Source organism: Squalius cephalus (assembly GCF_949319135.1).
Source record: "Squalius cephalus genome assembly, chromosome: 2".
Lineage (NCBI taxonomy): Eukaryota > Metazoa > Chordata > Actinopteri > Cypriniformes > Leuciscidae > Squalius > Squalius cephalus.
This window is the reverse complement of record NC_137123.1, coordinates 53,605,225-53,816,130: the sequence shown is the minus strand read 5'-3', so window position 1 is coordinate 53,816,130 and position 210,906 is coordinate 53,605,225. Positions and strand designations below refer to the sequence as shown.

The following is a 210,906-nucleotide window of genomic DNA, read 5'->3' as shown; positions in this document are numbered from 1 at the left end:
TCTCTCTCTCTCTCACTTACTGTCTCATTCCTCCTGCTCTCTGAATCATTCCAGCATTGCAAAGAAGCTCAGGGCAAACAGAAAAAAATCGTTTTTGTAAGTCATTTTATTCACTTCTCCCTTAACACTCATACACTCACACCCACTCGCTAAGATAAACGCATCGCTTTTGATAAGGTCAGACTGTATGCTGAACGGTTCTTAAAATCAGAAATGTTGCATATATACTAGATCTCAAGAGTTAATCCCAGAGGTTAAAGAGATTTGGGTCAGGAAAAAGCCCTGGATTGTTAAATAAAGAACACAAATAGAATATGAAATGAACAATCCTGCAATAAAACACACTCTGGTTTCGCAAGCTCATCTTTCTGATGGAAAACATTAGCATGCCCTGTAGTACTTAATGTAACTTATATTGCACTCATTAATATGTTACCAGCTTTGAAAAGCCACATGTGGAGATCTTGGTTACAACGTGTAGCTAATGTTACTTTGCAGTGCTGTCAAGATAGATGAAATCTGTTCAAGGCACATTTCAATCCTCTGGATGTTCTGCGTAGTACAAAAAAACAATTGTTCAGTGGGTTGAGTTGGAAAGCATTGATCTTGAATCTGATCCCTGCTGCAGGACATGGGTAGAATTTCCATTTGAGAAAATGGAAAGACCAAGACGTTGAGATATGGGGGTACTTTATACTGTTAGGCACTTTGATAGGTTGAGATACTGGCTTACTTTTTACTTGGAAAAGGTTAAGATGTCTAATTCGGATACATGGACCACTCCACATCAACATATAGCTTTCATTCAAAAGTTTGGGGTCAGGAAGATTGTGTGTGTGTGTGTGTGTGTGTGTGTGTGTGTGTGTGTGTGTGTGTGTGTGTGTGTGTGTGTGTGTGCGTGTGTGTGTGTGTGTGTGTGTGTGTGTAAAAGGAAATTACTTTTATTCAGCAAGGACACATTGATTAAATTGATCAAAAGTTACAGTAAAGCCATTTATAATATTACAAAATATTTATATTTCAAATAAATGCTGTTCTATTAATGAAAGAAACTTAGAAAAAACCTCACGGTTTCCACAAAAATATTAAACCGCACAACTCTTATCAACATTGATAATTAAATGTGTTTTTCAACATATCAGCATATTAGAATTATTTCTAAAGAATCTGTCACATTCACCGTCTGTCATCGTCCTGTCTGCACTACACTTCCCAGAATTCCCAGTCATCATCACCTGCACCTGGTCTTCATCATCATCATCATCTGCATCACCTGTGTTTAGTTATTAGCCATTGTTCTTCATCACCGTCACCTGTCTTCACTCGTTGTCATCTGTGTATTTAAGTTCCTGTCTTTCAGTCTTCTGTGTCGGTCAATGTTCATGTTAGGTAGTCTTGTTCTGAGCACACGCTCCCTGTTTTTGTGTTATCTGTTATAATTGAGAATTAAAACCTTGGAATTCTTCATCTTCGTGTTCGTCTCCTACTTCATCCACCCAGAAGCCTGACAGATTGACCGACCATAAAAAAGGAAAAGATGGAGCTATGGAGGCAGGCCTTTGTGGGAACCCGCCAAGCTGTGTTCCGGGGTATCCGTGGAGGTCACAGGGGAGGATATGGGCGATATATCTGCACAATCAAACCTATCTCCAGGGATGACTTCTCTGATCTCCCTCCTCTCATTAGCCCAACCAAGCCTGCACTTCACGCCAGTCCAGCCGAGCCTGCACTTCACGCCAGTCCAGCCGAGCCTGCACTTCACGCCAGTCCAGCCGAGCCAGCACTTCACGCCAGTCCAGCCGAGCCTGCACTTCACGCCAGATCTGCCGAAGCCAAGGCAGTATGCGTCATGCCCGCCGCCCCTGAGACTGTGAGCGTTATGCCCGCTGCACCTGAGACTGACAGCGTCATGCCCGCAGAGATTTTGTTTTCTTTTATTCCGCCGAGCTTGAAGCTCCCTTTGCCGCTGGTTCCGTCCAGCTCAAAGCTCTCTTCACCGCTGGTCCCACCCAGCTCAGAGCCCTCTTCGCCGCTGGTCCTGCCCAGCTCAGAGCCCTCTTCGCCGCTGGTTCCGCCCAGCTCAGAGCCCTCTTCGCCGCTGGTTCCGCCCAGCTCAGAGCCCTCTTCGCCGCTGGTTCCGCCCAGCTCAGAGCCCTCTTTGCCGTTGGTCCTGCCCAGCTCAGAGCCCTCTTCGCCGCTGGTCCTGCCCAGCTCAGAGCCTTCTTCGCCGCTGGTCCTGCCCAGCTCAGAGCCTTCTTCGCCGCTGGTCCTGTCCAGCTCAGAGCCTTCTTCGCCGCTGGTCCTGTCCAGCTCAGAGCCCTCTTCGTCGCTGGATCTGCCCAGCACAAAGCCCTCATCGCTGGATCTGCCCAGCACAAAGCCCTCATCGCTGGATCTGCCCAGCACAAAGCCCTCATCGTTGGATCTGCCCAGCACAAAGCCCTCATCGTTGGATCTGCCCAGCACAAAGCCCTCGTCACTGGATCTGCCTAGCACCGAGCCCTCGTCGCTGGATCTGCCCAGTACCGAGCCCTCGTCGCTGGATCTGCCCAGTACCGAGCCCTCGTCGCTGGATCTGCCCAGCATCGAGCCCTCATCACTGCCCAGCACCGAGCCCTCTCTGGTACCCGGGACTTTTCCCAAGTATTTTTTGGGGGGGGGCCATAGGGCTCCGTCCTGGCCACTCGAGGGGCCATGGCCACCTGAGGGGTCCTCACCATTATGGCCACCTGAAGGGTCTTCTCCGCCGTGGCCACCTGAAGGGTCTTCTCCGCCATGGCCACCTGAAGGGTCTTCTCCGCCGTGGCCACCTGAAGGGTCTTCTCCGCCATGGCCACCTGAAGGGTCTTCTCCGCCATGGCCACCTGAAGGGTCTTCTCCGCCGTGGCCACCTGAAGGGTCTTCTCCGCCGTGGCCACCTGAAGGGTCTTCTCCGCCGTGGCCACCTGAAGGGTCTTCTCCGCCGTGGCCACCTGAAGGGTCTTCTCCGCCATGGCCACCCGAAGGGTCCTCACTGCCGTGGTTGCCTGAGGGGACATCACCGCCCTGGCCACCCGAAGGGTCCGCTCCGCCGTGGCCGCCCGAGGGGTCCTCACCGCCGTGGCCGCCCGAGGGGTCGTCTCCGTCCTGGCCACGCCCACAGCCTGCTCCACCGTGACCACACCCACAGTCTGCTCCGCCCTGGAGGCTTCCTGCCTTGTCTCCCTTGCCTTGTCTTCCCCGTCAGCCTCCAGGGCGCCCACCCTCCCACCCCTTTGGTCTTTCTACGGCGCGAGGACGCGCCTACCGGGAGGGGGGAGTAATGTCACATTCACCGTCTGTCATCGTCCTGTCTGCACTACACTTCCCAGAATTCCCAGTCATCATCACCTGCACCTGGTCTTCATCATCATCATCATCTGCATCACCTGTGTTTAGTTATTAGCCATTGTTCTTCATCACCGTCACCTGTCTTCACTCGTTGTCATCTGTGTATTTAAGTTCCTGTCTTTCAGTCTTCTGTGTCGGTCAATGTTCATGTTAGGTAGTCTTGTTCTGAGCACACGCTCCCTGTTTTTGTGTTATCTGTTATAATTGAGAATTAAAACCTTGGAATTCTTCATCTTCGTGTTCGTCTCCTACTTCATCCACCCAGAAGCCTGACAGAATCATGTGACACTGAAAACTGAAGTAATGATGAAAATTCAGCTTTGCCATCACAGGAATAAATATAAAAAAAACAGTTTATAATAGTATTTCACAATATTACTTTTTACCAAATAAATTAAGCCTTGTTGAGCAAACAATACTTATTTCAAAAATATTAAAACATCAGAGCCTAAGCTTTAAAACTGTAGTTTAGGAATATATAAAAAAAAAAACATTATTTACTCACCCTCAAATCATTCTTCTTTTTTGTAGAATACAAAATACAAATTTTGAAGAATCAGGTTTTCTATGAAAAGCGTGGAAAGGAAACCGTTAAGCTAAAAAAGGACAACACCATAAATGTCTTCTTGAAAATTTAGGCACTAATAATATAATGATAACTGAAAATCTCTTTAAATGAAATAGTTCCAATGGCATAAAATGGCATCGGCAATCCATACAACTTTTTGTAGTCCATTTCAGATCTTTGGTGAAGGGGAAGATGATCAATTAATAACATCATAAAATAAATGGGCTTTTTTGACCATTCTAGTGGAATAACATGACGTGAATAAATAATAACAGGACTTTTGGGAGAACTGCTCCTTTAAATTTCAGTCTATTCTTCACACGAAGTGATCATGTGGCTTTAAAAGTCTTATATTCGTCATATAGAGTAAATTCATGGTGCTTTTTGTCCTTTTTGGAGCTTTACAGCCCTTGGTCACCCTCTACTTTAATTGCAAGAAAAAGTGGACGTTCTGCTAAATATCCCTTTTTCTGCTCTATAGAAAAATTCATAAAGAGTTTGAGCAGCTTGAGGGCGAGTACATGAGCAGAACATTTAAATTTGTGCGAACTATCCATTGAAAGTTGGAAACAAGTCTGTTTTTCTCTCTGGCAGTTATAGAGGCATTTTTGAGTGGTATAAGCAGCAAAGCCGAGGGGGTCGGCATTCGAGGGCGAGTCTTTTCCTTGTGAAGTAGGCATGATTGAAGTGTGGAACATCTAATAGAGAGCAAGAGCACCGAAGAAAACAGCAAAAATCGCAGACACCCGAGAGAACAGAGACCAGAATATCACACACAAACAAACAAAAACACCACATTCATCGATAAATAACAGTGAGCGAATTGTTTGCACTTCTTCAGGGTATATGTTTGTAGACGTTCAGTGCCCTTTAGGCTGTTGGAGATGGAGATGGGGGTGGCGCAAAAATAGCAGTTGAAAAGAGAATATTATAATATGACGGAGAGGGGCTAAGAAGAAAAGAGTGAGAGAGTCAGCTAGAGAGTGGGATATAATGTTATCATTAGGCTCAAATGTGGTCTCATAGGGCCTTAGTTAACGACTCTGTGTCTGCACTCGGAGTGTGTGTGATCATTTGAGACAACACCTCTTCATTTCTATATTCCCCATACACTACCTCATTACTGTATCTCAGCCATCAGACCAACACTTAATTACCGCTCCCTCTACTGAGCCTGCGCTCTTTATGTGCGAAAGCATCCGCAGAGCAATAATACTCACTTCTCTTCTGGAGTTTCTCGGCGCAGAGTGATCATGTGTGTCTGCTAAAGCACCTTGACAGGAAAATGCATCATCTATAGTCCGAGTTCCCATCAGTCCCTGGCATGTGCTTTCTTGTGGTTTCTATCGAACATAGAAAGCTCACGGGAAGCCTGCACACTAAAAGAGAAAAGGGCCGGTGAGCGGGAGAGAAAGGGAAGTGAGGGACAAATCTGTTTCTCTGGTCTCTGTCCAGGTGACTGTGGCACTCTGAGACCGTGTGAGCGGGATGATCCGCGCTTGGGCTAAACTGTCCTTGGGAACGACGCCACGTTCCCCATCAGCCAGCCCCGACAGAGCTGGCAGAGCTCCGGATGGGCGGCACTTTGGAGAGTCGGCTTCGAGGAGAAAATGGCAAACGGAGAGAAGGGATGAAAAAACAAGAAAGAAAAGCATGAAATGAGATCAAGTCTTCGTGTTTGTCAGAGCAGTCGGGATGTAGGGGCTAATTAAGAGATGGATAACAGAGATTAGAAAGAGTGAGTGAACGAAAGACGCCATTGCGAATGGATTGAGGATGGATTAGGTACCAACACACTAGGATGTGTTTTGCTTTCACGCACACACAAAGCACAACCTCATTGTAAGTTTTTGCCTTCCACGTGCATTGTGTTATGTTGGCAAATATCCTAATATTGTCTCATTTCCAATTTAGCAGACACTTTTATTCCTGGATATTTACAATAAACTGACTAAATTAATAGTTAAGCAACTGTCTTTCTGAAGGGCAACTGCAATTTAGTAGGATGCCGACACATTCATCCCTCAAAGCCTTAGAGTTGAACCTCCCACCTTAAGGCTGGAAGCCTGGAGGTACCGGATAGTTATTTCAATTGCGTTGTAGCACAGTGTTTACAACATGGAAGCCCGGTTTCACCTCAGAATAAAAAATAGAAAAGGATAATTGTGAGATAAAATCAGGGCCGGAGTGGGGCCACTTTTCAGCCCGGGAGTTTCAGGCCCAAGACCGGCCCACTTTTTCCATGGTGGAATTCCAAATTAGCACTTTTTCCAAATTGGATAAATGAAGCAACAGTTCAGCTCGTACTATTGTGTAGTTTGTATTAATACCATGGTTCAACAAATAATGTAAAGGTTAAATAATAATTCACTTAGACTTTATAAGAAGCAATTGCGACTTTATTTCACACAATTCTGACTTTATATCTCGCAATTCTGACTTTATAACACGCAATTGCGACTTTATTTCAGGCAATTCTGACTTTATGACACGCAATTGCGACTTTATATCACGCAATTCTGACTCTATATATCGCAATTTTGACTTTATAACACGCAATTGCGACTTTATTTCAGGCAATTCTGACTTTATATCTCGCAATTCTGACTTTATAACACGCAATTGCGACTTTATTTCACGCAATTCGGACTTTATATCTCGCAATTCTGAAATAAGTCAGAATTGCGAGATGTAAACTCGCAATTGTGAGATAAAAAGTCGCAATTATCTTTTAAAATGTTTTATTCTGTGGCGGAAACAAGCTTCCATACCTCCTGGCCTCTTCCTCCCATCCTCCCTGACGCGTACCGTTACGGTAGGGCCGGCCCAGCTATCGGTAGGCGCCGGCGGTGCCGTGGTAGCCTACCTGAGAAAATGTTTTGGAAAAGACGGACTATGGACCCAACCAACTCTATAGGAGGGGAGGGGAGAACTCCCTCACATGGTACAACCCATGCAGAGGCTGCGCGCTGCGGTCTCAGAATGCGGAACGTGTAATGTAACTAACGTGACAAATGTGAAAAGAAAAAAATAATAATCCTCGACCGGCCCAAAAGTGAAGCGGCCCACCGGGAATTCTCCCGATTCTCCTGATTACCCACCCCGGGCCTGGATAAAATGTATTTCTTTTATTTTAAAGTCATAATTCTGATATATAAAGTCACAAATGCAATATACAGGCCCGGTTTCACAGACTGGGTTTAGATTAAGCCAGGATTAGACCATAGTTCAATTAGGACATTTAAGTGGCTTTTATCAATTTTCCTTAAAAAACATTACTGGTGTAATCTTGAGACAAAACAATGGCACTGACATATTTAAAGATATGTCAGTGCAAATTGCTTTCAGTTAAAACAGCTCAGACATGCATTTTAGTCTGGGACTAGACTTAAGAATCCCACTATGAGATAAGTCGCAATTAACTTTTAATGGTAATTATTAGGGCCAGTAAATTTCATCAAGTGATATAATGTTAATTTACCAATCTACTTGAATTAGCTATACTTCCAATATACCAAAATCAGCATTTTTCCTTAAAATGTACTGATAAACACCATGATAATCCATGTGGTCAAATAGAAAGTTGAAGCGGCCTGTCCATAAAGATGGCCAATACTCCTATACAGAGGTTGCACAGGGTTATACACACAAAGACAAAACACCATCAGGGTAACACACATGACACTAAATCAATTCAATAAACATTAACTAAATAACTATAAATGTATAGCACAAAACACCCTACTGTGCATAACTGAAAACAAAAAAAGCAAAATTGTATATAAAACAGTCATATGATGTGTCATTCAGGGACTTCTGGGAATGTCCTTTTACTGTTTGTCACTGTAAATTATACAGTAATTCATAGTTTTTACTTGCAAAAATGTTTTAATCCTCACCCTACTGTTCCAAAAGTACTCTCAAATCTCCAAGAAGCGGGAACTTCTCCATCAGCTCTGTATGTATATCCACATCTGTGCAACTGCTCACATAAATTTACAGCAGCTACAGACTGAGATCGGCTTGTTCCATTTCACAGGAGCGTGGAAAATGCCATGCTTGACAGACACTGCAGGGACAGAGACTACATGTGCTCCCCAAGGCGAGAATCACAATTACTACTGCACAGACTAAGGATTTGAAGGGAAGAAAGAGAGATATTTTGACGAATGTTGGTAACCAAACAGTTATCAATCAAGTGGTTATCACTGACTTCCATTGTATGGACAAAAAAATAATACATTAAACACTGAGATATTTCTCAAAATATCTTCTTTTATGTTTCATAAAAATTAATTGCGTATTAAAATTAATTTGGGCTACATAAATGTATAATGCCTCAAACCGTGAAGCCCTGTTAAGGAGAGGTGTGCAATTTTTTCTCTATGTGATCAGACAGTGCTTTTTACCTGGAAGATAATACAATGGGTGAAAATATTTAATGTACATTGAAGGAATGACCTAGACTTTTAATTGGGACAGCAAGCAGCCACCCAGGACACTTTACAGTTGCAACTAGGTATGGGCGATAAACCGGTAGACACGATTAACCAGTTAAAATTGGTCAACTGGTAGAGATTTTGGACAATTGTCTATATCACGGATACAATCATGTGATGTTGCTGCGCTGCGTGGCCACAAAAGTGTATCATCTGCATGTTTTTTTTAAGCATTGTGGTTTAAAAACTATTTATTTTAAACCGTTGAAGCCCAATAAGCTGCAAAAGAGCGCTTGTAGTGCGTGAGTACTGAACTTTTTGCAGCCTAATTGGGTTTCAATGGTTAAATACACATACTTATGTGTCAAAATGCCTGTGTTTGCACATATCCTCATTAACACAGTCATTTATGTCTTTAGTGCACATAAACAGTTGAGAAAGAAAACGCATGTGTAACAGTATATTGGATCTTTGCATTCGATCTAAAGTGACAGCAGCCTAATAACCTGCTGCCATTTGTGTCATTAATGTTAATCAAACAACAAAAAAGAGAAAATCTCTTAATGCTCTTGTCTTCACTAAATCACTTTTGTCTCATTTTAATGTTTTACATTTACACGTCAAGATAGTCACTATGTATTGTGTACTGTGTACACTGCGCAGTGTTTTTATACATTTGAATATTTTATACAATTTATGTAGGCTAGTATTGCTTATTTCTAGTGCTTAACGGTTTTCAGGTATTAAATTAAATAATTAAAGGATTAAAATGGATTTAAGGGAATAACTAAATAGGAGTGGTAAAAGAAGTTCTGGGTCTAATTGTAGCTATGAAGTAATCAATTTAAACTACTTGCAAATATTTTTAATAATAAAAAATATTTTTTTATTTTATATCTTATTCGGATTTTTAATGTCAAGAAAAGCAAACGTTTCTTGTCTCGTCATTCATTTATGAATTACATGAATCATGATCGCATACTTTCAATTCAATTTTCATAAGTTAAGTTTGCATCACTAGATAGTCTACTACTGTCAGTTGCTGAGCATTTCTATTGTAAAACAGTTGTCTAATACTTAGATCTTTCCACAAACTCTTGTTGCATTGTGACAGTGACTGTAAGACCCGCCTTCTTTGATTTGATTGGCCATCTCGATCATTTTGACATTGATGCGTGCTGTTAGACCGCTGAGGTCAACTTAAAAAAAATTTATCAGCCTAAAAATTTTACTTTTAAAGCTGTTTGTCATCCTAACAACAAAAAAGCTTTACTCATTCTACACTAAAATGATGTGATAAGACAAATTAGACACATAAAATGAGAAAATATAAATTCTATTATTTATTTTTTTTCATAGCTCTGGCCCCCAAACTCCGTCTATGTGGCCCAATAGCAACCAAACAGCAGCATACTAAAAACTACCCAGAACTGCATTGCAATGTCCTTTCAATTATGCTGACGAGGTGTGCACAGACAAGCAACACTAAATGTAAAAATCTAGTTTTTCTGGCACTCTCCTTCATGTAAATTAGGATCTGTGAGCGTGTTACTTATGCTGTGATCATGTTTAACTCTGCAACAGCATTTCTCCATTTATAGTAGATGTGACAGATAGTAGAAGGAACCAACATGCTATAGAGTGTCACAGGAATAAGCCCTAAAAGCCAGAAACAGGTTTAATTTTTCCACTTCTGGCTCCATTGTCCGAAATCAATGGATTTTTTGAATGCATTTTTTGTTAAATGCATGAAATAAAGTCTGTGGTAAACACAAGCTTAAGATATTTTGACATTTTATCCTACGACATAAAAATACAGTGATGCCTCACACTCTTGCTATTCTATAAACTATTCTATCTCAAACTTTCCAATTTGTAGATTTTAAATAAAGATTGAAAGAGCTTAGTTGTGTATTTGACATGTGATTGATTATCTTTTTACTTCTGCCGATTGTCTTTAGGTTTCAAAGTTCATAAAAGGAAAAATCCTATTGTTTTTTGTGGAGGGAAACATGGGTGATGTTGGCCTACAAAAATAAGTAATCCCAGCACTTTATTGTTTTTTTTTTGGGGGGGGGGGGGGTTGGGGGGGGGTAATCAGGAAATCATTGGGGGGTTGGATTGGTTGAAAAAGCCTTTTTTTGTTGTTGTTCAGCACAGTGAAAAAGTGGATGAATCTAGATTCTTGTCTACCAAATTCTCTTTTGTGAAGTACTTTTAGGCATTTGGTAATCGGGCAAAAATGATGCAGGACAAATGTAGTGTGGAATGTAGTGAAAGAAGGGAATGTAGTGAAATTATAAAACAAAACAAAACCCCCTGATAATGGTACTGAACAAGGGTGGTAATAAAAACAGGGGAAAAATAGAACCTGCTTTATGAAATCTACAAAGACATTTAAAGTGTGGCATTATAAGAAAGGTTGACTGCAAAGAGGTACGATGGTGAAGGGAGTAATAGTGGGAAAAACCACTAAAGGTAATTGACCATCTGCATCAATGTTTTCCTGTAGCTCAAACACTAAAGTCATGGATTTGATTTCCAGGGAAAGCAAGAACTGACAAATGTGAATGTGTACGTTTAAGTCACTTTGGATAAAAGCATCAGCCAAAAGCATAAATACCAATAACATCTCACCTAGGGACCAATTACAAAGAAAAGCAACAGCTACTACAGACAAAACAACAATAATGACAATGCTCATGACAGACCGTGTGGTGTGTGTGTCCCAACCAAGTGTAAAAATTATGGTATTTAGGTGATAGAGACAAGAGAAAACTGAGGGGAAAGGATCTGTAGCCAAAGGCGGAGAAGTTGGGAGCCACAGATTCCCACACAACCGCTTTTGGTGGCACACACACACACACACAGAGAGAGAGAGAAAAGCCTTGGTCTTATTTGAGGAGCTCAAAAGCAGATGGTTGGGTCACTATGTGTTTGTTTGTATGCCTCCACCTAACAACACCAACCTACACCATCCACCAACACCCCAGCCACCTCCATCTTCCTCCTCGGAGAATAAACACACACATAAAGGCAAACCGGTTCTCACACACACTTCTAGATACAAACGGTATGTTCCCCTGAGAGCAAAGCAAAAATCCTTCCACTCTGTCTCTCTAACACACACATTTTTAGACTGCCAAAAGCCTCGCTGAGATGTTGGCACAGATGCAGCGTCACAAAACACTTCCATAAATGAATTCTGTCAAGACACACACACAGACACATGCTCGCCAAGCAGCCCAGGCATTTGCTAATTTGTTGGCAGAGTGATGCTTCTTCAAGTAGACTCTCAGGAGAAGTTCTTGTTTGCTGACAGCACAGCAACAAAGCGTTGACAGATATGACTCCGGACTGCTGGTATGAAACACGATTTTAGTGCCTCATATGTGTTTTTTTTTTTACAAAGCCAACTGATCCATGATCGGCTGGCTGCGTATCATATCACAAACCTGTAGCTGGCTATTCTGATAAATCTTGTTTAGTTCGCACCTGTGATGCTTCAGCACTGAGACTCATAAAAGTTTGTGTGAAGAGGCTGAGTTTTCGGTGAAGAGGATATTTTAAGAAGGCTTTAATGGCAGGGACCACCAAACATGACGATTTTCCATTTGTTAAACATAAAGGCAGCTATATATTTTCATGTATAAAGATGCATTTAAACTGTGTGGGAAAAACTTCTTTAAAAATATATATCCTTAATTGAATCGTGATATGAAGACAAGAATGTAGATTTGCTCCTTACTGTGGCAAACTAGGGCTATTGATTTGACAGTAAAGGTATCAAATTCAGTAAATGTGTTAAATTACCGCCAGCATAAATAAGCACTATTAATTCATGTTTTAAGTTAACGTGATAACTTTGACAGCCTTAAAAATACATTTAGTAAAATTATCTCAGTACTGCACCCAAGAGGTACATAGACCCCAGTTTTAAAGGGGACCTATTATGCAAAATTCACTTTTACATGGTGTTTGAACCTAAATGTGTTTAATGTAAATTAAAAGAAAATTCTTGCCAACTAACTTGAAATAAATTAAGTTTAGGTTTTTCCATATGATATTTATATTTTATTTCACTGCTCCTACACTGTAAAAAAATCTTTTGTTGACTTAACTCATTATTTTTTGTTATCTTTTTGCATGGATTTTTTTGAGTTTTACTAACTTATTTATAAAAGTGTACCTGACAAATTTAGAAAGGTTTACCTGACAAGTTATAAAGTACAATGAGCTGATTTAATTTAGTTAAGTAAACTTCAAATTTATGTTCAGCCAACTAAAGTTAAGTTTTCTAAACTACACCCAATAAGTTCAGCAAACTAAAGTTAAGTTTTCTAAACTACATCCAACAAGTTCAGCCAACTAAAGTGGTGTTTTGAAACCTGCAGCAGTACCAAATAATTAATTACTACTAGAACATTAATTTGTAAAATACATTTGATTTAAAAAAATATATGTAAAATTAACGATCACTGATACAATTTACAACAAGTTAATTAGTTAAGTCACCTTTATTTATATATCACTTTTTACAATACAGATAGTATCAAAGCAGCTTCACAGTGATAACATGAAAATAAAACAAAGTTTGTTTCTAGAAGAAAATTGTGTCATCTTTCACCTTAAGTAAGGCAGATCAATAATATTGTTGAATATTAAATGTCCCCAACTAAGCAAGCCAAAAGCCAAGGCAACAGTGGCAAGGAACCAAAACTCCATCAGGTGACAGAATGGAGAAAAAAACCTTGGGAGAACCCAGGCTCAGTCGGGGGCCAGTTCTCCTCTGGGCAAAGAACGAACAGTGTATGATTATGATTCAGGCAGCATTACAGGTCAGAGGTCAGACTGGATCAGAACATTCAGAATATTATCCAGTTTCATCTGACTGGAAGTCGGAGTCACGCCGGTATGTATACGAGTTTGTTGAGGATCAGTGCTGATGGCTGTCGTGTCGATGAGGCCTTCACAGGGCTGATGAGGCTGGCACTTCAGGGATGTGTCGTGGATGAGCCCAGGCGCAGGTCCACCATCTGATCTGGATACGGCCCGGATACGGCCCGGATCCGGCTGACTTCAGTAAACCTTGGAATAAACAGAAAGACTTACATTAGCATAGATGCCATTCTTCTTATGATGTAACGAGTACATCAGGTGTTATATACAATACAATTTTTTTTTGCAATGAAATTGCAGAAAACCACCTCATGAAAAGGTGTTTTACACCTGTCTCAAAGCATGTCTTGTGGATTAATCTGTTAAATAACATTAAACAAGATCAACCCACAGCATTCAATATAGAAACATCCTTTGTTCCAAAAGAAACCGTTTAAACATTGTTAAACACATTGGGCCCTATCTTGCACCCAGCGCAATTGACTTTGTACACCGACGCATGTATCATTCCTATTTTGCACCCGACGCACAGCGGACTTTTCCCTCCACAGACGCACGTCGGTTAACTAAGAAATACACTTGCGCTCCCGGGGGCGGTTTAGCGCAAAGAGGAGGCGTGTTCCGGCGCAAACGTTCCCTCATGCTATTTTGCAAATTTAGAAAATTCTAAAGAACATGCAACATGCGTTGCGCATGTTATTCATATGCAATTTTAAGGGCGCATTCTTGGCCATAATTAATGTAGCGTGTGCACAACGCGCATAAACTTTGATTCTCTCATCTACACAGAGGAAGCAGTTTTCATTTTTGCAAATCATACATTATTAAGATAGATAGATAGATAATCATAAAAGCATACATCTAGCTTACACATTAACCCAAATTCATACGCCTGTTTAACCGAAGCTAAATTGTGTGGGTTTCTCCATCTCCAACGTCACTTCTCTGTCTTCTACGGCCCTGACGAGAACGTTGGTCTCCTCGGCTGTGATCCGTTCCTGGCATGCGTCTGGCAAATCCGCCATTATAATAGGAATCCGCTATAGAACAAGCGCGTTTGCTCTTAAAGGAAATGTGAGATGACGCTCTGATGGGTTTATTTCACATTACGCCCAAACCACACCTATGAATAATGAAGCTACTTCAGACCAACCCCTTTTAGATTTACGTCGGGTGCAAGAGTCATTTATCCCGCCGGTATAATAGCAACAACGCCCAAGACCTGCCCACAAAGTTACTTGCGTTTTGCGCTTGATACTTGCGTTTTAGATCGTTAAAATAGGGCCCATTAAGTACCTATGAATTGGCTTAAATGCCATTTTAATATCAACTAAGTTACCAATTATTTATGCTCTCAAGCTTCAACAAATTCATCAATTAAACTAAACACTCTAAAATGCCACTCCCACAACAGACCAACAAATGAAACATCTTGTTCACAACATTCCTTTAAAAAAGAAACTCTGAAAAGCATTAAAGGTGTTGTTCCAACCCCGTAAGACTTTCATCCATCTTCGTAACAAAAAATTAAGATATTTTTAATGAAATCTGAGAGCTGGATCACTCCTTCATAGACTGCTGGGTAATCGATATCTGCCAGCCCAGAAAAGTTTGTTAAAACATTGTTACAATAGTCCAAGTGACTACAGTGGCTCAACCTTAAGTTTATCAAGTGACGAGAATACTTTTTGTGCAACAAAAAAAAGAGAATTTTTTCAACTATTCATTTTCTTCTGTGTGGGCCTCTGAATGAGTTCACGAGAGCGCCACAACGCATGTGCGAGAACTGAGAAGATGACGCCCGCGATCATTTGATGGGAAAGTGTGAAAGGTAAGCCATTCATTTTGCGGCATTGGTAAGGCACTTTTACGTTTTCTTCTTGGTTTCTCACGATTCAGACATCCAGTAAATGCACACTTTAGAACCATTTTAAACACTACATTGAGACCCATCTGCGTCATCTTCTCAGTTCTTGTGCATGCATCGTGGCACTCTCGTGAACTCACGTCAGAGGCCCACATGGAAGAAAATGAATAGTTGAAAAAAGTCGGGGGTTTTTGTTTGTTTTTTTTGCACAAAAGTATTCTCGTCACTTGATAAACTTAAGGTTGAGCCACTGTAGTCACTTGGACTATTTTAACAATGTTTGTACTAACTTTTCTGGACCGGCAGAATGAAATTGCCTAGAAGCCTATGGAAGAGTGAGACAGCTTACAGATTTAATCAAAAATATCTTAATTTGTGTTTCAAAGATGAACGAAAGTCTTACCCCGGATTTTCACCAACTGCGGAACGGCTCCATGCTCTGTCATCCTTCAACACCCACCAGGTCCGGATTTGTTGCGGAATGGCTGCGGCCATAACTGACAGCTGAGGTCACAAGGACCCACGAGATCTCGCGAATTCACGTATATGATCGCGCGATATAAGTGCTGAATTGCTGCGGAGCTCTCCGGCATCCGGCAAAAATAGAAGCTCTGCGTATCTGCTCCAGAGGGCTGCGGATCGCCGGAGTTGGAACGCAGCCGTTCCGCATTCAGTGAAAATACACACATTGACTTAAATGGAAACCTATTGACTCCGCCGCCGTTCCGGAACGGATCCGCAGCCATTCCGCAGTTGGTGGAAATTAGGGGTTACGGGGTTGGAACAACATGAGGATGAGTAATTACAGAATTATTTTACAAGAAATGATTAATGCATGACAGAATTTTCATTTTTGGGTGAACTAACCCTTTAATATTTTTGCTTTCAAATGCCTAAAACTTCAGACTACAGGTTTATAAACGATTCACAACACATGATGAATTTAGGAAGATGGTTGAAATGTGTTCTCAAATTACAAGCGACTCAAACACGCATCACTGAAACATGCCATGTGTGTCAATCACAACAATTTCCCATATTAATAAAAACAGTCACATTTAAAAGTACAGATATAATAAGTTACTTATTTTACCCACATCAATTCAAATTGACAGTTAATTTTAAGAATTCCCAAAGATTGCAGTGAAAACTCACCTGTATCTGGTGCTCTGCAACTGCTATGTAGTAACTGAGGTAAAAAATCCAGTTGGTGAACAAGCTTTGTTTTAGTCAACTTGATGGAACCTGTGAGTCAACACGAGGAAATACAATGAGATAATCTTCTATGTGCAAAACACTCTGATTCGAAATACACTCAATAATCTTAAATTCGTGACAACATCGTGACTAATTCACACTATTATCAAGATTTCTTAAAACATGAACATGTTCTAGCGCGACGACATGGCGCAAGATCCAAACTCCGAATAGTAACTTAATGAAAACACTCAAACCACAGACACTTAATTGTACATCACCCATATCGATTCAATTTGACATTTACTTTTGTAATTCAAAGATTGTGGTCAAAACTTACCTATATCTGCTCTGCAACTGAGTTGAATTGAAGTGACTGAGGTAAAAAATTCCGGTTGATGAACAAGCTTTTAGTCAAAGTACTTGACTGAACCTGTGAGTGAGTCAACACGAGAAAGTACAATGAGCGAATCTTCTATGTGCAGAAATACAATCAATAATCTTAAATTCGTGACAACATCGTGAGTAATTCACCCTATTATAAAGATTTCTTACAACATTAACAAAAGCGCATCGAAATGGCGCGAGGCCGGCAAAATCCAAACACTGAATAGTAACTTTAGCCTAATAATGAAAACCGTGACATTTCAAACCACAGACGTATTACTTGCTATTTATATCACCCATATCGATTCAATTTGACAGTTACTTTTTTTTTATTAAAATAGTTTGGTGAAAACTTACCTATATCTGGCGCTCTGCAACTGAGATGAAACTGAGGTAAAAAAAAAGATCCGGTTTGGTCCGGTTGGTGAACGAGCAGCTTTTAACTTGACTGAAGCTTGAACACAAGGAAGTAAAAAAATCAGCGAATCTTCTATGTGCAAAAACACTCTGACTCGAAATGGATAATATAATTCTAAAACGAACTAAAACCTTGCATCCACTTTCACTTACTCTGTATCACTCCTTCTGAAGACACGTGAGGTCCAACAGGGAAAATCATCCGGTTTCCGCGGGCTTCTCGAAAATTCTCAGAGAGAAAAAAATGATTCACCGAATCATTTTGAGAGGTTCATTTTCATGAATCGCTCAAATCCGCCCATGATGGATTGAATCTGACCATGAATAAAAACTGAAACAGCTAGACAAATTTTTTGTGTAATTTAATTAATTTGTGCTCATAATTTTAAATAACAGTTATGTTTTTTAATGTAGGCTAACGTTAAAATAAAATTGAAGTTTAGGTTTTAATGCAGTCTACCAGACAGCAATATATATAGATAAATTAAGTTTAGTTTACAAAGTAAATGTACTTCTATTAAAGTCATTTATACTTCATTAGAGTATAATTGAAGTAAACCCAGCAGAAAATTTAGTGCAGTTGTTTCAACTTACATTTATAAGTTAAAATAACAATTATACTTGTTAATTCAACAGAAAATCTAGTGCAGTTGTTTAAACATACATTTTTGAGTTAAAATAACAATTTAAGTTGTTCATTCAACTTTCAGTCTAGTTGAGGACAAGAAAACTTAAAATTTCTTGTTGTCTGGACAATCTAGTTATCTCTACTCACAAAAATAAGTTGAAATAACTAAATTGCAAAAATATTTTTTACAGTGTAGACAGTAATACGTTTCGATTTTTTACCCTGTGAAAAATATATCAGTAATTTCACTCCTTAAGAGTTTCAAATTGTGCCTATATTTGACAAGACACTAAAAACTGTTATTGAAAGAGAGATCTCAAGCATCTCTAATCAGATACTTCTAAGAGCAAATGATCTGAGCTATGCTATCCTCATACATTTTATATTCTTGCAGTATGACAGTCAAATTTGTTCTATTTTTACATCTCTAAGGAACTTTAGGAGATACATCTGAAACAAACTTGCATGAAAAAAACGTTATGAAAGAGCAACCTCTAAGCAATAAAATTTCAGAGCTGTTACAAAGTGAAAAGCTGCCAACCTCAGAAATGACCAGCTCTGAGCAAAGGAAGAGAGAGAGAGAGAGAGAGAGAGAGAGAGAGAGAGAGAGAGAGAGAGAGATAGTGTGAGTGAGTGAGTGAGTGAGTGAGTGAGTGAGTGAGTGAGTGAGTGAGTGAGTGAGTGAGTGAGTGAGTGTGAGTGTGAGTGTGAGTGTGAGTGTGAGTGTGAGTGTGTGTGTGTGTGTGTGTGTGTGTGTGTGTGTACACACGCCAGCTGTGAGTCCTGGGATCAGAGTCTGTCCTCAGCAACAAACATGCTGGCGGACAAGAAATGACCGATCAGAAGCCGGCCCTGTTCCCACGCTCTCAAAATACTTTTGGTCCAAACAAAAATGTGAGAGATTAAATCACAGACAGAGAAAAGCTTAATCTGTACTGCAAAACTACTCCACTTTCACCATTTCCATCTAACTAACCTTCATGCAAACACGCACCCTATACCTCAGAAAATATAAATATGTAATCACTTTCACTTACAAATCATGCATACACTTTTGAGTGTGTGTTCTACTACCATGCACATAAATCTCTTAACGAAAGAACAACCTTCAAAAGTTCAGGATCAGTAATTTTATGTGTGTTTTTGAAAGAAGTCTCTCATTTGCATCAAGGCAAGGAAGCATTTCTGATTTTAAAAAAAATACAGTAAAAACAGTAATATTGTGGAATACGATTTATATTTTAACACATTTTAAAATGTATCTTTAGTCATTTCTCCAGGGTTTAATGCTCTTCGGATCATTCTAATATGCAGCTGATTTGCTGCTCAAGTAACATTTCATATTATTATCAATGTTGAAAACAGTTGTGCTGATTCATATTTTTTTTTTTTTAGAAAGCATGATACATTTGTTAAGGATAATTTGAAAAGGACATAATTTATTTGAAATAGAAAACTTTTGTAACATTATTATGTATTTAATGTCACATTTCTTGTCAATTTAATGCATCCTTGCTGAATATTACTATTTATTTAAAAAATATATATCTGTATCATTTATTATTTGATATAGTAATCTGGCTGGTTGTTCATATGAAATTGTGCAGTTAAGATTAAGGGAATATCATATGAACAACCAGTCGGATTGCTATTAAGTCAGTAAGTAAAAATCACATTTGCATTGAAGGAGAAACCCAAACCATTTGTAGAGGATCACAAAATGTTTCAATCATCTAGAAGTGCCCTAGCAACCGCATAGCAACACCTTCAAGGAAGCAACTTTTGCACTGCAATAAGCCCTTACGTTTTCTTCAGAAATCCGTAATCGCTTTATATCGCTAATTTATTTGAGTTATCAGTCCAAATGTTCTAAACATGACAGACCCAGTATGAGGGAAAAGCGACATAAAAGCCTGATAAACAAGTGAGTGAAAACAAACTGACAGAGGTGGACATCAAAAAGGCTGTCTGGAGAGAGGTCATGGGGGTTAGATAGGGAGACGGAAGAAGAATAAGGGAAAATGGGGCAGAAAAAGAATGACACAGCCAACTTCTTTGAAGGTGGAAGTCGAGATGACACGGGGCAGAAGAGACAGTGTAAAGTTTTAATGACAGAGAAACGAGTGGAAGAGAAGGAGAGGCAGGGTTAGAGAAAGAGAAAGAGAGAGATGAAAGATATAAGGGTCATTGAGACACAGCAATAAGGCTTACTGAACTGAATAAATTACAGTGAAAGAGTAGTTAATGAGAAAGGAAGAAGAGGAGAAAAAAAAGCAGGAGATTGCACAGGTAGGAGGACATGAACAGCTTGAGAGTGTTTGTAAGCCTGCAGTGCCCTCTATAGGACAAAAGACAAATGCATTACGAAAAGCAGTTGGGTGCATCTCTGTCAAAAAATGTTTTTGAAAATAAATAATGAAATGACAAAAGAGCAAAAGATCTAAGCCTTTTTTCTTTACAGGACGGCTGTTTTTAATGATGACTTAAAAGGAAAACAATCCCCGATAGATTTCACCACCCTGCGGTTTCATTTCACACAGATTCCAACGCGACGTGAACAGCGACTGATTTTGAAATAAAAGCTTTTGGGCTCCACACAAAAGGCTTTTTGGAATCAAGACCGAACAATGCAAAACTAATTACACAACGTGCAATAATGGAAAAGAGCGTTTATTTGAACGCATGTATTTGTGTGCAGCTTATATCAGCTCGTTTAGCAGATGAAAGGAGTGAAGAAAAAAAAGATGTCTCGGCTGGTATACAACTTAGTTAAGCTCTAGATCACTCCACTCGGTTTGTCTTTTAAATGTCGGACAAATTAAACACGGAGTTTATCAAAATCTCTAATCCAGCCTGAGGGCCTGTCGGCGCGCGTATGTGCATCGGTTCGGAATGGCGGCTGGCCTGAGGCAAGAAAATGCCAAAACATGAGTGGCTGAATTTGAAAATAAAAGGCTTGTCATTCAACAGCGAGAGAAAGAGAAATGAAGTGTGCGTATGTGCGTGTGCTTGTACCCCAGTCAATTACTGCATCCTTGAGAGAAGGACAAGGTTTTAACTAGTGACACGAGGAAGTCACACCAGAGTTGCATAAACACACACACACATAAACACATTCACAGCAGTCTTATTTAGAAGCTCAGCTGTTATTGCCAGTGGCAACAGAATCATATATTGATTTCCACCCAGAGGAATTGCGACGGCGATACGGGGAGAAAAAGAAATGCGAGAGAGAGAGAAACTTTTGATTGGCATGCAATGGATAAAGTGAACTACTTATAATGCAGTGCCAGTAGACAAGAGGAAGTCTACTGGACTTAACCAGCATAGACACTAAAATAAAATAAAAAAGAGAGAAGGAGCGAAAGGAGTGCTCTGTAAGGGTGTGCGTCTGAGGTGGAGGTAATCTGTGATCTTTCGTTTCCGCCCTCCCTGATCTACCATTGCTAAATCCGGATGACCAGATGGCCCCCACGCTCTCTTTCATCCAAACGCATGAGCGACAAGCAGAGAGAGCAGTGCTGAGGCTAGAAAGGAGGGAGGGAGTGATGAAAGACTTCTTTTACTTGAGGACAGAGAGAGAAACTGCTAAGTGAGCAGAGATACTTTTTAGCAAAAAAGCAAGAAAGAAAAAAATATCGAGCTGAGGGTGAACTGACTCTGTCTGCACAGCCTTCTCAGTTTCCAGTGATGATTTCACTCCGCCTTTACTCGGAAATGGTCGATACGAGTAAAACAAAAGAAAAATGGATAAGGAATGTTTGGTAACACTTTACAAAAACAGTACATGAATAATCATGTACTAATACCTGAATTAATAGTTAATTTAATAGATTAGTGAAGATATGAACTAATCATGAACCAGTGAAGAGCTATCCTTAGTCATAAGGATTCATATGAATAACAGCAGCCTTAACTACGTGTTAGTACATGTTTGATAATTAATGCGTTTATAGTGTTGCCAAATATTTCAGGTTTGGGAACTGCTTCTGACAAGATCAAAACAGGTTGTCTGTAGACACTGACAGTGGATTTTGTACCTCTAATTGAGATGAATGTAGAGCCATCGGTAACACTTTATATTGATGGTCCCTTCTGAACATTCTGTTGAGTAACTTTGCAACTACATTACTTTGATAAACTTTAAAAAAAGCTAATAAACTTTGCAACTCATTAGAGTATTAGTAGACTGTTTGCTTTATATGCTGACACTTTGTTTTGATGGTCCTCCAACAGACATTACTGACTATTAGTTACTTTGCAACTACATGTCAACTTATCCAAACCCTAACCCTATACCAGTCTACTAATACTCTACTAACACTCTAATGAGAGTTAGTAGACATGTAGGTGCAATGTTACTTATAGTCAAAAGAATGTGTTAAAGGGACCATCAAAATAAAGTGAAGCCGATCCGTCTAGTGTGGTTGTGGATCATGTGATTCAAAACAAGCTGCTTTTGCTGTTGTGGTGATGGTAATAGCCATTCTGCTGGTTGATCAAGGGAACACTAGCAGTCTAGCACACTAGTATGCAAAGCATTACATTTTTATGGTGACCCGTTGTGGTTTTTGCCGCAGGGAATCAATAGTTCTCAGTTTCTCTACTACTCTCATCTTGTCTCTCTCTATGTTGCTTTCTTCAACTGAATATTTAAATAAATAGTTAAAGCAGTCAGATCTTAAATTATCAGAATTTCCTTGATCTTCAGAGATAAAAGTGTTGAATGTACTGTGAAAACATATTTTACAGCAAGTTTCAGAGCTCAAAACATTCTCTCCAGTCCAAAAACACTATTGAGATTGTAAATGCACTACATTACTTTTGCACAGATGTTTGCCCTAATTTGTTGGTTGCACTAAAAAAAACGGCTAAACATTGCTGAGTCAGTCTTTAGTCATTTCAGTCTTTGTTGATCCTGGAACAACATTCCAATCAACCAATCAGATTTGAGGACAAGTTTACAGTTTATGTCAAGTTTAGGCTTACAGCATTAGGTGCTTCTGTAACGGTGGTCTGGCGGTGAAGGGACTGAGACCAAAACTGGCTTTTCTCACATTTATTGCTTTGGAAAATCAGAACACAAAACATGCCTTCAGGCACTGGCGTACATAAAACAGCATCCAATGTAAAGCATACCGCTTCTGATCGGGTACGGCAACTACACAAGGACAAAACATAGCAGAGCTGCAGTACACCGTTTCTCCAAAGGGGGGCTCCAAAACACCAAACTCAATACAGCTGCTTAATTACGGTGAAAATCACATACAAACACTAACCTACATTTCTAACTATTATTCACATATCATTCCCCTCTGCTTTTAGTGATAACTTATGTGTAGGGTTAGGTTTAGGTTTATTTTAACAAATTATGTTGACCCAGGAACATGTCTTTTTTGTTGTTGTATTTCATTTTATTATCTTATTTCTATTATTAGTGTATGTATGTTTTTTTTTGTTTTTTTTCTGTGAATGTAGTACAGATGTATTTCTGTTCTGTAAAGCACTTTGTAAACACTGTTTTTAAAAAGGTGCTATAAATAAAGCTTTACCTACTTACTAAATTTGCTGTCTGGAGAAGTCAACACTTGGAGTCAAAGTTGGAGTCATGTCTGCAGATTTTGGGCATCCAGAGTTAACAGATTTCACAGAAAATTGTGTATGGCACATGATTCCATCCAGTCAGATGATATCAGACAACTTAGAACACATTGTTTAATTTTGCCATGCGTCTCCTAGCAACGAGGCATATGTTTTTGCATGAGTTTTTCTCTGTGACCAATTACAAAGTGGGCAAATGTATATGATGCCTAGCGCAGGGCCGTCCCCAAGCCGAAGCCGTCCTGTACTTAGAATAAAAAACAATGGTAATACCATGATATTTAGCATGATACTTTGATTATTTGTTATATTCATATACCACAATGTTTACATAGTACTCAAAGAATATATTCGTATAATTCTTCTCATGATGGTATTTACCATAGTGTCCAAACATGGAATTACTGCGGTACCATGTTCATAAAGCATACGATGGTTATTTAGAACTTGCAGAAAAGGTTAAAGATAATATATTTGTGTATTAAAGAGAGAGAACATGTTTTTGAGCATCATGCATACGTCTTTCTATCATTCAGTTAAAAACCATGTTTCCTCAGAAAATTCTGAAAGTTTTCCTGTCATCCGTGTCTTTGGAAAAGGATTATGAAACAGAACAGGAATAGAGGAAGTGTGAAAGAGAGGAGAGAACGGAGGGGCTTCCAAAAAGGCCATGTCCCAGCTACCAACCCGCCTCAGGCATTACTCATTAGCCTAGCACCAAGCTAAGTCCAGTGACAGTGATGACCTGAGGGGGGATCAAATCAGAGAGCAGATTCACCACAACTCCGAATTTCACCATGATCTTCTACTGAATTCCAGCTGAGAGTCTTAAGTTAGCCATGAATAATGACAACCTTGGGCCGTCCTGAGTTTAAAATGAGTCAGCATGATCCAGGTCAACGAAGTGGAAACCTTTCAAAAACAAGACAAAATCTCAACCTCCAACATGCCACATAAATCGCATATCTCAAAGATGAAATACTAAACTCAGAAGACTAAATGAGGCAAAAGGAAGTCGATCTCAAGTAATCGAGATCAAATGATGACTGAATTAAGTTGAATAATATCCCCTTTTTGGCACCAATTAAATTCCTTTTAAATTCACTCTGCCTTCATGGCTTTTTAGAACAGCGTGAACATGTACTGCTCTCAATAAGCTCCATTCACTGACAAATGTGTTGAAGTGTTCTTATGCACGCAGAGAAGATTCTCACAAAAAACAGGTGCATACCGAGAAGGTCTATAATATCTGGAGCCAACCGTTAACATTCCCATTCATCTCACAATCTCAAGCACTTCACTAGCGACTATCCGGAGCTGTGACATGAAAGGCAGAAGAGAGGGAGGTCTATTTCATGATTTTAAAAGCATTTTAAAACATTTGCTATATGAAGAGAAAAATGCTTTTTTGTCCTTTGAACAGTGTAGTTCCAACACCTACCAGAAGGGGCAAACTGGACCATGCTATGCTAACCAGTTGGACTTTGACCCTTTGGTTCATATTGCACATAGCCACATACAATGCATTTGTTTCTATTCTCATTGATTATGATGAACCCACATTACATTTAAACGAGGCAGCAGCACAATGCATGCCAAAACTTAATATAGAAATATAAAAGGGAAATATATGCAGTTCAAATGTTTGGGTCAGTAAGATTATTTTTAAAGGAATTAATAATTTTATTCAGCAAGGACACATTAGATCAAAAGTGACATTTATAATGTTACAAAAGACTTCTATTTCAAATAAATGCATTTGCATTTCAGAATTTCTGAAGACAGGAGTAATGATGTTTTGCCATCACAGGAATATATTACATTTTAAAATATACTAAAATAGATAAGTTATTTAAAATTACAATAATATATCACAATATTGCTGTTTTTACTGTATTTTAATCAAATAAATGCAGCCTTGGTATATGCTTATGGAAGCATAAGGGACTTCTTCAAAAAAATATTTTGAAAAACTTATTGACTCCAAACTTATGTCTTTGTTTTGAAATTCTATGATCAGAATTTGTATTGAAATTCTATGAAAATGTTTATACTGAACTACTTTTCTTTTCTAGTGTCATTTTCTTTCCTAATTCATACATTTATTATTCTCATTCCATCATCTCACTACAATAAATGATGCTTTAGATGACTAATGTTATAATTTACCATGCCCCTCACTGTTCTTACAAATCTGGCTCCATCTTGCATTTATGCTTCATTAAACCTCATAAGCTACAGGCGCAGTTGAATCCAAAGACGAGTTAGACCCTACCTGTGCAAGCATGTCAGATTGGTTCGTAAATCTTATGTTTGCTAATAAAACCGAGGGATGTATAGATCGCTGCTGATCTGCGATATGTAATAATCATGGGCCTTATTCTCGAAACACGAGCAGAATGGATATCTGTAAAAAAAATGCATGTACTTCATCTGTCCTATTGAACTGAATGCAACGATTTGCAGCAAATGGATTTATGAGCGATTCGTGCAGAAATTCGTTCAGCTCGTGTTTCATGAATAAAGCCCCATGTGTGTGCCCAAGGGACCTATGGGAAGATCAGATCAACCTAAAACTGGGTTTTATCAACATTTAGCACCACCTGCTCCCATAGGTGTCGATATTTTGCGTCATCATCACCGAAAGCCACAGAATGTTAGGAAGAGCAACAGGGGCATTTGATATTATAATGGCGATCATATTTCACATCCTCTAAAATTACAGTCTTATAGATTACAAAACCACTACATCTACTACAGCAAAGCTTCTTCTTTAAAGGGATACTTCATTGATTAGCATTAAGCTTCGTATCAGTAGAAACACGTTAGTATTTTCGAATGACCATGCTTCCCTCCCTCATGTCCCCCTGAGATGAGAGATTTTATTGTGTGTCTGAAAAAAAAACTCAGATGACGCAAACATCGTAATTTTTCGTCATCGGAGGCTTTTTTGGTCAGAGGCTAGACTACAGCCAGTAGTAGGGGCTAGTTCCACATGTTTTCAACCCACCCATGGAGGTGGGATCTCACGATAAAATGGCGTCTTTTCAGTTTCGAGTCAACTAGTAGCCTAGTTGTATCATTTCTTCCGATACTGCCCTCTGTAACCGGTAGGCGTGGCTTGGGAGTGGCCTCGTAGGGCAGCGAAGCAAGGGCATTCTGGGAGTTGTTGTCTTTCATCCACATGAGCCATAAATACATTTTCTGGCTTTTCTCAGTCTAGAAGGCTCCAACTCCTAAAATAATTTCACATTTCTACTACATAAATGACCCAATTTAAATACACATTCATCTTTCCAGCAGTGAAATATCCCTTTAATGGCCTGCTGTACATAACAAAAGCAAAAATAAGAGTAACAAATCTACAAAGTTGCACATTAGAGTTGGTGAAAAATATGCCACAGGATACTCTATGTGCAAGATTAAGGTTGGATTTTGTCTCTAATTTGACACGTAAACTGAATGGCGGGACGATGCGGCTTTTAGCAGATACGTTAATATCCAAAATTATTCAAATAAGCAGAAATGTTGAATGAAATGTACTGGACACATGTGGCAATTTAATCAATACACATTATGAAACATTGGTTTACTAGGAATTTGTTCAAATAGATAAAGAAATAGAAATAAAGCAAAAAGATAAAAATAATTATATATTTATATTTATCTGTTCTTGTATGCTGCTTGGATGCATTTCCGTTTGTGTTTAAAAATGATAATGTCATTTTGTTCAGTTGAACAGGTTTAATAAAGGTTATTTAATAAGAGATTGCTGATTCTGATTGGATTATAAGAGCAGACTGATTGCTATAAAAGGAGGGAAGACGTGCTTCCAATTATTGCGTTCTTGTGTTAGCAATGGTGACCTCCAAAGAAAGACATGCAGACATCATCGCTTTGCATCAAAATGGCCTCACATGGAAGGAAATTGCTGCAAAGAATATTGCACCTGAAAGACCGGATCATCAAGAACTTCAAGGAGAGAGGTTCAACTGCAGTGAAGAAGGCTTCAGGACGTCCCAGAGTGTCCAGCGATAGGACAGTCTCCTCCTGAGAAGTCAGATAGTCTACACACACAGCGAGGCCAAGACTTTGGGAAAAGGAAGCCACTTCTCTCCAAGAAAAACATCAAGAACAGACTGAAATTCTGCAGGAAGTACCAGGATTGGACAGCAGGGTCATTCCGTGTCAAATCAACCAAATTTCACAAACCTCCCCGGCTCAAATGTTTGATTTTGTTCATATATTTTTTCTGGTGAAAGACAAACATAAAAAGTGATGAAAGCCAAAATATTAAATGTCATGGATGAATATTTATAGAGTTATCCACTATTTTGTAGAGGGGGGTCAAAATGACAATTTTCACCTGTTATTTGGAGCCAAATTACAGGGTAGGAAAAATTACTTTAAAGCTACACTGTGTAGGATTTACTCCCATCTAGCGGTGAAATTGTATATGACTACCAACTGAATATTACTTTCTAGCTCCTCCCATTCCGAAGGCATTTTAACTCCTACGGTGGCCGTATTATTTCAAATCTGCCGGCAAACGCGAGCAAATCTCCCTCTCGCATTCGTCACGGTGCCACTGCGTGTAAAAATGCGAAAGGTGACGCTTGTATGTCCCTCTTTGTCCAATGTATTTTCAAGATGGCTTCCGCCATTCGAGCGACTCGCTCGTATGTATTCTAAATGGCAGATTATACACTTACGAGAATACTTAATTAGTTGGTTGAAGTGATTACACATTAATGAGAACGTATAATTTTGAAATAACAACGTGTTTTTTTTGCTAAAAATCAACTTAAAATATTACACAGTGTAGCTTTAAAAAAAGATAGCAGCATTATTTTATTTTTACACAGATATGTATAGGTCAGTTAGTAAAATCTGTTCACTTTAGCAATGTTCCTAGCATTTTATGCCAATGGTGACAGTTAAAAAATGGAAAAGGGTGGTTTTCAAGTTTTTTTTTCTATAAACCAATTTTGCATACCTTTAACTCAAGAAGTATTAAATTAATCTTAATATCATTTAGATTTAGGTTCTTAAAGGGGGGGTGAAATGCTCATTTTCACTCAATCTCCTGTTAATCTTGAGTACCTATAGAGTAGTATTGCATCCTTCATATCTCCAAAAAGTCTTTAGTTTTATTATATTTATAAAAGAAAGATAGGCTGTACCGAGTCTTTCCGGAAAAAACCGAGCGTCTGGAGGCGGGCCGTGTGGGCGAAGCCAGAGCCATAGAGAGAATCCGTCGATCTGGGCTTTGTTTATAAAACATTCATCGTCGAAATGCAGGGAACAAACAGTCTACACAACTCGTTTTTGCCCCGGAAAAACAATCTGCATCCACTGTTCCTAACGCTGGGTTCTTTGGGAACACTATGCAGCGCTGCCGATGATTTCCTGTTGAAGCGCGTTGATGTGCGCGGTCTCGCTCTCCTCTGGTCAACGTGTGCGCGGGCGAGCTTTTCCGGGAGAAATGCTCATATAAGGAGTTCCACTCTGGTCTACGTCATTAGATCCACGGTCGAAAAAAAACCAGCCGAAACTTGTACCAACCCGGAAGTAAGATTTTCGGCACAGAAATTCTCCGTTATTCGTCCAAAATATTTTTTAAAAACTTTGGCCATGTTAAGCATGAGAATCCATCTCTTTAACACTGTAAACAACTCTGAATACATGAAACACCATTGTATCCCCCCTTTAAACTTTTCTTTTGGTGTCTTCATTTAGTTCCAGATGTATGGAGATTTCAATGTGGCTCCAAGAATAAATTGTTCAATTGTAAACATTGTCAATGGTCAAAAACCAAATGTGGGTCACTTTGCATACAACTGATATTTTTTTCTTTTAAAGAGGAATTGATTATATCTGAAGAAATATCTGAAGAACAAATAATATTGAAACCCTGGGTAAATGGGATCCTGTGTTATCTTATTTTATGTTTCACACTGTTCTTTACCCCGAGTAAACAGTTAATCCTGGATTTTCATAATCTGGCATGTCACAGTACACATTCCTAAAGCCTGGGTTACTGTTCTTATATGCAAATGTGGCATCAACAGTCATGACTGGATAAACACAAAAATCACACTTGGTTTTCAACCATTGAAAAGGGGTAAGATTCAACAATTTGGACATGGAGCTGCATCGAGATCCCAATATCTCTGGGATTGAACCAGGGCCTTATTGAAGATTCCAAAAGAAACATTTCTTAGGAACCAGATTCTAAAATCAACAAAAAATATATATATTTTGACTTTCTTCCTCATTTATGTATGTCTTTCACTAGAAAAAATATTAACAATTAAAAATTTGAGCTCTGGTTGAGTTGACATGGAAGTACCCAGCAGAAAACTGGTGCAAAGTTATTTTCTCGGATGAAGCCCATTTCTGACTGTCATCTGGAAAATCAGTTGTGTGGAGAAGAAAAGGTAAACGCTACCATGAGTCCTGTGTTGTGCCAGCAGTGAAGCATCCTGAGACCATCCATGTGTGGGGTTACTTTTCATCCATGGGAGTGTGTTCTCCCACAATTCTGCCCCAAAAACCTGCCATGAAAAAAGAATGGTATCAAAACGTCCAGCAAAAGCATCTTCTTCCATGGATCCAGGAGCAGTCTCGTGATGATCCGTGCATTTTCCAGCATGATGGAGCACCATGTCACAAGGGAAAGGTGATAATGAAGTGGCTCGGAGATCATTACATTGACGTTTTGGATCCGTGGCCAAGCAACTCCCTGGATCTTAATCCCAGAAAACATGTGGTCAGTCCTCAAAAGGCAAGTGGACAAGCAGAAGCCCACAAATTGTGATCAACTCCGAGCACTAATAAGGCAAGAATGGATTGGTCAACACTGTAAATATTGACTCTTAGGCATATATTCAAAGTTTTTGCCTATAAAAGCCTTTAAAACACATGAAATGCTTATTGTTTTCCAGTATACCACAGAAACATACAAAAAAGGAACAAACAAAATACTGAACCAGCAAACTTTACAAAACACAAAATGTATGTCACTACCAATACTTTTGGCCATGGCTGAACATATAGTGCTATAAGACAGACAGACAGACAGACAGACAGACACAGACACACACACACACACACACACACACACACACACACACACACACACACACACACACACACACACACACACACACACACACACACACACACACACACACACACGTGTTATGAATGCAGGCGCCCCCTTGAGGAGGGGATCCTTTATTTTTATATGCAATACCGCCTCAACCCCGGCAGATGGCAGTGCAACTCCGTGGATCAGGAGTCACCATCAGTCCTATGACCTTGCTTTGGCTTACAGCTGTTTTTGTAGCGTGTGTATGCTTAAGGAGGTCACTTATGTTTCTAAACGGACGCAGATCGCATCAACACACGCAATTAACGGCCTGCAAGAGGAATATTCAGTATTTGAAGCCAATCTGGTGAGTAACAAAATCGACAAAGCATAACAACCACTTTACCTTTAATGTATGCGCTGTCGTCCTTTATGTCTTCTCTGCATTTGTGTTTCAGTTTCATCGGTGCGGCGCATATTATAGAATCAGACTGTTCTCCGACTACTCCATGTAATGAATCGTAACCTAGGAGAAGTTCAAAACAAATCAGTGTTGCGTGTCCTCCACTAGCTCGCTAGTGTGATGATGGTCTCTGTTTAAGAAAGGTACTCTAATGCGTTCAACTCAGTCCACTTGTTGATAAACCACAAAGCGCAAAACCATAAGGGTATTCAAGAAACAATGCATCAATTTAAATTCGAGCCTACTACGAATAATCAAAGGATTATTACAATTAGTGATGCTTCGATATTTTTATTATTATTTAACTATGCGTAATCATTATCGTGGCAATTACACAATATCACATGAGCAAGATTGACGTGAATGGATATGATCACTCATAAGCACGAGGCTGCGGGTTACATCACGACTGTGAGAGTGATTGATGTTATATAACACAATGAATAGAATATTGAGTAGCCTAACTTACATTTTGTAACAATACGGCCAGTTCGATACAATGTCAAAGCAGGATACAGTTAAGCGTGTCCGAGCAACGCACAGTAGTGGCATTTCGTTCACAAATTAATCGTTTTTTTTTTTTTTTTTTAAACGAACCATTAATGATTTAATGACTCGCTCTTGATACAGATTTCGTCACCTACTGGCGTAACGATGTAACCCCGCTCAGAAACTTAAAGGGGATAGTTCACCCAACGTGATGAACGTTGTTCCAACCCTGCATGATTTACTTTTTTTCTCTGGAACATACAATATATTTTGCAGAATGGAGGGCTGGGACTAAAGGCCAGTTCACACCAAGAACAATAACTAACAATAAAGATATAGTTTAGAATAAACAGAATGCTAACGTCCTGATAGTGTGGACGGCCGCTAATGTAGTTATTGTTATGGTCATCTTTATAGTTATCATTCTTGGTGTCAATTTGCCTTTAACTGTTTGTCTGCCACTTTAAATTCTTAAGCACTTTAAAATTGGGTGAATTTTGAAAAAAAAAAAAAGTACTTCTGAAAGTGATTCCAACGTTATCATTCCTCTGTGTCATTCATTATAGCTGTGATAGGGACCTCCCTATTCTCATAGATTTAGAACTTTACTGTAGTATCGTTTTCATTATAGTTATAGTCCTTGATGTGACTGTGAATGGGCCTTAACTTTCTGATATCTGTACATTTTATTAATAAATAGTTTGGGTCTTCAAATTTGATTGGAAAGTGTTGTTTGTTCCAAGAGTGCTGATATTTAAATCCCTTGGAGTAGGTTTCTTTCACTAGTGAGCTGGAGTGTGAAATGGGAAACCTGAAGCAGTGTGTAACAAAACACTTTCCGCTTTGCTCCTCTGTTCCAGATTGGTGTTTGCTCTGCACATTTGCATGGTGCACACACAAAGCTTGATGCTTTTCTTCTTTGAGAGCTAGTTCCTTTCATAGAAACGAAATATACAAACAGTCCAATTTTTATCTGAAACATAAGTTCGGCCTACTTGATAATAATTGTTATACAACTGCTGTGAAAGCATTAATACAATACAAATCACTGTCATTCAAAACTCCTCTCCTATGGGATATGGGATAGTAAAGCACACTTCGAAATATTGCCTTTGAAGTAGTTCATCCAGGTACATTTTGCCTACTGTTTTATGAATACTATAAATTCGGACATACAACTCTTTTCACATACTGTTTTTTGACTACTATATATTGACAATATATATACTAAAACATAGTTGGATGCAGGCATGGTCTTTATATGATTGAATTGCTATCAAATCAGTGAAAATGCATTATGTGGCCAAGTGTAAACAGGGCTTGTATGTACTCTTGCACACAAAAGTCATTATATCTTATATCAATTTCCATGACGGTTTCATTTGTCACTCACAAGTAACAGCTTCCTTTATGGCACAGATAAGCAGGTTCTAGGAGTCGAACTTTAGGAGATCTGATTATCTTATGAATGAAGCTAGAACGAGATAAGAGCCAATATCTTAATTTGTTACAACACGCCTAACAGCCCATATGAAGGATCTCATTCATACAGTACCATGTTGACTCCTTATAGTAGAGTCATTTTGATCTGTCCCTGGCCTGCACCTCTAATAATGGTGTTGCTGTACTTCCCCTCATTCTGTTTGTGTTGATGATGCTATTTTGATCTGTGACTTTTAATCTTGACCTTAAAATTCAAGTTGAGTGACACTGAGGTATATTAGCACAATATTATCCTGAAAGAAATGATACTCCCTTACATTTCCTTCCTAAATGTTCTATGGCAGCACCATGGTAGATCTAATACTGTCACTTTTAATCAATCTAATGTGCCCTTTCTGAATAAAAATATGAATCTCTTTAAAAATGTTTTTCTTTTCAATCTTGCGGACCCCAAAACCATGGTACATGGTTTGTTAGAGATTTTAATATGATCCTTTTTAGTAATCCATAATGTAAGACATAGTTAGAAAAAAATATATGTTAGGATGGTTGAATAGAGGTTGTTTTGAAGCATATCATGATCATGTGCTGATTTTGTAATATCAAATGTGTGGCAAAAAGTAAGTGACTGTTGCTACTGTACTGTGAATGTACAAACCACTTATGTTGTAACCTTGCCTAGCTTCCTGAATGACAAGTCAGACCGTTGGAGACATTTGCGATTAAAGTCGCACGAAACGGAAGTTGCAATAGTCTTTTCTTTCCTATTGACGTATATTTGAGTGAAACATGTTCTCAAACAAGAAATGTAGGGTGGGACTTGATTTTGTACATTCTGAATTGTCTGGATTATTGAATTGTTATCTTTTTCTATTGCTTTGATCTCATGTGAGAGACAGGTTGTCCTGAAATCAGTAATCTGTCTTGTAAGTCATCAGAGAATAAGAGATGTCGTTGCAAGAGGGAGGGGAAGTTATTACAATGGAATGTGAATTAAAAATAAAAATGATGTGCACGAATAAATCATTTAAAATAACTACTGCAATATTCCATAAAAAAAAACAAGAACTGTCTTTTTCTCTGTTTTGATTTCATGGTGCCTTTAAATAAATTGCACCATATGTTATTGTGGCCGAGAGATCTCAACATGCTGCAACTGAAGAAAACACATGCACATAGAAAAAACACCAGCAAATTAAGAAAACATCATCTGTTTGACAACACGTGCTGTAAATACTCACAACGCAACCAAATACAAATACGCACTGCAAATATAACAAAGCGCAATGTGCTGCAACTGAAGAAAACACATGCAAATAAAAAAAAATACAGCAAATTAAGAAAACATCATCCATTTGACAGATGCAAATACTCACAATGCAGCCAAATTAAGAAACACACTGCAAAACACACAATGCAACCAAATACAGAAATGCTCTGCAAATACTCACAATGCAGTCAAATACAGAAACACACTGCAAATACTCACAATGCAACCAAATACAGAAATGCTCTGCAAATACTCACAACACAACTAAATACAGAAACATGCTGCAAATATCACAAAGCGCAACAAGCTGCAACTGAAGAAAACACATGCAAAAACACCTGCAAATTAAAAAAAAAATCCTCATCCATTTGACAACACATGTGCTGCAAATATTCACAACACAACCAAATACTGAAACATGCTGCAAATACTCACAACACAACTAAATACAGAAACGCACTGCAAATACTCACAAGTTAATTCAACCAAATACTGAAACTTTCTGCAAATAGTCACAACGCAACCAAATACAGAAATGTGCTCCAAATACTCACAACGCAACCAAATACAGAAACATGCTGCAAATAACACAGAAGTGTTTCAAGGGGACCCCAACAAGTGACAAATCTGGCTGGGACCGCTTATTGTTCAATGTCTACTCAGTGTTGTCGATGACCTGAAAGGTGAGTTTTTGTTTATTTTAAAATCCTATTCGTATGTGCATTGCAAGTTTTTGCAGCACATTTCTGTATTTGGTTGTGTTGTGAGTATTTGCAGCATGTTTCTGTATTTGGTTGTGTTGTGAGTATTTGCAGCATGTTTCTGTATTTGGTTGTGTTGTGAGTATTTGCAGCGAGTTTCTGTATTTGGTTGTGTTGTGAGTATTTGCAGTGAGTTTCTGTAGGCCTATTTGGTTGTGTTGTGAGTATTTGCAGTGAGTTTCTGTATTTGGTTGTGTTGTGAGTATTTGCAGTGAGTTTCTGTATTTGGTTGTGTTGTGAGTATTTGCAGTGAGTTTCTGTATTTTGTTGTGTTGTGAGTATTTGCAGTGAGTTTCTGTATTTGGTTGTGTTCTATTTGCAGTGAGTTTCTGTATTTGGTTGTGTTGTGAGTATTTGCAGCGAGTTTCTGTATTTGGTTGTGTTGTGAGTATTTGCAGTGAGTTTCTGTAGGCCTATTTGGTTGTGTTGTGAGTATTTGCAGTGAGTTTCTGTATTTGGTTGTGTTGTGAGTATTTGCAGTGAGTTTCTGTATTTGGTTGTGTTGTGAGTATTTGCAGTGAGTTTCTGTAGGCCTATTTGGTTGTGTTGTGAGTATTTGCAGTGAGTTTCTGTATTTTGTTGTGTTGTGAGTATTTGCAGTGAGTTTCTGTATTTGGTTGTGTTGTATTTGCAGTGAGTTTCTGTATTTGGTTGTGTTGTGAGTATTTGCAGTGAGTTTCTGTATTTTGTTGTGTTGTTGTGAGTATTTGCAGTGAGTTTCTGTATTTGGTTGTGTTGTGAGTATTTGCAGTGAGTTTCTGTATTTGGTTGTGTTGTGAGTATTTGCAGTGAGTTTCTGTATTTGGTTGTGTTGAGTATTTGCAGCATGTTTCTGTATTTAGTTAGCCTGACTATGTCAGACTTCGTACTTCCGCTCAATTTCAGTTCGCTTCTGTACTCAGTCTGAGATAGCGACCTATCTCCCCGTTTTCCTCCGGCCTCAAAACAGCCGGCCAATCAACGAACAGAGGGCGGGCTGAGAGCTGTGACGTAGACGCTGATTGTACCATGGATGCGTAGATTTACTTCACATAATCTGCAAAAGTCATTCACAGCCATGTTCACTTCACTCCGGTATTTCGCTCAATGGTTTTGTTTTCGCATCATACATGTGTTTACAGTGGAAGTTAGATGCGGCTGAGCCTGCGCATAACACTCGTCATAATAACCAAACGTTATGTGATTGGCTTACGGGTAACCAATGATTTTAAACTTCAGACAAGCTATTTCTGTAGGCCTATTTGGTTGTGTTGTGAGTATTTGCAGTGAGTTTCTGTATTTGGTTGTGTTGTGAGTATTTGCAGCGTGTTTCTGTATTTGGTTGTGTTGTGAGTATTTGCAACGTGTTTCTGTATTTGGTTGTGTTGTGAGTATTTGCAGTGAGTTTCTGTATTTGGTTGTGTTGTGAGTATTTGCAGCTTGTTTCTGTATTTGGTTGTGTTGTGAGTATTTGCAGTGAGTTTCTGTATTTGGTTGTATTTGCAGCGAGTTTCTGTATTTGGTTGTGTTGTGAGTATTTGCAGTGAGTTTCTGTATTTGGTTGTGTTGTGAGTATTTGCAGTGAGTTTCTGTATTTGGTTGTGTTGTGAGTATTTGCAGTGAGTTTCTGTATTTAGTTGTGTTGTGAGTATTTGCAGTGAGTTTCTGTATTTAGTTGTGTTGTGAGTATTTGCAGTGAGTTTCTGTATTTGGTTGTGTTGTGAGTATTTGCAGTGAGTTTCTGTATTTGGTTGTGTTGTGAGTATTTGCAGTGAGTTTCTGTATTTAGTTGTGTTGTGAGTATTTGCAGTGAGTTTCTGTATTTAGTTGTGTTGTGAGTATTTGCAGTGAGTTTCTGTATTTGGTTGTGTTGTGAGTATTTGCAGCACATGTGTTGTCAAACTCATGATGTTTTTTTAATTTGCTGGTGTTTTTTCTTTTTCATGCATTTTCTTCAGTTGCAGTGTGTTGAGCTCTTTCGGTCACCGTACAAGAGTGTAGCCTATTTTGTTAACGTTAGTATTATTCCTTGTGACGAAACGGATATAATGTAACATGCATAAAATCATGTGGTTTCATGGTTGCATTATGTTCCCTGGAACAGCCTTTTGTCCTTTGTACTCAGATTGCGTGTGTGTGTGACCATATGGTCTCCTGACGTCTCAAGTCTGTAATCTCATTCTGTCAGAAGCAGTTTAACACACACAGCCAGTGGTGCATTTCTGCTGAACATCGCTCACACAACATCACAACACACACACTCTGCTGTAGGACAAACTCAAAATCCAGTCCTGACATCATGGAGGTTGTTGGTAAGATAAACAAATTAATTTAACTCCTTTAATTCTAATGAAAAATGTAATTTAATTCTAATGAAAAATGTAATTTTAATGGTTGGTTGATTTCTATGCCACTTGGTTTAAACACTAATGATTTTGTAGAATATGTTTTTGTGTTTGAATAATATGTATTTAAATTTGTGTTTGAGGGACTTTTTATATGTGAGGTCATAAGTGGACAGTTTTGAGACAAAAAGTGAATATTGTTTGTTTTTAAACTCGGGTAACATTTAGTTGATTAGAAAATTAACATAGTCTATTTATGTGGTGTTCTGTGTGTAGCAAAAAATGCAATGGTACAGTGATGGTATCAGATAACAATACCATGGTACTTGTATATATGTCATGTGTATATATATCTCACTCAAAATCTCATCTGGTCACTTTTTCCTGATTAAGAAGTTTTTACTTATAAAGGAATGAATAATATGCTGATTTTGTGCGCAAGAAACATTTCTTATAATTATCAATGTTGAAAACAGTTGTGCTGCTTAATATTTTTGTGGAAATAAAACAAAATTGTTTTGGATTCTTTAATGAATACAAAGTTCAAAATAACAGCATTTATTTTTGGTAACAATTTAAAAGGGTCACTGTCACTTTTGATCAATTTATGCAGGTTTTTTTACATGTTGCATTATGGGGGCTGTCATGTTGATATAACATGATACAGTAGCTGATTTATGCAATGGCATCAGTAACAGATGACACAATTGCGCTGCTAGGTGTCAGCACAAAAGAATTACTGATTGATTTTAATGGGGAAAAACTATTAATCATTAGAATATTTTATAAGTAAGAGATGTATGTATTATTTTTGTTTCAATTTATTTAATTTTAAAACAATTATTTAAATTTATTTGAATAATTTTATTTAGTCACGCGTTGAAACTGTAGTCATTGAATTTGCCATTTTTATTGCTGAAGATTAATATATGACGATATGATATTGTGAAATTAACTCAACTCGCAACAGTGAGCATCATAAAGCCACAGTGATCTATAGAGCTCAGAGGTAATTGAGTTAAAGGCTAACCAGGCGTTAATCAAGGCATGTTTAGTTGATTAGGGCCAAGATGGATTACCAGGGACCTATAGACCAACATAAAGCTCTAGTGTAGCCAACCAGGACATTTCTTTGAATTGAAGTCTACACCTTGCATGAACTTGCATGTTGCTGAGACTTCGAGATCAATGGAGCCATTACATGCATGAACGCCTCTAAGCTCTGGGTGTGTGTGACGTGTCTTAACAACTGGTGCTACTTGCTGCTCTCAGTATAAATGGATTAGGCATGTGTTTGCTTGTCCTATTTGAAGGAGATCCAGGATGGAATGAATTAAAGTGGAAATAGATAGCAAAGCCTGGTTTAGTTCAGCACAACTGCTCAGTGCAAAGGTGTGTTCACACTGACAGCTATTTGCAGCTACAACGCGAACAGGTGTAGTTCTTTTTTTATTCCTTTAAAGGGAGCAGGTGATGAAATTCCAGGAAAGATCATTATGGGATGTCTGTTTTGTTTCTCTTAGCTTGTTCCATGGGCAGCAGCTCTAGTCTCTACAGTGCCCTGGCTAAGACTGTCAGCAGACCTCCTCTTCCTCACACTCGGGACTCCACATACTTTCCGGGGAACAATCTGGATCAAGACCTGGCGGACCCTTTGGAGCTATTGCGGGAATGTAGAGAGGTTTTGAGAAACCGGCCTGCCCAACTGCAGAGAACTCTCATCCAGACGGGGCATGGAGACTCCAGGCAGACCATCAGAGTTATGCAGTGGAATGTACTGGCACAAGGTATAAACCTAAACCTTATATTCATCATCATTAAGAGGGGACACTAAATGACATATTACTTGTGGTTAACACGATATTAACATTTTGGGGATATGTCAGAGCCTCTTATGGCCACCAAGACTGCATTTACTTGATCAAAAATAAATCATGAATCATATTTCGTGAACTATTACAATAAAAAAAAAAAGTTTTCTATTTGAATTTGAATTTAATTTATTCATGTGATGACAAAGCTGAATTTTCAGCAGTCTTCAGTGCCAAATGATACTTCAGAAATCATTCTCATATGCTGACTTGCTGCTAAGAAACATTTTTTATTAATATCAGTTGACAACTGTTGTACTGCTGAATAGTGTTGTGGATTTATGTTTTTGAAATAGATTTTTTTTTTTTTTTTTTTTTAATAATATACAAGTCTTTACTGTCATTTGATTAATTTAATGTATCCTTGCTGAATAAATATAATTTTATAAAAAAAAATCTTACTGACACAAAAGTTTCAGGATCAGGAATAAAATAGGCAAATAGTAATAATGAAATATAATTATTAAAAAACAATTATAATACTAACCACCAAGAACACATTAGCAACCACATAGCAACTCGCTAAAACCCCTTAGGAAATCTTAGCAATGCATAACAACACTCTTGTGTCATGGTGGTGAGTTTTATGGAGTTTATGGTGGTTATTATAGTTAACTAAAACCATAAAAGTATAATAAATATTGACTGAAATAAAATACTATATTAAAAAAAATAACTTTATTTCAGCTAGATGCCAAGGCAAGATTTCTTTTTGATTAGTTTAACTTGATGTACTAAAAATAGTTCAACTTTAATATTATTAATAATGATTGTTTCGCTAATCATTATTAAATATTAGGGTCTTTAGTGATGGATGGCGCTCTAACTGCTACATTAGTATAAAACTAAAGTTTATATCTCACAATTGTGACTTTATAACTTACAATTATGAGTTTATATCATGCAATTCTGGCTTTATAACTTGCAATCACGAGTTAATATCTCGCAATTCGGACTTTATAACTTGCAATTGTGAGTTTAAATCACAATGCTGAGAATAAATTGCGAGATAAAAAGTTGCAGTTACCTTTTTTCACTTTTTATTTAGTGGCAGAAACAAGCTTCCATAATATTATTTTGTTTTATGCCTGCGGTAATTATGACTGAATTATCACATTATCATTGTGTATTAGACATTGCCACTTTGAGGAATAAAGGTGAATTGCACTTATTGAGTCATCAAAGATTCAGTAATTTTTGCAAAGAAAAAAAAAAATACACTAGCGACCCTATTTACTTTTTACAAAAAAAATGTATTAGAAAACACGCAGTCTTTAATTATGTACTTTTTTTCTTGTTATATTGTTTATAATGAATTAATTGAGTAATACTAAAAAAGGTTGATGTCTAACTTTAAAAAATGAATGAGGGGAGGATAGTGAATGATGTTCTGTGTCGATAAAGACCCGAGGTATGCGTTTAAGGGTTAATAAAAAAACAGACATATTTAAAATGAATAAAAATGACAAAATTACTAAAACTTCAGCTTAAAATGAACATATAAAAATAAAAACCAATTCAAAATATTAATTAAAACTATAAAAGTATCTCAATGATGCTGAAATTACACTGCCGCAAGGTGGCATTTTCATAAAAATCTTTTACTTTAGAAAGTTGTAGCTAGGATGATTTACAGAGATTATTTTTTTAAAACAATCCAACTTCTCTCTGTCCCCTTGCAGCATTAGGTGAAGGCATGGACAGTTTTGTGCAGTGCCCCGTGGATGCTCTGAACTGGGCTGAAAGGAAGTATTTGATCCTGGAGGAGATCCTAACCTACAGACCTGACATCCTATGCCTACAGGAAGTTGATCACTACTTTGACATGTTTCAGCCCGTCCTGGCAAGTTTGGGCTACCAGGGCAGTTTCTGCCCCAAACCATGGTCTCCATGTCTGGATGTGGAGAACAACAACGGCCCTGATGGCTGTGCTCTGTTCTTCAATCACAAACGCTTCCAGTCACTAAACACAACACACCTGCGACTGTCCGCCATGATGTTGAAGACCAATCAGGTGGCCATCATCACCGCTCTACGCTGCCGAGACACAGGTCAGGCGTTCTGTGTGGCGGTGACCCATCTGAAGGCACGGAGCGGTTGGGAGGTCCTACGCAGCACACAGGGTTCGGATCTGCTGCGCAACCTGCGGAACGTTACACAGAGAATAGAGGCCGAAGAAAAAGCAGATGCAGACGTTCCTCTGATAGTATGTGGCGATTTTAACGCCGAGCCGTCAGAAGACGTCTATAGGAATTTCGCAACATCTAGTCTGGGACTGGACAGTGCGTATAAGCATTTGAGTACGGACGGGAAAACCGAGCCTCCTTACACGACGTGGAAGATCCGGCCCAGTGGCGAGTGCTGCCACACGCTGGATTACGTGTGGTATTCACACAGAGCGTTTGATGTTAATGCGGTTCTGGAATTTCCTACAGCCGAACAAATTGGACCCAATAGGCTTCCTTCCTATAATTACCCTTCAGATCACCTCTCCCTCGTCTGTGACTTCAGCTTCAAGGATCCGACGCTTGTCTCCCAGTAATAACGGACTTATTTCGCAAGTCGAGACATGTGCTGGCACAGTATTTCTACATATTTTGTTTGCTGTTCATGAATAATTAACACTTCAGCCAGTACATCCTTAAAGGGAAAGTTCATACAAAAACAAAAAGATTTCATTTCGTTCAACTTCGTTCAATGTATGATTTTCTTGTACTGTGGAACATTTAAAGGAGATTTGTTTTCATTTGCTAAGACAATACAGCACAATAAAATCTTCTTAAAGCAAAAAACTTCATCATAAAAGTAGTAATTTTGTCCATACAATACGATAGCTTTGTGTGAAATCTTCCAATGTTGCTTTTTAAAATCAAACATGCATTTAAAGTGCTGCCAGGTTAGACATTAGTGACTGCAAATGTTTGCAAATTATTGGTGAAATGCAATGTTTGAGAGCTATAATGGGGAAAGGGGTTCAAGAATTAACTTAAATATCATTAGCCGCGTTTCCATTACCCTTCAAATTGCGCAAATTGAAATTGCGAATTGAAAATACGCCCAATGGAAACACGTAAATTTCGCAAAAACTCCCATATATCGCAAAAAAGTTTTTCCGCTCGCATGAGGTGGTTTTTCAGGCAATTCGAAAAAGAAATATTTTGCAAGACTGCAATGGAAACAGTTTTTGCGCATTTACAGGTCACTAGCCGCGTTTCCATTACAGATTTGCGCAAATGTTTTGCGCTATTATCTAAATATCGATAAAAAACTATTGCGAAATGACGGCGTTTCCATTAACCGATGTTATGCGACTAAAACGTCCTTTTTTCTCTCGCGATAAGTCATTCCAAAAATCACGGCAACTGACGTTGGTTTATAAAATATCACAGCCAACGCATTAGACATTATTATTATTAATGGAAGGAGTACGTGGCGTGTTATCCAAGCATCAGGGAAAGACCCTTATAATGCGAACGACACATGGAGTTTCTGGGTGTTTCGCCCTCATTTCTGCTCCGAGGTTTTGATTGTGGCATTTCTTTGAGATTTAGAATCCAGTATTCCTATAGTCTAATTATTATTATTTTTTTAATGAATTTAATAAAGAACTCTGTCTCGTATTCTGTCCAAACGATCCATGTAGGCTATTTTGTGTCCATTCGTTTTTCCTTTTTTAACCCGTAGTTGAAAAACGAAAAATTAACGGTTGTTGTCTTTTTAAAACGCAAAGTTGAACACCAAAATTTTAATTTGAACTGGCTACACCAACTGCTGCGCAAAAAAAAGTAAATATCGAAGAATTTTCAGATTTTTGTTTATGACTTTTTGCCCCTTTATTAAACATTTAAAATAGTCACAAATTAATATGGAAAACATCTCGATTTTACTGGTTTTCTAAGGCCAAATTAGAACCTGGAATTGATGTTTTCCCGCAGTGCTGAATGAGAAGAGCCATTAATATTATTAATAAACTATTGTTTTGGCTAAAATCACATCTCCATCTCCGCTGTTAAGCAGATGCGCTTTTAGAGAGAAATGCACCTTTCATACGAATTACAAAATCAGAAGGTATTAGCTTTCGATTCGAATTTGTTCGTTTTAAAGTGGACATTTCAAGCTTTAGCCTATATTTTGTTTCAGTTCTCGCGCTCCAGTTTACGGAGATCATGAAAGTGCGTCTGATTGTTTTCTTTTACTTTACAAAAGCACAACGTTTTATTTTGTTATTGTGAGTTTACACAAATAAAAGTAGTTGAGAATAATGTATTATTATTTTCTGTATGGCCAGAAATGATAGAGTATTTTTAAGTTGTTTCCACTGTTGATAGGAAAATGCAAGTGTTCACGCCCGCGCCTCCGTGCCATGCAGTGCGCGCTCCTCACGCTTTGTTCTTTTTTTGCATAAAAGCGTCTTCTAAATATAGCCTATTAAATGTTAAAATAAAATAATATAAAATAATTGTTAGGCCTATTTGCGTAGCTATACATGGACCTCAAACACACCGCGTCTTCTAAGTCAGGTGACTGTAAATGCGCAAAAACTGTTTCCATTGCAGTTTTGCGAAATATTCCTTTTTCGAATTGCCTGAAAAACCACCTCATGAGAGCGTAAAAACTTTTTTGCGATAAACGGGAGTTTTTGCGAAATTGACGTGTTTCCATTGAGCGTATTTTTAATTCGCAATTTCAATTTGCGCAATTTGAAGGGTAATGGAAACGCGGCTACTGATGTAGATGACGCGGTGTGTTTGGACAGAATACGAGACAGAGTTCTTTATTAAACTCATAAAAGACAAAAGAATTACAGGAATACTGGATTCTAAACCTCAAATAAATGCCACAATCAAGACCTTGAAGCAGAAATGAGGGAGAAACACCCAGGAACACCTCATACGTGCCGCTCTCAAGTATAATAATCGTTCCTTACCATTAATGCTTGGAAAACACACGTCTCCTTCGATTAATAATGGCCAGTGCACTGGCTGGGATATAGTACATAATCCTACCAACGTCCGTTGGCATGGTTTTTGGAATGACTTATCGCGAGAGGAAAAATGAAGTTTTAGTCGCATAACATCGGTTAATGGAAACGCCGTCATTTCGCAATAGTTTTTTGTCGACATTTTGAAAAAATCGCAAAGGTTTTGCGCAAATCTGTAATGGAAACGCGCCTATACTGTTCCTCACACAAAGCAGTAGTATGGCTTCAGAAGGCTTGACTATTACTATTTTTATTGGTGCTGTAAATTGGCGTCCGTTTTTATTGTATGGACAAGAGAAGGTTGGACAGTTAAATATCTCCTTTTGTATTCCACAAGAAAAAAAGAAGAAAATACAGGTTTGGAGAGGTTAAGTAAATTATGACAGAATTTTCATTTTTGTACGATTTAGAGGCCGTTTACACGACAGCGTTTTCAACTTAAAATGGAAAACTTTTTATGCGTTTTGGCCCTTCTTTTACACAACAACGGCATTTTGGGGGACTGAAAACGCAAACTTTTGAAAACAGGTCTCAAAGTGCATGTTTTTGAAAACGATACGGCGTAAACTGCAAAAACGCGAATTTGTGAAAACCGTGTCTATTCAGTCTATATATGCGTGTAGTTTTTCTTAACAAATTGGCATCGCCAACTACTGGCCTGGCAGCAGAATATAGCTTTTTTTTATGTGAATGGGAATCATTTTGATAATGTTGTCATCTGTAGGGGAAAACGCAAAGGAAAAACTTTTCCGTTTTATTGCATTGTTGTCGTGTAAACATACCCTTATTCTTTTAGACTTGTATGCTTCTAACTTCAGGGTGTAGGTTTAAAAGCAAAATGTTAAAATAAATTCTTAATATGTGACTCAAATTATCCTGAACATTTTTTTGGGTCTTATTATTGGTAATAACATGACAGCTTGCACAAATAAAACCATTGCATTGTGGTGGGGTTTTTTTTAACGGTTAATAAAGTAGGCTATGTTTGGGAAGGTGTCAAATTCTGCATTTAACTCATTGTGTATCATTCACACTCATGTATAAGTGAGGGAAGCCTTATTAATAAATAATTTCCTTTATGCAACATCCTCAAAATTATTTCACAGCTTCACCAGAGTCTACTCTACATGATCAATTGCAGACAGGTTAACTATTAACTATTAGGACTAGGCTATATCACGTGAGCTCCTCGTTTTATAGAGTCAACCTTTAAAGGGCACTGCGGGAAGAGGATGCAACTCAATCCCTTCCTCAAGGGTTGTTAGGGAAGTGTGCAAAACCACTAGCCCAATATTACACTACATATATATTTACATAATGATCATTACAGTCTATTTGAAAATTTTTACATTTTTGATAAAAACCAAATGTTATTTTAGTGTTATTGAGATACTATTTTAGTTTTCATTCATATTTTGAATGCCTTTTTTCTATTTTACATTTTAAAGTTTAAGCAATTTTGTTGTGTTTTGATGTTATTTTGTTGTTGTTTAAATATGGTTATACAGTGTTTAATTTTTGTTTGTTATTTTAGAAGTTAACTAAATGAGAAATGTTGCCTTGGCAACTAGCTGAAATAAAATATAGCCTGTATAAGATTTGTATATATACTTTAAAAGTATATATAATATATATAAATCTTATCAAAGTTATAGTGGTGTTCTGAAATGAGGAGGCAAAGTCTTTTATTAATCAAATGTAAATTCATGTCCCAGTTACACTTAATGTTGCCACATTTTCCTGGTTAAACATTACACTACATAAAAAAATAGAAACCAACTAAAATTCTATTTTGTATGTTTACATTGTATTTAATGGTAATTCAATTGTAATTAATGCTCTAGGCCTATTAATTAAAACCAAGTATAAATCTCATCAAGTTAAGTGTTTTAAGCATTTTTACATTTATTTATATATAGACAGTAACAATTTAAACAATGTATTTTATTTGTGAACTGATGTTCAGCTGTTCTTTTTAATAGTCAACTTATTTTCGGATCATCAGTCATCATCTTCGGTAAACAATGTCACAGACATGAAGATGTACCCTATGTCTAATTTCACTAAGCTGGTTGCTCACTCCAAATCATGCCCGTATTCAATGGCGGCCGTCGCATTATCCCTGTTGGATGTGTTGGATGGGGGGCACCGTAATACGACCGAATGGGCACGTTACCATTGGCGATTAAATGGACATGGACTCAATATATATAGGCTATATTTAACATTTGTTTTATTTAAAGTAAATAAAATAAAATTATATATATATTATTATTATTTTGTTACCTATAACCCTGAAACATGACCAGGATGGCTTGACACGTATTGAGAGATTCTGGTGTAGAGCCTCTGTGTGTGGCTCCAGTTCACACAGCAAATGTGTAGAAGATATCTAGAAAGCACACTAACCCCCTAGTGACAGAATTTATAACTGCATGCACAGAGCCAAGAAATACAACTTCTTGCTGTGGACTGTAGCACAATGACTTAATGATTGTAGATTTCCATTGAAATCTAGTTTGCTGGTATGCAAAAAAAGAAAAGATTGTACTACTAATGTTAGTGTATGAAGTGAATCTCGTATTGTACCTCGTATTCAGTGCATTTGGGGTCTAACTTGTCTTCTTTTAGCCAGGACTATCAGGCTAGGGCAGCATTCAGTGGGTCTGGACATGTTTAGTCTAGGTCTTCTGTCCAGTGTTTTATGTCATTTTCTTGGTTCAGTTTGTTCTGTTACTTTGGCTCAGCTTGGCATTTCAAGAATTTTGTGTCCGAATTTGTATTATCAGTGGGTAACAAACATATACCTAAATTCTGTTAGATATTATATGTTGTTTTTTCTAGTTGTAAAAATTCTATATTGGATGTTTCCAATTAAAGTCAGATGTTATTCTCCTAAAGCCACATTTTCTCATTTTAGCCCCTAGTGGTAGTCACACGAAACTTTAAATTGGTTACCCTCCACTTATTCACTTGTGTAAAATTCACTTGTGTATGAATATATGCACAAAAAACAAATGACCGCCTTTTTTAGGGCTAATAAAATTTAACAATTTCAGACACAATTATTCATAACCTCCCATTTTACAGAAATATAGTTTAAAGAATATCATTTTACTGGACTTTTGTGGGTAATTCCCACTTTGTTTTTCATTAGTTTTGATTAGATTACGTCATATCCAGTCTGGGGTCGCATATGGTACGGCCGCAAAAGTTCAAACATTTCAATGCATCCGAAGCTCAAATTCGGTATAGTGGGAAAGAGATAGTGAAAAGGCGAGCCAAGACCATGCAAAAAACCAAAACAGTTCTGCAGCTGACAAAAACACCACCACTCAAATTCAGGAATATTTTTATATTTAAGTAAAACCTACTCGAGTACACTTTGAAACAAGAGTACAACAAAATAGAATATACTTCAAATGTTGAATATACAAACTAGATTATTCTGAACACAAACATCTTGTTCTCCCTCTTTAAGGACTAATACAAAGCAAAAGAAAACAAATGCGTAAGAAATGTATTTGCAGTGAAGATGCATGCTGCCGATTGACCTTTTCTCTTTTGTGATGACAAATTGCCATCGTTCCAGGATTTGGACCCAGATTTGATTACACCCAAATAGTATGGCCTTTTTTTTATATAATCCAGATGAAATGGGAATGCAAAAATGCTTTGCATTTTGTTTGCCAATAATACTGTGCTTGGTACAATGTGTGAGGAAAAAAACAACAACAACAACAAAACATGAGCGTAACACAAAAGCTTGATTTTTTTTAAAAAAAGAAAAAACTGTTCTAAGGCTGCATTGTTTATAAATTCAGTAAACTGTATAATTCCTATATACAAAGTTCATTTCTTCCCTTAGTAGAGGTGGAGGGAGAATCGACACGTTCCTGTGAAGCGTGGACTCACAGTGATCGTCAAAAGAAACTGCTGGTTTTGCCTTGCGATTTTAATGTTAAAGAAAAATATTTTTATACAAGTTATAAAAAGCTGAATTTATCCTCCCTCAAAAGTTCACATACTTGACTACAACAACTCACTCCTTAGTGTTCTGCTTAGCTGTTATTAGTGTCAAAATAGTTTTTTTTCTTTTAAGTGGAGAACTGTAGTGTTCTTTACATTGGTCCCTTAATCATAATTGAAATGACGGACATCCAGGGTTAATTCACATGATGTGAGAAACCAGGCGGGAGTCTTTGCCTGCTTAGAATACATAAAATGAAACCACACTTGAACTTGAAACTGTACAACTCCAGTTTGATTTCCCAGAATGCGATTGAATAGTATCTGGGGATTATAAATTCATTTATCATAGAGTTCATGACTGACAAAACGCATCACTCTTCAGCTCTCTGCTGCGAACTGTGGTTTTGAACCTTCCTCTAGCACCTCTGCTGCTGCCTGTGTGGGACTGTCCTGCTCAGGCTGTTCTGCGGAAGTGCTGTCGGGTTTGGACTCTGAGGTTTGGGCTGTGCTCTTAGCTTTTGGAGAGAGCTGGCTCTGTTGAATCTGGATCTGAACTGGGACTGGTGCCGGAGCTGACGCCGTCTGAACGGAGATTGGGACTCGAGTTTGCGTCTGGATTGAAACGGGAACCTGCGTCTTCGCCTGAGCCGGACTCTGCTGGGCTGGGACTGCCAGTCTGACCACCTGCGCCCCCTGCGCCACAGGCATGGGCGTAAGGGCTCGGACGCCCATCAGATTGATGCCTGTGGGGCTGCCCGGTTTGGCCTGAAGCTGGCACTGCGTGAGCTGGGTTGCGGGGATGGTGATTATCTTGGCGAGCTGAACTGTGATCCTGTCACCATTCTCTGCTGTGGCGGGCACCATCGTTGGCATGGTCTGGATTAGGACTTTAGGTGCGTTCATGCCAGTCGCTGAGCCAGTACTGGTGGGCGCTGTGGTGAAGAGCGAAGGGTTTGCTGACTGCACGGCCACTGTGGAGATCTTCTGTCCCAAGGAGTTTGTCATAACGACCGGCACTTGCATAGCAACCCGCACAGTCCTGGACACAAGATGAGGTTTTAAAACAACAATTTTTGGCACAGAAAATTAAAGTGCCCACACTATACTGATTTACAAGTTTGTTCTTTTATTTTTGGGGTAAGCTAGAATTAATTTACATGATTTAAAAAACATTTTTCTCATAATGTACTTTGCTGTAGCAAACCTCTTTTAACCCTCTGCCTGAAACGCTCTGTTTTAGTTACCGTCTCTTTAAAGCCCACTTTTCTGGAAAAAAAAAATCCAGTCTGATTTGATTGGTCAGCTAAAAAGTATTATTAAATCTGTAACTATGCCGTAAGTATTGGAAGTCAATGTTTTTTGCCCTCGCAGTGAAAAAACAGCACCTCCTTAACATAGTGAAATCACTAACCCAAGTGTTCTTTGAGGATTGGTAAAAGCAGCCAGTGGGCGGGCATTATGCAAATGTGTAACAGTGATGTAGCTAATAATGGCAGGACTACAAGCAAAGCATTTCAGGCAAGTTTCTGAAAGTAACTCCCTTTGGTGTAGACATTGAGCTTTGTAATTTTGCAGATTGTTTACATGCACATTAGACACTACAGTATAGGTAAAGTAAAAATAAAAAAAACATAACAGGTGCACTTTAAGTCTGGTTACCTGGGTGCGTTGGCATTGGAAATAATGGTGGCATGGGACGGATCTGTTGTCGTGGAGACAGTTACGATGCGCTGAAGGGGAGTTGCAGTGAGTGCAGCTTTAGCTTTCGGGGAGCCTGGGTGGACTATAGTCCTACCGCCCCCTCTCAAGATGGCAGGAGTTTTGGAGAGGTCAGACGTCAATAGAGTGTCAGATGAGGGAGGAACGCGTTCATAGGCCTTCTCTCCGATTACATCATCGCCAGGGTCGCACTTATCGTCATCGATGACGACAATGTCTTTAGGCATTTCCTTAAACTGGTAGACCAACCTCTGACCCTCTACTTTAGCCAAGATACCTCTCTGATAGTAATACCTGAGAGAGAAACAGAGACATCAATTAAATATACAATAATTTAATTCCAGTTATGGATGCCAATTGGTCAATGTCATTCCAGCCATGTGAAATGTCTTCAATATCTTACGATGTTTGCACACACAAGGTTCTCTCTCACCTGAGCGCTCTGCCCATGGTTTCATAGTTCATGTCTGGTTTGTTCTTGTGTTTTCCCCAAAGCTTTGACACAGCTTTAGAGTCCACTAGTTTGAAGATGCCTTTCTCCCTCTGTGTCCACTTGATGTACCTGGGACAGGTGTTCTTATCCTGCAGCAGGTCTAACAGGAACTCCCACAGGTATGTACTTCCTGTAAGAAAACACAAATATAGCATAAGATCCACATAATCTAAACAATATTAGCTAATTAACAGCCACTGGCACTACCAAAACACAACTGATAATTAAATCAAATTAAATCAAATTAAATAAATAATATTAGGATGGATCTTACAAATCATGTTAAGAACATGTCAAACATTTCATAATCATATAGTAATTTACTATATACACTACATATTCAATACTGTTCATTATATACATGTAATGTTACCAGGGTCAGTTTTCATTTTATAAAAAAAAAAAAAAAAAAAGAAGAGAGGAATGTGAAATATTTGTACAATTTAAAATAAATGTTTTCTGTTTTAATGCGTTTTAAAATGGACTTAATTTCTGTGTTGGCAAAGCTGAATTTTCAGCATCATTACTTCATTAATCCTACTTGTATATGATAACAAATTATATATTGTACAAATTGTTTAGTGTTTCTAAAGTAATGAAAAATCAACCAAAACCATTTAATTCAGTAACAATGAATAATATAATGATGTACACAATGTGCAACAATAACTCATATGAGAATGAGATGCAAATTGACTTTATTCCTTTTTGATTTGTACGTTTAATATATTATTTGAGTGAAATAGGGCCCAGATGTTTCTTCACCCATATCATATGCAAATAACACTGAATGTATAGGACGTACCTTTCCCTTCCCTAGACTTTTTCTTGATGCCCAGATCTGGAGATCCGTTTGAAATGTGATGGGGTTTGGGTTTCCGCCCAGCTAAAAGGATGAAACACACAAACAAGTTAAAAAACTTGTTAAAAAAACTTCAGACATCCTATGTAACCTTTACACACACACACAAAATCATTTAAATAGCACGTTTGGTAATATTCTTGTGTTCTCACATTTTCTTCTCTTGCTGGGCTCCGTCTCCAGCATCTCAGGTTCCTGAAAAACCGTAACCACCTCCATGGGCTCGGAGTCCTCTGTGCTGACCTCCACCACCGTCTCCGTCAGCACGTCAGGTCGCATAGCCGCATGCAGGAACTCCGAAGTGTTGATACACGGAGGCACAAACACCTCTACACAACAGAAAAACAAATCATTATAGAAAGGATGTTTTTCTCACTGTGTGGCTGTCCACAGCAATGTGAACGCTATAATTGAAGGGGAAAAATAAAGCACTGTTCACCTGGGCTCCGGTCTCCACGCAGGCTGGAGGGAGAGTCCATGTGTAGAAGAGCTTCAGCAGCCTCGATGGTTTTATCAGAGCAGTGCACACTAGAGCCATGAACTGATGCTTCCACTGCAACAGACAAAACACACAAACAAAACTTCATATTCCTGTGAACTTGGTTTGTAAAATTCTTAGGTGCATATATTACAATATTAAAAAGTATAATTACATTTATATAGCATAATTTAATATCAAAGTGTCTACACCAGCATTTAGAAGTATACCTTTATAAATATATAAATATATATATATATATATAACACCTTTAACAATCTGTTTAATACAACTGGTTAATATTGTGCCAAACAGCTTTACTTTATTACATGCCTCAGTTGTACAGTTTCTTATGGTTAATCATTTGATTTTGATCTGTCAGTTATGTTGATATATATACACTACAGTTCAAAAGATTGGGGATAAGATTTTTTTAATGTTTTTGAAAAAATTATCTTTTGCTCACCTAGGCAGCAATTATTTGGTCAAAAATACAGATATATTGTGGAAATATTAATACAACTTAAAATACCTGTTTACTATTTGAATATATTTTAAAATGTAATTTATTCCTGTGATCCAAAGCTGAATAATCAGCATCATTACTTCAGTCTTCAGTGTCACATGATCCTTTAAAAATCATTCTAACATTCTGATTTACTCCTCAAGAAACATTTCTTATTAATAATATTATTAATGTTGGAAACGGTTGTGCTGCTTAATATTTTTAGTGGAAACTGATGTTTTTTCAGGATTCTTTGATGAATAGAAAGTTTACACGAACAGCATTTATTTAAAACAGAAATCTGAAGTAACATTATAAACGTATTTACTGTCAATATCAATCAATTAAATGTGTCCTTGCTAAATAAAAGTAATAATTTCTCTCTCTCTCTCTCTCTCAAAAAAAAAAATCTTACTGAACCCAAACTTTTGGACAGTAGCGTAATTAATAAATGCCACATACAATGAGGACTGTAGGTACAAAATAATCTTCATGATTCACATTTAATATTTGTACACTGAACTCTCAATAGAGGGTGCTATTGGGTGGAAAACCTGTGTGTTCATGGTTACTCAAAATCATATCTAGCAACAATTATAAATCAAAAACAGAAAATATATGTAAACCTTTTTTTTTTTTGTCTTTATGGTTGTATAAGTTAATTGAATGACATACACTTAGCATGGAGACTTTATTAAGTGTGTGATTGACACTTTAATATGGTACTTATGAGCTTTAAACTACTGACTGACAAATAAACTACCTGACAGTTAACACCAACAATCAAGAGAGCTGACAAATAAGACAATGCAAGTTAAGCACTCTGAGAATGAGTATTTAGAATCACTTAATATAACCAACACAAATGGGTGTAAGAGGACATGTTTTAAGTCCCGTAGGACATATTAATGCAAAAGTGCAACTGTAGACTTCTTGAGATCCTGCCTTTGGACCTAAATAGATCCACAGGAGTCATACCTGCGATCAGTCTACTCAAAGCCCAATTAGTGTGCTCTATCTAAGACAGTTTAGATAAAAGAATCTGCTAACTCACAAGTCACTTCCTTGGACGCCCTGGCTCTAATTAAGACACAGGTGCACAGACTGATCTCAGACAAGCAGTTCATGCATATATAGGACTGAACCTCTAGCCTCATTTCTCTTTGACGTTAACACCCAGAGAAACTAGCACCTGTGCCAGTCTATCCAAGCCGTCACTCAAGTCCCATTAAAACCTGACCCTGCCCATGTTTGGCTATGTTGGTCTGTTGCTGTTCACGGGGGCTATCTTTAGGCAGTCCCAGTCATAAACACACACACGGTGTCCTCTAGAATGGGTGACCCGGCATGCATTTACTTCCTGTATTCAGACAGATCTGCCCTTGGAGACACGACACATGTGTAGTTATTAACAGAAAATACTGAAAATCCATATGGCTGCCAACACTTCAAACCTAAGAGAATAAGGCTGCTTTCAAACAATTAGTACAAATTAAAAATAAAGTTATAGCTGTTTTTGACTACAATAGATATTCATATATTTTTATTCTTAAAATTCTTGAACATTTAAAAGGTTAGTTCATGCAAAAAATAAATTATGTTATTTCCAAACCTATATTATGTACTTGTGGAAGAACATGAAAGTTAAGAATTGTTGACCATTTTTATTTTTGAGTTAAATACCCCATTAGGACAAAGGGTATATTTGATCTGTAAAACCCAAATCTGGAAGAAGAAGAAAACTGCAGTCAAGCAACACTAAAATATAAGCAGAAAATACAAGGCATGCTTTGTCAATATGAGCAAGGAATGCAGATTCGCTTAAATCTAAAATACTACAACAGCCGTTAAATAGCAGTCAAGTCATTGTTAACACTTACATAATTATAAACAAATCATTAATAGTAGTAATGATTCAGCAGGAGACTGAACATTGTGGTACTATTTTGTCTGTCACTAAAATAGCGGTCCACAAGAAAGTAGTGCTGTCCCTCCTCACTTCCGTGTTTACAGTCGTCAGAGCTTTCCCTCCAGTTCTTTCTGAAGACGCTCTCCGAGCTTCCTGCCACTCAATCCCCGCCCCGAATCTGATTGGGCGACGTTCTAATCAACGCCCCAAGAAACAGACAAGACGATTGGTCAGGTGTAGGATTTCGAAAGCGGCGCGAATACTATTGGACGACGAGTGCTGTCACTCAACATTTAGACAGCCCAGTGGAATAACAATGCTTCCGCCATCAAATTAGCTCTAAAATCTAAACATCCACATTAAAAGAAGTCAAAATATCCACTCGACACGTTTACAGCAACACATTACAGGTCAGAAAAAAACAAAGTGGTGTTGAAAGAAATAATAAAGCTATACATGCTGCTCACGGAGATTAACATTCAGCGCTAAATTGAGCGACCACGTTTAGATAACGGGACATCTGCGATGTGAAGCAAACATGTATCTTATTACACAAACTCTTTGTTTTTGCATACATCTTAACATTATAAAGAAATTAAAACGTAGTTGCTCCGCGTGTATGTTTCCCTCTAATAATATGCCACATTTTCTTTGAAGATGAGGCATTAAAATAAACCAATAGTCAAACGTAAAGCTCTCAGGCACTATTTTAGAAAGAATACAATTAAATCAACAGATTTCACATTTTAGTAGGCTGTATTTAGGAGTTAAAATAAAACTCAGTGCCCTTCCGACTCCAGACAGCGTGGCAAAGACGTAGGAAAGACAACATCTCTCCCACTTCCTGGTTTCAGAGCAGCGCACCACCTCCAGAGAAACCCGTTATTTTAACACACTCCACATCAAAAACGCCCTCAGCGCCGTGCAAACTGAACACTGTGCACGCTGATCACGCATAACACAGCGTGCACACCTTCACGCTACTTTTCAACACTCCAAGAAAGCAGACAAGAAAATTAGGCAACGCCATGCAGGTTGCCAACCAAGGTGATCACTTCCTGAAATGCCCTCCATTACTTTAGAGCACAACTTCGCGGATCACAGCGCTGTGGCGCGAGCACTGCTCTGCTGCAGCCCAAACAAACCCACGCTGGCGAGGACGAACACGCGCTTTGGTCTTTTTACCTGCTCGGATAAGTAGATCGAGCTGGTTAGCGGGTCCCTCATGCAGCGACGTCGCCATGTTTCGTCCAGAGGTGCAGATTCACATTGACTCGCATTGAAAGCGTTTAGAGACGCACGACTCGCAGATCACTCCGCCTCCACAGGAAATCTCCACAAACTCAACAGAGCGCACAGATCCTTCCGCGCCAAACACAGGAAATCCTCCGCGCGCTCTGCGTTACGTTCGATTTACGTCAACAGCGGAGAGAAAGAATTAGCAAGTATTCGTTTGCAAAAAAATATTTTAAATATTAAAATAAAGCACATACGCAATGCAAATAACATTCTCCACAAAGTGAATTAAATCCGTGAAAATAACAGTTCTATGACAGTAGGCGTTTCCATTTCCATATCCTTTTAGCGTCGTACTTTGTATTGTATTCTTATCTAGAGAGACATTCTTTATAAAATGTTCTTAAACATCTTCCTATTGTATTTTAAGCACTTTGAACTGTGATCTTTAAGTATCTAAAACATCTATAAATCACTGAATATAATTGTTCTGAATAGACACGGATATTCTTTTTCCATAATTCTATGCATAGCATTTTGTATTTTATTATCTAGACGAGGGTCATTTTTATAAAAAATCTTCAGCACTTTCAACTGTGATCTCAAAGTCTCCGAAATATCTCTGAACGAATAATATGGGAGTTTTATGATGTCACTTGACATAATAAGAATTATAAATCGTTAAGTGACTTAAGTTTTGACATGAGTATTACAAGTCAGTTTTATTATAATACTTGCAATAAGTATTATAATGTGAGGAATGACCATTTTCTGCACCGACCTTCAAAGAATGTCCACAAGAGGCCAGTAGAGACCCATCACTGACAGGGCCTTGGCACCAAATCTATACAAAACACGATTTTATCCATGATTTACTCAACCTCATGTTGCTCCAAACCAGTATTGCTTACTTCCTCAGAGGAACACAAAATTAGATGCTAGGAAGACCCAGACGTCATTCACTTCCATTGCTTTTTTTTTTTTCATACAATAAAAGTGAATGGTGAATGAGGCTGTCAGTTCTTAACATTCAGCTAAGCGTCTCCTTTTGTGATCCATGAACAAATGAATCTACTATGGGTTGGGCAACATGAGTGTGAACAAATGTTGACTTTCCCTTTTGGGTGAACTCTCTCTTCAAAGTGCCAATCTCTGCTAGATCAGTAAAATGTAGTTCTAAACGCAGAAATTGGTTGTAAAAATAGAAGCGTAGCCCTGTGTTTGACTGCTAGTAACTGTAACCAATACAAGAAAGCTATCTTTGTGCCACAAGGTTGATTTTATAGCAGAATTATGCTTATGTGGTTAACCTCTGAAATGATGCATCACTAAATAGCCCATAACTCCCAGCCCATAGGGATGGCATTCCATAAACTACATATAATAACAAACAAGAGTCTGCATGCACCAAAAAACAGGATACCTAATCACTGACATAACAGGCATGAGAGAGCAATGTTCAACTGTTAAAGTCAACTCTCTCCCCATGCCTGAGACTGCAGCATTTAATATGCATCAATGTCCATCATGAAGTATTTTGTTAGAGCGATTAAGGTTTACAAATGCATAATGCTGGATACACAGTCAGATGTTTTCCAAACGTTGGCTTCACAAAGTCTCACTGGCAACAGCAACTGCTGGATTAGAGCTGAAGATCTTTGCCCGAACCCGACGGGACCCGACGGGTTTGGTCGGGTTCGGTCTTAATTTCTATTATTTTACACGGGCTCGGGCCGGGCTCGGGCTCGCGCTTTGGGTTGCGTGGTAAATGAGCGGTCAGGTGATGTGTTTAGATTAGCGTGAAAATGGATCTTGAGGAGGTGAAATGGAGGCTGGTCTCTGAAGGACTTATTTTATTTCTTTGTTACAACTTCCAAGTGGCCTCTAGCTCCGTTAGTCATGAATAAATGATGTTAAAAAATGTATAAATTACTCTTTTTTTTACGAAAGACAAAGGTGCTGCTGTGTGCGTGCGGCGCAGTCTCTTTTTTTCTTTCTCTCCCTTTTCCGCCGAGTGGTGCGTGTGCCGGCTCGCGGTGTGAAGCGCGTGTCCGCGCTTTTCTCCGACACTCTTATCACTGCTGATAGACGGCCTTTTGGACAGTCGGGCTGTAAACGGGTTCGGGCTTTTAAAAAGCTGTCAATCAAAATGTACTTGTCGGGCTCGGGCAAAACTCTGTCGGGCTCGGGCCTTTTCGGGCCGAACTTTTAAGGCCCGATTACAGCTCTATGCTGGATATCACAGGATTCAAAATATTTGACCACGCAATCGCTAGAACAGAGAGCATTTCGCTCATGTGAACAAAAGTGTGTGGGGAAAAAAAAAGTTCTTTATCTGACATTTTAATTGGGATTTCATTCATGTTTTGAACAGCTAGAAGTTGATATAACAAATCATGAACCGACACGACAGCGCTTTTGTATTGAAATCCATTTCAAGAACTAGAAAATATTTTTTTTAAAGGTATTTTTTACAGGCAAAAAAAAAAAAAAACCTTTTTAAAAAAATACCCCCCCTCTTAATATGACTATACAACAACAACAATAATATATGTATAAATTATTGATAAATTATTATTATTATTATTATTATTATTATTATTATTATACATTTATAATGATAAATTATTAATATTGTATTATAATTATATAACAATAAATAAACATTTTGTTATAATTATAAATTATTATTTTTATTGACAAAAATTTAATCAATAAATAAATATAATACTGTTTTAAATTGCAATCCTGCAAGATAAAAAAGTATTTATTAATTATAATTGATAATAATAATAATACTTTTACAGAACAACAATGCAGCCCTATCTATTAACATTTATGTTTAGAGTGCATTCATTAAAGATTGTGTATGTGTGTCCATGAAGTGTTAATGAGGCATGAAAATGTCCTGGTCAGGTGTGCTCTCAGGTTGGCTGAGAATCGTTATGTTTGGAACGGTGTTCTCACCTGTCTCCATCACCTCAGTCTCCACCTCCTGCTCCTCAGCCACTCCCTGCATCAGGTAAGTCTCATCATCGTACACCAGCACCTGAGCAGCGAAGCCTTGCTCCAACCGCGCACCGGGCACTGGCTCCACGATCACCGCAGGGTACTCCTCCTCTCCTTCCACCTCTCCCTCCATCTCTCCCTCAACCTCATATACACCCTCCTCCTACACAGAGAACAGAGGTGTCATCATGATCAACAAGAAAACTAAACATTCCAAACATTAATTCTAACAGATATAGATTTCAAGAGTTGCTGTAAAATTATAATGAACAAGATTTTTGAGTTCTACAAAACTTTAAAGGGTCATTTCACACTAAGAAAGAAAACTATTAAGATAACTACTATTAGTAGTGGTCGATCGGATCGATATTGATTTTTGATGGCCAATGCCAATAGGGTGGTCGATGGGCTAAATGTATATATACTGTATCATACTATTAACTAGTATACTATTATCACTATTAACATGAGCGTCGTCCACACAAACGGACTATTAAGTTGTCTGCTGCTTTAAATGCTCAATCTCTTTAAAGTCAGTTGGATTCTGATTGATCTTTTAATATCAGCTGGAAAAAAATCTTTCTGGAAGAGATTCCAATCATATTGTTCCTCTGTTGTTATAGCTGTGGTGTGGACTTCCCAATTCATGAATCATGATTGGTGTAAAAAATTCCTTAACATATACTGGAAAATAAATATCATAAGCTGATATTCATGGGATGTCCCAAACATTGTCTTGCGTAGACAGAATTTTTACTATTGGCAACAAATTTGATCTAGCCTGGGTTTCCTCATGCTGCCTTGCGCGCAGCGCGATTTTATTCACGCTGCTAGGTAGCCTGGACACCATGGACCAGATTTTCCCCTCAAAAAGGGAACCAATCACAGAACGGGGAGGGAGCAGCAAGACGATGATGACGTCTATATATAAATGAAGATGACGTCTATGCGACACACCGAAGCAGTTTGTTTATATCTATGGATCCAACATGGCATCAGACGCGAAGTTACCTTTCGACGCAGCCTTAGATAGTGTTCCAAGTAGTTTAGAACGCAAGTTTATTTCGTCTTCTTCCTCGTCGAATTTCTGTTGCATTCGTAAACCACGCCTCAAATACGAGAAAATGAAAATGTGGTTCCCAGACCACGTCTCAATGAGACGAGGTCTGACGTTAGCCAGGCTACATTTGATCCACTTTGCAGCTTAAATTATGACCAAAAACTGCTCACTTTTACATGAAAAGTTGGCCTGACCAACAATTTGCTTTTTTTAAAACATTTAAAGTCCACATGAAATCAAAACTGATGTGACTATTTACTTTGTTAGTGCACATCAGTGTTGTTACTGTTCACTAAAACTAAACATTTTTTATTTTTTTTTAAATGGTAACTGAAATAAAGCCGAAATAAAACAAAATATAAAAATAAGATGAGAAACAAACTTTGAAAACTAACTGAAACAAAATAACTAAGTTGAAGTACTAAAACTAAAATTAGAAAATATAAAAAACTAAAACTAATAATGACAAAGGCCCATCACAAAATTACAAAAACTAAAATTTAAACTGAAAATGTAAAAATAAAAGCTAGTCTAGTGGTGAACAATTCATTTGTGTAAGTTAAAGTTTGTCTTCGTAATTTTTAGTCAAAACCCGCTCAGGAATGGTGTTCCTTGTAATGTAAAGGAAATGGCGCGTTAAAATCAAGACCTGCCATCTAATTTTCTCATTCATTTCTCCGTTTAAATGTCACGTCATAATACTGAACTAAAGTTGATCACACAAGAGTGGTAGAGTAACCTGGTGCACTCCAGAAATTTTTATTTTCTTGCTTGTGCCTCAAAAAAGGAGCACCCTATTCTCAGCATAAGACGTTACTGTTCCATCTCACGGATCACCTGATGTATATGAGCTGGCAAACTCTAATCTGATTGTCTGATCTTTGGACAGTTCTTGACATAATAAACTACAAAGTTGACAAACTTCTTGCCAGTAGACAAAAATATGCAAGACTATGGCAAGCCTGATTCCTGCAAATTGTGTAATGCCAGCCAATCATATTGCAACATTTGAGTGCAATATACATCAGCCAAGTGGGCTGTGGATATGAGACTAGCAGCAACTTAAAGTCCCCCTGAGGTCAAATTTATGCCTTTAAACTCATCTTTGATCACCAAAATGACGCATTTAAACATTCTTTCCTTGTGAAAATAATTTATTCATGCCTTAAAATAGCAGGAATGTAACTCCACATCCTTGCCTTGAGTCATTTAGTCAGATCCATGAATATGCAAATTAGTCGCCGCCTCCACTCACTCGCACCAGCTCAGAGATCCACTTGGTCAACTTTACCATAATAAACGCTACACAATGGCAAGTGGAAATACTGGTTTAATTCAGTCATATATGTTCAGAAGAAGTGTGTGAGTGAATTATAAAGGCTCGTCTACATGATGTATCAGAATGGTAATGCATTTTATGTATCGCTCTCTACATCAGACACATAACGGTAATTGATATGATTAGCCTTTTGCTTGACTATGTTATCAAACAGCTAATAATGTGCTGCTAATGTTACACAAACCATGTTCCTGTTCGCCGTCTCAGAGTCAGACAGCTGCCTTCTAAAAAACAGTATCTTTAGAAACGCTTTGAACAACTTGGAACATCAGTGGAGGAAAAGCATATCATAACATCGTAATATACATCACATAATCCACCCACTATATTGCTAAATGTACCCAAGTTTTCATATCAACAGAAAAACATACAGTGATAACCAGGCTTTACTTGAGACTCCCCTGCTACAGAGCGTAGTTAATGATATGCTAAATCCCGCCCACGTTGACGTGATTGGTTACAACATGTGTGTGATGTAGAGAACAAGGGCGGTTTCAAACCGTGTTTTGGTAAAGTGCGTTTTTTGATGAATTTGCACATGGTTTTCCTTAAAGCATATTACAAACACCACATAGACGTATAGACAACATTAAAAACTTGATTTTTACTTAAAAAAAGCGGCAAATATGCTTAAAGAAAGTTTTGTAGTTGTGAAATTCTTACCGGTAAATGGTCGTCCACTGCAGTGACATACTCCACCACTGCTCCTCCACTGTCTACAAGCACCACAGACGTCATGACTCATGCCCCACACTCTGCTGACCCCCTGTGGCAAACTCCAGGACTGCAGTCGGACGGCACGACAAGAGACAAAAGACATCAAGTAAAAAATAATTATCATTGTCACTCCAAAGAAACACCACATCTCAAACATTCATGAACCTCATGTGCAGAGTCAAAGCAACCCGCTCTCCAGTTCTGTCAATCTGGTTCAACAGGAAACACACTCTTGCTAAGTAACCGAACATCAAAACAGGAAGCCTGTCTGTGAAACACTGACGCCATGGCAACAGCCAACATGCTTTTGTTTGTGGAGCTGAAATGAACTATTACAGCTGCAAAATTCTCCCAGTCCTTCTCAATACACCTTCTTAAAAAGAAAGGGAGAGAAACAAGAAACGTCAGCGGGACAGACTAGCAGCTGAATTATTGAGTGACTTTTCTACCAGACAGCTAAAGTGACTGGGTGACACAATAAAACGGCAGCACGCACATGCTCAGACCATTGAACATAAAAGGGATACTTCTGTCATTATACACTCACCATCATGTTTTTCCAAACCTGTGTGACTTTATTTTATAAGAGAAACACAAAAACTGAGGTAAGGCAGAATGTTCAACTTCTCGCCATTCTTTTCAATGCAATAAAAGTGAAAAGGGGCAAATGCTGTAAAGCTCCAAAAATGACCAAAAAGCACCATAAAAGTATTCCATATGACTAGCAATGCATTAAAATTCCAGTTACTGAAAATCATCAGCCTAAAATTATCAGCCTCGGTTTTCAGAGAGAGAAAATGTGAATAGAAACTATTACTTGAACATAAGATAACGAAAACACTGACATCAAGAAATAGCAAAACGCATTTGAAATCTCATGCGATACAAAAGGAAACAAACAAAAACGAAACATTTCTCTTGTGAAAAGACCAAGAACAGCTTGTCGTTTCAGGGTACACAAAGGCTTATATTAGCCAAAAGCCATTTTTATTAATATCAATGTTAGTATTGCGTTTACTATTCACTAGTAGTATTGAGTCAAAAAAGCCAAATCTCTATCTGGAATAGTTTTTAAAGTCAATTTATGCATAATTACATACATTGCATAGTTTTTAAAATATTACATTAAAGATTTTCAGAGCGTAGATGCCATAGAAATAATGGCAACTAAACAAAATTACCGATCAACAATCAAATCACTTAGGAAATGTAAGAAAAAAAGCTTTCAATCAAAGGCTAATAATATTAAAATGAAATTGTCCCAAATATATATTTTTAGCCAAGATGTTTCATTTCATTACAACATAAGTCTTCTGGAGTCCTCCGATAGCATTGTGTGAGACTAAACATTTAAGTTTCATTTACAACTGTACCCTCCACCACAGCTCTTAAAACTCATTCATGTACACTCAAATAATGGCATGTGTGTTGTCTGTTGTGGTAACCGATTGCGCTGCAAGCCGCATGGACTACTTTTATGGTGCTTTTTCATCACCTTTGGAGATCCAACAAATTAGTCTGCGTTCAGTTGCATTGTATGAAGAAGAACAGTATGAAAATTCTGCTAAACTCACATGAGCCAGACAGAGTAAATGAAAGAATTGAACTTACACCGCATAACATGTCTTCATGGCACCACGGATGTTTGCTTTTCCTCTCATTAATCGCAAAGAGTAAATAAAGAACACCATGGTGATGACAGACACTGAAAATTGTTAAAGTCATCTGATAAATTCCCTGTTCAATTGCCACAGCAACGCAGTCACAAGGTCTGCACCGGGGCGAAGAGGTGTGGCAACTAAATGTGAGACACACTTCCTCACAGATGCATCTGGATCATGTTATCCGCAAATCACAAAATGACAAGTTTCTTTCAGCTTCCCCATTAGAGCTTCCCTCATAACGGCTGTGAAATAACAACTTGTGCTTTAAGCTCTTTAAATATAAAGAAATTACTTCAAATTCCTGCATAGCCTACAATCACTCATCATCTTCTGGCTGAATAGCTTGATGAGTGTACTATTACTTGAAGGGTGTTTCAATTCAACTCAAGCTGTGTTATTAGATAGCATCAAGGAAGTTCAAGCAGTAATTCATCTGTTTCCAACCTATTGTTCCTGGTGCAGCCATGGAATTCCACAGCGTTTCTGTTCCATTCCAAGACGAATCCCAATTTCCTAGGACACATTCTAAGACGTTCCTGGTCCACTTCAGCCATCGCTTCATGTCCTTGCAAAATCTCCACATTCCAACAAACTGACTCGACAGAAGACAGCCACACTCCCCACAGCACCATCAGGGAAAGAGTGAGTAAAGGACCGAATCAGAGAAGTGCACGTAGTCTGCACACCGTAGCATTTGGCACACTATTGCTTTCGTTTCCCGTCTTGTTCACACCTGTTCCTCTATGTCTTCATTCTTTAATGGCGCTGTATCTTTCTCTTCTCAGTCGTTCACTCTATCATGCTCACATCTCAAGGGTGAGGCAGCATTTGTAAGTTCGACTCAGCATTCTGTGAGGCAGGATCACATGGTCTGAGCTTTCCGAACAGGCATCACATGACCAGGGCACAACGCTGCTTTTGTGTCCTCAACAGACTCTCCAGTGATGCAACGTCCCACCTTTAGAAACACACACACGCAGAGGACGCCAAAATCCAGCCTCCACCCAAAAGTCCTCCAGATGCAACGAATTATTTCTCAATGAGAATCTCGCCTCTGTCAAAACACATCACCTAACTGACAAAAACCCACTTCTGTTTTTACTAGATTCAGTTCAACTCTGTAGCCTTCTTCCATGGAACACAAGAAGAAATCTTTTAAACAATGTTTATGCTGCTCTTAACCATAAAATAAAAGCCTACAATGGCAAAGAGCCTTCAAAGTAGAAGGCTCTATAAAAGTATGACTGCATTATATTCAGAGTCTTAAGTCAAAATCTGCTGAAGGGTAATGGAACAACAGTTTTAAAAGGTGATTTTTCACTATTATGTATTACAGGATCTGCATTTTCATGGGTTGAAATAAAAGATTGTTGTTATAAGAGACAATAAAAACAACTGTGCCTCAAAACCACTCCTTTCCTGGCAAAAAATAAGTTCGATTTTCAAAAGTCAACGAATTTGTGACAGCTGAATGTAACATTTTTGACAAACCAAACATGTCAGTCTCTGAGTAACATGTAATTTTAGTTATTTGAAAGTTTAACCCGACCCGACCGGACCCTAGCGGCACATGTTCCACAGCAAATTGCTATTAACAAGTCAATAAGCAAGGCTAATGTTAGTAGCCTTCTCCCAGACTGTGATCCATAATCCTCCTTGCCAAGAAAGTTCCATCCATGTTATTCCTCTCTTGACGATTGAAAGAGCATGCTTAATCCACTCATTATCCCAGCTTCAAAAGTTCACTTGCTTGTCACGGTTATAAATGACAAATGCAACTTTGCAGTTTTGCAGTTTTTTGTATCTTCTCGAGTCAACTCACATAATAAGATAACTTCGACTGTTTGCCCTTTTGAACTATAATAAAAATTACTCATTCAGTGCCATGGCCAGTAGCATTACTTATTTGCGATCATCTCTGCTCTCTGAGCCGAGTCTGACCAAAAAATGTATATAATAAGACGGTTAATTCACAATATTAAATATAAAAATGGGAGAAGGAAAGTGTGCGCGTTTGAGACTGCACATGCGCGTTAGCAGGAGCAACCTAAAATAGGCTACGATGTTTAATGCAATTTGAGCGTCATCGAAAACAGTTTATCTGTGAGTGTACAAGGCTGCAAGCAGTTTTTGAGATTTGAAGTCTGTTTGCATTTGATGTTGCAAACAATAGGAACAGGAAACCATCTCTGATCTCTGTGCGCTTGCATTAATTAATTAGGTATTCCGTAGCAGATTTTGACTCATCTTGTTTTGTGCTCCACATGTAGATCATACAGCTCAAGTTTGAGCAAATAATGACAGAATTTTTATTGTTGGGTGAATTGTTTCTTTAAATGTTCATTAAATCTAGCAACAAAACAAACTGCTCCTAGGACAAAAATAATATGGCAATTTTAATAAAGATGGCAGTTTCATTTTGATATAACGACTCAGAACAGAATCACACACAAAAGTGCAGATGGGAAACTGTGCATGAGTCAGTGGGGGTCAAATATTTGAGCCAAACACAGAGCAAATGTTGACTGACCTTGCGCAAAATTGGTTCACAAAGCAGACAAATTTCCCTGCATTCATAAGCAGCTATTTGATGACTAAAAAATATAATGGCAGGTTATGTTCAGGGAACGGTCTCATTGCCTCCCACAGTCCACCACAGCAGTGCACAGAATGCATTGCAGTCATCTGGTAAGGGTTGTGTGAGCAAGTTAAACTACAGCGAATACAAAAATTATTCATTCCTTGGACATTTTCATGTTATACACCATAGTGGGCTTGCTTTATTTATTTTCATCTGATCAATAAGCCTGAAGAAGGTCGCAAGACCGAAAGCTTGCTAATAAATTGATTTTGCACAGTTTTTGAGTGTGCGGCTGCTGTATTTGTACAATTTTCAATGATGATTTAGTTTAGCAGCACCTCACTACAAGACTTTATTGACGGATGAGCGGAGGCTTTTTCTATTTTCCATCTGATCAATAAGAAAAATTATCATTTTAAAGAGACAGTCTAAAGTAATTTAAAATAATACATAATACAAATTCAAAAATGAAGTAAAAGTCTCTGACTTTTTCATGCTTTATTGTTTTTACACCACAGTGGGCTTATTCATTTTTTGAGTAATATGAAAAAAATTAGTCAAAGTTTCAACAGATCTAACATATTTTAAATTAAAATTATATATATTTTTTTAAATACTCAATATGAAATATGACATCTAATTGATCTAAATTAGGGATGTCAATTTACATAAATTCCTATAGGCCTAATCGATCATGGTTTAAATTAACAATCAATTGATCGTTAACCTTAAACTCTTAAATCCGAAGTGGAGGCGCCACTAATGCCGAGTTCACACTGAACGATTTTAGGCCCGATTTCAATCGCAATCTTCTTGCAGGCTATCATTTATCAATTTCGGTCTCGCGCACACATGATTTGGTTATGAAATGTAGTTTGCAGGTCAGACAGAAGTTGTCGGCCATTCTTTCTTTTGTAAAGTCACGTAGTGTGAAACCTCCTGTCGCCGATCCATCATGCATGAACACACCAGCAACTGAATGCTACCCCAGATAGTCACGCAGTGTGAAAAGAACAGTCCTGACTACTTTGAAAATCGTGCAGTGTGAACTCGGCATAAGTTATCAGCATACTAACTTAACCACTCGCATAACCAACACAAAATACATATCGTTTTAAAGCTTAGAAGCTTGGCCTTACAGTGAATATAGGAAATATGACCATCACTAAACAAGTGTTTTTAAATGTGCTGACATATTAGGAGTACTCTATTTTCATATAGTGAAAAAATAACTACTTTAGATGAAAATATGATTTGTAAAATAACAGATAGACCTGTCATACATCGTCAAAAAGGTCTCGACTAGCAGAATATAACAGGCATATTTGTTTCAGTTACAGACCAAACTATTAAGTATTTGTATGAATATGCGCAACTGATGCACGTGTAAAAACAGTATACACAATGATTTTCGCCACGTTTTTGTTTGTAACTTCACGAGACATTAGTAAACCATAGTAAAGACCGCATACAGGTGGTCTTGAACAAGCCCAAACACAACAAGACAATGCGTAAATCACAGAGTGACATGACATGACGCTTGGCTAAAGCTATAGGACTTCCGGGATCTGATTGCATCGTGATCATGACACAGTCTTTCACAAATTCATTTGAAAGTTTAACTAATGGAAACTGGATCTTGGGTGTGACGGGTGGCAATCGGACACTGTTTTACAGCTGGAGCACGCTTGGATTGGTTTGAAACAACGCTGCAAGATCACTCATCCAACAAACTCTTGTTACTTTTTGTTTATTTTATGTACTTTTGTTGTGCCATTTACACAAGCAGGCTAAGTAGTTCTTATGTTATGTTAAGTAAAATCACTTGTTTGGAGGGTTTTTTGAACCAGTGGTTAATTGCGTTTTAAAATAAATGGCTAGCCTACCTAATCCATTACATGGCTTGAAGACATGAATACATTTAGAATACGTAACTATGGCCCGCTCACTTAATTTTTCCTCGTGTGTCTGCTGCATGTGTTTTGCGCATGAGCCGCACGCACCTCAAAACTACTTTAAAGGAGAACTCCGGTCAATTTTAACATTGAGCTCATTTTTTTGTAAATTTGGAGTGCTGTCAGTACAGAGAACAACGACAAAAATCGGTGTTGCCTACACCGTGTTATCCTCTTTTTAAAATTTGCACCCTGTTGACTTCAATGGGGCAAGTTTTAAACCTGCTTTTAGCCTCTTAACATCCTTGATGTGTCATTACAAGTGCCCAGCCATGTGAGTGATTCCTTCAGAGTGAACACGGATGAATCTGACTGCAGTAGATGTGAAAGATATGAATAAAAATTATGTTTATTCAGCCAGCGCACATACCTGTATTTTCTTCCTGTTTTCGGTCGAAGTCCACAGTAGTCGATTGTCGAGTTCACGCGCGTGATCATAGGTACTAAACCTATGCGCGTGAACTCGACAATCGATTATTATACATCTACTGCAGTCAGATTCATCCGTGTTCACTCTGAAGGAATCACTCACATGGCTGGGCACTTGTAATGACACATCAAGGATGTTAAGAGGCTAAAAGCAGGTTTAAAACTTGCCCCATTGAAGTCAACAGGGTGCAAATTTTAAAGAGGATAACACGGTGTAGGCAACACCGATTTTTTTCGTTGTTCTCTGTACTGACAGCACTCCAAATTTACAAAAAAATGAGCTCAATGTTAAAATTGACCAGAGTTCTCCTTTAATGATAAAATAGACCATTGATACGTTTTATCGATTCAATTCTTATCGACAATTAATCAATCGTCGATTAATCGTTAGCATCCTTAATCTAAATTATCACTGATGCAGGCATTTAAAAATATATAAATTATATAGTTCAATGGAGATCACTAGTCAAGGGGTTTAAAATGACAAAGTCCAACTTCTAGCGAGTCAGTATTGTGACAGAACTTCAATTTAAAATCATCAAGAAAAAAAACTCCACAAAAAACCCCTGAAAAACTGGGGAAGATACAAGAAGATCAATCACTATCCCAGTTAAATCAATAATTAAGAAATTGAACGATATTACAGCTTTAAAACTATCTGACAAACAATGCCATGCAATGGCAACTCTGAGGGAGCAAAGGCTTCACATGAAATAATTGTGGTTCCAAAGAGCACTGAACCACACCCCGCTTTATTGATCTCGGAGCATCTGGAAAAGCAGGGAAACCCAGTTTGATGCCATCTTAATTTTTAAGTCAACACGAAATCAACATGATGTTTACCCTATTTAATTTCTTTGCATGATCCTGGTCTTAGAGCATGTAAGAAAGTCAAATTCAGTTAACATTTATGGGTTTATTATTCACGTTGCTTCCATGACAACATAATATATCATCTGCTATGCCTATTTGCATTTAAACATCCCCCTATGATAAAGTCCAAATCAGTTTACTGGAACACAGAGATGTGGGTAGCAGGAAAAAACAAAACAGTTAAATTCAATGAAAGCACGAACAGAAACTCACCCTACTCAAGGGGATTCAATCTGCAACCCTGCAATGACCGCACACAGGACATAATCCATCGCGCACACACACATGCTTTTACGCTCCACCCTCGTATGAATTTATCTCCCCAATCTTTGCATGCTCATTTGTCTCAATAATCAATCTTTCATTGGCTTTAAGAAAATGTATCATCATACTGTGATATGGAAGCAGTCATGGAGATGTAATTCCTAATGGGGCAAAGAAATCTGCACCTTTCAAAGACCTTATCGCTTGAATTCAGCAACTGCTGAGGTAGATCAAAGTCCGCTGTTGTTGACTTCAGCACTTCCCTCCACTCTCAGCAGTCTAAATGAAGTTTCAATCTTTTATATGCCACAAATATGATCATCCTCGTGTAAAGGAACCCCAACTTAAATCATTTAAAAGATATCTATATAGTTTGTTTTATAAAGACCCAATTTATACTATAAAAAAAGTCTATATTATTTTCACGAATATTTTCATTTCGATTTAACTACATTATTGCATTTTTCCCTTCTTGTCATAGTACTGTTATAGTTATGTATTCATACATTTGTTTTAATTTATTGTTTATTTGTTTAAATCTAACTTCCTTTATTTTTTGGCCACTTTTTCTGAAAACATTTCTACGGACAGACCCCCAAATACTCCCTTGTGGACCCCATAGGGTCCCTGATCCAAATGTAGAGGTCAGTGACCTTGCCAAGATAATCGATCAAACCTTAGAAGAAAAGTCTGTGGCATAATTTCAACACTAAAAAGTAATCCCTTGCATATGAGATCTTATCAGAGGTTTGCATTTCACTGTAAGTTACATGCCAGCAAATACAATCCTGACATCCAACCATGAGAGTGAGTAAAATCAGTGTTTACAACAGTGACTAACACAAAGCCCTGATCCTGCTGTACTCTCTCCAAATAAGTGGGCGTTACAATATAAACATTGAAGGAAATACCACACACAAATGTTATCTCAGTTCCTTACAAGGAAAACCATAATTTATAGTATTCGTGTGCACTTTAAGAAATAAAAACCTTGTGAACAGTTGATCATCTGACATTATTGCAATAGTACCAAACCAGCGATACATTTCAATGCTGAAAATGTTATTTTTGAACCACTTTACTTCCATAAAAAGCTTAATCTTAGAGGAAACCAGAGATATGAACACCGAAGCGAAACGTTAAATGGTTAGTTGTCAACTCTCTGCTAGCATTTAGCTTAGCCAGCCAGCAAATACGCCACAGAGGAGCTCACAACAGAAGAAATATAGGCACTTTCAAACAAATAATCGATAAAACATTTGTATACATGTCGGAGTTACTCTTTATACTGTAAAGCGACACTAAATAGCACCGTAAAGTGCCTCAATAGATTCGTTACATAGAGCTAAGCTAATATAACCGCATAGTCCCTGCTAATGCTTCTTCGGCGTATGGACAGCGTAAAAGTAGATTTCTTACCTTGAAAAGCTGATTTTCCGAATGAAACCCACACTCTGTACTTGTTTGGTTTACACAGGTATAAGAAACTGAGTTTGGTGGCTCTGGTGGGCTAGAGCTCGTCACACTGTGGCCGTTAGCGGCTAAGCTCTAACACACACACACACACCTGATCATCACATACACGGGTCTAAACAGACACACTGAACTACACTGACTGTGACGGGCCTCTAACACAAGACCTACTACACTACTCCCTTACACTGATCGAGCAGAGAGGACATGGAGGGTTTGTGTTTGCAGACAGAAGATCCAGGTCAGAGTCATGATGTAGTAGAATGAGAGAGAGAGAGAGAGAGAGAGAGAGAGAGAGAGAGAGAGAGAGAGAGAGAGAGAGAGAGAGGGATTGAAATGGAGAAAAATATACCCTCAGAAACCAACTACTGCCTTGATCAAGAGACTATATCAATGTATATTACAGCAGTTTTTCATAATATCTTGACAAATGTCTGTTTTATATTATAAAATATAAAATATCTGGCATATATTTATTATTTTTTATCTTATTTTTATTTATTAATTAGCACCTTATTTAAAAAAATGTTTTAATTTTTATTGTTATATGTTATTGTTCATTTTCTTGTTCATTACTTTTTTTCGTGCATAATGCTTTGGAAATATTGTATGTAAAAGTAACCAAGCAGAGTTAAGCTTCAAAAGGAAAAGTAGACATTCCTGTCACAATCTGGTAAAATAATACTAATAAAACAGGAACGTTTTTATGGTGATAAAACCCTCAAACCAAAATCAAACCTATAGAATAAATGTAGGCCTATATTTGGACCGGAAAACGAAAGTAAAAGTCACTGTAAATGGGAATTTAAAAAAGGAACAGACTGCCATACATTCTAAAGTAATAGTGAAACACTTCAAACGTAATGATTCTACATTTTGCCATTTTGTCAGAAACTGGTAAAATGCAGATGTTACTAGGGGAGGTTGTAGGCAAAATTAATAGCCTATAATCATCATAGGAGAAAAACATAAATGTATGGTCTACAACTGAAACAACATATAACCTATATATATGTAGCGCCCTCTGCTGTTTGACTTCTGATGTAACTTAATACTGATAAAACCAAAATTTGATTGGTATTCTACATAGGCTAAAATTCATATGAAGATATTTTATGTGGGGAAAGGTGATTTATATCATTAGGTGTAGCTATACAGAACATTCACATAATAGTCTATTTAAAAAAAAAAGTTAATTAAATTAAATTATGTTTCCAGCAGTGATGTTGTGTGATCATTGAATGTATTTGTTTATCTTTTCATTCTTTCACCACTGTACAGTGAATGATTGAAAGATAGATCGAGTAGATATATGCCTGTTCTTTATTTCAAAGAGACAAGTCTAATATTTATAAAAACTGCATAATAATTATACAACGATGAAGTATACACTGCATCACAGCTGTCAATATTTGAAAAGTTTTAATCAGTTTTCCAAAATACATTGATCCGAGAAACAAAAGGAGGAACAACACAAGCTTATGAGAACCTCTGGCGGTGAAATGTGGGAGTGGATGTGACAAATACAGCACTGATTATCTGAAAAAGAGAAAAAGAAAACATGACTTCAGACTCATTGAACAAGCAAATCTGTTTGATATACTGTATTTTAAAAGTATATATTTGCTTATAGGTAAGCCAGAGGAACTGTGCATATTTATTTTATAATAACATTTTTATTTCTAAATCAATTCTATTTAAAATAGTTTTGACAATTTAGTTGAATAATTGAATAACCAAATAAGAATCCCATAAAAGAGATTCATTTGAAAGGTATGACTAATATACATATTTAATTTAACATATTTGAATTGAAGATAATGAAGATAATAGCAACACTATGAATGTAAATTGAATTCAATGAATTAACTCAGTTAGCCTACAGGCTTTAATGAATAGCGAAGATGACTGAAATATACATCTAACTCAATTATTAAATAATAATCCAATTAATTACAGCAAGTATTAAATTAAATTAAAACTAATGATACGTTTAATAACATGCCACTTGGGACCTTAATTCTGAGGGTAAAATTTGATCTTTTCTTTTTAAAACAATTTTTTTTTTATTCCAAAATCTAAAAACATTATTGTGTCCACACAAATCTCTCATTAACAAAAAACATAAAAACTTTTGATATTCATATAATACAATCACACAGAGTCACAGAGCTCCAAAGACACAAAATTGGATAACTTCAGAACTGTTTTGACTGACTAAATCTCACAAATATTGATATTCAGATGAAATGCAAAATTAAGAAGAGCATAGCCATATACTAAATGTGTTGAGATGAAATTTCGAGCCATATAGTCAAGAGAAAAAAATTATCTGGAGGGGTCATCGATGTCACCCCCTTAAAACAAGTAATTTGTGAGTTGTAACAACAAGTAATTTTTTTCATGATTTTTACAGCACTGCATGTTAAAGGAATAGTTCACTTGAAAATGAAAATTCTGTCATCATTTACTCACCCTCAAGTTGAAACCTGAATGAATATCTTTCTTCTGCTGAACATAAAGGAAGATATTTGGAAGAATGTAACCAGGCAGATGATGGACTCCATTGACTTCCATGGTATGGGTTACCGACATTCTTCAAAAATATCTTCCTTTGTGTTCAGCAGAGGAAAGAAATTCATTCAGGTTTGGAACAACTTGAGGGTGAGTAAATAATGACAGAATTTTCATTTTTAAGTGAACTATTCCTTCAACTTCAACATAATGTATTCCATGTTACATATTCTGTGGGTTTCACTTGCTTTTTGTGTCGCCGGTCCTGTGCAACATTCACGTCAGGCTTGTGCCATGGTCATCGTAACATTTCCACTTTCAACAGCTGTGGAAAAAGAAGCACATGATGACTGAATGTCCAAAACCAATGTGTATGTGTGGAATCTGGATTGCTACATCAGAATACTTGTTTGGGTAACAACCTGGTCTAAAGAGAGTCATTAAGGTAATATAATTGTATTACCTTCCTCTGATGCTTTAACTGGTTTAGCTTCCTCCACAGAATCCAGCATCATTTCCTCAGCAAGTTCTTCTGCGGCCTCTGTTGTGGCCTGTAGTGCTTCCTCCAGGTCTGTTGGTGGCGCTGTGAGGTCTGAATGTTCTGTTTCTGAGGCTGGCTCATGACATAATGCTTTATCTTCCTCTGTTTGTTGACCTACTGCCTTGACCGTCTCTGACGTCACCTCTGCAGGTCCAGAGATGGTATCATCTTCTGACAACATCCCCTCAGGACTCAATGACTCTTCCCATTCCAAAATATTCTCCATCTCTGTAACAGAGGCCTCCTCTAATGAAGCAGGGCTTTCAGCCTCAACAGGGCTGTCTGCCTCAGACTTGACATGGTCATCTCCCACTTCAATAGTTTCTTCTACTGCTTGAAGCTCTGAAGGCAGTTCCTCCAGTTCTCCTCCTTCTGTTTTCAGATCGGATCTATCGATCATGGGCTCCTCAACCTCAGCTTCCTCAGGCACTTCTGCTGAGACCTCAACAACCTCCAGCCCATTGAGGATCTCCACAGAATTGTTGTCTTCAGCCAACCTCAATGTGGCCACCAGGTGCTGATCTCCAACTGAAGCAGCTGCAATCTCCCCTGTAGATCCAGCCAGGATTTTCACAGCGCTCAGTAGATCAGACATCGGGATAACTGCAACAAGATTAGTTTATAACAGAAATATATAGGTAAATATGCAATAAGTAGGCATCAAGTTGAATCTATGGACTTTATTTTAGCATTTTCCATCTATTTTATTTTTCTCTGAATTTGAGGGAAATTCTGAAGAATCCTTTGGAATGTATACATCAGGCTTATCATCAATAACTAAAACCCATAAAAACATTTTCATTATTTGAAATAAGATAAACATTAACTGAATATATATATATATATATATATATATATATATATATATATATATATGTATAAACATTAACTGAATATATATTTTTTTTATAAAAACACAAATTTTAAACAAAATTTAAAACAAAACAAAAATATAATAATTAAATCAAATTCAAGTATTTACAAAATCTGTATATCAATTATTATAAAATAGCACTGATTTACATTTATGCATTCAGCGGACACTTTTTTTAGAGCGACTTACAAAAGAGGAACATAAGCAATTTAAACAGTGAAATGTATTTTAAAAAATACATTTTCAATGCTTTTTCTCCGAATTCGTTGGTTGATTCAAGGTAAGTATTAAAATTTTAAAGGAAGGCTTGTATGTTCTTATCCTAACTTAAAAACTTGTAAAACACTACAATAACAAGTTAATGAGGGTATTATATTATAAGATTATATTACAGTAAAATAACATGGAAAACGTTACAAAAGTGAGGTCAAAATCTTCCCACACAAGGTTTTGCTATATGTCAAGCTCATTAGATCTTCCGTTTGACAGTTTCTCAGAATATTTCATTTGGATGGAAACATGTATTTAACGATTTATTTAAAAATTTATATCTGATATGTCCTCATGTTCAAGTCCTTGAATTTTGTTTGCAATATATGGGTGGCTATACAATATTTCTACAATACATAGTTTAACCCAGAGCAGCAGGGGGCAGCTGAGTGCTTTTTACTGAAGAGCACACATAATGTAGGACATGAAATGGAAAGATTGTGCAATCTTCAAAGCTGGATTTAAAGGTGGTAGGAAATCTCCTTAAAACGCCATAAGTGGCATAAATCTCTAAGATGATTAAATAATCAACACACATAAAAGAGATTTACCCAGATTAAATGTAAGAGATGCCTAAAGCGTCTTCGAATAAAGTCATAATCAAGCCATTTTGAAAACATTTGTGTCAAGTCTGCATACAGTAGACTTTAGGAGGAACAATCGGGATGCATTTGCCAACATGAAGAGGTGGGTTTAATCTGTACTTACAGGACTGTGAAAAAATGTAAAGCATGCAGATGTTCTAAACTATAAGCAAAGCATCCTGATTGAAAACACAATAGGAGCTATTCTACTAATGTACACAACATACAGAAATACAAAATATAATGTAAATACACTTACAGCATAGAAAAAAGTATTATGATTTGTTCATTATTTTTCTTTTAAATTACAGTTCATGATGTAAAGTGATATAAAAAAAAAATGCAAAAATGGCACTGAATTCAGACTCCAAAAATAAGCATATTTCACTTTATTTTGGGAATACATTTAGTCAGTTTGAAAAACTACAATCAACATAAATTCTGAGTTGGTCGAGCCTAAATTCCAAAAACAGCATTGAGAATAAGAGCAGATGTCTCTAGTGTCAAGTATTATGACGTGTAAGTGACACTGGAACAATGTTTCCTTGTGATATTTCACATTTTAACCCTCTGGTGCTCTTCAGTCATCATTGACTGAAAAATTTTACGTTTGTTTTTTTTTTTAAACATTTTTTACTGCATCAGAATGGTATGAAATGTGGTAATGTTTTGGCACTTGTTACGTGAACACACACACCACACACACACACAAATTATGATTCAAAAAGGTTAAATGGTCCTGAGAAAAAAAAAAATAGTCACACTTATATTCCTCGCAGAATACAAAAATGACCACATTGGAAATTAATGGGAAATTAATTTTATCTAGTGGAAGTGTTTGGTACTGCACCCAAACAAAACCTTACTGAAAGCTCATTTTTGGAGATATTAACCTCAAATTTGGAACACAATTTGTTTCGATTTACGGCCTTGATCTTCTCACAGTTTTAGAGTAAAACATGTTTTGGAAAATATATATTGCATTTTTCATAACAATAAACGTAAACTTTAAAAAAAAAAAAAATTTTTTTAATTTTTCACTTCAGAAATAATCTGCCAAGTGTCTTCTTTAAAAAGAGACCAAACTTAAGTCATGCGCTTCAAAGCATTCAAGATTTATGATGGTTTAAATTGGAAATTTAATTTTCAGGTCTATTCTCAAAAAGTGAATACATGGATTATTTATAACTACTGCATAAACATAATTTAGTACCATAAAATCAGCTAAAAATACAAATAGAATACTGAACTGAACTGAAATATAGTACATTCATTTTATTTTTGACCGCCATGTGAGAAGCACCAGAGGGTTAAGAGATATTCACAGAGATGATTAACTGTTCGGTAATAGGCACAGGGGTTTGCTTCCATCCCAAAAGCTGAGAGAAGTCAGTATTCACATGTGGAAAAACAATGATAAAACATAAAAGATCTCCCTTGAAGACAGAATTGCTTATAAGACCATGGTGGTTTGGAATGCATGTATAGAAAGACTTCAAAGTAGGTCAGACACGTTTAAAATTTGGCCACGCCCCACAGAAAGTCGGTAAAGGTATTCTGGGAAATTAAGTGTGTTTATATACACACATGTAATTTATATACACATACATACAATATACACTGTAAGTGTAAGTGTGTAAAAAAATATATATATATTGTATAATAATAATAATAATATTATATATATATATATAAAATAATAAATATATATATATATATATATATGTGTGTGTGTGTGTGTGTGTGTGTGTGTGTGTGTGTGTGTGTGTGTGTGTGTGTGTGTGTGTGTGTGTGTGTGTGTGTGTGTGTGTGTGTGTGTGTGTGTGTGTGTGTGTGTGTGTGTGTGTGTGTGTGTGTGTGTGTGTGTGTGTATGCATTTTTTATTTTACTCAATTCAAAACTATCAACTGGACTGGAATCTGAATGAATCACAACTCTGGCAAGTGTCCATAAAATGTTCGCATGTTCTCGTCGTCAAAAAACAACAACCTTGTCAATATGAGTTAAGACAAATGTCTCCCTGCACTGCACACGCATGAGTGAGGGTATGTCATGCATGGCAACAAGTATTATAGCAGGCACAACCACTGGTTGTGAAGGAGGAGAGGTTAAAAAACACAGATGTGATCTATATATAAAATTTTCAAGAGTCAAAACACAGACTGGAATAATAAAAATGCCACTTGCAATTTAAGTAAATGGTTTTTGTACAGCCTCAACCTCTCCTCCTCACTGTAAATGTGGGATTAGAACCCTAGAGTTCACAAGTTGAAAAAGGACACTTCTTTCTGCTCAGAGGACACAGTCAATCGGATAAAAGGAGCACAACAGAGGGAGTCTCTACAACTTAATGGAGCGTTCCAAGTGGGGTTGGGAAGATTCACATCGGGGTTTACATCTAGACTGCTCAGTATTCAGGCTGCTTCCTCAACAGAAGACGCCTCACCAGTTGCCTCTGCAATAGGAGTCGCAGTCTCAGCGGCAACATCCTCAACAACAGGTGCAGTTGGTTCCTCGGCCTCAGCTGCTACTGCCTGTGCAATGGCAGTTTCTGCCTCAACCTCCATTGCTGCATCCACATGTTCTGGGATCTCTTCAGCCTCCGCATCAACCACTTCTACGACGAGTTCTGCTGCTGTGGCCTCAACAATAGTGGTGTTCTCAGCAACTGCGGTTTCCACAATCGCAGCCGCTTCTTCTACTGCGGCCAAGGTGGCCACTGCTCCTACTTGGAATACATTAAGCAGGACTTTAAGAAAAGGCAAAATGATCCAAAGAAAATCCATGATCAGTTGTGATTAAGAAGATAAAGCAGACTTAGCAAAAGTGTTCTTATACTAAATGAAGAGGGTTAGCAACAAAAGATTTTTCATTAATTTCATCTGTCATTAAAGGGATAGTTCACCCAAAAATTCTGTCATCATTTACTCACCCTCAAGTTGTTTCAAACCTGTATGAATTGCTTTCTTCTGATGAACACAAAAGAAGATATTTTGCAGAATGTCAGTAACCAAAGAGTTGATGGGCCACATTGACTTCAGTAGTATATATATTATTTTATTTTTATTTGTTTCATTTTTCATACTATGGAAGTCAATGGGTTCCATCAACTGTTTGGTTACAAATATTCTTCAAAATATCTTCTTTTGTGTTCAGCAGAAGAAAAAAAAAACTGGTTTGGAACAACTTGAAGAATTGTCATTTTTTTTGGTGAAATATACCTTTAATAGAACAACATTAGAGATTACGAGAACAAGACGATGCACAGCGGAAACCATTCATTAAGATTAGCAGCAGGCTCAACCGACTTTGAGTCTAAACTCTTAGAGTTAGCATTAGAAACTTTATTGGGAGATTAAAGTGAACCATACTTGCCAAATACCTCGGAATAGGTTTTGATTTGATTATAAAGAACCTGCATGGATGCTTGATTGGCTCAAGATAATGCAGACCCATCACCAAGCAAACATCAAACAAATAAATGCAAGATGAAGGATTGGTTCACACAAAAATATACATTTTGCAGTATTTATTTTCTTTCTTCCATGGACCAAAAAAAAAAGGAAGAAAGTATGAAGACGGTGGTGATCAGTCTTTTCCATGCAATTGCAATGAATGGGAAATGGATCTTTCAAGCTCCATGAAGGACACAGAAGTACCATAAAATAATGAAAAAAGTAGTATACAACTAATGAGCTTTATTCTAATTGTTTCTGAAGTCATACAATGTGACAAAATACAAAAAAAAAAGTCAATTAAAGCTATATGTATAATAAAGTAAAATGAGCTATATGATTATATTACATTCATTCAAGTAAGAATATAAGATTATATACAATTAGTTGGGCTTGGAATAACATTTTCAGTGAACTATCCCTTTAATAAATGGCTATTATAAGTGATATCATGAAATCAGATTTATGATATATGTTGAACATATTACCGTTCGAAAGTTTGGGGTCAATGAAAAAAGTATCTTAAGCTCACCAAGGCTGCATTTATTTAAACAAAAAAACAGTATTGTATATTAAACATAGTAATATTGTGAAATATTATTACAATTTAAAATGATTGTTTTCTATTTTAATATATTTTAAAATGCAATTTATTCCTGTGATGTTTATTAGTCTTCAGTGTCACACAATCCTTCAAAAAAATTCCAGGATTCTTTGATGAATAGAAAGTTCAAAAGAACATAATTTATTTGAAATAGAAATTATTTTTTATCACTATTTGTTATGTCTTTAGTGTCACTTTTGATCAATGTATTGCATCTTTGCTGAAAAAAAAAAAAAATGTATTGACCCAAAAGTTTTGAACTGTAAGTATAAGTTAATATGATAATATAAAAGCATTTTACTAAGCTCTAAGTTCACTTTAGTGTCATCAATCATGCTTACTTTAAAGTGTTTGCTAATGCCAAAACAAGTTTTGCAACTAATTTTGGAAAAGTGCTTGTGAGATATGTGAAACATGTTGCTGCAGGCAAAAAAACTAAAAGATGACAGACCAAAATGTATAGAAAAGTTGTTATTGACTACTGACTGAGTGCATTTAAAAAAAACCAGACATGCTGTTAAGACAGGCTAAATTTATACTCACCTTCCTCACCTAATGGGAGAACAAAAAGTAAGGTGGTTAACAGCACGCAAGCAAGAGAAGTAAACAAGTGAAATCTGCTCTAAATGTAGCTAGCTTAGTTGGCTGCTGGGTAACTGCAGAAAGAGGATCACGCCTGAGGAACTGCAGAAACACACACATACCAGAACAGGCCTGACTCGCAGCACCCATCAATTCAATGAAGCCAGGAATAAAGAACTCTGAATGGGAATCTAATCCCAACTGTCTGTGTAAATTATTCCGCTTTACTGATGATGAAAGATTAACTAACAGGCAAACTGAAAACAGGTATACATCAGCAAAAACAAAACCACTACAGCAAAAAAAAAAAAAAAAAAAAAAAAAAAATCTTACTTTTTGGTCTGGCCTCGAGTTGAGCGATTCTTTCATTATATCTTGCACTGTCAGAGTTTATTGTCTTATAAGCCTGTAGGAGGAAAAGGGGGTGAAAAAGCATAAATGGATGCTATTATTATTATTAATACTTCCAAAGTTTTCTAAAACAGGATGAAAGAAGTAAAAATGCATACATAAACAAGAGCAGCAGTAAGTGAGCTTCCACCAATCAACATGTAAGCCATGTTTGTCCCGGACGCCGGTAGCCCGAAGGACATCTGTCGTATAGGGAATACAGCTATTGGAAGATAAAGAGAGAAACGCATCACATAAAAACGTATGAAGCATTTTTGAGGCTAGCTGAGTCTGTTTTCCCCTCACCATCCATCAGTCAAATTTTTAAATATGAAAATCCATTACAATGTTTTATTATTACCCCTAGAAAGCCTACTGTATTATATTTCTACGGCCTCTAAATTATCAACATGATCAAAACTTTGCAGTATTTTTTCCTGAAAAAAAAAAAAAAAAAAAAAAGGGGACTGAGTAAACCATTTCAATATTTATTATGTAAAAATGTATTTATATAAATTGTTAAAAAATGTGTACTGTCCCTCAGTTGTGATGTCATTTCAATCATTTGTGGAACAAAAGAGTGCAACAGTGGGGTTCTGAAAGTAAAAACTAATTTTCATTTTCATCATAGGAAAATTGATTTTGAATGATAACTTTAAAGACAGACCAACTGTGATCAATGAGGTTGAGCTATATACATGATATTTGTCTCAGCCCGCATTATTCCAGCTTATTTATTTTTTAAAAGTCAACGTGAACCAGAAGTTGGGACCGACTTTGAAGCACTGTGAATTAGTATTTGGGTCAATGGCTCTATCCGAAATCGCATACTCTCTTGATAATACTTATTTTGAGTATATAATAATTACTTTACAACTGCTAAGAAAAGTGCATTCTATATAGTATGAATCTGTGTAGTATGAATGTAATGTAATCGCCATGTTGCCCTTATGAAGTTAAGTCTTGTCTTTGTCTTTTTGTCCGACTACAAAAACTTTTTTTAATTCAAATCATTTGTGATTTGCTGTGTAGCTGATTGTTTTGGTTCATATAACTCTTTAAATAGACTTCTTTAAAATCCCAATGGGAAAAAATGAACGGAAAAAAATACTTCTGGAACCGGTGCTGCTGAACAAGGCGGCGGGCACTGATGCACTGTTTGCGTCACTTATCAACTTAAGTGGATGAGTTTGATGAGTGGAAATTTTAAGTAGCTTGCAAAGTTACAGGGGACCAGGCAAACCTGATACAGCAAGCATGTGTTTCGGGCTTTTGTGTTTGTGCATTCATTTAGGCAAACACACATCCTCTGTGTAGCTGCAGTGAAGCAGCAGAAGAGAACACAATGTCCCACTGTAAAACCGCCCCTCCTAGCCTCTCTCTAGAGCAACATTTAATCCCACAGGAGCGCATGCACCGGACATGCAGCGTCTGTGCAAAACTACAGTGTCACAAAATCCAGATCCAAAATCTGGACTTTAAATAGTTCCATTAAGTCCAATAGAACAAAGCATGAATTTCAGGAACGACTGGAATAATAAGGTGTCTGTCTGCACCAAGGTGTCCTGTGCCTCATTTATACATTTAATCTCATTTACGGCTGCGTCAACACACTGTTAAGGTGAAGGTAGACCAGCAGGTGTCCAGGACAATGTGTGCAGTCATGCTCTCTGAAAACAGTGAAAGCTGTATACATAAACACTGGCATAAATTTAACCCCATTGGGGTGGAGACGGCATGTCAACGTGCAGAACCCTAGGCAAATTCATGTTGGCAGAGAGCCCTGCATACGGCCCTCTTCAAATATTTGGGTGGTTTTAGGAAATGCCTGAACAGATTTTGTGAATACAAAAGTTAAATCATGCACAAAATGCTGAGTCAGCATAAAAAAAAAACGATTAGCCCTCAAAGTTAAAGCGGCCAGAAGATCTTTATATTTGAAAACAATAATGAAGGCGCATGCAGTTCAAACTGAGTGAATCCTTTGACAGGAAATTATATTTAAACAGATCAAACCCAGCTATTTCCCACAGATGCACTGGAGCAGGAGAGGGTTTATGTCGCTGTTATCTGTTATGGAAAACTCTGCATTAAAAACAAACTCAAACATTTTGAAATGAAACATTGTCCATTAAAAAAAAAAGTCTTGAACTCACTGTAAACATTTCATAACATTTAACTTATCACAACAATCTCTATATCTTAATCTCCTTATCTTAACTCATATTTCTACATCTGTAATTTCATTTAAAGTGTTTAAAAAAGAAAAGCAGCTATTAAAATGGGAGTTTCCAGTTTGGTTGATTTCCTTTGGAATGCAGGGTGCTAAACAAATAATATATTCATTCCCACGTTCTTACAAATCATTATGTAAATATGTGCAATAGCCTAAATATTAATGATACCATATAAAACATTGCATTACAATACAAATCATAAAAATAAGCACAACAGAGCAAATAATATTCTAAATATTGTAGGCTCATACAAACCGATAAATCAAAGAAGAAAAAAACACTACAATAAACAGATAAAACTTTGGAATATTTGAAGGAAGTCATATTTTGATATGATTTATGAAATCCCTATAAACAGACATAAAGTTGTATTTTCTATATTTTAGGCATACTTGAATATGATGAGCATATCTCATTTGTTACATAACACAAACATCAGAACTCAATGTTCTGGATCGGGGTAAAAGTCGTAAACCACTGACACACACACACACACACCCTTAAAAGGTACGATGACTTTTTCAAATTTTCAACTTCATATTTTATAGTTTATGCATATTTTGTAACAACTCTCTTTGTGAAGTGTAGGCTGGTATGTACCCATTGTAAACGGATGTTTTCTTACCATTGCTGAGTAAAGGAGTGATGGATTTGCGTGCCAGAGGTGCAAGTCTTTGCCAAGCCGCTCTGCAGAACATTATTATTCCTGCTGTGAACCAAGAATCTGACTTACTGACAGATTTACTCTCCACAAGCCTGTCTCTCAGCCTTTTAAACTCCCACTGTCACCTCCTTCTGTGTCACGTCATGCATAATGTGCACGTGGTCCAGGAATACTTCCAAAACTGGATTAATATAGAATTAACAAAAAACTACTGGTTATATTGCATTATATAATTTTTAAATATAAATAAAAATATTTTTAAATTTGTATTGGCCTACTTCTCTGTTGACATTGTACAATATTATTGTTATTTCATGTTTCCCAGTTAACGATTTGTGGTTCCCAGAACGTTCATGTTATGATTATGTGTGAATATAATATAATCTAAATTTGAATTCTAGTCCAAACTTTAATATAAATTAAGCTCATACAAACTGAGGTCATGTCATACAGCTGACAACTCTAATTCATAGTAGCCATGATGTTATTTTAAAATATTGCCTTGAAACTTCAATTTCAGCTTCACTTCTCTGACATGGATGACATAGTCATCTATTGTATTTATTTATTTTCATAATTCAAATAAACAAGCATATTAGCGTTTTGTTGCAAATGAATAAATAATACCCTGCTCGTGTTGTGTGAAAATACAATCGCTTGTATGAAAAAAAAAAAAATAGACAAAAACATAATTTCCGTTTGTGCATGTTCAGTAGTTTTTCTTATTCATTAGGGAATAAAAAAAAAACATATATGCACATGATAACAGTCACTACTTTTATTTTGAAATCTCTACCGGATGAACTACTGGTTGTAGCGGCGCTTTGAGGAGAGAGACTGCGGGAAAAAACAGCAGGCATGGCGGGGCGCGGGAAAAGAAAACCCAGGTCTTCGCCACAGGTACTTCATATAATCTTCACCATTTCGAGTAACTTAGTTAGAGTACAGTGTTCAGGTATCCCTTTACGCTGAGTTTATTCTGAGAGTTAATGGGGTGCTCGTTTGTGAAAGATTGTGAGTCATATAGATTGAGCATCCACTAACGTTACACTTCAGTTATTTTGTTTGTACATTCAATCCATATAGTTAGTGCTAGTGAATATTATATAAGTAATCACTATGTGAATCTGTTCGTGTCTTCAGCGTTCATTAGCTGCAGTCTGTTGCAAAGACCCAAAATAATGTGTTAGTAGTATCATCACATCAGTTGCTAAGCAATTTATGTACAGTTAAGTTATGCAATGCATCATCTGGCATTAGTTTATTCTGACAATTTAAAAGTGTCCCTTCGATTGTAATGACCTCTATTAATATTAATCTGCACCTTGCACATGTGTTTTCTTAGCTTAACTATTCTGTACTGGAGTGTTTCTTCATAGAAAAGTTATCGTCCTATAGTTTTTATTATTTTATTACTGAAATTATAATTTCTGCCAATACAAGGTATTCAAATGTTGCCTGTTCCAGACAGAAACACCAAATGGCGAGGTGAAAAAACCAAAAGAAGGGCAAAGGGATGAGAAGACTGTTGTTGCAGGAGAAATGAGAGAAGAAGTGGAAAGATTGTACAAGCTAAGCATGCCTGACGATTTTTTCCAGTTTTGGGAATTTTGCAAGAATCTTCGTGCTGACTGTCCTCAAGGTATCTGTGTTATATTGATGGTTCTACATCCGTACCATCACTATTATCATACACCCTTAAAAATAAAGGTTTTTTGTAGCAATGCAATAAAAGAACCATTTTAGTGTGATGAATATTTTAAAATTCTAAAGAATCTTTTTCCATTATAAAGAACATTTTGTGCAAAAGGTTCTATGGAATTTAAAGGTTCTGCATGGAACCATCAATGCTAATTAAAGAACCTTTATTTTTTAGGGTATAAGCATCTTCAAATTGATTATAAATATGTTGATTAAAATGAATATTATTACAGTTATGTGATTTACATGTCTTGTTGCAGTGATCTTTAATCGTTGCATGTGTGCTTTACAGATGCCCTAAAGGAAACACTTGGGCTTCAGCTAGTTGGCCCTTTTGATATCCTGTCCAAAAAACACAAATCTTCCTCTCAACCCAACTTTCATCTTCATTGGCGCCATTTTTATGATCCCCCAGAGTTCCAGACAATCATACTGGGCAACGTAGACACCCAACACCACATGGGCTACTTCAGGTGACTATTAACCTGTGAACATTGCTTACAAATTGTAGTCCCTTACTGAATACAAATGACATGGTAAGAATTGTAGTTAGTAATGTAATCTATTACATTACACATTTAAGGTAATATAATTGGACTACTTTTTGATTACTTTTAGATTACTTTTGACTTAGCTTGTTTATTGTATACATTGATTTGAATAGGATTTTTTGGAATTTGTGGTTCCCAGAACGTTTAATATTAAGCAAGAAATAATATTGTACCATATTGATAAATACAGAGAGAAAGAAAAATGATTCCATTGTTGAATTAAACATTACATTATGACATGGTTTCCCAAACTAGGGTTTTAAAATGAAAATAAAACATGAACTAAAAAAAAAATTTGTTTGTTTATGCTGAGCAGACTCTCAATTTTCCATGTAGTTATAGTCGCACAAAACTTTTGAGAAAGGAAAATATAAAATAAAATAAAAAGAAGAATTAGGGAGAATCAATGAATTCTGAATAATTTACTTACATTTTGTGAATATTTGGTAGTCATGTAATCAATAAAAATAAAAAAAGTTACTGGATTCTGATTTTAACATGTAATAAAATCCAATTACAAGTATTTAATTTTTGGAATATGATTACGTAATCCATATTAAATATAATCAGTTATTAACCAGCACTGCCTGTGAATGACATGTATTTTCATAATTGGGTAAAATAATAGTTGCAAGGATTATTGCAAAAGCAAATTTTGTCACATCAAACTGCAACAACAAATTCATGGTTTTTTAACTTTAAAATATAATTTTTGTTTTTATAATAATGAGGTTTGTGTGATTCTCTAACTGTACTTGTCTCCCTGTTCAGAGATCTACCTGATGCTTTACCTGTGTTTATTGGGGAGAATGAAGCCAAGAAGGGCTGTACCATCACACAGATGGGGGACAACATCTTTGCAGCAGTTCTGTAAGTGTCTTCAGTAGATAAAAGTATAAAATTAAAATAGATGCTGTCACCATTTTAGGTTTAACTTTTTAAGTTTTCTTTTTTTTCTCCCCATTTTTATTGATTTTTTTATTTTTCATAAGTTTATTTTAAATTTTCCTTTGGAGTGACAAATGAATTGATCAGATTAAAAATTAAAATGAGAAAATATTTATTTTAAATGGGGTATAGCATTTTTTTCATATTTCTATTTGCACAATCTCTCTTTTGGCACACAAACCTAGGCTGTTTTTGAAGAAGAAAAGAAAGGAGAGGGGACAACAGAAGAACGAAGCTGCTTTGGACAGGTTGGAAGAAGATTTGAAGCGAGAGGCAGAGAGGTTGGATTTGCCTCTGGAGCAGAAAACTAAAGCAATGAAACAAAGAGAGAGAAAGGTATGTGAAGAAAATGATTTGACAGAACCACATATTTGTCTCTGTAAAACTGTTGTAGAGGTAACTGGCATGCCCAAAAATGAAAATTGTCATCAATTACTCACTCTCATGTCTTTCCAAACCCATAAGACTTTCGTTTAAAAGATATTTTAATTATCTGAGACTTTCTGCCCATCCATTGAAAGTCTATTCTCCCACAATTCTGACGGTTCATAAAGAGATTGTAAAAGAAATCTATATGAATTGAGTGGTTTAATTGAAGTATTATTTGATATGTTATTGAGTGCTCTATGTATGTCCACTAATCAGTGTTTATATATGAATAGAAGATTTGGATTAAGCCGCTCGATTCATATGGATTTCTTCATTTACCATCTTTTTATGAACTTTTTGAAGAGTCTGAGTTTTGGTTAAATAGTCTTTCAGTGGAGGGACAGAAATCTCTCAGATTTCATCAAAAATATCTTCAATTTCGTTTAGAAGATGAGCGAAAGTCATGTTTGGAACGTTATGACGGTGAGTCATTTATGACCGAAATTTTTAGGTAAACTAAATCCTTAATTTCCAACCGTTAATAACAGAAATTTCCAATCTTTTATTTTTCTGCAGGTAGTCACAAAGACATTTCATGGAGCAGGAATTGTGGTTCCAGTGGATAAAAATGATGTTGGATATAGAGAATTGCCAGAAACTGATGGTAACCCTGAAAATTTCTCTCACCCATTTTAATGATATTTTGCATTTTAGTGTTGACTAAAGGCCCCGATATACTCACGGCGAAGTTCTTTTTCGTTCTTCGTTTAGGGCTAAGTGAAGTGTATCGGGGTCTTTACAATACAATGGTCAGATTGTGAAATAATGCTGCTGTTGCATTGCATCATGCAATATCAATATTAAAATTTGTAATGGGAGACAAAACTATTAGAAGACTTCAGTTTACCTTCTTCATTTTGTTTACCTGTAGCAAGTCTGAAGAAGATTTGTAAAGCAATTGCGGAGGCCAAAGATGACGAGGAGAGGATGAAAGCTTTCGCCCCCGTTCAGGAAATGATCACCTTTGTTCAATTTGCCAATGATGAATGTGATTACGGCATGGGCTATGAGCTTGGGATAGATCTGTTCTGTTATGGCTCACATGTAAGATAAACACACACACAAATAATATTCAATCAAAAATTCAACCCTAAATCTGTGCACGTTTATATTTATTCACATATACATTGAAGTATTTCATGTGTTTTTGTGCAGTTGTCTTTGCATTATATTTTATTAGTTCTACCACAGTTTTATCTATTCAAAATGGTAAATATTAATGCAAATTAATAATCAAAAATAAATAAAAACATGTAGCTTTAAGTATTTTTCAGTTAAATAAAAAATAGTCTTAAGTAGTAATAAAATAATGATAATATAAAGCACAAAGAAACAAATCACAAGCAATAGAGCGAAGAACACTTGACTTTTTTAGCATCTAACAATAAAACATTTATTGAAGTTTATTCAGTATATGTCGTCAATATTTCTCTTTATTTTTTTGTTAAGTGGATATTATACTTCAGCGTCTGTGTACATTCACTAAAGGTATAACTGACTATGTTTACTTTAAATGGGTTATGAATTGAGAAATCTAATTTTTGTTGATCTTTTGACATATAAGAGGTTATTGTACTATAAAAATATCCTGTAAGTTTCAGAGCTCAACTTCCTCGTTAGTCCAAAAACAGCTTTTATTGAAACCAAGGTCCCAAAATGACTCGTTTTGTGTTTTGTCTCAGTAATGATGTACTAGTGCGATGAAAGACCGCCTCTGCAGAAGATTTTTCTTCATCATTGCCTCTTTAGCCCGCCTACCGATTCATGCTTGTCATGTAGTAAATGCGTAAATATGACAGAGACGCAAACACAGGATTTCATTTTACTGTGGATTTGATTTTAAACAAGACCCAGGCTTTTCAGAGAGATTTGAAATAAAAGATGTTGCTGTGATGACTATATTGGCTCGGACAGTAATGTCGCAACACACAAGTGTGAGTAACAGTGTTTTTACCATGTGCCACTATTGCTTTGTCTTTTACAGATCAATTGCTATGTACTTATTTGACTCACACTTTACTAAAAAATTATGAATAATTGATGAATATAAGAATGACAGTGCGACAAACAATGGTACATTCATTCATAATTCGTTCAAACGAAACACCGTAAATTATCCTCTATAACTATACTATTACTGTTCTATTACTGCAACTGTAGTAACTCCAAGTACTTAAAACTTTATTTTTTAGACTTGTAAAGCATAATGTAATGTGCCTAAATGATTCACAGTTGCCAAATGTTTCAACTATGTAGCGAGATGAACACCTTTCTGTAGCATCTTTGTTTCAACAGTAATATAATGCAATAAAATACAATACTACCACACAAATACGTAAGGAATAAATGTAAATAAATATGATTGATTACCATTTGCGGTGTAGGTTTATTGCCTTCAGATTCGGGATCAGACTCTGGCTTAAACGTGTATAGCTAAATTTCTCTCAATTCCACACGTGTAATGGCAAAATCTTGAAAAGAAAAAAAAAAAAAAAAAATATATATATATATATATATATATATATATATATATATATATATATATATATATATATATATATATATAAAATAATAATAATAATAATAATAATAATAAAAACAGTTCATGACCCCTTTAATAAATGTATTTATTTATTAGTTTATTTACATTTCAATATGGAACGTGCATTAAAGGGATGGTTCACCAAAAAATGAAAATTCTGTCATTAATTACTCATCCTCATGTCGTTCCAAACCTGTAAGACTTTCGTTCATCTTCAGAACACAAATGAAGATATTTTTAATGGAATCTGAGAGCTTTCTGTCCCTCCATTGACAGCTATGCAACTGACACTTCAAAAAGTTCATAAAGAGATTGTAAAACGAATCCATGTGAATTAAGCGGTTTAGTCCAAATTTTCTGAGGAGACACGATCACTTTATATGATGAACAGATTGAATTTTTATTCACATATAAACATTCATCAACTTCATACATACTAAACATTCATACATCAGGGCCCGGTTTCACAGACGGTGCTAAGATTAAGCCAGGATTAGGCCTTAGTTCAATTAGGCATTTAAGAAGCTTTTATAAACATGCCTTTGTGTCTCATCATATGGGTTAATTTTACAATCAAACTTTTTGAAGCGTCAAAGTGGTAGTTGCGTAGCTCTCAATTGAGGGACAGAAATATCTCAATTGCATTTGCTTTTAAAGATGATTGGAAGTCTTATGGGTTTGGAGCGACATGAGGGAGAGTAAACGATGACATAATTTTTTTTTTTTGGGTGAGCTAACCCTTTAAACCTTGCAGACAAATGCAATGTTTGTGTCCAGAGAATTTTTTTAATACCTGCATAGCTGTTACCTTCAATAGCTTTTTGCTTTCCATCCAAGGCCATCTTCCAGGTGGTGTGTCCTTGCACTTTACAGACACATTAATAGCCATTTCTGACAGGTTTTTTTATGATAGAGTTCTGCTGGACAACTGACCAATTGCCTTGTTTTCCTTCTTTCGGTAGTATTTCAATAAAGTGGTACGTCAGCTGCTGCCATTGGCATACAATCTGCTGAAGAGAGGTCTGTTTGGAGAGATACTGGAGGCGCACCTCGCCAGTCGTTCCCAAGACAACCTTGACCAGCTCTCTGCTGTCTGACGTATATTGAGTGGATGATGAGCTATTCAGAATGACTTCCTGTAAATGGTGTTCGGGGTGGGGTCAGAGACAGATTACACTGCACTAAATTACGCTGTTAGGTACTGCTGCTTCATTGAATATGCTACAAAGCCCAAGAAAGGTTAGTTTCTTAAACCTGAATTACTCATACTTTTCTAAAAGATGTATCGGATCATTAAATAAGCATTTTGCTTTGCATACATTTAATTGGTTAAACTTAATTAAAATGAATAGACACATATGTTTGTTTGTTTTTGTTTTTAAAGGTAACTTTCAGTGTTCCCTTAAGCTTTTTTGGCTGTGCTTAAGGTTAGTCCTATATTAAAAGTGAAATCAAATTGAGTTTTCTTCAGGTTCTACATCCTGAGAGTCAACATTTTGTGAGTAATACTGTGCCTTTCCAAACCTGATTCTCTTTCATTCACACTGTCGGTCCAGTAAACCATAGAAATGAGTTACAGCTGCTGAGAGTTCAGTGTGTTATATGTATTATTTACGATTCTGCTTTCTGCATTTCCATTAACATATTTTGCATAACCCAGTTGCTTAAAAGCAAATGGTCCTTAAGTTTACCAGTTTATCTGTGCAGTAAGTCTTAGAACTTAGCTGTGGTTTCAGATCAGTTTATGCTTATTTTTGTGAAAGCGGAACATACTATACATAGAATAAGCAGCTGATTCTTGTTTCTGATTGTTAAAATGGTACTTTTAAGTAATCTGTACTGAGAAAATGAGTTTTCAGTGTCAAGTCTGTTCACCATTATAATTCCGTTATTGTCGCCCAGTACTGATCCATAGTAGATGTTTAATAAAGTGTATATTTTTTATGTCCTATCTTTTTTTATTGACTGTGCTGTGTGAAAAATGAACATATTGAATCTGTAATATATTCCATCGCTATAATTGTGCTTGCACTGTAAATTGTTAGTATACTAAGTATAGTTTTCAGTGTCTTTAAACTATTTGGATGCTTAAAGTGTACATTTTACAACATTTGCTACCCATATTTAGCTACTAATGCAGAGTAAAGCAGCATATTCGGTTTAGACAAAATATAGAGTTTTTTTGTAATGCTGAGCAGATCATTTTATTTAGATGAAATGTTAAGACAAACCACCCCCCTCTTAAAAAAAGATTTAGCTTTATCTATCTATCTTTCTATCTATCTACTCGCCCATCATCCATCTATCTATCCTCTAAAATTCTGTTAAATTTACAGTAATCAATTACAATAATTTAGATGTACAAATACATTAATAACCCAAGCAATATACCATAGCCAAAATTCATATAAATTCATATTTCCTTTGTGTGTTTTATTCTATGTAGCCAAAGGCACTTTTCTTTTTAACTTACAAAATGTTTTGTCTTAAATATATTGTAAATTTTAACCATAAATTTACAATTCAATATTTTCATACTTCTCAAAGCCACACATTTGTTTTATGGTAAGTTGACCAGTTAAAAGGATTTTTAAGTATCTATATATATATATATATATATTTTTTTTTTAAATAAAACAATACAGATGGGAGAGACTGGAACTAATTGTCACTTATTTTGTCTATTTGGCTAGAAAGCTATTGATTATTTTCCGCTGATACAGTTAATTTAACACATTGATGTTTTGTGATAACATGCCCTGCTATTTGGACTAAGTTGTCACAATGGAAACTAGCCATTAAACAACAGGTGTAAAAAAAAAAAAAAAAAAACAGCTCTTGGATGAGGCAACTTATTTGCATATATCACTTGTTTTGATATTTTGCTATCAAATGCAGTTATGAAATGCACACGTTTTAGATGTAGCCTACATTAAGTGTCCAAATACTTTTGGGGTCCACTGTATATTCCATATAGAAGCTATTAAATCCATTTTGGTTTTGCCTCGTCATGTGTAAGTGGAGGTTTGGCTTATGGAGGAGGGGAGTGAGGGAGAGAGAGAGGAGCACGGGAGGGGGCTTCTCAACACAGTGATGAGAACATCGCTCGTATTGCGCCTCTCTTACACCATCGTATATTTATCTAAGGCTTCTCGTTAATTACCCACATTCACCCTCTTATCTCGGTCAGTGTTTCAGCACTGCAACATCGGTGCATGTGCATGTGAGCAGCAGGAGTGTCGCAGGACAGCGCGCGTGAGACCCGCACCGCACAGTCACGCCACAGGACGTTCGTCAGTCTCCCACTCTCGAATTCAACCACAACATGTGTCGGAGCTTCAGCCCTCTCATCTGAGGCCGGAGCACAGGTCTCGACAGCCGCAGTATCAGGACTGCCAGATACCGTTTCCTGGACGACATCACGCGCTGAGCCTGAATGTCGAAAAGCTCGGGAGAAAGTCAGAGCAGGGGCGGCTCCGTCCGAGACGTGAGGATGGCCTCCAATAATACCTCATCCGAAGGAGGCTCTCCACCCCACCAGAACCGCATCCGACAGGTCAGTGTGTGTGCGTGTGTAAAATGAACGAAACATTCCGCTTTCTGATGTTCAGTATGTGTGGGCGAGCGTGAGTGACACCCGTGCTTCGCAGTATTGTGGTCCACTATGCGGAGGATGAGGCGTTGTCCTGGTTACCGAATCCTCCTAAACCATCAGTGGCCTGAACTATAGCAATGTAGCCTGTCTCATTTCATCATGGCAGCGTTGTTTTGTAAATACATGGACACATTGAGGCATAACTATCTATCTATCTATCTATCTATCTATCTATCTATCTATCTATCTATCTATCTATCTATCTATCTATCTATCTACTCATCCATCTATCTACTCATCCATCATCTATCTATCTATCTATCTATCTATCTATCTATCTATCTATCTATCTATCATAAAAATCTGCTAAATATACAGTAAAGTGGCCATAAAATGATGTAAAAATACACTAACAACCCAAGTTTATCATAACAAGCCTATTCATAAACCATAGCCAATATTCATATTTTTTAATTCCTATTCCAATGTTCTTTTTTGTTTATTTTTAATGTTATGTAACCTGTAACGTATTATTTTAATTATATTATTTTATATTAATTTATATTTTGACTTACAAAATGTGTTGAATATAATGTACATTTTAACCACACATTTACAATTCATACTTTTCATATTTTGCAAATCCATCAGTTAGTTTTTTTGTACGTTAACCCATTAACAGAATTTTGAGGTCTATTTTTTCCCCCATTGTTTTTCCATATTTGCCATGTATGTAATGAAGTCGCTTTTTATTTCGGGCCAGCCTGTACGTGATGCTGTAGTGACCGTGTGTGTTGACTGCCAGTGAGGTTCACACCTGACAAACTGCTCAGTTAGAGCAGCATTGTTTAGATCCTTAGGGGTCGATGGTACCATTCTGTCATGCTGCCAAGGTGAGATTACATTTATTTACTGGGGTGTTTTTACCTATGAAATCACAGCTGATGACACTGCAGAGCTTGTTAAAAAAACAAAGAATATCTAAACAGGGTTTTTTCTGTCACGCCCTCCTAAGAGCCCTACAATAACAATATTAGCCTCACCCTGCCTGTCTGCTTATTGCAACCTCATAAGCCAATTCATCAATAAAAACCAGCCATAAATAAGTGATGGCCTGGCTGAGTCATGTACGGCATTAGCTTGTCTGCATGGATGCATAGATGCCCTTCCATGCCACTCAAAGGTGTAGCCTGTGTGATTTGTTGCTCGAAGCTTTCCCGAAGATATTTTCCACCCTATTTTCTTTATTATTTCACTTTTAGAGCTGTCAAGGCTTAGTGCCTGTGGTGGGTTTTTCTTCATGGTCTGTTGAACTACATTTAAACTCTGGGTCTAAATTCGCCTTTCATCTCTCCATTGTGATGTATCCTAAATCGGTCTTCTGCTCTGACGTCATGGTCACACCCTGTGCTCTTGTAAGATTTAGCTGGTATAGCCTAAATGAAACTGGTCAGCCTCAACAATGCTTTGCACGTTGTGTTGAATATAGATTATAGATTATATGGAATATGCACAGCTTAAATAAAGTATCCTGTTACCTGTTGTCCATATGGTGAAGGACTGGGCAGAAGTCTTTTTCTAAAGCTATTTCCTGTCAAACACACTAATGCAGTTTCCTGTTGAATCCAGAGTTATGATATGAGAGAGTGCTGTCAGGGTCTCTCTGGGTAATTAGATTCCAGTAATGGACCAAGCACTGCAGGCACATACACACAGTCGTCATCTTATTGCATGAATACCATCCACTGGCACTCCTAGTCTTTGGCTAAACAACATTTGTTTGAATATGTGGAAGTCTAGTAATTGTGCCAATACGTAGCCTATAATAAATGCAGTATACGATCTTTGTTTGTATGTACTTACTGCAGTCAATTTAGTAAGTAATATTGCATAGTCTAATTCGATTAAAGAGTTAGTTCACCCAAAAATGAAAATGAATCATTAATTACTCTCCCTCATGCCGTTCCAAACCCGTGAGGTTTGTGTTTCATCTTCGGAACACAAATGAAGATTTTTTTTTTGATAAAAACTGAGAGCTTTCTATCCCTCCATTGACCGCTATGCAACTACCACATTGATGCTTCAAAAAGTTCATAAAGAGATCATAAAACTAATCCATATGAATTGAGGGGTTTAGACCAAATTTTCTGAAGAGACTTGATCGCTTTATATGATGAACAGAATTTAATTTAGATATAAACATTTACATATAAACATTGATCAGCGAACATTAAAAGAAACTCAACCGAATCTGCTTGACGCGAGACAACAAACCTCTTGCAGAAGTTCAAACGTGCTGCATAACACGAGAATGAACCTCATTGGCTCTTGAGGAAGCTCAAACGTGCTGCGTAACACGAGAATGAACCTCATTGGTTCTTGAGGAAGCTCAAACGTGCTGCATAACACGAGAATGAACCTCATTGGCTCTTGAGGAAGCTCAAACGTGCTGCGTAACACGAGAATGAACCTCATTGGCTCTTGAGGAAGCTCAAATGTGCTGCGTAACACGAGAATGAACCTCATTGGTTCTTGAGGAAGCTCAAACGTGCTGCGTAACGCGAGAATGAACCTCACTGGTTCTTGAGGAAGCTCAAACGTGCTGCGTAACACAAGAATGAACCTCATTGGCTCTTGAGGAAGCTCAAACGTGCTGCGTAACACAAGAATGAACCTCATTGGTTCTTGAGTAAGCTCAAATGTGTTGCGTAACATGAGAATGAACCTCATTGGTTCTTGAGGAAGCTCAAATGTGTTGCGTAACATGAGAATGAACCTCATTGGCTCTTGAGGAAGCTCAAACGTGCTGCGTAACACAAGAATGAACCTCATTGGTTCTTGAGTAAGCTCAAATGTGTTGCGTAACACGAGAATGAACCTCATTGGTTCTTGAGGAAGCTCAAATGTGTTGCGTAACATGAGAATGAACCTCATTGGTTCTTGAGGAAGCTCAAACTTGCTGCGTAACACGAGAATGAACCTCATTGGTTTTTGAGGAAGCTCAAACTTGCTGTGTAACACGAGAATGAACCTCATTGGTTCTTGAGGAAGCTCAAATGTGCTGCGGAACACGAGAATGAACCTCATTGGTTCTTGAGGAAGCTCAAACTTGCTGTGTAACACGAGAATGAACCTCATTGGTTCTTGAGTAAGCTCAAATGTGTTGCGTAACATGAGAATGAACCTCATTGGTTCTTGAGGAAGCTCAAACTTGCTGTGTAACATGAGAATGAACCTCATTGGTTCTTGAGGAAGCTCAAACTTGCTGCTTAACACGAGAATGAACCTCATTGGTTCTTGCAGAAGCTCAAACTTGCTGCGTAACACAAGAATGGACCTCATTGGTTCTTGAGGAAGCTCAAATGTGCTGCGTAACACGAGAATGGACCTCATTGGTTCTTGAGGAAGCTCAAACTTGCTGTGAAACACGAGAATGAACCTCATTGGTTCTTGCAGAAGCTCAAATGTGCTGCGTAACACGAGAATGGACCTCATTGGTTCTTGCAGAAGCTCAAACTTGCTGTGTAACACGAGAATGAACCTCATTGGTTCTTGCACGTCAAGAAAACTTGCTTCAGCTTCAGTTTACCACAACTGAATTGTGTATTGATGAATGTTTATGTGAATAAAAGCCTAAATTCAATCTGTTCATCATATAAAGCAATCCTGTCTCTTCAGAAAATTTGGACTAAACCGCTCAATTCATATGGATTAGTTTTACAATCTCTTTATGAACTTTTTGAAGCGTCAAAGTGGAAGCTGAGTAGCTGCCAATAGAGGGACAGCTCTCAGATTTCATCAAAAAGATCTACATTTGTGTTCCGAAGATGAAAGAAAATCTTACGGGTTTGGAACGTCATGAGGGTGAGTAATTAATGACTGAATTTTCATTTTTTGGGTGAACTATCCCTTTAAGCTGTAATCTACTCTTAAATTCTGTGCTCCAACTTCTTAAACCAAGCAGGATGAATGGAGGTAGGAAGTGGTCCGAGAACAACAGGCCTATGTTATGGTGCTTGTGATGCAGTTCTAAAAATAGGCTACCATCCGTCTAGTCATTCCTACTGCTACACTCTAGTTCCCCTCAGGAGTGGGTTGTGTATTTCCACCTGCAAGGCTGGTTTGGCAGGCGGTATTCTACTGCACTTGGGACTAGTTGTTAGCGGATGGAAGAGTGGCATAAACATTCCTGTACAGAACAATGTAGTGGGCAAAGTGTTTGGTATTTTCAGAGTACTTAGTATGTTTAAACGTGACCGGGCAAATTTTATTTTTAAGCATATTGCATAAATATACTCAAAGAATGGACCTTTTCTAAGGTAATAACATTATCGTCTTTGATTGTCAATTTAAAGTCCGGTCCACTTCACAGCTTATTCTGACTAAGAACCTTGTTTTCAGAAGTATTTTTCTTCCCATTCATTTTATCATAGCTATTTAAAAAAGTATTCATTACAAGGTTATAAGCTTTGAACCAAACCAACCAGCTACTAGGTGAATCACAAACTTTGATTGGAAGCAAAAACAACTTTTTGAAAATTGGACAAAAATACAAAGATACAAGACAAAACTTGACAACAAAAGGTGCAGAAAGTGATTTCTGAGAAACTCTGATGGAAGTAGATCGGACCAAGCACCATAACAAACTTGTAGCTAATCAACAATACATTCATGATGGTATGTTTTACAGAACCAAGATATGCTGTTGTTGTAATGTTAGCTATAGTAACAAGACAGTTTTGAGTGTCATTGTTTGTCTGGAGCTGATGCGCTGCTGGCAACTAACAACAAAGTTTTGCTTGTACTCCTGTGTACTGCATGTTCATTTTTTGTTCTTCCTTGTCGTTTGCGACAGCGTTCTTCGCTTTGTTTTTAGCAAGCCATTACTTTGCGGATCAATGAATCAGTGAATTAGGTTTCATGCATGTGAAATTGGCAACGCACGTGTGCTTCATGTCTTTTGTGTAAAATATTATTGAGACTAATACCAATCCATACCAGTGGACTGGAACTTGTGATTTCGCCCAGGTCTTGCTATTTGTGTGTGTAATATGCATTAGGTGTTCAGTAAACAGAGTGTGGGTGGTCCATGGACATGCTGTCAGAGGCTTTTAGCAGTTACCATTGTATTTATATCAAATTTATTTGAAAAATGTTCAAATATCTATATCCAAGAGGAATAATTCTGTTTGGAATTCTTGTATAGGCCAATATAAATGGAGAATATGCCTATCCGGTGTTCAGACGACTCATCTTTTCTATCATTCGTTCACTCATACTGCATTAGCTTGAGGTTCGCAAACTGTCTTTTGAATAGAGCAGAATTATCAATCTGGCTAAATGCCTTTGAAGTTTTCTAATTAATATATCACTGCCTTGCCAACATCCTACTGTTTCCTGTGTGAGTTCATGTATTATACTCAATAATTTATGGCACTGCTTTCAGCTGTGGCTCATTTTACAGCCAAAACTATCTGGTCAGGTACTGTACAATGTGTAGGTCCTTCAGCGGCTCGCTGTTTCAGTTAGTCTTTTCTCTCTTGTCCTCTGATTGTCCATAACTCACTCAGTCTCTCTCTCTCCTCCCTGTGGGGGAAGTATGATGTGATGTACAGGAAGGAGACTGTAATGGAGCAGAAGGAATATTGCATTATACAGCTGCACGCTGGTGCATTGTGGGTAGTGGGTGCCAGGCCTGCCCTCTAAGGACTGTTTCCATAGCAACCTCGCTGTCCAGCACTGTCTATACACAACTTAAAACTTTAATGATCATCATTATTGACCGTGATCATCCATTATCCTCACTGCCCACGTACGAAAGTTTGCACAAAAGCTGTAAATGTTGATGAAGGCCATATGGTAGTTTGCCATTTCTTGGTACCACTGAATTTTAACATAATCATAGCTATTACAAGATTATAGTGCAACATGCTCAGCCTCCTTTATGCACTGTAAAGAAAAAGTTGCTGCCTTAAATAAAGTACAAATAACTTGGATGTTTAAGTCATTGCAACTTAAATTACATTAAACTGACTTTATACAATTACTTTAAAACTACTTCAAGCAGCCTTTTTCTAATTATTTTTTTTCCAATTATTCATATTAGAGTTAGAGTACATTGGATAGTTGTATATTTTAAAGATTATTTAGTAACACTTTACAAAAAGTTTCTATATGTTAAAGTCCCACTGTAGTCAATCATTAGGTTGCCTCATTTATACTAAATGATACAAATTAGCCCCGCCTCCACTCACTCACACCAGCTCAGAGTTTCAGTTCAGTTTATTTATAAAGCACTATTATAACAGAGCGTTGACCAAAGTGCTGTACAATTGTAAAATGATTGCTAATAAAAGAAAAATAGCAACATTATAACACAGACAGGACGCCTAAAAACTGCTAACAAAACCAATGCCTCAACACACTGCAGACTCAAAAGTTAGACAAAGATGTTCCTTCAGATGTCTTTTAAAAATGTTTATTGTTAGAGACTAATTACAATCGGTTTAATGCTGTTTGGCAGACACACACATATAAGGAGTTGCAATAGTCTAGCCTCGCAAACACAAAAGCATGGATCACCTTCTCACAATCATTGGAAGAAAGAAAAGGTTTAACCTTAGCCAACAGTAGTAAATGAAAAAAAAACATGATTTAACGACTGAGTTTATCTGTTTATTGAATTTTAAGGTACTGGTAAACAGTACCCCTTGACCACAGGTTTACAAAAAGGGTTCAGCTGACCTAAATTTGACAGTTCAGGCAGAGCAGGACCCCTAAACCAGACGAGCTCTGTTTTACTCTCATTAAAATTTTAAAAGTTCACCGACATCCAGGCTTTAACCTCCTTTAAACAATTCACAAGGGAATCCAAGGCATTTACATTATTTTTCCTCAGAGATCCACTTTGCTTTTACAACATTTATAAATCTTGCTTAATTTTTTTTGTTCTTTTTTTTTTTAACAATTCAAGCTGTATAAATGAACATGAATGTATTTCAAATTAACAATGAGCAACTGTAAATTTCTAAACTGACTGTAAACAAAATGGTTGTTCATTGTTAGTTCATGAGACCAAATGTTAACAAACTTAACATTTTGTAAAGTGAAAAAGTTCATGTCAGGTATGCAAGATATGAAGGCATTTTTACATATTTATATAGATATTAATGCCTGACAAATAATAGCCAAGATAGAAGATTTAGATTTTGTTTATCTGAATTTGGTGTGCTAATGTACTGAAAAATGAGAAGCGAATTTGAGCAAAAAATGTATTAAATCAGCAGGTCTGGATGGTTTATTTTTCAGCATGACGCTACAGATGGTAAACAGGGTGGATATTACTAATAGTAATTTAACTAATAGATATCACAATTTCGTCACATTACGGCAATTGTTTAGTATTACAAGGTTTCTGAAATTTTCAAATATTCAAACCATGTATTATGTAATTAAATATGCACTAATGTGTATACATTTCCATTACAGAACTCTGAACATTGGATAAAGCCATTTTATTTTGTTGACGATAGAAATAAGTTTTTTTTACTGGTTTTTAAATGTATATTTTTGGTGTTTTCTTTCCACTAGTCTTCGCTAAATTAGCACAAGATCTCAAAATTGACCAGTTCCTGGAAAAACAAAACAAAACAAATTGCCTGTAATGCTTTGCCTTAAATCACTTGATTGGTTATTTTTTAAGGGGTGAGGGTGGGAGTATGGGAAATGCATCTCATACTTTAAAATATTAATGAAAAACCAATCAGGACTTCCCGTAGGAATGGAAAATGGATCAATGATGGCCCGAGGACAGGTCAAAAACAGATGGGTGGATGGATTAGGAACAATTTGAAAGATGTGGTGGATACACATCCTTGAGAAGTAATGGTTTCCATGCCCTTGGAATGATGCTTAGTGGGTAGACACAGTGCTTCAGTCTTTATGTCAGTTCTCCTGAAAAAGTAGAGATTGATGAAAATACTCAGTGCACATTTAAAGCCAAATACAGATCCAGCACTCCTCATTCACTTTAACAGATGGAAAGCATCCCAAAACTTGCATGTCTGCCAAGGTCTTGTGCTACATGGTTCTTGAAAGCATCTGTAAGGAGAGGTACAGAATGGCTCATCACACACACACACGCATGCACAATAGCCTGCCCTTCCCAGAGAGCTAATTGAGTAGAGTGTGTTTACGGAGGCTTGCTGATGCTCTGATGTGATTGCTGTCCTGTTCGCTGTCTGCATACTTCTATTGATCCGTCCTCTCTTTATATCCCTCTCCCTCTCAGTTTCTTTTTCTTAATCCTTCAAAATCCACCTTCACTTTTTCCATTTTCCTCTCAAAACTCTCAGGCGCATCCTTCATTGATGCTGAAGTTATTATTAGTCATTATCTGGCAGGATTAAGTTGGCAAAGCATGTAATTTGAAGTCACACGATTCATTATTAATCAGTTCTTTTAGGGAGCGGCTCTTTCTACCGTACAATAGATCTGATGTTTTAGTAACCGCCTCACAGGACTGCAGAACATTTCCTCTGCATCCAAATCATATTATGAGAGTGTGCGGGAAAAGATTCAGTCATTTAAAATCTTGATACATTAGTGTAATTTTTGATAGTATCCAAATACCAGTCATGATAAAGCTGCAATTTTTTGCTGTATAAAAACTTGATTGAGACAATATTAGCATTCAAAATAAAATTAAAATTATTGTTTTGATACCCATGGAGGACTTCGAGCATATTAAGAGGGCAGAATTTTTTCCAGACTTTATTGAATTTGACCAAATTTTAGTTTTCTGTTGTTGGGTGCATTTCCTAAAAGCATTGTAAGCAGATCATAGAAACAGTTGACACCAATAGTCTCCATGATATAAAGTATTGTGCAAAAGTTTGGGGTCAGTAATATTTTTACATTTGTTACAAATTTTTTTTTCAAATAAATGCTGTTCTTGTGGACTTTCAATTCAAATCAAAGAACCCTGAAAATAAAATGTTATTGGGCACCAAACCAGCATATTAGAATGATTTCATGTGACTAAAAACTTGCTGAGCATAAGTTTCATTTTTTGTTTCATATAAAAAAAAAAATCTCACAGCAAATCGGACCCCAAACTTTTGAACGACAGTATCCTTACAATGTTTTTGTGAAATACATCCCTGAAATGCACTGTTATAAGAAATAGTCATGCAAAACAAGTGCTAAACTGATACGGCCTTCTTGCGGACAGCCTATATTCATCTCATCGTATTTCAGAGCTAAAGAGATACCTAGTGTTAACAGATTCTTACTGAACTGATCTGATGTGGTCATTAAGACATTAGTGACATTTATCCAGACTTTTGGCTCTCTGCATAAATTCTGGTCCACTTTGTAGCTTATTCTGGCTAAGAAGAAGCACCTGATAAATAGAGCTAAATAGAGGCCCTAACCAGAAACTATAGCCACCACACTTCAAAACGAATTAGAGTGCATTCAGTTTCATCTTCTAGCCGCACTTATTTTTATCGCACGTGTCCTTTTCACCTTTAGAGTACATGCAGAATCAAATGAGCTGGGCGAGGAATAAGAAGCTTCTGGAATCAGAGTCACCAGGCTTAGTGCTATTTGATTTCTGTAAATGGGTTTCTTTTCTTGCAGGCACTCTGATTTAATGTAAGATGATTCGTACATTAAAGCAGTGAGTGAATGGATCATCATGCACTGTATTCTGTTTGTTTGTGTAGATAACAAAGTCATGGTTTATCATAGCTCCTTTATTTTGGTATGTGGGTGCAAGCAAGCTATCAAAGAGAAAAATTGTTGGAAAACAGTTCATATATAGATATATTCAATGTTTGGGGCACAGGGATGTATAATATTAATATCAGCAATCAGACTGATGGCTCAAATCAATCCAATTGAGCTCAATCCGAGTGAAATTTCAATTGTATCGGAAGGGGTGGTAATATAGACCAGAAACAATCCGATCAATAGGGAAACATATTAACCATGTAAATGCTTGAATCCAACTATCTTCTCTATTGGATTAAAAAATACCTTGCACAGCACCATGATGTGTATATTTAAACATGCTTTACGTCCTATGAACAGACCTATTCTTAGTTTCATCCTTTATATGACAATTATACTCACAATAGATCTAGTGATTGTGATTGTTCGAATGCATCCACTGGACACGCTGCACATGCACTGAGGTTGTGTTCATAATACATATAATGCACATGTAAATCAGATTGCAATGTTCAGGGTTCATAGAACTTTAAGAATCTGAAATAAGATTGGATTCATTCAGTTTGATGAAAATGAGTGCATATAAACGTACATATTTTGGCTTGCACAAAAAGACATGGTATTGCCACAAAAAAAGACAAATTTGTTAGTGGTAGGGTGGATATTGTATTTTCAAATTGCATCTACTGGAGTGCATCTTGTCTGTTTTCTCACTTTCTTGTTTCTCTCATTTTTATGGATCTCTCTCTCTCTCTCTCTCTCTCTCTCTCTCTCTCTCTCTCTCTCTCTCTCTCTCTCTCTCTGCATTTGTCAGTGTGTGTTTGGGTGTGGTCTCTACTGATATAAACAGTCTGTGATAATTGATCCATTTATTTCTAGAGTGACATTTGAAAGCTTGACATTTTACATTTATGCATTTGGCAGACACTTTTATCCAAAGCAACTTCCATTGCATTTCAAGATACACATTTACATTCTTATCAGTTCTTGCTTTCCCTGGGAATCGAACCCATGACCTTGGCGTCGCAAGTTTGAGCTACAGAGAGGTTGAGAGAGGTTTTCGACCAGTGTCTTGGTCATGTAATGAAGAAATGTAAAGCAAATTCTCTAGAAATGGGAATTTTTACAGGCCTGTGTATGTAAGGAAGGAAAGAACAGGGTGGTTGCCTTCATGTCTAATATGGGCTGTAGTTAATGGGAAGAAAAGTGGGAGCAGTGGGATGCATCTACAACAATTTATTTTTTAAAAAGGTGATAACACTAAAAAGCAGAAATAAAGCAATTAATCAATAAACACACATACAACACAACTGAAAATATAAGATAAGAGAACTGATGAGATAAATACTGGGAAAATAGGAGCCTACTGAATTAAAATGACAAACCATATTGGATATTTTTTGAGGGTTGAGCTAGTTTCAAAGCACTGTGGATTGCATTATAAAAGTATATTTGTCTATAAATTAGCTGTCTCTGATTTTGGCAACATAATTGGTTGGCTACAGTTTCAGACATTGGAAGTGTGCTTATGATGGCTCAGTAAGTTTTGAGGCTTTTTCAGAAATTCTAAGTGGCTCTGTGGGATAACAATGGGATTTAAGACATATTTGTGACTGCTGTTTTTTTTTCTCCGTTGTTTTGATTTTGTTGAAAGCTGATAATATTAAGGCTTATAAATAGTATATATTTGCTTTATGCTAGTTTTCATTGTCAATATATAGCGAAATATTAGCCTGACGTCGTCATACTCAGACTCTAGTCAGAATACGAACTTCCCGACCTAAAAATGTTGTGGGCAGGGCTAAGTTCGGCTGGCATCCAGGCTAGCAAAATATTATTACAGTTTAAAATATTATATATATTGGTTATTTAACTATCGTATCAGCCAAAAATTCTATATTGCTGCATTTCTCCTGCTTCTGTACATCTAGTGCATTAGAATGATGGATTTGTGTAAAGAAACTGGATTGAGGGTTGACTGTGAGTGAGCTTTTATGAAAGATCGATGTGTTGACTAATGGCTTAATAACAAACACTATAAGAGTTTCAAGACCGATTAGGTTACAGATGATGTAAGTTGAAAAGTATAGACTCAGCTATGAGATCATATGCATTGCCTACATCAGCACACACTATACACCCATAAACTTCTCTTATATTTAAGATTTGAGTGGAGATATTTACCGCACAGTTACATCCAGACTTCTCAGGTTGTCATTACAATGCTAGTTACCACTACAAATACATTGTTGATATATTGTCCTTGTATAAAGTTACTCTAAGTCACTTTAGATAAAAAAAGCAGCTGTGAAATTACTATTACACACATGCAAAAAGCTCTCATTGTTTTAGTGCAGGCCCCTGACACAGCACTATTTGCCATCCTTAGCAGCTGTGATGGGTGAAACATAAGCATCCTGGGTAATGATGTTCAATAAGTGTGGAGATGATGATAACCTGTAGTCCCCTGGAAGCATTGCTCTCTCCGCATGGATATTTGAGACCTGGCGCCTCAGCATACACTGCTCATGTTTATCACTGTATCGATTCTGTCCTCGTCTTGTCCATTTATCAGCACTACAAGACCTGTTCGAGCTCAAATAACCATATGTCAAACATCTTTCTTGCTGTGTGGTGTTTTACAACATGTTTACAGCCTGATCCTTATCTGCTTCATCACAAAGTCCGGCTTAGGAAGTCAACAGCAACAGCATGGCAACATCCTGGCAACCACTCACAATTCTCATAGCATTTTGTAGCAGAAACTTTTGTTTCAGACTTAGTAGGCTATGTTGATTATTTAACACTGAAATAGCTTATTGATCTGATTGACTTTGTCTAACCATAGGCGAAAACCAACAAGCAGGTTGAAGGAACTTGATTGATCTTCCCTTTTTGCCCTGCTTTTACTGTTTTTGTGTCTATGTTCATGTTACACAGCTCTTCCTCTGCTCTGGAGACTATCAGTTGTCATAAAGGATCAATGCTTTCAGCTTCATAGATTTTTTTTTTCTGCATCTGTTCAGTCTGTTGCTTTTACACATGAATAAATAACATGAGATGCAGCACGATTCATCTTGTTAAAGAAGAGAATCCCTTACTGGATTGTAACACCATCTGTAGTAAAGGAAATGTTTTCAAATCATATTAAATAATCTGTAAAGGTGGTGGGATGGCACTTTCCATGAATAGGGTAGGAAATTGGGCTTGTGTATCTGGGGAAACACGCACACGCACACACACACACACACACACACACACACACACACACACACACACACACACACACACACACACACACACACACACACACACACACACACACACACACACACACACACACACACACACACGTCTGGTTCACTATCTTTGTGGGGACTCTCCATAGACTTAATGGTTTTTATACTGTACAAACTGTATATTCTATCTCGTTACACTAACCCTACCCCTAAACCTACCCATCACAGAAAACTTTCTGCATTTTTATATTTTCAAAAATATATCATTTAGTATGTTTATTAACCCATTTCCCTCGTGGGGACCGCACAATGGAGGTGATCTCAGGTTTTACTATCCTTGTGGGGACATTTGGTTCCCACAATGTAATATAAATCAAACGCGCACACACACACACACACAAATCGGGACTAATACTGACGAGTAAAATCAAAGTGGTCTAAGGTAATACATTTTTTTTTTTAATTTATACATTTTATTATTATTTTTTATTGTGAGTTTTTTAGTTCGTTTTTTGGGTACCACTTTAGTTTAGGGTCCAATTCTCACTATTGACTAGTTGCTTATATCAGCATGCATATTACTAGGATATTGGCTGTGTATTATTTATAAAGCACATATCAATGCCTTATTCTACATTACCTTATTCTACATCCCATAATCCAATTCCTACCCAGTACCTAAACTTAACAACCTTGATATATTAATAAGCAGTAATTAGGAGTTTATTTAGGCAAATGTCATAATTAATAGTTAGTTAATAGTGAGAATTGGACCCTAATCTAAAGTGTGTTTTAGATTTTTTTTTTGTTAGATATTTCTACAGATTGTCAAAAACAAGACAGTTGACAGTTCATACATTTGCAAAATACTCTTCTATAACAAATGTTATAGTTTGTCCTATAGAAACCATTGTTATATTGATCTAATTACGGTAGTGTGTCACCAATGCGTTACACCTGTTCTTGGTCAACAAATACCACCGTAACTATGGTTACTATTCACATACTGTGGTACATTTTCAGAGATCTTAGGTTCAGCATTGTATTATAGTTTGTCTTCTTACTGTATGTATCTTCTAGATGACCACTATATTGTGCAGTTTAACCACCAGGTGTCAGTGTGCTGATGTCTAATTCACTGAGGTGTAGTTACTTTTGGAGGCCAAAAGGTGGTGTAGAAGTATTTTTACTGAGACTGAGCTCTGTCAAACTCCATTCATTAAACAAATGCGCATGCAGTGTTACGGTTTGGAGTGATATGTGTGCATGTGCTAGTCTCAGTGATGATTGTCTATACTTGTAAGGACCAAATTTCTGATAATGTCCTCACTAACTTAATATTACTCACTAACACTAACTATTGAAAACTTACATGTAAGTTAATGTAGAGATAAAGTGAGATAAAGTGAAACAGGGCGCGTTCAAATGCAGCCTATAGAGTTGAAAATGTCACATTCGATTGGATAGATATACTATTAAAATATTTTTGTTTACTAGGAAGAAAGTCTCAAAACATTTGCATATCCAAGTCAGTTCACAAAAAAGCAAATGCAAATTCAACAATAAATAATAAATAAATGTACTAATAAATGCTTTGATTAATATATTTAAAAATATGAATGCAATATTCCACTATTTAATAATACATGCATTATATATATATATATATATATATATATATATATATACTCAATTCACAATACACTTCACACATTCAAAACATGATTAAAATACACACTACAACATTAACAAATGCAATGAATATACATGCAATATATATTGCGATATATATATATATAAAGAATGTTAATTAGGTTATGCTTTGTGAATAGGATTAACACTAAAAGTTTATTAATGTTTTTAAAAAAGAAGTCTCTTATGATCACCAAAGCTGCATTTATAGATCAAAAATACAGGAAAAGAGGGGGGAAATATGTCCCCTGTGTATGATCTCTTGCAGGTGCAGGATCAAAACAAAGGAAAATCCACAAACTAACTATAGCCTACCCTTTATTTGTGAAATAAAACAGCAATGTTTCGAACAATAAAGGTGTCTGAGGAAGATCTTTATTGATCCAAAATATGCTGTTTTATTTTGCAAATACAGAGAATAGTTAAGAAAAATTTGCAGATTTTCCTTAAAGGGGTGGTATAATGCCCCTTTTCACAATATGTAAAATAAGTCTCTGTTGTCCCCAGAGTGCGTATGTTTATGCGCAAAGTTTATGCTCAAAATACCCAACAGATAATTTTTTTACAGCATGTTAAAATTGTCCCTTTTTGAGGGTCAGTAAAAAAAACGCGTTGTTTTGTGTGTGTCCCTTTAAATGCAAATGTTCCCGCACAGAGGGTGGAGCTTCAAGAGCTTGTGTGTGTTAGCAGCTCCGATTACCTCACACAGACAAGCACTAAAATGTCAGAAACTGTTCTGCCTTTTATGTTTAAACTGGAATCGGACAATGATGTAGAGACTCAAGAAGAAGTGACAACATGTAGAATGCAACAGGACGTTTCTGAATGGCTAGTTGATGAATTTATGTTGCTGATGGGGAGTTAACTATCTTCAAGTCTTTGATTAGCATATTCTGTCATGATAATCTATAAAATCGCTGGTGTGGCAACTGTTGTAAGATGCCTACAGAGTAACATTCTATTGCATTTGTGTTAAGTATTTGCATGTGAAAAGACGGATGCGACAGCTTGAGCTGCACTCACAAATGTGCTCGACAGCAACTACTCTTCCTCTTCTCAACATGGACTGCGTGTTCCCGGGGGCAGGGTTTATGTAAATTTTAGGGTTAGTGATGTCACTTACCTGGGAGGAATGTTGTGTAGTCATGTAGTCCCTACCAGCCGTTTGTTGTAGTCCTAAAAAAACGATTTCTTTAAAAGCAAATATCTTCCTTTGCTTTGAACTTTGAGCATTGTAACTTTGCAGATGTTGTATTTGCTCAAACAGCAACATTACACACTAACTAAAGTTAGAAAAGTGAAATCATTGTCAACCACACCTTTAAAGGGGTCATATAATGGCATTTTTGTCCAAGCTAATATGATTCTTTAGGGTCTAAATTAAAGTTTGTAATATACTTTAATTAAAAATTCTCATTAGTATTGTAAGAAAACACTCATTTTACCTGGTCAAAAACAGCTCTGTTTTCAGCACGCCGTTTAAGTGCATGTGTCTTTAAATGATAATGAGCTTTGCTCACCCCGCCCCTCTGTTCTGTGCGTACACCGTAACACAATAACACAATAACCATAACGCGTTGTTCATTATAAACATGGGATTATGAATTATATTGAGAACGTCGTACATAGAAAACATGCTGTAATGTACCCTGAGTGTAAACAGCTGCATTCATCGTGAAGTGTGCAGCAAGCGATTTGCAAAGATTAATATAAATATTAATATAAAGGTTAATAAAACGTTACACTCACTTCAGTTCTTCTGGAGGTGCAGCAGGAACACGAATAGTTGGTACGATCCTTTTTTCAGGAGCAGCTTCTTAGCAAAACCAGCTTTATATTGACCTCGTTTGTAAAGCAGTCTGGTGTGTGAAATGATTCACGCAAACATGAAAGCATTGATGTTGATCGTGGGGAATATTCCCTTCGAAAACAAACTCAGCCACTGCGTCTTCAGCAGTTTGGATTTAGGAACATCAAAATGACTGCTGTGTTCCTTATTACACCCAAGAACAGAACACCACAATCGCTTAGACGCCATTCTGCTCATAGACAGTGCTCCAGTGTATCAACAATGGCCGCGCCGGTCCGTGCGGACTATGATTGACAGGTCTGTGTTGAAACGCTGCTGTCAATCAACAATTGTGGGAGGGGCGTCGATTTTGTGACGTCACAAAATCGAACGGCTTGATTTGAGATGGGGGAAAACATATAAGAATATTTTAAAAAAACCACTGGATGGATTTTTATCATTTTATGATGGTTGTGTACAGGCACTGCCAACACACATTTCAGTACAATCAACTTGTAAAAGTGCATGTACCATTATATGACCCCTTTAAAAATAAACAATGCTAAGAAATATTATTATAGTTTAAAAATTGACTTTTTCTATTTTAATATATTTTAAAATGTAATTTAATTCTGCTATGGCAAAGCTGAATTTTCAGCAGCCATTAATCTAGTCTTCAGTGTCACATGATCCTTCAGAAATCATTCTAATATACTGATTTGGTGCTCAAGAAACATTTCTTATTATTAACAATGTTGAAAAGAATCTTTTGTAACACTATAAATATCTATACTGTCACTTTAGAGCAATTGAATGCATCCTTGCTGAATAAAAAAAACAAAAACAACAACGACCCATAGTGTAGTTATTTTGAGACTATACTGTCTCCGAGAGTCAGAGGGAGATCCTTACTAAGGAATAGTGACCTTATAGTGACCATTATAGATTTCTTTCCTCATAGCATCTGCTGTAGTCATTTCACAGACCCCTTGAGATCCAATGGGATTTATACAATCCCCCTGCAGCATCCTACAGATTAAGTGCATTTCTTAATGGCACATTGATGATGCCAAATGCCTGGCTCCTTGCTGTCACTGACCCTCTGATCATCAGCCCTGGACATTTACCACAATGCCACACCACCTCACCAGGTTGGGTGTGTGACTTCAGGAGCTGAGTGTCGGAGCGTACCATTCCCCTCCAGGTGGATTTGAATATGTGGCTTGCATTGCTTTTTCCCCAGTGTATTCAAGTGTTTCTTGCTCTCCCCTGACGGCCACTGCTGTGGTCTTCCCCAAACTCCTCCCCAGCTCCGAGGAGCACGCAATGTGCCACAGGTGTCCCTGTAGAGCAGCTGTTTGTCATGCTCTTTGTCATTTGTGAAGCACACTCACATAGACTCAATCCTAAAGCTTTACTCGACACTAAAGCTGGATGCCTCTACATCCGGACAGGCAGGTCAGCCCTCTTCCTCTCTCTCTCTCTCTCTCTCTCTCTCTCTCTCTCTCTCTCTCTCTCTCTCTCTCTCTCTCTCTCTCTCTCTCTCTCTCTCTCTCTCTCTCTATTCCTAGTTCACACATGGCGATATAAGTTCAGATTCAGCAAGTGAGGTTTTTCTTTCTTCAGTCAACCAATGGACCAGACTATCAGTGGGTGGGGAAAAGAGACAAACTGTTTGCACTTCAGAGAGAATTCACAGTGGATCAGAGTTGTTAAGTTATTCCGAGTGAATTGTGGGAGGACACTGGCAAAGAGCGTCTGTTATCACTTTATTCAGAAGGAGGCACATTAAAGAGCCATTGGGAAAAGCAGAACAAGGACTCCATCCGTTGCTTTACATTTATAAGATCCACTTTATGGGATTATTCCACATCTGAAGTGATAGAGGACTACCTGTGTTGGGTTTTCTGTGGTTTTTGGCACCATGGCACACGCAGCAGCACACCTGAAAAAGGCACGGGAACTGGAACAACCTCCTGAGATAAAGGCTCTCGCCAAAGCCAGAGAGAGACGCAGGAGACACAGAGAGAGAGCAGAGCGCAAACGCAAGGTATTAATGCTTACGAGCCGTTAACAACAGTACTTTAACCTCAACTTCATCCTTGCAAGCTCAGATACAGCTGACCTATTTACCTTTGGTCACATTTAGGAGTGCATGCTGCTATGTTTAAATAAGACAGTGGGAATGTCAAAATCTTTTTGGAATGCAAATAAAAACACAGACAGTCCTAATAGTATAGTCAGTGTCTTTGTAATGTGTAAATATATTATCTAGTAATCTAGTTGTGTTGTTCTCCATATTTTAATTATTTATTCTTGGCGAATTGTTATTTTTTGTGCTTTTAGTGTTAGCGGATGTAAAGTAACTGTGATGAGAGTTAATCTCGCTAGGATTCACATGCACAGAGGGTTTATGGAGGTCAAAGGGTATGATGATGTCATATATGGAATGTTACATAGTGCAAGTCCAGTAATATCAATGAAATTATGGGTGCTTTGTTTAATTTAGTTTCTTGTAAAACTTCGTCCGTCTCTGCCTCATTGTCATGCATATAAATAATTTAAGAATTATTAAGACTTTGTATGATCTCTTTCTAATGCATGCAAATGTTATAATTCAGCAGTCCCGGTTAGACAACATATGCATGACTTTTTGTGCAACATCTAAAAATTCTTTCTACTTTTATTGTTTTTATTTATTATTTAAATATTGTTAACAAAAAAAAAAAAAAAAAAAAAAAAAAAAAATATATATATATATATATATATATATACAACAAATATTTAATACAACTTTTTATGGTTGCCTTTTTTTAGTATTTTTATGCTGCATATGAGCTGTGGGGATAAATCCTGCAGTCAGCTGTTCCGCACCTGTTTCAGAGCACAGATACTGGAAGAGGCTTAGGAAATAGGATCATCTTTTATGCAAATTTGTCTCCAGAGCACAAAATCTCATTATACATATGTAATGACATGACTTTTTGATATAACGTTTTAGTTTTAAGCTTGCAATCTGCCAAGCACTTACCAGTGTTGAAAGTGTTTTACTATATCAAAGATTCGATTTTTTAAAATTGCTAATTTATTCATTTTATTTTATTTAGTAAAAATACAAGTTTAATTGGGGGGAAACTAACTGAGAAGTAGTGATGGAAAGATTGGTCCAACTCTCTTGTTTTCTCTCTTTCAGCAAAATGAACAACTCTTTATTCAAGTCATTTTGTTCAATGAATGGTGTTAAAGGTTGCATTTTAAATAGCCAAATTCCCCATTCCCTGGTCACATATAATCTTTGATCATATTCCAAATAGGTAAATCCTTTGTTCATTATAATGCAGCCAAAAGATACATTATGAGAAACGCAAATGATTAGTTCGCCTCCAGAGTATTTCATTCATGACGTGTGACAGACGCTATAAACGAATCATTCATGAAAGAACAATTACTACTAAAGAGACCTGAAAAATGCAACAAGGACGTGGAAGTGTTTGTCAGTACAGATGTGTAATAAAACATGTCCCTCACTTAATTTGTTAAGCTTTTTGACCTGGATGACCTGTAGCAGTGGCACTGGCAGTGTCATCATTACAATGTTTTCAGATGCCTATGAAACAAAAAAATAATAATCTTTGAAGCAGGTTATCATAACTGATATGCATAAGGACCAGAATTACAATTTGCATGTTGCAAACTTTCATGTACATATTGTAAATGTATATAGTACAATGTACAATTTTACAATTTTTGCACAATGTTATTTCCTCAAAAATACTGCTATTTTTTAAATGACAACATAATGATATACTGTTAAAATATTTGGGGTCAGTAAGAAAATCCTTTTTGAGAAAAAAAAAAATCCTTTTTGGGACAGATTTTAAAAATACTGTTATTTAGCAAGGATGCGTTGAATTTACCAAAAGCAAAGACATTTATAATATTAAATATATATATATTTTTCAAAAAAATACTGTACATTTTTTCATCTGTTCTCAACTGTCTATATTAAGCAGCACAAGTGGTTTCAATATGTTTCTTGAGATGTTTCTTGAGCAGCAAATCAGCATATTAGAATGTCTTCTGAAGGATTATGTAACACTGAAGACTGGAGTAATGATGCTGAAAATTCAGCTTTGCCATCACAGGAATAAATAAAATTTTAAATGTATTAAAATAGAAAATGGTTATAAATTGTAATATTGTAATTGTAATACAGCCTTGGTGAGCATGAGAGACTTAAAACTGTAAAAAGAAAGAAAATCTGATAGACCCAACTTTTTAACAATAGTGTTAATAATTTTGCAATATTTATTTTACATCAATATATATATTTTATATATATATATATATATAAATATATATATATATATATATATATATATATATATATATATAGTATAGGGGCAATATTTTGAAAACACTTTTTGTTATACTGGTTGAAACTCCCTGAAGCGCTCTGAAGGGAGGGTGGGATCTCATGCATTCAAAGCTAGCTTGCTATACTAGCCTCTCTGAAATTGCCTACCCTACCTTTAACTGGGGGCATGGCATTGATCAGGGCAGTCAATGGCAAGTCAATATGTCTGTAGTGGAAGTCTACCTAGTGCTGAATCATAGTCTGATCAATGCTGACCACCTCGGGGCCAGAGATGACCCACAGACAGAGATGCCATCATGCCATTCGGTCTGATTCACTGCAGGCATTACTATAGCTGTGTAATCTTGGTAGTACTCCTCATGGATAGTTGTTTTAAACTGCTTTGTAAGCAGTTGAATAGCTGATATTCTTTAAGGATAAGAACCTCTTTTAGATGGTGCTCCATGATTTACATAGTCTTGCAAATATGTTGCATTTTAAACACTATAGATGATAGGACAACCAAGGTTTTTTTTTTAATTAACAGCCTCTTGCTCCAGTCAAGACTTTTTTGACTTCAGTTGTCCCAGTGGATGCACATTCCTGGACCTCAGGAGGAAAAGGACAGGTTTCCCAGCTGGCAGGATTGCCCTTTGCTGGGCCTTGCTCTGTCTGCCCGAGCCTGGAGGGGTTAAAAATAGCCCATCCCTGGATCCCGGACAGGGCGGATATTTGGCCTGATATAGCTATGGGAGACACGTTAACGGCCGCAGTTGTCAGTCACAAAGCCAGGCGGGAAGAGAGACAAGACTGGAAAAGAAGAGGAGACAAGAGCCAAGAGGTCTACGACACACATTTTCATAGAAGACTCAGAGCAGGGATCAGAGAGAGCACATAAGAGATTATGTTCGGGACCTGAGGAGAAAGATAGACATGAAAGTTTGGGGGATTTTGCATTAGCTGGATAGATGCTCTGATGCTGATAATTGAATGGGCTCCTGGGTACTACCTGAAGACTGAGGATAATGCAAACCCATAAAGCTAAGTGCATGTGAGCGGGTTGGAATCAATCTTCCGAGAAGTGATTTGATGTTCAGTGGTTTGTTATCACTGGAAAAGACACAGCAAGTGCGGAATCTATACGAAAGGTCCAGACATTGATGTAAAGTGTAGTGCTGTTTTTTTTTTTTTGCAAAGCTTTGGGTCACTCTTTACCATGGGCAATGCGGCAATGTGTAGGGTGTGTGGTTCAGATAAAGGCCTGCGGACCATTGGAAGTGATCCATATCTGGACCATTACTACAGCTCTGTGGCAGATACCATGGTAAGGCAACCTTAATGAAAACTAGGTTCAGTAGACATTTGTTTAGGGGATTTTCCTGCTAAAAAAAAAGACCAGCGTATGTTGTGTTTGGGATGATGGGGTCAAAAACAGAACATTCCTAACTAAGAATTCTCTTATTCTTTTAGTAAACATCTCAATTAGAACATTCAACTTGTATGACTTTATTTCTTCGCTGGAACATTAAAGAAGATATTTTGAGAAATAGATAATTTTGTGTGTGTGTGTGTGCAATGGAAATCAATAGGTACTTAACTGTTTGGTTACCAACATTCTTCAAAATATCTTCTTTTGTGTGACAGGTTTGGAACAACATGATGGTGAGTAAATGGTAATATATATCTATATATATATTTGAGTGAACTATTTCTTTAACTTCTTAACTAGCTTAACCAGCAATTTGGTCAGCTAGTGTCACCAGAAAGACCATGTTAATTGACTAGCTCCACCAAGATTTGGCCTGGCTGGTCTGACCAGCACCAAAACAGCAATAACCAACAAAACCTGCTGGAAATATTTGTTTCAACTATTTTTGTATTCAACTTTTTAGCTGTTTAATTAGTTTTTATACTTGATTTTTAGCAGCTTCTTCATTTAAGTACCTCAGGTAACATGATCATCACTAATGTAAAAAGGCTGAATTAGTGTTATTCTTTTATTTATTATTGTTCAAGATGTTTGTATATAGAGGTATGTATGTTTAACAGTTATCAAAAAATGTTCTTGCCCACAAGAGCTCAAACAGTGTATGTGCAGTTCATGAACAAATGTATAGTTTCTGTTACCAATGGTTAAGTCTTATCCCACACATGTTAAAATGTGACCTCTCGACCTCAAAAGGAGCAGAGGTCATGCCCCAAACATTTCGGTCAAGAGCCTGTGATGGCCTGACACATTAATGCTTCATGTTCAACATGACCTAAGATGTACTGATTTATTGCCGGAGCTTGGCGCCAATTCTCTTGTCATTTCTATTTGAACTGAACTAAAATAAATAATACCTGAATTCTGTCTTGAACTGATAAAAAAGCCTATAAAATAGGCATATAAAATAGTTTTCTGGAATTTTAAAGGTTTTAATATTTTCATAACAATACTGTCTGCATGTTTTAATACATTTTGTGCAGCTGTTGAAAGGTAATGTTGTACTTTCCCTGTCTACCTGCTCTGTAGTCATTATTAAACAGTACATTGAGGATTTTGTGTTTGCATTGCACATGCAGGTTTTATTTGTCACAGTTGGGACTCTTATGTCAAGGGCCTTCAAAGGAACTGCTAGTACAAACCAACACATGTTCGCTGATTGATGCCAAATCTGAAATTTGATCTCAGCATTAATTTTCTTCTTCAAGACTTTCGGTGCACAACCATAGGCTACACACATTCAGATCTGTGTACAGTGTGTGTGTGTGTGTGTGTGTGTGTGTGTGTGTGTGTGTCATGTCAGCTGCCTTCGTTCTGTTTTGCTGTCTATATTTAGCAGAGTCACAGTCAAACACAATTCTGATAAAAGGAGATAGCCTACACCCACTAAAATGATAAACTTCACATACATGCTGAGACATAAACACATAGTATAAACTTTATGAATCCTGACAAATACTTGTTAAAAAGTTTGGGGTTGTATGATTTTCTTTGTTTTTAAAAAAAAAGTATCTTATGCTCACCTCAAAATGACAGGAAAGCTGTCATATCATTACAATTTAAAATATTTTTCTTTATTATAATATATTTTAAAATGAAATATATTCCTGGGATGCAAAGCTGAATTTTCAGCATCATTACCCCAGTCTTCAGTGTCACATGATCCTTCAGAAACCATTCTAATATGCTGATTTGCTGCTCAAATTAGTTTGATTCGTTGATTAATAGAACGTAACAATGTAAAAAATCTTTACTGTCACTTTTGATCAATTTAAAGGTCCCATTCCATGGATTATTTTTATTATTTTATAATGTTTCCAGGGGTGCCCTTATAATGTTAGTATGTTTTTTAGATCAAAAATTTGTATTATTTAGAAATAAAAGGCATATTTCCTAGCCTGATTTCATTCCCTGGTTTGAACACTCTGTTTGAAGGGGCGTGTCTGCTGTGAGACTTCAGTGTAAACGCCCTCTGCTGTGATTGGCTGACATGCTTGCATATGAAATATCTGGCATTACATGTGGAACTATCTGGAAAACTTTTACTATTACAGCTATTATACGTTTTTACTATTACAGCTATCTGGATTAACGAATCGTGAGAAGTTTTTTAAGTATTTAGATCTATTACCATCACATAAAAGGTTGCAGTGATGAGCATTGAGCAGATGACAGTCTGTTGATCGCGTGAAAAAAGATCTTATCATTGCAACGCAGTTTCTGCACTCTCACTAATGATTTCACCAATGCAAACATGATGTATATAAATACAGTAAGAGCTTCGTTGTGCAGTGTAACATCGTCATTGATTTCATAACGAGTTTTGGCAAGTGTCCAGATAAACTCGCGCTGTGTGATTGACAGCTTGGGCGATTGGAAAGGGATTGTTCTTTGGTCGCTTTCTGTATATTAATCACAGTTTAAGTAAGATTATTTTCATCCTACTAAGAGAAACGATGTGAAGTTGATCGCTACTTCCATAGTAAATCACTACTTACCGCTTGCTGGAATATAGTTGGAATTGCCCCCTTCGTCAGTATGAAACGCTGAGAGAAGTCTGCTTGATATTATCCCAGGTTAGAAAAACAGTCCGTGGTGAAATGGACAGAGCAAACTAACAACTTCGAATTAAACTTTTGCGGTATCCGATATATTATAGATAAACATCAACCACGTCTGTTGACATTTCGCCATCAATACGCCTGTGTTCCTGTGGGCGGAGGTTACGGTTCTAGTGACACCATTAAAGAAGGAAGTAGAGGGGTGTAGTCCAATCCAGCCGTTTTTTGTAGTCAACTTCTGTTAAATAAAATATCTCGCTTGGCATTGAACTTTGAGCTTTATAATTTTACAGATATTATTTATACTCTAACAACAACATTACACACTAACTAAAGTTTGAAACATGGGATCACGAAGAACGGGACCTTTAATGCAATTTAATGCTTACTGACCCCACATTTTTAAATGGTAATGTACATTATCAGAAGGACCATCCTACTGAAAAAGGCAGATCTCACCATACATTTGTCATATTATGGAAGTAAAATGAGTTGCATTGACTTTGATCACTTGAATATTGCATTGTAATTTCTCAATGTTTTACCAGAGCTGGGCTGATGTTTCCTAATGTTTTTTTATGGTGTGTTGTTTCTACAGTCGGACAGTAACACCAGCTTCCTGAGAGCAGCCAGAGCAGGAAATGTTGAAAAGGTGCTGGAGTTCCTCAAGAGCGGACAGGACATTTCTACATGCAACCAGGTAACTTCTTCCATGAACCAGGATTTCAGTGTTACAAAAAACAAGAAATGAATGCAATGTTTTCTCATCGGTTTCCTCAGCCTCAATTTACACTTATTTAAAGGCTGGCTTTGGAGACGATCTGAAGGGAGGGTGGGATCTTATGCTTTCATAGCTAGCTTGCTATTGCTAGCCTCTCCGATATTGCCTACCCTACCTTTAATTCAAATAAATTCAACATTTGGAAGTTTTTCACACTGTGACAGTTCACACATTTTTTTTAGATTTTGTATTTATATTTATATTAATATAATATAATATGTGTATATAAAATATGTTGGGTAATGCTGAATTCTAAGGCCTATGTTTTCCAAGAAGCAGGTTGCCATAAACTTCTTTCCAGCTGAAGAGACATATTCTGTCAACTCTGTGTTAGCTATGCACTCTTTAGAAAGTCCTAGTAGATTGTTCTTTGTGAGGGAAGGATAATCCTGATTATTAGAAATGCGCCTGCTTTTTTAGCACACATTGCATACTGATTCCTGACAAATGCTGCATTGCCATCAGGACATCATCAGCTAGTTCTCTGCCAGGCAGTTCTTTCTAGTATATCAAAGGCTTTTTACTCATGCGTGTCTCTGGCAGCTGTTCACACTCCCGACCTTCTGTACCTTCTGCATTACCAAACCCTCCCACTGTCACAGCACTGCTGTGTTCAACCATTCCTTTCAAATTACCCCTGGCATAATAACAATGCACAGATATCACCAAATATATTGAAGGCAAATGGATCTTTAATCTTAAAATGTGTGAAGTCAATACGAAACTCAAAATCAAATAGTCCTAAAATGCAAACATGCACGTAAAATAAAAAAATTATCCAGTCAGATATGTGATAAAGCTGACTTTTCTCAACGGACAGAAGATACCACATGCAAAAAAACATTCAATGAGGTTTGGCACAGGCATGAACTACAAAATTGCCAACCAATCATCTTCATGGCACTGGTTTTTAGCAAGGGTGTCCCACATAAATATGATGCAAATGTAGTACTGAGTCATTATACTAGCAAACAAATACCCAGAAACCATGACCAACTCAGGGGAAAAAAGAGAAAGTACCTTAATGTTACACTAACACTGGTTTAACAAGACTGTAGAATAAATGTAGAAGGCATGATTCACTAAGTTTGACAGTGTGTCCAAATTGAATAGCATATCTGCTGATTTGTGATGAAAAGTGTGATTGTGCTGTCTTATTTTTTTTTTATTTAATGCAAATGGATGTGATATTTTGTTATCAATGGCATTAAAAATAATAAAATAAATTGTGGCTCGACTATCAAAATATGTTTTGGAATTTAAAATAGCAAAATGTATTAATGGAAGTGATGGTGACGGGTCTAATTAATCTAATATAATTAATTTCATTTTATTCCAATTTTCTATTAAAATGGACTAAAAAATAACATCAGAGACATGTCATAGGGTTGCTGGGGACCCTTTATTATGTAGAGGACTGAATTTGCCTCTGCTCCAAAGCATAATAGTTTTTCCCATGACATTTATCCATCATGATGTCATATGGAGTCGCCAGTAATGAACATGTCAGCACAACAATGGACAAGCATTCCATGTTCTTTTCTCTCGAGTCCACTCTTCTAATCCTCGCTGAGTGATATTGCAACATAATCTGCCCGTGTTTTATCTGGGTTTTTTTTCTTTCCACTCTTTCACCGGAATCCCTCTCTCCGGATGCAAAAACTCATCCAGCTTTCATTATCGAAATAAATGAGATTAGAGTCTAGTTAATTCTCTCTGCTCTTACTGACGTGTCTGAATGTTAGCCATGCGTTACACAAGAGCTGTCATGATTTACCCATCAAACACGGAATGAGGTGCATTAGTAAATTAAGACAGGTGGCGAAGTCTGAATTAGGGGAATGCTTATTTACAGCTCGAGAAAAAGAGATTAAACACTGAAATTCCACGTTTAACATGTAAGCATGATTTATTAATAGCATAAGTGACTTTGACATGATATAATGAAAATTACACATTTTACAATGGTTAAAATTCGAAAAAAGGCTGTTGCCAAATTTAGCCATAGTAAAATAGTTGAGTTGAGATGAGTTGATATGAGATAAACCATAATCTTTAATCTTTTAATTAATCGTCTTAATTTTTTTCTAGAGCTATACATAACAATGTCCTAGATTTAGTAATCACTCTAGAAAAATCATATGAGTGATCTATTAGTGTAGAGTATAGGAACAATTTTTATTCTAGTATTACCCTGGTCAAATTTTCCTGCTATCTATCATTTGCACTAATAGAAAATGTTTTAATCATGTCCCACTTTGCACTTAGAACGGACTCAATGCGCTCCATCTAGCAGCCAAAGAGGGTCACGTGGGGCTGGTGGAGGAACTTTTGGAGAGGGGTGCGACCGTGGACTCTTCAACCAAGGTTAAGCACACATAAACACTCAGAAATTGGAAAGAGGGGTATGTGATTCCCAAATGGCTAGAGAAAGTAAATCTGATGGAATGTTAGTCATCCAGCACTGTGATATGATGAGTACAGTTGGACTCTGTTGACTCCTGTCATCTGACACACAGGGCCAAACAGACACACCCACACAAGCCAGGAACTATAAACAAATGACCAGCAATCACACTGACAGCAGAGAGCTCTATACTACAAGGACCATTTTTATTATTATTATTATTATGGACTAGATTCATAAAAGTCCCTTTTGCCTGATAAGATTTCTGCAATTTCATGCAAGCAGTGAGTGAATCAGGTCAAATGTCCCCTACAGTCCCAGGCAAAAAGCTTTTCTTGTTTTAAGCATACACTTCTTAGATTTGTGCATAAAAAAGATAAAAAAGTTTCTTTTGGGTTAAGAAAAATTATGCATTTTCTTTTTATCTAATGCAATTTTGCTTCTGAAGTAAAAGTATGTTGTTTCGATATCTTGTTATAGATATTTTTTTTAATAATTTGTTGGGATATTTTGACTGTAAATCAAACCCACAAGACTTATTAATACATTTGTTTTCAGCTTTTTTCAGTGTCGACCCTTTGTGATTCACGCAATATATGAATATGTACACAATATGAACATACTCACACGCAAACAAGTGCACAATTAATATGTATCTCCCTTTCCTCTTCAGAAAGGGAACACTGCATTACACATTGCTTGTCTTGCTGGGCAGAAAGAGGTTGCGAAGCTGTTGGTGAAAAGAGGAGCAGATGTAAACTCCCAATCGCAGGTGAGAAAAGCATAAATTATATAAATTATAATAATAATATATTATTTATTAATATTTAATAATATATTATTTATTAATATATTATTTATTAAAATATTATTTTATAAATTGTTATAATATCAAGCTTTACAGTACTTGTATGATACTACAGAATGGCTTCAGTCCACTTTATATGGCTGCTCAAGAGAATCATCTGGATGTTGTGCGATATCTTCTGGAGAATGGTGGAAACCAGAGCACTGCCACAGAGGTTTGTGATTGCGAGTGTTGTGTGTGTGTGTTTGTGTTTCTATTCTTTGCAACATGCCCATACAAGTATATCTGTGTCTCTTAAAGAGGACCTATTATGTGTTGTTTTTGGTTTTTTTACATTTTCAACTTTCTTTAGTGTGTAATGTGGCTGTTTGAGCATGAAAAAGGTCTGCAAAGTTACAAAGTCCACTCCAAAGTGAGTTATTCTCGATATCAGTAAGCACCTTTTCTGAACTCCCAGAAACGCCTTGATTGTAGTCTTGAGTTTTCTTCCACGTACAAACTCATAATATCGCTCATTTGAATAATTTCCACCCTAGGCATATGCAAAAAAGGGGGGCCTGATTGAGTTAATAGTGTGTTGAAACTCGTGGTTATGGTAAGGGGGCGTGACATTTCCGAAACACGCACAGAGCAGTTGACCAATCACAACCCACTGGTCCAGCCGACCAATCAGAGCCCATTGTGCTTTTCGGAAGGAGGGGCTTCATAGAGACAGAAGCTAAACAGAGCGTTACTGACAGAGTGGGAAAAGAGGTGCTGCAACAATATAAAACATGTGAATTTCTTTTTTGTTTTTTAAACATTCAAGCATGGAAAACTATTCTAGTAGACCCCAAAAACAAAAACAAAATCTAGACTTTGTAAAAGGGCATAATAGGTCTTCTTTAAAAGAGGAGAGAATTTACACATTATACACAGACTGTGATTTTGATGACTTGCTTCTTTTCTTTGACTACATATTTGATATTGTTTATCAAACATACAAGGTAAAAACTGTCTAAAACTAGATGGAAGTGAAATCTCAATCTTGAATGATTTGAAATCTTATTCATCACTGCTAGAAAATCCAACTAATAGCATCAGATGGTTTATGGTTTCTTACCTGTTCATTTGCTGGTTCAAGCTGGTCTAGGTGGTTGATCAGCTGGACTACCAGCCACTGGACTTGGTTTTAACCTGCATATTGGTCAAGCTGGTTATGGTTTTTGTGTCTGAACAAAGAGATGGTTCTGTTTGTTAATCTCTGTCTATCTGTTCTCTCCGTTTCTAGGATGGCTTCACTCCTCTGGCCATTGCTCTGCAGCAGGGTCATAATCAGGTGGTCTCTTTGCTCCTGGAACATGACACGAAAGGTAAAGTCCGCCTGCCAGCTCTCCACATCGCGGCCCGCAAAGATGACACCAAGTCTGCTGCTTTGCTGCTCCAGAACGACCATAATGCTGATGTCCAGTCCAAGGTAAGAGAGTAAAGGAGTGTGGATTTCATGTTCATCCTTTTGGTTGGTGCTATAGCAATAATATGTTTTTTAGACATGTTTGTAATACCATGGTTTTAAGGATGGTAATACAATTTTTAAACATGGTGTTAGGGGTCTGCACAGGATGGATTTTTCAATTCCGCCCCAGATAGCAAATGACATCTGGCCCAGTTGTGGCCCACATCTCCCACATTCTTCTGGCCCCTTCGATAACTCAACCTGAGTGTGGCTGGCGATAGCATACATTGACGGGCCTCATCTGGGCCAACTATGGCACATATGGCTCACAATTAACTCACACTAAAACCTGCGTGATGTGTGTGGGCTAGATAGGGCCCATATGACCTTTGCCACTGCCAGAACTGAGCCATATGTGCCATAGGTGGCCCAGATGAGGCCCGGATATGTATGCTGTCTAGGGCTCCTGCAAGATTCTGTATTGCTCCCTCCCAAAAAAAAAAAAAAATTTTATCCCGCTCCCGCCCGAAACTTTCACGTTTTGTCCAAATCCGTCTCGCAAAACCCCGTCGCAAGAGGTCTACACAGATTTTTCAGTTCTGATCCGGTTAGATCTGTCTCGTTTCGTGGCTATTTTTACAATATCCACACACGCAAAGCTTCAGATCTCCAGTGACAGATTTTTGCTTGCTGTTATTATCAGATAATTATATTTTGCGGTAGCCCACGAGTCATTTCTTTCTCCCGCTTCTCGCGCACATATTACCATCTTCCCTCCCGCACTCAGCAATTCAAAACTTTTCACGCAGATTGCAGACCTCTACATGGTGTCATGATAGTATCCTGTATTGTTTGAAAAGTTAGCAGAGTAATGGTGTTTTTTTTCATTTGGTACATGTAGAGTATCGTTGTACCATGGTGTTCTTTGAACTTTACCCCTGGTTTCACAGACAAAGCTTAAGCCTAGTCCCTGACTAAAATGCATGTCTGAGCTGTTTTAACTGAAAGCAACTTGCACTGGCATATCTTAAAATATGTCAGAGCCATTTATTTGTCTCAAGATGCACACCAGTAATGGTAAATTTAACCTAATTAAACTAAGGCCTAATCCTAGCTTAATCTAAACCCTGTCTGTGAAACCAAGCCTTAGAGTTTTACAGGCCTGTAAAATACCATGGTATATCAATATGGTAATCATATTTTTAATGTCACTGTGCACAATTATTTTAAAAGGATTTATTTATTAATGAATTAGTCTTGTCACAGATATTTTCATTGAGGTTCTTTAAGCTATTGAGATTGATATTAGAACACTTGTTTGGCTTTTTTTTTTTCCTTCACTGAATTATAGTCATGCTTTTGGATTGCTCCTTTTAAGATAAAAATCTAAAAAAAAGTTTTAAAAATTAATAAAAATACCATGTTTTTTCCTCAGATGATGGTCAACAGGACTACAGAGGTATTAAGATTCTCAACAGAATACTGCATTCGTCTTGACTCTTGTAAAGCCTAATGTGCTACTTTACATTGAATCTTTCTTTTACAGTGCATGGGAAGAGTAGAGTCTTGTCCCTTTAAATGTAGTGCATGACACATTGTTGTTTTTATTTTAGTGCAACACTGTTTTCTCAAAATGTATGGGTGTTTCTTGCTCATCATGATGTTTTGATCAGGAAATAGGGGTTCATTATGTTATTTAATACCACTTATGATTTTACTAACAGGCTAAACAGACGTTTAAATTAAGGAACACTCCACCGTTTTTTCATATTAAACTATGTTATTCCCTTAACTAAGACGAGTTGATGCATATCTCTCTCGTCTCAGTGCGTGCACTCAATCGCTCTGGCGCGGTGACACTTTGATAGCACTTAGCTTAGCCCAGTTCATTCATTAGGGTCCAAACAGAGATGAAGTTAGAAGCGACCCAACACCTCCACGTTTTCCCTATTTAAATACAGTTACACGAGTAGTTACACGACCAAGTATGGTGGCACAAAATAAAACGTGGCACTTTTCTAAGCGGGTAAAAAGGATAACTATAATGTATGGCGGAATAGCACTTGGGAGCACTTCGACTCGGCGCAGTAAAAAGTCACGTTGGTTCTAATAACAGAAGTGAGAGGGATAGGGAAAGAGGATTTTTCAGGAATGATGATATTACTGCGCCGAGTCGAAGTGCTCCCAAGTGCTATTCCGCCACACATTATGGTTCATGTAATGTAACTGTATTTAAAGCTACACTGTGTAACTTTTTAAGTTGATTCTTAGCAAAAAACACTTTGTTCTATCAAAAGTATATGTGCTCATTCATGTGTAATTACTTCCACCAACTAATAAAGTATTCTCGTAAGCGTAAAATCTGCCTTTTATAATACATACGAGCGAGTCACTTGAATGGCGGCAGCCATGTTGCGCCTCCATCTTGAAAATACATTCGCCAAAGAGGGACATACCTGGAAATTCAAGCTTCGCCTTTCGCTTTTTACACTCAGTGACACCATGACGAATGCGAGGGGGAGATTACTCGCGACTGCCGGCAGATTTGAAATAATACGGCCACCGTAGGAGTTAAAACGCCCTCGGAATTGAAAGGAACAGAAACTAATATTCACTGGGTAGTTATATACAATTTCACCGCTAGATGGGGGAAAATATCACACAGTGTAGCTTTAAGTAGGGAAAACGTGGAGGTGTTTGGTCGCTTCTAACTTCATCTCTGTTTGGATCCTAATGAATGAACTGGGCTAAGCTAAGTGCTATCAAAGTGTCACCGCGCCAGAGCGATTGAGTGCACGCACTGAGACGAGAGAGGTATGTATCAATTCGTCTTAGTTAAGGGAATAACATAGTTTAATATGAAAAAACAGTGGGGTGTTCCTTTAACTCTTAATTGTGCATGTGAACTCATGCTGTCACTCTCACTGTCTGTGTAGAAGTCTCTCGGTCACATTTTGCTGCACCTTTTTGTTAATTCTGTTTTTTAAATTGCACCATGTCTGTCAGAATGGAAAGGTAAGAAAACAATGGCACCATCAAACAAACTCAGTAAGACAGACAATGCCAATTTCCTATCTATACATTCATCTTTAGTAATATGTAGTGAGTAGTTGCTGACTAACATTTGTTCAGATATTTTGTTCATCATCTTTTTTTTTCTTTCATTGTCACTGAGAAACTTCTCATCTCTCTCTCATGACACTGGGAATGCGCTCGTATATTATAACGTGCAAATCTAATATTTCTGTTTCTTATTTCATCAAAAATTTTACTTTTTATTCACTCTAGTGCATGGTGTGGTTGGATCCATTGGTAGCAGATGAGAATCCAGACACTTCTTTTACTTTGCCATTCTTTTCTTTCTGTTAAGTTTTAGCACAAATGTGATGATTCATTGGAATGCTGCATGGAAGATCATGGATGATGGATGTTTTAACTTAGTTGGAAGACTTGCACTAGCAAATTTAACTTCATTCTGTTTTCCTCTTTCCCTTGTTCTATCCCTTCTTTTATCCCAATACTATTCCATTGTCTAACAGAGTGGCTTCACTCCTCTGCATATTGCTGCTCACTACGGTAATGTTAATGTGGCCACGCTGCTGCTCAACAGAGGGGCGGCTGTAGACTTCACAGCCAGGGTATGATCTAAAACCTAAAAATGTTATATTGTCTATTATAGCATACCTTTTGTGATTCTACACCTCATACAAATAATATATATTGTCCAAGTCCTTTTGCCTTACTCAATGTACTAGGATTTTGGATGCATTACTTGCAATTTGACAAATTATTATACAAAGCAGTTTCACAGACAGGGCTTAGATTAAGCCAGGATTAGGCCTTGGTTCAATTAGGACATTTAAGTAGCTTTTATAAACATGCCTTAGAAAAAAACATAACTGATGTGCATCAAAACAATGGCACTGATATATTTAAAGATATTAAAACAGCTCAAAAATGCATTTTAGTCTGAAACTAGACTTAAGCCTTGTCTGTGAAAAGTCTTCTAAATCCATGCAATAGCTTTCTGTAAGAAACAGACTGCTATATAAGTTGTTATTCACAGAAATCACACAGTTATCATGTTTTGGTAAAATATCCTTCTACAGGGAAAATTTTGATGTGCACAGTTAATCAGATTTTGTCACAGTCTATCTAATTAATTGTCGTTTAGTGTAACACGAATTTCATATACTATCAGATTTCACATATATGAAGCAAACAGTTGCAATTCATCTTTTACTTTCCCTGGATTTGAGCAGACAGTCTCTTGGTTTAATGGTTTAGTTCACTAACCCCCCCAACCCCCACCCCCCGTAAGTATGAATAAATAATCTATCCTAAAAGATGTACTGTTTTGTTTAGAATGGTATTACCCCTCTCCATGTGGCCTCCAAACGAGGAAATACCAACATGATTGATCTGCTACTAGATAGGGGGTCTCAGATTGATGCCAAGACCAGGGTGAGTATCAATGCTGTCATTCCATTTGTGAGCAATGCATTACGAATGCCGATTCATACTGTTTTATGTTTTTTAAAAAAAATTGGTAGCAACAGTTGGATGGGTGTTTTCATGTGGATTTGTGCAAGTTGGTTTAATAATACATTGTGCATGTACATTTATATGTGTGAGTTTTTGAATATGCTGTTTGACTGTTTTTGTCTTCTCTCTGTTGAACAGGATGGCCTAACACCTCTGCACTGTGCAGCCAGAAGTGGACATGACACTGCAGTGGAAATACTGCTTGAAAAAGGAGCTCCCATACTGGCACGGACCAAGGTAACCATACGTTTCTAAGTTCTTCCTAAAAACTGCTAATGTCTAACTGCTCAATTTAGGTCCCCACTGTGACACGAGTCCCCATGAGTCAGTGTGCATTCAGGTTTAAGTCACACACACACACACACACACACGCACACACACACGCAATTTCCTTTAAAAAACTAAAAGTAGTGTGCTATCACTAGGGTACATAAATATGGTAATCATATAATATAATTGTCTCATCATCTCACAGTATTACTGCTCCATGGTGCCACCACAGCACTTTTTAATCTGAGCCTGATCTGTTTTTTTCTCTCTCTGTATTTCACCACACACAGAACGGACTGTCCCCGCTGCACATGTCTGCTCAGGGCGATCACGTCGACTGTGTGAAACACCTGCTGCAACACAAGGCACCGGTTGATGATGTAACACTGGACTACCTGACCGCCCTTCATGTTGCTGCCCACTGTGGTCACTACAGAGTCACAAAATTACTGCTGGATAAGAAAGCAAATCCTAATGCTAGAGCACTGGTAATTATTTGTCTTTAAAATATGGTAAAATGAATGTGCATCAAGATAACATGTCAGTGTTTTTCCATGAATTGGCGATTTTGTTCTCTTAAACACATTGATGGAAACAGTGCTTTATTCGCAATTGTTGGTAAACTATAACTCTAAAGTATAATTTGTTACCCAAATGTAGTGTTGTAGTACTTGAGACCGGTCTTGAGACCATTTTTTGAAGGTCTCAGTCTTGTCTCGGTCTCGACCGCACTTGTACCTGGTTTTGTCTTGGTCTCAGACTAAAAGGACTCGTGATTTTATTTTAAGACCGGTCAAGACCACAACTGCGGGGATATCACTAAATTGCTGGCGCATTGTCTTATTTATTTGTTAGAATCATTAATGAGATTTGGACGAAAAACTTCCTGCTTCAGATACAATAAATAAGTTGTTACTGATGTGCTGGGTCAGTAATTACTGGGGAATTGTCAGAAATTAGTTTTATTTAATTTGATTTAATTACCAAAATTAGTTATGCCCAAATGAATGCCCATACATAATTAAAGATATGATTGCAAAAAAGTACAAGAACTTGTTTTTTTCTATCATAACTTATGATGTAATTAAGCATTATAACAAGAGCAAGAGAGCTGTTTTCACGAATATGAGCATGATTTCAAACATGAAATTGATTTTATATGAATGTTCAATAAACAAGAAGTTAATATTAAGTAACTAAGTTTTTGCTATTTTAGCAACGAAAATGGTTCCTAATAAATTCACAGCAGAAATGTGTATTTCCAAGGAACACAGCAGTGTTCCTTTACAGAATGAATGAGCAGCTTTGAACGAATCGTGACTCACTCATTAAGTGATTTGACACCACCTACTGGTGGTTTTGGTTTTCATTTAAAAGTATAATTTCCAGTATAATTATAATTGAAATGTAAGGAGTGCTGGTCTGGTCTTGGTCTTGATTCGGTCTCGCCCTGCCTTGGTCTTGTCTTGGTCCCAACCCCTCAAAATCTTGTTCTTGTCTTGATCTCAACACACTCTGGACTTGGTCTCAGTTTAGGTGGTCTCCACTACAACATTTCCAAAATGTTTTATGCGATATTCCAAATTAGTGCATAGGTTAAATGAGCAACTTTGGAATGAAACATAGCTAGTGATGTATTTAAATATGTTTATGTTTTTTTTCAGAATGGCTTCACACCTCTGCATATTGCCTGCAAGAAGAACAGAGTGAAAGTCATGGAACTGCTGGTTAAATACGGCGCCTCAATTCAAGCCATCACTGAGGTGAGAGTCTTGGTAGTATGTGACTGTGCCCTAGTTCACATACTATTTAGGATGGATAATATCTAATTTGCCATGTAACATTGTAGTTTAATTATTCTGAGTTTAATAATTACATTTTGTAGAGTCTATTTATTACTGTAGCTCAAACAGTAGAACGTGACACTAACAATGCCAAAGTCATGGGTTTGATTCCCAGAGAATGCATGAACTATGAATGCAAAAATATATTGTAAGCGATTTACATTGAATTCAATATATACAGGTGCTGGTCATATAATTAGAATATCATCAAAAAGTTGATTTATTTCAGTAATTCCGTTAAAAAAGTGAAACTTGTATTATATAGACTCATTACATGCAAAGTGAGATATCTCAAGCCTTTATTTGTTATAATTTTGATGATTATGGTTTACAGCTTGTGAAAACCACAAAATCAAAATCTCAGAAAATTAGAATATTACATGAAATCACACAGTAATTACACAGTGATACCATGGTCATTGAACCAGGTTTTGGTTCTTTTGGCAGTGTGGGCAGGTGCAAATCCTGCTGGAAAATGAAGGAAGCATGAAGTTCTCTGGAAATGTCTTGGTAGACGCCTGCGTTGACTCTGGATTTAATAAAGCACAGTGGACCAAAGTCCTCTTTTCTGATGAGAGCAAATTTTGCATCTCATTTGGAAACCAAGGTCCCAGAGTCTGGAGGAAGAATGGAGAGGCACACAATCCAAGATGCTTGAAGTTCAGTGTGAAGTTTCCATAGTCTGTGTTGGTTTGGGGAGCCATGTCATCGGCTGGTGTTGGTCCACTGTGCTGTCCATTCAACGCAGCCGTCCACCAGGACATTTCCAGAGCACTTCATGCTTCCTTCAGCAGACAAGCTTTATGGAGATGCTGACTTCATTTTCCAGCAGGATTTGCACCTACCCACACTGCCAAAATAACCAAAACCTGGTTCAATGATCATGGGATTACTGTGTAATTACTGTGTGATTTCATGTAATATTCTAATTTTCTGAGATTTTGATTTTGTGGGTTTCATAAGCTGTAAACTATAATCATCAAAATTATAACAAATAAAGGCTTGAGATATCTCACTTTGCATGTAATGAGTCTATATAATATACAAGTTTCACTTTTTTAATGGAATTACTGAAACAAATAAACTTTTTGATGATATTCTAATTATATGACCAGCACCTGTATATATATATATATATATATATATAGAATTCAATGTAAATCGCTTACAATAAAAGTGTCTGCCAAAGTAATATGGATGCAAATAAGAGTGGATTTCATATGCTTACATTTATTGGAGATTGGTTCCTCTTGTTGACCTGCTGACTCGAGCGCTGCTTGCTCATTCATTGCTCAGTATTTGAGCTCCTGTATCTCACCCTCCTCTCTTTCTCCCTAGTCCGGCCTGACACCAATCCATGTTTCAGCTTTTATGGGGCACCTCAATATCGTTCTCCTGCTGCTACAGAATGGAGCCTCACCTGATGTCTGTAATATTGTGAGTACATAATCATCATGATGGACATTTTGTACCATATATTTCTTAATATTTCTAGTAGGGGTGTGCAATATTGACCAAAAAAAGGGTGATTTTCTGGAATTTTGTCGAAATGTGTTTTTGTGCTGCGGTACCTTGGCTAGTTTAGGCCTTTTGTGGAGCTTACTCCCAAATCTTTTTATTTGGGACACAAATTACTGTGACACAAATTAATTTTCCATTAAGGGGCAATGCTTGACTCCCTAAATTGATTTCCAGGGACATTTTTACCTTTAGAAGCCCATTTTTTTTGTAACCTTATTAAATGTGTAATCTTTTATGACAAATTCTTAGATTTAATCAATTATTTAATTTAGAATAATAAGACACTATAGGGCTGTTACCAGTCAAATGAAATCAAAATCAACAAAATATATATTTTTTGCACTGCATAAATGACACAGAAGCTGCATCTCAAGTAGCAGATAGATGTATTTACATCAGATGTCACAAATGTATGTATCTACACTGCAATTACAATTGTATAATAATATTGTGAGATTGTTAAAAAAAATAAAAATGTTAAAATTGAAATATGAAATAATTAAAAAAATGAAATTATATTTTAAAATATGTAACTTAAACCAAAGAGATTCATTCAGTAATGAAACGCTGCTTTGTCTGTCTGTCTATTCTATTTATTATAAGAACGTTTTGCTAATGTTCACATTAAGTTAAGAAAATGTTCCCTGAACATTCAAAACATTCAGTTTTTTAAAAGTTTATAAAAAAAGCTCTTGGTTATATAAACGTTAAGCATTGAACATTCAATTTTATAATGCTTCAAACATTATGGGAATGTTACTTCTGAAAGTTCTCTTAACGTTCCGGAATAAGTAGTAACATTTAAAAAACATATGAAGATCCAACTAAAACGTTTCAGAAAAAAATGTATAAACAATGTTTTTTTAAAGACCAGATAGCTTTGAACAGATATTCTATTCATGTTACTAGAAAAATGTTAATCATAACTTTGAGAGAACCTTGCCAACATGTTAGCCAACAATCTGAGAACGTTCCCTGTTAGCTGGGTTGCTCAGAGATGCCCATTGGTTCTGCTCTGTTTTGTAACTATTTTCACTGCTGCGTTTTAAAAGGCTTCATCACACAGTGAATGCGTGGACTCTGAAAACATTTTTTGTGAAGTGAGTGACATACTTGATAATGCCAGCTCGCACATTATTAATACAACAATCACAATATTATCATAGACGATACGTATCGCACACCCTATAGTGTCAGAGTCGTGGATTACTCATGCTTTGGCACACTGTGGTGCTTATGCTTGCGGTATCAGCTTGCAACATTTTTAAGTTCTCGAAATCATTTCTAGTCCTTTGTTCTCTCCTATAAATTAAGTAAAAGGCCTACACAGCATTTCATCTCCTGTATTACTGACTGTGTTTGTCCTCAGCGTGGTGAGACAGCATTGCACATGGCTGCAAGGGCAGGACAGATGGAGGTGGTGCGATGTTTGCTAAGGAACGGCGCTCTGGTGGACGCCATGGCCAGAGTGAGTCAATAAAAACACTTACCGAAGAAAGCAAAAATACAGATATTAATGACCACAAATAGAGATTTAAATATATCCTATATCTGTATTTCTCTCACTCTTTTTATCTGATTTCTCCTTCCAGGAGGATCAGACGCCACTTCACATTGCGTCTCGCCTGGGTCAGACAGAGATCGTGCAGCTGTTACTGCAGCACATGGCTCACCCTGATGCTTCCACCACTAATGGATACACACCTCTGCACATCTCCGCTCGTGAAGGGCAGGTGGACACGGCTGAGGTGCTGCTGGAGGCCGGAGCGTCTCACTCGCTCTCCACGAAGGTGCGACTGCAGGCATATCTGTGAAACAAATATAGACCCTCATTCAAATATATTATCAAGTGTTAGTTCACTAACCCTATTATTTTGTATATGAACTAGCATTCAAAAGTTTGTGGTCGATTTTTTTTTTTATGTCTTTGAAAGAAGTCTTTTATGCTCACCAAGGCTGCATTTATTTAATTAAAAAATATAGTAAAAACCGTAGTATTGTGACATATTATTACATATTCAAATAACTTCAGCATCATTACTCCAGTCTTCAGTGTCGCATGATCCATCATGAATCATTAAAATATGCTGGTTTGATGCTCAAGAAACATTTCTTATTATCATTACCACACCTGAAAATGGTTGTGCTGCCTTTTTTGCCTTTAAACAATTTTTTCAGGATTGTTTGATAAAGTAAAAAAGAACAGCATTTATTTGAAATCGAAATCTTTTGATCAGTTTACTGTGCCCTTGCTGAGTAAAAGTATTATTGTCTTTAAAAATATATATAAAATCTTACAGACCACGCATTTTTGTACAATAGTGTATGTATTTGTATGTATTTAACTAAAGATAAATATCCTTCCCCTTAATAGAAAGGTTTTACTCCTCTACATGTTGCTGCTAAGTATGGAAGCCTGGATGTGGCAAAACTCCTCCTACAGAAAAGAGCACTTCTTGATGATTCTGGAAAGGTGAAAGTCAAAACTTTAATCACCTACTCACTACACTACTCACATTATGCTAACTTTCATTAGAGTATTAGTAGACTATTCAGCTAGCTTACTTGCAAAGTCTGTTGGGGAACCATCAAAATAAAGTGTTAGCAGATATTAAAGTCCCCCTGTAGTAATTTTATCCCTTAAAACTCACCTTTGATCACCAAAATGAAATTTTTCCTTGAAAAAACATGTTTTCATGCCTTAAAATAGCTTGAATGAACCTGAAGTATACGCGGTTCTATGAATATGCAAATTAGCCCCGCCTTCACTCACTCACACCAGCTCAGAGATCCACTCTTTGACAATCACAAGTTGACGTGATTGGTTACAAGGTAGCTTGTGACATCAGAAACACCGGCGATTTCAAACCGCAATTTTGTTTTTGGTTAGTTTACTGCAGTTTTAAGGAGAAAATAATCAGCAATGGTGCTGACTTATGAATTTGCACATGGTTTGTCTTAAAGCATATTAAAAACACCACACAGACATATAAACAACATTAAAAGCTTGATTATTTTTTACCACTGGGGGACTTCAAGCAGACAGTCTAATTCTCTTATGACTGGTAGTTGACATGTAGTTGCAAAGGTACTTATATTTAGTAGAGTGCCAAAGGTGGACTATCAAAATAAAGTGCTACCAATTTTTATTTAGAAAATATATGTTCATTATTGCCATTTTCTATCTATATTTGGCTTTCTGAAACAGTACGGTCTGACACCTCTGCATGTAGCTGCTCACTATGATAACCAGCAGGTGGCGATGATGCTCTTGGAGAAAGGGGCCTCACCTCATGCTACTGCTAAGGTGCTAATCTTAAATTGATTGAAAAATGACAAATATCTGTCGCTGAATCCAGCAATACCACAAAAATGTATTTCCTGATGGTTTGTGTCAATCTCTTTCTGTGCAGAATGGCTATACACCTCTACACATTGCGTCGAAGAAGAACCAGACTCAGATTGCCTCTGCGCTGCTTCAGTATGGAGCAGAGACAAATGCATTGACCAAGCAGGGTGTGAGTCCGTTACACCTGGCGTCTCAGGAGGGGCACACAGAGATGGCTTCCCTACTGCTGGAGAGGGGTGCACACGTCAATGCTGTCACTAAGGTGAGATCTAGAGCCATAGAGATGTATACGTAGATGCCACATTCGACCGCTCCAGACACGTCAAAGCATCTGCCATCTTGGAACGGTTAACATGACAGTGTTTATCACTAACACTAACCAATCAATGAATTTTCATTGAAAATGTCACAGCATTGTGCTGCCTATGGCTGTAAAAACCATGAGCTATAAATTTTAGACAAAATAGGACATGTGCTGGAATCACGATATGGCTTAGGCTAATGTGATTATTAAACTTCAAAAGGCTATGAATTAATTAAATCTGAAATGAATAAAATCTTATAGGCCTATATATATATATAAGCCTTATAAAAGTCTTAAATTTGATTTTATCCAAAATCCTTCAGTGATACCCTGAACTTATTTACCATATTTTTTTTCATCCAAACTGACTAAATGTTGACACTAGCTACGTTTACATGGAAGTTTTTTTTGTTTTAATCAGAATTAAATCAGACATGAACGCTAAATTAAGTGATCGGGTTGATGTGCGCGTTTATAACACACAAGCTTCAAATGGGATTTGATCTTTTGACATGAGCACACTGCACGAATATACAGAGTATCCCGCTGTTGGCGCATACAAATCATCATCCTGCCATCGCTTCTTTTCTTTTCTTTTAAAAAGCAGACTTAATATTTATCTATTTCGGGTCCTGATTGGGAGACGACGAGCATATGAAGCTTTGTGCTGTGCTGCTTGTATTTATCAAGCTGTAAAAACACCATTTCCCGCCCCCAAAACAACACATCTGTGGATGAGAGTCCGAAGCAAGTACTACTGGGTCGACTTTCTCCTGCAGCACTTCATAGACGATAAGTGGAATGAGAATTTTAGAATGAAGCGACAGTCATTTATTACACTGTATCAAAAAACATCAGTTTTTTTTTCCCCAACAACATCAGTGTCTCAACATCATTAAACCATTTCTACATCATTGCACATGCACAGAATTTTACAGTTTTTTTTTTAACCCGATCAAATGTTTATATGTCCTATAGATTGGATTACAAAAGGTTTAAACCACCCCTTACAATGGCCAATTCATTCCGACTTTTTTATTCCGACTGTGCTACTAGTACTGTTATCTCCAATCTACTTGTGCATTAGCAAATTAGTAGAAAGAAACCATTTGCTAATATAATAGGGCCACAAAAAAAAAAAAAAATTGGTCTGTAGAATTCAGCAAGTGACCAATCAGAAAGAAGTATTCCAGAGAGCCATGCAATAAACATGAGTTGGTTCATAATTTCTTTTTTCTTTTTCTTTTTCTTTTTCAGAGTGGTCTTACTCCTCTTCACCTCTCTGCTCAGGAGGACAGAGTGCATGTGGCTGAAATACTCGTCAAGCACGATGCCAACATAGACCAGCAGACCAAAGTAAGCATGACACGTAGTTTTATATTACTGTGGTTCTTTACTGTATTTTTATTTTTAAAAATAATAATTTGGAAAGAAAGTGTCAAGATATGTTATATTTCAGCTAATGTGAAATTTGGTTGTTTTTTTCTAGTTGGGCTACACTCCTCTTATTGTTGCTTGTCACTATGGAAATGTAAAAACGGTTAATTTCCTTTTGCAAAATGGTGCTAATGTCAATTCAAAAACTAAGGTAAGAGTTTAATATATTTATATATATATTTTTTTAATTCTTTCATTATGTGACTTGATAACCCAATTAATAATTATGTAATAAACTATTCATTTCATCTTTTTCAGTTATGAACTATTTGTACTATGATTGAATTAATGGATGGATGTTGCTGATATCTGTGATTGGTTTTAAAAGTACTGCAATTGTTTTATTTTATGAATTAGTTTATACACAACAAGCATGCTGGTATTTATCTACTTATTATCTACTTATTATTTTTATTAAAAAAATAATAATTATAAGCGTAATATTTTATTGCGACTTTTTATCAAACAATTCTGTTGTAAGATTTTTATTTTTCCTCAGAACTGCGTGATATAAACTCGTAATTGCGAGTTATAAAGTCAGAATTGTGAGATATAAACTCGCAATTCTGTGAAAAAAGTTAGAATTTGACTTTATAACTCACAATTCTTACTTTATTCCTCGCAATTGCTAGTTTATACCTCGCAATTCTGACTTTAATTCTCGCAATTGCGAGTTTTATCACGCAATTCTGAATTGCGAGAAATAAAGTGAGAATTGTGAGATGTAAACTCACAATTGTGAGAAAAAAGTCAGAATTGTGAGATAAAAAGTCGCAATTATATTTTTAAATTGTTTTATTCCGTGTCGGAAACAAGCTTTCATAGTTTACTGTATTGATGTTTTTTTTTTTTTTTCAGAACGGCTACACACCACTTCACCAAGCTGCTCAGCAGGGAAACACACACATAATCAATGTCCTGTTGCAGCATGGGGCTAAGCCTAATGCCGTCACTATGGTGAGGGACACACTCGTACTTACAGAAATGATGTTAATACTGTACAGTATCTCTGTCCTCTAACCTCACATTCAATTTCTCTCAGAATGGTAACACAGCACTCTCTATTGCTAAACGTCTGGGGTACATCTCAGTGGTGGACACTCTGAAAGTTGTTACTGAGGAAATAATCACAACAACAACCGTACGTATCCTTGACTTTACAAATTAAGGAATTTTGATGTATGCATAAACAGTAGAGTGTGTATGTTGAATATGCCTTGTTTATTTCAACTACTGTAGACGGTGACAGAGAAACACAAAATGAATGTTCCAGAGACAATGACAGAAGTTCTGGATGTGTCTGATGAGGAGGGTAAGATACTGTTTTATTAATGTGTATTATGCATAGTCAGGATTTCATATGTCTATGTAAAAGCTGATGTGCCTCTATAGCCCAGCATCAGATGGAGGAGGAGCTTTTTACTGAAGTCTCTATGGAGATCGAAGGTATAAAGGCTATAGATATAGAGTGAAACGAACTCACCCCTATACTAACAATACTGCATTTGCCCAAAGTCTGTTCAGTTCGTTCTGTATCTATTCCAACGTATGGTTTGCAGTTTGTGTGCTAACTGCAACCAGCATGATTATTGTGTATAGAAAACTAAACAGTGGAAAACTAACTTTGTTCTTAGTGATTTGTGCATTTTTCAGGGATGCAAACTTGTCACCTTTTGGCAAAATACGCCATTTGAATCCAAAATAGGTCATGTGTGTGATTTGTGTAGATCCGGCAGGTTTTTAATTTGGTGGTGGGAGGTAGGTTTCCATGTGTGTGCGACTGCTTTTAAAACACTTTTTCTATTTCCAACATGTTTTTGTTTTTTTCAGCATTGAGGACTGTAGCCAATCACAGGCATCTCTGTTAAAAGCAATGGCCAATCAGAGGTGTTTACTGTATCTTAGTCAGAATCCACTCTGAACAAGTTTTGTTCAGTGAACAAGTCAGTGAAGTTTTCACGACTTCACTGACTGCATTCTACATTCTCGCAAATCCTCTCATCATAACTCCATCTTTGTCACTTTTTTTTTTTTTTACCCCTGATGAGTTTGCATCTCTGATTTTTAAAATCATAAAATGAGAATAAATGATATATGTGGGGCACTATGCATTTTTAATTAATAATACCTACATAATGAGTTAGCGTTGCTTGTTATGGCTGTCATCACTATTACTATTGCTCATTTTAGATGACAGAATAAATAAGCAAATTAATATGTTAAATATAAATTTATAAAATAGATAAATTCGTCTTTATTTATTTTACTTTTTAATGGGTTTTATTTTGTCCTTTCTGTCTCTTTTTTAAAAATCTTTACCATCACAAATCTGAAGGTTCATAATAAATGTTATTTGATCTGAATTTCAAAAGGATTCTGTTTCATTTGCATTTATATTGGATCAGAAAATGAGAGAGAATTTGAATGTCCAAAGAAATAGAAATAAAGTCACGATTTGGGCTGTTTATTAAACTATAGACTAGTCAGTCCATCATTTAATCAAGCTAGTCATTTGATCAGCCCACACTCAGTTCATCAGTCTGTCAAATTGACAGTATTAATCAATCCATACTGTAAATGTGTGTATGAGCAGGTGAGGACACAATGACAGGTGATGGAGGGGAGTACCTGAGAGCAGAGGACCTGAGAGAACTTGGTGATGACTCTCTACCTGGACACTACCTGGACGGCATGAGCTACACCCACAACCTAGACCGGTAAAGAAAATCCCACAGGCACATTAACACACACAAAACAATGTTTAACTATTCAAAAAACAAGCTAATTCCTTCTAAAAGCTTATTACGGTTAGCCCCGCCCCCAAACACACCATTGGTTGAGACAGATTTAATTTAAACATTTGTTGATTTTTCTGGGGATTTGGCTCTCAGAAATACACACATAATGCTGTCTTGCCCACATGCTTGCATTGTCCTACCACAGGTCCCATGAGACCCCCAGTCATCTTGCTTACAGGGGTGAAGGAATCTTGATTGAGGACATGATCTCCAGCCACCAGTTTCATAAGGTGAACTATCGCACCTCGTATATACGTCTCATTTAACATTTGGCCCAGTGTTATCATTAACTGAAACTATTAGTAATTGAAATAGATGAAATAGCATAAAATATAAATATTACAGTACATTAAAACCTTAGAATGGTGCCTTTGCAGCTAGCTTAAATTAATACATTTAAGTATTTAAACTAAAATTTAAAAATGACAAAAAAATACTATAATTGACGCTTCAAAAACTTCATAAAGTGATGATAAAACTAATCCACATGAATTGAGCGATTTAGTCCAATTTTTTGTCCAAAAAGAGACTAGATCGCTTTATATGATGAACAGATTTAATTTAGGCTTTCTGTAAATGGAGGGACAGAAATCTCTCAGGTTCATCAAAAGATCTTCATTTTTATTCCGAAGATGAACGAAAGTCTTACGGGTTGACTAACCATTTAAATTAAAATTAAAAGTGAAAATATAAAAATAAAGGCTAATTAAAAATGTTAATAAATACTATAATAGAATATTAATAATAGTAAATGGGCTTTAGGTTTTTATTTCATGATATGTTATAGTCTGATTTTGTTGTTTGTCAGGTGTCAGCGTTCTCTCGAGAGCATGAGAAGGACTCATATCGACTGAGCTGGGGTGCTGAACATCTGGATAATGTGGTGCTAACCAGCACTCTTTTGCAGTCAGGGTTAGTAGGTTTACACACTCAAAAAGACAAACACACACACTTACCTCCCCTGTCCTACACAAGGTGTGTATCCTTGTTCAAAGCAGGCATTGCATTAGATGCCACTCTTATGGACCATGAATGACAGCTGCTCAAGTTCCTCTCATATTGTTATTTCATGCTCTTTGTTTTTTCATTTATTACACTCACATCATCTCTCTAAATCACTCTCGGCCTCTCTCTCTGCTGTTCGTGATTGTGTTTCTGTTCTGCTTTTAGCCGATCTACCCCATGCCTTGACCATGACAACAGCAGGTGACACTTCTCTTCCTTGTGCCCATTTTCTTCCTCTCTTCATCTACTTATATTACATTATTGCATGTATTTTTAACAACTGACCGCTTTGAGCTTTTTTAAATGAGCCTATTTGTGCCTATTCAATTTTAATAAGCATGTTTTAATGAATACAGTTACTCATGTCTCAGTATTCATAGAGAACCCCATGAATAATATTCAATATTATTCAATATTTCTCACATGGGTTGAATGATACTGAATCCTCCAGTATTTTCCCAATTACCTGTTGAGCAATAAATGACATTAAACAACACTCCTCAAAAGTTTCGTCGGTGAGTCTGTAATTTTACAACACATAATGGCAACGCAATCAGATAATAAAATGAGTGTTCTGGGCTGAACAGAAAACAATAGGAACCGGGAACTTTTCTGGTGAAGTGTGTAATTTCTAATAGTACCAAGGAGAATTGCAAAATTAATGATTGTTTACAAACATATGGAAGCCCACAGAGCCTAAAAAATAAGTTTGGGAAATGAGACAGACTAGTAATAATGCAAGGTGGCATCCATAAGTTTAAAAACAAGAATTTGCACACTTAATGTATTTATTCCTGTATTTCATTTGTGGGTTAAGTAGCATTGCATTGTGTGTTTCACTGTCACTTGCTGTTGTTCTATATAAACAGCTTCCTGGTCAGTTTCATGGTGGATGCTCGCGGCGGAGCCATGCGTGGCTGTCGGCACAATGGGCTACGCATTATTGTGCCACCTAGAAAGTGCTCAGCCCCGACACGGGTCACATGTCGTCTGGTGAAGAGGCACAGACTGGCCTCTATGCCCCCTATGGTGGAGGGAGAGGGGCTCGCAGGCAAGATCATTGAAGTTGGACCCACCGGAGCCCAGTTTCTTGGGTAAGCGAATGCAAAGGTTGAAACTGAACATTTATGCTGTATCACCATGAACATTTTTGTCTACTTTTGTGTATGTATGGCGCAGTTATATGTTCTCTATTTTGTCTCGTCTTGACCGACAAAGCAGAACAATATGTCAACATGTTTGATGTGTCCTAACCAGAAGTGATGTTACAAGTTTCCAGCTACAATCAATTTGTTAGTCTACACTAAATCAGCTGTGAAATGTGATGTAATTTTAACCAATAAGACTGTTTATTTTGTGAATTTTGAACCAATGAGATTCATTGTATGGGGCTACTAGGCATCAGTATTATTTCAATAATATTTATATATTGTTATAATAATTATTCATATTTTGAATTAGCTTTTATTTTATATTTTCAGTTTTTATTATATTGTATATATACTGTATATAAATAAAATGACTATATATATATATATATATATATACTGTATATAAATAAAATGACTATATATATATACTGTATATATATATATATAACATTTCTAGTTTTAGTTTTCATCTAATATTTATATTTGATTATATTTTAACTTTTTTAAATAGTTTTTTAATAGTTTTCGTTAATATTAAACAATAACAACACTGCTTGGCATGACACTGCTGAAATAGAGAGCAAGTGACCAACAAAATGTCAGAGCTGGTTTGGACAGACAAAAACTAATGTTAGAGCTTTTAGTGTTCGTCTCACCTGGTTAGGACACTTGTCATCGCTAGTTTTGAGGAATGACAACAGTGTTCCTCTCTCACTAAATCTGAGTTCAGGAAATCAGGTTCACAGTGTGCCTTGTTTTTTTCCACATATTTTTTAATGGCTGCGATCGGAACAGTAAACTCCACCTCCCAACAGCCCCTCCTCCTCTTAATGAGGGTGAAAGTCTTGTCAGCAGAATTCTGCAGCTGGGTCCACCCGGCACCAAATTCCTCGGGTAGGAGAGATCCTAATGCCAAATATCCACTGGATACCGGCCACATTTCCCCCTGATTCTTTTAAATACACCTCCATCTCCAAGATGTCATATTCTTTTTTATTTTGTCCCTTTTTTTTATAGTTTTGTGAGTTAGTTTTTATCATTCCGAAATAGAGGTGTTCCATGAATTTACCTTTTCCTCCCTTGTTGCATTTTGATATCATTTGTTATTTACTGTTATTCTTTTAATGTATTTGTCATGTGCTGTGTGCCTACTGTATATCGCATTATCCATTGTTTAGTTTACTCTCTTTTTCCGCCTTGCTGCATGCTGCATTTTCCTGTTTGTATGTCCTCCACAGATGCAATATCTGTTTCTGAACAACAACCCTCAATTTATGCTGTCTAAAGCCATACATTAATTTGTCTTAAAATAACACCCCTTATTTTTGCAGGCCTGTAATAGTAGAGATCCCTCACTTTGCTGCATTGCGTGGGACAGAAAGAGAGTTAGTGATTCTGCGCAGTGAGACAGGAGAGAGCTGGAGAGAACATCACTGTGACCATACAGAAGAGGAGCTGAATCAGATACTCAATGGCATGGACGAAGGTGAGTGTGTCAAGAATGCACAGAGACACTTGTTTGATTAACATAACACACCTTAAATTTGCTTTTACACTTATATCAAACTCGGCCAGTGGTGTGCCACAGAAAAATTGGTTGCATTTATTTGATCAAAAATACAGTAAAAACTGATTTCTATATGAATATATTTTAAAATGTAATTTATTCCTGTGATGGCAAAGCTGAATTTTCAGCATCATTACTCCAGTCTTCAGTGTCACATGATCTATCAGAAATTTGCTGATTTAGTGCTTTGAAACATTTACTTATTTTCAATGTTGAAAACAGTTGTGCTGCCTATTATTTTTGTGGAAACCGTCATACATTTATTTCAGGATTCTTTGATGAATACAAAATTCAGAAAGAACAACTTTTTTTTTTTTTTATGTCCCGTTTGATCAATTTAATGCATATTTGCTGAATAATTTATTTTAAAAAAGCATTAATTTATCTGAAAAAAATATATATCTTACAGACCCTTAACATTTGAACAGTAGTATATGTGTTACAGTTAATGTCTTTAGTTGAATAGGTGATTTAGTACAAAAGTGTGACACCTACTTGTTTGGATTGGATTGGAAGTGTATTCTCTGTGAGATTATCATACAAACATAATTATTCACCATTTAAGTACACTTAATTGTATAAACCCTAAACAGTTTTATTTAATGCATACCTTAAATCATGCTCATAATCTTCTTTGTCAACTAATTTTATATTAGATAAATTGCACACACACACACAAAAACAAAAGATTTATTAAGAGATATTATTTGTAATTTTCACACCAGAACTGGACAGTCCTGAGGAGCTGGAGAAAAAGCGAATATGTCGCCTAATCACCCGGGATTTCCCACAATACTTTGCTGTGGTGTCCCGCATTAAACAGGACAGTCACCTGATTGGTCCAGAGGGTGGGGTGCTGAGCAGCACACTTGTTCCACAGGTCCAGGCTGTGTTCCCCGAGGGAGCCCTGACTAAACGTATACGTGTGGGACTACAGGTGATCCCCACTGTGCCTTGCAAGCTTGATCATTGACCTTATAATGTATAAAGAAGAGTTTTTTTATTTAGCTTTTGACATGTGTTAAATCAGTTGTATACACACATTATGTTGAGGGCAACACTGTACAATTTTTAGGATTATTTATTACCCCGTCTGTGTCAATGTGTAGCCCAATTTTTTGATTTTTTTTTTTAGTAAAGGTAAAAAACTGCAAAATTAATACAAATGCATTATATTAAAAAAGATATTGAAAATATCAAGAAATATTCAAATGTGTTGTCATGGTTTCAATAAAAAAAAATTATAGTTACGCTCTTCTCAAAAATATTTATTTAATATACAGTATTACTCCTACATTGTTTAGAGGCAGGGAGAATGATAGAGGGAATTGAAAAATTCAATCTCAATCTCATCCTTCATTAGGCCCAGCCCATCAGTGAGGATCTGGTGAGGAAGATCCTGGGTAGTAAGGCTACATTCAGCCCAATTGTTACATTGGAACCCAGAAGACGCAAGTTTCACAAGCCCATCACAATGACTATTCCTGTCCCTAAAAGCCCAACCAGTGACGGGACCAGCAGTACACCCACTCTACGACTGCTATGTAGCATTACTGGTATGTGATGATAAAGAGTAGGAGTTTATCCCATTTTGTCCATCAATTTGGGCCCTCACATCCAGCCCACTTTCTCTTTGAACTGAGCACTGAGCACCAGAACAGCCAGGCATAAGAACAGCTTTTTCCCTCAGGCTATGTTCCACCTTAACAATACATAACACATCACAGGATTGTACATCTGTAAATAACATCTCAAAACTGTCCATCTGTAAATAGAATATCTGTACATTCATATTTCTGTCTGTTGGTGTATTTTTTTTCTCTGTTGTAATGTTTTAATATTGTATATATTTAAATTTCATTGTCTTATCTCTTTATTATTGATGTTATATTTCATTTTATTGTCTTAATTTCTATAAATGTCTGTACCTTTTTTTGCACTGGAAGCTCCTGGCACCAAGATAAATTCCTTGTGTGTGTAAACACACTTGGCAATAAAGCTCTTTCTGATTCTGAATCTGAATTATCCAAGAGAAAAAAAAAATCACGTGAGAAGGTGTGAATAGTTCTCTTTTTTTTTCAGGAGGGACAACTCCAGCACAGTGGGAGGACATAACTGGATCCACACCTCTGACATTCATCAACCAGTGTGTTTCATTTACCACCAATGTATCAGCAAGGTGAGTTCTGCTGCAGTGACATCTGTTTGCTTACTGGTTTCCTTTGACAAATGGTTAAATAAATGTTTTCTCTCCCAGGTTCTGGCTCATAGATTGCCGTCAGATCCAGGAGTCTGTGAACTTCTCCAGTCAGCTGTATCGCGAGATCATCTGTGTGCCCTATATGGCCAAGTTTGTCATCTTCGCCAAGACTTTAGACCCCATCGAAGCACGACTCCGCTGCTTCTGTATGACGGATGATAAGATGGACAAAACTCTGGAGCAGCAGGAGAACTTCACAGAGGTGGCTCGTAGTCGAGATGTCGAGGTAAGTGTGGTTTAGCTAGTCTTGTCACAACAAAAAGTGCCATTGACAAGAACATTTTCTAAATGGTGGTATATTTATCTCTACAGGTACTAGAGGGAAAGCCAATCTTTGCCGACTGCTTTGGAAATCTGGTCCCACTGACCAAAAGTGGACAGCACCATGTGTTCAGTTTCTATGCCTTTAAAGAAAACCGTCTTTCTCTATTTATCAAAGTAAGCACTTTGTTATTTGAAGGACTATTTATAGTAGATAACTATGCGGATATTATTTCAACATTTTAAACACAGCACAAAAAGGCACTGAGTTACAAATCTTTAAACAAATGTGTTACAGCACTCCACATTGCCCCCTACTAGTTTAAATATGATGCCACAGTATTGTGTAAATGTCTCTTGTTGGTCAGAAAAGTCACAGACTGGTTGTTTCAACAGATTCGTGACAGCACTCAAGAACCATGTGGCAGACTGTCTTTTACAAAAGAGCCAAGAACATATCGCAGTCTAAACCACAATGCAATATGCAACCTGAACATCTGCCTGCCTATCTACTCAAAGGTAAGTGCAGACACTCTCAACTAGCATATTAACTCGCATAGCCTATACATTTGCATACATTGACACAAAAAGCCAATACCTTTTATTCAAATGATATTTAGTTTCGCCATATTTAATCTGACAGTTGATTTTTACTCTTAAGGAATCCGATTCTGACGAAGATGCAGATGTGGAGGTAAATGCCTATTTTAAAATTTTGAAAATCATTTCTTTTTAATGTATTCTTTGCAAAAAGAAAATGTTTCATGTTTTCAATCCTATTAACTTTCTCTGTTTTAATCTAATTTCTTTTTAGAGTGAGAAGACACATGAGAAATGTAAGCAATATTTAAGTCTATAGTTTAATTAAATGAAAATTATGCACACCTGGGCAAAAAAAGACCCAGTCCCAAGCCCAAAATGGTTAAACACTAAGCTTTTAACTGTCTTAACCACAAATTATTGGTCAGGAAGTTAGCTAAATTTAAGCAAATGCACTATTTAAAGGCCATTTCTGTCTCAGGAAAAACATCAAAGTTGTTCCCATATTTTGGGCAGAATATGGGAAGTTTAATTGAGAGAGTGGTTCATCTGATTTGTGTGGAGCTCATGTTTTGGCCTGGTCAGTGTCCAGATTTGAACCCTATACTGAATAGAACTAGGAGACATTTTAAACTACTCATGAACAGTTCGAAGCCATTAACGTTGAGTGGAACACTAAGGGGGACAAAGGGGAGTCTAATCCATGCTAAATTACTTAATCTACAGTATTAGTGCAATTCTTGGTTCATCTCCTGACCAGTAATTTGTGATTAAAATGGTTAAGACCATTAAAAGACTATTAAATATGTAGACATTTTTTTCTGCCTAGGAGTGTATATACTGCGTTTTCTAACATAGTTTTGTAACCTCCATAATACATTGTTTGAAATATTATAGAAAACATATTTATAAGTGATTTTAACAGAAATTGTATTTGTGGATCCCTGACTGCTGTGCTATGGCTGATAAACATCTCTTCCTCCATTTTTATTTTTTTTCGTCTGCTGTTCTCATAAAACATTACGTTCAATTATATTCTCTTACAATGGTATCTTACTTCTGGCATGATGATTTCTAAAATGTTTAATGAGTTTAAAATCAAATGTGTTACATGCCAAAAGAGATACTGGAAAACAAACCATTCTCCCCGAAAAAAAAATCACACTGACCAGGCACATATTATTTTGCCTGTAATGAAATCTAATTATTTGCTTGCCACAAGTCACCTTTGCATGGATCATTTCCCTTGCATGGAAATAACTTGACTTACACATATTATATTATTGTATGTGTGTGAGTGTGTCTGCTCAGCCTGTATGTGTGGATAACTTTTTTGAAAATATGCATAATTTATGTAGCATTTTTATCCCTGTCACTCACATTCTTTATTTGATTTGATTCACTCGTGTTTATTATTGCTTTCCTAAATTTTCCTTATCATTTACCTCAGTCTTTTAACAAATTCCCATATGTTCCTCCATGATTGACTCAAAGCCATAGCATTTGATAATTCAAAAGTGTTTTATGGGAAAAACCTCTGATTGTATCTCAGTGCTGTTTTTAAGGGCTTTGAACATGTTTCGAACATGCTATCTGTGTTTTTGTTGACATGAGCTCTTCATGTCGAGAACAATCTTGAGATGCCTCATTGGTACAGCTCCACTCCGTGTTATGATTACTTTCCTCATTTGTTCTTTGTGCACAGGTTTCTGTATTACTTATACTTTCCCTTTGTTTTTCTTTATACTTTCCCTCTTGTGCAAGTGTATGAGTGGATACTTGAAACAATATAACGTGTTTAAGCAAGTTATTTCCTGCCCATTTCCTCCTCTCACTCTGTAATTCTTCTTTGCTTTGCTTAACTGCTCCCATGCCTTCCCAAATCCTTTGGATCCAAATCTAGATAAATTTTGCGATTTTCGTCATTGTCAAGTAGTTTCCTTATCATCTGAACTGAAGACAGTTTGTATTGCTCCTGCCCTGACTAGTTTTCCAATGTCTTTTGTCCTCTTAATTTTCCCTTTGTTCTTTTAAACAACTCTTTGTGCTGTTTAAATGGAAGATTATGATGGATCTGAGATAACAGAGTTTTCCATGATGCAAATCATGCATGATCCTGCCACACTCGCAAGTCCAGATCTGCTTTCAGAGGTGTCCGATATGAAGCAGGACCTGATTAAAGTGTCAGTCCTTCTGACCTCTGAAAAATCCGAAATATCGTGCTCCTCGGATGCCAGAGAGAGATCAGACAAGGCTGGGGATGACGAAGTGGATGAGCCATTTGAAATTGTTGAAAAAGTGAAAGAGGACTTGGAAAAGGTAGAAGAGATCCTCCTTGAGGGAACAATGGATAAAACAAAGAGGGAAGGTGCTATTGGGATATCTGTAACCATTGATGATGATGAGTGGGTACTTCTCGGTGAGACAGATGTTGAGGAATCCAAAAGCAAAAACATCACTGAAGACCAAGAGACTCTCATTCAGGAAGTTCGAATCACAAGAGACACTATATCAAGTTCTTCTCCTAAGAGGGATATGTCAGGTATGGTTTCATATCTCAGTGGTGACTTAGAACAATGTCTGCAGGAACCTGTACCATTTAGTCATTCACAAGATGTAGATATTGTTCAAGAAAGCTTTAAAGAGGTATTCGTTGCCCATGGTAAACACCGTCCAGCAAAAATAAAAAAGCCATTAAGGAAAAGGCGTAAAGAGAGGGAGTTTGCAAGTGGCAGTTCTGAAGATGACCTGGAAAGGATGAGTAGGAGTCAGTCTGAAGAGTCTCTTGATGAAGATGCAGTTATTGGTGGATCTGAACCTGTCTTTGGATCGGTTCCTGTGTCTCCTAGAGTTGTAGAAACTCCAATTGGATCCATTAAAGACAGGGTTAAGGCACTGCAGAAGAAGGTTGAAGAAGAAAAGGAGGTGGACAATCAAAACTGGAAAGTGAATACTTCCCAGGGTAAGTCTTATGTCACAGAGACAGAAAAATCAACCAAGCTTCCTCCAAAATCCCCCATATCTCCAAAGTCACAGACAGAAAGGCTGGCAGAAACCATGTCTGTAAGAGAGCTGATGAAGGCATTTCAGACTGGCCAAGATCCATCAAAAAGCAAGTCTGGACTTTTTGAACATAAAGCAATTACGGCTGTTACCTCTGAGATGGCAACTTCTGATGTGATGCAGGTTCCCCCAACATATGATTACCAAATGACAGTAACACATCAACATTTACAAGAAAGAGCAATTACGACTGTGACCTCTGAAACGGCAAGTCCTATTGAAACACAGATTCCTCCAACATATGACAGCCAAGTGACAGTAACAACCCAACGTTTACAAGACAGTGCAATTACGACTGAGACCTCTGAAACGGCAAGTCCTATTGAAACACAGATTCCTCCGACATATGACAGCCAATTGACAGTAACAACCCAACATTTACAAGAAAGAGCAATTACGACTGAGACCTCTGAAACGGCAAGTCCTATTGTAACACAGATTCCTCTGACGTATGACAGCCAACTGACAGTAACAACCCAACATTTACAAGAAAGAGCAATTACGACTGAGACCTCTGAAATGGCAAGTCCTAATGTAACACAGATTCCTCCAACATATGACAGCCAATTGACAGTAACAACCCAACATTTACAAGAAAGAGCAATTACGACTGAGACCTCTGAAACGTCAAGTCCTATTGTAACACAGATTCCTCCATCGCATGACAGCCAACTGACAGTATCAGCCCAACATTTACAAGAAAGAGCAATTACGACTGAGACCTCTGAAACGTCAAGTCCTATTGTAACACAGATTCCTCCATCGCATGACAGCCAACTGACAGTATCAGCCCAACATTTACAAGAAAGAGCAATTACGACTGAGACCTCTGAAACGGCAAGTCCCAATGTAACACAGATTCCTCCAAATTATGACAGCCAATTGACAGTAATAACCCAACATTTACAAGAAAGAGCAATTACGACTGAGACCTCTGAAACGGCAAGTCCTATTGTAACACAGATTCCTCCATCGTATGACAGCCAACTGACAGTAACAACCCAACATTTACAAGAAAGAGCAATTACGACTGAGACCTCTGAAACGGCAAGTCCTAATGTAACACAGATTCCTCCAACATATGACAGCCAATTGACAGTAACAACCCAACATTTACAAGATGGGGCAATTACAACTGTAACCTCTGAAGCGTCAAGTTCTGATATGATGCAGGTCCCTCCATCGTATGACAGCCAACTGACAGTAACAACCCAACATTTACAAGAAAGAGCAATTACGACTGAGACCTCTGAAACGGCAAGTCCTAATGTAACACAGATTCCTCCAACATATGACAGCCAATTGACAGTAACAACCCAACATTTACAAGATGGGGCAATTACAACTGTAACCTCTGAAGCGTCAAGTTCTGATATGATGCAGGTCCCTCCAAAATATGATAACCAAATGACAGTATCGTCCCAACATTTACAAGAACAAAATGTTGTAGAAAACAAGATAATTCAAGAATCATGTTTTGACCCAAACACAATTCAGTATAAACCATTGATCGATGATGGTGAATCACTACATGAAAAACCATTGACGACCTTAAGCAGTACTTTGTCTATCCAAAATACAGAAGGTGACCCAGCTATAACTTCCAACATTATCTTTAACTTTAAAGAGGAAAGCTCTCCGGAAGACCTGTTCTCTAAGCTTACATCAATTGACCAAAATGGAAAACCATCTCAGGAACGAGGCAGATTTGAGACTGAGGAACAACAAATAACTTCTGAGCTATTAGAAAATGAAGACCCAGGGCTGATACCTGAGAGAATCTATTATGAAGATAACATCTGCCAGAATAGGAGATTGTCTGTGGAACCTCAGATCAGCCCAGACAGGAAACCATCAGAAGACTTCAGCGCAGATATTAAGGCAGAACTTGAGGACAGTCCTGGATATCTACTCTTTAGGCGGAGATCAGGTGAAGCAAGTAAACGCTATTTAAAGTGTAGCGATGGCCCTTCTTTAGACGATGAGGAACAGTTACACAAGGTAACTGTGGATCCAGGTAAATCAAATATAATCACTGCATTTGCTACTGCAATGGTGCAAGGTGAGCCCTTACTTAAAAGTGAAATACATGAAGATTCGGAAGAAAGTCCTGATAGTGAGAAACACAAGGCCTTGGTAGACTCTCCTGACAATAGTATAGGGACTAGGACTCCTTTCACTCCTTCACATGAGGGACTTGCTGAAACCCCTCAAAATAGCCCTGAAATCTTTGTTTTGTCTTCCTGTACAACTAATGAAGAAACAGAAGTCAGACATCAAGGGGCTAAGGAGACAACTTACCAATCAATTTTGGTGACATCACATGAAAGAGCAGAGAGTGACAAGAGTGTCCAATTATGTTCAGTAACCGACATAAAAAGCAAGACATCACCTTATGATTCTAAGATTAAATCACCTTCCCTATTGACCAGAATTGATTCACCATCCAATGATGACACTGAAATGGATTCACTTTCTCCATCCTCCAAAACAGAGTCACCATCCTCTACTAATTCGAAGACAATAATTCAAGATACAATTCAAGTTATGAAATGGGACAGTGAAACATCTGCACGTGATATGATAAGTGATTCATCCTATAGAGATGATATGAAGCCAACAGAATTCAGTGTAATCACTGAGTCTGAGAAGATACCTCAACATTTCCATCACAGTCAAGATGCACTAGATAGACCATCTAGTTTGGATTCTCTGCTGCCTGAAACCATAAGTGACTCTAAAACTCTCTGGAGAACAGACTCACTTGAGACTACTCCCATCAGAGAAGAGGGGTCATCTCAAAAAACGCCAGACTCTATCGAGCCAAGCCCAAACAAGGAGTCCCCATGTCAAGACTCATTAGAGGGAAGTCCCACTGGGGAGGAGTATGGACAATTAAGTTATATTGAAAGGGTCTTCTCAGCAAGTCAGTCTTTTGTTTCTGATTCTAGGAAAAATTTAGAAAAAGTAAAAAAAGAAAAAATTTCTGAACAAGACAGTTATTTAGAAAGTGAGTCCTCCCAAGGGTCCCATGAGACCCCAGATATGCAGTGCCTTTCCATGACCCTGGAGCAAAAAGAAGAGGTACTTGACAGTGAGGATCTTCATGATTTTGATGCTTTACAAAGGCAATTCACTCCAGAAGAAGAGATGTTTAAGATGGCTGCAAAGATCAAAACATTTGATGAAATGGAAAAGGATGCAAGAGTTAAAAAGGTAAAATTTGATTTTGATTGTGATTTTAAACAACTGAAAGAAGAAAACCTGTCACCACATAAAAGTCCACTAGACTTTAACACAGTGTTAACGAAAGAATCAGAGGAGCAGTGCTTGGAGAATCTGACTGAATCTGGCCCAGTATTACCTTTACAACCTTCATTGTCTGATGAGGATTATGAAAACCCTGAGTTGGATGAGTTATCTCACAAAATATCATATGTAACCAGTGAGGTTTTAAAGACCATGGACAAAGGTGAGCAAGACCATACCCATTTGAAGACTGTGGATTTACAGACATGCACAAACATACCATCTTTGCAAACCCATGGAAACAAAGAGGAAGACTATGAACAGTTCTCTACCGAGTACCATACTACAGTGATCGGTGGGACTACACCTGAGGAGGATCTGGTTATTACATCAGCAGAAAGCGAAACAGGCATTGAGACGGATGCTGATGTTGATTCTAAATCTCCTGGTGAGAGCCCAACTTCAGAAAAAGTGCTAGAACTAGTTTCTCCTACTGAAATTGTAGGTACTACTACTGCAGCAAAGGAAGTGCTGAATGAATCCCAGACAGATTTATGTATTTATGAAGAGGACAATGAAGGAAAGCCAGAAGAAATTCCAGCATCTACTCCAAGAGACTTGGTTCCCTGGAGTGCTGAAGTGGAAGATGATGAGGCATTTGATGCACAAATTGAGGCTGAGGAGCAGAAAATACTTGCTTTGTGTACAGACAGACAATCCCATGGAACCACACCTGACACAACTCCAGGACGTACCCCTACTGAAGAGGGGACACCAAATCCTTTCCTCTTCCAAGAGGGAAAACTATTTGAGATGACCAGAGGTGGAGCCATTGACATGACCAAGAGGACAATGGAGGAAGAGGAAGAAAGATTAGTCTTTTTTCCAATAAATGAAGATCCAAGTGAAGAATTTGAACAAGTCAATTTCAACACTAGTGAGTCTGTTTCTGTAGCTTCATTTGAGATGACCGCAGATGGTTTAGTGCATCAAGACAGGTTTACGGAGGAACCTGATACAAAGTCTGATGGCTTTAGACAAACTGGAACCAAGATTAAACCAGAACATCCAGAACCGATTAAATTCCCTCTAGAGAGTGAACTAAAGAGCCCCACAGAGGATAATGGAATCCATGAAGACACACTGATACCGAATGTTGACACTGCCAATTATACAGTAACACGAACAGTTTATTCTGAGCAAGACCTGGAATCATCCGACTCCTCAGTAGAAGATGAACAACATTCTGTTGTTGAAATGCCCATATCCAACCAAGTATCAATGAGTTCTTCTAGTGCCTCAGCTCATACTGTTAGTCAACAGCAATTCCAGACATCACCTTCAATGTCCACTCTATTCAAGGACATTGCTGCTGAAATTGAAGACACAACATCTAAGCCAAAAATAGCTGTGAAAGCAGCCAGCTTTGACCAAATTTTAGGACAAGGGGACTCCATTGAGCAGAATCAAAGGCCTAAATCTGAGGCAGATATTGGTGTCTCAGAATGGTCCATATCTGTTGTGGATGATCACACTCATATAGAAAGCAACTACACCAAACCAAAGACTTCATCCTCCCAGATGCCTGTTTCACCAACACAGGCTCCTCCACAGTATTCTGCATCCAGTCAACCTGAACTACCTGCCAAAGTCTTTCAGGAATTAGACCCTTCAAGGAACACAGAGTGTGATGAAACCAAAGGAGACAGAGCCTCTGTTGAGTTAGGGATAGAAAGTAGTTTGAAAGCAATTCGACCCCCGTCCGTAGGCGATGATGTCTTTGAGTCAAGGCCCTACTGGGAGGATTGTGTGGAGACACAGATGCAGAGAATCTCAGACAGCACTACCCCAGACCAAAGTAAAGGTACCTCTACTTGGCACTTGCCCCCCGTATTACTTGCTCCAAAATTTACCTTAACTCCATGAAAAGTCTTTTTTCTTTAGTTTTTTCTTTATTTTGTGTTTTAATGTGTTGTTCTGTGTTGTCCTGTGCTTTATGTTTCATATATTGTAGTGTTTTGTATTGTACTTTGTCTCATCTCAATGTTTTCTTGTGTGTGTTTGTGTGTCATTTTGACTTTTTATGTCATGTTTTATTCATTTGCATATCAGTGTGTACATGAAAACTGAAATCTCAAGATTGACTAGCTCTACTTTTTTTTGTTGATAATATTACAGTTTCCTGTGCAATGCATGCCCACTACTGCATGTTTCATCTGAGGAATATTAAAACAACCTTGGCAATGGCACATTTTTGTGGAAAAATACTTAAAAGAATATATTATGGCATATAATATTATATAATTTTGTAGATCTATACAATATATACAGTAATTATATAGATATTCAGTCACTGTGCTTTCATGCTATTAACTCTTTCCCCACCAGCATTTTTTTAAAAAGTTGCCAGCCACCGCTAGCATTTTTGATCATTTTCACAAAATTTTCATTTTGTTGTATGAATAAATGAACATGCAATATATCAAAAGAAAGAACAGAGCCTCTACTTTTAAACGAACAAACAAAAAGTTTCATTAGAAAAAGCAACATTTTGAGCAAAGATTACGCCTGGATCGGATTCAGAACAATGATCAAAACATAAATGGAGTAGATCGAGTCCATCAACCCCCCCAAAGCTTGCACAGTACTATACCTCATCCTGGGTCGACATTTCATTCTGTAGCATATATGCTGTTTAATGTTGATGATCACGTTATTTTACATATACATCTGCTTACAGATGCAAAAGTCTTTTGATTAGGAGATTCAGTACTCTTTCAGAAGATGTCATAGCGCTCCCTACCGTATAACAGTAAAAACACAAAAGCCGGAAATTTCTGTCATTGGCGGGGAAGCATTGTCTCATAAATGACGGAAATTTCCGTCGATGGTGGGGAAAGAGTTAAGAAATATGTAAAACTGCAACTTTTTTGTGCTACAAAAACTATATTTTTTTTTACTCTTTGAGAGCTACTATTAGAAGTTTAAATGAATTTGGAAATAATTTACAAAGAGATGAAGACTTAACAACAACTCTAGTCACACATTTTTGTGATATCTCAAATATCGTTAATGCATATCCCATAATATAGTCATAAATAGTCCATTAGCTGTCAAAGTAGTTCAAATAGCAAATTAATGGGGTTTTGATGTTTGAAGGGTTTTTTTCAGTTTTGAATGCATTTCTATCATAAAATATACATGAAAATACTTTGATGTTACAGTGGACTGGCATGATGATGCAGATAGGAAAGAAGAGACTTTGGCCATAATTGCTGACCTTCTAGGTTTTAGTTGGACAGGTGAGTAGTATGTCAGTATGAAGTTGTCAGAAAATCAAAACACTTTTTTAAAAACAACAAGATGCAAATACATAAGTGGATGTTTCTTTTAGAACTGGCCAAGGAGTTGGAATTCAATGAAGATGAGATTCAGCAAGTGCGTGCTGAAAACCCAAATTCATTACAAGAGCAGAGTCATGCCCTTTTGCAGCGCTGGGTAGAGAGAGAAGGAAAGCATGCAACTGGTGAGCCCTGTTCTTATTCAGTTTTATCAGTCAGAAAGAAATTCATACAATGTTATTAAAATGCAAATGCTTAAAATTCATTTTAAATAATAGATTGTGATTATGTCTCAAATTCCACAGAAGATACATTGATTAAAAGAATCACTAAAATAAATCGCATGGACATTGTCCATCTTATTGAGATTCAAATGCACAAGTCAATCCAGGAGCAAACCTCAAGAACATATGCAGAGATTGAAAGGACTTTGGACCACAGTGAAGGTAGGACAATGCAATAAGCACATTCTTGTTTTGCATAAATATGAGAACTGCAAGATGTAAACCCTAAAAAGAAGTCTTGAATTAAAAGTCTTTGTCTAAAGTGTCAAAGTGGATGTTTTTGTCTTTTGTAGCTCTCTCCTCAGTCCAAGAGGATGTTGACAGTCTTCGGGTGGTGCGGAGAGTGGAGACTTCACAAAGGCATCCTCCAGCTGTGTCAGAAGAAGACTTATCTGTGGCCTCTCTCCTTGACATTCCCTCATGGGCTGAAACAATGGGAAACATCCATTCAGAGAGCATTCATGGGGATCTGATGGAGGAACTGGAGATCAACCAGTGAGTGATACACAGAGCTACATTTTTTTATCATAGAATTTTTATTGTTGCAAACTGCAGTTTTACATTTTATACCATCCCACCCAACATAAACAACCCTACCCAGCCCCAACAAAGCAATCCCCAATCTGATCAAACAGAAAAGACATCTGAAGATCAGAAAAACATCAACAACAAAAAAAAGAAATGAAATGAAATAAATAAAAAGAATTACATATATGCATACATATATATATATATATATATATATATATATATATATATATACCTACATACAAGCAAAGATACATGCATAATTGAGATGGTAATATTAGTTAAAAAAAACAAAAAACACACATATATATATATACTGTATATATATATATATATATATATATATACCCCCACTCGATCCACATCTAAGGTTTGTAAATCATTAAAGAATGTAATAAATTGTTGGCATTTTTCGAAAAAAATTCCCCCCTACCTCTGATATTGTACTTAATTTTTTCAAGTTTAAAAAAAAAGGCCAAATCTTTGAGCCAAACTGAAATAGAAGGGGGTTGTGGGGAGGTCCAAGATAACAGTATTCTGCGCCTAGCGAGAAGAAATGCAAAAGCTACGGCATCAGCCTGTCTACGGCTTAAAAGCTGACACCGAGATGAAACACCAAAGGTTGCAATCAAAGGGCAAACAGCTAACTTGACCCCTAGGAGATCAGAAACTATTTTAAAGAAAGAATTCCAAAAGTTCTGTAACTTGGGACAAAATACAAACATATGGCTAAGGTTACATGGTGAAAGTTTACATTTATCACACAAATCTGAAACATTGGGATACATTTTAGAAAGTTTTGTCTTTGAGAGATGAGGTCTATGAATAGTTTTAAATTGTATAAAGCTAAGCCTTGAACACAAAGTGGTGGTACGTACATTGTCTAATACTCTACTCCAGTAGTCGTCCTCAAACTCTAAGTCAAGTTCCTCTTTCCAAGCCCTGATTGTTTTGATGTTGTGAGCATTATCCTTTGACAAGATAATTGCATATATCTTTGAGATAATCCCACCCATATGAGGATTCAGTTTAAAAGCCTCTTCCCATGTAGACTTTGTAGGCAAAGAAGGAAACCCGGAGAACAGAGAGGAGGCACAGTCCCTAATTTGAAAATAACGAAATAGGTGAGAAGGAAGCAGATTAAAGGATGGGGATAATTCACAAAAACTTGCAAACACATCATTAATGAAAAGATCTTCAGAGCATTTCAGACCTTTCTTTTCCCAAAAAGAGTATACAGAATCTGAAACGGGAGGAAGAAAGAGTTGATTATTTCGTATAAGAGCCATGGTTGATGCCGAGGTAAATTTAAAATGATGCCGAAATTGAAAGATAATTTTGAGAGAAGAGCATACTATTGGGTTTTTCGTGTAATGTGAAGCGGACATAGGGAGAGAAGAGAACACCATAGCAGGGAGAGATGTTAAAATACAAGACTTAGCTTCTAAGTGGCACCATGGTAAAGAGGAGGTCTGTTCCCAGAACATTAATTGTACATAAAGTTGGGCAAGGAAAGCCCTCCACTTAGTCGACTTTTTTGGAGCCAAATTTTGGAAACAGTTTTTCCTGCCCATATAAAATATGAGATTAGTTTGTCTATATTCTTGAAGAAAGATTTGGGTAGAAACAGAGGAATAGCTTGAAAGAGGTAAAGAAATTTTGCCAGAATGTTCATTTTAACAGCCTACCTAGTGGAGATAATGGAAGAGTTGCCCATCTTTAAAAAGCGGACTTCATGTATGAAACTAAAGGTGTAAAATTTGCTGCCTTTAAGGCAGAATAAGAAAGGGTGACATTAACACCAAGATTTTTTAGAACTCACCAAGTGGAAAGGTATGTCATTCTGTTTTAGTTTTTGGTCAGACCAGTTTTTATGGGTAGACATTCACTCTTCTGTAAGTTCAGTTTATACCCAGAAAATTTCCCTAAATCATTTAATAGATGTATTATCTCAGGGATAGATGCAATTGGAATGGTAACGTAGAGTAACAAGTCGTCAGCATAAAAGGCTAATTTATATTCAGTTCCCTTGCGGATTATACCCTGAAATATTGCAAGTGTTCTAAGCATTATTGATAGGCGCTCAATAGCTATGGAAAAAAGTAATGGAGATAGGGGGTATCCCTAGCATGTACCCCGTGATAAAGTAAAATACTCAGATTTAACATTATTAGTATGAATTGAAGCTTGAGGGTCAGCATATAATAAACGTATCCATGAAATCAATCCATCCCCAAAACCGAACTCCTCTAATGTCCTAAAAAGATAAGCCCATTCTATCCTATCAAATGCCTTTTCGGCATCTAACGAGATGATCACCTCAGAGGAGCTATTGTTTTGTCCTGAGTTTAAAATATTAAAAAGCGTACGGATATTAGAAAACGAATTCCGTCCTTTTAGAAATCCGGTTTGTTCCTCTGAGATAATACTAGGAAGTATTGCCTCTAAACGAGAAGCTAAAAGTTTGGCTAAAATCTTAACATCAGCATTGAGGAGGCTAATAGGTCTGTATGAGTTACATAATGTCGGGTCCTTCCCATCTTTAAGCAATAGAGTTATAGATGCTTGTCTCAGTGTTGGGGGCAACATACCTAACTCTAAAATTCCCCAAATACATATATAGTCAATTTAGCATGAAATTTCTTATAAAATTTAGAGGGCAGCCCATCTGGGTCAGGGGATTTATTAGATTGCAATGAATTAATTGACTTAATAATCTCCTCTAAGGTAATAGGTCTATCAAGTTCAAATGCTAAAGGAGAGTCAACCTTAGGGAAGTTAACAAGCCCAATAAATTGTTTAATTTCTTCTTTATTGTCTGAAGTTTTGTGCAGGGAGGAGTAAAAGTTTTTAAGAGTCAAATTGATCTCCTCAGGATCTGAGGTTAATGCGCCACCTGGCTGCGCAATTTGAGTAATAAAACGGGAAGCCGCTTGTCTGTGCAGCTGGTGGGCCAGGAGTCGACCGACCTTATCCCCATATTCATAGTAATTGCCACGTGTGTGTAACAAAAGTCTCTCTGCCTCACTTGTGGAGAACAGATTAAATTCTACCTGCAAATTAAGGCTTTGTTTATGTAGCTCAGGAGTCGGGTTATGAGTATATTGGTCATCTAAAGCTTGAATATTGTCAGATAACTTTTTTTATCCTATTCCTCCATTCTTTATTAACATAAGTAGAGTAAGAGATTATCTGTCCTCTTAAAAAAGCTTTCAAAGTTTCCCAAAGTAAGGAATAAGAGATTAAATCGGATTACTAAGGAGAAAATCATCTATTGAATTAGAAATACATTCACAAAATGCTGAATCAGATAGAAGTAAAGAATTGAACCTCCAGGGTGGTCAAATGCGATTATGAAAATAAAAGAATGTCAAGACTTAGAGGGGCATGGTCTGAAATAACAATGGGCAGATATTCAGAGTTTACAACCTGAGGAATTATTTAATAATTATTATAATATATTATTGATAAAAAAAATAAATAAATAAAAATCAATACGAGAAAAAGATTGATGGACATACGAATAGAATGAGTATTTTATCGCTGTGGGATTAAAGTGTCTCCATGGGTCAATGTAACCATTCTGAACCATAAACTCAGAAAATATCATTGACATGGCAGAGGGAGCTTTCATAACAGTACTTGATTTCTCCAAATCTGGATCAACAACACAGTTTAGATCTCCCGCAAATATCTAAAGATGTGTGTTCAGAGCTGGGATCTTAGAGAACAAATTCTGAGCAAAGAGAGTATTATCAAAGTTTGTGGCATATACATTTACCAAAACTACTGGCGTTGTGAAATTTTCCCTTTCACAATTACATATCTACCATTCATATCAGAAATGACATTGTCAATAGAAAAAGGCACAGTCTTGTTAATCAAAATGGCAACTTCTCTTGACCTGGAATCAAAGTTGGAATGAAATGTGTGATATCCAGTGAGTTTGGACTCTGCATTGATCATTGAGGCGCAGATGAGTTTCCTGGAGGAATACAACGCCAGGTTTCTGTTGTTTTAAATGTGTCAAAATTTTGGATCTTTTAATGGGACCATTCAGTCCTTTCACATTACAACTCAAGAATCTAATTGAACTTCTGGTGCTGTTCATCAAGTTAAGTTAATATATAATTAGACGAGGCCAAAAGCGGAGGAGAAAAAAGTTGTGTATATCTAAGAGAGAACCGCACGCAAAAATGCCGTAAATGCCGCCCTCCTCTTAGCGACGCTGGAGTTGAAATCAGGGGAAATGAAGACCTTACGGCTCTGATGGAAGAGTTGGTTCCAATTCTTTGTCGTTAAAGTAGTGAAACCGCACAATCATTACTCTAGGCCTTTGATTTTCCCGGTCAGCCGAAGGAGCGGGGCGCTCTATCTAGCAGCGGGGGAGTTGGAAAGATTTCTGACCCAAGCACATCCTGGAAAAACTGTGACATAAAGGTAACCGGATCGCTCCCTTCTGCTCGCTCTGGGATGCCGAGGACATGGAGATTGCAACGCCGAGAGCGTGACTCCTAGTCCTCCACTGTATTGGTGAGTTGTTTGTTAGCCGAATTCAACTTTAGCACCGCCTGTTCCAGTGCTTCAATGCTGTCACTGTAATCGTTCAAGTGCTTATCAAGCTCGCCAATGTGTCATCCTTGTGATTCAATGCTTGATTTAAAACTCTCAAAGGACACAACAACTGGTACAAGAGCGGAGTCAATGGCTGATTTCACCTATTCTGCGATTGTAGATAATAGCTCGGAGATCAAAGTGGCACAGAGATTTTCCAGATCTAGCGGAAGCTTGTCGCCATGACTCCCTGTCACGGTCGCTGACGATTTAAGTTTACGTTGCCTTTCAGAAGCCAAAATTCTTTCCAAGCAACAATCCTAGAATAAGTGATTTAAAAAAGAAACCATCAAGTGTGCTTAAAGCTTTAGGTAGCCTGAAAGATATAATTGAAAAAAAAATGCTCGGGAGCTCGCTTCACATGCGTCTTCTCACTCACATACTCAGCTGGAAGACTGCTACTTTTTTTAAATGACATTTACAGTGATGATTGCACTCAGTTAATCAGTCTTCTGGTAGTACACAACCTGGTCATTCACTTTCCTCTCTCAATGTCTCTTAGGGACAGCTTCACCAATCCATGGCTGTTTCAAGAGGTCAAGAAAGAATCTACAAAGGAAGCTACAGATGAAGAAGTAAGTTCATGGTATTGTGCATTTGATGCATAACCTGTGGGTCATGTCCCAAATGTGTCAACCCCAGTACTGACAAGAAACCTTCCACAGGGTCTTAGTTTTCTAGTTTCTAAACACACTCTACTCAACTGATGATTCTAGACTGCTCTCTCTTGACATGCCTGAATAGAAATGATTACAGAATGGTTACATGGATGTGTTTCTAAAATGAACTGATGGTCATTGCATGTTTTGTTTGTCACTGGTTGTATATATCCCTTCAATATCATCTCTTTTCCCTTGTCATACTTTTCCATACCTCATATAATTTATCCTGTAGGTTTCAGCTGCATCTGAGGAGGAAAATCAAGCTCAGGGTGACCTTTCAGACAGTGAAAATGCTTGTCTCTCTTCATCACCAGTCAGTTTGAAGAGTCAGTCAGAATTCCACCAACAACCAACAAAGGCATCTCAAAATGTCTTTGATTTCAGTCAGGTGTCTATTGTGAGATTTTCGTCAGGTGAAAATTCAGTTTTGTCATCAGTTGAACCTGGACACACAGTACCCGACCTACTGCAACACACTTCACCACTGAGTCAAGAGGAAGAAAATCAACTCAAAGAACCAAAATATCAAGATGAAGATTATGTGTGTCTTGATCAAGTGTCGCCTGTATATGAAAAAAGTGATTTAGAAAGCAATGAAAAATCATTAGAGGCACAACTATTTGAACCTAATAAAACTTCAAACACCATACAGTCTTCTTCATACCATGAAAGCAAACCATGTGAAGTTGATAGATTGGTTCCTGACAGCAACCAAATACTAGGCCAAAATATTAGTCCTTCACTTTCCCCTCATGCTTCTGTGAGGGAGGCTGATGAAACTCTCTCACACAGTGTTGAAGGGAATCCAGGGCTTTCAAGAGTGACTCCAGATCTCATTAAGGGCTCTCCAGAATCAGATCAGGTCTTTTTTACCCCAGGAAAGCTTAGTGATTTGGATCCAGTTGCTTCATTGCAAAGCCTTAGAGTAGCAGATCAAAATTTAGTTGAATCCTCTCCTACAATTGACTCTGCATCACTGCAGTCACCTACTCATCACGAGATCACAATTTTAAATCAAGAACCATCTGATTCAAACAGCTCCCCACAGCAACCTTCAGAGCCCGAAGCTGATCCTAGGGTAGAACCACAAACTGATTCCTGTGAACAGGAACCATATCTACAACTTTTAGAATCTCCAAAGCAAAAGCCAGAAATCTTAGGAGACCATTGTGGTGATCAAGAATATATTAATTTTCCTGATGCGGTAAATACACAATTGGATTTAACCATTGAACCTCTCATAAATGACAGTCATGGCTTTAAGAGAGAATTGTTGTCCCAATCTGAGACTGACCCAGACATGTGGATTCCAAGAGAAACTACACAGCTGAGTGAAATTTCTCCTTTTTGTGGCTCTGACCTCAGTCCACAAACACCAGAAACAGTCATAGCTTGTCAACATTTTGACTTCAGGGAAAAGCCTTCAGAACTTGGATCAGAAACTACTAAGATACCTGTTTCACAAGAGGCGGTGGTGTCCAAAAGTTTAAAACGGCCACAGTCTGAATCATTAATCTCTAGTGCAACCCAACAGTCAGAAGAAAAGCATATTGACCGCTGTCTTTCTGAGTCCTCGGAACCCTTGGTACTCACTCTGAACTTGAATCCAGCAGTTGAGAAACCTGTTTCCCAGGAGGCAGGACTAGCTTTACTTCCATCCCAGGATGGCAGTGACAAGGCCTTACCTTCCAAAGATTCCAAACAACTACTGTCAGAAACAGTCATAACTTCTCAACAGTTTGACTTCAAGGAGAAGTCTTCTCAACTTGGATCATCAACTACTAAGAAACCTGTTTCACAGGAGGCAGTGGAGTCCAAAGGTTTAAAACGGCCGCAGTCTGAATCGTTAATCTCTGGTGCAACCCAACAGTTAGAAGAAAAGCGCACTGATCGCTGTCTCTCTGAGTCCTCTGAACCCTTGGTACTCACTGTGAACATTAATCCAGCAGTTGAGAAACCTGTTTCCCAGGAGGCAAGACTAGCTTTACTTCCATCCCAGGATGGCAGTGACAAGGCCTTACCTTCCAATGATTCCAAACAACTACTGTCAGAAATAATCATAACTTCTCAACAATTTGACTTCAAGGAGAAGTCTTCTCAACTTGGATCAGCAACTACTAAGAAACCTGTTTCACAGGAGGCAGTGGAGCCCAAAGGTTTAAAACGGCCGCAGTCTGAATCGTTAATCTCTGGTGCAACCCAACAGTTAGAACAAAAGCGCATTGATCGCTGTCTTTCTGAGTCCTCTGAACCCTTGGTACTCACTCTGAACATGAATCCAGCAGTTGAGAAACCTGTTTCCCAGGAGGCAGGACTAGCTTTACTGCTCTCTCAGGATGGCAGTGACAAGGCCTTACCTTCCAATGATTCCAAACGGCAACTGTCAGAAACAGTCATAACTTCTCAACAGTTTGACTTCAAGGAGAAGTCTTCTCAACTTGAATCAGCAACTACTAAGAAACCTGTTTCACAGGAGGTAGTGGTGTCCAAAGGTTTAAAACGGCCGCAGTCTGAATCATTAATCTCTGATGCAACCCAACAGTTAGAAGAAAAGTGCATTGATCGCTGTCTTTCTGAGTCCTCTGAACCCTTGGTACTAACTCTGAACATGATTCCAGCAGTTGAGAAACCTGTTTCCCAGGAGGCAGTACAAGCTTTACTTCCATCCCAGGATGGCAGTGAAAACGCCTTACCTTCCAAAGATTCCAAACGACTACTGTCAGAAACAGTCATAGCTTGTCAACATTTTGACTTCAGGGAGAAGTCTTCTGAACTTGGATCAACAACTACTGAGAAACCTGTTTCACAGGAGGCAGTGGTGTCCAAAGGTTTAAAACGCCCGCAGTCTGAATCATTAATCTCTGGTGCAACCCAACAGTCAGAAGAAAAGCGCGTTGACCGCTGTCTTTCTGAGTCCTCTGAACCCTTGGTACTCACTCTGAAAATGAATCCAGCAGTTGAGAAACCTGTTTCCCAGGAGACAGGACTAGCTTTAACGCTCTCTCAGGATGGCAGTGACAAGGCCTTACCTTCCAATGATTCAAAACGACTACTGTCAGAAACAGTCATAACTTCTCAACATTTTGACTTCAGGGAGAAGTCTTCTGAACTTGGATCAGCAACTACTAAGAAACCTGTTTCACAGGAGGCAGTGGTGTCCAAAGGTTTTAGACAGCCACAGTCTGAATCATTAATCTCTGATGCAACCCAACAGTCAGAAGAAAAGCATATTGACAGCTGTCTTTCTGAGTCCTCTGAACCCTTGGTACTCACTGTGAACATGAATCCAGCAGTTGAGAAACCTGTTTCCCAGGAGGCAGTACTAGCTTTACTGCTCTCTCAGGATGGCAGTGACAAGGCCTTAACTTCCAAAGATTCCAAACGGCAACTGTCAGACTCTGTTATATCTGGTGCAATATCCCAACAATCAGAGGAAAAACATTCTGGCCGTTGTCTCTCTGACTCTACTGAACCCTTGGTGTTTAACATGAATTCGGTGTTCGAGGAACTTGAAAAAACAGTTCAACCAGAACAACCATTATCTGATCAACCGGTCAACTCTGAGGTGAGTGTTTTGTTAGTTCCTGGTGTATCCCAAGACACATTTACAGGGGAACTACAATCAATGGTTGAAAAAACATTAATGGAGTCACCTACATCTCAAACTGATCTGAGTGAACATAAGGAATTAGAAGCTACTGATGTGCCAAAACCTGCGAACACTGAAAAACCAAAACCCAAAGACTTACTAAGCATTGATCAACAACATGATGACTCTGATCTTGAGGCTTTTTTCGACTGCATACAGACCATTTCAGATTATTCTGAAGCAGAAGACGACAAACCCTTGAAAGGTGCAATGTCAATTAGTAATAAAGTCTTGAGGTCAACTATTCATGAACTACAACAACAACCAAATGTCAGAAGTGCCTCAGCACTACCATCCCATGAGAGCCCTCGTTGGTCAATCAGGTCATCAGACAGTGACGATTTTGAGGATTCTCTCATCATCCAAGAACCCAATGATGATGCAGAGGAGAAATACTTTTCAAGCCAGAAAAGTCTTGAATCTTCTGCACAATTTCCTCAGGAGCTTCCTCCTCGAGGAGGGGCTGAGTATAATGATGATGATGATGATGATCTGAGGAGGGTAAGCATCCTCAGCATGACCTCCCTCTTCCCCTCAATCCTTCTCCAATCTACCCTAATCCATTTCCCGCTGAATGTGTTTGCTGAAGGGATGGTGTTTGGTTTCTTTGAATTAACAATTTCACTAATTAGGAGGATTTTAAACCCTGAAAAACTTGATTTTACTCAAACATAAATAAATAAAAAACATGATCATGTCACATTCATACCTTAACACCATCATAATCACTGTCAGCTTGTTCAGATAGTGCTGATGCATGTACTACATTTATGACATTGCAATGTCATATACTAAATATGCAGGATTTTTCAAGCAAGTAATAACTATATTTTACTATGCATAACAACTAAGAGTATTTTCCATAGATATGTAGAACTAGAACAACTAAGCAATGGATTGCTGGATTTGAAGTGACTTGCTTACCAGCTAATTGTTTCATACAAGTATATTTAAAAATGGTGCATGTTGTGTCAAGTTAAGAATGTTTTGTTGTCCCTTGTCTGGTTTTCTGTTTTATAGATATATAATTCAAAAACAAGAAAGATTTTGCATATGACCATGTTATTGATATTTGATAGTTATTGGCAGGTTCTAATAATGTTTAGTCTTATGCTATTTTTGCAGAGGGGGCAGCATTACATTCATTTGTTAATTGTGTTTATATAAACGTTTTTATGTTTTATGTATATCATGTTCATTTTAATCTTATATTATTGCATGATTTTTCATACACGCTGATTGGCTAGGAGATTGATGATGCATTAGGTGTGCTGTCGGATAGCTCTGATGAGGATGTGCTGACCACCAGAGTGGTGCGAAGAAGAGTAATTATTCAGGTACATCTGTGACTGAGAATTGCCTGGTCTATTTTTGAGGTTCAGTGTGAAAGCAGATTTTCTTAACACACAATTTTGCAATTTTGGGTGCCAAACTGTTATTTCGGAAACTGACACTATTTTAAAATCCTGCATTTTCAGCTGTGACTTAACCTCCCTGCTCCTCAATTGCTGGTAGAAGTTGTCCATTTAAAACTAATAACCTTGTATGCTTTCCCATATACTATACTGCTGGAGTAGTTGATTCTTGATCTTCATAAAATGGACAACTTCTACAGGATGTGTTCTTCTTTCTATATTGGATGAATATTTTCAGCATTATTTCTTTATTATTCCTCTTTTGCTAACCCTAACATTTACCCAAGCCAGGGCAGCTGTTTCCTTTTATGGCGAACACTGCTTTAGCAGGTGACATGTATTGATTGTGTGTCTGGTTTCTTCTACAGGGTGATGATGTTCCAGATATTCCTCCACAGTCGGTAACAGAAGAGCAATACACAGATGCACAGGGAAACTTGGTTGTGAAGAAGGTAAACATCCAAGATTTGCAGTATCCACCCTTTCGTCAGTCCGTCTGTCAGTCCTTTCATCCATCCATCCATCCATCCATGGAAATCTGAGCTTTCTTGTTAATGTCCTCTAGATATGTCCTCTCACATTTTTATTGAACTTTTATTTACTTTGCTTTCATTATCAATGTGATACTCTGAGGGCAGGTAGAAGAGCAAGAGAAGAGCAAATGATCCAGGATTTATGTTAAATGCATCATTTCCATTCAAATGTGTTTATCTCACTCTCTTACCCGCTCAGGTGACCAGGAAGGTCATTCGACGGTGTGTGTCATCTGATGGGGTGGAGACGGAGCAGGTGAGGGTGGAGGGCTCTGCCCAACAGCCTGTGAATGTGGCGCTGGGGGACGGATATTCGAAAGTAATGAAGAGGACAGTACTGAAGAGCGAAGGACATCAGACAGAGGTGTGTGATGCTGCCACTCATCATGAGATACAAGATGAAAAAATAAGAGGCTTACTTAACCCTAAATTAACGTCATTCTGATTACAATTAAGTTGATTTAGTTCACTTAATCAATTATTGGCATTTAAAGAGATCTGTTGTATTAAAGAGGTGTCTTTTGTTTAATTTCAGGTAACTTTCCATGAGCAAGACGGCATGTCAGCTTCGGGGAAGCCTGTTGTTGGTCAAGAGGTCAGACAGGTGGTCCAAACGACAGTGGTACATGGAGAACAGCTGGAAAAGCATGAGGGGGATCCTTTCCTCGCCACAGACCTGCCCTCTGCCCGGGATGACTTCACCCAGGTGAGCTGCTAAACACAGCAGTCATTCCTGACATCTTTACAACATCAGATTTTTATGCTTAGCATTATTTTAAGGGTTCCAAACTTACACTGTCTCAACATTTTGCCTATAATATTGTTGTTGTTTTTTTTCCTAACCAAAAGTTCTGTCAAAGTTTTTTTTCCCGTTTGCCAGCTTATGTATACTGTATATACTTTTTGTTTTAAATCTGACTGACATACATTAAGTTTTTACAAATAAATCAATCAAATTTTGTGTAAAAATGTGTTGGCTTTTGACAGTTAATAATAATAATAATAATGAGTCATGATGTTAAAAATATATTTTACTGCAGATACATTATTCCTTGCAATTGTAGGTCATCCAGGTACTCCATGCATACAGGAAATTCACATACTGTACAGTTGTAAATACTGCAGAAATAATCCTGTTAATATGTCATTTTGAACTATGCCATAAACATTTAAGGCATCCACTGCTCTAACAGTCTAACATACTGTACCCAAATAGTTTGTCCATCATGATACTTTCTCATCAGGGTTCATTTAGTGTTAATGTAGTGTGTGCCTCATTCCCTCAGGCTCTAAGCTACTTTGGAGGTTTTAGGAAGGTGCAGATCCCTCGAGTGGTAGAGCAGGAAATACTGCAGCCTGATGGATCTGTGATCAGGAGGTTTGAGAGACGGGCATGGCGTTTGTGTGCATATTTGTGTGCATATTAGGGGGGCAGGGGGCAAATAGAAGGAAAAAATCTTTATCTACACTATTGTTCAAAAGTTTGGGGTCAGTAAGATATTTGAATTGTTTTTGAAATAAGTCTCTTATCAATTCATTTATTTGATCAAAAATGCAGTAAAATAAATATTGTGAGTTATATATCTCTGTTTTCTATTTTAATATATTTTTAAAAAATAATTTATTCCTGCGATGGCAAAACTAAATTTCCAGCAGCAATTATTCCAGTAGTCTATTTAATGTCATATGATCCCTCTGATATGAAAATCAATCTAAAGTTCTGATTTGGTGCTCAAGAAACATTTGTCGTTATTATTATTATCACAGTTGAAAAGGGTTGTGCTGCTTAATAATTTTGTGGAAACTTTGCTACATTTTTTCAGAATTCATTGATGAATAGAAAGAACAACATTTAGTTGTAACAATGTGAAATTTTATTTGTAACATTATGAAAGTCTTTAGTAACCTTTGATCAATTAAATCCATTCTTGCTTAATAAAAGTAACAATTTTACTGACCCCAAACTTTTTATCGGTAGTGTATTGTAATGTTCATGCAAATGTTCTATAGAGACTGAGTTAAGAATTTCTATATTTGCCAGCAGTGTGTGTATATTTGTTAACAAAGCATGTCTTTAGTTCTCTAATAACATTTTTTACCCTGACTTTACACAAAAGTACTACGGGATTTCCATGTTTTTCCACTTGGAACCTTTAATAAGGACCTAAAACACCAGTTTCTGCACTGTAAGACGCTGATCGATCTTTCTTTCTTATTTACAGGACGAGGATGCAGAAGTCTAGGACCCAAAGGAGGTCAGTAGTGAGGGATGCTGGGGGACAGAAGCGTGTGTGCGTGGACCAGATAGACGATCGATCTGAGCCACATGACAACCTACAGCATCACCTCCATCACCTCATTCACCACTACTGTGCCCAAAATGACTGCGAGAAAGAGGGGGGAGGAAGCTGAAGAGAAGTCAGAGTGATGGTTTCCCTACCTTCATTTTCCTCTCCCAATCTCCTCCGCTCCTCTCTTTGAGCCTGTCCGCCCTCCTAACCACTCCTATGCACCACGCTCATGCAATCCCAGAGTGCACTTCACTCCTGCCGCTTCCAGTCTTCCTGTCCAGTCAAACTGGATGTTTGCCCAGTTTAAGTCGACGGACAATATTTTCTCGCTCCTTATTTTCCCCAGTTCACCGCGAGTGTTTATCTGTTTGTCTTTCATTGTGACCAAAGGGTGTTCTTTCCTTTCCTTTCAGTTCCTTTGCTTTTTAAACCCCTCAGTTATGAAATAATGAATACAAATACACTCATGCACAAAAAAAAAAAAAGATCACAAAAACCAAAATGTTTTTATCAAAACAGAAAAAAAGTCCTGGTCGTTCATTCTCTGAACATTTTAAGCTCGAACTAACTGAACCTGTGCTGCACTGCCTACCACGACTATTGAATATCATTGCATTATATCGCCACATCATTACATGCTGTTTTGATCTCAACGGTTGAGATGTCTGAAAACTTCTTGCCTTCTTTATCAGCTGTTGGGGTATTGTGTGTCTGTGTATTCTGTCCATGGAGAGTATATATAATATGCATTTTTAAAACGACAGTAGATCACATTAGCCACCTGTAAGGATATTAGCGCAGGCATGCTTAGCTAGCAGCAGACACTTACTGTATTAATAACACTCTTTCTATGGTTAGATGACTGTCATTTTTCGGCCTCACCCCTCTCTTTGTGTCTGTGATCTGTAGCAGTTCTAGTCTTCTTCATCATCACTGGAGTTTAAACATTTCAGTACAGCTTTTTGTTATAATAGATCACATTAACACACGTTTTATGCTTTTAAACTTACTTTGACAAGCGTTTCAAGAGGGACTCAGAAAGCAAAGGTGGAATGATCAGTTAAATGTTACACATATGATTCTATTTTTAAAATTTCCATCTGAATTTATTCTTTTCTTTGAGCGTGTGTGTGAAAACGGAAATGTGGTATTTTATTTTCAAAGTATATTCATTTTTTTCTGTACATAATGCTCAATATCAGTATGTGTTAGGGAATATTTATTTAATAAGGTATTTATGATTGGTAAAATATCTTATTGGTTTCAGAAGTGAGCATAATGGATGTATGTTTTCAAAAAGAATGTTTTATTTTGATGTTGTGCGTCATAAAACGGGTGCAACCGAGTGAATATTCCTTTTAGGTTGGCTTCAGTTGAGACCACTGGGAAGAAGAGTGTACCATGAGATATTCGAATTACTTTTCCTTTTTAACTGCAGATTAATACAGCTGTGTTAGCAGAGGTTGTTTTTTAATGCTGATCTGAGGCCAGCTGTGCTTTGTTCCCCCTTATAATGATTTGGGTTTGGGAAACTGGCCCTGGAACAGCATTAAAAGTCATCCTCTAATCAAAGTTGAACACTGCTACTACTTTCACTGTGACTGGCCCACGTTTGATTTACTGAATCCGCATTCTATGTCTGTGGAGATAAAAATATGCATATATATATATGGTACATAAATATCTATCCTAAAAGGCATGTATTAGTTTACTATATGACTTTTAAAAAAGACATTTAAACACTATACCATGGCTGCAGTGTGTGTATATGGCTGAAAGAGAATAAAAGTGTACAAGTGTCATAACCTTCATGTCATGGTTATTTTCTGGTTGTGTGTGGAGAGAAAGCTGACACGTGACATCAAACATACAGTACATATCACATCTTTATTGTAGTTTTCATTAAATATGTTGATTTGCTAGCGCCACCATGGCAACAAATTATGTAGTTCACATCCTCATATTGGCGTCGAGGTTCTGTGAGTATCAGCAGAGGAAATGTCTTTAAGAAGAGAAAAAGGAACATGGAGAAAATGGAAATGATGGTGTTGGCATAGTCCAGTTAGTGGTGAGGTTTTTCCTCAAGGAAGACCGTTCCATTCCGACATCACCCTCTATGACATCATCTTCCGATTGAGTGGCTCAAAGACACAAAGTCGCCACTAAGGGCAGTGTGCATGCTTGTAAATCAGGCTCAGCTCACTTTCGCTGCTCTCGCTATGGGCGAAAATAATGTCGGGATAAATAAAAATCACAAATGTGTGAAAATGATACATGTAGTTTCTCATAAGCTACTTATATTTATTTTTTTCTCATACAGCCATGATGTAAAGTCAAAGGATATTTTCACAGCCACTCAGTATAGGAAAAATTAAGCTACATAGATCTGAAGGAAGGGTGATACTTCTAGATATGTTGGCTCATAATGATGATATTCGCTATCATCATTACTGTATCAAATCCTTATGATATTGATAGAAATAAAACACAATTTGATAAGGAAACCATGAATTACACAACATAAACTAAGAAAAAAGACAGCATGGCCGTTAAAAAAAATAGTCCTCCATGCATTTGTCCAATGGTTGTCAGTTTGATGTATCATATATGCTACATTCTCATTGATATCGTTTTTTTCTCATATTCTATGACATAAAGATAAACATACAGTCCATATTAGTATTCTGCAGTTCTCTTAAATCAAGTAAAGTATATCAGAATCTTTAAGGAGCCAAACATTGTAAGCTAGCGAATATAAACAAAGCTTTTTGACAGCGGTTACTAAAATCTTTTAATTTTGCTGTAAGCCAGAATTTAATGTACGTATTTTTTAAAAGTTTCTTAAAGTTATTTTTTAAAGATTTTTTATTTTATCATTTTTTATCTGAACGATCACGACATATGTACATCACCAGAACAATAGCAAGCTCAATATTAACATTCTTATCTTTCAAAATTTGATATATTGCACACACATAAATAGACGTAAAAATACAGTACAGACTTGGGGAAAGGTGATTCTCTTTACATATCTATACATTTAAAATGCATACCAAAACAGCTTAAAAAAAGAAACAGAAAATAAAATTTTAAAAATACACTCCTTTTAATAATGTCCATATATGCGAATGGCCCACGGGTTTCGGTGTAGGTGATGACCGTTAGCAAAATGCTTGAACTCTCTGGTCCATTTGTGATAACATGTAAACGACCCTCAAGGGGGAAGGGGAGGGGGAGGGGGAGGGGCGTGGTTGTTGGGAAGGAGGTGTGGCTTAGGAGACACACCTCCAGTTTGACTGACAGATGGTTGGGTTTTTGCTGATGGTTTCTCCTCAGTTGGGAAATATTGAAGCTTAATATGCCATTAACTACAAAAATACACACAGACAAACACACATCAGCAAAACCTAGAAATAAGCATAACATTAAATTAGTATTATCAAATTCCACTAAATTATGAATTCATGTTTCTGACTGATATATTTTCATGTAGCTTAATTATAACAGGTCATTCTTAGGTCATTAGTTCTGCATTTCTGTCCCGGTTATACTAGCATTCAAAAGTCTGAGGTCGGGAAGATTTTATGTTTTTAAAGGAAGTCTCTTCTGCTCACCCAGGCTGCATATTTGATCAAAAATACAGTAAAAACAGAAATATTGTGAAATATTAATTTTAAATAACTTTTATATTTTAATACATTTAAAAATGTCATTTATTCCTGTGATGGCAAAGCTGAATGTTCAAAGTCATTAATCCAGCATCACATGATCTTTCAGAAATCATTCTAATATGCTGATTTGGTGCTCAAGAAACAACTCTTAATATTAGCAATGTTGAAAACAGCTGTCCTGCTTATTAATTTTGTGGAAATCAAGATACTTTTTTTCAGGATGATAATTTCAAAACAAAAGCATTTATTTAAAATTACTGCTGTCAAATCGATTAATCGCATCTAAAATAAGTTTGTAAATATTATATATATATATATATATATATATATATATATATATATATATACACATATAAGGGGTGGAAGAACAAAATGCATCGCAATTCTCTCTCTAACAATTCTTAGTCTTTAACCGCAGATCCAGAATGACGCTGCGTGTGCTTTAGAAACACCCATATTCTGCTTGCTTCCAATTCCATACACACACACACACATCTACAAAGGCATCATTTGGAATGTTTGGAATGCAGTGGGTTTATATATAAAAAATATGAAATTCACTGACAGAAGGCTGCTTTCTATTTCAAATGCTCACGTGTGCTTTGTGAAGAGCACTCGCTCATGCAGCTGTGTGCAACTCCGTGTAAGTGGTTAAATGTACTTGCATTTAATGCGTTTATGATGCAAAATGAATGTGAACACAGTCAGTTATGTCTTAAGGGATTATCCAGGACAAACCACATCTTATATTTCAAAAGAGATCTGCGCATCAGTATAAATGCATCTTATTAGATCTCCCGCTGCCTCTGATGTCATCAGTAATAATCCAACAACAATAAAGATGAGAAAGAGAAAAATCACTTCTTGAACAGAAAACATTCAGATCCTCTTAAATACTGAAAGCACTCTGTTTATTGCTTGTAATGTTTATTTGTTCCTCTTTATTATTTACTTTTATGTTTTGAAGCTATCTTAGTTTATATATTTAAAATTCTTAACATACAATTGTTTTAGTTAAATTATTTAATTTGTAATAATTTTAAAAAGTGCTTATAAATACATGTTTTTCAAGGCGGTAAACTGATTAATTAAAAAAAAAGTAGATTAAGAATCGTTTTGGAATCAGATTAAGACTCCCAGAATCGGAATTGGATCGGATCGTGAGGTGCCTAAAGATTCCCACCCCTAAAATATAGGCTATATATATAGCAGTATATACACAAACTTTTATGTTAGATGCGATTAATCGATTTGACAGCACTATTTAAAATAGAAGTCTTATATAACATTATGAATGTCTTTCCTGTCACTTACAGACAGTATGATTAACTAAATTAGAATGACCCTTTTGCGATCAATATGAACTAAACAGTAGAAACGCTCTAAGAGTCTTACTTGATGGGCACACTTGGGGCTCCAGAGCGATGGAAGTGTATGTTCAGCCACTTGCCATCTCGACGGTGCCAGACGCGGGTCTCCTCTGACTGCATGGTGCGGGGCATCCCACTGACATCCATGTACTGGGTCAGACGGATGTACGCGATACATGCCGCATCCTCCCCGATCAGGTGCACGTGGGGGTTCAGCAGGATAGTGTGTACAGGCTTATTACCTTTAGACAGAGCTAAAAGATAATGCGGTGATCTAAATACCGATGTAAAAATTCAAGATACTGTTTGCAAGTGTGAAAAGATATTAGTCTAAATACCGTTCTCAAAGTAGAACCTGTGGAAGTCATGTCCCTCCACCAGGTTTCCCAAAGCTTCAGGCTCAAAGGAAGTAAGACCAGGATCGCAAATCTTTCTGTGAGAAAAAGAGCAGAAAGTAAAGCTAAAAGTCTCGTTTTGTGGGCACACATTGGTACAAAAGCACCTGGAACGTTCCAATTTTAGTCTGTGAAGAATATATGTGAACGTATGTAATCGCTGATATAATCTGAATTTCCTTCTGATCTCCAATCTGCCAATCAAAAGCTGTAATCAAGTGAGGCTTGGTTCTAATTATAGACAGAGCACCTGTTGTGAAAAGGAACCATTAAATATAATCTCAGTAATCAAGAGAAAATAAAGCAATGCATTAGTGTTCTTAAGGGTTTGTGTTCACTCACGCGTAAGCCTCAAAGTCGCCGTTGTTGATGGATTCAATGAGCTGTTCGGTCACCTTTATGATCTCCTGCTTTCGAGCTGAAACACACAGAAATGTCTAACGTGTGAGTCAGACATGCTCACGGCACAAAAATCTACATTTATTAATCAACATCTCAACACTTTTCAAAACTTGACTGAATTTATGCAATCCACAAAATGCAAACCTTTGTTTAGAAAGCACCAGAAACAAATTTACAGTGAACCTTTATAACTTCTGTCTTTTCAGATATTAGTTGGCTTCAGGGCTGGGCGATATATAGAATATTTGCAATGAATTATACTGTATATATCGTAATGACTTTAATATGCTTTTTATTTGGCCATTAAAAAAGATGATGGGATTAGACACATTTCACAATTCTTTTTTGTCAAACAATTCATGAATATGAGAGTGTTTTAATGGTGTCTCTGATTTAAACTTGAGTAACAAAATGTTGATTTTGATAAGTTTGATTTATTGCAATGAACCACATCAAACTGACCATCACTCATACATGTTCATGAAGGTCCTTCATTGCATTTATGATGCATTTAAATAAAAATAAACGTTTTATTGCTTTGATTAATTAAAAAAGCCATATCAGAGTATCGAGTATATATATCTGAGTATTTTTTGTTGTTGTATTGTTTAAGTTATTTATATCGCCCAGCCCTAAGTGGCTTACAGAGAAGTTGTGTGAATTTTATGTCTATGTACAATCTGTTCTGTTTACTGTATTATTAAAAAAGAGCCAATTTTGACACTCGATAAACAAAGGGCACCCAAAGGAAAGCGTATCCCAGAACTCCTAGTGTTCTACGATGAGTTTCAGAATGAGCAGTGTTTACTGATAGAAAATCACAGGCAACACTTTCATTCAAAGTATTAAAGTTTAAAATTACCTTTATTGATAACTTGGCAAGCTAAGGGACAGCAAAAGAATGGCTCATAATTGGTCAAAAAGGCAATTTCTTATGAAAGCACCAAATAAAACTAGTGCAATGCATCTACGTCTACTGATGATGACATAATAACTCCAGCCCACCGGGCAAAAAGACGTTAAATGTACTTTGTACTTTTAATATTTAACAGTTCATTTAATGTGAAATATTAATTATATCATTCTCCAGCACTGATTTTATGGTTTCTGCAAATTAATAGATGAAAAGAAAAAAAGGAATGGATACGTCTTCTAGCTGATGTCTTTCGCCCGGAAGGCACTGAATGACAAATGAGATGGAAAAGGGTTTGCGGCTTTCAAATGAGAAAAAGAGGACTTTACTTTTCTTCAGAAAAGCATTCCATCTAATGCTTGTTCTCTCTAACAATGGACATGCTTTGTAACATGGGGCCTTCAACCTTTTTTCAACTTCATTTTCATTATTCAGCATAATGCCACTGTTAGCATATGTGGAAACACCATTCTCCTCTGTGTTTCATAAGATATCAAAATGGTTTTTGTCAAAAAATAAATAACAATAAAAGAATTAGGGCTGTCGGTTGTAAATTGTGTTAATTTGGTGTGATTAATTAGAGTATTAAAAATGAATTCATCCATTTTCTGAATGCTTTCACAATAATATCTTTGAATTATCTTAATTTGGCGGTTTTCTCAGAAAAATGAATGATTATGATTAACTGCATTAATCAGCGTAACATGTAATATTTTAAATCTATTCACAGCCCTCAAAATAATACAAACACATTTTTTTTTCATCATGTGAAACACAGACTCTAGACAAAATGCATTTTGTCATATGGTCATGTCAACATAAAGTGCAAACAGAATCTGACGTTGAAAAATAGCGTATTGTCCTTTCAATACTGGTTTAGGTCCATTCCATATTACTGAGCTTGAACAAATCCAAAGTGATTCTATTTGTTTGAATACAGGGTTAGGGTTAGGGGTTTTTCTGGTTGGATTGGTGGGAGGGGAAGAGATACTAAAAAGAAGGAGCAAACATCAGGCTCTCAGGCATGAGGCAGGATGGGATACCGGAGCAAGTGCAGTGGATCTCTCCATATTAGGAATATTGGGTGCAATAGAGGACAATGCAGAATCTAGTCCTAGGACACAGGGGTAAAAGGTCAAATGAACAATCTTTTGAGTAAGAAGAGGTTTGTTAGTGGTGTAACCGGCAGCCAGGTGGTTTTCTGTCATGAATGAAGAGCACTTAAGTCAAAAGAAGGGTCTTTCTCCCACATCGAGGAAATTTGAGACGGTCTTTTCATGAAGAGCATTTTGAAAGAATGTTCTGGTACTTACACATTAAAACCTGATTTCCCATTTACTTGAGCATCTCTATTGATTCAGAGATTTGCTTTTAATCCATCAGGCTTTTCTAACACATGCTACACGCATCTCTGTCTCCCTCTCCTTCACAGACTGGAATTCGTGTGTTTTTAATGCTAACCTAAATTAGAATCTGATGTTTCTTCTGAAACTATTGTGATTTATGATTTCCTTGGCCTTTCAAAGTCTTAAAATGCAGTCCATGAAGAAAAGGCAGACACAAACGTGTGCCTGATAGAAGCAGCTGGATGGATTAAAACATTCGGAGCATTGATGAAGAATGAAGTTTGGAGTTGTAAAGAATATCCTTAAAAGGGCAGATCGGAGTTGTTGAGGCGCCTCTCGTTCATACAGGGGGGTTCGAAGCATTTGATCGACGTTAGGGGAGGACGGGGTGATTTTGTCTCCTGCCCGTTACGGACTTACTCTGCACCGAGGAGTTGGGCGCCTGCTTGGGCTCGGAGTTTTGCGGGCGGCCCGCGGGTTGCCAGATTGAATTAATGCTGAGGCTTCCAAAGCGTCTGGCTGTACATTGAACCAATGAGAGGAAGAAACAACAGGAGCAGGACAAACGAAAAAGAAAACATTTCAAATAGCACACTCGACAAGAAATACTGAAACAAGACACCCTTAAGTGGGGAAACGAACTAAGGAGGAACAGGGGAGAGAATGGCAGCAACAGGCAGAACTTGAGTACAAATTCGGTGGGGAACGTAAACAAGAAAGAATGTACACATGACTGAGGAGAAGCACGGATGGAAGACGTATCGAGGAGGGAAAACAGCAACAAGCACATCTACGGGGAGACACACGGGCAGAGAGACGTCAAGCTTTACCTTTAAGGTCCTCATCCTCAATAGTTGTGTTGGCACTCTCTGTAGATTCCTGGAGAAATGTGAAAGGATCTTTGTGAATCAGTTGCATTCAAGGCATCATACCACTGCTAACACTATTACTATGTCCTATTACCTTGTTTCTGTCCACTGGATTGTGGATCACGGTAGTTTGTGGCTCCTGAAAGATTGAAAAGGAGTGAATAAACATTATTATTTGTATATGAAAAGTAAGCTTGATAGCAGAATAATGGCTGTGTACAAGACACAACATGCATGGAATTACAAATGATTTTGTTTCCAGGTATCAAGGATAATAATATACTGTCAGCATGACAATACTTTCAGAACATCATCTAATTTCTCTCATTGGTGACTTATCATATGTAGTGCATGTGTCCTGCATGATAATGGAGTCTAAAACAAACTTCCTTATCCCAATCCTGCTCAGGTTGCAGATTAAAGCTGAAAGTTTACTGTGAAAATTATCTTCCAAACAATACACTCCAGAAATAAACCTGGAGTATTTGAAATCTCAATGCATGTGGATTGGTCCTCTCTAATATTTTAGAAGTTGACTCCTTTTCCAGCTCAGCTAATGAAAAGAGATGGAACAAAAATATCCTATTGGTTTGGAGTATAATTGGAACTGCCATAGACTTTTCTTATCTAAGCAACTTGAAATGAAGTACAATCAAGTGCACACTTCAATAGTAGTAACCAAAAACACAAGAAATAACTCTGTCTCTAGAAATCTGATATATGGCAAACATTACATGAAAAATATATACACTACCATTCAAAAGTTGTTCTTTTTTAAGAAATTATTATTTTTATACAACAAGGACACAATAAAATTGACCAAACGTGACAGTATAGACATATATAATGTTACAAGATTCCCATCACAAATAAATGCTTATCTTTTGAACTGTTTATCTTTTTTACTGGTCAAATAAATGCAGCCTTGGTTAGCATAAGAGACGTATTTCAAAAACATTATATAACAAAACTTTTTTTTTTTTTTTTGACTGTATGCTTAAAATACATCCAGTACAAATACTGTATGCATATTTTCATTTTAGTGTTAACTATATACATGGACATATGTATTACTGTATATGTGTTTTTACATGTATTGCTTGCCATATATCTGATTTATGGGAATTACTAAATAAATAGATTTTGGATCAGTTTTCTCTTGCAATATGGGTTAGATCTTTTTACTTTTCTTTTTTAACAAACAGGCAGTGTATCACCAGAATGGCGTGATCCCAAGGTCACACACACACACACTGACAGATACAATGTAATTAATCAGCTTGGTGGTCTTTGAGCGGGACTGAGCGGAATTGATCATGTCTTGTCTAATCACCACCAGATTAGAGAAGATTACATATGCGTGCTTGTCACTTGTCTAAGAAACCCTCAGAGAAAAAGTCTGTGTGCGTCAGTATGAGCGTGCCACTGTGTCGTCAGTCTGAGAGACATTTGTATATGTGCATGTCTGCATCATTATGGATGGAAACCGATGTCAAGCTACACACAGCGAAGAGCTCAAAGCATAGGAGCATATCAAAGCAATGCAAACACCAGCCATGCACTGCAAAGCATTCACTCCAAGTACTTAAATTATGCATCTGCCAGAGAAAGACACTCGGATTCAACAAGATTTAGATTTAAACAAATGGGAAATACAAATGGGCAAAAGTAGTAGACTAATGTCAATACACCATGACTGTGCAAGCAAAAACCACAAGTGTTAAATGGATTTGTGCTTGAGAAGACATGAAACTATATCACTACAAAACATCAAGCAGCAGCATTTGCTTTTGATGTTTCAAAGACAATTTGATTAATTACAACCCTAAATTTCCTGGAATTAAGAGTTCAAATGGAAGAAAAACACGTGTGACATTAAAGGTGACATAATAGGTAAATAAAGTCATGCAAGGTTCACGGAACTTGGGTAGACACACCAACAGCGCCAGATTTACCAACCCTTGGGTTTTCTTTGCATAATAACAGTCATATACTGAAAATAGTTTAAAGCATAACATTGATGCATCATTTCATTGACAATCAACAAACTATGTGAAAGAGTTCCAAAATTAGGCAGAATCCTAAGGCAGCATCATATATATCCTTTTCAGATAAACCAATCCCAGAATGCAATGCAATATAAGAAATGTTGACTAAAAATAGATGTACTGTATATGTACTGAAACATATTGATTACTGGGTATGTTTTCTGCTTGTTATTGTATCGTTAGCTTAGCAACATGCTAACATTAAACTTTTGAAATCAAATGTGAATTCTGTCTGTCATGTGCTTTATGTGATGAATGTTATTTTGTTTTGCTGCATGATCAGATCGCTTGACTGTTAGGATGTTGCCTTACAACTAGCTGCCTGTGTAGGTAGCACACAGCAATGTAGGTCTTTAGGTTTTGGACCAGAGCATTGTGGTGAAATGGTAAGCAAATCTGGCTCGTTGGTAAAAGAGGGAGGGTCTACTGGGGTGACATCGTGCAGGGGGTGGGGTTGTTGTCATGGGTACCAGTGCTGGGGCGGGGCCTGTGTCTTTAGGGCTGCTGGCTATGTTGGTTTTGTTGTTAACCTGTAAGTGGGATGAGGAGCAGATCACAAATTACAAAATATCAAACTGACAGGGTCTACAACATCACACTAGGGATATAAAATTACACAAGACTGAGGAAAAAATGAGTTCTGTGAAAGGGCATCCACAAGTATGAATACACAGATACACTGACAAGCATAGATTCACATGGGAGGGATCTAATGATGTATGATCTGATGAATACAACTCACAAACAATGGTGGACACAAGCCTAAACATATACTGTGGCACAAATAATAAAATCATAAAATTAAAAGTCCTGAGTTTTTATTTATTTAATTATTTTATAAAATTTACATTTGACAGTTACCATACAGTATATCAATAAAAATTGCATCCATTTACTCTCCTAATAGGTGTTCCTGGTAATATTGTGAATACATCATCAGTGCACTTTCCATGATCCAATCATGTTTTCTTGTGCAATTTCCTGTTTCAACCGTACATACAGTATGTCAGATTGTGGAAGTAAAATGTCATATTAACATATGCATCCTTTTTTAATTTAATTTTCTCTTATATAAAATCTGATAAAGACATAAAAGACAAATGAGTGACAGGATTGCGCAACAAACCATCATCACATTTTGTTACTCATGTCAAAAACAGATGTAAAAAAAACTCTTAGCTATTGTTTTAGATGAATTTTTGTTTATTAGAAAATAAAATCAGACAAGAAATGATACCAGAAAAAGTAGATGGGGCAAATTCACTAAACACAGTCACAAAAATCTGCATCTTTTGGGGTATCTGGCATAGTGCTGCACCATGTATATTTAAATTAAAGTGCCCCTATTATGCTGTTTTAATTTAGTTTTGGAGGTCTCCATCAATAAGTTAACATGCATCCAAGATCAAAAAACACTTAAATTTTCTCATAATATACATTGAACATCACCTAATTTCTCAAAGAGTCTGAAAATGGTTTGTGCAAAGATACAGTCTCTTTAAACCCCTCCTTACCACCAGCCAACCCTGCTCTGATTGGTCAGACAACCCAGTCTGTTGTGATTGGTTTACCGCTTGCAACGCATGTCGGAAACGAAATGTCATTTAACATATCTGAATTTCAGCTCCGGAGGCTTCTGATACGAACAGTAACAACGGTGTCGGTTTTTCCATATAAATTCCAGCGCAAGTCCTCTTCTTTTTGAAGTGCATGCAAAGTGAATTCGCAGCGCAGAAAACAGCATTTTCTCGACATGTTGACAACACGAACTAAACTCTTCCAGGCCTCAGCTACAACTACAGTGTTTGAGAGCGGGTCAAAGTAGACGTTGTTTGTGGGTAGCCAATGAAGAGTGTAGGCTGGCATTATGCAAATGTGTTACATTGTTACATATACGTAGGTATGTAACAGGAAGTGAGATTGGAATTGCTGACGACTCATTTCGGCAGTTCAGAATCGATTCTTTCTCTTAGGAGGCAATAACTTTATTTGCCATGCACTTTGGTCTTTGGTCAAAAAAAATTTGCAGACATATTCCATTCAAAAACAGTTTTATTACACACTAAAGTAATATTCAAAAAAGCATAATGGGGCACTTAAGAAAAAAACCCTGCTTTCTAGATTAGGCTTATTATAGATTGCACTTTACTTTGATCTGCACTCAGCAAAAGATTTTGGAGGTTTGGTTGATTTGCATAATTTGCATTTCCTTAGTGAATCGCAAAACATCTGTGATCAACAATTAGCACAATTTATTATTAGTGAATTCACCCATTGTAAAGTATTTTAATATAAAATACTATATATATATATATATATATATATATATATATATATATATATATATATATATATATATTGAAACACTTAAATACTCAAACACAAATAAAAGATAGAATTCCATTTAATTTCCAGCAAATTCAGGGAATTAACTAAACTAGACATTTTACGAATTACTGAAAGGTCCAAATAGATTTTTATTGCCAAAATTTAATACATTTCCCATAAAACCTGAAAATTGGAATTGAAATGGAATTTATCAAAATGCCACAGCATATATAATATTATATATTAACTACAGTCATTAAATTGGAAACTGATCCTATTTAAAGACCTCAGAATTTCTGGAAAAACAATCAACAAACAAATGCAACCTGAAGGATACACAATGTTCTGCTGCAAGATTACTCTCAGCCATTGCCAAGTACCCATGTTCTTTATATCTTAGTTTTGCCAAAAGATTAATAGGAAACAGACTTAACCCACCTTCACACCATCTGTCTTTTTGTTCAATAAGCTCTTGGCTGCTGTTGGGTGAAAAATAAAAGAGAACATGAATAATTATGTATTACATTACAAATCCATGAAGGCACATGCAGCAGGCATTCTGGGATTATTGTTCTCCTTAATGTGTCACAAGACCTCGGGCAAGAGAAACAACTCACAGTCATACAAATCATTCAGTTTTAGGATAGGAACTCTTGGAAAATAAATGCAAGGCTACGGGATCAAAAAGATTAAACCCATGTCACAATCAAAACCAGAGTAAGCAATTCTATTCTTAGAGGATGTGGGTTTGTGTTAAAAAATGATATGCTGTACAATTTTCTTACTGCCTATGACTGTAAACTGGACAATTTCAAGAAAAAAGTGATATTTTTACCTTAAAAAAACAGAAATCACTCCTTTAAAATGTACATAATTACTTTTCCATCATAATGTCTTGATGATTGAACTGTTTATGTGTTATGTGCATAATATAATACAATATATAATAATACCTTTAGCATTGCAAACATAGTTTATAGTCTTCAATCTTCTTGAACCAAAAGTAAAAAGCAGTGCATACATTTGTCCTCGAAGAAAGAGTTGCTTTAGAATCGTTTAATCACAAATTAAGTGCAGACGACCATTCATCTAATGCATTAAATTAAAGCTTTTCTATCATCCTATTATAACATGTTTCCAGCTACATTTTGCTAACAGCCAACATGTATGAGAAAATGCTAAACCTTTTAATTACACCTTATTTATAAATGTAACATTCCAGAATGTACATGAACACATCCAGATGGAAATGTAACCAGAAAATGAGAACGCATTCCAGATATTTGTTCTATGAGCAAGGCAGGACACATTTACTTTCCCAGTAACTTACTTAAAATTATTATCATGATTACATTCATAAAGTACTGTTTGTTATTATATTATTGAATATGTGTATCTGCAGTTTCAACCTGCAGTTTTATTTGAAAAATGACATGCAGACTAAATGCAAGTTAACGTTATGAATGTAATCTGTTTACATTACATTACATGCAAACAAGGGTAATTAGTAGCTCAGAGTAACAGGGAAGTGTGACAAACAAGCAAACCAGCTGACTGGTTAGAGTAAAAACACATCCCCTTGTGTCAGATTAGACTCTTACCTCACAGGACACACCGGACCCCCCCAAAAAAAGAGATAAAGCAATGATGAACAGGAAAGAAATGTTAAATAAAATGTCTAAAAAGGAGTACTGTACCACCTCACTTTAAAACAAATGTATAATAATAATAATAATTGACCACATATTAACTAATAACGATATGAAGTTCATAATATAAGAAGATAAAAAAGAAGGGAGTCTATGCATCACTTTATTTTGATATTCAACTTTAGACATTTTAGCTACACATCAACTACAAGTGATTAGAGTATTAGTAGACTGTCTGCTTAATATCTGCTAACACTTGGTCCACCAACAGACACTGCACTGGCTATAAGTAACTTTGCAAGTACGTCAACTTATTCTACTAACCTAAACCCAAACCTAACAGTCTACTAATACTCTAATGAGAGTTAGTTGACATGTAGTTGCAAAGTTACTTATAGTTAGTGTCTAAAGTGGACTATCGAAATAAAGTGTAACCAGAGTGTAATACAGCTGTAGGATAAACACACTCAAACAAACACATTCACACATACAGGTCAGCAGAGCCAGACATACCTGAGAAGTTTCTTGTGACCAGGAGAGTGGTCAAAATTGCACCCTAGTTGCAAAAAAAATTTTTTAGAAATGAAAGAAAAGGAAAAAAACAACAAGCAAGAGAGAAATGAACGAAAGAATAGTACAGAAGGAACAGCAGGAGCAATGTATACCCTCATTTTTATAATGTATTTGGAGGATGCCTAGTTTGCTAGAATAACTTCAAATATCAAATCAGCGTTGTATTGCAAAACTCTCCCTTATACATAACATTATCACTTTGGTCCAGTTATTCCCAGCTAGTAGATAACCCATAACTACCATTATCCAGAAATAACTAACTTACTATCCATTAAAAAAGGACAAATGTAATATATTTAGTTAGCATAATTAGATAGGGAGTAATGCAATAATGTAACGCATTACATTTAAAAGGTAGTGAGTAGTGAGTGGGTAACTGCATGTGCAGGAAATTCATGTGAAGAAAGCTAAAGATTGGTCAAAAGACATGTAGAAGATGTTTGAGGAAAGTCTAAAAATAAACCAGACCAAAACTAACCTTGAGTTTCCTTCGGGCATTGAATTTCTTCAAGCACTCCACGGTTTCCTGTCTGTGCATCATAGACGCTACAGTGGAGCGTTGCTACAGAAAGAGAAAGAAAGACAAAGAATGAAGGCAAGAGCTTATTGAGGATTAGGAAGTTACTTTGTTGTATAATAAAGACGAATGCATGTTAGTGTGTGTGTGTGTGTGTTTGTGTGTTGTGTATTGAAACACATACGCAGATCCAGGGGTGTTTGAGGGCTTCAGAAGCTGTAATGCGTTTAGAAGGATTGATAGTCAACATCTTATTAATCAGATCTTTAGCTTCAGGGGTCACTGTGTCCCACTCAGGAGAAGGAAACTACATACAGAGATAAGACAACACAATAATGTGTCATTTAATAAGTTTGTATGAATTTGTAAGTCTTGGGATGACATCAATTTATCATCGGTTACCAAGTGGCTATTGGCATCAGATACATTTGTAGCTCTAATAGTGTGTTCTTAGTGTTCAGCCCATCTTTTTAAACCCTTTCCAGGCAAATCATTAGAAATTCAGACTCACGTCATAAGCACCAGCCTTAATCTGCTGATAGAGGCGATGCTGGTCTTCATCCCAAAATGGAGGATATCCAACCAGCAGAATGTAGAGAATCACACCTATGAAACATATATCTTATTATAACTACATTCAGAGAGAAATATGCTTCAGACAAATTCTCAAATATCAACTACACTTGACCTAAAGACTGGGCTATAATGTCTGTATTCAAGCAATCTTATTCAAACAGCACACAGAGTAGGGTTGAAGTATATTTTTGGACATCTAACATAGTAATGTCTATGTTACGACTGTTTTGGGTGACAGTCCCAAGATATTCTTTGAAGAAAGACAGTACTATTTAAATACTATGGTACATGAATATGGCAATCATTCAGTACCATTTGGAATCTATATCTCAAAGTACAATGGTATTACCATCTGTCCATCTTTCCGTAAGTGGGAAGAACATCCTGATGGTGAATTTGAATAATTGTGCAATCATTTTTACATCAAGGCTAAATTGAAACATTCATTCAACTGCTTGAATTGGACTAACTAGTTTTAAGCCTAAAAACAGAAAGACAATTTACCAGGGACACTCCATTTGGCTGATTAGATTCAATGCTGCTTAAAAACTCAGGCTGCAATAATTTAATAATCAGTTAATGAGCTTCAACAGTGACATCCATCACACCAACTCGCTTAGGAGGTGAACATTTTTGTCTCTCATTCATTCCTTACCGCAGGCCCACATGTCCACAGGTTTGCCATAAGGATCTTTCCTCAAGACCTCCGGGGACAGGTACCCTGGAGTACCAGCAAAACCTGAACAAAGAGTAGTTGATGTTGATTGTTTAGAATATGAAAAAGTGTTATTTGCCAAGTTGGCTTGTAAAAGCTTAGTCATGCAGAATTGTTTACAGCAAAATTACTATTAAAGCAGTGTTCCCTATAGACTTCTGTTTTTGCAGCCTTTGCTGGTACTAATTACGTACTAAAAAAAAACAGCATATTTGTTTTAATTAAATATTCTCTTTACAACAATACACAGCTGTTCAAAAGTTTAAGGTAAAGATTTTTTTATTATTTTGAAAGAAGTCTCTTATGCTCACCAAGGCTGCATTTATTTGATCAAAAATACAGTAAAAACAGTAATATTGTGAAATCATAGTACAATTTAAAATAATTGTTTTCAATTTTACTATATTTTAAAATGTAATTTATTTCTGTGATGCCAAAGCTGTCATTGTCACGTGATCCTTCAGAAATCATTCTAATGTGTTGATTTGCTGCTCAAGAAACATTTCTTTCTATTATCAAAGTTGAAAACTCTTGTGCTGCTTAATATTTTTGTAGGAACCTATGTGTTTTTCAGGATTATTTTAGATTTTGTAACAATTTAAAAGTCACTTTTGATCAATTGAATGTGTCCAGAGTATATAAACAACGTTTTGCATGCATCAATTACCATCTTTTATTAATATTTTAATATTATAACATTAAATTCAAACATGCAAATCAGTTAAAATGTAATTTCTTTTATAGCAACACAGTATATACTATTTTGTGGTACTTACCAAACCATGCCTGCTGATCACCCTGGACCTCTATGGCCAAACCAAAGTCGGCAAGCTTAACTGCCGCCCCCTTCATCTTACTGGCCAACAGCAAATTCTCAGGCTTCAAGAAAAGCATGCAAACACACAAGCATATGTCTTAATGGTCTTAATTCTCCCTTAGGTAATGGCTTTTCTAAAAGCAGCTATTTATTGAGTCAAAAATGTTTTAACAGCAGCCATGCTATGATGACTCATTCCTCCTCAGCAGGTTGAAAGACATTTTGGAGGAGGAACAAAAAAGCTAATTCTGTCAAATGTCTGAATTGTATCTGCACAAATGTGGATTGATTATCACTAGCTAAAGGCTTTGTGAAGATTTCAGTAGATGAAAGGATAAAATATTAGATTCTCAGACACAGCAAGGCTATTTTCTGTTAGACAATATGAGATCCGGCTACGTCAGACTGTGCTAAATTTAGCACTGGACTCTGCTACATTAAGCGCCACTGTCTGGAGAAGTGTGAGTGTGTGTGTGTGTGTGTGTGTGTCCTGACCTTCAGGTCCCGGTGGACAATCCCATTAACATGGCAGTGATGAACGCTCTCCAAAATCTGCTGAATGCAGTGACTGAGAGAGAGAGACACGGTGAAAGAGAAAGGTAAGACAGAGGGAAAGTGTGACAATGGTGGGCAGAAGGAACAAAAGGTTTTTTTTTTTAATCAAGAAACAATCAGTAAAAAGAGGGAACTTAGAGGAAAATAGAGATAATAGGGATTTTATCAGCCTTTTATGAAGTAAACATTCAGTTATGGAGGACTGTACATACATTAAAATGCATGCAGTCATTAATCATCTATAAATAACATGCTTCACACTTTCTTGTCCAGCCCCGAAGACACATGCACATTTTCCTTTACACATGCAAAATTACACTTGAGGAGGCGAGGCTGTAAAGGGAAGCAGTGTATAATTTATCATCAGTATAAATAACTTGCACAAAAGAGAAACAGGCTCACAAAAGAGTCATGTGACCTAGAAGAAATGTCTGTAAGCATATTTTATGTAGAACAAACTTGACGTTAATGAATGTACTAATGTGCAACTGGTGTAATGTGTCTGTCTGCATGTTCTTACCTGGCATCAGCCTCGCTGTAATACTCTCTTGCTACAATGTCTTCAAACAGCTCACCTCCAGTAACCCTGAGGTCAAAGGTAAATTATTGCATATCAAAAGCTATTCAAATTCTCTACAGAGAAACTGTTTAGGAGATCTTTTTCTGAGGTTTTTAAACAATGCTACATGCTATTTTTAAAATGGTTCATTCCTTAGGAGTTCTATTCTATACACAATCCTGAAGCTAGATTCACTAATCAAAGTTACCAGAGAAACAGGGAATTGTAATAATTTCCAAAGTCGAGTGTTTTTGCAAGATAGTGGTACAGTTAGACTGTAAAGTGGAGTAACAACAGACATTATGAGGGGGAGGGTAGACAAACCATTATTGCAACGCTCAGTATTGCGGTTGTAGAAAGGACCTTTCAATCAAAAGAACAAACTGATTGAAGCATAGGCACATTTTTTTAAACGAAAGATCTTATCACAGAAACAATATACTAAATATAAAATAATATATAAAAATTTGATATGGTTTAATAAATGTAATTCGCTGAACTTCAGAGAGCTTTTGACACACTTAAAGGGATAGTTCACCCAAAAATGAAAATTCTGTCATCATTTACTCACCCTCAAGCTGTTCCAAACCTGTATATATATTTCTTTATTCTGCTGCACACAAAGGAAGATATTTTGAAGAAAGTTTGTAACCAGTCTTCCATACTTCTATACTTCCAACTTCCATAGTAGGAAAAAAAAAAAGTCAGTGGTGCCCCAAAACAGTTCAGCTTCTCACACTCTTCAAATTATCTTCCTTTGTGTTCAACAATACAAAGAAATGTATACAGGTCACACCGTGAGCCTTAGTGCTCAATTCCGATTTATTGCTCAGATCCGATTTTTTTGTATAGCTGTTCACATTGTTGATTTAAATGTGGCCAATATGAGGTTCCAGTGTGAACAGAACATCGTCCTGGACTGACTCGCATGCACAAAAGAATGACAAAAAGATGACACGCAGAGAGCAGAGTTTTAAAAACTTATGATACGAGCCCTGATGTTTTGCTTGTAGAGCTATCACTGTAATACTTATAAGTTCATCACATCACTGTCCTTCACTGACTACTTTTCGAAACTCTCTTGATAACTTTGGGTATGTAAAATCTTTGACTCCCATGAGCACAGAATTGTGATGAATGTTGATCTAGAGTGACGAAAAAGTTGCATGACTGTTCAGAATGAAGTCGCTTTGCAAAACATCTGACCTGTATCGGATTTAGGACCACATATATGGAAGTGGCCCAAATCAGAATTGAAAAGATCAGATTCCATGTGGTTTGTGGTGTTCACAAGGTCATGAGAAAAACAAACCTGAGTTACAGTACATGCGAGCAACAAACAAAAAAAAGGGGGGGGGGGGGGGGGGGGGGGGGGGATTTGGGCCACATTTACCTGCAGTCTGAACATAGCCAAATACATAATTTCATGCAATTTTGTATTTGCTTATATTTGTGGTTATAAATGTGGTTAAAGTATACTGACAAATGTACTGACAAGCATTTATGGTAAACTAAAATATAATTGAAATGTAATTATTAATGTTTGATTGATGATGTATTTAAATATATTTGTAGTGGGGGTGTTGCAATTTAGTACATTTAAAATACATTAACTTAATATTGAATAACACACTACAGTTAAAATTATAAATCAAGTTCTTTACATGTACTTTAGTATGTTAGTCAACACATCAAAATAAGTGTGCTTTTTTAAATCATGGCAAAATAATATTTAAAACGATGCTTTAAAATGTACTTTTCCATAAAACTTTTAATTTGACATTAAAAAGTGCACTTTATTAAAAAAAACTCACTTAAGTTTGTGAAGAAATGAAAACTGCATTCTAAGTACACTGAAAATGCCTTTTATTTCATTAATATTATATTATCAGCAAGTACAAGTTTTTTTTTTTAAATATACTTTTAAGATTTGAAGTACACTACAAGTTTACAATCAATTCAATTAAGCATACTTTCTTTTGCAAGGAATTGCCTTGTATCTACAACATGCATTTACATTATCTGGACATGATTTGAGCTAGAGAATAAAAATGTATCATTGAATACCACTTTTTATCAGGTTTTAACAGATTTCTTTCTTTCTTTCTTTCTTTCTTTTTGGTGGCAGCTGACTGAACTGATCTGCTACTGATTCTATTACATCTTTCACAATGCTATAAGTAGTTCATACTTGTATTCAAAAATGTTGCGATTATCGCGTAATATTGTGTAGTTTTTGCTATCATGTCATAGCTGTTTGGTCCTTCTGGAGGCTAATCCAATGATAAAGTGGGCTGTACTGTTGAGCTCTATTCAAATAACTACACTAAAAGTCAACATTGTATGTTTATTCATACAAAAGCTGACAGTATTCAAAAATAGCAGTGCAAGCATTTGTCAGACTGTGTGAATCTGGGTCACAAACAGTTGAATATCACTGAATATGACAGCTTGCGTCTCTCTACTTGTTTTTCTCCGCCTGCCTGTCCTTCTGTGTTCTCCTCTCTGTTTGTCTGTCTTTCTCCTATCAGCCAGATCAGCTGCTAGCAGAATTTTTTTTATTTCATACAGACACAAGTCAGCACAATCCACTGGTCTGGTCCATTTCTAAGGCTACGCTCACTCGCACAGTCAGTGTTTAGGATTGACAACCACCCAGCAAACAAAAATATGTTAAGTTATGAAAATGTTATTTCTAAATGTTCTCTAAATTTGTATTAAATGTTTAGAAAAATGTGGTTATACCAACGTTAAGGGAACATTCCATTTTATTATTCTGCAAACATTAATGGAAATTAATTTTCTCTGAACATTCTGAAATAAGCATTAAAAGTTTCATAAACAATAAATAATGTTTTTGTGCTAACGTTTTGAGAACATTATTAAAGACCAGATCATTTTTGAACGCTTGTTCATAACTTCGAGAGAGCCTTGCAAGAATGTTAGCCAAAGTTAAGCAAACATTCCCACAAACAGGTTGAATAGTCCTGTTCACACAATAATATATTATATCATTTTGTTAAGAATGGGGTTGTCATGCACGTTCATAATCAAACTGTTTGTGAACGTAACTAATTAACACTCTAAAACAGGCCTAACATTTGTATTCAGCTGCTGTGCCTGTGTGAACGCAGCCAAAAACGTCTTTTATTCTATAAATCAGTTCTATAAAGTAATGCTGAAAGTAGGCTCACTGGTTTGCCGAAGGCTGCCCTCTGGGCACCGTCCTGCTATCACATAAATATCAGTAGCACTTTGTAAATGGGGCAGTCTAATACTAACCACACACAGACTCTGCCTATTGAGCCTACTAAGAAATGTGGAGGAAAAAGAGGAAATGAAGTTAATATACTTACAGATCAAAGACTAGGTAATGGAAGCCCTCCTCCGATATGCTGTCATGGAGTCGAACTACAAAGAGAATTTTGCTCCGTCATTTCCTCATCTTTAGTTACCATTAGGTAATACAGATCTCTGGTAGAATGTCTCTGGAAAAACTGAGTCCATTACCAATATTCGGGTGTTTCAAGAGACGACAAATCCTGGCCTCTCTCTCCAGCTTCTGGTGATCTGAAACAAATTACAAAATTTTTTTAGCTGATATATTGGAGATGTAGGTACAGATCTGTTCATAAAACTGTGCTTTTTCATGTCTTATGTTTCTGTGAGAGCCCTGCAGATCTTTCAATCACCACCAGAGGACAGTGTTTTAATTCCTACGAGTGTGTATGAGGGGCAGATGGCACCCTGACCTGCAGAAAACTATAAATAACCACATGCGCTCTTCTCTCTTCTGTACTAATCCGATATTTTAAAAAAACATACTAAACTTAACTCGCAAGCAGAAAAAACACAATTCCCTAAAGGATCATGTGACACGATTCATGATTCAACATACTTTTAAGCATCTGGCGACTGGAGTCAGTCACAATCAATTAACAAGCCATTAACACACAAAGGAAAAGACAAATTAAAAAAGCACATTTTGTTTCAGAAATTCTCCTTACTGCAAAATGTGCAGTATATATATAGCCTTTAGCCTACTAATTATAACAATTATAAACGCTTCAACATTGTCACTTGACCTCATTATGTTGCATGTTAAATTCAGCAAGTGGTGCAGAGATATATCAGAATGGAATTTTTGTGTAATAATGTCTTAATCAAATAACGACTTAAGAAGAATTGAAGAAATAAAGGGAGATTTGTTACATAGGAAACGGAAGGTTAAAAATACACAAATACTGCACATTTTGGTGTCATTCTGGTATATATTGTGCACAGTATAAATACTGCAAATGTAGCATGAAATGCATGCTAGTACTGCACACATTCATAATCACAGCTCATTAGTGAAATGAAGCCTGGTGAATCATATGAAAATGTGATTCATTTGAATTTGAATTGAGATCATAAATGAATAGCTCACGCAGCCTTTGGCCATATTCAGTTCCTTCTCTCATTTTTGTTCAGATGGAGGGAATAAATTAAGTTGTGAAGGGGGCGAGGGGGATAAAATAGCATGCACATTAGCTCAAATCACTAAACTTCCCATTTTCACAGATGAGAATCAGTATATTTCGGTTTATCGGTTGTCATCTCAGGTTTGGCAGTTTATTCTCAATTTCACAAGGTTCATCTGTGGTTCTTTATTTCAGCCCCACACCACTCTCTCTTTCTATCACTAATCAACCCCCCCCCCCCCCCCCCCCCCCCCACCTCCACAGGTAGTCCACCTACCAACCGGCCAGACATCTGTTGTCTAGCAACTCCTCCACCAATCAGAACGCAAAGGCCTCTCTTCCTCTCTGCAGTGGAACCAGCCCTGCATGCAAATATTGGAACCCTCTGGATCCCATAGAACCCACGCAATTACAGCAGAACTCTCAAACAATCTCCTGTTCTCCTGTCACCGCAGACAAGTGAGACAACAAGTAAATGAATAGGTTCTTAACGATGTATAATTATAGCACCATCTTCTCATGACTTCACAGTTGGTTACATAATTCTCACATCACATTTTTACTTTTTTTTTTTTTTGTGCATTCCCAAGACATGCTCAGATCTACACTGAAGCAGATGGCATACATCTGAACAATATCAGTGCCATTAATCTGGACCAAGAACAACCACTATCATAAATAACACTTTCATTATTGGAAAACTGCAATGAAACAATTTATACAGCAGACCAGAATTATGGATCATCTAGCCACTGGCACACACTGTTCGTAAGGACAAACACCTAGGCTATCAATCGTAGCATCAGTTTGGAGCAAAACAAATCCATCTCAATCATAAACCAAGGCCTGGGTGTGTGTGACATGACAGCAGATTTGTGGATCCTGGCATTTTTACATGCTGTTTAAAGTAGCCTATTGTACTGGACTATTTACAGGTATGAATCAGTAGTCAGTAGTAGAGCAGTTTGTGCACTATATGCAGTACAGTATGTGTAAAAATGCTTTCCGGTCAGTTAGCAGGGAAAGGCCTAGATTTGACAGTCCTGCCTCCTCCCCTCTTTTCTCCGCTGTTCTCTTTTTTATTTGCTATCTGAAGCTTTCCGCACTGCAGCAGTGTGTGTGTGAGTGTGAGTGTGTGTGTGTGTGTGTGTGTGTGTGTGTGTGTGTGTGTGTGTGTGTGTGTGTGTGTGTGTGTGTGTGTGTGTGTGTGTGTGTGTGTGTGTGTGTGTGTGTGTGTGTGTGTGTGTGTGTGTGTGTGTGTGTGTGTGAGAGAGAGAGAGAGAGAGAGAGAGAATTCCTTCATGTTTTGTGCTGCGTTTCCAGGAGATTAATGAGAGATTTGAGATCATCAGAGAGAGAGAAGCAATAAACCTCTGAAATGAATGACCAAACCTAGTTCTTTGACTTGGCTATAGCAATCATGCTTGATAAATAAATAAATAAATAACAAGGTTCAAAATCTCATGACCTTTATCCAGCTGTCTATATTCAGACCAGAGGAGAACAACTTCATGCATGCATTGACTTCTTTATCACCCAGAAACAGCTCGATTTACATGCAGCACCAGTCAAATAGAACAATGGTAATAGTTGTAAGTTTAGTCATAAGGAGTATATCAAATTGTATAGCAAATTTGCATATTTGTATTTTGGGGGGAATGCATAAACTGACCATTCAAATGCAATTGCAAATCACTGCATTTACCACTCTTAGCACCAGGGAGGTCAACTTGATCACGATTATTTGCAAATGTATTCCATCATCACTTGCCAATTTCAATATTCCCATTCGTTTTCTCCATAGGGTTTTCTAGAAAATCTTCAATAAAGGGTTCTAAGCCATGAACCAAATTCATCAGAGTGGTTACAACATTAAAAATTTGGTTTTAAAGCAAAAAAAGGGAAAAGTACAAGACTTAATACAGTATGTCTTCTATGAAGGATTTAACCACATAGTCCACGAAGCACTGAAAATGGCGTAATCAAATAAAAAACAGATGTTAAAATATAAAACTCTTGATTAATAGATATTTATTAAAAATATAACATGCAATTTATTTGAAGTCTGTTGCAAATTAGTCATATGGGTATAGGCTATAAGTTGCACTGAGTGAAACTGATTCAATTACACTATTCGCAATGCTTTGTGTAAATGGAAGTCTGATACAGCGTCTGATACAATGAAAACATTGTTAGCTGACTATGGCTGCAAGTTCCATCATTATCAGCATAGTTCAACGAGTTTGTGTTTCCCGAAACCATTCGCAAACAACATCGCAAAGTTGTGTGGTTGGAACGACAGGTCTCGACATGTGGACTCAATAAATCCTTATCTTGAAAAAAATAAGCCAGCTGACATTCAGTACAATCTATATCTTTCATTTCGAATGTACACAAATGTCATTTACGTCTCCTAGTTTGTCGAGAGATTTAACGCATCGTTAAGGAGTGTGCACATGCGTACGTGCTAGTACGTATAAAGAACGACCCGTACTCACCTCATTAACCAACGTGGTTGAACAACAAATTTGCGACAATGCGGTTTCGGGAAACAGTCATGACTAGCTAGTTGACTTATTCAACGATGTATCGTACTATGGTAGTTAAGCAGCGAGTTATAGCGTTGTACGGGAAACGCACCCCTGATTGGGTGCCATTCACAGGCAATTAGGCTATTACACTAAAAAACTAAACTAAAGCTACAAAATCACATAGATTTGCGGCTTCTAAAGAAGCACCTTCAGAGCTCATGGTTTTAAGAGTTTTATACATTATTGTTAAAAATCATTACCTCTAAAAATATTTCAAACAGAAATCTTCCATTATTGATTAGCCTAGGCTGAAGGTTGACACTATCAGAGGAGTTAAGGAGACATCAGGGAGAGCTAATGCTTCTGTTAATTGGCCAAGCAGGGCCAATAATCTCAAAATAGCCGATGTATCAATCTATCACTTTTGGTAAGATGACTTCTATCCAAATTATCCAGTCTGAATATGAAAAATATTACAAAAGATTGCCCACACACACATGCAAACTCAAGGACACACTGAGGATGTACAACTTCAAGCACCGAGACAAGAGCTTAAAACAGAACATTCAGTTCTCGATGGAAACGTGGTATAGCATGAAACATTTCACTATTCTGCAAACTTTAAAGATGTTTAGCTCCTCCATGTCTCGCAGGGAAATGACCACAGACTCTCCAATGAGTTAAAGTCCTCAGACATGAGAGAATCTGAACAACTGGTCAGAGAGCAAAAAAAAAAAGAGACGGGGAACTGAGAGAATGTGTCTCTAATTAAAAGTGCCCTAGCTTACTCTCCTCAGAATTCTGTGGCCTAGTTTATTAAAGTAGGCATTTGGTTCTATGCTACACTACACAGTCTGACCTACTAGTTTTGCACTCAGCCTGAACAGAGAAAGAGGTCGCATTTGAAAAATGCTGTCTTTGCAGGTATGATATGGGCAACAAAGCAGCTTCCTTGGGTTTTAGATGCAGCCAGAAAGAAAGAGAGAGCATAGACATAATATCTGACAGATGTCAGCCAAATAATCCTATTTCCACTGCATCATACTGCCTATAGGTACTGCATTTGATTCAAAAGAAATAACTTACTTTCTGACTATTAATAAAGTATGTTCTATAAATGTGCATGTGTGTAGTACAAATACAGTAAAGTCCTACATGTGCCATCATGTGACCAACATCAACAGCTGGGTCACTCCATTTACCAATATGACAGATTCTCTCTCATGGCTTCATGGGATAGTAAAGTGTCCTTTGGGTTCTCACTGCAGAATATAAGCTGGGTTTTTTTCCAACCAGTGTTTTATGAATACAGCAGTATCTTCTTCTAGGTAATCAGATTGGCTATTCTTATGATACATAAACAATATGTAGAACAAATAGTGTATTAAAAGCCCTTGTGAAAAAGAAGTGCACTTTATTGTATTAAATGTGCACTTTTTAATGTACTTCAAATCTTTAAAGTACACTGTAAAAAAAAGATTTTTCGAAGTTGTAAATGAACGAATGATTATGGGAATGCGTTTTACAAGAAAATATTCTTTCAGTCTTTCTACTTCAAAATTTCACATTCAATTTAATGTGTTATTTGCCGTTTCTTTGAAATTATTTGTGGAACTTACTAGCAATTTCTGAGTGGAAATTGTTTCAAAGTAAATTGTTCATAGATAATCTTTTGTCATGTTTTTAAGAACTACTCTTATTTTGTTGTGCTGACTAACATACTAAAGCACATGCAAAGTATTTGATTATTGTAACTATAAGTGTGTTATTTGATATTACATTTAAAGTAAAAAAAAAAAAAAGTACTAAATTGCAACTTCATCATTACAAACATGAAATTAGAAATATACTTAAATAAATGACATTCAAGTTTCAAAATAAATGTATATTTTGGTTCGGCAGTACACTTTAAAGGGCCATGACATGAGAAATCAAATTTGCATTCATCTTTTAACATATACGAGGTCTTTGAACCATTAAAACATCTTGCAAGTTTCATGACCTAAAACGTCCTCATTATAAACAAAGCATCATTTAATCAAGCTCCAAAGACAGCTAGTTTGTGTGTGTGTGTGTGTGTGTGTGTGTGTGTGTGTGTGTGTGTGTGTGTGTGTGTGTGTGTGTGTGTGTGTGTGTGTGTGTGTGTGTGTGTGTGTGTGTGTGTGTGTGTGTGTGTGTGTGTGTGTGAGAGAGAGAGAGAGAGTACTGTATGGCTGCGAAAGAGGTGCTGTCTGAGAAACCAATGAGTTTATTTTTAGCTTTGCAGGACCATAACCTCTCATGTGATTGTAGTCTCTCTTCCGCACACCATGAGTGAATGACTCAACGAAGGTCAAGGAGATTCAGAGGTAGTGAACATTCAGTCTTGAACAGCAGCTCTGGCAAGGGCTCATGTGAATTCTTCATTAACACCATCTCTGAATTATTCTCTATGCAGAAATGTCTGTCTTAGCATCTTAATGTGAAACATTCATTATGAATTCACTGATTGTGAATTCAATATACTGAAAGAATAGGTACAACAAATATGGCATACGCCTATGCGATGGAACAGAGAATGCTCTGTCAAATAAGCTCTGTGAATGTTGAATGAAATAAACACCTCTAAAATGTAAAACGTCTTTGCTCTAAAAATGTTTGTTGCAGAGAGGGATATATAGCCTAATAATAATAAATGTGATTATTTTGTGTAATCAATTCTAATTTGTCTCATCAACATCAAATTACACAACCATTACACAACAATTGAACAGATATACTTCTATCCTTCATAGCCTTGTTTTCATTCACATCACATAAAATACAGTGTTAACCATCACTAAGGTTCATAGTGTATCAAAGCAGTGATTATAAAATGAGGTACAGCTGAGCTCAGCGCTGCAATACTCAGGAGTACTAAATGAGGACAGATGAGGTTAGAGAGTGCTGTTTTTTTTTTCTTTCTCAGTTATCTTCACCACAAGATACTAAATCATAATAAACTAGCAGATTGTTTCTTTTAACATTCATCTGGTATCACATAAACACATACAGCAGTGCCATCAACATGGACAATGACCATCTGGTTGTTTTGTAAGACACCAGTCTACATGTCTGCTTTCTCATTCTCTCCTTCCTCTTCATCTATCTCCAACACTATCCTTCTTCTCGTTGTACTTTTCTGTATTTTGTTGCCTCTGCATTGCATTTGTCTTACGTAATTCACAATCTGTACACAGCTTGTCTGTTGACCTGTCTTTTGCCTTTTTTCTTATTCCAGTTCTCTCGATTACAGTCTTTATCCTCCTCTGTGATTTTCTATTTTTACACAACAAATATTTCTCAGTATTAATCAGTAACTTTGTCTTGAAACACACACACACACACACACATGCATGCATGCGCGCACAGCCGCACACACACACACACACACACCTAAACATCCTAAAAACAAGACAAAATTACCTGAGAAGCAAAATCCATATGATATTAAATCAATTATTTTAAAAGATTATTGTGTATTTTGAACATACACTTTCAGAATAAAATATGTAACATTTGTACCTTTAGGGGTACAACAGCTTGTAACTTGGGGAGTACCCTTAAAAGGTCATTTTTTACCTTATTCACCCCTAAAAAAGTTCATAGTAGTACCTTAAGGTTCACATTGCTACTTAATAATATTATATAATAAATAATATTTAGGGGTGAAAAAGGTACAAAGGTGTCTTATTAAGGGTACTTCCCAAGTGACAAGCTGTTGTACCTCTAAAGCAGGGGTGGGGAACGTTGATCCTGGAGGGCCATTGTCCTGCAGAGTTTAGCTCCAACCCTAATCAAACACACCTGAAGCTAATCAATGTCTTCAGGATTACTAAAGTTACAGGCAGCTGAATGTTTTTTTCAGGGTTGGAGCTAAACTCTGCAGGACAATGGCCCTCCAGGATCAACGTTCCCCACCCCTGCTCTAAAGGTACAATTGTTACACATTTATTTGCTGAGAGTGTACTGTAAGTTTATTTTATTTTAGTTCCAATGGCATATTTATATTACTACTTTGAAGCATTATCCCCAGTAAATTTAGAAAAGTGAACAGAAATGTTTTTGCTGGTGACTAACACATTTCTGGTTTGGTGTTGATGATGGGTACTTGAGCCTTACTGATGGGGTGTGCGGGTATTTGGATTATATTCATTTTCATGACTTCTAGTTTCTAGTTTCATGACTAGAAATTAAAGCTACCTCACACATCCAGGTTTTTGAAGACAACGAGGGGTGATATACATGTATTTATATTTATATATTAACTTAAAAATATATTAAATATTATATATTAAAATAAAAAGAACAAATTATCACAATGTAAAAACTGAAAAAGGTTTTGAAAAAGCAGTACACTATTTTTACGCAATCTGACAATTTTATAAAAATAAGGTTGATTCAGATCTTTTTAAAATTTAGATTTTCAATTTTAGCCTACATTTATTCACAATTTTGTCAGTTCATTTAAATGTTAATCACAAAAAGCACATTAAAGGGGTCCTATTATGCCCTTTTATGAAGTCTTGATTTTTCACCTATTTAACATTATTACACCTCTCTCCCCAGTCTGTCTTGAATCGGCTTTGGCCGCGACTCTGGAAGACTTGGAGTTAAAGTTGCAAACGACTTTTCTCCAATGTTGTGACGTATTTCCAAGTGAAACGGAATATTGAAAAGAGGGCAGGGTTTTACTCTAGCGCTCCTCCTCTCCATCTCTCGCTCATAGCAGACTAACGGTTTGAGGGGAGTGGTTAAGCGTTTTCAACCCAAGCTGCCAGAAAAAGAAAGCCATTCCAGCCCGGAAGTAACTTTTCAGATTTTGATTAAAGATTACCACGGCAAACAATTATTTTCTGTGTATTAACTTGCACGGATTAATTTTTCACCAAAAGACTATAGGGTCAATTTTGATTTCATGTCGACTTTAAGCTTTTCTTTGAGAAAAGAACAATGGGCCACTACATTCACTAACCGTTCTTACGAAGAAATGTGTTCTTAAACCCCACTTACGCACTTTTTACGAAGATTCTGACATTCACTGTTTTCTTATCTTGGATTTGTTCTTAGCTAAGAACAAAATCTACGCACACTCAAGAGCACTCTTACGCACATTTGAGTGATGACAGTTTGCTCCAAATAATTGGTTACTGCATTTTATTTAATTCTACAGTCATTTACAATAATAGTATTTTACTGTAAAGTATTTCTGATCATTTATTGAAAAAAAAAAAAATCATAGTATGCAAAGAAACACTAACACTGAAATTTACAGTGGCATTTACCTGTTGCAGTAGAATTTCTATTTCAGAATTACTGAAGTTCTTTTTTCGTTTGGTGATCGGTGGACCACAACCGTCTGTGCGTCTTTTGGACATTCTCCAACTTTTCTTGCACACGGCCCTGAAGTGTCATGTCCTTATATGGGAATTTGCGGGGCGTTTTCTTATGCTAATCAGCAACAACTGGCACGCGCTTTCAATTATGAAGACGTGGAACACGTCAATCCAAAGAACACAGGTGCGAACAATTCTGTCATGAATCCGATGTAGACTTTTCTTAGGAAGTTTATTAAGTACAAAGTTAAGAAAATTGGTGAATTCTTAAAAAAGAAAGATGTGTTCGGAGTTTTGCCGACCGGATACGGCAAAAGTTTAATCTATCCACTAGCTTTGCTGGTGGGAAAACGCTCTGGTTGGTTGTAACGTGCGATTGCGTGCAGAGAGAATCGTGCAGTCTGTTTATCCCGTCCCTCGGATTGAGCCCTGCCAATGGCGTGTTCCCAGACCCAACATCTTGATGTGGGTCTGGCTTGTCAGACTTGTAAATCGTTCTAAGTCTAAAGTCGTTCGTTGTAGTTCTTGGAAAGTGAATTCTGTTAAATAAAATAATATCCCTGTGGAGTGGACTTGAGCTTTGTAACCTTGCAGATCTTGTTTATGCTCAAACAGCAACATTACACATTAACTAAAGTTGAAAAAGTGAAAAAAATAATAATAGCATGTTTAAAATCGCATACTGTGGTAGGTACATTTGGTTTGAAACAGCCATTAAAAATATATGTTCTAGTATGAATATGGATATGAAAGAGGGACATATTATATCAATCATGTTGACGTTGTCACTGTCATATGACAGACAGTACTTGGTACTTTAAAGAACTGTTCACTGAAAGGTTCTTTAGGAAACCCAAAATAGTTCTTCTACGGCTTCAGTGCGAAACCCCCTTTTAGAACCTTTATTTTTAAGGCAAGACAGTACACGCAAAAACATTGTTTTCCATACATAGGTCAAATTTGAGATTTTGTGCAAATTGGCTTTACATAACATGTTGTTTCAGACTAGTAGAAAGAAAACATCCAAAATACACTTCAGTGTTGTTTATTAATTGCACTTATCTAATTGAGTCTGTAGATTTCAAATACAATATATCTTTAAACGTTGTTTTCTCAAAATGAGCTTTTTCTCATGCACTGAGCTAGAAATCTCAGTAGCACTTGCATACTTTGACCTTTACAGTTTTATTCCCATTTATATGCTGAAGCTGAAGGTTTTTAACAGAGTAGTTTGTTCATATATTAATTGACTGGTTTTATACATGATGAAACAAGAATTTTGAACCTGGCTTTATCCAATGTTCAGATTTCAGTTCTGAAAACGTATGCAAATGAGTGCATATTTAATTAGATAATACCTCATTTGCATATTTAAACAACATTTCAATATGCTCACATTTCTTGATGTAATCAATCAACTGGGGAAGTATGGTGGTATCTCTTTTTTTTTTTTTTTTACCATATTCACCTGGGGTGTCAATAATTGTGTCCCTTAAAACTAATTTTTTATCACCAAAATGACATATTTAAAAAAAAATTCCTGTGAAAAAAAACAACATTCTTCATGCCTTAAAATAGCTTGAATGTAACTACACCCTTGCTTCATTTAGTACACAGACCCATGAATATGCAAATGAGCCCTGTCTCCACTCAATCAGACAAGCTCAGAATACCTGATGCCAGAATACCAGCTCGGACAACTTTACTGTAGTAAACGCTACACAATTGCAAGTGGAAATACTGGTTTAATTCAGTCATATATGTTTGAACCAGAAATTGATTCAGAAGTAGTGGAAGAGTGAATTATACAGGCTCATCAACATGTTGATGTATCAGAATGGTAATGCGTTTTATGTATCGCTCTCTACATCAGACACATAACGGTAATTGATATGATTAGCCTTTTGCTTGACTATGTTATCAAACAGCTAATAATGTGCTGCTAATGTTACACAAACCATGTTCCCGTTCGCTGTCTCAGTCTGCCTTCTAAAAATAAGTATCCTTAGAAACGCTTTGAACAACGTCAGTGGAGAAAATCATATCATAACATTGTAATATACATCATATACATAATCCTTCTATATTGCTAAATGTACCCGATTTTTCAAATCAACAGAAAAATATGGGATAACCTATGGAGGTAGATTTGTGTCTTTATTATTCAATCAAAAAAAAGGTTGCTTCAATCAAAAAATATATTTTCAATCAAAAAAACCCGTTTCAATCAAAGAAAAAAAGTGTTTGAATGCAAAAATATATTTGAGACTCAAAAAAATGCATTTGAACACTATTTTTTTTTGCTTGAAAATGTTTTTTTGATAGAAGTGAAGGTTTTTTTGTTTGAAGCAACTTTTTTGATTGAAGTATTGTTGTTTTGTGTTTGGGCCATATTATGGGTAGGACATTTGTGTCTTTATAATTCAATCAAAAAAGAAGTTGCTTCAAACAAACAAAACATATTTTCAATAAAAAAATCACTTCAATCAAAAAATAAACCTTTTCAATCATAGAAAAAATGTTTTTGAATGCAAAAAAATATTTGAGATTCAAAAAATTGCACTTGAACACTTTTTTTTTGATTGAAAATGTTTTCTTTGATTGAAGTAATCTTTTTTGTGTTTGGACCATGTTATGGGTAGGACATTTGTGTCTTAATTATTCAATCCCAAAAAAGTTGCTTCAATCAAAAAAAAAACATTTTCAATCAAAAAAAAATAATTTCAATCAAAGAAAAAACTGTTTAAATGCAAAAAAAAAAAAAATCATTTGAAGTGTTTTTTTTTTATTGAACTTTCTTTTTTTTTGAATGAAGTGAAAAAAGTTTTGAAGTCGTTTTTTTTTTAAATCATTTTGACACAAACGTACCGCAGTGGGGGCGGGTGCTTCCCCATTGGTCAGACATGCTTGAGTGACAAGTGTCTACACCAACGACGTCTTTCTGACAAGCAAGTCATGGTCGCCACTCGCCAGCGAGCCAGGAAGCAGTGGTGGAGTTGTTGGTAAGTAGATAAAACCGTATTAAAATGATTGGTGTCACGTTATTAGCCTACTCTGTTTGATATTTCGATTAAACATACAGCTTGCTAACTTAGCTCACGTTGACTAATTTGTGTGATGGTGTTAGATATCTGACGCCTCATATTGTCAGGCAGGCTAGCAGGGTGCGCTAACGGCTAATTGAATTGTTTATTTCACTTAAGTAACGTTACAGAGGCTTGCTATGTGCTTGTGCTATATTGTGTTATAATACGTAACGTCATTAGTGGTCAAACAACAGTCCACAGGCCAACTGTTGCCCACAGCGCTGCCTGTTTAGCAGCAACAGGTCATGCAGAGCCTGAGTCTATCTTCTCACACAGCCCACAGGATTACAGCTATTTGACCGTCCCGCTCTCTCTCTCGCTCACGGGTAGTGGTCTCCCCACCATCACAGTCAAATGCTCGCAGACACAGAGGCAGATGCTGTTATTTTGAGAGCGGGGCTTACATATGCCGTCCCGTACGGAAAATAATGTTGCATACCACCGGTAACATGAATATATATTCCGTTGCTCGGTGCGCAAACTAGCTGTGTCAGGCATTATTTATAAGTAGCCTAATGTCCTGCACAACTCCACATGGAAAACTGGCAGTTCAATGAAGTGATGCTTATTGTCTGACATAGTGTACAAGTAGTTACTAGCTTAAAGTATTGTGCCAATAATGATCCTTATTTAAGTTAGCAAGCTGTATGTTTAATCGAAATATCAAACAGAGTAGGCTAATAACGTGACACCAATCATTTTAATACGGTTTTATCTACTTACCAACAACTCCACCACTGCTTCCTGGCTCGCTGGCGAGTGGCGACCATGACTTGCTTGTCAGAAAGACGTCGTTGGTGTAGACACTTGTCACTCAAGCATGTCTGACCAATGGGGAAGCACCCGCCCCCACTGCGGTACGTTTGTGTCAAAATGATTTAAAAAAAAAACGACTTCAAAACTTTTTTCACTTCATTCAAAAAAAAAGAAAGTTCAATAAAAAAAAAACACTTCAAATGATTTTTTTTTTTTTTGCATTTAAACAGTTTTTTCTTTGATTGAAATTATTTTTTTTTGATTGAAAATGTTTTTTTTTTGATTGAAGCAACTTTTTTGGGATTGAATAATTAAGACACAAATGTCCTACCCATAACATGGTCCAAACACAAAAAAGATTACTTCAATCAAAGAAAACATTTTCAATCAAAAAAAAAGTGTTCAAGTGCAATTTTTTGAATCTCAAATATTTTTTTGCATTCAAAAACATTTTTTCTATGATTGAAAAGGTTTATTTTTTGATTGAAGTGATTTTTTTATTGAAAATATGTTTTGTTTGTTTGAAGCAACTTCTTTTTTGATTGAATTATAAAGACACAAATGTCCTACCCATAATATGGCCCAAACACAAAACAACAATACTTCAATCAAAAAAGTTGCTTCAAACAAAAAAACCTTCACTTCTATCAAAAAAAACATTTTCAAGCAAAAAAAAATAGTGTTCAAATGCATTTTTTTGAGTCTCAAATATATTTTTGCATTCAAACACTTTTTTTCTTTGATTGAAACGGGTTTTTTTGATTGAAAATATATTTTTTGATTGAAGCAACCTTTTTTTTGATTGAATAATAAAGACACAAATCTACCTCCATAATAACCTGGCTTCTCTTGAGACTCCCCTATTTCAGAGAACAGTTAATGATATGCTAAAGCCTGTCGGCATGTTGACGTGATTGGATACAAGGTAGTTTGTGAAGTAAGGAACACCAGCGATTTCAAAACCGCCTTTTTTAGTTTTAAGGAGAAAATACTCAGCAATGGTTTTAACTAATGAATTTGCACATGGTTGGTTTGTCTTAAAAGCATATTAAAAACACCACATAGACATATAAACAACATTAAAAACGTGATTTTCACTATACAGGGGTCAATTACAGTGCAGTGGAATGTAAGGATATTTTTTCAATGAAAACCAGACAAAGATTTTTTGCAGTGTATTAATGAAAAACTGCAAGATTTTGACCTATCAGTAATAACCTCACCCTTTACCCTGCATTAATCGAGAACTGGGGGTCATGATCCCACTAGCGAGGAAGGGTCTAGTGTCAATGTGCTCATATGTGTGTCTGTGTGCAGTGGCATTTATGGGTGCTCATAGAATCACAATTCCTGGGCTTATCGCGGAGAGAGGTTAAGACCATCTCTGACACAGACCATCATCCAGTGCAGCGGAGCACTGCAGTGCTCGGCGAGTATGAGAGAGAGAGAGCGAGAGAGAGAGAGATATGAATGCAGAATAAACTGCCACACCACCCGATGCTGTATTTTTGGAAACGATATCCCAGCATGCACCAGTGCTGTGATACTGATCCCGGAATCTAGGTGTCCATTTCAATTCCACTGTGCAAAAAGGGGAGGGAGGGTGGGGGGATCATTCGATCCTAATGATCCAGAAAACCTACATTTCGTAAATGGTAACTTTAAAGCAAAAAGATTTGGAGGAATTGTTTCATAGAAAAAAGCAACATGAGTCATATGATTGGCTCTTAGGAGGAGAGATGCTGTGGGAGAAGCAAAATGATTGGTTGTTCTGAGGGTGGGAAGGAGGCTGATTGGTTGTTTTGCCCTATAGCAGCAGAGCCTGCAGGCAAACAGGCCAACAGCAACAATTACACTGACGGATCTGAAAGAACTGGGTCGCTCTATGCCCACACTTTCCAACAGGGGATAAGACCAGCCAAAGCCTTTGAAAGCGCACACATATACATATATCTGCTCACATATCACCTGTTACTGTGCTTACGCACACAAGAACACAAAACACTCAACTTACTACATCCAGATTCATTTATACAGTACTCAGATTGATCTGTGGATGTATGTGATTCTCAAACATATAATCCCTTCAACTTCTTCACAGCTAGACACAAGCTGTTACGTCAGAACACACGCACAGAGCTCCAGATGAGACCCAGATGCATATTTGCGTTCTCTCGGTTTAACCGGATGTTGCCATGTTCGGTTACACTAGACGCTCCATTAACTGCCTCACACCTGACAGGAACACACCAAATAAAAATCACCTACCCCTGGCTGACAGCTTCTTTGTGTTGATGATTTTGGCCGCATACTCTTGGCCGGATGATATCTTCACGCATCGCCTCACGACAGAGAACGCGCCCCTGAAGAAGAGGGAAAAAAAAAAGAGAAGACTGTGAGGAAAAAAATGGGCACGAGGCCCTGATGCCGAACAGATAGAGCATATGGCATGGAGAGCAGAATCTGTGCCATGATGGAGGCACAGCCTGAGCGCTTCCAAGCTTACACAACTATGATTTTCCATGGTTGTTTGTCCGTGTGTGTTTGATGAGCGTGTGTGGGTGTTTTGAAATTGCTTGGCATATTTGCTGGCCACATGCACACACCAAATCCGTCAATGCGCTTATTGGAAAAGAGGGGGTTAATTACACATCACCTTAAATATCCCCTCTGGTGCGTTTGTTCTTCTCTCAAACAGAATGAGAGAATGATGAATTTTTTCAACATATCACTTTTAGAAAATTGGGTTACATTGTACTTACTCAAATATGTACTTAATTATCTACACTATAGAGTTACAGTTAGGGTTAGGTTTAGGGTTAGTTGTAATATGCATAATTTACTGTTATTACTATAGTAAGTACATGGATGTCACCTTAAAATATAGCGTTACTGAAAATTGTAATAATTCTGAGGAAAAAAAAATGTAAAAATCACAGTACAATTAAGTCACCATAGTAGGCTATAGTTAAAATATATTTTAAAAGGCAATACATGTAATTTTACAATGCAATATTTACTGTAAAGACATATAAATTACCTTATAATTTATGGATAAAATGTATATGTAACAAGTCAGTATTATATACTTTTCCAATAATATATTGTTGAAATTTAGTTTTAATAATAATAACAACATTTTAAATACAATATCAAACACCTTATAATTTATGTGGAAAAGTGCATTCCCTGTGCAAACCTTCACATTTGCTTGTATTATATTTAAAATGTAAGTTTCATCTTATTTGTGTGCACTTGTGCAATTCTTCTGTGTTGCATTTTGCATTATTTTCAAGTGTTAATGCATTAGTGTAATGCTGGAGAGGCTGATTTCAATCAACTAAATCGTGTAAAATCCTTTTATCCAACACAAGTATTGTGATATATCTGAGACGTGCACATCTATAATAATAAAGTGATAAATAGACAATAGGCTATTTATGTTTAGTTTATGTGAGGGTATAATGGAATGAGCTCGAGCAGCGTATTGTTGCCATGGTAACCTCCTCAGCGACTTCGCGAGCGTCTATTTGCGCACTGTCTTGTAATCTTACTTTAATTGCTAGTGGAACGTTGCTTAGAAACACTGTTACAACGTATACTTATTTATTTTTGCATATACTTATATGGAAAAAATATTCATACACCACAAACCTTTTGTTTCGACTTCTTTTGGAGGGGTTCAGCTGCTTTTTTCTTTCGTAAATAAATAATTCAGTGTATAATGATCATGTGAATTTTCTGAAATCAAAAATGGTACAAATAGGCACCTCTGTGTAACAAAGGGGAGCCTTGCTCTGGTGCCCAATGTTTATAGGCTACATGATGCCACCGCGCAGATGGCGCAGAGACGTTTCGAAAACATCATATTTTGAACGGACTGTTATTCAAGACATTGCAATCTAAGGTCACACTGGTCTTAAAACGGACTCAATCCGGATCATTTTTGATCTGAACGCACCAGCAAGTCGGAATAAATATATCACACGCTGAAATGAACTAAGGCATCTCCTGGAAGCCGTAGAGATCGATCGGGACCACCGATGTGGCCTCTGCTGCTCGCCCTCCCCCCTCCCCAGTCAAACGCAACGCGAGGAATCCCCAACGCGATAATTAACGGCGCACGGGAATGTGTGTCTGCACTGTAGTCGCATTGCCATGAGTATCCCTGTCTCCGGGGGGGAAAAGCCCGAGCCCACTAACACGTACATTATACCAGCTGTTAGGGTATCTGACGTGATGATCACAATGGCCGCGTCCCAAAACCTAGAGCGGTGGTTTCACACACTGCAATTTTTGGGCATCACAGGCACGTTTGGAACGTTCCGTTCCGTTCCGTTCCAAACGCACCCGTGATTGTCAAAGACTGTCGTCTGGGTTGGCAGCTTGCAAGCCTGTGAGACAGAGACTATGTATAATCAAGCGCTCACGGCAAGGTTATTACAAGCGTTCGCTGCAATTATAGCGGGGCTGTCAAATAGAAGACGCGTCGCAAGCGCATCATTTCATTGTGCATATGAAATGCACAGGAATGCCATGATCCTGCAGTAGAAAATCCAGCACTTACTTTCCGAGCTCCTCAAAAAGCTGATATTCATCCGTGAATCTGGTGCAGATGGTCAGAGCCATTGTGATGGGGAATCGGCAGCGCGAGGAAGAGGATGATGCGGGGAAGCGCGGTCAGTCTCCTCTCGTCCCTCCTGTACACCAAAAGGAGAGCACTTGAATGATTTTTTCTTAGCTTCTGCTTCGGTTCCTCGTCTCTTGAAGTGAGCTGCACCGATCAATGTCAGATGATCAGATATGTAAACCTAGGGGTCGATCGCTAAGGGGAGGAAGAAGCGCGTTCACATCCGACGGTTCCATGGGCTCATCATTATGCGCGTTGACGTTGCCATCTCTCTCTTGGACGTGTTTGCATTTAGAGCACCTCGCCCCCTTCTCCCCTCCCTTTTAAAGCCATGCCCCGCCCTCTCAAACATCATGCACTTCATATTCATCATACTTAATAATTCGTCATGGCAATAATAGCAATAAGGTCAAATGAATAATTGATCTAGTATAACCTATATAAGCATAACTGAAGTGACATTTCACAAAGCTGCAATGTGCCATGCTGTGCGTCATTTAAACTATAAACAAGTTTCATTTTATTAAATGCATATGAAGTTTTTATGATCTAATAAATTACCACCCATTTGTGCTTGAAAAAATACCATTTGTTAAACTATTTAAATGAACTACACAAAGAGATAAAGTTTTTTTTTCAAGGTATCTCATTGAGAAATTAAAAAATAATAATAATATAGGCCTAATAATAATAATGATAATTTTCATCAACTTTACAGAAACAACACTGCCAGAAATTACGGCTGCATGCTGTAATATGGTTGTGCATTTCAAGACAATTCTCAAGATATCCTTTTGTTGCTAAATTTAGTCCCGTGGTATGTTTATAGTATCCCATGGTAATACCTACTACTGACATTCAAATGTACTTCCAAGAATACCATAGTACTACAATTGTAGGCTACATAAAAAAAAAAAAATTAAAAT

The 210,906-nt window shown here is 37.0% G+C and overlaps 6 protein-coding genes and 2 long non-coding RNA genes across 26 annotated transcripts; 4 read left to right on the top strand and 4 right to left on the bottom strand.

The window, feature by feature from the left end:
- The first annotated feature begins 30,662 nt into the window (after positions 1 to 30,662).
- On the top strand, positions 30,663 to 41,867 carry noctb (nocturnin b). Of its 4 annotated transcripts, XM_079858986.1 has the most exons (4): positions 30,663 to 30,832; positions 30,924 to 31,071; positions 38,739 to 39,002; positions 40,769 to 41,867. In XM_079858986.1, the coding sequence occupies exons 3-4, from the start codon at positions 38,747 to 38,749 to the stop codon at positions 41,626 to 41,628; spliced, it is 1,116 nt and encodes a 371-aa protein (XP_079715112.1). In that variant the 5' UTR covers positions 30,663 to 30,832; positions 30,924 to 31,071; positions 38,739 to 38,746; the 3' UTR covers positions 41,629 to 41,867. The 4 variants fall into 4 exon arrangements, with proteins under 4 accessions (XP_079715112.1, XP_079715111.1, XP_079715110.1 ...); XM_079858985.1 differs by lacking the exon at positions 30,924 to 31,071 and having other exon boundaries at positions 30,664 to 30,832; XM_079858984.1 differs by lacking the exons at positions 30,663 to 30,832; positions 30,924 to 31,071 and adding an exon at positions 36,901 to 37,182.
- Positions 40,988 to 46,852, bottom strand: LOC307151351. Its single transcript, XR_013819870.1, has 2 exons — positions 43,813 to 46,852; positions 40,988 to 42,288 (listed from the first exon to the last, which is right to left on the bottom strand). It is a non-coding gene; the product is annotated as an uncharacterized lncRNA (long non-coding RNA).
- A 477-nt stretch (positions 46,853 to 47,329) lies between these two features.
- On the bottom strand, positions 47,330 to 70,879 carry elf2b (E74-like factor 2b (ets domain transcription factor)). Of its 5 annotated transcripts, none has more exons than XM_079895942.1 (9): positions 70,552 to 70,879; positions 61,313 to 61,433; positions 58,209 to 58,413; positions 51,553 to 51,666; positions 51,266 to 51,442; positions 51,057 to 51,137; positions 50,192 to 50,381; positions 49,699 to 50,052; positions 47,330 to 49,078 (listed from the first exon to the last, which is right to left on the bottom strand). In XM_079895942.1, exons 2-9 carry the CDS (start codon positions 61,385 to 61,387, stop codon positions 48,418 to 48,420), a joined length of 1,857 nt encoding a protein of 618 aa, XP_079752068.1. In that variant the 5' UTR covers positions 61,388 to 61,433; positions 70,552 to 70,879; the 3' UTR covers positions 47,330 to 48,417. The 5 variants fall into 5 exon arrangements, with proteins under 5 accessions (XP_079752068.1, XP_079752070.1, XP_079752069.1 ...); XM_079895944.1 differs by lacking the exon at positions 70,552 to 70,879 and adding an exon at positions 69,082 to 69,347; XM_079895943.1 differs by lacking the exon at positions 70,552 to 70,879 and adding an exon at positions 62,978 to 63,907.
- mgarpb (mitochondria localized glutamic acid rich protein b) lies at positions 70,562 to 83,432 on the bottom strand. The gene is made up of 8 exons (XM_079895992.1): positions 83,282 to 83,432; positions 80,539 to 80,642; positions 80,363 to 80,435; positions 77,835 to 78,116; positions 73,583 to 74,263; positions 73,368 to 73,444; positions 72,095 to 72,144; positions 70,562 to 70,793 (listed from the first exon to the last, which is right to left on the bottom strand). The coding sequence occupies exons 1-6, from the start codon at positions 83,352 to 83,354 to the stop codon at positions 73,401 to 73,403; spliced, it is 1,257 nt and encodes a 418-aa protein (XP_079752118.1). The 5' UTR covers positions 83,355 to 83,432; the 3' UTR covers positions 70,562 to 70,793; positions 72,095 to 72,144; positions 73,368 to 73,400.
- LOC307154605 lies at positions 75,780 to 76,593 on the top strand. The gene is made up of 2 exons (XR_013820400.1): positions 75,780 to 76,389; positions 76,450 to 76,593. It is a non-coding gene; the product is annotated as an uncharacterized lncRNA (long non-coding RNA).
- A 695-nt stretch (positions 83,433 to 84,127) lies between the features above and the next one.
- On the top strand, positions 84,128 to 91,278 carry hpf1 (histone PARylation factor 1). Its single transcript, XM_079896244.1, has 8 exons — positions 84,128 to 84,220; positions 84,788 to 84,962; positions 85,314 to 85,494; positions 86,344 to 86,442; positions 86,706 to 86,856; positions 87,466 to 87,553; positions 87,821 to 87,993; positions 90,454 to 91,278. The coding sequence occupies exons 1-8, from the start codon at positions 84,179 to 84,181 to the stop codon at positions 90,586 to 90,588; spliced, it is 1,044 nt and encodes a 347-aa protein (XP_079752370.1). The 5' UTR covers positions 84,128 to 84,178; the 3' UTR covers positions 90,589 to 91,278.
- Positions 91,279 to 92,543: 1,265 nt separating this feature from the next.
- ank2a (ankyrin 2a, neuronal) lies at positions 92,544 to 171,664 on the top strand. 3 transcript variants are annotated; one of them, XM_079858254.1, is made up of 51 exons: positions 111,157 to 111,591; positions 118,544 to 118,645; positions 120,995 to 121,093; positions 121,807 to 121,905; positions 122,057 to 122,155; positions 123,212 to 123,397; positions 124,812 to 124,835; positions 126,916 to 127,014; positions 127,742 to 127,840; positions 128,060 to 128,158; positions 128,482 to 128,679; positions 129,856 to 129,954; positions 131,374 to 131,472; positions 132,926 to 133,024; positions 133,149 to 133,346; positions 133,931 to 134,029; positions 134,765 to 134,863; positions 134,970 to 135,167; positions 136,467 to 136,565; positions 136,699 to 136,797; positions 137,505 to 137,603; positions 137,689 to 137,787; positions 137,886 to 137,958; positions 138,039 to 138,092; positions 139,240 to 139,363; positions 139,590 to 139,674; positions 140,253 to 140,356; positions 140,615 to 140,650; positions 141,319 to 141,543; positions 142,396 to 142,494; positions 142,932 to 143,086; positions 143,893 to 144,104; positions 144,531 to 144,723; positions 145,250 to 145,346; positions 145,425 to 145,653; positions 145,740 to 145,865; positions 146,085 to 146,207; positions 146,350 to 146,382; positions 146,503 to 146,524; positions 148,291 to 154,404; positions 155,765 to 155,842; positions 155,935 to 156,066; positions 156,187 to 156,327; positions 156,459 to 156,660; positions 161,810 to 161,882; positions 162,202 to 166,119; positions 166,866 to 166,955; positions 167,402 to 167,485; positions 167,766 to 167,930; positions 168,102 to 168,272; positions 169,789 to 171,658. In XM_079858254.1, the coding sequence occupies exons 1-51, from the start codon at positions 111,466 to 111,468 to the stop codon at positions 169,807 to 169,809; spliced, it is 15,696 nt and encodes a 5,231-aa protein (XP_079714380.1). In that variant the 5' UTR covers positions 111,157 to 111,465; the 3' UTR covers positions 169,810 to 171,658. The 3 variants fall into 3 exon arrangements, with proteins under 3 accessions (XP_079714381.1, XP_079714382.1, XP_079714380.1); XM_079858255.1 differs by lacking the exons at positions 111,157 to 111,591; positions 138,039 to 138,092; positions 148,291 to 154,404; positions 162,202 to 166,119; positions 166,866 to 166,955 and adding an exon at positions 92,544 to 93,047 and having other exon boundaries at positions 169,789 to 171,664; XM_079858256.1 differs by lacking the exons at positions 111,157 to 111,591; positions 138,039 to 138,092; positions 140,615 to 140,650; ... (1 more) ...; positions 162,202 to 166,119; positions 166,866 to 166,955 and adding an exon at positions 92,550 to 93,047 and having other exon boundaries at positions 169,789 to 171,664.
- A 61-nt stretch (positions 171,665 to 171,725) lies between these two features.
- camk2d2 (calcium/calmodulin-dependent protein kinase (CaM kinase) II delta 2) lies at positions 171,726 to 210,284 on the bottom strand. 10 transcript variants are annotated; one of them, XM_079858820.1, is made up of 22 exons: positions 209,918 to 210,284; positions 207,619 to 207,713; positions 192,671 to 192,730; positions 192,517 to 192,571; positions 189,122 to 189,187; positions 188,542 to 188,614; positions 188,006 to 188,108; positions 187,170 to 187,253; positions 186,450 to 186,544; positions 186,123 to 186,245; positions 185,900 to 185,983; positions 185,362 to 185,404; positions 183,638 to 183,675; positions 181,342 to 181,401; positions 178,918 to 178,962; positions 178,785 to 178,833; positions 178,375 to 178,473; positions 176,558 to 176,578; positions 175,636 to 175,711; positions 175,237 to 175,331; positions 174,924 to 175,152; positions 171,726 to 173,264 (listed from the first exon to the last, which is right to left on the bottom strand). In XM_079858820.1, exons 1-22 carry the CDS (start codon positions 209,977 to 209,979, stop codon positions 173,255 to 173,257), a joined length of 1,665 nt encoding a protein of 554 aa, XP_079714946.1. In that variant the 5' UTR covers positions 209,980 to 210,284; the 3' UTR covers positions 171,726 to 173,254. The 10 variants fall into 10 exon arrangements, with proteins under 10 accessions (XP_079714946.1, XP_079714944.1, XP_079714947.1 ...); XM_079858818.1 differs by having other exon boundaries at positions 183,638 to 183,678; positions 209,918 to 210,281; XM_079858821.1 differs by having other exon boundaries at positions 171,726 to 173,225; positions 183,638 to 183,678; positions 209,918 to 210,281.
- Between the last annotated feature and the right edge of the window lie 622 nt (positions 210,285 to 210,906).

What these genes read in the sequence shown, in the direction of transcription:
- noctb (XM_079858984.1), top strand. An exon ending in GTGGAATGTACTGGCACAAG is followed by an intron (nt 39,003 to 40,768) that starts GTATAAACCTAA and finishes GTCCCCTTGCAG; the next exon opens with CATTAGGTGAAGGCATGGAC.
- elf2b (XM_079895942.1), bottom strand. Translation starts at nt 61,387, where the DNA reads ATGACGTCTGTGGTGCTTGTAGACAGTGGAGGAGCAGTGGTGGAGTAT. An exon ending in AAAGTCTAGGGAAGGGAAAG is followed by an intron (nt 50,382 to 51,056) that starts GTACGTCCTATA and finishes GTTTTCTTACAG; the next exon opens with GAAGTACATACCTGTGGGAG. An exon ending in ACCATGGGCAGAGCGCTCAG is followed by an intron (nt 50,053 to 50,191) that starts GTGAGAGAGAAC and finishes TTTCTCTCTCAG; the next exon opens with GTATTACTATCAGAGAGGTA.
- mgarpb (XM_079895992.1), bottom strand. Translation starts at nt 83,354, where the DNA reads ATGTTCTGCAGAGCGGCTTGGCAAAGACTTGCACCTCTGGCACGCAAA. An exon ending in CACTCCTTTACTCAGCAATG is followed by an intron (nt 80,643 to 83,281) that starts GTAAGAAAACAT and finishes ATCTTCCAATAG; the next exon opens with CTGTATTCCCTATACGACAG. An exon ending in AGTTAAAGCATCAGAGGAAG is followed by an intron (nt 73,445 to 73,582) that starts GTAATACAATTA and finishes CTTTTTCCACAG; the next exon opens with CTGTTGAAAGTGGAAATGTT.
- hpf1 (XM_079896244.1), top strand. Translation starts at nt 84,179, where the DNA reads ATGGCGGGGCGCGGGAAAAGAAAACCCAGGTCTTCGCCACAG. An exon ending in CACCACATGGGCTACTTCAG is followed by an intron (nt 85,495 to 86,343) that starts GTGACTATTAAC and finishes CTCCCTGTTCAG; the next exon opens with AGATCTACCTGATGCTTTAC. An exon ending in TGAAACAAAGAGAGAGAAAG is followed by an intron (nt 86,857 to 87,465) that starts GTATGTGAAGAA and finishes ATTTTTCTGCAG; the next exon opens with GTAGTCACAAAGACATTTCA.
- ank2a (XM_079858254.1), top strand. Translation starts at nt 111,466, where the DNA reads ATGGCACACGCAGCAGCACACCTGAAAAAGGCACGGGAACTGGAACAA. An exon ending in CTGTAGACTTCACAGCCAGG is followed by an intron (nt 127,015 to 127,741) that starts GTATGATCTAAA and finishes TGTTTTGTTTAG; the next exon opens with AATGGTATTACCCCTCTCCA. An exon ending in TGGTGGACGCCATGGCCAGA is followed by an intron (nt 133,025 to 133,148) that starts GTGAGTCAATAA and finishes TTCTCCTTCCAG; the next exon opens with GAGGATCAGACGCCACTTCA.
- camk2d2 (XM_079858818.1), bottom strand. Translation starts at nt 209,979, where the DNA reads ATGGCTCTGACCATCTGCACCAGATTCACGGATGAATATCAGCTTTTT. An exon ending in TGTGGACATGTGGGCCTGCG is followed by an intron (nt 186,545 to 187,169) that starts GTAAGGAATGAA and finishes TATGTTTCATAG; the next exon opens with GTGTGATTCTCTACATTCTG. An exon ending in TTAAGGCTGGTGCTTATGAC is followed by an intron (nt 186,246 to 186,449) that starts GTGAGTCTGAAT and finishes CTCTGTATGTAG; the next exon opens with TTTCCTTCTCCTGAGTGGGA.